Source organism: Dermochelys coriacea, chromosome 20 (genome assembly GCF_009764565.3).
Source record: "Dermochelys coriacea isolate rDerCor1 chromosome 20, rDerCor1.pri.v4, whole genome shotgun sequence".
NCBI classification, from domain to species: Eukaryota; Metazoa; Chordata; order Testudines; family Dermochelyidae; genus Dermochelys; species Dermochelys coriacea.
Window position 1 is genome coordinate 2278822 of NC_050087.2, and position 251257 is coordinate 2530078.

Here is a 251257-nt window from a genome sequence, read left to right on the forward strand (position 1 = left end):
AGGCAGGGATCCTTGGACTTTCAAATCCAAACCCCACTTTAGTGTTTTGGGTATTGCTCGACAGACTCAGGTGTGAAACTCCCTTACCTCCTTTGGAAGGACGAAGGGCCTAGTTAACCCTGCTGGGGTTGGTCCGAGAGAGTTGGGGCATTTCAAATTCTGATGCTAAAGTCATCAGGTCATTTTAGCCTCATTGCTTCTGGTGAGGGTCATCCAGCCTGGCCGTACCACAGGTAGGAGGCAAAGGCATCCCTGAGGGTGTATTCAGTGCATGGATGTTTAGCATGAGAAACTGACCCTCTGTTGCTGTCTGATCCTAGTGCCAGAACAGTTATTTAGTTGTCCTTTTAATTTCTGGTATGTTAAATGCTCAGCCCCTTGGTCTCATTCATTGTGCGAGATTAAAGCATCTAAAGAAGTGTGGGTGGAGAAAGCAAGCGTCCCTATGCTGCGGATTTTTGCACTGAATATCCCTGAGGTCAATCTGAGTAGGGTCGCTAGGATTTTCACCTACCTTGTAAGTCTGTTCCAAACCCCATCTGGCAGCAGCAGAGGGGTGAGTTGTGGCACAAATGCCTCGGCACAGCTGTGTAACTCAGCTGTAGGTTCTTCTCTTCCGCTACTATCACCTTATTGCTGCGTGCCCTCAGGGAGCAGATGTTGCGATGTCTCGTGCAGTAGATTAGCCAGCCTGAGTTTGACAGGGGGCTTGTGGGTTGTATCTCTTGCTCTGACGTGGATCAGGGAAGTCTGTTTCTCCACTCCTAAAATAGGTCTAATGCCGCATCTCCATGGGTGGCTGAGGTTTGAGGGCTGTTTGTAAAGGGCTTGGAGATTCACAAATGGAAGATACTAGGGAAGGACGTTGCTTGTTTTCAGTGCTGTCCTGTGAGCGGCTGTGTTTGGGGGCCAGGGATGGATGGGAAGGGGAGAATGGTGAAGACATTTATTTTTTTAAATTGGATGAGATGTAACAAAGTCAATGGTGCTGCTTTTTGCCAGGCAAAGTGGTGAATTGGCAGGAGCTTGTTGACTGTTCCTGCTGCTGTTCCAGCTACACTAAGTGTTAAAACTGAAAATCTAGAAACGTGAGGTCCAGCGTTGGCCTGTTGTGTGTTCTTGCCCACCTCTGACTTTGTGGCAGTTACCTAGAAAGTCGGAGGAAGGCTGCTCCCAATGGCCTCTTGGTGCACTCCTGTAGGATGGGCTCAGAAAGTTTCTAGACTGACGGGGGGGGGGGGGGATTTGCATTCAGTGGTTTATTTTGCACTATAATCTCCCTGGACATTAATGCCTTTGGCCCAGTTTGACTACACCCAGCTTGTCAGAGTCCTTGTTCAGAACCTCCTTGACTGCTGCAGTCATCTTGTTATCACTGAAATGCTTCCCACCAAGGTCATCCTTCCACTTGGGGACCAGGCAGAAGTCTGTGGGAGCCAAATCAGGTGAACAGGCTGGGTGGGGGAGCAGCTGAAAGCCGCATTTGGTTGCTGTGATCACCGCAACCTGGGATCTGAGAGAATTTTGGGGCCAGCTCCAACCTGATCATTGGCCCCCTCCCATTTCATTCTATTGACACTGACAACGCAGCCATTTGGGAGTCCCTGCTACAGGCGTCCCCCTTCCTCCCTCCTGTCAGCCTCTGGCTAGTTTCTGATTCTCTTGGACCAAGCTACTGGCTTGTGTTCCTCTGCATCTCCCCTTCTGGCTGAGCTGGAGCTGGGGTAACTGGTCTTTGCAGCACAGGAGTGGGTGCATTCACATCTGCAGGCGTTACCCTTGGTATGCGTGGTCCAGGGCTCCGGCGGGGCCCACTCTGCCAAGGATACGAATCTGTTACAGCCTTAGCTGCTGTGCTTTAGCAGCTCCTCTCTTTCTGCAGGGGGCCCCGGGGAGGTTGGCCAGAGGGGCAGCCAGCACCGTTTGGCTGTGATAACACTGTGGATTGGCAGAGAGGGGGGCCCTATGGCTTGCACCTGCACGTAGGCGCCCTTTGCTTGCGGCAGATGAAATTCAGTGTTGATAAATGCAAAGTAATGAGTATTGGAAAACATAATTGCAACTGTACATATAAAATGATGGTGTCTAAATTAGCTGTTACCACTCAAGAAAGAGATCTTGGAGTCATTGTGGAGAGTTCTCTGAAAACATCCACCCAATGACAGGTTTCAGAGTAGCAGCCGTTTTAGTCTGTATTCACAAAAAGAAAAGGAGGACTTGTGGCACCTTAGAGACTAACAAATTTGTGCAGTGGCAGTCAAAAAAGCAAACAATGTTGAGAACCTTTAGGAAAGGGATAAATAATGAAACAGGAAATATGTTGCCTTTATATAAATCCATGGGATGCCCACATCTTGAATACTGTGTGCAGATGTTGCCCCATCTCAAAAAACATATAGTGGAAAAGGTACAGAAAAGGGCAATAACAATGACTAGGGGTATGGAACAGTTTCCATGGGGGAGAGATTGATAAGACTGGGACTTCTCAGCTTGGAAAAGAGACGACTAAGGTGGGATATGATAGAGGGCTATAAAATCATGACTGGTGGGGAGAAAGTAAGTGAAGTGTTGTTTACTCATAAGACAAGAATTAGGGGTCACCCAGTGAAATTATCTGGCAGCAGGTTTAAACAAACAAAAGGAAATATATTTTCACACAACGCACAGTCAACCTGTGGAACTCCCTGCCAAAGGATGCTGTTGAGAAGTTCATGGAGGATAGGTCCATCAATGGCTATTAGCCAGGATGGGCAGGGATAGTGTCCCTAGCCTCTGATTGCCAGGGGCCAATTGGCGACAGGGGTTGCATCCCTTGAGGATTCCCTGTTCTGTTCATTCCCTCAGGGGCCCCCAGCACTGCTCGCTGTCAGCAGACAGGTCGCTGGGCTAGATGGACCCTTGGTCTGCGCCCGTATGAGCTGTACGGCCGTTCTTGTGTTAACACGTGCGGGTGCTCTTGCACGTGTTGGGCCCTTGTGTCGCACACCAAACACTTTGGCCTGTGCACTGCGTGTCGGGGGGAAGTGAGACTCAGGTCCCTGTGGTGTAGCTGGGGGGGGGGGTTGGGCCTTGCACCTTCCCCCCCTAGCCCCGGCCCCATTGGAAGTTGCGGTCTTTACCCCTCCCCGCCTCTGGGCTCAGCTGGGAGGATTTGCATTCAAAATGGAGGCGGGTGGGCGGGAGAAAACTCCACCTCCCGTGATGCCCCGGGGGCGGGAGAAACTACCTCTCCCGTCATGCTCGGCGAAGAGGGCGCGCGCGCGCGGCCCCTCCGTGACGCTCCCGCCCCGCCCACCCGCTTCCGGAACTGGCCTATAAAAGGGGGCGGGCGGCCCGGGCTGCTCTCTCTCGGCCGTTGTCGCCGCCATTTTGTGGGAGCGCGGAGGTTCTGTTCGCCATCCGCCGCCATCCGCGGGCTCTGAGCCCAGGCCGCCATGAGAGCTAAGGTGGGTGGGGCTGGGGTGGCGGGAGCGGGCCGAGGCCTGGTCGGGGAGCGAGGGGGCTGGGCCTGGCCTGGCGGGGGGAAGTGGGGTTATGGGGGGGCCCCTTTCCCTTGCCGTGCTGGGGGCGGGGCCTAGCAGCGGTAGGGGGGTCGCTGCCCCCCCCATGCTCGTCCCAAGCCCTGGGCACCGGCCGCTCCAGGCACGTGGGGCTGGGCTGGGGGCTGATCCACCCTCCGGGCGCCTGCCCCCTTGGCATAAGGGGGAGCGGCGCCCCCCAGGTGGGGGTAGTGGGGCAGGCGGGTTCCCCTCTGCCGGGCCCTATGGCTGCGCGGACACTCGCCCTTGTCATAGCCCCCAGCAGTAAATCCCCATGGAAAGCTGGGGGCGATGTGAGGTTCCCATGGGGCACCGTTTATTTGCTCAGTGCGGCAGGTAACGCGGGGGGGGGGGCTGGAGGCACGTGGTGGAGGCTGAGCCCTGCTGTTAACATGCTGCTGACTCTTGTGTGTTCCCCTCTTTCCTCTAGTGGCGAAAGAAGCGTATGCGCAGGTACGTGAGCTCTGCTTCTGTCTTGTTTGGCCCAGTGACTTACCGGCCTTGGCTAAGATGGTTGATCGCACTTGGTAAATCGGGAGGGGGGGGGGGGGGGAAAGCGTTAGTTGCCTGTGTTGATATTGGCACTGCATCCCACGTCCCTCAGGCTGATGGATGAAGGTTAAAATACATTTATTTCTGTCGTGTCTAGAGGCCTCAACTGAAATTGGGAGCCCATGGTGCTAGACCCCGTAAAAACTCGGTCAGACACGGGCCTTGCCCCAAAGAGTTTGTAGGCTAAATTGATGAGACAAGCCGGAGAGTGTAGGAGGTATAAAGTTCTGTTGTAGGATTTGGGTTAAATTCCTGTTTCTACTTCACACATGGTTGTATGGCCTTGAGTAAGTGTCTCATGCCTCTGTTTCTCTTCTGTAAAATGGTGAAAAAAGGCTACTTCAGGGTGGGGAGCGAAGAGAGAAACTGTTTGTTGATGCATGTGAAGTGCTCTGTGGTGTATGACATCCTAAACCTTTAAATAGACTGCATCAATTGTAAACACAGCTTTTCTTGGGTGTGGGGGTGTGTGTGTGTGTGTGTGCAGAACTAAAACCTATTTTATTTCCAGTTAATATTTCTTCACTCACCTGGCAGTGCTTTGTAAGTATAAGAGCAGCCAGGCCCGCTCAGAGCTAAAACTGCCTGTCTTCTCTGACGTTTTTCAGCTTTGGTGTAACTAGCTGTTCTATGTTAGGCATGGCAGGTAAGGATGACATGTTTTAACTGAGGGGCCAAATTTATTGTAGGAGTTAGTAAATCAGGAGTTTACACAAGTCTCTCCTTATTGTATGTGTTTAAATAAGCCATTAAAACACTGTAGCAAAGATGCAAAGTTCCTTTTCCAGACTCCAGACAGAGTAGACGTGCATTTGTTACTGTTTTTAGCTGTTCAGTTTTCTGTTCTGCTTTTAAATAAGATCTGAAACTTCCATTTAAAACCCTGGAAAGGCAAGCAGGAATAGGCTTAAGTCTAGACCCTCTCCTTTCCCCGTTTCAAACTGTCCTTAGTGCTAGAGCTAGCCTCTCTACTGCAGTTGCTGTACTTGTTAGTATTCTATCCACATTTCTGTGGACAATGAAATGGGTTACTCAGTTTCTCGTAATTTCACTCTTGTGCACTAGGACAAGGCAGCAGTTAGGTGACAGACATTGCGGGGTTCTAGTTCTCTTTAAAAACTGCACATAGTAACTTTTTTCCAAAACTCGACAGGCTCGTTCTTGCACAAAAGGGGTTTGGCCTGATAATGACTTGTTCAAAGTCCGTTTAACCAGATAGCTTTGTTACTGTGCTGATATTCCTTCTCTGATGGGGTAAAATTGTCTTTCTCAGGCTGAAGCGCAAAAGGAGAAAGATGAGGCAGAGGTCTAAGTAGATGTCTTCTCTGCTGCTACTGAGGCTGCAAAGCAGAGCAAAGAAACGTTGGAGCTTGGCTGACATCCAGACACAACTACTTCCTCGTGTTGGTTTTAGGAGTGCTTTCCTATCCGTCTTGAAGCATTTTCCATCTTAAGAATGAAGGTCTCATCTGTATGGGTGGTAGCCCTGAGCTTTGACGTTCTGGACTGGTTCTGGTCTTTGTAGTTGAATGTGGCAGGTATATAATAAAAACCTGGTTTGGTTGGGAATTCAGCATGTTTTTTCTTAATGTTGTGTTTTAAATAGCCCCAAGTTGATTTTAAAACAATCTCAATGTGATCTCTAGGCATGTATGTAACTTGACTTTTAAAGATGCTTGACCTGCATCATTCACCCCTTTTCTGGCTGGCTTTCTGGGTCCTTTCCCAATACACATAGTTGCATGGCCTGTCTGAGAATAAGAATCCACTGAATATAGAACTCATTTTTGCTGAAGATGTGACTGGGGAAAGTGTTCAAATGTCCAGGCCCCAATGCAACACTGCTGTGAGTTGTATGAATGTGGTGCACAGTGCACATATACCTTGGTACACTTTTATGCAGTTGTAGCCTTCAGAATTAATAGTGCTGGGTTCACACCTGTCTCTGAACAGTGACTTCCCAGTATAAAAGTGTTAGTTCTTGTGCTGAGAGCATGGATAGAATGTAATGCTCTGCCACTTGTCAGACATTTCTGCATTGCGTCAGGCTTATCCACAAGTTGCATTCCCCTGAGGAAGTGGGTATATGGTGTATTGAGACTCTGTCTGGTGAGAAGTGGATGGTGTAACCGCTTGCATTAAGGGTAACCCTTTCCCAAAAGGCTACCTGCCCTTTGATTGAAACTTCAAGGAAATGAACTCCGATTTATAGCACCCTTCACTGAAGACTTCAAAGCGCTTAACAGCATTAACCCTTGGAAGAGAGGATAATCCTGAATATGCTGAAAATATAAACATTGAAAACTGGATGATGGATAATCCTCTGCCAACCCCTCCTAGCATAACTGGTCATGATGGCTGGTACAGTACAGTGACCTAGCTTTGCCTAAAGAAAAGGAGTACTTGTGGCACCTTAAAGACTAACAAATTTATTTGACCATAAGCATTCGATGAAGTGAGCTGTAGCTCACGAAAGCTTGTGCTCAAATAAATTTTAGTCTCTAAGGTGCCACAAATCCTCCTTTTCTTTTTGTGAATACAGACTAACACAGCTGCTACTCTGGACCCTAGCTTTGTAAGAGGCCCTGTAGCTCTGAATAGACCAGGTACTTTTTCTTGTCATATCCCTAAGAGTTTGGCCTATGCACAATGACCGCATGTGTGATTTGAGTCTTGGGCAAGCTGCTTAGCTGGGGGGACTCTCCCAATAGGATGATTAAGATGCCCCCATCAAGGGCAACTACAGGTGACCTCAAACTGCTCAATGTAACCCTCAGCATGAGCAGGGAAGAGTGAACAGCTGTGGCCCAGTAGAGGGGTTAACCCAGTGAGGCGAAGGGGCAAAGAACGCTTTGGGGTTGAGCTGGTTTCGGGGGGGGGGCTGCGTTTCACTAGCACCCTGTTGGGCAGGGGTCCTGCAGGGCCAGGGGCCCATGACACAACCAGGGGGTGCCATAGGGATGCTATTGGCTGGAGACAACGTGGTGTTCGCCTGTGAGGTCATATGACCTCAGGCCCCGCCCGCCGCCATCTAATAGGGCGGGATCCCCCCCCCCCGACTTCGAGCTACTGGGGCGCTACCCTAGGAAGCGGGGCCTTGTCGCTATGGTAACCCCGACGGGCCGCGCGCGCTGCAGGCCGGGAGGCCTCCGCTTCCGGCCGGGGGCCGGAAGGACCATAGAGTAGTTCCGCTGGAGGGCGGAAGAGGCCGCTCTTTGTGGCTGGTGGAGGAGGACGCGGCCGGGGAGCGGGTGAGCGAGAGGCGGCCCCGAGCAGGGGTTTGGGGGGGCCCCTTCCTCCGCCGGGGGGGTCCCCGGGTCCCCCGAGCCCCCCGTCCGGCCCCTTCAGGCTTCTCCCCACAGGGCCCATGGGTCCCCCCTTGTCCTCTGGCCCGTCCATGCGGGGTGGGGGGTGGTGACCCTTGAGTCCTCCCCCGCGTGGCCTCTGGCCCAGTCCATGGGGGCGGGGGGTGGGGACCCCGAGTCCTCCCCCCCCGTCCTCTGGCCAGGCCTGCGTCGCCCCCCCCCTTAGCTTTCTCCCTCACTCCATGGGGCGAAGCTGGCTGCTCATCTGAGTCTGTGGCTCAGGGGGGACGAGGCCCCAGAAACACCTGCTCTGGGGCAGCCCAGGTGGGCGGGTCTGGGGGGGGCCAAACCAGCAGAGTTATGGCAGCTCGGCTCAGACGTCAGCGCGGGTGGGACCCTGCGTTCCCGGCTCGGCACTGTCCTGGGCTCGCCGCTGGCAGAGCTCGCGGCCAGGGAAGCCTTGGCTTACCTTTCACAAGCTGTCTTCTGGGGGGGGCTATTCCTGCTATTTTGGTGGGTCACACCAAAATGGTGGCTATCCACCCAAGTAACTCTAGGTGGCGGGTTTACTCTACCTAGGAAGATTTAAAATGCAGAGGGCTTTCTCCACCAGCTTCTCATAAAGTGAGCTCAGGTTCCCAAACAAACACCTGTTTGCACTTCCTTCAGTTTTTCATTAAGTAAGTTTATGAATATGATCATCTGATACAATAGCAGGGGACTGGACTCTGACCCAGGAGGTCCCTTCCAGTCCTATGTTCCCATCCTTAGTCAAAAAGGCTGAGGGTTTATTAGCTTTCTCTTGCATGCTTTTGGATGCGTGTATAAGCAGCTTTTGCCTTGATTTACAAAGTCAGCCAGGTAGAATGTTATTTCTTATTTGTAGTGTAGTAGCTCCTAGGGCCCTGATTCCAGCCCCATTGCACTAGCTGCTGTACGTGCAACATGGCCCTGCCATAGAAAATTTACTCTCTGCTTCTGGATGTAACCATCTATGATGACAGACTCCCCCTACCCTGAGAGATACAATTCAGGATATAGAATTCAGACAAGAGCTCTCGCTTGCTGCTACACCTCACATGCTGTAAAGATACACACTTGGGTATCTGACACTAATCTGTGTGGCAGCAAGGGGACTGCACATACCCTGCTGGGCATGTGTGATTTAAAATAAGTCGCTACCATCTTGATTTAAGAGCATAAGAACGGCCATACTGGGTCCAACCAAAGGTCCATCTAGCCCAGTATCCTCTCTTCTGATAGTGGCCAATGCCAGGTGCCCCAGAGGGGATGAACAGAACAGGTAATCATCAAGTGATCCATCCCCTGTTGCTCATTCCCAGCAGCTGGCAAACAGAGGCTAGGGACATCATCCCTGCCCATCCTGGCTAATAGCCATTGATGGACCTGTCCTCCATGAACTTCTCTAGTTCTTCTTTGAACCCTGTTATAGTTTTGGCCTTCACAACATCCTTTGGCAAGGAGTTCCACAGGTTGACTGTGCGTTGTGTGAAAAAATACTTGCTTTTGTTTGTTTTAAACTTGCTGCCTATTAATTTCATTTGGTGACCCCTAGTTCTTGTGTTATGAGAAGGAGTAAATAACACTTCCTTATTTACTTTCTCCACACCCTCATGATTTTATAGACCTCTATCATATCCCCACTTAGTCGTCTCTTTTCCCAGCTGAAAAGTCCCAGTCTTATTAATCTCTCCTCATATGGCAGCTGTTCCATACCCCAAATCCTTTTTGTTGCCCTTTTCTGAACCTTTTCCAGTCCAATATCTTTTTTGAGATGGGACGACCAGATCTGCACACAGTATTCAAAATGTGGGCGTCCCATGGATTTATATAGAGGTAATACGATATTTTCTGTCTTCTTATCTATTCCTTTCTTAATGATTCCCAACATTCTGTTCGCTTTTTTGACTGCCGCTGCACACTGAGTGGATGTTTTCAGAGAACTATCCACACTGACTCCAAGATCTTTCTTGAATAATAATAGCTAATTTAGACCCCATTGTTTTATATGTAGAGTTGGGATTATGATTTGGGCCCTAGTCCTGTCTTAACGTCAGATAGAGAGCTGTGAAGTCGTTCCCATCCGCTTTGGACTTGACTAATATTAAATGGGCGACTACTAGCTTGTTTTGATTATTTTTTAATTTCATTAGGACTTTGATCTTAAATCAAGTCAGCTCCTCTAGCTGTGATTCAGCCTGGGGTGACTGAAGATTTTGGATCTTACAGGTAAAGCTGAGCCTTTTTGAACAGGCGGTCTCTGTTAAAGGGTCTGGTGGGGTCAAAAGACAGGCAGATGTTAAATGCATTTGGACACCTAGAGTTGTGGATATTGGTTTGTAGCAGAAGGAGTCTGAGCATCACTTGCTTAGAGATCCAGCCTGTGGAGGTATCGAACTAGCAGCCGAAGCCACTATTAAAACTCAGCAGCCTTGCAAATTCTACCCACTGTATCTGGCTTACAGCAGTGCTATTGACTTTGAGCAGAACAGTGTATATGGATGAATGTCTGAAAGCTCTTTGGTTTTTATGCAATGAGCTGGCAAAGTTCGGAGCATTGAGCTGGATCATGTGCTGTAACCAGTACAACAAGGTCTGTGCAGAAAAAGTGTATAGCTTCTCTCAAAGTTGAGGAGTTCTGATTTTTTGGGAGGCTGGGGTCTGTATCTCAGGAACCCCTTGGTCAAATGGCTCCAAATTTGGATCACTAGCCCTACCCAGTATCCCCATGAGGCACACCACGTTGCAAGACAGCCTGAGTAGCCATGTGGATTTTGCAGCACTAAGAGTCAAACTTTATCCCGAAAGCTGGTCATAACCTTAACTACAGCAGAGGCTGGCGGCTTGCTGTAATTCCTCAGGGCAGATATTTCCCTGCCAGCTACACCAGAACAGTTCCTGCCTTTAAGTTAGGATCTCCCACTTCCCCCCTCCCCGCCTTGCTTTCTCACGCCCTACCACCTCTCCTCTTTTGCAGTTGCCCGAGCTCTCACCAACAGGAGGGGAGGGCGTGGGTGGGAAAATGCCCGACCGCGACAACTACAACAATGGCAGTAGCAGCGATGAGGCGGGTGCCAACTCCGATGACATCTGCCGCGACTTCCTGCGCAACGTCTGCAAGCGAGGCAAGCGCTGCCGCTTCCGGCACCCTGACATCAGCGAGGTCACCAACCTGGGCGTGCGCAAGAACGAGTTCATCTTCTGCCATGACTTCCAGAACAAGGAGTGCGTGCGCCTTAACTGCCGCTTCATCCACGGCACCAAGGAGGACGAGGACTGTTACAAGAAGACGGGGGAGCTGCCCCCACGCCTGCGCCAGAAGGTGGCGGCTGGGCTGGGCCTTTCCCCAGCGGACCTGCCAAACAGCAAGGAGGAGGTGCCGATATGCAGGGACTTCCTGAAGGGCGACTGCCAGCGGGGAGCCAAGTGCAAGTTCCAGCACTTGCAGCGGGAGTACGAGTATGAGGCCCGCGTCATTGCGGCCCGGGACCCGGGCATTGCCACTACCGTGCGCCGCTATGACCCCTACGACGTCATGTACGACCCCGACCGCTACGACGACCACGACCCGGTGCTGAAGCGGAGGCGGGTGGACGGGCTGCACTTCGAGACCTACGAGTACAGCTTCACCAGCCCGCGCACGGTGGAGTACCGGCTTCTGGAGGAGGAGAACATCATGCTGCGCAAGCGCGTGGAGGACCTCAAGAAGCAGGTCAACAACCTGTTGGCGACCAACGAGGTGCTGCTGGAGCAGAACGCCCAGTTTCGGAACCAGGCCAAAGTCATGACTCTCAGCTCCACCGCCACAGCCACCGAGCAGACCCTGGCCCCAACAGTGGGCACTGTCACCAATTATAACCACAGCATTGCCCAGACCCACACCACGCTCAGCAGCCAGGCCCTTCAGCCACGGCCTGTCACCCAACAGGATTTAGTGGCTCCAGCTGGAGCCCAGGCAGCGCCCCCCACCAACGCAGCACCCCCCATGAACCCTGAAATCACCCCGCTCTCGGCTGCTCTGGCTCAGACTATTGCACAAGGCATGGCTCCTCCAGTCTCCATGGCGCCCGTGGCGGTGTCGGTGGCGCCCGTGGCAGTTTCAATGGCACAGCCACTGGGAGGTATAACCATGAGCCACGCCACCACGCCTATGGTGACATACCCCATCGCGTCGCAGAGCATGAGGATAACAGCCATGCCTCACTAACCTCCCCCAAAGGGCCCCACGTACTGCCGTGGGTCTGTGCTGTTCAGAGCCGCCCCCGGCAGGTGGAAGGGCTGCTTCGCTGGCAGGACTTGCTCCTTCCTTTGGGGAGACAGAACCCAAGGAGGGAGAGAATTGAACTGAAACCCTTGGAAACCTCTCTCTCCTTCAGGAGAGGCCTTTTAGGGGATGGGCTTTCCACCCTGAAGGCGAGTGACTTGGATTTCCCTTAACCCCTATCAACCACGCGTGGTCTTCCACAAGGCAGCAGAATTCAGGGATGAAGGGCTTTAATGCCACATGATTCGAAGGGTACAGTAACCTTAGAGCCTTTGCCTGTCACTTGTATCTTTGCCCGAATACCTGCCCCTCTGTACCCACCGCGCTAGCCCCTCCATAGCCCTGCGTGTTCAGGAACTCATTATATCGCCTGGCTATGGCAGTATCATTTCATTGACAGGACACACCAGAACGGAGGCTGTAGGGAAATGACACCCAAGGGTGGTATCCCCTGGCTTGCTGCTCTCTAGTAGAGACACTCCTGGGCTTCCCTGGGCTCAGGCAGAATCAGGGAAGCGAGACCCTGGGGACAGCACCTCCACCAGAGATGGCAGAAAGGCTGGCTCTGTCTGGCAGCCCTCTTCTAGGGGGAATGGCCCTGGGGCAGCTTTGCCTGCTGATGAAATGGTTAAATCCCCAATAGGATTTGGGCGAATATGTAAACTCAGCCCTGTTGCTTTAAAACAGGGCAACACAACTTAGACTCTAGGAAACTGTCTCTACAGTGGCCTTGAGAGCATCCCTGTTCCAGTCACGCCTCCAGGGATAGGGTGGCGCATTCATAGGACCATCTGAATCCCAAAGAGGGGTTGGGGGGACTTGCCAATTCCAGCAGATGTTGTTGCTGAATTGCTGATAAACCCCAGGGTTGGAAATAGACCCAGCCGCACCCTGCAGCCTGGTGAGGGTGGGTCACTAGTTAAATGTGATAGCATCTGACCCCGCTTGGCCTAGCAGCTTGTGGGGCGGGGATTGCATTCTTCTTGAGGTCATAGGTTGAAATAAAATCATCTCTGTTGCTGTTTGAATTGTCAGGGCTTCTCCAGTCAGCTCCCGAGGCATGGCATAGCTCGCTGAAAGGAGACCAGGCTTGGACAGTGATCCTGCCAGGCCCCTGAGCACCCTCCATTCCCCTGTTGCCTGCTGAGGTGCCAGCAGACCTGCTCATCAGTTCCCTCTGGAGCTGTTGGGACTGGCAAATGTGAGCAAATCCACCCATGCCCTGAGCAAGCCCTCACGCCCTTCGCCAGCCACTTCCGTGCCTGAGCCTCCCCAACCCAAGACTACCATCTGCCTCTTACGGCCATCTACTCTGTTCACCCCATTCACAGGTCCTCAAAGGAACCTGGTTCAAAGAGACCCCTCCCTCCCTCATTTGCAGTATTTTTGTTTCTAAAATGGAAGCTCACCCACGGGTCTAGAATAGCTTTTGCGTAGTTATGTCTGGGTTTGATTTTTTTTTTTTTTAAGAGGACTTAAAGAGGAGGAGAATGCTTTACAGCAGGAGCTCTTTCTAAGGGTGCTGAACTTCATAAGTCTAGCGTTTTAGTTCTGTGACTACAGTGTAATGTTTTCAGCTATTAAAAGAAAACATACAGCCCCTGATATATTCTGGTGTTGACACTCGCTCTTTAAAGCGCTGATCAGCCACCAGATGGAACGTTTGCCTTTCATCTGAGCACATCCGAGCACTTCATGGAGGGATGGTAAGTCTATAAACCCCACTGAGATGTCAGTAAGGCCTACGTGGGCACCACTGAAATGCAGCCACCTCTGGGGTGAAATGCAGTAGTTAACAGCATTGCTACAAGGGGGATGTGCCCTGGTATCTTTAGTAGCTGAAACAAAGCGGGAGCTCTGCTTTACATGGCAGCACCATGTTGGTGCATGGGTTCCTTGCGGCGTCAAAAGACGGCCACCTACAGGGCCTTTTCGCAGCTTGCTGGGAGGTCTCCCATCCCAGGGCTGAGCTGACCATGGCTCCTCTTAGCATGTAATGGGTGCTGACCGGTCGCAGCAGAGAATGGTATCCTGGCTGGCCTGTCACCCCTGCACTTGGGAGAGCCTCCTGCAAACCAGCGTGCTCAGATCGAGGCACTGAGAAATCAAAACTCTCAACCTCTAGGACAATCCCTTTGTGTCCGTTGTCTCTCTCTCGCTCTCTATCTCAGTGGGCTCGTCTGCCCGCAGTATAGCTCTGGTGCTCGGCGGTGTTTTCCAATTTTGTCCGTGTAATACGCTACAACTTCATTATTTTAAGACCCTTTTCCCCCGGTCTCTAGGAAGAAGATTGGGTTAAGTAACTGAGCCGGTGGGGAACCCTGATGGTTGTTCCATCATGCGCGGGGCACTGAGATCGGCATTTAGCAGCTGCCTCCCTGCCCAGGTAGACAGAGCAGGGCCCGGGGAGTCACTGCTACTGCTGTCCTCAACCTCAGTCCCCTTCAGTGCTGGCTGTTACCTCCCAGTGACTTGGTGAAAGCTTACAAGGGCGATGCCCCCTTCTCTGTAAGGACAGCCCTAGCACCCTTGGGGGCTCCTCCAGAGAGGTGCAGTGTGGTAGAGTCGGTGCATTGTTGCGGGGGGGGGATTGTTTGTGCATGGAAGTGATGGCACTTGGCGCTCTGTTTCAGCAGCTCTGACCTCATACATGGGACAGCAATGGGAATGAAAAGGGGCTCTCCAGGGGACAGATGTGACAAGTGTGAGACTGTACAGTCCTCTTATTGGTGATGGCCCGTCCCCCAGGCTGCTGCAAAGGGCCCACGGTTACAATTTCCTTTTGCCCCAGCTCTGCATTGTTACCCCCTGGGTTAGATCTTCAGTTCAGACCAACACTGTAGCAGGGAGACTCCATCTGGTCTCTCATTGTGCTGCAGCCAGGGGGTGAGGGATTGCTCATTTCTGCTTCCCCCTTTTGTTTACATGTAGGCAGTTCCTTGGCGCTTCAGTGCGCTACACTTCTGCTGTCTGCAGTCATCGCCCGCCAGGGCCCCTTTCAGCCCAGCCCCTCACAGGGAAGTCATACAGCCATGCCCTAGATGAATAAAGTCTAAGACCCGAACAGATTATCTAGTCTGACCCCCCATATAACAGACGCCAGAGAACTCCCCCAAACTAATTCCTCCAGCAGAGCTTTTAGAAAACCATTTAATCTTGATTTAGACATTGCCAGTGCTGGAGGATCTCTCGGGACCCTGGGTAAATTGTTCCAAAGGTTAATTACCCTCACTGTGACAAATGTACACTTTATTTCCAGTCTGAATGTGTCTGGCTTCAACTCCCAGCTGTTGGATCATGTTATTCCTTTGTCTGCTAGACCAAAGAGCCTGTTACCAAATATAGGGACTTACAGACTAGTCTCTTCTTAACCCACTCTGTGTTCAGTGAAATGACACAAGGAGCTCAATCTGTCTGTCTGGGTAACTGACAGCACTGGAGCAATGCTCCTCCCTTGGAAATAGTCTGCATTAAGGCGAGTTTGATGCAGGTGGGAGCTCAGAGACTGGTGAGAGTTGTTCACGTCTGTGATGTTTGCAAGCTGCTTGTCTGACTTTACCCCAGTGGTGGGGTTTCCAGCTGGCAGCCTGGTTCCCTGTACACTTTGTATCTTGCCACACCTGCCTGGAGCACATGGTGTTGTGGAGCACATGCTGGAGCACATGGTAACAAGACCCCCTCTCAGCCAGTGCAGCTCTGTGCTAGAATCTGCCAGGCACCACAGAAGTGTGCAGAGCACATCTTGGCTGGACGCTGCTCTTTGCAGATCGGTGGTTGTGAGAATGACATGTACTTAGAGCCCAGTTCTGCCCCAAAGCTTCCAGTAAACTACACGCCCTTTGCCGCTGAAAGGCAGCCAAGACAAGGCACCAGCTTAGCCCTGAGAGGCTGTACCCGGGGGCCTGGAAGATCTGTGTAATTGACTAACCTTCCCCTCCCATCAGTTTATCTAACCTGACAGGCTCATTGGATCTGCCTGAGATTCCGACTTTTGGTTCCAGGGAGTCTAAGCATTGGAGTCTCTGTGTTTAGGCCTTTAAACCATTGTTCCTGGCAATGGATCCCTGCCATTTCTGCCTTTACACTGGAAGAGCAAGTGCTCACTTCACACTCAGGTTCTGGGTTGCTCTGGAAATAAGTGAGAATGTGGGAGGATCTTATCTGTAATAGGACTGGGAGCAAAAGCCCCTGCCTTCCCCCACTGCCATCTGCTCTGATGCGCCAGCCCCAGCCTTTGTTTCTAATGCACTGCTGCAGGCAGATGGCACCAGGCCTACCTTAGCGTAGGGGTTATTTATGTTCCAGCAACTGGATTGGAAGCCTGGTAAGATATCGCCAAGGCCCAAGGGATGAACTTTCAGCTGTGATGGTGTATTCAATCAATCAGAGCTGTCTTTAAATCCACAGGGTTTTGTTTAACTGGGGAGGCTCTAGGCCAGCAATGCAAACACGTAACTGGAACAGCAATTATCCTTTTTTCAGACGAGACACTTAGAGCTCACTTTTACAGGCATAATATTCAGAGTGAGCCTTTTTCAACTGCTGGAGGCTGCAGACAATAAGTGGCCAGACAGCAGAGGACGTGTCTAGCTCTTTATGAAACATCTTGGAAAGTGCGGCCATTCAGATTCAAAAGGAGTACTTGTGGCACCTTGGAGATTAACAAATTTATTTGAGCATAAGCTTTCGTGAGCTACAGCTCACTTCATCGAAAGTGATAATGAAACTCACGAAAGCTTATGCTCAAATAAATTTGTTAGTCTCTAAGGTGCCACAAGTACTCCTTTTTGCGAATACAGACTAACACGGCTGCTACTCTGAAACAATTGAGATTGAGGGCACGAGATGGTGTAATTCTGTCCTATCACTGTAGGGTGGCTTAGATGGAAGCATGATTTCTTTTGCTTTGTAAAGAAAGTCTGCTCTATCTTGGCACTGTAGCAGTTAAAACGGGATTGGAAAGCCAGACACCTGGGTTCTTGTTTCCCAACTTTAGGGAGTGCTGCCAAGTGGTTAGAGCAAGGGATGGGGAGCTAGCATTCCTGCCTTCTACTCCTGGACCAGTGTTTGGCACACTGTGTGACTTTAGGAAAGCAGGGGGTAGAAAAGCCCAAATCACCAGATTGGGGTATTCATCCCTTCCTTAGAACAGGTGTTTTATAGCACCACCTCATGAGCCCTCATCTCATTTTAGCGCAAAGTAGCTGTACTCCCCTTCCCTGTGAATTTTTTTTGCCTGTTTAAAAGAAATATCCTCAAGCCATTTTGGACACAATTTGTATGGTCCTGCTCTGACTGAAATCAGACTCCCAGCTGACTGGAGGAACAGTGCTCTGGGAAATCTAGTATACACAGAGAAGGTTGGTGAGGAAAAACAGGGATTAGGTAACCTGTAAAAGTGGAAGGCCAGAACAGCTGCTACAGTCAACTGTGGACAAGAAAAGCATCATCACACAGGCTCTGTTCTAGAAGGTTAGGACAAATAGTCTGGCCACAGCCGTGCTGTTGCCAGGAAAGCTTTTAACAAGATAAGCATGTAACAAGAAGTCACAAATACGCAGTTTGCGGAATCAGGGATTTTGCCCTGAGAACAACATGGAAAGGAGACAATGTACAAGGCACTTGGCTAAGAGTCAGACCTGCACTGACTGGCCGGCGTGACCTTGGGCCCACTCTCTATGGCCCAGTTTTGGCATCTCTAAAGCAGCGAGAATGATGCTTTCACACTGTTGCAAAGCGTTTTGAGATTGATGGATAAGAGCAAAATGAGTCCTATCCTGTAGCTATCTCCCTCGGATCTCAGCATTGCAGCTGTGCCATAGAAGCCACACAGGAAGTTCAGGGGGTTGGGGAGGGGCCTGTCACATCTCTCTCCCCTGCACTTGTAGTCAAAATCTTCACAGGCCGCCGGAGTAAAACCCTGCCCTGGTTCGCATGTCGAAAAGGGAGGGATTTTTCACATCAAAATGGAGTGAAATTGGTCCAAGCTGCAGCGTGCGTTGGTCCAGGAGCCTAGGAGAGCGTGGGGAGATGCTCCGGGCTTCCCAGACACAAACGTGATGCTAACCCCACTGAGTCTCAGCGCAAGGAGCCACCGCCTGGGAGCGGAGCCTGGCCCCGTGCAGCCCTTTCTCCCCGGTTTCAAGTTAGCTCCCGAGCCGGAAGTGTGGCACCCTCAAACCCAAGCCCCTGAGCCCCAGCCTCTGGGGCAAACGAGACGCAGGCTGGGGCCCCAGCGGACCCCCCTTCCCGCCCAGGGCAGCGCAAGGCAAGCGATGCTGGAGCCCAGCAAGTTCATCCCTCCAGCCGCATGGCCTGGCCTCAGGTGAGGCGGCTCAGCTCTGGACTCTGGGCTCTGGACAGGCTGAGTTTAGAGACCCCGCATCTTACCAAGAGGGCCCCAACTGGCTACTATATATGTATCAATTTGTCACTAGCTCCGCCTACCCGGCCTCTCTGGCCAATCAGCAGGGCTAGCCCCACCCTCTTTAGCTTCTCTGGCCAATGAAGCGGGAGGGGGCGTGGTGGACTGCTCACCAAGCCGCGCCACGGGCCAATCAGAGAACGAGGGGCGTGACTTCTCCCAAACCCGTCGGAGAGGGAAAGGGCGTGGCTCCCGACTCCTGCCCAATCAGAGCCAGAGGGGCGCGGCTTCGGGGGCGCCCGGCCCCGCCCGTCGCCGGTCTGTCCAATCGGCCGGCGCGCGGGGCGGGCCCGGCGCGGGCCCCGCCCCCAGGCGGCCCGGCTCGGACTCCGCAGCCGGGCGCGGCCAGTGAGTCGGCGGCGGCCCCATGGAGCGGCGGGAGGGTCCCGGGCCCGGCTCGGCCGAGGCGCTGGCCGCCCTGGCCGCCTTCGGGAAGCTGCTGCTGAGCCTGGCGCCCGTCTACGTGGCCGGGCGGCTGGGCCTGAGCCTGGGCTTCGTGCTGCTCGGGCTGGGGCTCTACGCGGGCTGGCGGGCGGCGCGGCGGGGCAAGGCGCGGAGCCTGCGGGCCGCCTGCCGCCTGCTGGAGGACGAGGAGCGCCACGTGAGCGCCGCCGCCGCCGGCCTCTACCTGAGCCCGCGGGAGCTGCCCGCCTGGGTGAGGAGAGCGGCCCCACCCCGGGGTTCCCCCTGTCCCCCGGACTCCCGCCCCCCCGGGGATCCCCTGCGCCCCCGGGGTTCCCACGTCCCCCCGCCTCTTCTTCGCCCCCGGGGATCCCCTGCGCCCCCGGGGATCCCCCGTCCCCCCGCCTCTTCTTCGCCCCCCGGGATCCCCTGCGCCCCCCGGGGTTCCCCCGTCCCCCCGCCTCTTCTTCGCCCCCCCGGGATCCCCTGCGCCCCCCGGGGTTCCCCCGTCCCCCCGCCTCTTCTTCGCCCCCCCGGGATCCCCTGCGCCCCCGGGGTTCCCCCGTCCCCCCGCCTCTTCTTCGCCCCCCCGGGATCCCCTGCGCCCCCCGGGGTTCCCCCGTCCCCCCGCCTCTTCTTCGCCCCCCCGGGATCCCCTGTGCCCCCCGGGGTTCCCCCGTCCCCCCGCCTCTTCTTCGCCCCCCCGGGATCCCCTGCGCCCCCCGGGGTTCCCCCCTCCCCCCGCCTCTTCTTCGCCCCCCGGGATCCCCTGTGCACCCCGGGGTACCCCCTGTCCCCGGGACTCCCCACCCCCCTGGGATCCCTTGCGGCCCCCAGGTTTCCCCTGTCCTCCTGCCTCCTCTTTGCCCCCCCAGGCTTTCCCCTGTCCCCCCGCCTCCTCTTCACTCCCCCGGCCCTCCCTGCCCCCCCTGGGAACCCCCATCCTCCTGGAAATCTCCCTGTCCCCCCACCTCCTCTTTGCCCCCCCCGGAACTCCCCACCCCCCTGGGCACCCCCATCCTACTGGGAATCCCCCTGTTCCCCACATCCTCTTTGCCCCACTGGAACCCCAGCCCCCCTGGGCACCCCCATCCCACCAGGGATCCCCTGTCCCCTCTGCTTCCTCTTCACCCTCCCCCCTTCGAGGACCCCCTTCCCTGGAGCTGCCTGCCAGGGTGAAGAGTGCCTGCCTCCCCAGTTCTCTCTTCCCCACCCTGGGGAACTCCCCGTCCTCTTCACCCCCCCTCCCTGCTGTCAGCTGCCCACCTGGATGAGCAGACCAGACCCCCCCAGCTGGGACCCCCTCATTCTCCCCCATCTCCTCTTCACACATTCACCAGGAGCTGCCTCAGCCCTACCTAAAGATCCTTCACCTTGGTCCCTGCCATTCTCTGCCTGTCCCCATCCAGCCCCCTTGGGCATCGGCTTGGCTGGGTCTGTCTACAGCACCCTCCCCCCAGGACATCACATGTCCGTGTCCCACCCAGAGATTGCGCCATTCCTTCTCCAGGAGCCCTTTGCTCTGGGCATCCAGTTCCCTGCCTCTTCCTGGGCCAGGCCCCCACCCTGGTTTGGCCCCATCACATGCCAGCCCCGCCCCGCCCCGCCCTGCCATCCTGCCACATCCCTTCACCCCTTTCCTCACTGCTTCTCCTCCTACCCTTCCCAGTCGGTCAGGTTTTTCCATCTCTCTCTCTGTGTAGGGAGCAGGTGGGGATTGGATTGGTGGTGATGCAGGGGGAGCCCCTCCTGGCTTTAGGGTCTTGGCCTGTTTCCCCCGCAGCCCCGTTTCCAGCAGTGGGAGCGACCTGCCCTGGGTTTTGCTGGGGCTCCCCAACAGCCGGCTTCTGGTTCTTTTCGCACCAACCAGTCTGTGCTGAGCTGTGTCACCAGCACAGAGCACCTGGCACTCAGCCACCAGTGCAGGGAGATGAGAAGGGACCAGCTGAAGGAGGCTGCAGTGGAAGCAATATCCTGAGCAGCCAGGAACAGAGGTCGGCATCTTCAATCTTAGGTGCTGAAAGTTAGACACCGACATCCAGACAGGGCCCTGATCCAGCAAAGCCCCCAGGACGTGTCACCGAGTCCATCCCTATTCAGGGAGGCACGGGGCTTAAAGGCCCCTGGGCTCTAAGCATGTGCTTAGGTGGTTTGCTGAATCCAGGCCTCTGTTATTTCAGTGGGAGCGTCTGAAAACTAATCCGTTTCTTCGGGTGCTTCCACTCAGACCTGGTGTGAATGTTCTGGCTTGGGGCTGGGTTGGCTTGTGTTAAACCTGAGCTGGATTCCAAGTTAATTGGAGTCATTAACAATCGGCCCAGAGCCCATTTCACGAGGCATTCTCTGCTGGGGCTTAAAGGAAATAAAATCTAGCGGTGGGAGGGTTTGTGGCCGGGTGCTTGTGCGGTTTTTAGTTCTCCTTCCTCTCTCTTTGCCCACCAGAGCATTTCAGGTACCCCTTGGACAAGGGGGGGCTGGAGCAATCTTTAGAGCTCCTTTTTTTTAGGAAATAGAAGTGACGCCATTATGGTATTTTAACACCTTTAAGTTGGAAGCGATGTTATATGTGGATTGAAGCTAGGAACTGCCATGGTAGGTCAGAGCAGTATCCTGTCAGCAGTGGCTGAACCCCAGCTGGTTCCAAGGGGCGATTATGGAATGACCTCCCCAGAGGGGAAGTTTCCTCCTGACCCCTATCAGTCGGAGGTTGACATATGCCCGGAAGCATGAGGGTTCAGATCTCTTCCAAACTCTTCAGTAGGCTTTTTAAACCCTACCCCTGCAGTGTCTGCAACCAAAACCTCACAGCAAGGTGCTGCTGCATGAGAACCTTAGTGTGACATGGAACAGACTCAATGAAATTGCTTAGCTCACCAGCTCCTTCGGGCAGGGTCCAGAACAACATCTGATATGGTTTACAGACCCAAAATAGATGAAGATCTAGATGCTTTACACAATGTCAACAGACACAAATCAAAATTGATGTTGAAAAGAGGGGGGTTGTTGTTGTTTTTTGGCCACTGTGGTTAGGAACTGGGGCGGGGTGAAAGGAAGTGAGAATACAGATCTTTGCCTCCGGACTAGATGTCTTTCTGCCAGAGATGCACTTGCTCACCCAACAGCCCTGGGTGATTAGACTGGTGCCTTCTGCCCTGGAAATCCAAGATTTTAATCCTGAGGGATAAAGAAGAGCTAAAGCCTCGTCGTCTTGGTGTAAAAAAGTCTTGGGCCCTGTTTGTCCGGCAGCTGGGGTGTGGGAAACGGGATGTGTGTGTGCTCGTCCCCTTACACACCATACATGGAGAGATTTTTCCTGCATGGGCCACTGCCCCAAAGGCCTTGTGTTGCTCTGGGATGCCAGGAACGCAGCCTGGCTACGCATGGTCAAACCCTGAGTGTTTTGGCAAAGGAGGGGGGAATTGTACAGGGGCAACGGGGAAGGGTCAGATCTCTTTTTCAAGAGGGGTAAGATGGGGGCTGGGAGCTGCTCATTGGAGAGTTTTCCTGTGTTTTCCGGCTGCCCACCCCAAGCCGTGTCTCGCCTGGTGGGACCTGCCGGGTGGGGTGGCACCCTCCCCCCGGCCAGGCTGGTGTGGAACCACACGGGAGCGGTCTGCTGCCAGGCTTCACCGCGTTGGGGTCTCAAGGTTGGGCTGGGAAACAAGCACGGCCCCAGGGCAAATGTCCTCTGGTTGTGGGCAAACCTGCCTGTGGGGGGCATGAGAACAGAGCTCAGTCTCCAGGGCTTGTCCCCTGCTGGTCTGCCCCACTGAGGCTGCCAGCGCCGGGGCTGGCTAGTGCCAGTTGGCTGGGTGGCTCAGAGGCTGGTGGTCTGGGCCTCGGGGGACCTGGCTTTGCTGGGTGACCTTGAGCAAGTTGTTCTGGCTCTCTGGGCCTCAGTTTCTCCACCCAGCCTTCATCTGTCTACCCAGCTCGCGAGCTGTTTGGGGCAGCGACTGCCTCTTGCGGCTCCGGGTACGGCAGGCCCCTGAGCCCAGCTGGCCCCTCTAGGCGCTGTGGCGATCTGATGCTTTGCGCTGCAGCCCCCCGAGGCCCGGCAGACTCTTTTCACAGGCCAGGAATCGCTCCCTTCCAGCTCCGCCCCGCCAGCCTCCGGCATCCCCGCTCCTGGCACGCATGGAATGTGGCTGAGTCACCGCCAACCGCCTCCTCTCTTTTCTGCCATAACGGAAACCCTGCTGCTGCATCTTTCTCGGCCCCAGGCGGCCTTGGCAGCTGCCAGCGTCTCTGTGGGTGTCGACTGCTCCCCATCCACCCACCCGGCTCTGCTCCGTGCCCAGCTCCGTGAACCTGCTTGGGGGCGGGGGGGGTGGAGCGGCTGTGATGGACGCAGGCCCCTGTGGCTCGCTCAGCCACTGTCTCTAGACAGCCACTTCCTGCCTCTCCCCTCCCCGTGCGGCCTACAGGCTACATGGGGAGCTGGCCCCAGGGCCCAGGCCAAAGCCTGGGGAAGGGGGCAGAAAGGCTCCTGCTGGCTTTGGGTCAGGGCCGCCACCGGCGGGGGCGCTAGGGAGCCCCTGGCTGACCCCAGTCGGGGGAACTGGTTCCCCCACAAGGTCCAGGTGGAGCCCAAAGCCAGGGGAGGCTGAGCTGCCCCCTCCTCTGCCCCCATAGAGAGCTCCCGGGCCAGGCGCATGGTGCCCTGCGGGCTGGTTGCTCAGCAGCAGCTGCATGATGGTAGCCATGCGAGGTGCACCCATGCGTGGCCTGTTGGACTAAAGTCGCCCTCGACGGGCACGGCGGGGAGATGCCCCCCGTGGTGCTGATGGGAACAGGCCACCCGGACTGGAGCTGGGCTCTGGCGAGCCCCCGGCTGAGGCTGGGCTCTGCCTCCCCGGAACGGGCCCGGCAGATTTGGAAATGTCTCCTGGGTGGTGTTTGCTCTGCGGAGCCCAGCTCCTTCCTCCTCCCCCACGAGGGCTAGTCAGGTGGGGACGTGGGGGGAAGGGATTTTGGGGGGGGGAGTGTCACGCTGCCTGACCTGGGCCTGGCGTCTCAGTGCCAGCCTGGGACGCTCTATCTTACACTAGCCCTGCCAAGCTTTCCCTTGTGCTGAGCGTGGGCACCGAGCCACCCTCACCAGCAGGCCCTCTCCCAGGTCAGGCTTACTGTACATATGGGGAAACTGAGGCACAGAAGGGCGGTGAGCTGGGAATAGAACCCAGGAGTCCTGACTCCCAGCTTGTGCCCATGACTCTCCTCTCGGCAGAGGGGTGGGCTCTTGGCTTTAACCCCGACTCCTTCAAGCCAAACTCGCCGCCTTAGCAGATCTCCAAGCCAAGAGAGCTCCCCTTACCTGTCCTGCTCACCCCCTGCCGGTCAGCTCAAGTGTCCAGATGGTGGAGCCCTGAGTCAGGCCCCGCTGCAGGCGAGGCTGCCCATCTGAATCTTTGCTGGGCAGGTCAGGTCTCTGCAGGACCCGCTGGGGCAACCCAGGGACTTGGCCTTGCTCCATCTGCCAGCAGGGAGGCCTGGTTGGGTAGCAGGAGATCTGGGCTGTGTTCATGTGGTGCAGCTGCCGCCTCTCTGTGCCTCAGTTTCCCCACCTGGCCCAGTGCTTTCCAGCAGCCCGGGACTAAGGGAACCACGGTTGTGCCAGAATGGGACTTGGCAATTGCTCCCTGCTCCCGGTTTGCAGTGCCCCAAATCCGTCCCCTCCAATGGACACAGGCTTTGTTATTGTAGGATCACTCACAAGCACTGTTGCTCTTGGCAGTCTGAGAACAGCGGAATAAGTGTGCCACCTTGTCACTGGAGCATCTGTCATGGGCGTTAGGCAGGACATGCCCATATGTTATCGTAGGGTCTCTCGTGGGGCTGGGGGCGCTGGGTTTTTTTGTTGGGTCTCTCACAGGGCCGGGGCTGGGGGTGCCCATGTGTTATCGTAGGGTCTCTCACGGGGGTGGGGGAGTGCTTAGCATACCAATTTGTTTTTATAGGGTCTCTCACGGGGGCTGTTGGTGTTTTGGTTTTGCACTAACCCCAGGTCCCTCTCTGGGCTCCCAACCCACCCCTTGATCCAGTTCCCTGCAGGCGCCGTCTCCTCCCCTCTGGGTCACGCAGTCAGCCTGTCTCCAGAGCTCAGCAGGGTTGGTCCCCATCCCCCCCGCCAGATCAGCCCCCCCTTCCCAAAGATCTCCCTGGCCCCCCCTTCTCCAGCATAATTTCTGGGGGGCCAGGTCCCCCCTTTCCCTGAGCTCTTGGCCTGTGCCTCTGACCACCAGCAGGCTGTTAATCAGATGCTCTGGGAGCCCCCCCCTTGGCCCCCCAGCTGTGGGATGTCTAGCCTCTGGGTCCCGTGGTTACCGCCCAGCACATGATCCGCGGCGGGGCCAGCTCAGTGCTGTATCTAGAGCAGAAGTGCCCTTGGGCCTGACACCTCCCTTGTGATGGGCAAGGGAGGGGTCTGGTGGGGGTAGGAGCCAGGACTCCTGGGTTCTGTTACTGCTCTGGGAGGGGAGTAGGATCTAGTGGGGGTTGGGAGCCAGGACTCCTGGGTTCCATTCCAGCTTGGGGAGGGAAGTGGGATCTACTGGTTAAAGTGGGAGGAGGTGGCCCCCTGAGTCCACTGCTCATGCCCCGTATGGGAGGGTGCAGCCTGTGCCCTGCTGGTCCCCTCCCCTCCATGTGCTGCTCTCTGGCTTCGCCTGCAAGGGGAGGAAGCGAAACGGCTTGTGGGAAACAGCCCCTCGGCCTCTCCAGCTGCCACCCTGCACATCCTTTGGGCTCAGAGCTGACAAAGGGTGGCAGGGTTTGGCAGGCGGCCAGGACAGCTCTGTCCCCCGGCATCAAACCGTCATTTCCTGGGGCCGGGAACACACCCAGCCAGAGAGCCCAAGACATCGACCCTGAGTGCTGCTCGGATCCGGCCTGGAGCCTGCTCCCCGCCTGGACACCGGTTGCAGCCGCTCTGGGGGCAACTGTTTTGTGTCCCTCGTCTGTGCCCGTTCCAGAGCCCTTCGCACACTCTGTGCCAACAGGGAAATGCAGCCGTCTCTGGGGTGGGACACGGGGGCTGTGTGTCCAGGGATCCCTCACCCAACACTGAGATGCAGCCGCCTCTGGGGTGGGACACGGGGGCTGTCTGTCCAGGGATCCCTCACCCGACACTGAGAGGAAGCAACCTCTGGAGTGAGGCGCAGCAGCCGGGGCGCACTATACAAGGGAGAAGAGTCCTGGCCAGGGAGCAGGGCCACTCCCCTGCTCTTAGTGAAGTGGCTAGCAGGATTTCGAAGGGCCGTGCCAGGCCGACAGGATGAGGCCTGAGCAGACCCCCCCTGGCCAGGACAGACCTTTCCTGCTCTCTGTGTTGCTGTCTGTGACCAGCATGCTGGCATGGGAGTCGGGGCTGGATTCTGCGGGGTCCTTCCTAGGGCCAACTCCCTGAGCCAAGGGACTCTGACAGCGGGGGGGCGGCAAGGGAAGGCCCCCCCCCTTGATCCTCGCTGGGCATGTGGGGATCCTCCCTGCGAGTCATGGCCCAGAGGTTACCCCCCTCGCCCCTGACTTTACACCTTCTGCCCACTCCTGGCTCCCTGGCGCCTTCTCTTCGCTGCCCCCGTCTCCACTGCTGCTTGGCCCGGTGCTGGTTGCCATGCCCAGCCCGTCCTGGGCTCCCCATCACATCCGTCCTTCCCCCTCCACTCCCCCAGCTCCTCGGCCTACAGTCGCTGGCCCCCAAAACTAGCTCCCTGGCCCTTAAGGGAGCCAGGCCCAGTTCATGGGGTCACGACTGGCACTGGGGCCAGAGGCAGCTGGTGACTTTGCAGGTTTAGTTCACGTTCCCCCCCCCCCCCCCCGCAGCCCTGTCCTTAGACCGGATTGAGTGGGGAAGGGCAGAGCGGCAGGGGGTGGATTTGTGAGATGGATGCACAGTGTTTCGCTTTGATTCACCTCGCAGGGAAACTGGTGCCCTCACTTCCCGCACTGCCAACGGCATCGCGCGAGCGCCCGCCCCAGTGGGCGCCTGCCCCAGTGGGCCAGCCGCGTGTCTCTGTAACGCTGGGGAGTGACTTCCAGGGTGGGGGCCCAGACCCGGAGCCTCTTGTTGCCCTATTTCCCCAGCCGGCAGGCCGTGCCGAGTCGCAGGGGAGAGATCCGCACACAGTACGCTGGGGGGCGCCCCATGGCCCAGCCTGGGCCCAGGTCCCTCCACCTGTCTGCAGCTCCCTGTCCTGCACTCCACAACGCTCCCCCTGTGCTGGACGTGGCAGGGAGCAAAGGGGCTTTGCCACTGGCAAACCAAACCACCCTCTGAGGCCGGGGCCGAAAGAAACTGCCCCTAGTTCAGTGCTGGGGGGGCAGGGGCAGGCAGGGCCTTTTCCTCCTGCACTGGCAGCTCTCCCGCAGCCTGGCATGGTGCCCAACTTCACTGCCCATTTGCTGGTTCAGGGTTTCCTGTGGGTTTTCTCTACGCTCCCCCTTGGTTCTGAGAGGAGAGAGATGAAGAAACCTGGCCTCGCCGGCTGTCAAAATTGCTTCATGCCCAGGGTCTTGGCAATAAGCAGCCATGGGGCCCTTGACTCCAAGGTTGCTCCCGCTGTGTTGTCACCCCGGACCCAGCCACTCGCTACCCTGGGTCAGGGCTCCAGGCCCGGCCTGTCCTCGCCCGCTGACCCAGTGTTTGCAGAGCAGATTGAATTGAAACCAGGCCCTTGGCACGTCCTGGGTTTTTCCCTCCCTGTGATAAGGAGCCTGGTGCAAACAGCAACAAGAATCTCTGTTTGCAGGAGGCTGGAGCTCCTGGTACCCATGCAGTGTGGGGCCCCCATGCACTTCCCAGACATCTTACAGCCCCCTCCTGGGGCTGGAGGGTGTGTGTGTGCTAACCCCGGTTTGCAAATGGGGAAACTGAGGGAGAGAAAGTGACTTACCCATGGTTACATAATGGACAAGAACCCAGGAGTCCTGGCTCACAGCCCCCTGCTCTAACCACGAGACCCCCACTCTGCCTGTCCCAGAGTCAGGGAGAGAACCCAGGAGTCCTGACTCACAGCCCCCTGCTCTAACCACAAGACCCCCCCTTCCTGAGCCATGGGAGCCTAGCACCCGCCTGACGAGCTCTGTCTGCCTCTGTCTGCAGGTCAGTTTCCCGGACGTGGAGAAGGCTGAATGGCTCAACAAGGTGAGAGCGAAGGGTGGGCATGTGTCTGTCAGCCATGGGGGGTGGGGAAGGCTTGCTCTGCCCCCCAGCTAATGCCCCTCTCCCCCACCCCACCCCCACATGCCCCCTGCAGATCCTGGCCCAGGCTTGGCCGTTCTTCGGGCAGTACATGGAGAAGTTGCTGGTGGAGAACATCGCCCCCATGATCCGCGCCTCCAACACCCACCTGCAGACCTTCGCCTTCACCAAGGTCAACCTGGGCGAGAAGGTAGGGCCCCCACCTCGGGCCACGCCCCCCCCGAGCCCACGTCTCCCCAGCTGCTGCATTAAATAGGCTTGGAGCAGCCAAGCACGAGTCCCCTTCGGCTGAGGCCCAAGCCGCTCGCTGTACGAGTGGACTCCAGCGGGGAGCGAGGGAATCTCTGCCTTGCTCCCTCCCTGCTGCTGGAGGAGATGGATGGAACTGGGGGGGTGGATCCCAGGGATGCACAGAGTCAGTGGGACCCCAGCCCTCTTACAGCAGCCCCACCCTGAACTTGGGGGAGACCCCCCCCATCATGTGGGCTGGGTGCATGTCCGTTCCCTCAATTCGCCCGCAGCACGTGGCCTTGTTAAGCAGCTGCCATGTCCCACCCCAGAGGCAGCCGCATTTCAGAGTCAGAGCCATTCCGAGCCCTCTGGGGAGCCAGCGCCCCGATGTGGGGAGCCAGGATCTCCCCGGCAGGGGGCAGGGCATGCTCCAGTAACCGTCTGCCTCCTGCTTCCATCCAGCCCCTCAGGGTAATGGGCGTGAAGGTTCACAATGGCCAGAACAAGAAGCAAATCCTGCTGGACCTGACTGTCAGGTAGGGAGCTAAAAGAACAGGAGGACTTGTGGCACCTTAGAGACTAACACATTTATTAGAGCATAAGCTTTCGTGAGCTACAGCTCACTTAATCGGATGCATTTGGTGGAAAATACAGTGGGGAGATTTATATTTCCAAGGTAAGGAGCCGGCTGCTTCCCTGCTGCCCCCTAGCAGCCAGCCCCGATAGCGCAGCTCAGAGACTCACCCAGGGGTGCCGAATGTGCTGGTTCTCAGGGATTGGCCTGGTCGCACGGGCCAGGATCTCGCCGTGAGGGGCCGCAGGGCCTGTCTGTGGCCAGCAGCCTCAGCCCTCAGGCCTGGCTGCCCTGTGCAGTGTCGGGTCCCCTCCCCAAGGCATGGTGAGGCAGCCAGCCCACAAGAAGGGCGGTGAAGGGGGTGAGGAGACGGGTCTTGGCTGTCTGCTAGGGAGAGGATGGGGGAAGTTGGGGTACGGTGAGGGGCGTGCAAAGGGTTAAGTGGGGTGGGAGGCGCTGTGCCCCTCACGCTCCCGTCTCCGCAGCTACGTGGGGGACATGCACATCGACGTGGAGGTGAAGAAATTCTTCTGCAAGGCCGGGGTGAAGGGCATGCAGGTGAGATGCAGCCTCTGGGGGCAGCTGCTTCCCCCCCTTTCCACCCTCTGTTGTGGGTGGGGGTTTTGCTGGGATGGAAGAATTTTGGGGGGTGGATTTTCAGGAGGGGGGGCTGCTGGGGTGGAGGGAGCTGGGGGAGGCTTGCGGGGTGGGGGTTGGGGGGGGGATTGGGCCAGGTGCTCACTCTCCATCTTGCCCCCAGCTGCACGGGGTGCTTCGCGTCATCCTGGAGCCCCTCATCGGGGACATGCCCATCGTGGGGGCCCTGACCATGTTCTTCATCCGCCGCCCCGTGAGTACAGCCCCCCGCAATGCCTGAGGGCTGCAGGGAGACCTGGCTCCAACCCCCACCCCCCGGCTGAGGAATGTGTGGCGCGCTGGGGACAAGGGTGGGAGATGGGAGATCTGTCTGGGGCAGGACCTTCTCTCCTGTTTGGGGATGCAGATGGCTCCCGGCCCCGGGGGCAGGGACTGGACTTGGGTTTCCCCTGGGCTCTGAGCACCGGGCTTCCCTGCTGTGCCGCCTGGGGGCTGGGGAGGTGTCAGTCCCTGGACATGTTGTGGCCCCATGACCCCAGGCTCTGGCTCACTGGACGCAGCCATGGGGGGTTGACTGAAGGGGCCCCTGGGAGATGCCAAGATGCCTTTTTTGGGGGAGGGGGGTGCTGATAAGAAGTGCATCCACCCTGTCTGTCCGGGATTCCCAGCATGCCCTCCAGCTCGGGGGGGAGCAACTGGCGAGTCTAACCCCCCCCCCCTTGCTTCTCCTTCCCCCAGACTCTGGACATTAACTGGACGGGGATGACCAACCTCCTGGACATCCCAGGGCTCAGGTGAGTCCCTGCCCACCCACCCCCCGCCTGGGGGGCCCCACGCCCAGTGAATGCCCCATGCAGCAGGGGGTGAGGTTGGAGGGCAGGGAGGCAACTGGAGAGGGGGGGCGCAGCAGGGTCATAATATTTTCCATCCATTCCGGGTCCAGTGGCGTCTGCAAACCCCCCCAGGCTCTGTCTGCACCCCCATCCCTCGCAGTCCAGCCGTTCCTTGGTCGCCCTCCCCTCCACGTTTATGGGATGGGGGGGAGCTGGGGCCAGTTCCCCGCCACCCCAGCCAGCTGAGCTCTGCCCTTACCCCGCCCCCCTGCAGCTCGCTGTCGGATTCCATGATCATGGACTCCATCGCGGCGTTCCTGGTGCTGCCCAATCGCCTGCTGGTGCCCCTGGTGCCCGACCTGCATGACGCAGCCCAGCTCCGCTCCCCGCTGCCCAGGGTAAGGCCAGCACCGCGCCCGGGGGGAGGGGCCGGGGCTCCAGGGTCTGGCTGAGTCTCTCCCCCCCGTTCCCCCCCCGGCTCCGCAGGGGGTTGTCCGCGTCCACCTGCGGGAGGCCAAGAACCTGCAGTCCAAGGACAAGTACGTGAAGGGGCTGATCGAGGGCAAGTCCGACCCCTACGCCCTCGTCCGCGTGGGCACCCAGCTCTGCACCAGCCAGGTCATCGATGAGAGCCTGAACCCCATCTGGAACGAGACATACGAGGTGAGCGTGCCCCACGGCCGGCCGGTGGGACTCGAAGTCGGGTCACTTCAGCCTGACTAGCTGGGGAGCCTCTCAGATGGCTGCCCGTGGCCCGGGCGCTAGAGGGGGACAGAGTCCTGGGTGGGGTTCACGTGGGTCTGGTGCGCTCCCCCCTCCTGATACACTGACCCCTCCCACTTCTTCCACCCCCCTTTCCCTCCCAGTTCGTGGTGCACGAGGTGCCGGGGCAGGAGCTGGAGGTAGAGCTGTTTGACAAGGACCCCGACCAGGACGACTTCCTGGGCAGGTGAGAGACGCGGGTCGGGAGCACCAGGCTGGGATCCGCACAGGGGGGAGCCCCGCTCTGGGGATGGACAGAATTACGATGGCTGAAGCCACGCAGGAGGCCAGGACCAGATTCAACCCCCCCCTCGGAGCGGCAAGTTCCAGCCGGGCGTTCACGGTGTCTCCTTCCGCCCCTTCCAGGATGAAGCTGGATTTCGGGGAGGTGCTGCAGGCCCACGTACTGGAGGAGGTCAGTGGGGCAGCAGGAGGGAATTGGGGCAGATTTGGGGACTGAAGGTCCAGGGGGATTGTGTGTGTGTGTGTGTGTGTGTGTGTGTGTGTGGATTTGGGGGGGATGCCCCCCCACGTGTGGAGGTGGGGGAGCTACCTGGGAATTTCTTGACTCCATGTTTCCCCTGGGAGAGGCTGGCTGGCTGAGAGTCTCTCTCCGGGGGCTGGGGGGGGGGCATCTGGAAAGGGTTGGGACGGGAGACGGTTCCAACCCGTGAGAGGCGCAGAGCCGAGGAGCTGCAGGGTCCAGAACGTTGGGTCAGTCCCAGCGCTGGGCTTCGGAAAAGGCCAACACTGAGCTGAGCCGGGATGGTTTTTTCCCACCGTTCATGGAAAAAATTTCAAGATTTCGACTTTTTGTCCCGATTTGGGGTGGGAAAATTTTCCCCGGGCTGAGAAACCCGTTTGGTGCCCAGCTCTGAGAGACACTAGGCCCGGGGGGGATCTGGGCAGATCAGAGATGATCCCCTTGGGGTGGGGAGGTGATTGGATGGAGTAAGGTGCGGGGACGCAGGGGGGCTGTGGGGGAAATGGGGGGCTGAGGATGGGGAATGGCAGATGGGACTCAGGAGGGAGGTGAGGGGGCAGAGATGGAAGTAGGGGGCTGGGGGAAATGGGATTCAGGGACTGACCCGAGTCCTGTCCTGTCCCCCAGTGGTTCCCGTTGCAGGACGGTGGCCGGGGCCGGCTCCACCTGCGCCTGGAGTGGCTCACACCCATGTCCGATGCCTCCAAGTTGGAGCAGGTGAGAGGACCCCCCATGCAGGAATGGGGCCGGGTGGGCCCAGGAGCCTGATCCTGTCCCCCTGTCGCGGCCAGCGCCAGCCTGGGCTCCCCTCGACTCTGAGGGGCTCCCTCCACAGGGGGCATCCTGCTGGAGCTGGGGCTGTGGATAGAGGACATCACCACAGTGCAGCCCTCCTCACTGGGAGGAGAGTGGGGTCTGGTGGTTAGAGCTGGGGGAGGAGGGAGCTGTGAGCCAGGACTCCTGGGTTCTCTCCACAGCTCTGGGAGGCGAGTGGGGTCTGGTGGTTAGAGTGGGGGAGGAGGGAGCTGCGAGCCAGGACTCCTGGGTTCTCTCCACAGCTCTGGGACTCCATCATCAGTTGACACGAGCCTCCGTTTCTGCAGAGACCAGGGCGGTTGCGAGGACGGATAAGTTCAGCTTAAGATCCATGGGGGGTTGGGGGAGACCAACACCTGGGCAGACAAGAATTGGGGGGGGGTCTGTTGGGCCAGAGCTTTCAGGGCCGACTCCCCCACCCCCCCAGGTCCTCCAGAGAAACCGAGGAATCTCCTCCAAGCCAGAGGCGCCGTCAGCCGCCATCCTGGTCGTCTACCTGGACCGGGCCCAGGAGCTTCCTGTGAGTATCGGCACCGTGGGGGGGGTGTCTGGGGAAGTGGGAGGAAGGGATCTGTACTGAGTGGGGCTGGGGGGGGCTTGTCCTTGGGGGGATGGGGAGGAGGTTTGGGCTGGGCTGAGCTGAGCTGGGTCTTGGCCCCCGGTTACTGTCAGTGACCCCCCGTGTCTCCCCACAGCTGAAGAAGCCTGGCAAGGAGCCCAACCCCATGGTGCAACTCTCGGTGCAGGACGTCACGCAGGAGAGCAGGGTGAGTCACCGTCACTGGGGCAGCCTCGGGGCCGCAGTGACCCTGCCGCGCCCCCACCCCCCGGCCACCGTGTGATGGGGGGCTCGCAGAAAGAGTGGAGCCGAAACAGACCTCCCAGCTTCTCCCATTCCAGCCTCCCCCAGCAGGGACTGCTGTGGGAGTGGGGCAGGAGCTAGGGGGGCTCCCAAGAAGGGGTGCTGTGGGGAGCAGGGCAGGAGTGGGGTGGCTCCCAAGAAGGGGTGCTGTGGGGAACATGGCAGGAGCTGGGGGGGCTCCCAGCAGGGGCCACTGCAGGGAGCAGGGCAGGAGCTGGGGGGGCTCCCAAGAGGGGTGTTGTGAGGAGCTGGGGGATGCTGGCTGTTGGGTAGCCCCTGTCTCCTCCTGCCCTGGCCTGCTCCAGCAGGGGGCGCTGTAACCCAGCTCCATCTCCTCCCCCCAGGTCGCCTATAACACCAGCTCCCCAGTCTGGGACCAGGCCTTCCGCTTCTTCCTCCAGGACCCAGCCAATCAGGACATCGACATCCAGGTGGGCTCCGCCCCCTTTCCATCAGGCTCCACCCCCTTGCTGTAGCCCCGCCCCTTCCCCCTGCCTGGGCAGTAACGGGAGCCCTTCCGCCCCCTGCAGGTGAAGGACGACACGCGCCAAACCAGCCTGGGCTCGCTCAGCGTCCGCTTGTCCCGCCCGCTGACTGCCGAGGACATGACGCTAGACCAGTGGTTCCAGCTGGAGAACTCCGGGCCGGGCAGCCGCATCTACATGAAGCTCGTCATGCGGGTGAAGCCAGGGCAGAGGGATTGGCCCCCGGGGCGGGGGGTGGATCTCGGGGGGGGGGTGTCCCCCAGCAGCTGAGAGCTCTGCAGCCACCATCAGCTGCCCCCGGGGGGGGGGTGATCCCAGCTCTGCTGAGCGGCTGCCCCCACCAGGCAGCCATGTCCCGTCCCCTCCCCATGGCACCCGCTGCCCCCTGTGATGCCCGCTGCCGCTCTCCCCACAGATTCTGTTCCTGGATGCCCCCGAGGTCTGCGCCTCTCCCCGGCCATGCGTCCCGGGACAGTCGGATGTGGAGACCAGCACCTTCACCGGCAGCAGTGTGGACGTGCCGCCCCGGCCCAGCCAAGCCAGCCCCGACGCCCAGTTCGGCACCGAGGTACAGCCGTGGGAGGGGGCGGGGTGTGCTTACCATATGGGCCCCGTAGCCAGCCCCTCTACTGGGGTGCTGGGACCAGCCTCGCACTGCAAGACGACCAGTTTGAATCTGGCCCAGGGCATCGGGTGCTCGGCAGGCTCCTAGCAGGGCCATGGAGACGGACCTCCCACGGGGGCAGCGAGCCTAGGGCTGACTCCGGAGGGGGGGGCTCCCCTGTGCAGCGTCGGGGCTGGCTGTGGGGGAAAGCAGGTCACGCAAAGACTCCCACCCCCATCCCTGCCCCCAGAGCGTGATCCGCATTCACCTGCTGGAAGCTGAGAACCTCATCGCCAAGGACAACTTTATGGGCGGCATGATCCGGGGCAAGTCAGACCCATACGCCAAGGTGCGGCTGGGCGGGCAGAGCTTCCACAGCCACGTCATCAAGGAGGAGCTGAGCCCCCGCTGGAATGAGGTCTACGAGGTGAGGGGGCGCAGGCTGGGAAGAGCTGTGGGGAGCAGAGCAGAGGGTGCCCCTCACCCTCCCACCACAGCCCCTCCCCTTCCCGGGGGGCTATGCGGGACTAGCCGGGCTGAGCCTGCCAGGAGGAGACAGAGAGACATTTCCCCTCCCCTCCCGCCCCTGAGTACCCCTGAGGGGCGGGGTGGGGGGTCTCATCCATCATTCTACAGATGGGGGAACAGCACAAAGAGGGGGGACCACCCAAGGTCCTGGTGCGGTCAGATATGGGAGTAGAACCCAGGAGTCCTGGCTCCCAGCCCCTGCCTACTCTAAGTCACTAGACCCCCCACCACCCCTCCCAGAGCCGGGGAGAACCCAGGAGTCCTGGCTCCCAGCCCCCCACTGTCCCCACCTTGTCTGTGCTGGGTGGTGGTGGGCTTCTGGTGACCCCCCTCCTACACACCCTTGTTTGCTCCCCTCCAGGTCATCGTGAATGAGATCCCCGGCCAGGAGGTGGAGTTCGAGATCTACGACAAAGACATCGACAAGGACGACTTCCTGGGCAGGTGGGTCGGGACCGGAACCAGGCAGGGGAGGGGAATGAACCAAACCGGGGCTCCCAGCCCCCACCTGCTCCACTCGCCTCCTCTTGGGGTTCCCTGGTTTGGGGAGCAGCTGGGGGCCCCCGAGGGCTTCTCTGCACCCCCTGCCCAGTCTGCAGGGCCCTCCAGCACATGACTTGACTTTAAAGGAAGCCACGAGGGGGCCCTCCCACCAATCTGCCCCCTCTCCCCAATCTGACTCGTGTTCTTCCCTCAGGTGTAAGATCGCCCTGAAGCGAGTCCTGAGCAGCCGGTTCATCGACGAGGTGGGAGCTCGTGGGCCCTCTGGGGGCAGCAGTGGGGGGAGGGGGCTGGGGCGGGCAAGGGGATCTGACCCCTGCTGCCTTTCTCCTTCCAGTGGCTCCCCCTGGAGGACGTGAAATCCGGCCGCCTCCACGTGAGGCTGGAGTGTCTGCCCCCAACCCCCAACGGCGCCGAGCTGGAGCAGGTACGGGGGGCCCAGCCAGCCCCCCACATCCTGGGCAAGCTGTACTGGGCACTGTGGGCTGGATCACAGAGTACCCAGGGAGCGGGGTAGGGCCAGGGTCAGCTCTCAGCCCGTTGTGGGGGGCTACAGCGGTACTGTGGGGCTCAGCGGACAGTGGGTTCAAAGCGCAGCAGATGTCACAAGCGATGCAGGCCTCCCCGGCCCGTTCGGTATTGGCTCCCGGGGAATCCCCAGCCCTCGCTCTGCGGGGGGGGGCAGGGGCTTGTCCCAGGGTCCGGTCCAGGCTTTGCTGTACAGCCGGGACCTCCGGAGGGCACAGCCGCACCACTCAGGCTGCGGGATCCCTGCCAAGCCGGTGAGGGAGGTAACGCGGAGCGTCCGTCCACCCCTGTCCGGGGCAGGACAGCCTGGGATGTCGGCCGACATCTTCCTCATCGCCAGCACCAGGGAGGCTGCCTGGGGGGGGTCACTATTCGGCCGTTTCTCTGGGCCACCGTCACGGGCCTCAAGCCTTGTGCCAACTGCTGAAGCTCATGTCTGTGGGGAGCAGGCCCCTTGTGTTACCGATGAATAAAATGAAGGTGAGCTAGCCCCATGGGCTACGCAACCCATCCAAGACAGGCCCAGCGCTGGGCTGCGGGTCGGGACCGCAGGGCTGGGCCAGTGGGGAGCTGTGGGTCGGGAGTGAGGGGCACCGGCAGAGCTGGAGGTGGGAGGAGCCCAGGGCTGGGCCAGCAGGGGGCTGTGGGTCGGGAGTGAGGGGCACCGGCAGAGCTGGAGGTGGGGGGAGCCCAGGGCTGGGCCAGTGGGGGGCTGTGGGTCGGGAGTGAGGGGCACCGGCAGAGCTGGGGGGGGAGCCCAGGGCTGGCCAGCGGGGGGCTGTGGGTCGGGAGTGAGGGGCACCGGCAGAGCTGGAGGTGGGGGGAGCCCAGGGCTGGGGTAGCGGGGGGCTGGGGATTGAGGGGCACCGGCTAGCGGGGGGCTGCAGGTGGGAGTGAAGGAGCAAGGCCGCGTGCTGGGTGCTTGCCCTGTAGCCAGCCCTCACGGTGGGGCACCATGCTCCCCTTCCCTGCCCGCTGTTGTGGGCAGCCCCCTGGCGCTGACCCGTGGGGCTGGGCCTCACGCTGGCTCCGTTCCAGGTGCTGATGGTGAACAGCCTGACCCAAAGCCAGCGGAGTGCTGAGCTCTCGTCCGCCCTGCTCTCTGTCTTCCTGGACCGGGCAGCCGACCTGCCGGTGAGTGCGCCCCTAAACCCCCGGACTCCTGGGTCCCATCCTCGCCCAGGCCTCCCGCTCCACCCTCGATGCGTGCTCTGCCCCCGTCCTCCTGAGACCCCCAGTTTGCGACCATGGCTGGCTCCTGGCGGGTGGCTCCAGCTTGTGCCAGCCGACCCCGAGCAGGGCAGATTCCCAGGTTGCCCCAGCACCAGCTGGGGGCCTCCGGCACAGCCTGTCGTGCACCCCACTGCCTGGTCCTGATGGTGGGGGCTGGGCCAGCTCCATGGGGCTTGTGCCCCCTAGTTTTCCTCCACTCACCGCCCCCCTTCTCCCCAGCTCCGGAAGGGCTCCAAGCCCCCCAGCCCCTACGTCCGCCTCTCCCTCCGGAATGTCTCCTACAAGAGCAAGGTAGCAGGACGCGGGGGTCGGTTTGTGGGGCTTGCCCAGCGGTGGGGGCTGCTGGAGAGGGAGAGGCATTTGGACAAATGTGGGGGGAAACTGGGGGGGTCCCTGTGGGTCAGGGGGGATGGTCTGGGGGGTTTGCCCAGTGATTGGGGCTGCTGGAGAGGGAGAGGCATTGGGACAGGTGGCGGAGCGGGTGTTGGGGGAGTACTTGTGCCCAGGGGTGTGCCGTGGGGAGGGGCACCCCTGTGTGTTGGAGGGGGTGTGTGGCAGCTGGTTGGTGGTGCTGGGGGGAGGGGTCCTGGCCTCTCTGCTTTCACAGGCTCCCCACCGTTCCACCCCCCAGATCTCCACCTCCACCTCAGAGCCCATCTGGGACGAAGGCTTCTCCTTCCTCGTCAAGCGCCCCCACGTGGAGTCCTTGGAGCTGCAGGTAAATTCCCCCCCCCCATCCCTCCCTCCACTGTCTGACCCAGCCTGAGCTCTGTCTGTCCGTCCTTCCCGCCCGCAGGTGAAAGACGAGGGGGGGCAGAGCCTGGGGGTGCTGAGCCTGCCTCTCACCCAGCTGCTGGCAGCAGAGACGCTGACACTCGACCGCTGGTTCCCGCTCAGCCACTCTGGCCCTGGCAGCCAGGTCCTGCTGCGGGTGCAGCTTGGGGTGAGTCGCCCGGTGGGGGCGGGGGGGCCGGGTTCACTGGAGACTGAACCCCTCTGATCCCCTTGTCTCTTCCTGCCCCCCAGATCTTGGTCTCCCAGCACTCGGGGGTGGAGACCCTCAGCGCCCCGTCGGCTGGCGAGGAGGCCGAGAAGCCCCCAGGGGGGTCGGAGTCGGAGCTCTACGTCAGGGAGGACGGGGACCCCGGGGGTGCCGGCCCTGCACAGGAGCTGCGCCACCGCCTCACCCACATGGACAGGTGGGGGGTGCCCGAGTCGCAGGGGGTGGTGCAGCCGGAGCATCCAGCCCCCTGGATTCCCAGCCCTTTCCTGGGGGACCCTGCGGCCCTTCCCACCTCCCTGGGGTCGACTAGGCACTGTCAGGAGCTGCCACTTCGGGAGGCTACCGTAATGCTACTAATAACGAGCATGCTATAATGGGGCTGGGATCTCAGCTGAGGGCTCTAGGAGCTACCGTAACACTAGTAATAAAGGGCATATACCGTAATGCTGCTAATAAAGGGCCCACCACATGGGTGCTACCATAATGCCACTAATAATGGGCACACTACAGTGGTGCTACTGTAATACTGTTAATAAAGCTCATGTCATAAAGCGACTCTCAGCTGGGGCCTCTAGGTGCTACCATAATACTGCTAATAATGCACCCACCCAAATGGGCAGGATTCCGGTGCCCCCTGTAATGCTGCCCCCTCTCTCCGGCGCAGTAACTTGGAGCTGGTGGAGGGCCCCCTGGGCCAGCTGCAACTCACAGCCTGGTACCACACGGATGAGCGCAAGCTAGTTGTCGTCGTACATTCCTGCAGGTATTGGGGGGGGGGCGAGACCCCTTTCAGGTCGGGAGGGGGGTTTCCAGGACACCTGGGTTCTCCAGCTGCCCTGTATGAGCTTTAAGGTCCTCTTGGCCGGCGGGGGGCTCGGTTCAGGCCCTGGTTATGGAACCAACTGCTCTGAGTCTCTGCATGGAGCTCACTGGACAGGGACTGCATCCCCCTCTCCCCCCCCCACCCTCCCCCAGGTGACCAACTCAGGCCTGAACTCAGGGCTGCGAGGGGCTCCCACCACTGGCTGGAGCTGGTGGGAGGTACCCGGTGCCCATTGTCCCCCTCCTGGAGCTCCCCTACCAGCAGCTGTAAGGTCTGGGTCTTTGGGGTTCAGCTTCTAGGTTACCCCACATCCCTACACAGGCTGGGCACCCAAAGGGGCCCCCCAAAAGCTTGGCACCAGCCCCCATCTGTGCTCCTCTGGCTTTCTGGGCGTGTCTCTGCAGTGGCGGTACACCTTTGCCATGTTCTGATTCCCCTCGCCCTGCGTGTGTCCCCCCCACCCTCCCCTGCCTCCCCAGGAAGCTGAGGGCGAGTTCAAAGGACATTCCCGACCCCTACGTCTCCCTGATCCTCCTGCCTGACAAGAACCGCGTGACCAAGAGGAAAACCACCGTGCGGAAAAGGACCCTGAACCCCGAGTTCAATGAGAGGTGATGGGGGGCAGTGATGGGCTGGGGGCGGGAGACCTCTTCCCACTGGTGCAGGTCCCGTCCCCAGGCTCCCCTCACAGCTCTGTCTCCCCCCCACACTCCGCCCGGCAGGTTCGAGTGGGAGCTGTCCCTGGAGGAGGCCACGCGGAGGAAGCTGGAGGCCTGCATCAAAAACAGCGTCTCCTTCATGTCCCGGGAGAAGGAGCCCCTGGGGAAGGTAAGGGGGGCATCACCATGTTTACTGCTGGGCCCGCCGATCGACGCGGGGGAGAACAATCACCTGACTCTTGCTTCTTTCTCCCCAGGTGCATCTTGACCTGTCACAGGTGGACCTGACCCAGGGCAGGGCCCAGTGGTGAGTGGGGGGGAAAGGGGCTGGGAACACCTCCTGCCCCAGCTAAGCAACGAGGGGGGGGAGTCTGGGAATGCCCCCTGCCCCTCCCCCCAGCTGGAGCAATGGGTGGGGGATCTGGGAATGCCCCCTGCCCCTTCCCCCAGCTGGAGCAATGGGTGGGGGGTCTGGAAATGCTCCCCCTCTCTGGGGAGAGCAGGCAGGACCAGGTGGGTTCCCCTGGCAAAGTCCAGGGCCAGTGGGGCTCCCTGGTCTCTGTGGCCTCAGACCCCAGGGTGGGAAGGTGGCTGTGGTATGGCTTCCCACAGACAGAGCAGCGCAGGGCCCCAGCTAGGGTGGGGCCGTCTCCAGAATGGGGCCCCGTGTCCTGCACCCCCGTGGGTCTGAAGAATCTCAAGCTCCCCAGGAAGGATGGGTGGTTCCCTTGGCTGCATCGGGGACCCCGAGCACTGGGGGCCAGGGCTGCCCCTGGGTCACCATCCCCAGCCCCACGGGTGCCCAGCTCGGCTCAGCAAAGGCTCCTGTTCCATGGGGGTGGGATCTGGGCTGGGGGGGTCAGTTCTGGAGGCAGCTGCCCACCCATTCACACTCTTTCCCCCCCTGTCCCCCCTTGATCTTCCAGGCACAACTTGAAAGATGACAAGAGCAGCTCTTAGTCCCCTGGCAGCCCCCCGCTTCCCAGCAGGGTCCATCCCATGCCCGCCCCGGCAGCACCAGCCTTCGCTTGTGTGGCTCTGAGCACTCGCCTCTCTTCCGTCCTCTTCGGTGTAAAGCCATGGGGGTGAACGCTGGGGTGGGAGGCTGTGGATGGGGTGGGTCACCCCCACCATTCCCCACCCCGCGTGTCTGATCAGGGATGCCAAACGCAATCTGCCTTTTAACTGACCAAAGAAAATGGACCCACAGCGGGGCCAAGCAGGGGGCTGGGGCCTTGTCAGCAGGCACCAGCTCTTGGGCACGACCCCAGATGGAGCAGGGGTCAGGCAGCAGGGCCCCCCCCAAGAACCCCACCTACCTGGTCCGAAAGGCAGGTCGTGCCGGACGGCACCGCAGGGCAGGAGTTGCTCAGCAGGTCCCAGCTGGCATGAGCTGCCCCAGTGTGGTAGAGAAAGCAGCCCAGATCCCAGGGTGATGGGCGTGGTTGAGACCCCTGCCCGAGCCGCGGAGGGCAGGGATCCTGTCCTGGGCGGCGAGAATCCCAGTGGGTTTATCGCCCCAAGAAGGAAAGATTCCCCCCCACCCCCTGACGTATCTTCTCCCAACCCCAGACCCTGTCAGAAAAAACTCCCAGCTGCCCCCTCCCCTGTACCCAGCAGCAGGGCTCCCAGCCCCATCCCAGAACCCACCGGCCCCCTCCACCCCACTGCAAAATGCAGCCGCTCGTGCTCTTCGCTAAGGGTCTAGACACTCCCCCAAACCCCCACAGTGCCTTGGTCTCTCCAAGGCCCTCGTCTTGTTTTTGTTTTTTTTCCCTTCTCTGGGATTTTTTTATTTCCTTGTGCCAACGTCTCGGCTTTTTTACGTTATTTATCTCACGTGCCTTTTAATTCTTGTTTTAAAAAGCAGACGGATCAGGGTGGGAGAAGTGGGCTCCAGGCTGGCTGGAGGGGGCAGGAGGGCTCTGCCTCCTACCCCCAGGCATGGGGTGAAGGTAGATTTCCTCCGGACGGTGCCCTGGTCCCTCCCCGTGGGAGCCGCCCCTTGCTCAAGCCAAAAGCTCTCGCGCCATATTTATCCATATTGTGAAGACGCCGCTTTTCGAGTGTTTGCACCAGGAACGTCCCTCGTGGCCAGTGCCAGCCGGGCACCCCCACAGCCAGACTCAGTCGCGCCTGCTGCCTGGGAAACTGGGCCCACGTCTGCTAGGCCAGCACCCTTGTAACCCGCCTCTGCCAATAAAAGTGAGCAACCGACTGGCCCAGCCACGTTCGTTTCATCCTCGAGGGCTGGTCAAAGGGGAACCTCCCAAGTTCAACGGGCCTGTCCAACTTCCCAACCCCTGGGGTGCCCCCCATGGGGTTCGGCTCTGGTTCTCAGCTACCCCAGCCCTGATAGGGACCTGCCCTGGGGCTGGGCGGAGGCTAGAGGCCACCCCCTATCTCCTGGCAAGTTGCCTGCTGTACCCGCGCTCTCTGCCCTCCCTGCGCCAGGGCCGGTGGATCCGAGCTGTGGGAACTGGGTCTGATGGAGGGGGAGGGAGCATCTCTCGGGCAGCCCCCCAGGCTCTCCCCCTTCCCCCTGGGAACAAGTCGGGCCCATGTTAATAGTGTTGCCGATTTGAAGGTTAAATCTGTAGATCTGGGCCAGGCCTGGCCTCGCTCCCCTTCTCCCCCCAAACCCAGCCAACCTTGGCCCTGGTGCCAGCGCCGGGCAAAACTGGCTTTCACCTGACAACAGCACTGCTGAAAGGGATTGCGACTCTCCCGCGTCAGGGCTCGGGCCTGGCTGGAGTGCAGGGGGCCAGCTCATCCCCCCGCGGCTGCCTGGTTTTGGTCCCTGGCAGAGACAGGCTCAGTGGGGCCTGACCAGCTGTGCCCGAGCCAGGCCCTGCCCTAGAGTAACAGCCCCTCTGCCCAGCAGCTGCCCCCCAGCGCGCCAGTGGGGTGGGCTGAGCCGCAGGAGGGCTGCAACGAAGTAGGGCTGGATTAGCAGCCTAAACCAGGTTAACACACGGTACGCAGCCTGCGGCTGTCCCCGAACAATCCTTGGGCTCTCTGCACCCCGTACGTGCCCATGGGCACTAAGCCCAACCCCCTGCTGAGCTGGAGCCGGCTGGCGTGTGCCCAGGGATTACAGCCCCTAATCCGCTCCCCTGCTCCTGCCAATCGCGGCTCCTCCAGTGTCTTTCAACTGCCCCCTGGGAGGAGCTGGGGCTCTGGGCTGAGCCGGTGGGGCAGCGATTCTCTGCCCCGGGGGCAGCAGGAACCCCCCCTCTGCCCCTGTTTCCTTGCCAGGGATCCCCTCCGTCCAGCTCTTTGCTAACTCAGCCCCCTCCCGCTGCTGGGGGGTTGAAGGGGAGCCCCCAGCACAAACCATTGCCAAGGTGCTGGGCCCACCGCAGCGGGAGGAAGGGGAGACACGGTTGAGAACAGCAGGCATGGCTCAGAGCACAACAGGGGACGCTGCCCCCAGTCCATGCTCGCTCCACCGCGGGATGGACCCTGTGTGGCTTGTCTTGGGCCCCACCCCTCTAAGACAGGCTGGGGCAGGGGAAGGAGGTCTCAGCGTGCCCAGAGCTGCTCCTGCGTGGGCCCCGATTCATGGCAGGGTGGGGGCTAGCCACAAGTGTCAAATTTTGCCTGCATGGCCTCACCCCCATGGGTTCCACCTGTGGCTGGCCCATGGGTCCCAGCCCTCAGCCCTGTGGGGGGAGGAAGCTGCCCTGTTTCATAGGGGAAACTGAGGCACAGAGTGGGCAAAGCCCCATTGAGGGTGTGGAAGTGGTGGAGGAGCTGGTTTGGGTGGCACCCAGCCCCCACTCCCAGAAGGATTTATGCTCCAGGGCAGTGGAGCCAGACTCACTCCCTAGGGGAGGCTGTGAAGGAGGCATTCCATCCCCCCCATCTCCCCACCAAGTGCCAGGCCTGGACACCCCTCTTCCCTGCACCCTCCAAAGCTGCTGGGCTTGGCCCCTCCCTTCTGCCCCCCCCACCCCCGGGCTTGGCCTGGTTCATGCAGCTGCGCCATGAGCCCCGACCCCTGCTCAGCGCTGCTGGGCACCCAGCCAGGCCGGCTCGTTAATAATAATATACGGAGAAACCTGCTTCATGGGACTGCTGGGGGGGCACATAGCTCAGCGATGATCGCGGGCCTCAATCCAACCCTTAATCAAGCCGTGACGGGGGACTAGCCAGCTGGGCTTTTCCATCAACCCCTGCTTAGCCATCAGGACTGGGCCCAGGGCCAGGGCCGGGCAGCCCCTGCCGGGCCCAGGCACTTTCATTTACACTCAGGGTAATTTCCAGGTGCTAATTAACCCACCCAGCTCCTCGGGGGCTGAGGGATGCCACTGCGATGCAGCCACCTCTGGGGTGGGCCACAGCAGCTGCTTAGACAGAGATTTCTGCACCCAGCACTGGCTCACTAAAGCTGGCAACACTTCACAGCAGCGTAGGAGAGGCAGCAAATTGTCGGCTGAATTTAAATGGGGGGGCACCTCCCAAAAGTCCCGTCCCCCCGCAAACATTACTGGCCACAAGGAGCCAGTACACTGGGGTTTATCTGAATGCTGGCACCGCCGCGTAGGCCTGGGGGGGGAGGGAGGGTCAGAGGTGAGAGCGCCCCCCCTCCCTGCAGCACAGCCCCCCCTCCCAACTCCACATTGGGGTCACAGCCACCCCAGCACCGTAGCCTGCATTGCCCAGCTGCGTACTGTGACCTCTGCCTGTGGCCAGCAGAGCAGGCTCCCCCCCGGCCACTGCCCCCACACACACATTTTGGGGGCGGGTTAGGGAGGCAGTGTGGCCCAGTGCTGAGGAGGGAGCTCGGACACCTGGGTTCTATTCCCACGCCAGGAGGGGGTGGGTGCTGGAAGAGGTGACATCAGGGCACCTGGGTTCCATTCGTCCTGGGGCCTAGTGGGGGGGGGGGCTGGGAGTCAGGACTCCTGGGTCCCTGGCCCAGCGCTGCGGCTGAGATCCTGGTGCCATCTGAGCAGAGGAAAGGGCCCTGCCTGGTGCCCACAGGGCCTGTCTCCAGAGCGGGCGGTGCCCAGCCCTCACCTTCACCAACCCCTGCATTCACACAGCTCCAGGACCCCTGTGCTTTGGGGGGGGGGTCCTCTTGTGGGGGACACCATGCCATGGGCCTGGCCTGGTTCCCTGGTGCATGCTTGGCATTGCTGGCCCCTTGAGCTTGCCTCTAAGAAAAGCCCTGGAGCTGGGGGGGGAGCTGTCACTTCTGACAATGAACGATGCTCCCATTTTTAGCCCCCCCATGTCCTCCCCCCCACTGCCCTTATCTAGCATTGCTACAGCCTGACGTCACTCCAGGCTATTTAAGCCGGGCCAGGCAGGGCCAGCCCCACGCTGGGACTTCACCAGGGCCCTACAGCCTCGTCTGCCAGCCCCACTCACCCGGGCTCGCACCACTGGGCCCAGCCGCCATGCCCCCCAAGAAGGAGCTGCCCGTGAAGAAGCCGGTGGCCCCGCTGGCCAAACCGGCTGCCAAACCAGCCATAGCCAAGCCAGCGGCTGCTGCAGCTAAGCCCAAAGCCCCAGAACCAGCGCCGACCCCAGCCCCGGCACCAGCCCCAGCACCAGCCCCAGAGACTCCCAAGGAGCCGCCGATTGACCTCTCTAAAGTGGTGGTATGTGGTGGGGCTGCAAAATGGGGGGCAGAGAGAGCAGGGGGGTGCTTGGGGCCAGGACTGCGGCTGGGGGGGCATCTCTCACCCCATGTGGTAGCAACGCCGCGAGGTGTAAACCTGCCATGGGAGTGGGATGGGGAGCTGCGTGGCTGGACGGCACAGAGCCAGGGGCAGACACGCTGCCCCAGTGCCTCCGGCCTGGCCTGCTCTACTGCACCCAGTTTGCCACAGGCAGGCCAGATAAGAAAATGCCCCCCCACTCCCAGCTCACCCCCCCCCCGACACACACCTGCTTCCTCGTGGCCCAAATACTGACCACCCCCCTCAGTGCCTGCATTTGCCGTGAGTGGGATGGTGCCCCCTACACCTAGTGTGGCTCCCCCCTGAAAGGGAAGTGAGCTGCCCTCCAGAGGGTTAATGGGAGGGCAGGGGCATCCCCCAGGCTCCATCAGGGACACAGCAGCTACCCCCCACCAGTGGGAAAGGGCCAGTATTAGCCCCTTTACAGATGGGGAAACTGAGGCAAGGGCAGGGGCTGTGACTTGCCCAATGTGAGTCAGTAGCAGAGCTGGGAAGAGAACCCAGGAGTCCTAGCTGCCATCACACCCCCGGGTCTAACTACTCCCCCCCCCCAGTGCTGTCATGGGCTGTCCCTCCACTGGGTTCTCAGCAGTGGGGCTGAGGTTGGGGAGTCAATGGAGCACTTGTAGCTGGGGGACTCACTTCATCTAACTGGGGCTCATCTAAGCAGCCAGAGACCAGCTCCTGGCTTCTAGCCATGGTGCCGAGGGCGCGGGGGGGGGGGTCTGGTGGGTTGGAGCAGAGGGGGCTGGGAGCCAGGATGCCTGGGTTCTATTCTGGGAGGGAAGTGGGTTCTGGTGGGTTGAAGCAGGGGGGAACTGGGAGCCAGGACTCCTGGGTTCTATCTCTAGCTTGTTACTGGCTGTCTCCAACGATGGCCAGAGCCTCCACTCAGGAAGGAGCGAGACTGGGGGGTGTGGGGTGCTGTTAGACAGTCACAGCTGGGTGTGGGGGCGAGCTCAGGTCATTGGGGCAGGATAAATTTAGGTAATGAGCTGGCCCTGTTATTTTAATGACAGGCTGGAATGGCGGGGGGGGGGGAGAGGGGGCGCGAGAGCCTGGCGTGGGCTTGCATTCTCAGGCCGGGGACAGGTGGCTGCGGCCAGGGGGATTAGCATCCCCTTTTCCTGGCAGATTTATTTCAGCCCCAGCGCCGGGCACCACTTTGCCAGGCCGAGCTAAGGGGGTCGAGTTGCGGCCGGGGGGGGGGTGCCTCAACCTGCCGCGCCTCTGTGCGGGGGGCACAGAATGCAGGAAAATTCCTGAGGCAGTGAGGTAGGGCCCCCTATAAAGAGTGTGACCAGGGAGGGGGCAGATCAGGCCCTTATATGAACTCAGCTGCATGCGTGGCCCCCCCCTGCTGGCAGAGCCTGAGGCGGGCAAACTGGGCACCCTCCCCACACAGCCAGGGCTCCTGCCCTCCTCCTGACAGCACCCCCTGCTGGCAGAGCCTGATGTCAGCCAGGTGGGGACCAAGGCTCCCCACATCCCCTGGCGTGGGGTTTAGCAGGGGTCCGGCTGGAGGGGCCCTGGGGGGACCAAGCTCAGCCCCTGCACAGAGAGCTGGTGGGTGATACCTGGAGCGTTCCCCCCATGGCACCCCCTGGTCTCATGCAGCTCCCCCCAAATCTTCATTAATGTCCCTGTTTCTGTCCCTTCCTTTTTGCAGATTGAGTTTAGCAAGGACCAGCTGGAGGGTAAGTCGATGGGCCGCCTGTCTGTGTCGCTGGGGGGGATGGGGGGGGTCGCTCTTCAACCAGCCTTTACCCACCTCTGGCCCTGCTAAATCCAGCTCCTTCCCCCACTTATGCGGTTCTGCCTTGGGCCTTTGTCCCCAACAAGCTCTTGTCAGTTGCTAACCCATCCCTGGGGGGCGGAAACCCTAGTTATGAGGCATCTTCCATTACCCAGCCTGCCATGGGGCAGGACCTGGGTGTGGGGTGCATGGCTGGGCCCCCAACCTCTGTGCTGGGCTCTGCCCAGGGAGCTCTCTCAACGTGGAGGTGTCGGGTTAAGAGGAAAGCACCTGGCTGGCAGCTCCTGGGTTCTGAACCAGCCGGGCGCCTCCTGAAACTCGTCCCAGTCTTGTAGGTCAAATACAATTCCTGAGGGAGGCAGAGGAGCTGGGATTTGAGCTCCTGGCCTCCTCCCTCCAGTCTGGCCCCGATCCTGGCCTGAAGCAGGCAGGTTAGACTGGCAGAGGATGTCCGGTTCCAGCTCCTCTGACCTGCTCTGCTCCCCCCGCCCCCCCAGATTACAAGGAGGCTTTCCAGCTCTTCGACCGAGTCGGGGATGGCAAGATTCAGCTGAGCCAGTGTGGGGATGTGCTGCGGGCCCTGGGCCAGAACCCCACCAACGCCGAGGTCATGAAGGTGCTGGGCCACCCCAAGCCTGATGGTGAGTGAGCGGCCTCAGCAGCTGCAGGGCTAGGGTGGAGGGTGGGATGTGGCTCGGGCACTATCAGCCCATGCCCAAAGCCCCAGCTTCTGGAGTCACGTGATATCGCAGCCCCAGTTTGCACTGTGAAAAGGGAAGCAAGGGTGGCTGCGGGGAAAAAGCCTGGAATCCAGTGTAACGGCATCTGCCTGAGCCTGCAGAGAGCCTGAAATCGTTGCTGCAAAGGGAGAACGGAATTGCCCCACACATCTCGGAGGGGTGTTACTTCCAGACCCCCACTGTGCTCTGGGGGGCTCTCACCAGCTCCACCCGAGCTGCAGATTGTGTGTGTGGTGGGAGTGAGTCTGGACCCCTAAGCTTTCAGAGACCCCTGACTATTGGGGTTAGCAATGGGGGTCCTCCCTTGGGGTTTGGTTGGGCTATATGATGTGGGGGGGCATCAGGGGCCCCATGTGGTGCCATGGGGGACCAGACTGCCTTCCTCCAGCCACCTGGGAGGGTGGCTGCATGGCAGGGTCCTCAGGGGCTCAGCCTGGCCTCAGTTTCTCCCTCCCGCGGCAGAGCTGAACTCCAGGCGGGTGGAGTTCGAGCAGTTCCTGCCCATGCTGCAGACCATCTCCAAGAACAAGGACCAGGGCACCTACGAGGACTACGTGGAGGGGCTGCGGGTCTTCGACAAGGAGGGGAACGGCACTGTCATGGGGGCTGAGCTGCGCCATGTGCTCTCCACGCTGGGTGAGCGCCGCCTGCCGGGGCAGAGGTGCCTCCCACAGGGCAGCCCCCGAGACCGGTGCCCCCTAGGCTGGCAAGGCTCAGCAAGTCTGGGGCAGGGTCCCGCGGGTACGGCGCCAGGCCAGGGGCACGTCACCTGGGACAGCCCCCCCCCAAGGCTGTCGGTCTGATACCGGGCAGGGACAGGGCCCATGGGCTGTTGGGTGAGCACCGGGTGATGGGGGGGAACGGGGCCCTCCCAGGGCTCTCAGTCTTGCACCAGGTGGGGGAGCAGGGCCCCCCAGAGTGGGCAGGAGCAGGGGGGATGCCCCCCCAGGCTGTTGGTCTGGTACCCAGCAGGGAGAGGGACCCCCGGGCGGGCAGTGGGTGGGGGGGGAACATCTCCCCAGCACTAACGCGCTGCCCCCTCTGGCCACAGGCGAGAAGCTGACGGAGGAGGAGGTGGACGCCCTCCTGTCTGGGCACGAGGATGCCAATGGCTGCATCAACTACGAAGGTGAGAGCCCGGAGTCGGGGATCCTTCAGCTGCGGGGGCCAGGAAAGGAGGGGGTGAGGCTCCAAAGGGTGCCTCAGGGGGTCCAGTTCCTCTGCCTAATGCCGCTCTCCTCCCCCAACAGCCTTCGTCAAACACATCCTGTCTGGCTGAGCGGGTGCCGTGGGGTAGGTGCCCCCCATGGGGAGGAGGGGCTTTTACTTTTCTGACTCTGTTTTGGGGGGTGGCTGCTCCTTTCTTCCCTCTTTGCCATGAGAGTCCCAAGGGCCTCAGTGGCCTTTGCCCCTTGGCCAGGACCCAGGTGAACCATCTTTGTGCCCGGTGGATCAGCTCTAACGTGTGTGTGTCAAATCCCACTGCCCTGGAAGAGGCTTGTGTTTTCGGGGCTGCTGCTACCACCCCCAGCACCTCCCAGCAGCAGACCTCCGAGTGCAGGAGCCTTAGCCTGTTCTGCCGATGGGGAAACTGAGGCACAGGGACTTGCTCTGCTGCCAGCTGAGGTCCAATGCCATCAGATGGGCACTAGTCATTCAACTTCTCCTCCAGCTCCTCTCTGTGGTGCCGCATCCCTCATGGGGAACCAAGCCCGCCCTCAGGGGGACAGCCCAGCCTGAGCAAACCAAACACGCCTCTTGGGGGTCCCTGGGAGCTCTGTCCAGGGCACTGGAGTGGAAGGGTCCCATGCAAAGTGGGGCAGCATGGCTTTGCTTTAATCGCTCAGAATAGGGCATCAGGATGCCTGGGCCCAACACCCAGCTCTGCCCTGGCTTCAGGCAAGTCCTTCCCCGTGCCTTGGTTTCCCCACCTGTGAACATACTCGCCTTGCAAGGTTGCCGAGTGCTCTAACTCCCCGAATTATCCCGACATCCAGCGGGCCCAGCCGGTGCCCTGAGTCAAACCCGCCGGCCTAGCCGTGCCGGGAGCACGATTCCCTCCAGCCTCTGCTCCAGGGGATGGAGATTCAGAACAAAGCTGAGTTCTGGGCCTGGATCCTTCCTGCCCCTGCCCCCACCCCCAATGGGATCCCAGCTCCCCCAGCCTGAACCCTGCCTCCAAAGCCCACGCCAGCGACTCACTGTCTCCTCTTCTCTCCCCAGACCGGGCAGGATGGGGCTAAGCAACTGATGCCATCTCAACCATTGCTCTGCAGGGTGGGGGCATGTTCCCTGCCTCCTTTATCTCTCTCTCTAACCTGCCCCCCTGCCCCCCAATGTCTGCTGCAAAGGACTTCTACCACTGCCCAAGGGAGCGCCCAAGACCTCAGGACGCCAGCGGCTAAAGATTCAGTGAGGGGGGGTGGTGCAGGCTCTCCCCGAGAGCAGCAGCCCAGCCCGGGGGTGCACACCGAGCCAAGCCAGGGTCCCGATCCTGGGTGGGAAGGGACCCAATCCTCCTTACGCCCGTCCTGCATTTGGACAATAAAAGCCATTTGTTTGCAGAAGCTTCTGGCCCCTTGGGTCTTGGCCACAGGGCCCATCTCAGCATCCCTGGCTCTTTCTTGAGACCCTGGGCCCTGGGGGCGGGGGGCTGTACTTGGGTTGCAGAGTTCTGCATACACTGTCAACGCGGGGGCGAGGTGGAAGGGTCAAGCGCGGGAGCACAGGCTGGAAAAGGACTAGGGGCTGGCCCAGCAGGGCCCTCAGGGTGTCCTTGCACCCGGCCCAGTGATTTCATTCCCACGCAGAAAGCAAAAGTTGGGAAATCAATGCCAGTTCCCCACTCAAAAGCTCCGCTACGGGGCAGGGTGGAGGCAGGAGCCACCCGCGCCAGCTAAGGCCTGAATTGCAAAGCGCAACAATTTATAGCAGGAGAGGAGCCCCGCGGGAGGTGTTATGCTGGCAGTCAGGTCGCATCGGGTGCTGGCAGAATGCCCTGGGTAGACAAGCTGGTCTCAGGTGCCTAGAGCCAGGACATGGCAAGGGCCCCGGAGGATTGCAGGGAATACAGCCGCCGTGTCCTGTTCGTTAGGGGGTGAAAAATCGGGACTGGAGCAGCGGGGATCTGCCCCAGCAGCCAACACGCCTGCCCCGTGCCCCACAGCGCCCCCTGCTGGGGGGGTGAGAATTCCTACCCATCTCGGGTTGTTTCCCCGCACTCAGACTTCACACGCGGCTCTCGTCTTATTTATCAGTTCTTTTGCTGGGGCCTCAAGTCGCCTGCTCAGGGGAGCGAGTCCCAAAAAGTGGCGTCGGGGGGGGGGTGTCACTCAGCGAGAGCCTGCGGGGTTCACAATCCCGGGATGGGAGAATGAACCCCATTAGAAGGCCCAGACAGGCACTGCCCCTGTTCCCAGCGCCTGCAGAGGGGTTCTCAGTCTGTCGAATGAAACTCTCCCTGCTCCCCGTGCGCCCCCAAACCCCCGCTGGGAGCCTCCCTGCTCCCCATTGCCCCCCGCTGGGACCCTCCCTGCTCCCCGTGCGCCCCCAAACCCCCGCTGGGAGCCTCCCTGCTCCCCATTGCCCCCCGCTGGGACCCTCCCTGCTCCCCGTGCGCCCCCAAACCCCCGCTGGGAGCCTCCCTGCTCCCCTGTGACCCCAGCCCCCCCGGCAAGGCCCCCTCTCGGTGTCTACAGGCAAAGCCGGGGCGACTCAGCCCCGCCCCACCGCTGGGCCCGGTCATGAATAATGCAGCATCTAATTAGCATGACGAGCGACGCGCCGATGCCTGGAGCGTGACGTCAGAGGCAGTAGAACTGGGCCGTCGGAGGCGAGGCCGCGCAGGGGCCATTGCAGGGAGCGGAGCCGTCGCAGCAGCAGCAGCCGCCGCCGCCGCCATGGTGGGGCGAGCTCCGGAAGGGGGGGCTGGTGCGCTGGGGGGGGCCGGGTGCAGAGGGCTGGGGGGGGCGGGCACGGTTAGGTTCCAGTCGCCCGAAGCCAGGGACATCCCCGGGACCTGACTCCCAGCCCCCCAGGGAAGGAGCCCCTGGCCGGGGCTGGGGGCGCAGCGCTTGTGGGGTGCGGGGCTCGCGCCCTGGGGAAGGGGGGAGGCTCGGGCAGCCCTGCTGACGGCGGTGTCCCCCTGTGCTTGCCTTGCAGTGCGATTTCTCCGAGGATCAGACGGCCGGTAAGTGCCCCCCCGCCCGCTGCCTTGCGCGACCCCCGCCCTTGCGCGCTATTGTCATTTCCGGGGGGGCGAATCTCTTGCGCGTCCCGCTGCCGCGGAAGGACTCCCCGCTCTCCCTCCCTCCCTTGTAGACCTTCCGCCTCCACTCTCACTAGCCTTCACCCTTTTCCTGTAGCCTTTCTAGCCGCCGGCCGGTAAGTGGGGCAGGGCCTGTGTGACTGCCCCCCATTAACACCGGGCCCCCCCTTCTGGGGCGCGGGGTGGGGGGAATCTCTCCGGTCTGCCTTCGGCTCTTGCTGCTGTGGGGTTCCGAATCTTCTCCCGCGGGCAGGGCCCCCCTAACTCTGAGTCTGGGGGTGACTCCCCTCCCCCCCAGTGCGCGCATGGCTGAGCCATGAGCAGGTTCCTGGCCAAGCCCGGCAGGCGGGACCCGCCCAGCCTGCGAGCCTCCCTGCCGCGTTCCCCCAGCCGGGCCGGACTTGGGGTGTAGCACTGGCTTTAGGGGCGCTGTGTGGGCCCCCGCTTGTGGGTTGCAGGGGGGAGGGGTGTGGCAGGCTGCGGGCAGGATGTGATTGCGCAGGGGGAAATGGCTGCAGGGCTCCGCTCTCTGCTCCAGGTTGTGGCAAACTCCCAGCTGAGCCGGCCCCCCCGTGGCTGGCGGGGGGGGGGCACACCCGGGGCGGGGGGGGGAGCCCCACGGGTCGCGGGTGGAATGTTGGAGGTGCCGCGCAATCCCTGCGCGGTGCCTTGCGCTGACTTCCTTATATGGGCACAAAACCCCAGCCGAGCGCAGGCTGCGCTGCCCTGCGCGGGGAGCGCCCCGCCCCGCCGCGGCGGGAAGGGGGGGTCCAGCCGTTCCCGGCAGGGCTGGGCCAGCCCGGGGTGGGGGGGCTGTGGGTCTCCGCGAACCCACCGGCCAGACCCTCCCTGGGTCCCTTTGCTGGTGTTTGCTTTAGCTAAAGCAGGAAGTGTGCTAAGGACAGAGGGCGTGAGCCCGGACTCCTGGGTTCTTTCCCTAGCTCTGGGAGGGGAGTTGGGTCTAGGGGCTCAGAGCCTAGGGTGCTGGGAGCCAGGACTCCTGGGATCTTTTCTCCAACTCTGGGAGGGGAGTGGGGTCTATGGGGTGGGAGGTTGGGAGCCAGGGCTCCTGGGTTCTATCCCAGCTCTGGGAAGGGAGTGGGGTTTAGTGCAGTGGCTCTGTCCCTCTTTCAGGCATCTGATTTGTCTTGCCTACCCCAAGTTTCACCTCCCTTACAAAATCTGACAATCTGTCACAGCCACACTGTTGCCGAACAGTGGCTGACTTTCTCATTATGACCATATGATTATAAATCCATCAGTTGGAATATAAACATTGTACTGACATTTCAGTGTATGGGGTACAGAGCTGAATCAAGTCATTGTCTGTATGAAATCGTAGTTTGTCCTGGCTTCGCTAGGGTATTTTCTGTCGCCTGTAGTAAAACTAAGCAAATAACTAGATGAGCTGATGTACCCCCTGGAAGACCTGGGTACCCCCAGCATATGGGCACCATTGGTTGAGCACCACTGGACGAGTGGGTGCAGCGTTTCCATTAAAGGCAAGCGGATCTGTCCCCAGGGTACAGCGAATGGGCTGCTCCCCACAGGCTACCTGATTTCTCTCCGAGTCTGTGTCCAGGAAACTGGATCCTACGAGGAAAGGAACTATTACCCAGGGCCCGCTGCTCTGTTTTTCTCCACCAGCCGGCTGAATTTCTAGGAGGGGAATTTGGAAGGAAATGGGGGGGGGGTTTCCACTGAGAGGGGAGGCCCAGAAACTCTTAGGCCAGGAGCAGATATAGTTAGAGACACATGTGGCCCCTCAACGCCTGTAGGTTTTGCCCCTGAGGTGGGGCTGGTGCAGCAAGACAAAGTGACTTGTCCCTGGGAACCTGGGGCAGAGCCAGGAATTGGAGCCAGGGCTCCGGTCCGGTGCCTTATCCCTGAGGCCAGGCGTCCTGTCTAGTGAGGGTTGCCGCAGAAGGCGAGATACGAGACATCTGGGGTAGGAATCCAGGCTGAAGCTGTTGGGAACCCTGATGGGGGGAATTATCGAGGGCTCTTATTGAGCTGAAGCTCCTGTTTTCCTATGGGCCCCCGGCTGCCTGGCGTGGGGCTAGGGCTGTAGTTCGGCTAGAGCTGGCTGGGTACCAGGTAGATCAGGGCTGGCCAAGGGGGGAGTTGTTGGCACGTGTTTGAACCGAGGGGCGCTGGCCTCCTCGCGGGCGGGATTGGCACCTGGGGCCATGGTGACACCCTCCCTCCTCTTCCTCCCCCTCCTCTAGAGTTCAAGGAGGCTTTCCAGCTCTTTGACCGAACCGGGGATGGCAAGGTCCTATACAGCCAGTGTGGGGATGTGATAAGGGCCCTAGGCCAGAACCCCACCAACGCCGAGGTCATGAAGGTGCTGGGGAACCCCAAGAGCGATGGTGAGTGGTGGGCAGGAGCTGCAGTAACCCCAGCGCCGGGGGGCAAACGGGCTGTGGGCCTCACCCATCTCCCGCATCTCAGAGCAAGCGGCAGGTGAGAATGGGGCTGTCTTCCCCCCCGCCCCATTGGCTGGAGTGAGACCATGGCACCGTGGGGCACAGACTGGCTTAGAACTTGGGGGCCGGGGGGAGCTGCAGGGAGACATCTCCCCACCCCTGGGGCTGGCTCTGTTGCACAGAACGAGGAGGTTAATCTCAGGCCTTCTCGAAGTTTGTTCTTGGGGCTGCGGGCCTTGGTTTTTGTCCAATGTAGAATGAGAATTTTTCCCCCCCCCAAATCTCGTTTCCCACCCAGCTTTGTTGTACACGGTACCCACCCCGTGCTGAGCCCTGTGCGCCGGCACCGCTCCCCTGCAGAATAGCTGGTGCCCCTCGGGTGCCTGCCCCAGCTCTGGGGGCCTGGAGCCCGGGAGGCCCCGTCCCATCCCTCGCTGGGTCCTGGCACAGGAGAGGTTCGAGGCTGCTTCAGCAAGCGAGCCCGTCCCTTGGGTGTTGCGCCCGGCCTGGCGGGCGGCCGCCCAGAGAGCCGGTCTCAGCCGCGCCCCCTTCTCTCGCCAGAGATGAACATCAAGACGCTGAGCTTCGAGCAGTTCCTGCCCATGATGCAGACCATCGCCAAGAACAAGGACCAAGGCTGCTTCGAGGACTATGTGGAGGGGCTGCGGGTCTTCGACAAGGAGGGGAACGGCACTGTCATGGGGGCTGAGATCCGCCACGTCCTCGTGACCCTGGGTGAGGCTCTGACCCCACCTGCTCGCCTGGTCACATCAGCCCCCTCTGCCAGGGGAGGAGGGTAGCCAAAGGCTTCTGGCCGGGTCACTCCTGGGGATGGCTGGGTCAGGGTCCACAGTGTGTCTGAAGGAGAAGTGTCCTGGTGGCTAGCCAGTTGGCAACAGCACCCCTCCCTCCCCCGATCTCTCAAGGTGGCTAGCGAAGGGGCTCTGTTTCCCCGCAGCGCAAAGCGAATTGCATCCAGGTTGCATGGTGCTAAAGTCTGGGAACAGAACCCAGGAGTCCTGGCTCCCAGCCCCCTGCTCCAGTAATTGCTGGACAGATGCAGAGCAGCGACTAGGAGGAAGGGTCGTGTGTCTGATCAGGGACCAGGTTTGCTGAGGGAGGTGCAAATGGGGCTGGGGGGGCCTGTAGTAAAATCCCATCTCTCCCATGCAGGGGAGAAGATGACGGAGGAAGAGGTGGAGATCCTGGTGGCTGGGCATGAAGACAGTAACGGCTGCATTAACTACGAAGGTGAGGGCTCGCGGGGGTATCGGTGTCTTGGGGTCAGCAGCCCCGGGTTTATCTGCAGAGGTTGCTTAACCCCGTAGGATCCTGTGGCTTTGGCTCTCCTGCCTTGCTAGGGGGAGGTGGGGAGGGGAGTCCAACCTGTGCTTGGGGGGGAGGGTGAGTTGTCTGTCCCATGGCCAGGATTCATTTTGGGACTAGCCTGGTGCCTCTGGCTCGTTTTCCCCCAGTGACGACACTGTAGCCCCTGGGGGCATCTCCCACCCAGGGAACGAAGAGCTGGATCGTTGGGGGCTGTGCTCAGAAACACCAGCCCCTGACAGTTCCCCTGGGGGCAGTGCGGCTGGCTCCCCTCCCCGGGGCGCGAACGCTGGGCCTGGTGGGTTGGGAGCTGGAGGCAGCCGGGCGCTGGCGCGTCCCAGGGGATCCCCTCACGCTTGGTCGCTCCGTGTGTCCGGTGCGTTTGCTTGATGATGTCTGTTCCTTCCAACAGCGTTTGTGAGGCACATCTTGTCAGGGTGAAGCCGAGCGGGGTACGCCTCTTCCCGAACCCCTTCACTTACCTCCTCCCCCCTCTTTTGGTTTTGTTTTTAAAGGAAGTCTGGTTTGCGCTCCCCCCTCATCCAGTGTACCCCCCCTTGGCATGTCTGCATGTAGCTGACTCTCTCTAGTGGTGGGGGCAGGGAAAGCTCTGCCCGGAGCTGTGCACCGATTTTAAAGCAAGACTGTATCACCTGCCTGGGTCGGGTGGGGGGAGCCGGGGGGGGGGGTTCAGATGCAGCCTGGGGAGCTGCGTGGCCCTCAATCCCAGTGGGGCAGCTACTCCCGCCTGTACCGCTGGTTGGGGCTGCTGGGTACCCGCTGTGGATGGGGAGTCCCAGGCCGGCATCCCACCACCTAGAAACCCCCCAGCTGGGGGCAGGACACTGGGGTCTTCCCTTCCAGCAGCAAGAGGCTTGCGCTGGCCTGAGCGGGCAAGCGCTGGCTGCTGCCTGGTGCCATGGGCTGTAGGTTAACCTAACAGTCTTTCTTTAGGGAGCGGTGTAGTGGCTGCCTGCCTGGCCCCTTCTCTCTGTCAGATCCTCCCCCTCGAACAGCCTGGCCCTTGTCTGCTGTAGATAAAGCCAAGCTCTCTCCTCGCGTGGGGCAGGAAGCCACATGGCTTGTAGGCCCCCAGTGCCTGGTAGTAGCTGTAGAAACTCTGCTGCCCCCTTCCTCCCCCCTCTCCTTTCCGCTGCCGCGGGCTCAAGTGCTGCAGAGGGAAGAAAGTGTCCTGGGGCCAGGGACTGTGGGGTGAAGGGTGGGGCCCGGGGCAGCGGCTCTTGCCTGAGTGCAGTTGGGGGGACTCCCAACTTCCCAACCAGGAGTGGGAGAGCGGAGCCCATGCTGCGGGCAGGCCCAGTTATTACCAGCTTTAGAGTAACAGACTGGTGCATGGCCCCTAGGCTAGGAGCAGGGGCCTGGAGGGCTGGGAGCCAGGACTCCTAGGGCTCTCTCTATGGGGGGCTGTTAAATAGGGGAACTAGAGCACAGCTACAGGCTCCTTAGTAAACTTTGCAAACCCCAGGAGAACCTGCCCGGAAGCCCCATGCCCTGGTCGGCTTAGCCCTGAGGACCCTTTCTCCCCCAGTTGCCGAGGCGCCTCTCCCACTGCGGAGCAGCCGCCCGGTCTCACGCCTGGACTTCTCTCCACAGAGCTGGTCCGGATGGTGCTGAGCGGATGAAGTGTCCAGCCGATCTCCCCCCGTCCCTCCCCCCGAGGCCTCTGTTCGCTGCCGGGTGCTCGGGTTTATTCTCTTCGGTGCCTTTTCTACACCCCATGTAAACTCTTCCTCCCTGGGCAGAGCAGAAGGAGACTTCCTGGCCTGGGATGGGGGGTGTTGTAAGGGTGCTCCCCTGGGGTGGATGGGAGGGAGGAAGAATAATCCCTGTTTCCTTTCTGGAGTCCCCCCCACCCTCTTCTAACCCCTCCAGCACTGTAAGTTGTTTCTCCTTCCAGCTGCTTTCACTTAATAAACGGTTTGAAAAGTGGGAGCTCTTGGCCCTGTTTGAAAGCGAGAGGCAGGGGAGACATAGTACCTGAGAGAGAGAGTGTGTGTGTGTGTGTGTGTGTGTGTGTGTGGGGGGGGGGGGGGGGGTGTTATGGGGAAAATGCAGCTCGCTGTGACAGTCAGAGGCTGCATAGCCCCCAGGGAGCCATCAATGGCAGAGCAGCAGCGGCTATGTGAAGTTGGCTCCTTGGTCTGTCAAGACTTCCTTGGGGAATCCCACTTGGCTGAAAATGGGCAGGAGCGCATCTGCCATGGTGTCGGCTTCCATGGAAGCTAAGGGCACTGCTGCGGGGTAGCGGGTGGCAACATCTACCACTGGCACCCTCTGAGCAGGAGTCAGCAGCTGACCCTAGGGAGGGGGGTTCCTCACTTGGAAGGAAGAGCCCCCAGTCATCTTCTGAACAAGAGTAATGGACAAAGGGGGGGTGCTCAAGAGAAGGAGCCCAGGGCAGTGCTTGGTGGGGGTGGGGATGACACCCCTGCCTATACTAATACCAGCTCTTAAACTCTTTGCAAGGGGGTGGGGAAACTGAGGCACAGATGGGGACTGGGAAGTTTCCCAGCAGGTCAGTAGCAGAGCTGGGCCTAGCCTGGGAGCTGCTGAGGGGCTGGGGTGTGTTCTGCTCACTAGCCCCCACACCTCTGCTAGGCTGAGTGATGGTGTACAAAGCAGCCACGCAGGAGGGTGCCTCGCCCACTGAACAGGAGTGGGGGTGGCTCAGTGCTCCTAGTGCCCAGGGGCCCTGCCCCCCACAGGGAACCAGCTGCACCCCTGACCCGCTGGCTGGTGAGGGAATTAAAATGGCTGATGCTGGGGAGGGGGAGTTAGCCACCTGAATCCAGCAACCTGCTGCACATGGTGGGGGTGGCCACACAATGCCCCTGGCAGGCAGTGACAGGGGCTATTAACGAAGGGGGTGGGGGGCACAGGCTGCTACAATACCAGGGGGCTACTGCCCTCCTTTAGGATGCAAGTGTCTGTCACTGCGCCACATTGTACCACTAACTGCTTGTCATCACCAGCACTGCTGTGGGCAAAGGGCACTGTTACACCTCCCCCTGGCATCTTACAGCAGGGAAACTGAGGCTTGGGCACAAAGCACCTTGCCCAAGCTGCGCTCTCTTTCCCCACCCCCCCCAGCCAGGCTGTGATGCCTTTGACAAGGCCTGCACAAGTGTTTCCTGCTGCTCTGCTCCAGCTGGTTTGACTCTTCCAAGCAGGCCCCAGCAGTGTCTATGTTTAGCCTGGCTGGCGTTGGGAGCCTCCCAGCTGCAGCGTCTCGGCAACCAGCACCTTACATGGAAGGAAAGGCACCTTCCCAGCACCCTGTGTCCTCCCCTGCAGCAGGGTGGGTGCTGCAGCCCCTAATAAAGCCAACAGTGTCCCAAGCCCACATCCCACCTCGGCGCCGCCCAGGGTTAACGCATGGTGCAAAGGCTGGAGGAGGAAATGCTCAAGCAGGAACTCAGAAGCAGGGCCCCAGCACCCCGGGGCTCTGGAGTCTGCACCATTTGTCCAAGGGCATGCAGGGTACAAAGGGCTGGGCATGGCCTTGGCTTCCAGCAGGATGAGCACCCCCCCCACACACACACAAACACACACCTGCCATGCCAGCCTGGCTGGGCTGTAACGCCCAGCTGGGACTTACTGAACCCTCACAGCCTCCCCAGTACCCCTCAGCCAGGACAAGTTGCCTTCCCCCACCCCACCAGGCATGTGAGGCCAGGTGGTTTGAGGGGCCCGCTGGGGCTAGGCTCAAGTGCTGCCCCTGCTGCAGGGGCTCATGGGTAGAATCATAGAATATCAGGGTTGGAAGGGACCCCAGAAGGTCATCTAGGTCACCCCTGTCCTCCGGTGCACCTGGCCCCTCCTTCAGCACTCCAACCCCCATCCCAAAGCACTGTGCAATCCCCACTCCCACCCCCACCCCCGCCAGGCAGAGGGGGTGAGAAATGCCCTGTCGGGCTCTTCCCCTTAAACCCAGCACATGGCCCAGTAGGCGATTGGTGCCTGCTCCCCCCTGTCCAGGGCCCCCCCAGCACTGTTGCTTCCCAGCCCAAGGTGAGAGACACCCAGCTGGCTCCCACCCTCCCACATCCGCCAAGCCCAAAAATGGCCCTCAGCCCCTGCTACAGGCAGCCTCCAGGACCGCCCCGGCCTCCATGGAAAGCTGCCAAGCACCACAGAGCCCAGCCCAGCCCTCAGCAAGCTCATCCCATAGGCAATGCCCCTCCCTGTTCACCATGGCATCTCCTCGCTAGCTGCAATTGGTCTGACTTCTGCTTGCCACCTGTGGGCCCTGCTCTGGAGCAGCAAGGCCCCTGCTGTCCAGCCTTATGCCCCACGGCTCCTTGCACACTGGGAGCCAGTCACCTCTTGCCCTTCTCTTAGGCAAACCAGATCAAGCTGCTTCCCCCTCTCCCTAGACGCCGGTTTCCCATTTCACGGCTCCGTTCCACCTCCGCTTCTACACTCCAGCAGCGTCGTTCTCCTCAGGCAAGGAGCTGGCAGGGCAGCCGGTACCACTGGCCCAACATGCCCAGCGAGGTCTGGCCCAGCTCTGTGGCCAGTCTCTAACCCAGCCAGCTGCCCCTACCATCCAGCACCTGTTGCCCCCTGCACCACTCCCACCAACACGGCCAAAGTGAGATTTCGCCCCCTGCAGAGGGGACACGGCCGTAGGAACCCCCACACTGCCGTACCATGAGCCTCAGGCCACCCCGCTGTGCCTGGGGGGAGGCTGCCCAGGGCCAGCCAGGTACACGGCTCTTGTACCAGGGACAGGAGAGAGAAGCTCAAATCTCGGCCTTCGCTCGTTCTGTGGCTTTCCAGAGCCTCAAGGAAGCTCTAAAATACAAGCCCAATAGTGGGGGTGCAGTGACAGCCAGCCAACAGCAGGGGGAGTACCGACTTATTTTCAGTGGGTCCCACCTGCCAGAACAACCGTCAGCTCAGAATCAGCTGGGTAAGGGTGTTAGTCTGTATCCACCAAAACGATGCGGAGTCTGGGGGCATCTTAAAGGCTAGCAGATTTATTTGGGCGTAAATTTCGTGGGTAAAAAACCCAGGGCTGAGCTTTGTGACTTTGTCCTCACCCACAACCACTTCAGATTGGGGGAGAGTTTATACCTTCAAGTCAGCGGGGCTGCTCTGGGTACTTGCATGGCCCCACAGAACGCCAACGTTTTATGGCTGACTTAGAACAACGCTTCCTCAGCTCTCGTCCCCTAGCGCTAGGGCCCCTCCTCTACTTGCGCTACGTTGATGACATCATCATATGGACCCACGGGAAGGAGGCCCTTGAGGAATTCCACCTGGATTTCAACCATTTCCACCCCACCATCAACCTCAGCCTGGACCAGTCCACAGGAGATCGACGCTACAGTACAAATAAGTGATGGTCACATAACCACCACCCTGTACTGGAAACCTATTGACCACTATACTTACCTACATGCCCCCAGCTTTCATCCAGACCACATCACATGATCCATTGTCTACATCCAAGCCCTTGGATACAACCACCGCCTTTGCTCCAATCCCTCAGACAGAGACAAACACCAACAGGATCTCTATCAAGCATTCTTACAACTACATTATCACCTAGGGAAGTGAGAAAACAATGACAGAGCGAGATGGGTACCCAGAAGTCACCTACTACAGAACAGGCCCAACAAAGAAAGTAACAGAACGCCACTGGCCATCACCTACAGCCCCCACCTAACGCCTCTCCAGCGCATTATTGAGGACCTACAACTTATCCTGGAAAACGATCCCTCATTCTCACAGACCTTGGGAGACAGGCCAGTCCTCGCTTACAAACAGCCCCCCACCTGAAGCGAATACTCACCAGCAACTACACACCACAGAAACACTAACCCAGGAACCAATCCCTGTAGCAAACCTCGTTGCCAACTCCGTCCCCATATCTATTTAGTGACACCAACACAGGGCCCAACCACACACTCAGGGGCTCATTCACCTGCACATCTACCAATGTGATGTATGCCATCATGTGCCAGTAATGCCCCTCTGCCATGTACAACGGCCAAACCAAACAGTCTCTATGTACAAGAACAAATCAGACATCAGGAATGGTAACATACAAAAGCCAGTAGAACACTTCAATCTCCCTGGACACTCAGTAACAGATTTAAAAGTACACATCCTTCAACAAAAACAACTCTCAAAAACAAACTTCAAAGAGAAACTGCACAACTACAATTCATTTGTAAACTTAACACCATTAATTTGGGCTTGAATAGGGACTGGGAGTGACCAGCTCACTACAAAAGCAACTTTCCCTCTCTTGATATTGACATCTCATCAATTATTGGGAGTGGACCATATCCACCCTGAACGAATTGGCCTTGTCAACACTCGTTCTCCATTTGTAAGGTAACTCCCTTCACTTCATGTGTCAGTATATTTATGCCTGTATCTCTAATTTTCACTCCATGCATCTGAAGAAGTGGGTTTTTATACCCATGAAAGCTTATGCCCAAATAAATCTGTTAGTCTTTAAGATGCCACCGGACTCCTTGTTGTTTCCATCAGCTCAATGGTAGAGGGCAGACCAGGGGATATTTAGGTTCTCTCCCAGTCCTCCCAATTGTTACGTTGTTTTAGGCTCACCAAGACACCCAAAGTCCATAGAACTAGGATCCACTGGGATAAAAGGCTCAGGAAGAATTAACAACCAAGAAGTCACCACAGTAGAAAGGTCACTGAGCACAAGTGGGTCCCTCCCATGACCTCCAACTCCAGGGGGATCATCCCCTGAAGTCACATTTGCTTTGGGAAAGGGGGTGGGAGCCTGGAGGGTGAATCCTGCTTTCTGCACGCCCAACAAACAGGGACACATAAGCCACATGCCCCAAAGGGACATTGCATGGATGGGACAGGGAACTCCATCTATCCCTCCCTGTCCCGGGCAGACAGATCCCCCACACGGTGCCGCTTCTTCCCACCCCGGGAAACTTGGAATTTTTATTTTATTTTTATTATTAAAAAAAAAGAGAGACAGGAGAGCGTTAAATGCCCAGGAACTGGGTAAACTCAGAGCCTTCCATAAATAGCCATCACCTCCGCCCCAACAGGCCCCTTGGCACTTTCCGAGCTGGTTCTCAGCGCCTTTAAATAAAAGTCTCGGGACGATCAGATACAAAAAAGCCCAGGGGTGGTGGCGGCGAGGGGCAGGACAGACAGACACAGCAGGACTGGGGGCTGAACATGGGCGATACCTTTTTAACCCCATGATCAATGTGTTTTTTGAAACCAACGAAATCCCCCCCTCCCTCCCCAACAATCCCAGGCAGGTTTTACAGGTTGCGAAAGATTCTGTCCTGTCGGGTGGCACCTCCAGGCGGTGGGCGGAGCAGCCTCACTGCGTGGGCGGGACCGGGGTGGCCGTGCTGGGTGCGATGGGATCCGTCTGCAGAGGGGGGCCCTGGTCTGCAGGAGAGAATTGACAGGTTGCAGTGCCCTAACTTTGGATAGCGGGGAGGGGGAGGGGGGGACCCACAGCCCTCCAGCCTGCACCTGGCCCAGGTCACAAGGAGGGGATGGAGGTGAATAGCCAGGGGTCCTCACCTCCCTCTCCAGCCGGCAGAATGGGTAGGGGCAGGCGGACAGCGGGGCCTGCAGCTCCCCCTCAATTTCAACGGGTGCTGCAGGTATTCACGGGCACAGAGCTGGGAAGAGGCCAGGCAGGCTTCCTGGCCCACAGCGCCCCCCGACCCTGCCCTGCGGAGGGAGCCACCGAACAGCCAAGGCCTGAGCCCAGCTGGGGGCAGACAGTGGCATCGCTCGGCGCCTTAGCCCCCCCTGCCCTTCTGCGGAGTCTCACCTGGTGCCAGGGCGGCGTTTGGAAGGAGACTGCCCTGCATGGCTGCCACAATGGCTGGGCTTTGGGCAGCTGCCGAGGCCAGTCCTGAGACATGAGGCAAGGTGGGCGCGGTGAGCGGCGGTCCGTTGGTCGTCAGCATGCTAGGGTGCATCGCGCTAGACACGGTGACGGGCAGGTTAGGCGGGGCCAGGGCGCCCCCAGCCAGCATGCCGCATGGGAGGTTGCCATGCAGTGGATGAGCGGGCGTGTTAGCAGGGAGGTTAATACTGATGGAGTCTGCTACGTTACTAGCCATGCTAAATGGGATGGATGGAGGCATTCCGAAAGGCAGAGCTGCCGGGAGATTACCGGGCACGCCGGGATGAGTGCTCACTCCAACCGTCCCGGGGAGCATCTGAGAGGAGGGCTGCTGGCCGGGGAACGGAGGCTGGGCTGGAGAAAGCGACAGAAACCAGCAATATAGGATTACACATGGCAAAGGGTGATGGGGGGGGGCCCCTAGTACAGTCCTGACCCTTTACAATCCTCTTCCATGGCTGGCGCCACCCCCCCAAGGCAGATTCATCGTCCGATCCCTCACGGGGCTGAGCATAAGTCAGGGGTCACTCCTGGCCCTCTTGCTGGAAGGTGGGGTGGGGTGGGTGGGAGGCTTAGGGTCAGCAGGAAGTGCCCGCCATCTCCTAGCGCCGGCCCTTTGGGGCTGGCACCCCCAAGTCTCAGGGGTAACATCCTGTACCTCAAAATAGCACCTGTACCCACGTATTCACCACTGCTCTCTGATTGTGATATAGGGGTACTCAAACTTCACTGCAACCCCCTTCTGACAACAAACATCACTGCACGACCCCAGGAGGGGGACCGAAGCCTGAGCCTGCCCGAGTCCTGGCGCGTGCGCGCGCGCGTGTGTGTGTGTGTGTGTGTGTGTGGAAAGCCCAACCCTTACCACCTGAGCTTCAGCCCCAGGCAGGGAGCCTGTAACCTGAGTCCCGATACCAGGGCTTCAGCCCTGGGCCCCACCAAGTCTAAATCAGCCCTGGTGCCCCCATTAAAACAGGGTCCCGACCCACAGTTTGAGAACCACTGTGGTATTTCATACACAGGATGCCTTCTAAGGTATCCTTTGAAAAGTCAGGACTTGCTGAATCTCCTCGTTCTCACAGTAGGTACATCCCCATTGTACAGGGAGTTATGAGATTTCGCTTCCTAGTTGTTACTGAAATACGCTGTGGGTCTGGGAGATGCCCACAGCTGGTTCCCCAGAGGCAACAAGGCAGGTGGCCCACACCCAGTAGGGTGTTAAGTGACCATCAGCTGCCACTGACGAGCAAGGGATTGGAAACAAGAGATTTACAATTTAACAAGAGACAACTGCTCAGGTGCCACACGCCAGGGACCACGGAGGAGGAAGTGATGAAACAGGGATGCTTGAGTCCATCTCTGAGCCAGCATCTTCCCAGCATGTGAACTGAGTGTATAAAATAAGGGACTGTGGCATCATGAGTCCACCTCTCTCCTCCCCCCGTGCTGAAGGCGAGAATGTTTGGAAGAAGAGGTTTCGAACTGCGGGGGGGGCTGGTTCCGGGTGGAGCAGGGAATTCAGCCTGTGTGTTAAGAACCGAGATTTGCTCCCAGTGCCCAGTGGGGCGAGAAAAGCAGCTTGATTCAGATCTTGCCTGGTCGGATAAAGTTCAGGATTTAGACTGCGATTTTTACCCATTATTTCTTATGTAACCAACTCCCACCTCCGGGCCTAGCGCTGACAAATCACTTCAAATCGACCTTTCTGTAGTTAATCGACTTATTGTAACGTTTTGTCTTCGTCTAAAGCACTTGGTGAATCTGCTCAGGTTACAAGGCGGGCGCCTGGCCACTGTCCTTTGACAAAGCAGTGAACTGATGAATGAGCTGATACCAACCAGGTAGACGGTGGGGATTTGGTGTGAGAGCTGTAACGCCGGGTGTGCCTTCACATGCTACTGGCTGGGTGAGTGCGGAGTCTGAAGGGGCTGCTTGGCACTAACAGAGCAGGGTGGAAGGACCCTGAGTCAGACGGTCAAAGGGGGCACGGTGGTCCCACAGGCCCTGGTTTCTGGCTGGCTGCCAGCCTGGGAGGCCACTTACCGTGAGAGCCGGCAGGGCTCTGTCCCTGCTGAGCCGGTACGGTGTGCTGAGCCCCCGGCACGGCCGGCACCGCCTGGCCGATCTGTTCCGTTTGAGCCAGGCTGGGCTGGGCCACAAGGCTGGCCGTGGTCGGCGCCCCCGGGGCCTGGGCCACAGGCATGGAGTGGGCGGCTGGGGCCAAGGGAGCCCCGGAGGGCGGGATGGGCTGGGAGCCAGGCGGGAGGGGCGGAGGCTGCTGCTGCTGCTGGTGCATCTGCTGGAAGTGCTGCTGCCGGGCGCGCATCTCGGCGTACTTCAGCTGCTCCATGTGGAAGGCCTGTCGGTCTGCCAGGAGCTGCTGCCTCTGGTACTCCAGCTGCAGAGAGGGCACCAGCCGGTCACTCGGGCCAGGCTGAGTGTGGCACTGCCCTGGACAGCCTCCCCAGCCACCCCCCTTGGCTGCAATGCCCTGTATGGATCCTTCTGTCATCGGGATCTCCCCCTTTACTCTGCCCAATCCAGGCTCTCCCCCCACCACCCCAGCCCCACTCTCTTGCCCCCCACTTCCATGGTCACCAGGCCCCAGATTGGAACAGGCTGGTCGGGGGCTCCGCCCCAGACTCTGGAGTCACTTTGGCCATCACCAGGGCATAGGCAGACGCTTGTACTGCAGTTGACAGAGTCAGATCCCTCCCTCAAGCCCCATCTGCTAGGACCTCCACTAAAAGTCCTTCAACACGGATTCTTTCTTCACTTCCTAACCTAAAGTGTCATGCCACGCAGATGTGTGATTGTTTAAACAGCCACCCCAGATGTGGCTGCATTTCAGCGGTGAGTGAGTGAACAAACAGCTGTCATGCCCCACCCCAGCGCTAGGTGAAGCTAGTTCTGTGTGGGGTGGAAGGAGCAAAGCAATCCGTGCACTCCGGGGCCGCACTCACTGCCTCGCGCTCCCGGTCCATGATGGTCTCCAGCTCCTCAAAGTGTCGCAGCTTGATCTCCAGCTTCTTCATCTGGGTCTCCACCAGCAGGGCCACCAGGGACTTGATCTTACGCTCCTCCACTGCGGCCAGGTGCTGCGCAGGGCAGAGGAGGGGACGGACGGGGCGGGTTAGGGCTCTGGCACGACACAGCTCAGAACCTCCACTAGGGCAGCAGAGGAACGACTGTGGGGCATTTCCGAGCCATGGACAGGAAGGAAGGAAGCCACTGGGATGGGGGGAGCCTGGATGCTTTCCTGGGGCTCATCCACCCCCCGGGATTCAGAGGGGGAGCTACTGGTTAGAGCAGTGGGGGCTGGGAGCCAAAACTCCTGGGTTCTATCCCGCCGAGGGGAGGGGAAGGGGGGGGGTCTTGTGGGTTAGAGCAGTGGGGGCTGGGAGCCAAGACTCCTGGGTTCTCTCCTGGCTCTGGAAGGGGAGTGGGGTCTAGTGGTTATAGAAATGGGGTCCAGCTCAGCCCTGTCCAGGGGGCGCTGGGATCAGACCAGGGGCGTGGCTGGTCCTAGCCCCTCACCTTGGCCTTCACGGCAGCAGCAGCCAGAGCGGCAGCAGCCGCGGTGGACAGGTTCCCTTCGCCGATGTCGCGCTCCACCTTGGTCTTCCTCTCACTCTCTGCCTCCGCCAGGTCCTTGGACACCTCCTCCTGGCCCTCCTTGGGCTCCTTCTCCTTCTCGGCTGGGGACAAGGAGAGAGAGATGGGTGGGGAATGAGGGCCGGGCGAGTGGAGATAGGTCTGCTTGGGGGAGGGGAAGGGAAATGTAGGTTTGGCCCTGGGGAAAACCAGGGAAGGGGCTGGCACCACTGAGATGGGGGGAGGAAAGGGGGAAAATCCACCTCACTGCCATAGCAGCCATATGCAAACTCTGCTCCCCCGGCTCTGCCGGTGCTCCTCAATCCCGACTCGCAGCCCCTGCTACTCCAGTCCTGGGCAACCCCCAGCCCACAGCTCTGCCTGTGCCCCTCCATCCTGACTCGCAGCCCCCTGCCCCGTTGGTACTTCAGCACTGGCCTCTCCTGAGCAGAGACTGCTACCTGGGCAGGACCCATCCCCCCTCGAGACTGGAATTCGGCCCCCAGCTGGTGCCTTCGCCTCCTGCTCTTCCCGGCCTTGCGGCGCTCACCCATGCTGTCCCCGTCACCCTTCTCCAACTCCTTCTCGCTGTTGCCCTCTTTGCCTTTCTCCTCCTCTTTCTTGGGTGCTTCGCCCAGTTTCTCCTTCACTTCCTCCTCCATGGCTCCTTCCCGGGGCTCCTGGACGGACAAGGGGAGGGATGGGACCGATGCAAAGGTCCCGGGAAAAAGTGCCCTCCGATCTGCCCCAACAGAACGAGAGCTCCCCCCACCCCAGCCCTCCTGGGCGCAGCCGCCCCGCTGCAGGCAGAGCCCCCCCAGGCCAGACAGGACCAGCCCTGTACGGAGAGGCCACTGGCATGAAGGGGTGAGGGGGGGAAAATCTGCGACCCCAGTGATTCACTCTGCCCCATCCCACTCTCCCCCCCGCAGCTCTGCTCCCCTGCAAAGTGCAGGATGGGGTCACGCTTCTCCTCCCTTCCCTCTGTACCTTCAGCTCCTTCTTCTCTTCCGCCGGCTGAGTTTCGGCCCGCGTCTCGTCAGCGCTGCTCTCCTCTGGGGTGTGGGGGGCGGACAGAGATGGCCCAGTCAGAGCGTGAACGCAGGGCTCCCCCCACCCCCCAGCAATGACAGGTACAACAATGGAGGGGGGAGGGGATGCGCTAAAGGGCATGGGGCCACTTGGGGCAATGGCGCACAGCTCTGGCGTGCCTTCAGGCCAGGGGCGGATTTGGTGATGCTGTTGGACCGAGACCCAGCCAACTCATTTCACAGAGGACACACCGCACTACCCAGCAGCAAGTCTCAGCTGGGCTCGCGCCGGGGCTAAAACCAGCAGCGCAGACTCGTCTCGGGCTCCCAACCCCAGCAAGGGGCTCACAGACCAAGCTCCGGCCCAGAGGGGAACATCTCCATGGCTGCTTGGAGCCCCGGCATGCAAGCCGGAGTCAGTCGACTTGCTGACACAGGCCTTCCTTGCAGTGGAGATGTACCCAGAACGGTCCACAGACGGGGATGATTCCAGCCACTCTCCATCCTGGGCCAGGTTTGCTGAGAGGGAAAAGGCCCCCGTAGCCCACTCCCTGACTGCCTGGAGCCAGCGCATCCCCATGCCCGGTAGCCAGATCGGAACCGGCACCCCCTAGAAGGGAAAGGCCCCATGTCCCCATCCCCCGTGCCAGCCAGTCCCTCGTGCCAGGGGGCAGATTGGAGCTGGTGCCCCCTAGAGGGGAAAGGCCCCATGGCCGGATCCTGACCCCACCATTGGGTCCCACTGGGGTTCTCACGTGCACATGGGGGGAGGGAGGTGTGGTGACGACGGGGTCCCTTACCCTGAGCCAGCCGATTGAGGGTGAGCTCCAGACCGGAGGCCAGGCCAGCTCTGGTCTCCTGTGGCTCCTCCCCTCTTCGCTCATTACCCTTCCTACTCGCCGCGCCCGGAGCAGCGTCCGACGGGGGCGAGATGGCGGGCGCCTCACGGGCCAAGGCGCGGAAGGAGCCTCGCTCGCCCCCCTCACCTATTCTCTCCGGATCATCAGACGTGGTCCCCGCGATCCCGCTGCTCTCCAGCCCGAAGGCCGGGTCGGCCTTGCCCGTAACCTTGGCCGCCTCCTCCACCTTGCGGACGTGAGCTTCCACCAGCGCCGTGGGCACCTCCTCCTTCATCTTGGAGAACTCCTCTGCCGAGCACAGCCCCGGGTCAGCTCACCGGAGCGCACCCCTGCCATTGCCCTCCTTCCATTCCCCCTGTGCCCTGGGGTCTCCAGGGACGGGAGCATCTGGAAAGGCCAGGAGGGTACGGGCCGGGTAAGGGAGACGTGCCCTGCCCGGCGGACTGGGTGCTAGGATAATGGACTGGACGCTATTCTAAGCCTGTGGATGTTCCCCCTGCCCCACCAGCATCTCCTTGGGACTGGGGCAGCTGCTGCAGCACCGCCAGGAGCAAGAGACTGGACCCTCGGGAGCAGGGGACAGCTCTGCTGAGCGCAAGCTGGTGAACCTGCTGGGCATGGGTCCGAGAGGGTGGCTCCAGGGCTCTCGGGTGATCAGAGTGCCCGGGACTCGGTCATGTCGCCTGGCTAAGTCAGCGTGGTTGGGACTGACCCGCGGGCCGGGCCAGCTGCTTCACCCCCAGAGTGGGGATGGGCATTACCGAGAGCTGACTTGGCTGCTGCAGAGGCCACGCGGGGGTCCACAACGGAAGCCAGGAAGGCCACAGTGCTCATGACGGGGTTGCCCGACTGGCTGAAGGGGATGGGCTGGTAGGCCAGGGGCCCGAGCGATGCCTCCGAGTCCTCCAGGTAGGGGTCCTCGATGGGCAGGCGCAGGAAGTGGAGGATACACTCGTCCTGGGTGCGGCTGCCCACGTGCTCCGACACCTTGTTCCAGTCGTCCTTGTACATCTCCAGGGCCTGCAGGGGGAGACAGGGAGCCAGAGGGGCGGCTTGGCCGATGCCCGCCCAGCACCAGGGGGACCCGCCGAGAGCCCTCCCCTCTCACCTCCAGCAGCAGCAGTGTCTCCTGCTCCGTCCACTCCCGGGTGGCACTGGCGGCAGCTTTGCTCTGCGGGGAGAAGAGACGGCGAGGGTCAGAGCGGGCGACGCCAGGCCCTGGGGGCGGGGAGCCGCCCGCTGCCCGCGCCTACCTTGGAAGGGACGTTCTTTTTGGTGTACATGTCCGTGCGCAGCCCGAAATTCTGCAGGTCCGTCGGCTTCTCCTTGCCCTTGTCAGGGAAGCTGAGCATCTGCTGGGAGGCCGAGGTCTGCTGCGGGGAGGAGAGGGGGGCGGTGAGCCACTGCTAGCCCTCCTGTGCCAGCCTCTTGGCCCCACTCCCACCTGGCAGCTGACTCCCGAGGCTCAGCCCATGGGCCAAGGATCTCTGACTCTGCCCCGTATTGCTGCCACTCCCAGGGTCAGGGGCAGAGGCTTAGGGTTTGCTCTAAGCCGGGCGCTGTGGGCCCTGATCGGGGTTCCAGCTCCAGGCCTTGGAAGGTCCTGTCAGCCAAGCCTCACCCACTCCAGTTTACAATCCTGCACCAGGAGCAGGCCAATGCTTGGGAGAGAGAGGCAAATATCCCTCTCTGCTTTCCCCTGCTGGGCTGTCCAGGAGCAGAAATTCAGCTCAGCCCCTGAAGCCTGATGATCCCCAACCTCTCCACCACCATTGTCAACCCCCCGCCAAACTCAGCCGCAGTCGAACTCCGCAGCCTCCTGCGGCGGTGAGTTCCGCAGCTCTCCAGGACGTGGTGAGGAATCCAGATGCCCCCTGCTGAGGCGCTCCTGCCAGCACCCCCACGGGGCCTCTTGCCATCTCCCCCCAGAGCAGGCTGCGAGGACGTTTCCCAGGAGCCCACCTACCAGCTCAGGCTTCGCTTTCACCGCCTCCGGGACCAGGTCCTCGATTTCCTTGCTCTTGCGCCCGGCCTTTGTGTCACTGTCACTCTGGCGACCCTGGGGGGGACAGACAAGGTTGCAATGAGCACGCCCACTCCCCAGCTCAGACAGGGACGGAGGGGCGAAGCATATCCCACAGATCAATGCTCTCCTGCCCCAGTGGGAGGCGCTCCCGCCCATACACAGAGGGGCCAGCTGGCTGCAGGCCCTTAGCAGAGCACAGCAAAGCCGCAGAACCAGACCTGACGGGGTCAGCGCACGGGTCTCCCTGACCCCGAAGGGGGGGAAGGGCAGGAAGGGATAAGCCACCCCCTCCAAAGGGGGACAGATTCCAGGGGCAGGGTGCCCAGACTCCCAGCCAGGCTGATTTCATCCTGTTTGCTCTCTTGCCCTACCTGCGGTGTCTTGGGCTGCAGCGGCACCAGCCCCGAGGGGGTGTCAGCTAGGACGTGGAAGTGTGATGTAGGGGGGGGTCCCATAGGGGTTGGCCGGCTCTCCGCATCCACCTGGTAGTTAATCAGCCCCCACTGCTCCAGGAAGGCGTGGACCCTGCAGAAAGCAGCAGGTTAGACCCGGCCCCAGCACCATGATCAGCCCCCAGCTGCGTGGCCCTGGTGGGAGAGATGGACATCTTGCAAGCACAACTTTTTCCAGGCCTCTCTCCTCTGTGTGAAGGGGGCTGGGCCAGGCGGTCAGGCCCGGAGACCAGAGCTTGATCCGGGGCCAGCTCACTCCCCCCACAAACATGCCTCAGCCCTGGTGTGTGCTAGTCCCCACCCCGGCCTGGGGGTCGCTCTGCTGCCCAACCCACCGCATGATGGCGCAGACATCCCCGGCCAGGTTCCGGCGGCAGGCGGTCGAGGTCAGGTACTCCTGGGGATTCAGCCGGTAGGTGTCGATCATGAAGTTGCGATAAGCCAGATATCTAGGGAGAGGGAAGGGTTAGCACGAGCCGGGGCGGGTTGGAGCCCCGGCATTGTTCTGCATTCAGAACCCATAGGGCTCAGTAACAGATTTCACACTGGTGGGGGGGAGGGGGAGGTGTCATCTCAAACTCATGCGGTTGGTCAGTATCACTATTCCCCCCCCCACTCAACAGAGGGGGAAACTGAGGCACAAAGGCAATGTGACTCAACCAAGGTCACAAAGCGAGTAAGTGACACAGAATAGGACCCAGGAGTCCTGGGTCCTTAGCCCCGCCCCCCACAGCTCTAACCAAGAGCCAGGAACAGAAGCAAGACTCCCAGTTCTCTCCCCACCCACCAGTTTCTACAGCAGGCTCCTAAGTTTCACGTCAGCTGCCTGGAAAGCGCCAACGCCTGCAGCTTTCACAGGGCTCGGGGGCCTATGGGGATTGCAGATCCCAACATGCAATGCTCCATCCGGTGCCGGCTCGCCCAGCACGCTCAGCCCCTCACTTCCACAGCCCCAGAAATCAAACCCACCCCCAGCCTAGAGCTACTCCCCTCTCCCCGCAATAGACCATCCCTCGGCGTTTTGCCACGCACCAAGCACTGACGCAGGGGGCTTAACGGATGGGGCAGGGGGAGCAGCCTTACATTTCGGGGGTCTTGGATTTGTTCTTGCCGTTGAAGAACTCGGGCAGGGCTCTGCGCTCGATGGCGTGGACGCTGCGGGAGAAGCACAGGGCAGGGGAGTTAGAGCCACAGCTCTCAGAACAGGGGGTGGCGGGGAGAGGCTCCCCCAGTACCTGTTGTAGTCGAACCAGGCGGCGTAGCTGGGGATGATAATGTGGTGTGTCTGCTCCGTCACATTGTCCTCATGCAGGTCGGGGTTCTTGGCCTGTTCCCCTTTGTTCCCTGCACTGTTTTCCTCCTCATCCTGGAACCAGACAGCTGCAGGTGGGCGGGGGGGCGCCCCACACGCTCACCCCTGCCCTACCACCCCCGCAGCAACTCCACCAGGGCTAGCCCAGCGCGGTCCTCGGGCTCCGGGAGTGGAGCTCTCACCCAGCAGGGCACCAGCAAAGGGACTTCAGAGACTCAGCCGAACCAGGGTTCTCGCTTGGAGAGCCCCAGAGCCCTGCGGGGTGCCTTGTGACCCAGGTGCCGCAGCAGGGACCCAGAGAGCTCCAGGTGCCACCACTGGGGCACAGGCAAGTCCAGCAACGTCCCCTGGGAGGTGGCTGGGGGTAAGGAGTGTTTCGAAGGGGGTGCGGGGGTGTTTGAAAGTGGAGGAGGGGACGGGTGCTGCGGCGTATGCCAGGGCCAACCTTGGTCGGACAGAGGAGGGCAGAAGGGGGTGCAGGGCAGAGGCTGTGGTGAGAACGGGGCAGCGGAGAGGGTGAAGCTGCTGCCCCTGCCAGTCAGTCTCACCTTGCCGGCGGTCTCCATGCTCTCATCCTCCTGCTCGTCTGGAAGGGAAGGGAGATAGAACAGCAATCTGAAGAGCCCGGGCCAAGCGGGGGAAAGAAACACACCCACCCTGGACCACCGGCCTCCCTCCTACGGCGCCCAGCCGGGGACAGACGCAGCCAGGCTGCAGTACGGAGCTCATTCTGCCTGCCACCGTCACCCCTCGGGGCAGGGAACGAGACATTGCCCTGGATTGGCAGGAGCAAGCCCACCAGCGCCTGGGAGCGTCCCTCCATGCTCACCGCAGGGCGTCCGCCAGGGGCTTCAGATGGAAGTGGCCGGGGCCACGTCTCCTTGCTAATAGAGGTGAGGATGCTCAGGGGGTCCTTACCCAGGTCAGTCATGGTGCCCCCCTTCACGGGCGCAGACTCCGAGTCCTTCTTGGTGTTCACTGTACCAGGGAGAAGGGGAAAGGCTTTACTGGGAGCCCCCTGATCTTGGGGAGACTCTGCCCGCCCTGGGCCCAGCCAGAAAACGCTCCTGGCTACTCCAGACCCAGCCTCTCCCAGAAGAGGGCGCTACACAGCATGACACAGGAGCCCTGGCTATTCCAGCCTCAGCTTCTGCCAGCAGGGGCGCTGTGGGGTGCAGGGTGGGAATGGGGGCTATGTGGGGTGATCTCATTTACCCCAGTCCCATCCTCCACCCAGAGGGGGCACTGTAAGGGGCGAGGCAGGAGCACGAGCCTTATGGGGAAGCTCCCAGCCTCTCCCCCTGGGAGCGCTCTCAGGCTCCGTGCGGGGCCGCTGCCCAGACCTGTTTTGGGCAGCGTGACCTCCTCCACGTTGGGGACAGGGGAGGGCTCGTCCATGTCCTTCGTCAGATCCTCCTGCTCTTCCTCGCGGTGCCCGCGCTTGGACTTGGTGTACGGGGTCGACGGGCTGCAGGGGAGGAGAAACCCAACATGCCCCGTTGCCGATGGCTGCAGTGGGCACCGGACAGCGTGCTACGGTGCAGCCCGCTCCACGCTCACCAGCCCTGGGGTGGGTGCTGCCTGCCGAACCAACAACCATGGGGAGAGGCTCTGCCCCCCTCCGCCCCTTCCCCAGCAGAATCCCCAAGGGGGGTCGGGCGCCGGTCTCACCCTTTCTTGGCGTTCTTCTTCTTGGCCTCTGGGGTCGGGGATGGCGAGGGCGAGCGCTTTCTCTTTTTGTAGTTCCCGCCCTTCTTGTCGCGCCGGTCCGAGTCGGGGCTGTTCACCTGGCAGGACACAGACAAGCTCATCCGCACGCCGCTCGGGCCAGAGGGCGGCCTGGTTCCATCTACCCTTCCCCCACCCATTTATTTGCCCTCGCTTGGCTTTGTAAGGGGGTACCACACCCCAGGGCCCCCAATGGCTTGCAAAGCCTAGCACGTGCCCCGGGATGCAGGCAGCGGCTGCCTCCCTCCCACAGGTGGAGAAACCGAGGCACAGACTAGAGCGATTCATAGATTCCAAGGCCAGAAGGGATCACTGTGATCATCTAGTGCCTTAATTCCGGGCAGAACTGGCTAGCTCCACTTCCAGCCATCGGATCGCGTGAGACCTCTCACGGCTCGACCGACGAGCCCATTATCCAACAGTTCTTCCTCACGAAGGTACATACAGACGGGGATCAAGTCGTCTCTTAACCACATCTTTGTTCAGCTAAATAGAACGAGCTCCTTGGGTCCCTCGCTACAAGGCAGGTTTTCTAACCCTTTAAACCGTTCCGGTGGATTTCTCGGAACCCTCTGCAATTTTGGCAACATCCTTCTTGAACGGTGGACCCCAGAACTGGACATGGGATTCCAGCAGTGGCTGCACCACTGCCAGATACAGAGGGAAAAGAACCTCTCTGTTCCTACTCGAGATCCCATTCAAGCATCCCAGGATCGCATTACCCAGCACTCTTTGTTCCTAGGTATGTACACTGACATTCAGGCCTCTTAGAACGGATACTGGGGAGATGTCCTAGTCCACATACTGACTCAGTGACAGGAATAGAACCCAGGAGTCCTGACATCCACTTGTCTACTCTTTCCATTAGGGCAGTGGTTCTCAGCCCGGGGTCCATGTGCCCCTGGGGGTACACAGAGGTCTTCCAGGGGGCACATCAACTCATCTAGATATTAGCCTAGTTTTACAACAGGCAACATAAAAAGCCCCAGCGAAGTCGATTTCATACAGACAATGACTTGTTGATACTGCTCAGTGTACCGTACACTGAAATGCCAGTACAGTGTTTATATCCCAGTGGATGTATTTTAGAATTATATGGCAAAACTGAGTCAGCCATTGTTCAGTAACAGTGCAGCTGTGACACAAAATCAGACAAAAAAACCCTACAAAAGTAAGCAAGTCGTCTTTAAGGAAGGCAAAACTTGGGGTCCGCAAGACAAATCAGACTCTGAAAGGCGGAGAGTCGTCCAAAAAGGTTGAGAACCCCTGCACTAGCCCTCTCCCCCCTCCCAGAGCTGGGAACAGAACCCAGGAGTCCTGGCTGCCAGCCTTCCTGCTCTAACCACTAGCCCCCACTTCCCTCCCAGAGCTGGGAACAGAACTCAGCTAGTATCTTACTTCATCAGTGAGCGTCTTGGCGGAGATTTTCTTCCTGCGGGAGACAGGGCTCTTCTCGTCAGTCACCTCATAGTCTTCCTCGTTCATCCACTCGTTGAAGGTGTCCGTGTCGAGAATCCACTTGGCGTGGACCTGCAGGGGTGGGAAGGGCCCGGCTCCGGAGGGTGAGTGACATGGGGGAGGGGGAAGGGAAGGATCATTCCCCTCAGCACCGAATGGTGCTATGGGGAACAGAACGAACCCCCCGAAAGCGTAGTGGAGATCCCATGCATTCGGGGGAGGGGGCAATTAAGACATCCCGAATCAACTGCACATGAACTGGGGGAGGGTTAATGAGGTTCCATTAGGAGGCCACTGCAGAGCAACCAGCTTGAACACGCTAAGAGCACAGGTGTGTGCAGGGATCCGCTGACGTCAACACAGTGAGAAGTCAGGGTCAAGGCCCAGAGCCCACTGGCCCACCGACGCCAGCCGTGAGCCAGCCCCAGTTTGGTTTACACAAGTCCCAGCAAGGGAGCCCCATTACCTTCCGGGGCTTCTCCGGGGTTGGCGCATCCTCGACAGAAGCTTCGATTTCACTCGCGGGGATCCAGGTGTCGTAGCTGTGGGGGAAGGAACACAGGGAGTGGGCGGGGAGGAGGCTGAGTCTCCCCACCCCATCCCACGCGGAACCCCTTGGCAGGCCTGCCCCAAGTGCTGGAGGGGTTCACATGCAGCTCCCCACAGTGGCCCCTGGCACAGGGCAGCTGATCAGCCCTTTGCTCTGTGAGAGACGCGGTGCAGGACGCACCTATGGGGGCTCCTGTGCCCAACCGCAGAGGGGAGGAAGGGGGCCACACAAAGATTGAAGCACTTGAATTGAACGAGAACATGTGAACCCAGTTCTGCATCCCGGGGCTGCAGCCAGGCTGACGGGGTCTCTTGAAGGTGCACCCAGCACTGCAAGGCCTGGGGCCCGCTCCCCTTCGTCTCCCACTCACCTGTCCGGGAAGTAGCCCCAGTGCAGAAGGACCTGCTTGTCTCTCTTCATGACAGGTCGAACCCATTCTTCTATGAGAGACACAGAGGGGAGAGAGTTGCGGGATGAGAGACAGAGGGACCTCTGGGGTCCCAGAGGCAGCCCAGGGGCACAGCTCCAGCACCAAATCAACGCCTCCTGGATGCTTCCAGCTCCTGTATAATCATTCTAAGACTTCTGCCTTCTCTCTTTCCTCTAGACACACGCCTGTCCGTCAGCCCACGGGGGTAAGGGCTATAGACAGAGCAGCCACCTTCCCCACCACCGCCAGCAGGGTCATGTAGCCAACGGAAAGTGCCGGGGCAATTCACGGAGGCAAAACTGAATTACCCTGCCAGACCCTACACCTCGGCTCCTCAGTGATCAGGCATGGTCAGCCCGCGTCTGAGAGATGGCGTCTCTAGCAGCACAGACCCCCTGGCACCCCACTAGGGCACGTAGTTCAGTGCCAACACTGAGGGGAGAGAGCTGCCATTAAAGAACCATCTGCTCCCACTCACCGTATCAGCCCAGCTGCTCTCCCTTTGCTAGCACAAGCTCCTGGCTTCACGGTTCATCGCCAGCCCTTTTCCTACAGGTCTCTAGGTCGTTTCTCTCCCAAGAGCAAATCCCCGTAGGGTCCCGTTCCCTGCATGCAGCCTGGCAGTGGGTCCGACCCTGCTTTGTGCCCCAGAGTCAGGCAGCTGCCCCCCTGCAGACGGAGCCCCTCCGACTCAGAAAGGAGGTTCACGCTCAGCTATCAGTGCTAGCCTCTGACACCCACACGGCCCGAGCCAGACCCCAAAGAAGCCAATGGGAGCCTTTGGGAGCTGAATTAGATCCAGACTCCCCCAGCCTGGTCGCACATGCTGCCGCCTCACCCTCCTCCAGGTTGCCGGGGACCGGGAAGACGACATGGGAGGCGTTGTTCCGATCCTCGATGACCGTCCCCTGCGAGAAGATCAAAGGAGCACATCAGAGGCACGGAGCTGGGCCTGGCTTGGCGCTTCCAGCACCCCGGTGACAGAGATGCCCATCCCTGGGTGGATGACGCAGGAGCGCCCATGACGTGCCAGCCTCCACCTGGCACGGAACTAGCCCCGCGGGCTCCCACCTACCTGGTGCCGCTTGATAATGTCCTTCAGCTTGCCCAGCAGTTTGGGTTCGATCTCCTGGTGCAGGAAGATGTTAGGCCGGGCCAGGCAGTTGTTCTGCAGAAGGAAGAGGGAAGAAGAGCAGTGAGTGCCAGGCAGGGCTGGGGGACAAGGAGCGACTCAAATGGAGGGGAAGGGGGCGACCAGGCCGGTTACCTGCACCAAGGATTTCTCGATGGTCATGAACATCTCCACGTTGCGATCCATCCGCGAAGGATTCTGGAAATCGAAACGCCGCCTTATTGGAAGAAAAGAGCGACTCTCATGAAAGCCACAGCTCACGCCTCCTGGATCAGCCACCCTTCCAACCCTGCCTTGGCCCGGGGCGGGGAGAGGGCAGCCTGCCTGGATCCAACACCTGAGCCCAAGCCACATGGAGGCGCCATAAAAGGGCTCTTTGGTCCCTGGGAGGGGACAGTGCACTGCTCGCTGGTGCTGGATCCTCAGGATCCTTCCTTTGACTTGAGGTGAGAGCCCTTGCCTGCATGCATGGCCTGGCACCAGCTTAGTGTGGCGACGGGTACTTGGGAGTGGGCAATGGACTGGGTACTTGCCCACCTCACTGCAGCATGTTGGGTCCTATTGCACCCACCCCACCGCTAGGGGCCGGCCAGCCAAACCACCCCCTCCGAGAAGACTCGTTCCTTCAGTCAGCCTGGGGAGGGGGCACCATGAACCGCAGCTCGTTACTGAATCCCCTCCCCAAATCCACGTCCCCCACCAGAATTGGAGCTGGGAGCCAAGAGCTGCACCCCCTCCCATAGACACCGCCTAGGCTGGTTTGACCCCCAGGTTTACAAGAACAAAGTCTGGCCCCTCTACGGTCCTTGAAGGTCCATAATGCAGATTCGAGAGCCACGGGCAGCACTGCCCCAGCAAGGTGCATCTGCTTGTGCGCAGGGAACCTGGGGGGACCTGCCCACCCCCTACCCCGAGCGAGACATGAGACGATCGGGAGGGGAAGAGGGCATCTCACCATCCTTGGTCACTCTTGAATTTATAGGCTGCGGCGAGGATGTGGCACAGGGAGCCGCCCGCTTTGAAATCCAAGAAACATTTTATCTGCAATAGAAGGGGAGGGGAAGACAGGAGAGAGGCTGAGCCGACAGAGAAGACGACGGCCAGCGGACAGCCAGCAAGGGGTTAAAGGGCACAAGCTGTCTCTCTCCGAGCCACAGGTGGCACTTCCAAGGCACACTGACAATCCAGCCCCCATCCCAGCACCTCCCACTGGGTAACAGGACAGGCAGCACCTCTCTGGGACCAGCGTCGGGCGGAGCATGGTCTCAGCTGGCATGGATTTCACCCGCAGAAATACCCAATCACCAATCCGTATGCCAGGTTGTCTCTTGCCCAGGCAGCTCCCCTCTGGGTGTGAGAGCGGACGGGTTGCTCTGTTAAGGGCCGTCCCCCCTCCGTCCCGTATGGCTCGGCCGGGTGGCGGCACTCACCGGCAGCTTGGTGAGCGGCGCATTGCTGACATGTTTGCCGAAAACCTCCTCCTGGAACTGCAGCAGCTGCACCACCAGGCTGGAGAGGGACTTGTTGGTAGGAGGCTCTGCCTGGATGTACTGTGGGAAGAGCGAGAGAGGACGGAGCAGGGCTGTAACACACCGAACAGGCCCCAGGAGTCCTGACTCCCTGTCTCCTGGCTGGCCTGGACACACAGGCTCTTCCCTTAGAAGAAGGAGGCAGGTCAGTGACAATGAGCCAGGCAAAGCTATGCCCGGTGCTCAGGTTGTCTGTCTCCTTTCTCGCAGCTGGCAACCTGCATTTGTGTTTTATTTGCCATTCCCTAGTGCCTAGAGACCCAAACCCCAACCAGGCCCTGTTCTGCTGGGTGCTGTACAGACATATCGTAACCGACACCCCCTACTCTGAAGAACGCCCAATCGAAATAGACAAAGGCAAGGAAGGGAAACAGAGGCCCTGAGAGGGAAAGTGACTTGTCCAAGGTCTCACAGCTGGTCAGTGGCAGAGCTAGGGCCAGCGTGCAGGTCTCCCAAGTCACAGTCCAGTGCCCCTTCCACCAGGCCACCTGGCACAACCCTTCTGCAATGGGGACAAGTCTGCCAGGCACATAAGAACCGATCTCCCTCAGCCCGGCACATAAGAACCGATCTCCCTCAGCCCATTAACGTGATTGGCAATGAACAGGGGCAGCTCTTGGGAACATTGGCACTGCCAGAGCGGGCCAGTCCCTCCAGTATCCCCTCTCCAGTAGCGGCAATACAAAGTGCTCCAGAAAACAGATGAGAGAGACTTTTTGTGTCCAGTCATGGAATACGGCCTGTGAGGGATGTTTTCTCCCAGCCCCTGCCAGTCCAAGACTGGTTATCCTTGCAGTAGGAAGTTTTGTGGCCCCTTTTGTCCTACTAATAGAGCTGTGGATGTGCTCAATAGCCAAGGAACAGAAAAAGAAAACCTGCTAAGCTCTTGGCCTCCATGAGACCTTGTGGCATGGAGTTCCCCAGGCTAATCATGCCTTATGAGTAAAAATATTTCTGTCCACCACTTTCAAATGCGTTGCTTTGGTTTCACTGGATGACTCCCCCATCCCCCAGCTCTTGTCCAAACACGAGAGGGAGGAGAGAGGCATCCACTCGATCTTAGTCTAGCCCATTCGTCTATCACGTCCCCGCACGAGGACGAACTGCTCTGTTCTTTCTGCTCTCTCGGTGGCCTGTGCTCAGTGGCCTAATTTTACAGGAACCAGATGCGCTGGGTTTTGCAGGGCTGCTAACATCTCAGTTTGGCACCTAAATACCCTTGAGGACCTGGGTCCTAATCCCTATATTGGACAGGTCTACATCCTTCTAGACCTATATCCCATCTCAAGCCCTGACCACCAGCAGCTTCCTTTGATTCAGCTGGGGCAAATGCAAGGCATCTTAACCCTAGGGAGAAGAGGTGTGTCCTATGAAACCCTCACCCACGCTGCTCCCAGGGACCCCCAGCATAGCCCCAGCAGGTGGGGAGAACCTGAGGGGGGCGCTCACTGTGATCCGTCCTCTCCTCAGAGGTGACCTTTGTTAGCCTGTGCACATTTCTGTTTTTAACAGAGGCAGCAGCGGGTGCATGGTCCCCGTGTCCGTACAGGAACGCAGACTCACAAGAAACAAACAAGCCAATTATATCGGCCCTTCCATCTCCAAAGCACTCTGCAAAGGTTTGTTCCCTGAGGACGAGGGGCGCCGGTGGGCAGGGCAGCGGACAGGAATTAGCTTCTGCCCCTGGCCTGCAGAATGGCCTTTACTTCACCTTTCTCTGGGCCCCTTTCTCCTCCCACTCCTCCCCCTGCCTGTGACGACTGTAAGCTCCTCGGGACAGCGACTGTCTCGCCACGTGTCTGTCCCGCACCCAGCCTGACAGCGCCCTGCTGTCATTTGGGTTACCACGATAATCCATACCAATACGCTATGTTTGTCTCAAACTCGGGGGTGACCCAAAGCAAATGCCCCATGGGGCGGTAGCTAGTGGGACAAGCCTGAGGAGATGGGCATTTCACCCAATTGGCACCTTCCACAAGCCAGGAGAGGAGAGATGCTATTCGGGGGGGTGGCCCGGCATGCAGCCACACTCATCGCAGCTCAGAGGATGGAGCTTTTAGCTGAAGGTAGCTAGGGAGGGGAGCGAAGGACATAGGAACGGCCACACTGGGGCAGAGGAACGGTCCATCCAGCCCAGTATCCACTCTTTGACAGCGGCCGGTGCCAGGTGCTTGAGGGAGTGAACAGAACAGGGCAATTAGCCAGTGATCCTGTCGGCCAGTCCCAGCTTCTGGCAGTAATTCAACCCTGTGGGGGTGGGAGAAGGCTAATTCCCAGGGAGCGGTGCCGTCAGGTCACAGCCTGTCACTCCAGACCCAGGAGCTGTCTGGTGACTCAGCCACTCGCTACACTCAGAAGGTCAAAGGTAACAGCCTGGGAACCTCAGCCCCGTGCTGTTTGCATGACAGCGGCTGGCCCGGGACACGGGGGGCTGGAAGAGGCAGTGGGGCCAGCAGGACCCAGCCCACGGGCCCTATGCTGTAGCAGCAGAGCAGGTGGCTGATTTATCAGAACACGAAAGCTGCCCCTACAAGGAGAAGGCTCCTCGCAGCCTGGATCCGCTGCAGCTCCTGGGCAGAGTTACTGGGGGCTTCGCCAGGGACGCGTGATCCCGAGCCATAGGGGGCCTTTTCTCTCGGTAACTTTCGCTCCATTTTCAGCTTCTCGGGAGACAGGCCGGCCTTTGTCCGGGCAGAGGCACTTGGGCGAAAGATGGGGACGGATCCGAGCGGAGACGGGACGTTGTCAGCTGCTGGGCAGGGTCTCCCCTCGGCAGGGACGGGAAATGGAGCATTTCATTGTGGGAGCCTGGCGGGAACCTCAGCGCACGGGGCAGGGACCAGGGGGGCTTTGAACGAAAGAGCAGCTGTTGTGCCCCTAAGACCAGGGGACAGGGCAGGAGGTTAAGGGGGACCCGGAGCCCCTTCCCAGGGCAGATGCGGTTGGGTGGGGAAGAAACCCCCTTCATGAAGAGGATGGTCTCTGTGCGAATTAGAGCAGCCCCCAAACCCTTGCAAGGCCTCTGCTGAGCTGGGGCGTGGGGAGGGGGATTAAATGGAGGAGCTGGGATGGGGGTAGGAAGTGAGGGAGGGGTCAGTGGGGCTGAAGGGGGTGGATGAGGGGGAGGTAGGGCCAGGACGGGGGGCCCTGAGCAGCTAGAGAGAGGGCTGCGATGGGTGAGGGGGGGAAGGGACCGAATGGGGGAACGGGAGGGGTGACTGGAGCACGGGGCACAGGGGGGATTCAGTGGGATCTGGGGGGCTGACGGGGGCCAGTGGGGCTCAGGGGTCCGTGGGGGAGATGCCAGCGGGAGGTGGGCCCTGAGCGGGGCGCCATGGGGGGCTGACGGCTGCATTTGGTGTGGGGGTCGGTGGGGCATGGGGAGGGGGGGCACTGCGGGGGTGCAGGGGTCAGGGCCGGGGCTGGCCGTGCGGGGGGGGGGCTGTCAGGGGGGCCGATGGGCGGGGCCCCAGGGGCCGGGGGGAGCCGGGGGCGGGGCGGCGGAGGTCACGGGCGGGCGGCGTGGGGGGGGGGCGAGCCGAGGGGCCCGGGCCCGGGGGGGCGGCGGCCGGGGCGGGGGGGGGCCGGGGGGGCCGGTACCTTCTTGTAGTTCTTGCCCAGCCAGAGCCGCGCGCTGTCGAACTGGCTCACGGTGTCCGCGGCCTCGTAGTACTTGACGTTGGGGCCGCCGTCCTTCTTCCGCACCGCCATCTTCCCGCCGCCGCGCAGCGCCCCCTGCCGGCCGCCGCCCGCCCCGCCGGGCCCGAGCGGGGCGCGGGGCAGGGGGCCGCCGGGCTATGGGGCAGGGGGCGGGGCGATGTGGGTCCGGGGGAGGGGGCCGCCGGGCTATGGGGCAGGGGGCGGGGCGATGTGGGTCCTGGGGCTATGGGGCAGGGGGCGGGGCGATGTGGGTCCCGGGGCAGGGGGCCGCCGGGGCTATGGGGCAGGGGGCGGGGCGATGTGGGTCCTGGGGCTATGGGGCAGGGGGCGGGGCGATGTGGGTCCCGGGGGGGGGGCCGCCGGGGCTATGGGGCAGGGGGCGGGGCGATGTGGGTCCTGGGGCTATGGGGCAGGGGGCGGGGCGATGTGGGTCCCGGGGGAGGGGGCCGCCGGGGCTATGGGGCAGGGGGCGGGGCGATGTGGGTCCCGGGGCAGGGGGCCGCCGGGGCTATGGGGCAGGGGGCGGGGCGATGTGGGTCCCGGGGGAGGGGGCCGCCGGGGCTATGGGGCGCGGGGGGGCATGGGGAGCTCTGGGGCAGAGGCGGCTGTGGGGGGCACAGGCGACGGGGGAGGTTCTGTGGGGTACGGGGGGCTTTGGGGAGCTATGGGGCGGGGGGGGCAGAGGGGACAAGGCAGGTCCCGGGGGGTGAGGGACGGGGCCAGAGGGGCCCGGGGCGGGGCCTCACTGGGCGAGGTCGGGGCCGGGAGGGGCGGGGCAGGCGCCGCGGGGTGGGGGAGGGGGTCCCCTGGGGTGCTGGGGTGGGGGAGGGGGGCTGCAGCGCCCTGGGGGGACGGGCTCAGTCGCTCCCCCCGCCCGCGCGGCCTCTCTAGTCGGCGCTCGGCGCAGGCCCGGCCGGGTGTCACGGTGGCCGAGTGGTTAAGGCGTTGGACTCGAAATCCAATGGGGTTTCCCCGCACAGGTTCGAATCCTGTTCGTGACGGCGCCGCGTTTTTGTGGGCGGGGAGGCCTGAGCGTTCACCCCCCCTTTTAATAAACCCCCTTTCCAGCGGGGAGCGGCCCGGGACCGACAGCTCCACCCCTACACACAGGGACGGCTGCAAAGTGGGGCGGGGGGCTGTCTACATTTACTGGAAGATGGGGGGCTATAGAGCTGGAGGGGCACATCTGGGGTGGGGGGGAGGCTGCCGAGCTGATTGTAGGGCACATCTGGATGCGGGGGTTGCAGAGTTGGGGGGCATGTCTGGATGGGGGGGTCCCAGAGGAGGGCAGGGATACATCTGGATGTGTGGGGGTGAGGTGATCTGGGGTTGCAGAGCTGGTCCTGGGGGGTGCACAGCTGTACTATTTGCTGGGGTGGGGGGCATGGCTGGTGGAGGGGGATGTGCAATTTTTTAGGTGGGGGGCAGTTGCAGAACTGGCTCCGGGGGGAGCACATCTTGATTTGCTGAGTGTAGCGCAGGGCGGGTGGGGAGATCTCTGAATTTTTAGGGAGTTTGCTAGAATGCTGAATATGCTTTGCAGGGAGAGGGGGCTGGCGGAGGGTGGGACTCCCCAAAAGTGGGAAAGCAGTCCCTTCTTTGCAGGGCCGGGGGGTACAGCTGAATTTATGGGCTCTTTTCTCTGGGAACCTTCACCCACACCCAGTTTGGAGTTGCCAGGCTGCGGGGCTATTTCAGAGCAGGGAAGGGGACCTGCCATCAACCAAAACCCCGCCAGCCCCACTCCCCCAGTTCTTCTCCTGATCCTTTGACTAGAACCCCAGCCCTGCCCCACATCCCTGGGGCTCTGGGTGCCAGTGCCCAGCCAGGGGATATTTGCGCTCCTTGTTCTGAGCGATGACTTTTCGGCTCAGCAGACCCACAGATACAGGCCGCGGCGGGCAGAGAGCTGGACTGAATCTACAGATGAAAAGCCCTGGGAAAAATTGGGGGATGGGGGGCAGAGAATTAGGGTTTGTCTTTGCTGGAGTCGGTTTGCCACAACACAGCTGCACCGGTACAACCACATCCGTGCAAACCACGGGGCTCAGAATGTCGCACCAGTGTAAACAGTGACTTCCACCCGTACCATGCACATAGCTAGGGGGCCGGGGAACCTCCCCCAGAGCAGCTCGGCTCTCTAGCCTGTTATTAAAGGGGGGGCTCTGTTCTCAAGCCTCCTCAGCATGGGGCAGAGCCTGGGCTGCCCCCCGCCAAACGGGAGCAGGACCCACTGCAGCTTGTGCTGAGCCCACCCTGTCCACTCAGTGCAAACCCGAAACAGATTCAACCCACTTTCTGTGAAGTGACAATCTCGCTTTGCTCCTGGCTCCAGCCCCTGCTTGCAGGCAGCACCCTTGGCAGGAGATAAAACAGGCCGGCGGGTTTCATCAGCAAGTGCAAAAATCACATCCCACCCACCCAAAATAATATTGTGAAAATTACCGTGAAAAACACAAACTCAGGCAGAGGGCAGCCAGAAGGGTCCGCAAAGTGAGGCCAGGCCGCCCTGCCTGCTGACCATGTCCGCGTAAGGACTTGGCTGGCTCAGTGGCTAATCTCTAAAAACTTCGTACTCAATACTCGGGCTACCGATTGTTCATTTTGGCTGCCTCTTATCAGCCTCACCTGAAACAAGACATACTGGCCCCCAGGACAAGTCCAAGCAGCGTGGCGAATGCGTTCAAAATAAAAGCCCCCTCGGCTTGCTGGCAGAAGGAGGAAGCATTTGAGGTCTGCTGGGGCCTATGTTTTAGGTCCGGCCTGGGCCCAGGTTGGTCAAGTCTTTTTCTGACCCGACCCCAAGGCCAAGTTACCTGCAGGAGGGGGCACACAGCCGCCGCTGCGCTGACCCATGGCCAGAAGCGGGAGAGCCCCGCCGACCTGAGCCTGACCTTTCTCCACCCGACGTGACCCAGACCTGACACGGGTCAGCAGGTCCCCGGCGAGTCCCAGGGCTCTGGGGAAGGAGCCGTTGGGTGCAATGCTACGTAATGGGTTTGTGGGATTGCGGCCCGGGGCCCATCCCCGATCTGGGGACTGGTTTCTATCTAGCACAGAGCCATCTCCCCCCCCCCCCCCTTCTGGGTCTGTGCCATCTTCGGCGGCAAGGCTGGCCTGGAAGTGCAGGGGGACAGCAAAACTCAGCTAATGGCAAGAAATCATGTCTCGTTCCTTGGTTCCCCCCAGCTGGTTCCAGCGGTTATCTTTTGTCCTGTGCTTAGCTGGGCAGCACGCTGGGGCTTGGGCTGTCATTCTGGTGTGTTTGTCCAGCACCTAGCACGGGGGGTCCTGGGCCCTGACAGCACTCCCAGGTGCTACTGAAACACAAATCTTCGGGGGGTCTACAGCAGCGGGCCAGGAGCAACGGGCATGCCCACCACAGCCAGTGCCGTGCCAACACAGAACACAAAACCAACCACCAGGAAGAAATCATCCCATTCTAGCCTCCCGGGCAGAGAGGAGGGCACTGGCAGCCAGGCTGCGGCAGGATCAGGCACATGAACCCGGATCTCCTGCGGCCCCATCCTGGCCTTGAGCTCAGCCACCAGACCGTTCTCCCAGAGCTTGGGGGTTCTGGAACGGGAGTCGCGTCTGCACTAGCTGGGGAGGGGAGGAGCCCCCCATACACACCCACAAAGCTGCCTCCTTCCAGTCCTGTTTAAAACCTGCTTTGCCAGGACGCCTAGCAACCCTTGAGAGCGGGCAGGCAGCTGCCGTGCTGGGCCCTCACCCAGTCTGCTGACCAGGGCTGGCCCAGTGGTCCCCTGGGCTGCCCCGACCATCCGTCTGCATCTGGCTGAGGGATCTTGTCTGACGCTTAGATCGTTGTGCAGCGTCGAGCGCAGTCGGGTCTGGGCCCATAGCTAGGGCTCATCGGTGCTGCAGTCATGCCCAGGACAGGTTTAACTTTCCCCTCACGGAGGTGGCCTCAGCCCTGACACTCATGCTGAATTCAAGCAAAGATGTCGTCCCATCCTCAGGCGCAGATGTGGGGGTAACGGCTGGTCCTCCTCTGAACCCCCCTAGCTGAGATTGGCTGAAATCCTGACCATGAATCCTCCACCCCCAGAGAACCTGAGGTTAGTGGCTTCTCCCTGCAGCTAGTCTTGTGCCTGCTGCGGGGCGCTGCGGGGGCCTTGCGGGTAGACCCTGGCTGGCTTCACGTCCAAGCTCGGGCAAGACGCCCGTGGACTAGCTGCTTAGAGCCAGTTTCCCAAGTGCTCGGTCCCCGCAGTTTTTCAGCCGTGGCCCCCAGCACCTGGACTCGTGGGAAGGTCTGGTCCTTCGTCTCTCCGGGCATCAGCTTCCCCATCAGTAAAAAGTGAGCAATCCCCCCTCCCTGTCTGTCCCGGCTGTCAGGCCAGGCAGGGCCCCTTCCTACGCGTACGTGGCTCCTGGGCGTGGAGCAGGGCACCCCCTGCCTGACGTCACCGCCTTGGTCACAGCTGCCCAGCCCGGGCTGTCCCAGGCTCACTGGGACTCATGGCAAACTGGGGGCGGTAGCCTGGCAGCGCCCTCCTGCCAGCAGAGGGCCCCCTAAGGCAGCCCAATGGGGCGAGGCTCCAGTTGCACTTGGCTGGGGGGTGGGACGTTGGGTGGGGCAGCTGCTCCGCCTCACTCATTGATTGGGGCTTCTAGACGCTACCGGGAGACACCCGGGAGCCCGCTGTGCTAGGCGCTGTACAGGCCCAGAGCAGACACCACCCCTACCCCCCAAGAGCCGACCAGCCCCCGCTTTGGATTCTCCGCCCAATCAAGCACAAGCAACGTTCGAACGGGGCGACTGCCGGGTGCGGGGAGGGGATCCCGCCGGCCACAGGGGTTTGAATCTCCCCCCAGCTGCCACACCGCTACCCGCTCCCTGGGGCGACCTGGCGCCAGCTCTGACCCAGTTCGGCATCATGGGCTGCAGGGCCACACCGCGGCTCATCCCACCGTGCCCCTCGCCGCTGCAGCACCTGCCCCTTGAGCTCAGAGCTCCACGGAGCAGCAGAGGTTCGCATGGTTTATGCCCCCAGTAGGGGCAGTGGAAGACGTCAGCCAATGCATTCGAGTATAAGGACTCTGGGGTCACTCCCATCATCCCCAATGTATTTTATTTGTGGGTGGCTCATAGAGCCCCCCGGACAGGGCCTGACGGAAAGCAGGATCTGGGCCACATTGGGGGCTGGGGTGGGGTCTCCTCACCCTGCCCAGTTCAAAGAGCTCTCAGCAGCCCATGGAGTCGGGCGCCCAACCTGCCCCCCATAGCTCCTAGTACAAGCTTCGCAGGCTGGTGTCCCGGCCCCCGCCACTATTTCCGCTAGGCCATTTTCAGCGGCTCGAGGCCACTTTGGACAAATTCAAACCGAGGAAAATAAAGCCGAGTCCAAGCTAGGAGCTCGTTGGTGCCAGTGTCCAGGGCGATTCTCATTCATTTGTAGCCCAGCCTTGGAGCCATCTAGTGTCTGGTCCGGTCCAGCCTCACACCGTTGAGCCGCCGAGGATTTCCCTGCTTGGGCTGAGAGATCCGGCTCCTCCCAGCAGGTTGGGGGCCTGCTGGAGGAACATGGCTGGTGGCAGGATGGTAGCTGGCTCAGGCCAGGTGAGCTGACGGTCATGCGGGTACCACAGCATCACAGGCAAGCTCCAAGAAGGGATCAGGGGCCCCCCCAGTGCTTAGTTTGTAATGAAAGAGCAGCCAGGGCTCAAGGATTTTTTTGACGTTCACAACTGCTGCAACACGTCCAGAAGTGTCAGGGCTCTGAACTGCCGGGCCCAGAGGTGCCGGGGCTCAGCCCTGGCACAAATTAAGTGCTGCCCCCACCCCTCATAACAAAGCCAGGCCTTACCCCTGGGAGCCAACAGCCTGTGATGAGACACAAGAGATGGAGTCAGCCGTGGGGTGCGTGGCAATTAGCACTCCCTGCCCCCCCCAGCCACAAGAGCAGACAGCAAAGGGGGGGGAAATGAGATGGGCGTACAAGCTGCTACATGCCCTCCCTCCATCCAGCAGCATCACAACAGTGGCTAGAAGCTCCAACAGCCGTCAGAGGTGCAGGGTGCCGTACGTAGTGTGGAGTGCATCCCTGCCCTGGGTTGCTTACCATCTACTGCAACCAGGCCCCAGGGTGGGAGGGGAAACAGAGGCACAGAAAGCAGCAGCAAGGTGTCCAGGGTCACAGGGTAGCAGCAGAGCCAGGTCTCTTGAAGCTGGATTAGGCCTCGCCTTTCTTCTTCTGGAGCTAGAAGATGGGAAGTAAATGCACCCACTCCCTCCGGGGCACCCTGCCAGGCCCAGGCTGATCATTAGCAGAGCAGAGATCAAAAAGGGGAGAAGAAATTGGACACCCACGAGCCATGCAAGATGAGGGAGCCATGGGGGACATTAGTGACCCTTGTAACCATGAAAACGCCAGCAGCTCTCCCCTGAAGGCATATGGGGACCCGCGGGCCTGGCCAGCGGTCAATTACCCCAAAGCCCTTCATGCTAAGGATAGTCTATCTACTCCAGCCACAGAATCAGCTCCCCGGGCCTTAGGCAGAGCCCACGGTCGCACCTTCCCCGCACTCCTAGCCTTTGGCAGGATGCGTAGAGCCCAGTCTGTGCGTGTCCCGGTGTCTGGGGTTAGATTTGGATGGGTAAGAGCGGGCCCGTCCGTTTCAGAGCACACACAGCAGCAAAGCGACAAAACCGCTGCTCGAGAAGGTAGCAGGGTGACTTCTGGTGTGTTTCGAGATGGGATAGTGACAAAACGCTTCAGAAGCTTTTTGAACCTCATTCCATCATTAGGTCCTGACCTCTCCCTGCCATAAGTTCCCAGCAAATTTAAATCAATGTAAAAAAATGCTAAAGACCCAGAATTTTGTGCAACTGAAAATTTAAAAATCGATACAAAAATCAAAGAGCTAAAATCAGCAATATTCTCCCTCAAAACGATCAAATAAAGTGAATTCTGCCCATCTAGTGTCAGTAGATGGGGGCATGTTTGGGACCCCGGGACAATAGGCTCTCGCCCACCCTGCAGGCATTTGCCGGGTGCGTCCTAGGCCCGGCTGGAGGAGGGGAAAGACCGAACAAGCTGCTGGTCACAAGGCTTAGAAGCCTGAAAGCATTTCCTGGGAGAGGTGGGAGCATCCCATCCTGTAAGCAGAGGCCGGTTTGTTGCTTTCCTGGGCGGCGTTGTGCAGAAGGGACCCTCCAGGCCAAGGCAGAGAAACCATGACTAAGCGGAGATGGCACCTGACCCCTCGCCACTCCCGGTCGTTTGCTGGCCCATGACACTTCCCCAGGAACCCTGGCTAAGATTCCACCCCTGTCCCAATGCTGCTGAACCTGCAGACAGCCTGATGGTCATTGCTCCAGCACATCGGAGCCCAGTCCTAGGCCCAGCCTCCTGCGGACCACGCTCTGTACAAACCCATCCTGCCCCTGGAGTGTGCTGGGCACGGCTTAACCAGCTGCCATGCTCCCCCCCAGCACAAGGGCAGTTGGAACAGTGCTGGGGAAGGACGGTTTAGGGAAAGGGGCTTGGGAGATTAAAGACAGAACCCGCCATCCCGTGGAGAGCATTTAACAAAGCTTCCCCCTCTCGCAAAACGCCCAGAGGACCAAACTGGAGGAGGCGGCGGTGGTGGCATTTCTGGTGCCGCAAAGCGCCGGAGGGAAAACAGATGCCGGCTGCAGCAAGCAGAACCCAGCCCAACTGCAGGAGGAAGGGGCCTGAAGAGCGTCTGGCCTGTCCGCCCAGCTGCACGGGTGTGTGTGTGGGGGGGAAGGAAATGGAGGAACTAGATGCCGGAAGAGCCTGAGGCCGTTTGAACAAGCGCAGAACCTGTCGCTGGCAGCCTCGGGAACCAGTATGCACCAGAACTGGTCCTCATGGGGGGGACCCTACCCAGCCGCTGGAATAAAGCCAGGACCACAGAGGGGGAAGAGCGCAGAGCAGACAGTGGAGTGGGGCCAGCCCCTGCTCTCCTCCCCCGCCCCCAGAGCACACAGGGCCCCAAGGGAGCGTAAGGAAGACTAAGGGGCTGTAGCCGAGGTTCTTTCACGAGGCTGCTGCGCGCCAACGTTATGGCCTGCTGCCATGGCTGCTTTTAGCAATAAGCAAGAGTGGTTTCAGGCACTTTATTGCTTTGCTGAAATCTCCCTGTCCAGCGCTAGCACGTGGGATCTCTCACCGCGCAGAGGGTAAACGGTAGCACGGGACAAAGGCGCCGAAAGCAGCAGGCCTGTGGGCCTCTGCTTCCAGAATAAAATCACCTTGAGCACATCACAGGGTGGAAGGAGCTTTAAGTCTTTACTCTTCACGCAGCAATTCCAACATCTTGGAGACAGATTCCATCACAGAACGGCCCTGGGAAGGAACTAGGCTCCCAGAGGCTGAGTTACCCATGAAAGGAGACAGACATGAAAGGGAGGGAGGAGGAGGGAGTTTGTATTTGAACCCCCCCACACCCGTCTTTTCGGGGTGGGAAGCCTGTTAGGGCTCCTGACTGGCGGAGAGGTTGGGTTAAACATTCCGGCTGTTTGACCCTGAGCCCCAGGGGGAGCCAGGCGAGGAGCTGACCGCAAGGGCGGGGCAACAAACTTGATTCAGACTATTTCAAAATGCTGCTTTTGCCAACACCTGTTGCACTCAGAGACCCCGTCAAATGCTTGGAAAAGTGGGGGGTTGGTCAAAGATTCACCACTCCCCCTCACCTATCAGGAAAGAGCTCCCCTATCCAGCAAACCACCCATCAGAGCCAGGCAGACTCGGCCTTCCTGATACTTGAGGCTTAAGAATAAGCGGGAGAATTCACACACACGCTTCCCTAAAGTATAAGCCAAAGGTCCAGTCCCAGCCTGCCATGCCCCCGTCCCCCTCCTCCCCACCCTAGGACACTCCTGCTGCTAACTTTGCAATGGCTTGAGCAGTGTAGCCTCCAATCCGGGCTGGGTCCTGGCTAAGTGCTGGCAGCCAGGGGTCCCTGCTGGAACAGAGTCCTGCAAAGCAGATCTTTCCTCCCCACTGAGAATGCTTTCACTGCCTGCAAGAATGGGGACATTTAAAGTATCCCTACTGGGCTCTGAATTAGCACCATTGGGCTGACTGGGGGTAATTCCACCTCAGAGCCATTGTTTCAGGCTCTCTACAAACCCAGGCAGTGACTGGTGGCACTTCCAGTGGGCCGGTGGGGGTGCATGCCACTCTCAGGGAAACGCTAGGAGAGGGTGAAGGCAGCAGAGCCGCTTCTCTCCAAAAATAAAGATTGGCAGCTAACCCGTCAAGCCAGACCTAAGAGAAGCCTGGTCTAGGAAACCCCAGCTGTTGATACGAATGCCCTGGAGGGAGGGGGTGCAGCAACCACGTCAAAACACACTACTGCTGAACACCCCTGGGGACAGAGCCCAAACCCAGGGCAGGAGAGCGGAGATGACTGCTCAGTGGGGAAGCAGACGGAGCTTACAGAGAAGCCAGTTTCGTGACTAACATGAGCTCAGGTCTGGCAGGACTAGGGACCATGTGAACACAACAGTTGATGTTCTCTTCCCCAAATACGCTCGTCTCTACCCCCCCTGAAATGCTGTGGGCTGGCCCTAGCTTGGAGTGGGGGAGACTTCCTGAGGAGTCCATCATAATTTCAGGCCATCGGCAAGCTTGCCCCAGCCCCTTGCATACGGGGTTAACCTCCCATCTAGAGGCTCATCCAACAGAAACCCCCCAGGGCTTTGTGAGCTACCGAAGTGGCCCTGCAGCAAGTCGCCTGGTTGGATCAGCAGAAGAATTTTTGTTAGCAGAGCAGAGCCCAGCTGTCCCTGCATCAGATTCTTGCAAAACCCCAACGAAACGCCAGGCTCGTCAAGCGCTCAGGATGGTGTCGCCTGGAACACAGCCTCCCCCCCCCTTCCACTCCCCAGGGTATTTTCTGGGATTCCTTTGTGCAGCAGAGTAATAACCCTTCCAGGAGTGCTCATGCTGGGAGACTCCAGCCGCGGTGCACAGCCGATAGTGGTTTTTAGCTGGCACCCAAACAAGGGACTTGCATAGAGAACTAGTTATTAGGCAGAGGCTCATTTGTAGGGTCATCTCCAGTGGTAGAAGTCTGTAGAGAGTATACAGCAAGGTGTGAACTGCAGGCAGCTGGCAAGGAAAGGTCACGGAAAAGCAGAAGCAGGTTTTGCAGCGTTTCCATGCAGGAGAGAGCGCCCGGAGATCGGAATGAAGGATTGGAGAGTCAAGAAAAGGCAGTTTATTAGTGCAGTCAACACAATTAAACAGCACACACAAGACAACCAGCAACTTTTATGGACCAGCGAAGACACCATTGCAAGTCTAGTCTTATTTCTGAGCGCCCAGTTCCTCCAGTGGAAAGGAGACGGAAGCCATCTCTGGATGCGAAGGGTCTAGTGGAGGCGGGGGAATCAGGTTTTTTGTTTTTTGTTTTTTTTTTTTTTTGAAGAGACTAGCTAGACAGATACAGTTACCAGGTTGGATTTAGCAGCTTTTTCTAATTCCTGAGCATAAGGGTCTGGGTTGGGCAGAGCTCCTACCCAATAATTCCCCTTCCACACACGTCATCATCGAGACATGAGTTCAAATACAACCCGCTCCATACCTCAAACTGATCTGACTTCTGAAGAACACGCCAGATGCTTGTAATGTAGGATACGAGACACACGGAAAACTATGAAGTTACCCAACAAAGAGTTTCTCCAACTGCAGGGGGAAAGCCAAGCCATGTCCTGAAACAGAGAACTAGCTGGATTTCCTCAAGAAATATGCTGCATTAAAACAAAAACAAACCAACCCACACGAGCAAATTTGCCAATTGAAAGAGAAACAAAAATGCAGTAAAAGAAGGACCCTAAAAACTCCATCCAGGCAGGTCGGGCGGTAAAGGTGAATGCCAAACTGAAATCCTGCTACAGTTTACAGAGCCTCTAAAGGAGGATGCAAAGGCTTCCCCGGATGTCCACTGAACAGTATCTGGACAGCGTGAAACAAAACCGCGGCTCAAGAGCAAGTTCTCATGCAGCATCTCCCTGCCCATGGTCTGCGTTGCAGCTCCAGGACCAGAAAAAAAAAAAAGGGGACACACCTTTGTATCAGGCAGCTGGATGAAGGGAGGCCTCTTCTGCTCAGAGCACCAGGAGGCACTTCTAGCTCCCTCCAAGACCCTCGACCACATCTACCTTTCTCTAGTGTCATACAGCTGGGCTGACCGAGGCCGATCAGAGTGAGGCATGATGGGAAACATAGTTCTTACAGAGCCTACATCTGGGCAGCCTCCCATTTCAGCAATGGAGATGGTTTGCAGGGTAATCGCCCACTGGACAGCTGCTGCCCCTGAAGATGGTCTCCAAGAACTCTCTCTTTTGCAGGGCAGCTCTGCCAGCTGGGGCAGGGTACGGCAGATGGCTGGGGCAGAGGGGCGGGGGTCTGATCTCAGTACGAGTCCTTGCCAGCAGCGGAGGCAGCTCTGCTGTTGACCGACTGTGAACGGGAACCCAGGGGAGGTGCTTGTTTGTGGAGCAGTTAACTGGGAATTCAAACTCTTACCCGGCCAATTTATGTCGCCTATTCCCAGCTTCTGGCTAGCAGCTGGGGAGGCTCAAGCTATTCAGAAGACCAAAGAGATGCAAGCAGTCTCCGAAGGGATGGTAGTGTCAAGGTCTGGTTTAAAGCAATCAGAACCTCTTATTTATTGACAATTCACTCCCTGTCCCACACGCAGCCACTTTGGGCACAAAACAATGAACTAAAGAGGAAACAAAGTCTCCAGGCAAGACAAAACACCGAAAGAAAGGAACAAAAACCAAAAAAATCCCACCCCCACCCCCTACAAAAAATCCCACAAATGCAAATAAATTAAATTCCCGACAAATAAAATTAATTGAACCTGGCAGCATTTCTGGCCACTGTATTTAAAAAATAAAATAAAGGGAAAATACAAATAAAGCAAAAAAGGTACAAAAAAACCGAATCACAATCACAAGTGTCTGGAAAAAATACATAAAGCTCTTTGTAGACTGTTCAACGCACACACAAACAGGACAGCTGAATCTAGGTTCTGGGCAAGAAGTGGAGGCTCTCTACCTTCAATGGCAGGTAGAGAGGCTGTCCACATTACAGGCTTCTGGAGTCCATCTCCTTACTCAGAGTGTCCGGTAGGCTCAGAGCAGGAGGGCTGTCCAAGGAAGGAGTTTAGTTCCACTTCGAATTCCCCCTTAAAGCCGGGTTTCTCCCCAACACAGCATAAGGCCACATGGCCAAGCTCCAGAGCGCATTTGCTCGACGGCTCAGCTGTTTGGCTGCAAAATACCGTTATGTTGAACTCACTACTTGTTTGTGGGGAGAGGGGGGGCAGTTATTTGGCATCGCTCGTGTCTGCGGCTTAGCCCCCCCGGCTGAACCGTCAGCGTATCTGAGCAGGATCCCCCTTCCCACCTCAGGCTGCAAAGCGAGACCTGCCTTTGCAGTCCTGCACACCACACATGCATGTGTGAGCCGGCTGGAGAGCTGTGGCTTTCACACAGGTGCCTCAGAGTTAGGAAAGAAACTGGTATGGGGGGTGGGGGGAAAATAAAGCTTTGGAACAGATGTGAACACCGTGCGGTTGGGTCACCCCAGGGCAGCACTATGCCGAGATCCGCTGGCCCGTTTGGTTTGGACTACGCCAGGATGCCAGGACGACGGCAGAGGTGTCAGCATTCAGGCCCTAGCAGGCCTGCTCTAAAGCCCGCAGTGTTTCAAGGGGCTGTGTGCTTTTCAAAGCCAGTTAGAAGCCACACGGACACCGGACTGGGAGGCGGATCTGCTGCAAGAGGCAAACCGCATTTTGCATTTGATGCTGGGTGACTGCCCAGCGCGACGAGGGAGCGTTTGCCAGAGGCCTTTAATCGCTTTTTAAATTACGAGCCACACGCTTGGAGGAATAATGCCCTGATATAATGCTGTGACTGACGGGGGTGGGGAGAAGATGTCAGCGGCTTAGACAAGTTATTTTTTTTTCAAGCACAAAATGTTTCTCTCTCTTTAAAAGTCTTTAGATCTCCTCCACTCCGTGTGCAAATATCATCACCAGCCCCGGCTCGAGCACCATGTCCTCCCCCATGTGCTGGTTCTCGCAGGCCATCACCACCACGGCCTGCTTGCCGGGGATGCGCTTGGCCACATAGTTCTCGTAATAGCGCCGGTTCATCTGGCGGGTTTCCAGGGTGGCCAGGCCCTGCGGCCAGTTCCGCTCGTGGGCGTTCTCGATCAGCTCGTTGATGATGGATGTGGGGCACCCGCTTTCCACCAGCGAGCGCTTGATGACCGCCTGGAGCACAGCGTCCGGCGTGGAGATCATCCCGCCCCATCGCGTCACCCGGGCAGGCTGCAAGGAGTTCACCCACCTGTAAGACACCAAGACACCATGGGTAAAATACAGGGACACCCAGGAGACAGTAAGTGCTAACAGGCAGGTAGGGACTGCTCTGCCAGAGAACGAGACATGCAAGACGGCTACTTCAACGTGATCCTCAGAGGCAGGCTGGCCACATCATCAAGGATTGTCAGAGGTTCTGGGGTATCTACAGACTATAGAGCCAGCTTATAATGGTCTCAGAAAGGGCAGTGCCAAAGAACTCAGGTGCCCCCTCTGGGGGGAATTGGGATGGATCCAGAAAACCCACCACCAGCTTTCCTTCGTAAAACCTAGTGGAGAATGGATGTTAGAGCCAGCCGCTCCCTTGGGCACTGCTGGGGTTGCACCCACTTCTGGTGGAGAGAAGGGATGAGGCCGGAAGGAGAACATGGCACAGAAACCGATGCAGTTAGAGATCATGCCCATGACAGAAAACAATCTGCCAGGCTCAAGTAGCTAAAAGCAATGTTGGAGGTACATCTGGTTACCCCACAACTTCCTACTACTAACTGCTTCAGAGGCTGACATCTGTCAATACAGAGCCCTTTGCCCCATGTCCCTGCTCTCCTCCTTTCTCCTTAACTCACGATATGTTGCTCCTGAAGTCAGATGCCTCAGAGTTCTTCTGGACCTTAAATCACAGCCCCCTTCACAGAACTTCTTCCCATCAAAATCCTTTTCCAAGCCGTAACTGCAACTTGGCGACGAATGAAAGTCCTCTCTCTGGTCCACCCTATGTGAGCCAGCCAAGCATGTTCTCAATGTCTTGCTCCAGAAAGTGGGGCCACATCCCTGGCTTCCCAGCTACCTTCACAGCTACCCAAGATGTCCTTCAAAGTTCTTCATGGGCTTGCTTCCCTCAAGCCTCTCAGATCCACCTACTATGACCATTTAGCGTCTCGCCCCTGCCCAGGACAGTGTTAACCTCCCATGGCAGCAGATGCACCAGAACTCCAGTGAACACCCATGTCCATGTCTGAGAACCCCCGGAGTAAAGCTTCTCCCTGTTCCTTTGATACCGTTTTATTAACTCTGGTTAATTCAGTTTTCCTGAGCTGTGGTGAGTTGACCCTTCCACCAGTTCCCATCTGTCCAGTACGGTGCAAGGATCAGCTCCAAAGCCATTTCTTCCAGCCCCATTTTCATGGGCAGGACACGGTCCGGCAACTCACTGGTTTCGAACTGGCTGCAGGTACAGAATTTTACAGCTGGTGGGACCTGTAACGTGAACAGGGCTGAGTCGCCAGACTTCGCTCTCTAGCAAAACGTCCTTAGTGACGTCCTGCTTGCTTTAAGATTATGGGTTTTCTTGTGGCTCACTTAGCTTGGTCCTGAATCTGCTGGGGGGATTTAATGACTGTTCCCAAGTCTTGCCAGCTGAGCTGATGCATCAGTCCCCTGCGTCTGCCTCCCAAAAACCTACTCACCGAGGCATGCCCCCATTTTAACTGGGATTGTGCATTAGCAGCTGCACTTACTCTAGGATTTCATTGTATTCAATGGTCTCTTCCAGGTTCTGCAGGTTGGGGTTGACGCTGCGGATGGCTCGCATGTAGGCCTTCAGCAGCTGGATGTCCCGTTTCTGCAAGAGGGAGGGCAAATGGAGAGATGTCTGCAACAGACAGGAATCCCTCACAGACACAGACCTGCCCTCCCCCCTTCCCGCAGGGCTGGGAATGGATTGCAATCCAGGCTCTGAACCGAAGGTTTGTTATGTCCAGCCCCACACAGGACAGCAGCAGGAGACCTGGCTGTCTCATTAACACTCAGGTGGTGGAAGCAGAGTTTTTAAAAAATTAACCCTTCACTATTTTTCCTGCTCATTCTCCGCATCCCAGTGGGCCCGCCTGGGGAGCCTGAGAGCTCATAAAACAGACCGAGGTCAGAGTACCTGGAGTGCTGCCATCCTCCCCACGTCCGAATCCTGTGAGCGCAGAGCACAACGCTCGCTGGGAGGGGACCCCACGGGACGAGGATTTCGATGCAGGACAAACAGCCTGGAGCTGGGAGAGGAAGCTCCCATTCAAACAGACACTGCACGTGCTAGAACCTAGTGGTCTACCAAGCTGCCTTTTGTTTTTAACCATCAGATTCATTTGTCCAATATTTGTGCCAGGTAAGAGTCCACCCGGCAAGAGAAGCTGTTAGTCTAGAAGGCCGGAGCAAACTAGAACCCCATCCATGGACACCCACGTGAAAGTGGCTACCTGCTCGGCTAGCTGATGCTTGTGCTCCGCTGAAGTCTTCTCCAGCTCAGCAATTCTCGTCTGCTGCTGCTGCACCACTGACCTTAAGTGCTTGATGCAATTGTGATTCGGCAGCTCATCTTTAGGCATTTCCAAGCTGCAGGGAGAGAGAGAACGGATGGCAGGGGAAGACAGAACAGGCCAGGGCTCGGGATTAGCAAGGAGCATCAGAACCCAGCCAGCTCCCACAACAAACTCCGAAGTTTGGGGGACTTGCAGCAAGACATCAAACTAGCCTGAATTATAATTAGCCACAGGCGTTTTGGATGGGATCTTAAGCTCTCATGAGTCAGGGTTTAAACTGATCTAACAATTAGAGATCAGGATGAGGTCAGGGAAGGTGGGTGGGTGATTCCACATCTGCCTACTGCAGGGTTCTTTCACTCTTCTCTGACTGACTGGTGCTGGCCACCACTGGAGACCAGGCCCTGGAGTAGCTAGACCTACTATACGGAGTCACTCACCTCCAGGTCAGCTGGGATCAATAGCCTGGCCCCCCCCGGACAGCCAGTGGTCTCCGCACAGCTCATGCATCATAATACCCAGCCAACAACTCACAGAGAAACTGAGGCCGGAGACCGACTGCCCTGCTCCAGCCAACCTGGGGGAAGGGGGCGTGGGTAGGAGGTACTGCTCATGCTACACCTTGTTCTGTGGATATGAGGTTACATGTCTCACTGACTTAGGTTCCTAACTGCCACTTGGACCTTAGGAAAGTCGCCCCCAGTCTCCAGGGCTAGAAATCCAGGGCAGGTAAAATGAAGTTTAAAGAAGAGCAAGACACCAGCTACCTGCGGGCTCAGAGACTTAGCTGTGATGGCCAAGCCTGGATAGCCCTCCCCTGCGCAGCACTGCTGTCGTTTACCCAGCCCTGTGCACTCCCAGCCTGTGGGGAGATCAGTCTTCTTCCCAGCTCTGTCGCTGCCTCACGGGTGGCTACAAGTCTGGCCTCACCCCCAGGAGCAGGCTGTCTCCTGAAAGTATGACCCTCAGGCCAAGTTATTTGAGGCCTCAGTGCCTTTAAAACTTGAGCCAAGCCCTCCCCTCTCTCCAGTCCCCTTCAGCCCCAGGAAACAATCCAGCAAGAATAATCCTCACCCGCATCCTTGCTCGCACGTCACCGGCCGCTTTGGGTTATGTTCGCAGTCACTGAGGTGAGACATCAGGTTGTCGAGTCGCACGACCGCTGTGCAGCCGAAAACAGCGTTGTCGCACGTGATCTGCAGCTTGGAGAGCATGTTCCGCATGATCCGAGGGACGGGGCGGAGGTGGGCCACAGTGACGACGCTGCGGTCCACGGGGCAGGTCTGCTGCTGGGAGAACCACTGGGTGATGCAGGCGTTGCAGAAGGCGTGCTCACAATGCGGAGCCTGCATGGGGAAAGAACCACAGGATGCAGTGACTTACCCCGACCCCCAGTCTCATTCTCCGCCCGCAAAAGCCTAGGGCAGATGGGCAAAGCCAGCACCTTTCACCAGGCCTGCAAACATCGTCCATCCTGCCTCTCAACCCTGCCTGGGAGGTGAGGAAACACTCCCCCCCATCCATCCCCCAACCACAAACCAGGGCTCGCAAAGCCTCAAGCATAGCGCAAGAGCTGTCACACACTGCCCTGCTCCACCCACTAGATGCTGTCGTCTCTTTAAACGCAGGCTTGACAGGCCACGAAGGGTTGGGATGCTAAATGGATGCATTTTTCGGGAGCAGATTAGAATGGTACTTCATTGTATTTACCCAGCTGGGCATTTCAAGGACTGCAGCAGGAAGGCGAAAGCTGTCACTGGGCTTAAGTTACAGTTATACAAGTATTACGTTTAGGGGCAAGAAACACATCAGCTCTTCCTCCGGAAAGCAGAAATCCAGAACTACAAGTCCACACAGGGGTGGGTCAGATGCTCAAGGGTTAAATCTGTCCAAAAGCTGCAGGACCCTGGGTGGGGAGAAGAACGCCGCTGCCTGGAGTCCAGCAAGTCCGGAAGTACCCAGCGGGCAGAACGCTTGGGGGCAGTGCTTGCATTAGCCTTCCTCAGCCCATTCAATAGCATTGTTGGTAATGTTTCCAGAAGCGCCCTTCAGGGACACTGATCTAGACCCGTTAGACACCCCAACTCACCGGCCTTACCACCTTGGAAAACGAAGGCAGCTGCGGTTGCTAGAAGACAATAGAGCAAGTGCAGAGCTTGGCACAATGGAAAGCCTCCCAGCTGCTGAGGGTGGAACTGACTGCTTTCCATCACGGTCCCACTGGACTCTGCAGGGCGGCCCAGGCAGGAGGAAGGGTCCGTTTGCCCCAAACCCTGCATTTGAGAAGGCCCCCGAATTGAGTGGGTTTGTGACCTGGCACGTGGGCTCACAGCCCAGTTAGGTTTGGCCTGGACACCCTAGGGAGGGGAATTTTTTTTTTGGAAGCGGGGGGGAAGAAGACCCTCAGTTCCAGATTTTACTCTGGGTGGCCTGGTGGCTCTGGCTCCCCTTCATGATCTATTTGCTCTGCTGGCCTTCGCACCCGCCTAGGTCACTGCCCCCGACCCGAGGCCCTGCTCTTGCCCTTGGTTAACAGCGCGTCTCGCTGCAGCGAGACTGAGAACCAGCTCTGCAGCCCGGGCTATCCCGCCTGGGCTGAAATCTTTCCCATCAACTCTGCTAACTCCTTCTGCCCCCGGGAAATAGACAGACACAAGCCAGAGCAGAACCCAAACCGCACTGGAGAGTCGGCTCCTGGCACTCAGCACTGGGAGTCTCTGTGACACCGGAATGGTTGGTTGCCAGGGTTGTAGCTGTTACCAGGGAGCCCCTGTTCCAGGGGGTCAGTTTAACAGGCAGTGGCAACACCAGGCTGGCCAGGATCCTGTTTACATACTTGTTTCACTAGAAGCTTTCTAGGAGGGCTTCTCCAACCACAACAAACCGATTTCTTTTCCCCCGGAAATGGTGCTAGCCTAGCTGTGCCGTACCATGTCCCTCCTTCAGGCATACGAACGGCTCCTTCCCAGCCAGGGCAAGGAAGCAAACACGGAGGTGCCAGATAACTAGACTGGGACGCTCCCTGAGAGGCAGGACATGACGAGTCCAGATTCCTGAATTTACTCCGTGCAGCGCAATGTGGACTTGCTGGGTAGCCTTGGATAAGACGGTTAATTTCGGTGCCATAGAGCCAGTCAAGTGCTGTACTTAGCTACCACATGAGGGGTGTCCGAAAGATCAGAAGTCTCATCTTCAGGACGGACTGAGAAATCCCAAAGCTCACTGACTTCCCTGGGAGGGGCGGGTGGCTCAGCTCTTTTGGAAAGGAAATCAGGTGCCAAGCTGGATAAAGTTCTGATTTTTAAAAAAAGTGCATTTAGAACATTTACAAAATTCCAATCCATTTTTAATGTGTTGCTAGTTCTTTATTTTCTCCCCATTGGACAGTCTGAAATTGCTAAAGCGGAGGTTTTAGTTAGGGTCAGAACTGTTACCTGAATTTCAGATTTTACCTCGATTTATTTTCTGCCAAGAATTTCACATTTTTAGGCCCCTCTCTGCAGCAAGAGACCATTCTGGAGCTTCATAAACATCCTGACTTCAAGGCCACCACAAACTCAAATATGGATACGCAAACAGCTTCTGCTGTATCTGCAACTAACAGCACCTTCCAATAGATCAAACTTCCACATGCCAAGAAAGGTGAATGCTTCTGCTAGGCTACACTCCTTCATCAGGGAACGCAGCTTGAAGTCAATGGGACTTGAACACCCATGTCACTTAGGTGCCTAAATACCTTTAAACATCTGGCCTTTACGCTTTGAAAAATCTCACCCTTCGGATGTTAACTTCAGGCTATTTTTGAACATTTTGCTGTGTATGAACATTCATAATAACGTCAATAATATACTGAAAGGTTATACAACTTTTCACTGTTAACACTGAAAATCATTTTGAAGGGACAGACGTCATGCCATTAAGAGAACAGTTAACATAGTGTTTGTAGCAACAGATGCAAAAACTGAGCCACACAATTTTTGCAGGATCAGAGACTCACATTTCCAACATTTTGTTCTTTTGCTCGTAGAAGTTTTGTAAAATTCAGTAGCCTCCTACTTCTGACGTTTAAAATCCAGCATTTATAATTTAGTTCATTATAAAGTGTTAAGCTAAACGTACAATGGGTGCATGTTTTTAAGTTAGTATCAACCTGATTTAAATCAGCATGTTTTACTTTAAATCAATAATGTAAGTCAGTGGTTTAAACTTGCCTGGATTTACATCATTCTTGCCCACTGAGAAACCAACCAACTCATGTTCAGAGCAAATGGAAGTTGTTAGACGTGCAATGCGTTACTGCCCTATCATGTGGTTATCCCCTGCATCCTCTTGTCCTTCCTGTCAGTTGCACAACACCAGTTCAGATAAAAATGCAGTGAACGTGTCTGTCACAGATGCAAGATCTGTAGAGAACAAACTACACCACCCTCCCCAGTCACAGTAAATTGTTTACTGGTGATGTGACGTCAGATTTAATTTTTGCCAAACACAGACAGCTTAGCAAGCAGCAAAACACTTCAGCCAGCAAAGAGTTGTGACTTGCACTTTGCCCACAACTTACTGGCATTGCAGTCACTGCTGATCAAGAGTCCCAGCTGAACATCCCTGGGCGGCTCAACTTTCCATTAGCCGCACTGCAGTGCATTTGTTCACGGCAAAGTTTTGTGTTACTGTCACTCATGCTCTAACGGGCCTTTTAAAAAAAAAAATAGTTACATCACTCGAGTTGCTCAGAGCAGGCCCCAAGCTTTGCCGGAGTCCCTGCTATCCCTCAGATCCTAGGCTGGTTATCTGGCAATTTCAGGATTTTTTCCGTCAGCTGCAAAAATGCCCAAGGGGGTAACAGAGCAAACCCTAAATTCTCTCGTGTCCCTGCACGGGTGACGATGCAAATAAGGGGCAGGGAAAGAATCCACTTCCTAAAGGGAACACTACCTGTGCCGCAGTCAGGCGTAAGGTCACAGGGACCTCAGGAAGGATCTGGGGTCTGAAAATCTTTGTGCACAGGTGCTGTGTGATAACACACTGTCAGCACTGCCGTGATGCTGCTGATGCACAGCCTGACTCTGAACCCGCTCCAACAAGTTGGTGAATGGGTAGCGCCCCCCCCACCAGGGTGCAAGGAGGACTCCTCACCCTCCCACCACCTGTAAGAGACAGCTGCTACGATCTCTACCCAAGCCCCAGGGACAAGTCTCAGCCCTCGTGCCCAGCGTTAGACCACCCAGGCGAATGCTAATGCTTTTCCCAGTCGGGATTGCTCACTGTGCATGTTACATACGGAGCAGAGCAGTTAGGGTCACAGTATTCCCGGCCTCCCTCCTGCAACGATTCCCCCCTTCCTGGGCCCAGCAATCACCTCCAAACACAGAGCGACAGCTCGCAACAAGAGCGGTTACGTAACTATCTACAGGCCCATCTCTGCTATGCCTCGGGCTCCACACTGTAACAGCAGCCACCAGATGTACAGAACCCAAAGCAACCCACCCGCTGTACCGCTCTGTGGCTTCACAGGCATTTCAGACGAATGCTCCCAAGATTGGGAGCCAAAAATCACCCTTCCCCACAGATAAAGGCTTGAAGAGGTCCGCCGGCTGACTAGACTACCTATTGCTTCTGCGGCTGGCCTGGCTCTGTGCAAGCGACTCCTGCGTTTGGATTGTGCGCGTGTGTGAGGAGAAGAAAGCTCTGAACATACTGAGCTATTAATGACGTGCCAAAGGATCGCAATGTTCACAATCTGGACCCCCTCCACTTTCCTGGGTCAAACATTTGCTCCTAACAGGTGACAGGGAGGAGGGCAGGGGGAGAGGAGACTCAGCAAGCCCGAAATCTTGCTGCTGCTAGAAAAGAATGGTCATCAGATACCCTCCAGAAATGGGGATTCCCCAGATGTGATCGGCATGAGTCCCACTGGAGATGCATAAGCACCTCCCGCGTGCACAGTCAGAGGGGTTTGTTTTGTTTTGTTTTGTTTTTTTAAACAGGAGCATCCCTCAGGGCAGCCCATGCACCTGGACCGCCGCGTGCATCCAGACCCAGGCATAAAGGAGGAAAGTCCCTCACAATTCAAGGCCCGTGCTGCTGAGGGCTTTGAAGAGCCAGGATGGAGGGCAGGTCATGGGATCCACACTGACTCCAGCATCTCCAAGAGCCACAGTTCCTGCTGGGAACGTAACTATTGTCTCCCCCTTCAAGTATGGGTCAACCTGGAGTCCACTCTAGGTGCCTGGCAAGGATATCCTCCTGGGACAATGGGGGAGGGGGGTTTTCAGCTGCATCTGTCAAACAGGGATTGGAGCCCTGCTCTCCCGCAATGGATCATCACGCCTGGCAGGCAGGTCAAGTCAGAATGTTTAATGAATGTTGGCGGCTGCTCCACACGGCTGCCTGGCAGACCTCAGGCTGACACGTTCCTAAAGCAGGCAGAAGATGGTGCCTGTGCCCCAGGGGAGCACACTTCAAAGTGCAAAGGGAGAGACCTGCCAGCCTGCTGGTAGCAAGTGGAAATACACCAAGATCCACTTTGCGAGTCTCTGCAACAAAACAATTTGGCCTTTCAATGCGATGAATACGGCCACAAAGAGATGGGGGAGAGGCTGTCAGCTCAGGCCCCTGGAGGCATTAGAGCAAGCCCTTGGAGTACACAGCTTCTCTTCTGCTGGTGTGGAGCAAGACTTCGGGAAGGCGGCTGGTTTGGTGATCAGCTGGTTCAGGTGGAGTTCTGAGAAGCCGGGGTGAACCCTAACCCTAATAACACGCCGCATGCAAAATGCCGGGAGAAGTTTTTTATATAGAACCATCAAATGCCAATGCACACACCAGCTCCAGAGCCTCTGGTAGGTCTCAGCACCCGCGGAGGTTGCGGCAGTTGCATTTTAAAAGTGATTAACTGAAATAGCTAGTATGTTTATATACTAGCAGCTTTCAGCAGATTTCCACCAGTATTTGTTAGATCACAGCAATTTAACCCTGGTTAGGCTGATTTTGGCAAGCCACTACTTTCAAGCAACGATCAGAAGGGTCGGAGCTGCACTTGTACATTAAGCTTCTCTTTTCACACATACATGGCTGTGCATTTAACATCCACCCGCACTCGCTAGAATGGGGATAAAACCATAGTATGGAATCACCCCTGTAAATCTCGCCGATCACGACAGCGGAAAGGAACTGGTTTAGTGCTCTTTCTGGCACCTACCTGCACCGGCTCCTCCAGGACCCCACTGCAGATGGGGCATATAAGGTCTTCATCAACATCCCCCTGAAAGCGGGCTACATCATACCCCATTGCTCATCACCGTCGCCAGAACCCTGGAAAGAGAGAGAAGGAAGGAGATCAGGGGCAGGCAGAGAACTGCAGGGATCACACCGGGAGGAAAGCAAGGACAGACTCATGTTCTGCTCCTCTGAAGGCAGAGCCTGATTTGGGAGTTTTAAGTCCCTCTTTGCAATGTGGAGAGTTGGAAACAGACCTGAGCCTGCTGCATGCTAAGCCAGGGGCTCGCAGACCAGCTCCAAGTCCTTACACAATAGGGTGTGGTGCACTGTTGTCAGCCCCACTTCCATGCATTGAATCGCTCCTCAGTTTTGCTCTCCTGCTAGTACCAATTGCACACTTCCCTCCCCCACAAGGCATTACTCATCCCTCTGCACTTGCAGCTTTTCCTATCTTGCTTCTTTTGTCCTCGCTACTGAAGGATCTGTGCTTGAGAAGACAGAGGAGGCACCAAGCGCCCAGGACACTACGGACAAGTAGAGCAAGCACCAGACGTGCTCAGACCACCAGGATTCTAGCTCCGTTCTCTGCCACTGATACAGGGTGATCTTGGGCAAATCACTTTGTCTCTCTCTGCCGCCGTTTCCCCTCCCACCCCGTCTCAGCTATGTAGGCTCTGTCAGTCCCTGACTAGATACCTGAGCCATGCCTGGCACAATGAGCTGGCAAACTCAGACAGGGTCTCAAGGCTCTATCATAATTTGAATAGCACATGCCACTGCAGCACATGCCCCAGGGCCATTGCCCGCGACAGGAACTCCGTCTGGAAATCCTCACAGCACAAATCCTCCAGCAAGACCCAGCTGGATACATTTATGAATGGGATGTCTGCGGTCGCAGGGGACTCGACCTGATGACCCAGGAGGGTCCCTTCCAGTCCTGACCCTAGCCCTAATTTCTCAGGTTTCTTCCCCCACAGAACTGCATCCCAATCATCCTCTCCAATGCACGGATTCCCTTTGGCAGCTTCCATTCCCTTTCTCCACCAGCAGGTTCCCATGCAGGGAACTAGAGACACTGCAGTCAACCTGCGCTGGTTACACAGCGCCACCTGAACTCCAGTGTACTGCCCAGTAGTCAGGGATCCTAGTGTCCATTCTTTGGTTAAAGTGCAGCTTCTCCTCTTGCAAGCCTTCTCGAGCCGTGAGCATGCCACACCCTGTCTGCAGTTAGCTGCTCCCTGTGCCCAGAAGAGCCGGATGGAGACGGGGATTTAGTTCACACAGGAGCCCTGTAATGTCTGGGATACAGGAATAGCATAGCCCAAATTATTCCCATGTCCCTACAGTTCTTCTGCTCCTAAACCAGGATTCAGGAAACAGATCCTTTCATTCCAGTACTGTAAAACTTCAGGTGCTGCTTTAAATTCCAGGTGTCTTAATGAGTCACTTGCGCATCCTCAAGATACAGCACTTTTAGAGCCCCACAGAATTCACTGGGCTACCGTGGGCTTCCAGTCTTTCCTACACACATGGGCTTCCAGTCTTTCCAGGTGTGCTGGAACATTAGAGGAAGGCTGTAGAGATTATGTAGCATGATCACAACCAACATCAAAACATCAGAGGTGAGAATGTTCTGAGTCACATGTCACCATCCACCCCTCAGGGGAACATGCTCTGTTTAGCCTCCAAGCTCTCCACATCAGGGCCTGGGGTGTCAGCATAGTGCCCAGTGAGGTGGGGGCCCTGACCTTGTTTGGGTCTGTAGTTGCTATCACAGTACACATAGGTAAAAAAGACAGGAGTACCTGTGCACATCATGAAGTTCCTGCCTTTACCCGCAACCTTTCACAAGGCCCTGCACTGGGACAAAGGTCCTTTCACAGTCCCTCACCAACAGATCCTGCAGGAAGATGGTAACCCCACTCACATCTCCAGGGTATCAGAGCAGCTGGCAATGATGGTCTAAAAGGTCTCCCCCATTTCTTACAGAGGATCTTCCTAGATCAAAAAGTTGCTATGCAGGAGACATAAGGCTCCTAACCCTTGAACTAAGAAGTCCACATATGGCCTGTGACTGGAGCTGCTCCTCTCCGCTCTATAAGCCAAACAGTAAGGGGGGTTGATTATGACATCAAAAGGTAAGCCAGCCAGTCGCCGCCGACCCTGTCACTCATTTGAAAGCTATCATCCTATTGGTCCAAGTACCCCCAAAATTCTTAGCAGCGTTAAACACATTTGAGTTTTGTCCCAGTTCCTGAACTAACCCATCACAATCCAGTCGCCTGGCATCAGTTCACTCGGCAACTAGAGATGGTCCAGGAATGCCAGAGACAGTCTGGGATAGCAAAGGAGGTCGCAGCTCTTCTTCCCCAAAACCCAAAACAGCCCTGGAAAGCAAATCCACCCATATTTATGTCAGCCGTAACACCAAGAGTTCAACGAAGATCTCTGTGGTAACGATGGTGCGTTTTCCAAGCAAGATAGCTCTCCCCAGGAAGAGTCAAGTGCTGAGAGTGCGGTTTACATTAACAAAAGGGAGATTAACATCTTTTTAAGAGTTTTAACCAAAAAACCATTTGGCACTCTTGCATGGAGATCCAAGGTTCATTTCCACACTACACAAGACATACGTTCACGTGGCTTTGTCACAGTGTCTTTGTGTCACAAATCTTACATCAGGAATGATAACATTCATAAACCAGTAGGAGAACACTTCAATCTCCCTGATCACTCAATAGCAGACCTAAAAGTGGCAATTCGTCAACAAAAAAACTTCAAAAACAGACTCCAAAGTGAAACTGCAGAACTGGAATTAATTTGCGAACTGGACACCATCATATTAGGCCTGAATAAAGACTGGGAGTGGTTGGGTCATTACAAAACCTAACCCTAATTTCCCCCATAATAATTTCCCCCTACTGTTACTCACACCTTCTTGTCAAATGTTTGAAATGGACCACCCTCATTACCACTACAAAAGTTGTTTTTCCTCCCTTGGTATCCTGCTGTTAATTGAGTTGTCTCATTAGACTGACCTCACACTTAGTAAGGCAACTCCCATCTTTTCATGTATTTATTTATACCTGCTCCTACATTTTCCACTCCATGCATCTGATGAAGTGGATTCTAGCCCATGAAAGCTTATGCCCAAATAAATTTGTTAGTCTCTAAGGTGCCACAAGGCCACAAAAACCTCGTTTTTGCTGATACTGACTAACACGGCTACCCCTCTGAAATTTGTGTCCTCTGGATCCCAGAGGTTCCCAGTGAACTAAGCCTTCTGCTCGGTTAAAATGGCTTTGGGCACTATCTACGGAACAGATTGTCTGTGTGTCCGCTTGATATCCACTGGCTCTAGGGCACACTCATCTCTACCGACGCAGACCCCGGAGTCATTTGAAGGCTGGAGGATAAAGACCTCCACCCGTATTCTGTCCCACCCAATTTATCTTCCTCGCTTTCATAACAGCCGTTCTAGGTTTCACACCAGCCTTGTGCTGCTGCCCATCAAGAAAGGCCAAGCGTGGATCCATGCACCACGCGGTTCATGCTGAATGCTCACAAGAGAAATGTTTGCTAAGATGGATACGTCATCTCTCTGTTGGGTTTGCTGGTTCAGCGCTTCAGAGTGCACTTCCTATCCTTTATTTGTGATCTGTATGGTGCCAACATTGGGGTTTAAAGGCAATTACTTGCCCTGAAGACATTACACTCAATATGGACAACACACAAACAAGGAACAGGGCATTAGAAAGAACAGAAAGCAGCAGGACTGAGCAGCAAAGTGTATTGTGAGTCTGACTGGAACAAAGTCATTCTGGCTGGGGGGGAGAGGGGGGAGAAAAAAAATAAATATCCATCTAGTCTCCAGATGGCTGAGGTCCAAAATAACCAGCTGTTCTGTATGGCTGGGGTATAGAAGCTTGAGCAACAGGGAACATTCAGAGTTGTCCATTAGTTGGCGAATTGAGTATCAGAACCAGACCCCAGGCATTGAATATGTAAAACTCTACCCTAAAAAAACCCCTGTGGATGCTGTAGGAGAGCCTTGCTCTGGAGTGACTGTTTAAGTATTGAGCATCAATTTCTACACGTTACCACTCTGGGTTTTTATAAAGGGTCTTAATTTGGATAGATCCTGGCACAGCAGAGACAGCAGCAGCACACAACATCCAGTAACTGTAGAGTAAATATACTGACAGTCAAAGCAATATCAAGTCCAATCAAAGATCATAGAGGTAGAAGAGAACCATTGAGGTCCATTCCCTGCAAGCCCAAGAGAGACACCCGCCTGTTGGAAATCCCCAGTCTAATTCCCCTTTAGCTGCTTTGAAAATGCCAGCTGTGAAGCTCGAGTATAGAGCTTTAAGCAGAAAGAAGAGACTCTAGACACGCAGTGCCCGATGAAGGCCTTTGATGGGCTTGTTTTACAGCCAGAGGGAGAGACGATGGATGGGATGAAATAGACAATATAAAAAAGGCCTAACTCAAGTCCTGGTCTGCTATGAGCAACCCAGGCCAAAATGCCGGAAGTGAAGCAATTTAGAAAAGGAGTACTTGTGGCACCTTAGAGACTAACAAATTTATTTGAGCATAAGCTTTCGTGAGCTACAGCTCACTTCATCGGATGCATTTGGTGCATCCGATGAAGTGAGCTGTAGCTCATGAAAGCTTATGCTCAAATAAATTTGTTAGTCTCTAAGGTGCCACAAGTACTCCTTTTCTTTTTGCGAATACAGACTAACACGGCTGCTACTCTGAAACCTGAAGCAATTTAGTTCACTAACAATTGCAGGCTACAAACACTCTTTGGACCAAACGCAGAACATGCAAAGTCACGGCAGCTACTTTTTTAAAAGCCACCTCAGGTCGGAGCTCAGCATCATCATCACCACCTGGGAAATAACCCTCCCAAATGTGAAATGCAAAGCAGCGATCTTTGAAACTGTTCCTGGGGAAACCAAAGACCCGGTGAGGAGTTAAATCCCTCACGTAGTGCCTCCAGCAGGCCAAGGATGATAGAACTTCACTAACAGTGTGCAAGACCACACACTAGCAGGCACTTCGACTTCGGGATCTGTCAAGTCGAATCTGGTGAATAAGTTATTCCACCCGTCCCCTCTGACGGCAGATACTTACTCAGTAAATCCACCAGCTGCATGTATCAGATGCAAGAGACTAGTCCATAATGGGAGCCAGACCTTGTTGGACAGATCTCCTAAATCAAACTTAATTACGGCCTGTGCTGGAAGTCTCAGATTTCCAGCTTTGCCTAATTTCTCAGAAAACAGACACCCTGTTTTCATTATGGCCAATACGAGGTCTGCCAACAGCACTGCACCTGGGTGAGCTTGGAGGAAACCTGTTCTATAAGCAATGTTATTTGTATAATCTTCCCAATTTCATAAACCCTGGGGGCCAGAAAAGTACATTAAAACCAAAAGGAAAACAAGCAGGCCACAAGAGGGAATGTCTCTTGTAGTTAAAGCACAGGACTGGGGGCCAGAACTCCAGGGTTCTATTCCCAGCTTTGCCACTGACTCACCCTGTGATCTTGGGCATGACCCTTGTGCCTCCGTTTTCCCATCTTTAAAGTATGTACAATAGGAATTCCCCCGGAGATATTCATGTAAGTGTTCAAAGCTCTTTGAGAGCTTCCAAACGAAAGGCAAAAGTAAGGGACGTGGCAGTACTGGACTTTGGCTGAAGCTACATGAAACACGTGCAGAAGCAAGAGGGAGGAAGCAGAATCTAGTGGTCAGACAGGGAATGATCAGAAAAGGGGAGCCCAGAGTTCTGGTCCTAAGAGGCAAAGGAAAGTAACAGACATTCAACACGTGGAGGAGAAGCACTGGGGCAGCTGTGAGTATCTGTCACAGATGCTTAAGCTATACAGGACCAAGACAAATGAATTCTGAGGGAATCACACAGTTGGTGCTTAGAGGGGGGTCATTTACGGGCGTTTCAAAGTCTCTGAAACATTTGGCTAGAAGAAAAGGAGTACTTGTGGCACCTTAGAGACGAACAAATTTATTTGAGCATAAGCTTTCGTGAGCTACAGCTCACTTCATCGGATGCATTCGGTGGAAATTCGGTGGAAATCCACCGAATGCATCCGATGAAGTGAGCTGTAGCTCACGAAAGCTTATGCTCAAATAAATTTGTTCGTCTCTAAGGTGCCACAAGTACTCCTTTTCTTTTTGTGAATACAGACTAACACGGCTGCTACTCTGAAATTTGGCTAGAAACACTCCCCCCCCCCCCCACGAGCCTCTGCTGCAGTCTTCTTGCTTTCTCAGCTAGGGTGAGAGCCGGTTTTGGGAGGGGGTGGCCCAAGCGCACACAGACACAGCTCTGGACTGATAAGCAGATTGTTTAGGGGAAGATGGAGAGGCAGATAGTGAATGAATCGAAGGCCTTGTGTACGCTTAAGTTTTGCAGCTTTAACTCTGCCAGTGTGGATCCAGGCCAGCAGAGCAAAGGCAGAACCCCTGGTGCAGACACAGTTATACCAGCAGAGTTGTGCTTGTGAGGCCAGGTCGGCCAAACTCGAGGAGCTATCCTGCCCCAGGATAACAACACCTATGCTGCAAGTTCCACTGGCAAAGCTAGGTCTGGAAAAAACAAAACAATTCCCGATTGGCATCATTACACTGGTAAAACATGAAGCACAAGACCAAGCTTGAGAGAAGAAATGAGCTGCTTAGCCATGGAGAGAGCCGAAGCACTCAAGCCTGCCATGGGTTTCTGACGTGCAACATTTCTGCGCATCTAGCCCCGCTATCTTCTGCCCCAGCCTTCATGTAGCCTTGCTGCTTCCGGCACAGTCTCATCCGCTGCAGCTTCCTCTCCGTCTCCTAGCTTCACTTCTTCCCAGATTGGAGTGGAAACCACACGGTGGAATCGGTATAGCAGAGAGAGATGTGACCCAACGGCTGTGGGACAGGGGGCCTTTTGTTATCCCAATGCACCTCTACAGTGCAAAGCAGATGCTGCTGGTCACTGACAGCAACGTGACCCATTCTGAAGCTATTAACTGCAGCAACATTGAACCTGAACATGCAGCAGCACGTAAAGCCAGCTAGAATGCCATCTGCATGACCTAGCTGGCCAGCAACCTAGTTTTAACAGTGCAATGCAAGTGTGACAGAATGACGCGTGGCACAGAAACCTAATGTGAGCTAAGGTCATTTCGATAGACAGCACAGCGAGGTGGTGGAAGGACACACTCAGACAGCATGTCAATTAAGCAGTGGGATCCAAAGTTTCCCTTGAGCTGGAAACCACAGGCACTTGCCACCTCTCTGCTCAGATGAAAATGTGAAACCCTTCTGCAATGAAGGGAAGAGAGGAATTTATTTATAGCAAGATGCACCCAGGAGCCCATGTGAGAGACACAAACATCAAGGGATAAATGATCAAAGCAAGACTGAGTTTTGGCCCCACATCTCCCACGGAGTTTAGAACAGAGGTTGTGCAGCTGAACTGCCCTGCAGAGATGAGACAGTTACTCCGGCCCCATGTGGAATTTAGACAACAGCACATTATCGAGGGACTAAAACGAAAACTTGACTTTTATATGTGGTTATAAAGCGTGCATGCACTCTGGGGACACGGGACTCCCACCCACAGCTTCCTCCTGAGTGAGGCTCATTTAGATTCTTTTGCAGGATTTTATTAAGTCTCCTATCTGGGCAGCTTATGCCAACTGATATGGCCTGTTTTAGTGGTAGCTGGAGCCTTTATTCATGTGCCCGATTTTCCAGATCAATCTGTTACTGTTACCAGTGTAGCATTACCCTTAGTGGCTGTAGGTGCTTAATGTGGCTTCAACCACACGGAGAACATGTTTTTGAGCGGTCAGGCCTGGGAATGCAGAGTTCTGTTTTTAAGAGGCCAAAGCTCGTACTAAGACAGTTTTGTTGAGGAGTTTCGTCTGATCTATGCTTAGCCAGGATGGATGTGGGGGACGAAGCACTGACAGACTCAGTTACTTAGAGATGGGGACTGAGGCCTTGACTTCACCACTAAAGAGGCATATTTTTTACCAGTGGGTAACTAATGTTTGAGAGCTACACGAATGGGAAAAACCCAGCGAAGAGAAGGTACTTTAGTTTTACTGAGGTGAACAACATGAGGTCAGCGCCAGGCAGGGGCATAGTGCTGACCTCACCTAGCTTACCTGGGGTGAAACTGAAGTGTCCTCTCTTCAGTGTTTTTACCTCAGAATAGCTCACACACATTTATTACTCTGAGAATAAAAAACCCACCTGTTTGTTTGTTTTTGGTTTTTCTTTAAAGCAGTGAAGACAAAGCCTAATTGCTCTTAACTCCACTCCACGAGGTAAAGAAAGATCAAAGACAGGAACAGCAACTTAGACAAAACCTGGGATATGCAGTGTTGTTATAGCCCTGTTCTTTCAGTCCACATCTCTGCTAAGTAATTGAGTTTTCAAAAAAAGACCTAGATAAGTTCATGGAAAATAAGTCCATCAATGGCTATTAGCCAGGATGGGCAGGGATGGTGTCCCTAGCCTCTATTTGCCAGAGCTGAGAATGGGCGACAGGGGATGGATCACTTGATGATTCCCAGTTCTGTTAATTCCCTCTGGGGCACCTGGCATTGGTCACTGTTGGAAGACAGGATACTAGGCTAGATGGACCTTTGGTCTGACCCAGGATGGCCGTTCTTATGTTCCTCCTAGGATCTTTGAGAGACAAGGTGGGAGAGGTAATAGCTTTGATTGGACTAACTTCTGTTGGCATGAGACACCAGCTTTAGAGCTTACACAGAACTCTTCTGCAGGTCTGGCTGCTCCAATAAGAGACATGATCTCACCCCCCTTGTCTCTCTAAAACCTGGGATGAAATTTGTACACAGCCAAGAATACTTTGGGGTACTTTTTTCCTTGCTTCTTATGACCTGGATGGCCAAACAAAACTAAAGTATGGGCCTGAAAGCAGCCAACAGTGAATAATGCTACCTGGTTGGTAGAGCTGGTAAGGACACTTATTTCCATGCCAGTTACAGAAGCCCGGAAGGGAGAGGGACACATTTTTGACTGAAATTCAGAGGGTTTAAGAAATTATATCCTTGAAATTTTGCAAGAGTCTTTTTTTTTTTTTAAAGTAAGATTTTTCCACTAAACTTGCCACAGTGATTTAGAGAGAAAGACAGCAACAGCACACAGCTCTTCACCCATTAACCTCTCCGTGGCACAAGACAACTGTACTACTGACTGCTCAAACACTAGCATGACTAGGAACAGAGCTGTTTAACCATAAGCTTCAACTCTGAGGCATCAGTTGTCTTTTCAGAGAAAGAAATTGAACAGAAACTCAAATGTGCACTGAGTCGAATGGTGATCAAAGAAGATCACCCACGCAGCATTAGTACAAAATGCCTTTGATTGCACTCATATGCATGCAGGAAGTCAGCTTATCAATTTCAAAGAATGTGTGCTCCACTCAGAGGGAAAATCAGGGAATGAAAAGGTTTAACTCAGTAATAGCATTTGTAGTTTTATACACATGTTTAACATGCAATTATGTTGTGAAATAGATATATCCATAGAGCCCAACACTGTGGTATTTAGGCGCTGATGCACTCACACCAACATGTGCGCCACACATGAGACAGGTAACATGGATCGTAGCGATAATTGTTTGGGAAGGTATTCAAATCATAACCCACCAGCTCAATCTCATTTGACATCAGTTACAGTAGAATTATGGGAACTGTAGTTTAAATTATTTAAATAAGATAAAAGTGGATGAGTCATTACATAAAGTAAAACTATTTCCCCATGTTATTTCTCCCCCCACCCAACCCCATACTGTTCCTCAGACGTTCTTGTTAACTGCTGGAAATGGCCCACCTTGATTATCACCACAAAAGGTTTTCCTCCTTTACCCCCCCCCCCCCTCGTTCCTGCTGGTAATAGCTCATCTTAAGCGATCACTCTCCTTACAGTGTGTATGATAAAACCCATTGTTTCATGTTCTCTGTGCGTGTATATAAATCTCCCCATGTATTTTCCACCGAATGCATCCGATGAAGTGAGCTGTAGCTCACGAAAGCTTATGCTCAAATAAATTTGTTAGTCTCTAAGGTGCCACAAGTCCTCCTTTTCTTTTTTGCGAATACAGACTAACACGGCTGCTACTCTGAAACCTGTTAAATAAGAGTCTAACATTTTCTTTGCTCTTCTCACTAATCTCTAGAAAGCCACCACCATTGCCAGCAGTTGTTGCCCTAATGTACTTTGAAACAATGGTGAGGAATTTATCCCATCTCTGAATTTGTTCGTTTACATCATACTAGGAAACCATTTGATCAGATTTCTGTTATCAGTGCAGTCCCTCCCACACGTATGAGAAAACCATGTATTTTGAAGCACTCCACTATTAAAACCCTCGTCCTAAGTCAGTTACCCCCATCAGACAATGACTTCCTAAACTAATGACCCCCAGCAATAATCTGCAGAGATTTTAGTGCATAGTATTTGCTGCACAAGACCCCAAGGCATGCCCTGCAGCAAATAGTGACAAGGAATTATCTGCTCAGGGAATTATTTTGGGGGAAGTCCCATGACCTGTGTCACGCAGGAAGTCAGACTAGATGACCACAACGATCTCTTCTGGCCTTGAAATCTATGAGTCTAAGTGCTCGACAGCCCACTGTGAGACCCTCGTCTAGCCAAGCGAACACAAGGCCGAGAGCCAGGAAAGCACTAGTTCCAATTCTGAATTTGCTACTGACTCACTGCAGAGTCCTGGACAAGTCACTTCACCACTCGATAGCTCAGTTTTCCAATCTGTAAGGTGACTTCTCACAGGTGTGACATGGAGGATGAGAGGATGTGTCTTCACTGCAGAGTTACCTCAGGTGATCTGCACCCATGTTAGCCTAGCCCAGATGTGAGCAGCCACACTGTAAAGCCATACTGCATCCTCACTGGTTCTCTGGATCATAGTAACATGAGTCACTCTGATCCTTTCCCAGGGAACTGTGAAAGAATTTGTCTGTCCTTCTGGGAGTGCGTGGGGAATTGTGGGAAGGCACTGGAGTACTATCAGCACTCAAGGGATTTAGATTGCAAAGTGGGCAGGTTACCAGCCTGAGCGAAAGCAGAATCCAGGCTTTAGCCTGCACCCACAGCCAGCCCACTAGCCAGGGTTGAAGGAACCACTCAACTTGGGAGAGAAGTTTGTGTGTGTGGATGGAAGGGCGTTAAGGACAATGCCCTGGTAAGAGCCCAGGGTAACTCTCCAATAAAGATATAACCTGAGTGCTTACACAGCACTTTAGGGACCTAAAACGTGAGGCATGCTAGCATCACATGATCAATGTATTATTCATCTCTGTTCACAGCACAGCACAAGGGTACATGAAGATAGCCCCTGCCCAGAAGAGCTTGCAATCTAAAGGTCTTAGCAATGGCTTTAACAGTTGGATGGGATCCTAAAGAACATGGGAAACCTGGACTTTACGCAATAGAGTTTGCCACTGAAATAAGTTACTTAAAGGTTAAAGCAAAAACACTCTGACAAGCCTCCTCCAGGCTGTTATTGGAAGCAACCTGGCTCACCATTCACTGAGTTACGCAAAACCAAGTTTCCCTTCACACCGTGAAGCAGACACATGAAAGCACAATCTAACTTAGAGGTGTGTCGAATGCTGTGGACGCAAGCCAAAGGCATTGCTCCCTCGGCCTGGAAAGCCTCCTTCAGCAATCAGAGCACTCCACTTGCTTTGCCTGTCTTCCTGATGAGACACTTAAGCCAGCGTCCTTCACATGTGCAGCACATCTTGTCCCCTGGCCTTCCCTTGGCCTGGAGAGCTGCTACAGAACGAACACTATATGGCTTGTGCCCGCCTGCTTCCCCAGAACTCAACAGTTGTCACAGTGAGCTCTGCTTCCAGTCCTGCTGGGAGAGACGGCAGCTCTGTTCCACCACAACCGTGGGATCAATTATGAAACTAAACAAAAACAGATCTGTAAAACATTCAAGTGCCAGATTCAAGCCCTGTTGAGCCCAGTAGTTTGGACTGTGGCGATCCATCGACCTGGTTAAAATCATGGCTCAGATTCATAATGAACGAGTTTCTCTTGAGCTGTAGCAAACTAGGAAGGTCTGGAAAGCAAACTGGCATTAGACGCCAGGGTTCTCTGGAAACACCACATGTCAATTGTACTCAGTCTGGTGGTTCCATGTATCAATCTCTCTCCCCCCATCCCTGACTCGTATTCCACTGCCCTCAACATATGATTCTGCAGCGAAACAAGCCCCTCATGGCTTTGCTGCGACATACTGTTTTTTGTGGCGTCAGCCAATATGCAACACTCTCTTTTCACGGCACAACTTTAAAACAACCCCTTAACTGTTGTACCTTCATCCAAGATCAGCTTAGAGCCAATATAAACGAGGACAGTAAACAGGTTTCACATCAGTTTGACAGCCTCCTGAGTCATTCACAGACTATTTTAATTCCAAGCCACTCCTACTCAAGAGCGGTACACAGGCCATCCTTGCAGCTCACGTCGTTTAAGGGATGTTGTGGATTTGAGTTTAAAAATATTCAGATTTCTGACCGTACATCCTGACCTCTCAAGCTGTCAAGGGATTTTCTGCTTCCTGCCAGCGTTTAAGGGTCTTTTGGATGAGCCCGAGTGTAATGCCAGTGAGCCCCTCTCTCCACCCCTTCCTTGTCTCAGCTCACTGCCTCTTCAGATTCAGCTTTGCGGCTGCCATTACTGGCCAAACAACCTTTGCAGGGACAGGGCAAGAGTGCGCATGTGACCTCCACCCAAGCAGTCCATGAGCGATGTAACTAACTAGCAACACCAGAGTAAAAGTAATGCACAAGGTAAGATCACAGTTAGAAATCTCAATTCTGATCATTATAGCGATTGTAGTAAACAGAATTCCAGTAGAAATGTGCTTTTCTCGTTGATTAATAACTTGCTACATGGTAGAAATACCTTTGCCCTATGACAAGATTTGCGTAGAACTGAAAGGCTGCAATCCCACCCATGATTCAGGTACATGCATTTGAAACTCAATCTTCAGGACTTCTGGTGATTTATACACCGTGCCCTTCCCTCACTTGGTTCAAGCAAGCAACAAATGTGGAATGTTAGACATACACATACTCCCCAATTTCACATTTCTAGGGAGCAGAGAGGCGCTTAATGCCGAAAGAGACAACTGAACAATTCCCATAGATATAACTTGACTTGTACATATTTTTATTATTTTTATTTTTTTTATTTTTATTATTTCCTTCCCTGACCTCTGCCTACTTGTTGTGAGTGGACTGTAAGCTCCACAGAGCAAAAACCATCCTTCCTAAGCACCTAGTAGGCACGATCACAAATAATTACTTGAAAGGACTCAAATCCCTTAGGGGGAAGAAGTGCCCCGCCCACCTGCTAGGGGGAAAATTTTCTGACTTCTCTAGAGAAGGAGTCTCACTAAAATGAACAATTGAATGAGGATCTTATACAAACCCATTCTTGAAAGCAGACACCCTCCATTGTTTAAAAAACCACTTCCATTATACCTATTTTTTAGATCAATTGAAACCAAAGAGCCACAGTACACAATGTATCAATAGCATTGTTAAATGCAAAAATGCATTTGCAAATACCAGTGGTTTCTCTTATCTAGGGCTTTTCATCCTTAGATCTCAAAGTGCTTTCTGAAGGTGGTCAGTATCATTAGAAAACAAGAGTTAAAAATCAGGTATGTGACTATTCAGGATGGTATATGAAAGATTTAAGGCACCCAAAGGTACTTACCCATAAAGCATTTCTGCTCGAGTGGGAAAATATGCTTAATCAGGATGTTTGGGCACTGAACACACAGACCAGAAGTGCTGCCTCCTGTGAACGACAGTGATCATGATCTGTGTATTTCTGCAGCCCGAGCACATTACTGGTTACTCCCTGAGAAAAAGCCCCACTTAATTATTTTCCAAAACACCATGCTCCCAAAACTGGCCTTCATCACACCCAAGGGAATTAACGTTTCTGACACAAACCCGCACTCCAGCCTGGGTGGCTTATGCAGTGGCTTTTGTTAAAACACAGATTTAGTGCTGGTGATGGACTGACAGTCCTGTGGACTCCGGCTTTCCATGCGGAGACAGCATAGGCACAGTGGCCAGGAATGTGCTTCTAGCATGCCCCGGAGCCCCACCTATGGAGGCGGGAGAAAAGTTCTGTCTCGTGTCCCATTTAACTCTTTGGCCTCTGATTCCGCTTCCAGTTATGGGCCAATTAGTGGCAAGTGTGTTTGCGAGGAGCATAGCTGTCTACAGAGAGCTGTCCCAAAAAACAAACTCATTCCACATGGGGGCACAGGAGGTAACAACCTTGGCCAATAAAGATCTGTGCTGAAATTGAAGTTGGGCCTTTAACCTCTGGGTCACTAGCTCCGATTACACATTTCCCAAGCCCCCCCAGTCCCTCTTGCATGTATGGCTTTCCAGGCTATGAAGTGCTTGTATAACAAACAGTAACCCCTGTGGCTGGCAGAGAAATGCAGCGTGGCACAGAATGCAGCCCACAGCATGTCTACCAGCAGAGGCGAAGAGGGAGAAGTCAGATTGCAGGATCGTTGGGGCAGGAACCTTGTTTAGTAGATCTGTGAAAGTCCCAGGCATTCACTTCTATTGGCAGTAGCACACACACGCCATGATCAGAATCAAGGCCCCTTTGTGCTGGGTGCTATACAAACATACAGTAAAGAACAGCTCCTGCCACAAAGAGCTGACACACAATGTGCCTGTGGATAACAATGGGAAAAGGATAATTGGCAGCAATCAGAGCCAGGAATTAAGTCAATGAATGTTTTGACATGAACTTCAGTGGGAAATCAGGTCTCATACCATTAGATAATCAGAAAGCACCATTTCCCCAACATGGTGAGCAATCCTAAAAATGCTCCTTACATTACTGCAGAGCCATTCAGCTTTCACAATGTGTGTGAGACACTGTGCCACGTTTTAAAGAGAGAGTCACATTAGAAACACTTACGTAATAGCACAGTTGCCCTTGTGCTGATAGAAAGCTGATTTTTTTTTCCTCCAAATAAAGTTAAACAAGTTCAAGATTCTTCCCCGCCTTATCACTCCAAGACAGCAAAATTATTAGGAGATACCAAATCAGAGCCGGCAAAGTGGAATTTAAATACACACGGAGTTACAAAAATCCCCTCAAATTGCTCATTGCTTCTTATTCAACACTGGACAAAATAGCTTTTTCAAAAAGATGGTCTCCTTGACAATAGCTCAGTTGACACCCTAGCTAGAAAGGAAATATTAATGGTGTAGTTTCTAGCAGGTGCTAGATACAGTATTACAGAATAACAATACTGACACCAAATTTTATTTTGCTTTTTCACCTGATCAATTGCAGGAACTGTCATAGTGCCAGAAATAATGGTGAAAGTCTCAACTAAGTGCATGCAACAGCAAAACCAAACCATTCCCGAGACACAAAACATGAGCCATTTCTCACTGGGAAGATTCAAAGGCCCAGACTTCAATTCAGTGAAGTTTTTCAGACTTATGATCAGACAAACATTTCAGTGGCCAATGCAGATTCACTTGAGAATATCAGGGCTGCACCTGAGGGGAGTGACACTGGCTAGACCACCATATAGGAAATAGATCACAAGAAAAAGGAATCCAGCAGTTTTTGCCTCTTAGACTATATCCTAAGTATTGGGATATCAGTGAAATATTTTATCTAAGTACTGGTGGACAAATCTGTCTTTACAGCATAAAATTGCTCAAGGCTCTATTCAATGAGAAATATTTATTGTTTTCTGCTGTGAAGAAGCCTAGCCACGCTGATTGATTTATTGCAAATGCTCACATGCACTATGCAGCCCAACTAATCTTGAATTTTTATTTTTTTAAATAATGGCCTCCAGTCATCATTCCTACCAGCTGGAAGGCCTTTCCAGATTCCAACATGAGTTTCACCATTAGGATTTTTTTTTTTAAATAATTACACATTTTACTGAAAGTTATGGCGAATCTGCCTCCTTAGAAAGACGCAAGGTAATTTTATGGGGATGTTTTAACTCTCAGATTCTAGACTGTCACAGGAAAGAAAAGTGCCCTGGAAATCAAGCAGAAATAGCGGGGGGAAGGGAGGGGTATTTTTTTAAAATTCAATCAAAACTTTAAGGTCAACCATTCAAATGAGTACTTAAAGGAACACAACTTGAATTTTTCAAATAATTTACCACCTTCCCACCAAATCCAGTTTCTGACAGAGCCACCTTGAAATAGTTATGCCCTGGAATTGAATAATGGGTTTGCTGTTCCCTGCAGATGTTTATATGGAAGGGTCTTGTAAGGGCTTTGTTCTATGTTTGTACAGTGCCCAACACAATGGGGCCCTGACCCCTAAGCAGTACCCTAACCCAAACAATAACTGTTTTGCCCATGGTGAAATGGACTATACAGAAGAAGCACTGAAAGTGACCACACACAAGACACCGTCAATTGCACAAAGTAAGGGCCAGGTTCTGCATCAGGGTCTGGGCAGACAGATCCTCATGCTGAGCTCCAGTGAAATCAGAGAGGCTCATCATGGCCACAGGGGTTCTGCCCATAAGATTCCGAAAGCAGGATCAGAGCTTGTACCTGCATCTCTTGTAACTGGAGCAGATACGAAGTTTTTTTGACAAGTGTGATCTCAATTCAATTATAGCCCCTTAGCTTGTACAGAAGAAGGGGACTATCCTCCCCACCACCCCCACACAGTATTATTTACAAATGAAGCTGTTGATTTGGTTCTGAACACTCCTGTGTCTAAATTTCTTTTAATTAAACGCTCCGGCTGATCAAGATCTGGAAGAAGATTTGAACTGAAGTATTTACCTTCAGTGGCAGAATTCCTCCCAATCTGGCAAAGACACAGGAGTGGGTTTTGATTGCTCTTTTTAAGCAGCTGCTCCCAGTGGCCCATCTTTTCCCTTCCTCCTCGTTCGGATTAAAACGTCATTCTTCCCTGTGACCAAGACCTGTTGCCACAGGAATAGTCAGGAGGTCACAAAGGGGCTTGATCTGTGAATAGGAACAAGGAGAACAATATGAGGAATGTAAACAGAAATATGGCAAGGTGTGTGGCTCCCTGCGCTGCACTCCTGGCATCACGTGAAAGATCGCCTAACCTTTTCTATCCAGGAACTCCTGTTCCACTGACCACATGCCTTTAGCCACATGTATCCCTCCCGCCCCACCAGATACACCCACATTTCTTAAAAGCCACTTGCTGCAAAGCATTTGTAACATTTTTATAACCTGCCTAATGAGGCTGCACACCCTGTGCTGCTGATACAACCAGGCCCTGCACAGCATGAGCCTTTTCAGTCACCGATATTCTTCCTCTGAACAAGAACTGGTACAAATCCTCTTTAAGGACAAGGAACTGAAGCATGTGAGCCACCTGGAAAAATATCACTTTGTGCCCAAAGCTTTTTATTACACCTTGTTCTCCATGCAGCTAAAAGTCTGCCCGCTGCATCATTTCAGTAGAAAAATATTTGCTTCAGGTCTGGATGCTCCCATGTGTTTTAGGGAACAGACGTTCAGTCAGGTGTTCTGCCATATGCTGGGTACAGAGGAGTTTTCAATTTACAGGGCTCTCCCAATGGTGTAATAAAACCACCTCTGCAAGGGGAACAGCTCTCAGCCCTGGAGCACTGTCTACACTGCCACTTTATAGGGCTGAAACTTGCACCGCTCGGGGTGTGTTTTTTCACACCCCTGAGCGAGGAAACTGTCTGCTTTGTAAGTGGTAGTGAAGACAAGGCCTAATAGAACTTTTCAGTGTGACTGATGCTTGGTAGGGACATAACTCAATTTCAGGTAAAGAATTTTCAGATCAGGAACGTTCTGTCCTGGAATGATTTCACACAACAGAAAGGGAAGCATTGGGAGAAAGCATATACTCCCCTACAGGTAAATGCAGAACTTCTGAAGCTACGCAATCCGGTCAAATATAGTTCTTCCAACCACCACCGAATAGGACATCCTAGCAATCTCCCTGTGACATTTATGCAGGAATGAACTGGGAACCATCACACCTTGTACTTTTGTAAGTCTAGCACCCAAAATTCACTATCACAATACAAAGCACGTTTGTCACTACTGTACTGTATTTTCCATAGTGGGTTAAGTAATTTCACATTTATCATAGAATCATAGACTTTAAGGTCAGAAGGGACCATTATGATGGTCTAGTCTGACCTCCTGCATAATGCAGGCCACAGAATCTCACCCACCCACTCCTGTAAAACCCCTAACCCATGTCTGAGTTACTGAAGTCCTCAAATCATGGTTTAAAGACTTCAAGGTGCAGAGAATCCTCCAGCAAGTGACCCGTGCCCCATGCTGCAGAGGAAGGTGAAAAACCCCCAGGGCCTCTGCCAATCTGCCCTGGAAGAAAATTCCTTCCCGAAAAACAAATATGGCAATCAGCTAAACCCTGAGCATGTGGGCAAGGCTCATCAGCCAGACATCCAGGAAAAAATTCTCTGTAGTAACTCAGATCCCACCCCATCTAGTGTCCCATCACAGTCCATTGGGCATATTTACCGCTAATAGTCAAAGATCAATTAATTGTCAAAATTAGGCTATGCCATCATACCATCCCCTCCATAAACTCTATTCCACTTCAATCCCCACTTCCCTACACCCCAGACCAATGTTCCCTCTAATTTTTGACAGGCTATGTGTGCAAAACATTTCTTCTGTGCAAATTTTTGTGCACGTGGTGTTTTGCTGTGTGCGCGGGGTGTAGGATCTGTGCATGCTCGCACAGCTTAGCGGGAACAATGCCCCAGACTCTTCCTCAAAGGCCTGAGCAAACAACTGAGCTCTGAAAGACAACAGATTCATACAGCACTTAGAAAACCACGATGTGCTAAATCAGGGATAGGCAACCTGTGGCACACAAGCTGATTTTCAGTGGCACTCACACTGCCCAGGTCCTGGCCACCGGTCTGGGGTGGGGCGGGGGGGCTCTGCATTTTCATTTAATTTTAAATGAAGCTTCTTAAACATTTTAAAAACCTTATTTACTTTACATACAATAACAATTTAGTTATATATTATAGACTTATAGAAAGAGATCTTCTAAAAACATTAAAATGTATGACTGGCACACAAAACCTTAAATTAGAGTGAATAAATGAAGACTCGGCACACCACTTCTGAAAGGCTGCCAACCCCTGTGCTAAATGTTCTCCACATTCCCTTTTATCAGTGTAGAGTGTCTATATAATTCATATATAGACACTGTGTATATTTGATCAGTTCCCTCACCTCTTGTCTCTGTATGCCAGTGTTCTAGACTGTGCTTTCCTACGGGGTTAAAGAAAAAAAGGGCCACGATCCTGCCTGAATGAAAGTAGCACCCAGAGGCTACACATTTCAATAATTCACCATAACAGCAACAATCCCCTGACCAATTAAAAAGTAACTGTGAGAACCTATTGGGAGAGCATTTATAGTGAGCAGCACCAAGCATTTACGATGCAACACAAGGAGGCGGAACCTCCCTATTCCCCAAACCACAGTGATTTCACCCCATTTTCTCAGCAACAATTTAGCAGCAGCCCAGACTCCACCAGCCTGGGCCAGTTGATGCGGAGGATATGAAATACTATCAGACATTAAAGTCAGAGGGCACTCGTCAGGACGAATTAGAGCTCATTTCCTAGGACCCACGCACAAGGCAGAGGAAGGATCTTGGGGTTTTTAAATCAGGTTATTTGCTTAATCACTAAACTTGCAAAAAATCAGTTTTGGCAGCAAGTGTCCCAGTCACTGCCCCGAACGAACCAGGTCCCTGTGGCCACCCCACACACCTGGGGGGGCCTGTATAACCAGACAGCGCCCTAAGGGCCCCCTCTCCACCTCTCTCTACAACCCCCCACCAGACCATTCGTCCTTGGCCACCTCCCCCAGCCTCCACCCAAGGCCCCCCAGATCATTCCCTGCCAACCTGCAACCCCTTCCCCCCCCCCAGACCCCCCAGAACCCCTTCCCCGCCCAGACCCCCCCCCCCCGCCCCCCCCCCCCTCCCCCCCCCCGCCCCCGCCCCCCCCCCGCCCCGCCCCCCGCCCAGACCCCCTTCCCCACCGACCCCCCCGCCCCTTCCCCGCCCCAGACCCCCTTCCCCCCACCGACCCCCCCCCCCGCCCCCCCTCCCCCCCAGACCCCCCCCCCCCCCCCGACCGACCCCCCGCCCCTTCCCCCCGCCCAGACCCCTTCCCCCCACCGACCCCTTCCCCCGACCGACCCCCCCGCCCCTTCCTCCGCCCCAGACCCCCTTCCCCCCACCGACCCCCCCGCCCCTTCCCCCGCCCCAGACCCCCTTCCCCCCACCGACCCCCCCGCCCCAGATCCCGTCCTACCAAACCCTCCCACGTACCGCGCCGAGCCCCGGCTCCTCGGGCTGCTCCGGGACCCTGCAGGGCTCAGAGGCGGCCGCAGCCTCCCCGGCCCCCGCCCGGCCCCGGCGCTGCTACGCAACCCCCCGCCCCGCCGGAAACACGGGGGCGCCCCGCCCGGATGCGACGCTCCAGCCACTAGCGGGCTGGGGGGGAGGGGGACGAGGACTCTATGATCGCCGGCCGCTCTACCCCGCCGGAGGGCAGAGGGGGGGGGACTCTATGGCCGGCGGGCCGCCGCTCCGGGCCCAAAAGCGGGAGGGGGCGGGGCTTCCCTCCATGCTGGCTGGGAGTGGTTGGTTGTGGGGGGTCGTCTGCCCCTAGGTCTGTCTGTCCCTGCGCCCCCCCCAGTCCCCCCTGGGTCTGTCTGTCCGTCCCTGCCCCCCCCCCCCGTGTCTATCTGTCCCGGCCCCCCCCAGTCCTCCCTGGGTCTGTCTGTCCCGGCCCCCCCCCAGTCCCCCCTGGGTCTGTCTGTCCGTCCCTGCCCCCCCTCCCTGTGTCTATCTGTCCCTGCCCCCCCGTCCTCCCTGGGTCTGTCTGTCCCGGCCCCCCCCCAGTCCTCCCTGGGTCTGTCTGTCCGTCCCTGCCCCCCCCTCCCTGTGTCTATCTGTCCCTGCCCCCCCGTCCTCCCTGGGTCTGTCTGTCCCGGCCCCCCCCAGTCCTCCCTGGGTCTGTCTGTCCCGGCCCCCCCCCAGTCCCCCCTGGGTCTGTCTGTCCCTGCCCCTGGGTCTGTCTGTCCCGGCCCCCCCCCAGTCCTCCCTGGGTCTGTCTGTCCCTGCCCCTGGATCTGTCTGTCCTTGTGTCTGCCCCTGTGTGAGCCTGTTCCTGACCCTGTCCCTGCACCTCTGTCTGTCTGGCCCTGATCGTGCCCCTCTGTCTGCCAAGTGAACAGCAACGGCAGTGTGGCCTCCCCCTCCTTTACCTGATGAAAATGATTCCTCAGGCTGGAGCTTATTCCTGGCCAGTGAAATCCCTGGAGAAGGGGCTTTTCCTTCCCTCTATCAACCAGCTTGAGCCTCTGCTGGTGGCAAATGTTAAAAACCATCATTCTTTATTATGAACCTCACCTACATGTGCCTCTCCCAGGCCTAGTCGTCCGGTGCTGGGACACATGAGCCACCTGTGCCACGCGTGACCCATGCCATCACCGCACGCATGACTCACACGTGACAGCAAGTGTCTCTCACCCACAGAGGCTGGTCCAATAAAACATATTACTTCAACCCCCTGCCCCCTTTTCTCTCCCATGGGCCGTCACAGCATGGATGGATACCCGCTCGGGGAATGTTTTTGTTCTGCAGTTCTACCCCACCTGGTACGACGGGCCCTGGGCCATGACTAGGTGCTCCGCAAGGCACATCCTAAACAGGAATAACACTGGATGGGTGCCAAGGGGGGTGTGTGATCCACACATGTCTAGCCGCAGCGTCATGGCGTGAGCCACGCCGGCCCTCGTGTAGTAACAGAACTTGTGTGATTCATGCACCTGGGTGTGAATGGTCCAGGGGGTTAGATCTAGGCTCCACTGCTCCGAGTACAATGTACATAGGAAAGGCTGGTATCTCCCCCCTCTGGGAAATTTCACACGCGTGCAGGGGATGTTGCTGCCCCTTTAAACCCTCAATGCCAGGCCTCCCCCTGCAATGCAATTGGCTGGAGGTGTAGCACGTTCATCCATGTCGCAGAACGTCCTGCTGCTGTGATTGGCTACTCAGAGCGCCGCTGGATACTTCCTGGAATGTCTGCAACCCAACGTTCCATCAGGTCAGTTTTACAGGGAAAGGGGGGCGGGATCCCCCCGATTTCTACCCCATCAGCCCCCGTCTGCAGCAGCCTCAGGAGCTTGAGCCCCCTTGCATGTGGTGCATTGCAGGGCAGGGGGCGCGCATGTTGCAGGGGATACCTGCACCTCCCCAGCAATTTTCAGTCCCCAAATCCTGTCTCCTTTTTTCCCCTCCACGGCAAGAATTTCCACCAACACATGAGCGAACTGATCCTCCGAGGTGAATGAGCCTCCACTTCTCCACTCCCGGAGAAAAGCACTTTTCTTGCAGCAGGGTGAATGGGGATGGGGTTGCAATTTATACAAAAAGAGAAACAGGCGCTTTTCCTGGCGGTGGTGTGAAATCCGGGCTGTGATTTGTGCAAAAGATAAAATGCATTTTCCCGGCAGGGATCTGAACGCCGTGTGTCAGTACGTAGGGTCTGAATTTCTGGTGCAATTTGTGGGTTAAAGAAAAAGATGCACAGGTGGATTTTCAGTGTATGTATTTTATTTTAATTAGCCTGTCTCCGTTTTGCAAGGTGAACACAGATTTGCAGGCGGGTGACTTTTGCAAAATAGCAAGATGAAATATTGTTGGTCTGAATCAGGGTTGCAATCATTGCATACAGAAATGGGTTTTTCTTGCCACAGTCTGACTCATGGCTAAAATTTGTGCAAAAAGAAAGTAATGCAATTGTATTGTCAAGGTCTCAACTCAGTGATAGAAATTTGTGCAGAAATGAAAAACAGATGCACTTTCCTTGCAAGAATCTTCAATTGTGGTTGCCATTTTGTATTTTCTTTCCTTTGGGGATAAATTAACAGCAGGATGTTTCGTTCTTCCGACAGGGCATTCCCCTATTGGCTAACCTTGTGAGGTACCTGTGCCAATTCAATAATAAACACTTAACTCCTGATCCTGCACATTTCTCCATGTTGGTGCATTTGCTCCACCTTGGCTACAGTAGCCAGCACCTGCCTTTCCATTCTGTGCGCTGTCGCTTTCTTTTCAAATGTGGTTACATTATTTTATTATTATTTGCACAGATAACATAGTAGAAGCCAGAAGCTCCTCAATATGACGACTGAAACCTTTGTAAAGGACATTAAACCCGGCTTGAAAAACTTGAACCTTATTTTTATTGTACTGGAAACAGGTGGGTATTAATAATGTGCAAGAGATATATTAAATATCTTACTGTAGTGGTTCTCAACCAGGGGTATATAGACGTCTTCTGCGGGACATCAGCTCATCTAGATATTTGCCTAGTTTTACAACAGGCTACATAAAAAGCATTAGCGAAGTCAGGACAAACTACAATTTCATACAGACAATGACTTATTTATACTGGTCTACATACCAGACACTGAAATGTAAGTACAATATTTATATTCCAATTGATTGATTTTATAATTCTATGCTATAAATGAGAAAGTCCGCCATTTTTCTATAGTAGCGGGGCTGGGACACTGCTGTATTTTTATGTCTGATTTTGTAAACAAGTAGTTTTTTAAGTGAGGTGAAACTGGGGGGTAGGCAAGACTGATCCGACACCTGAAAGAGGGACAGTCGTCTGGAAAGGTTAAGAGCCGCTGTCTTACTGAAATTCCTTTAACTGTTGCAATCAGTTCTCAAACAATATCTGTGGCTGGCTTTCACCCCCTGCCCTAGCTGCTTAGTGATGTCAGTGTCCATTTTTGAGACACCATAATTGACATAGGGTGAGGGCAGATGCTTACGTTTGCGGCCGTGACTCAGCGTTCATAGGCTTGGGACCTTAGGCCGGGACCACCTTTGTGGTCTGTGTTTGTACAAGGCCTTGTGTAGCCCAAAGGGGCTCGTCTGTGTTACCATGGAGGTGTCCCGCTCCCCCCTGCAGGTCGGGTGACCAAGACAAAGGATGGCCACGAGGTGCGGACGTGCAAAGTAGCCGACAAAACCGGCAGCATCAACATCTCAGTGTGGGATGATGTAGGGAACCTCATTCAGCCGGGAGACATCATCCGATTGACCAAAGGGTAGGCGAGACCCTGCTGGGCGGGAGGGGGGGGGCGGCCTCGGGACCCAATCATGTTGGCGCCTGCTTCATGCCCAGCCTATCAGCCTCAGGCCCCCCAGGGCTCCTGAGACAAGCTCATTCGGGGTTTGATAGACCAGGCCGGGGGCTCACCTGAGCTCCCCACATCTGAGACTGCGATGCCTGCCCTTCCGGGGCGAGGAGAAGGGGCAAGGCTGCTCTTCTCCCTGGCATTCATTCTCAGCAGAAGGAAAGCGTATGGTCTCCTTTATTTGTCAAGGGAGATACAAGCCTGAGCAAACAGGCCTTCATCTGCCTGCTCAGAGCTACGTGCGAGCTCTGGCTCCTTGCGGGATCCGGTCGTCTCAATGCTCTGAAATAGCCCAAATTTCCTAACTTTCCAGGCAGGTTGCAAAGGATAGGGGGGTTTGGGAGAAGGCCGAGGGCGGTGGCTGAATTCCTGCTGATGACTTTAACGCTGAGTGTGCATGGTAGTGGATGCATGGTGGTGTCTGGGCACCTTGGGTAGGAGACTTTATTATTTTAAATATATAGATACAATTTTTAAATAAAAAATCCAGTTAGGTCCCTGGAAAAGATCCTTCTGCACGCGCACAGACACACAGAGTTAATGTCAGTGTAGTAATATGACACCAGCTCTCTATCCCTGGACACTGGAGGCGGGGGGGAGTTACCATAAGCGGGTAGGACTGATCTCAATGGATTCATCATGTCGGCTTAGCTTAGACACGACTTCAAGGCAGGATTTTACTGTCCCTGTACCCCTGGAGAAATCCTTGTCATTCTGAGTGGATGGATCTCATCTCTTCCTCCTGCCACTCCCAGCCAGGCTCGCGCTGCACCTGGAAACTGCAACTGCTTTTGTGGGAGCCACTTGAAAGAATAATTAGAGCGCCCCCTGGTGGCATTGCTGAAGCAGCACACAGTGTTGCCGGGCCAGGCCCCCTTTTCCATAGGGGGTTGTGGGAAACAGAGTACAAGTCAGAGTAGCCTCAGGGCTACTGTAACTTACACCGGGGGGGGGGGTTCCCTGGCAAGCCCCAGAGCATTGGGAGCACAAAAGTGCCTCCCTCAAGTGCAGGTTCAGGGGAAGTGAGAATTGAGGCCCCTAATTCTGCACCCAGTCCAGGGTGCGTGTCCCGTGTGAGATTTCTGGCCTGTAGCCGCTGGGCCAGCCCCGCGCAGTTAACCCCAGATCTCGGCATTCCTCTTGCTTTCAGCTACGCATCAGTTTTCAAAGGCTGCCTGACCCTCTACACGGGCCGCGGAGGAGACCTGCAGAAAATCGGAGAGTAAGGAAGTCCTGTCGGCTTCACTGCGGGAGCCCTGGGGACATCGCTCCCTGGACCCTGGCTCCTTAGAGGCTGGGGAGGGGAGAAGTGTGGGGCAGCCCCAAAGCCGGAGCGATTTGCCCCCGGGGCTGACCAGGCAGCCAGCCTAGCTGGCCCTGTGGGTGTCTACTCAGGAGTGACTGGTGTTCAGAGTAGGGTGGGGGTGGGGAGCCAGGACTCCTGGGTTCTGTTCCCAGCCCTGGCCTGGTGGTTAGAGCAGGGGAGACTGGATACCTGGGTATTGTATTCCCAGCACAGCTGGCATCAAGATCCTGACCTGAGACAGTCCAGGTCTCTCGCTGCTGGAGAGTCGGGGCATCCCCTCCTCCGGGATATGTCTGAGTGCGAGGGGAGGAAGGGGCTGGCCGGTCTCCTGGTGGCCTCGCTGACCTGCCATTTCCCTCCCTAGGTTCTGCATGATTTACTCCGAGGTCCCGAACTTCAGCGAACCCAACCCAGAGTACGTGATCCAGCAGTCCCAGAGCAAAGCCGTGAGTACCAGCCGGTTCCCAGCTGGGGTCAGAGGGCTGGCGGGGCCCATCTAGCAGGGTAATCGGATTTGCTCACCTGCGGATGCCCATGGGGCCTCCTGTGGCCCAGGGAATAAGTCTGTGAAAAAGCCCTTGGGGCTTCCTGCAGCTGCCAACCCCAGGAGCCAGGATATGCAGCAGGCACTGGAGTGTCACTGGACTCTCCCCCAGGCTCTGCCCCTGCTGGGACGGGGTGGGGTGGGGGTGGATTTGTGGACGTCAGAGACGCGCGGCTGTGCTGGCTGCGGCCCAGAAGCAGCCGCATCTCTGTCCCGCGGGCAGCTGTGGAAGTGCACCAGCATCCTGCGAGATCCGGGACCATGAGTTCTCTCTCCCGTTTCCTTCAGGCCCCGAACGACAACGCGACCCCTGCTGCTTCCCAGACCACCCCAGGCCCTGCCGCATCGTCCCCAGGTAAGGGAGCCCCCCTAGGTCTGCAGGCTGGATGTCCCCCCACCCCTGAGAAAGGCAGGTGGGACATGACCCTGCTTCAGAGCCGTTCAGCACTAACCACTCGGGGGCATTCTCAGCTCAAGCCGATTCTCTAGTCCAATAATCGGGGAGGGGAGTCTAGGAGGTTAGAGCAGAGCGGTCTGGGAGCTAGGGCTCCTGGGTTCTATCCCCAGCTCTGGGTGGGGACTGGGGTGTAGTGGGTAGAACAGCAGGGGCTGGGAACCAGGACTCCTGGGTTCTCTGCCCAGCCCTGCCTTAGTTTCGCTGTTCATTTCCCTGTGCAATCTGTCGCTTTTGTTTTCAGCTGCCGACAACCAGAACGGCAACGGGCTGAGTGCCCCAAGCCCCAGCGGCCCCCCACACCCACCCAGCGGCCGGATCACCAGGAGCCAGCCGAATCACCAGGGCGCAGGCTCGGCCGGGTCCAGCTCGTCCTCCAACCCCATCAGCAACGGCAAAGAGACCCGGCGAAGCAGCAAGAGATAACACCGCGGGGCCGGGACCCCCCACCCCAGCACTGTGCCGGCTCGCCCCGGGCCCCACTGCCAAGGCCGGGAGGAGGCTGGGCTGGGGGGCAGGAGAGACCATGGCCAGGCGTCACTTCGGGCTAGATCAGAGACAGCAAATCAAGAGCGTTTTAGTCGTCGCGGTCGTGACCATTTTCACCGGGACCGTGGTGTTCTCCTGAGCAGTGATGGGGAGGGGGGCGCCCCCCCATTGGAAACCGGCCCTTCACAGCTCTGCTCTGAGACTAAACGGAGCCGCAGCAAAGTGCAGCCCTGCCCCCGCTGGGATCCCCACATGCCCCTTGGGGGGGGATGCCAGCTCCCCCTCCCTCCCCAGCTCACTGGATTTCGTTCCTTTGGTGGACTTTTTTAATTGTTCTTGGGTTTTGTTTTTTTTTTTGTTTTTTTTTACAAATATCCTGAAACTTTTTAGCAAACTTTAAAAAAGCCGCTTTTGCCAGGTGGGGTCAGCGGCCGGGGGGGCGGATGGGGACTGCTGAAGCTGCCGGGTGTAGGATGGGGGGCAGCAGCCCCCCTCTCCTTGCCCCCTTTGGGTCTTGGTGTCTCAGCGGAGGCTGCCTAAGACGGAGTGTGGAGCCAAATCTCTCCCCCATCCCCTCCGCTCCCCCCCCCCGGGCCAGCAGCAGCTCAGGGTACCTTGGGGCGCACACAGCAGAAGGGGGGAGCGATGGGGGGGGCGCTGGTTCCAGCCCAGGTTGGCCGTGATCCCTGCCTGGGCGCTCTGGGCCCCACCCTGCATGGAATGAGTTTGCTGGGTCTCAGGCCAGTTGCGAGGAGACAAATGTCTCCGTCACGACGAGCAACCCCCCCCCCAGCAGCTGGCAGCCCCCTCGCATCATGGAGCTGGTGGGGGCAGCTCCCGGGACGGGCTAGAAGGAGGATTTGGGCTCTAGGCCCCCAGGAGAGACTCACCCAAATTGCTGTCACGTCTGCCCACCCAGGGAGGGATCCCCCAGCAGGATCGGGCCTGGCGCTGGCCTTGGAGCTGTTCTCCCTCGCCCGCTGGTTTGGAGAATGCTCTTCCCCCCCCAGCCTGATGCTCCCAGCCACCACCCCCCTTTTATTCTGTTTTAACTCCCCCCCCCCCCCCCAAACTCCCTTCTCTTGTCTCACCCGAGCTGAGTCACTGACCTGCCCGGGGCTGCTTTGGAATAAAGGTCGTGCCGCCATCCCCCTCCACCTGCCGTGTGGTTGCTTGCGCCCGGGCCCCAGGGGAACCTTTGCACCAGCCACACCGGGCCTGGTCTGCTGGCATCAGCCCCCCCGAGTCCGGCACCAGAGCAGCTTGTAGTGGCTGAGATCAAACTCCCCCCCACAACCCCGCATTCCCAAGCCCCATAACAAAATCCAGCCCCATATGCTGGCGGCAGCGTGGCCCCGCTGGGCATTATACTGGCCAGCTGGCCCAGTCCATAGTCATAGATTGAAAGACGAGAAGGGGTGCTGTGTGCTGAGTGCTGCTCCTGTCCAAGTCACACTGAACATTAGATGGAAAAATTTCTCCCCTGGGCAGGACAAGGCCCGTCCCCAGCGCAAGCTTCCTTCTGCAGCTCAGTGAGCTCCAAGTGGGCACAAACTGCGAAGGGAGGCAGCGGGGCCCAGTAGGTGGGGGGCTGCACTGGGCCGCAGGAGACCTGGCTTGTAGCTCCCCAGCTCTGTCCCTGACTGGTGGGGTGACCCCAGGGGCTGGATTTGAACCCAGGAGCCAGGTCACTGTTCCTGCCATGAGATGACAGTGCCCAGGGTCTGTGCAGGGCTGCAGCTTGGGACCAGCCCCCTCCCTCTGCACCTCGGCCAGCGCCCTGCAGGCTGATGGGGCAGGAAACCCACATGGGACTCGCCCTTTTAGTCTCCTCCCTTCAGACCCTCTGGCTGGGGGGAGGGGCCAGGCTTCGGGGAGACCTGCCTGACCCTTGCCCCTCAGGTACTGGAGCAGCCAGATTTTGTGCAGCAAAGAGCAGGGACCAAGACACTGCACCAGGTAAGTGCATTTCCTTTCCCCGCTTCTGGGGAGGGACAGATCCCCCATGGGCAGGGGGGGTAAAGCCCCAGTGCTGGGCAAAGACTGCAATGAAGCAGCCCTGAGTGCTGCCAGACAAGAATCAGCCCCCTCCAAGCCCCCCCCCCCCCAGTAAACCAAAGGTGGGACTGGAGCTGGCTCTGGGGCAGAGTTGGAAGCTGGTGTTTTTGGACTGGGGCAGGGGAGGTGGCTGGCACCCGCCCTGGCCAGATGCAGCCCTCTGGGTGGGTGTGCAAACAGCATCAGGGTGGTTTCCCAGAGGCTGTTCCTGGTGTGTTCGCCTGGTGCCCCGTCTGGGGGAAAACCTCATGGCGTGAAGTCAGCACTGAGGTGGCGGCAGGGCGCCCCCATGGGAACACAGCATTGTTTGTACAGCACCTGGCGTGCTCCGGCCTGGGCAGGGCTCTCCCTGCTGCGGCTAATAACTACACCCATGACGCTGGCCCAACTTGGTGCGTCCTAGATGTGTCCTCAGGCTCTCGGGCAGATCTAGCAGGTTGATAAGACCACGGGGTGGATGGGAAGCAGCTGGGGTAGGACTCCCCCCCTCGGGAACATAATAGGACAGGACCCGTTCCTGGGGCTGGTAGCAGGGAGAGTTCCAGGCGGCCTGTCAAACACGTGAGGTGACAGAGCTGTGCCAGCTCTCCCGCTAATCGGGGCGATTCCCAAAGCCCCAGCACCTGGAGTCACGTGAAAAAGAGATGGGCATTTCTAGAGTTTTAACCCTGTGACACCCAGGTGTCCATCATCTGCCAGGCCGGGGTCATACCCTGTCCATGCTGAACTGGAGCTGACAGAGAGTTTTCCAGGCCAGCAGGGATTGGGGGGCAGCCATGGGACCTGCCCTAGATATTGTGCAAACAGACAAGTAGATTTACCTTTGGCCTGGACTCTCCAGGGGTGGGGGGGCAGGACAGATGGGAGAAGGATTTGAGATTCCTAGTCACCAGCTCTGGCCTACCCCAACCCCTCCCCCCTTGGCTCCTCTCAGAACCTGCCCCTTGATTCCTCCTGCTGGAGGGGCAATAAAGTGGGGGGGGGGAAAGCTGCATGGGCCACAGCAGCAGCCTGCACCTCCCCGCCCCCCGGGGAACTGGACATTGGACTTTTCTGGCTTTTCTGCCTCTGGGGCCCAGAGCCTCCGGCTGGTGCTACCCCCTGCTCAGTTCTTGTCCCCCCCCCAAGAGCCAGGACATGGCAGTTGCCTGGTTTGACACAGGGCTGGCCTGGCAGGCGGGTGGGGGGACTCGGTGCTGGCTTCATATCTGAGTTATCACCCAGGTGAATCATTAACTCCTATTAATAAAGCCATCTGGGCTTGCAAAACTGCCTGTCAAGGACACGTGCTCCCCCTCCCACAACCCTACCCTTCTCCAGGGGCTGGGGGGGCCTTCCCCAGGATGGGACCTTCCCGCCCCCGGAAACCCCATCCCATCATGCCTCGCTCTGTAATATCATGGTGGGGCTCTGATGCGCCGAATGGACCGGCCACAGAAATGCAGCCACCTCTGGGGCGGAGCGTGGCAGCTCACAGCAACTCTCGGGAAGGGGAACCCAGTGTCTGGCGGGAGCTGGTGACAGCCCAGACGAGGGCCAGGGGCGTTTTAATAACCCCAGGCCGCTCGGACCTTCCCAAAGCAGTTGCCGCTCCCAGCAGGCCGGGTGGGAACGGAACCCCAGTGCCCCGTTAGCATCAGGCCGATTTCTTCCGGGGGGGGGGGTCTCTCATGTGCCCCTGCGAGACCAGGGTCTGCAGTACGAGGGGGGCTCAGACCCGGCAGGCATGGGGGGCGGAACCGGGAATCCTGGGGGAACAATTTTTTCTGGCTCCGATCGGGACGACGGGATCGAGCGGGTCCGGCTTCCCCCCACCCCCCCATGCGGCGGGACCCTCGACACCCCTGGTGGTAGCTTGGTTACCTTGCTCGGACCAGAGAGCGGGCAGGGGGACGACGCTGGGCCCGGGATCCCCGGCCCCACCGGCCCCGGCCTCGGCCGGGAGGCTCCTGGATTGTCCTGCCGCCTGGAAAGAGACGGAGGCCCCTGGTCCCTGTGAGCCGCGCCGGTGTGGGCGCACCCAGATCCTCAAACCAGCGCCCACGTCGAAGCACCGCGCACAAACCGTCTGCACAGAAGACACGTTTTGGGCACAGGGCCTGTCAAACATTAGCGGGAACACTGAGGGACGGGCGGGTGAAACTGGCTCGACCCCCGTGGCCTGGGGACGCTTGGCCCCACGGGCCCGGCCGGGAAAAGAGCCGTAGGCTGGCGGCCCATCTCCTCCCCGCGGACGTGACTTCCCTGGCGGGGAGTGTCAAGGCCGCCAAGTAGGCGAAGTTGCACCTTCACCTCCTGGCGCCGCAGCCCAGGGAGAGGCCGATGAGCAGAACCGAGCCCGGCCGCCGGGGCCAGCGGCTGCCGAGGTGGGTGCGAGGCGCCCTGTCCCGGGCCGTTCTGGCCAGTCCCCTCCTGACCCGGGAGAACGGCCCTCGTATTGCAGCACTCACGGTCCAGCGCTGGCCGGCCTTGTCCCCATACGCGGGAATGCGCAGCCCGGGGCCTTCGGGGGATCTCGGGGCGGGTCTCCCTGCTCTTGGGGCGGCGAGAGGCCCCGGCCCAAGGTGTGAGGCGCTGTACAAATATAGAACAAAGGGAGAACGCCGGGCCGGGGGCAGCCTCGGGGAACAATGAGGTGCCAATCGCAGCCGCGGGCGGATTGCGGGGTCTGTTCGTACAGCCCTAGCACAGTGGGGTCAGGACACACACATAATACAGCGGTGAGTTCCACCGGCCTGGCGCTGGGTTCCCTTCGTGTCCCCCGGGGCACGGGGCAACTCCCTGACTCGTTGTCCCCTCGGTTCAGCTCCACACGGCAGCGGGGCCAGCTTTTGAGGGGTTTGAGTCCCAGGGCCGGTGGGGGCAGAGGGAGTGACCCTACGTGCTCACACACGTGTGGGAGGAGACGCACAGCTGGGCCCCTCGGATCCAGGCGCTCTGACCCGGCGTTTAACTCCACCAGCGCGCACGCTCCTCATGCCCACTTCAAATCCCCAGCCCAGCTGTGATCGCTCCAGCTGGCCAGTCCTCGCTGCGAGCCGGGCGAGGGAAGAGCCTGCCCCAGGACAGACCCCGCCGCGGGAGGAACAAGCAGCAGCTTCAGCAGGTGGGTTTTGACCGAGGCTGGTTCCAGGGCTGATTCCCCCTTTCCCTGGCACTGTGTCTGCTGTTTAGAGACCCCCTGGGACCCTCATCTTGGAGGGAGCGGCGGTGGCCCAGGTCTGTTCCTCAGTTTCCCCATCTGGAGTCCTGGGTTCACTCCCCGCGGGGTGGGTTTGACTCTCCCAGTCCAGTTAAAGCAGCAACCCCCCCCCACCCCAGTGGAGCTGCCGTTCTTTCATTGGGGAGCGTAACACGCGATACGGGTGCAAGTCCCCTTTACACGGGTACAAGCTTCTGCACGACGGCTTCCCCTGGTGGGACGCTGTAGCTCCAGCAGCGCTTCTGACCCCAGGCCTTATGTCTACAACCGCAGCCCGGGCACGGTGCTGGGTGCGGCCCGGACGCAGGGGGAGAGCGAGTCGCTGCCCCAAACAGCTCACTAGGCAAAGTGCGGGAGGGGAAACTGAGGCATGGAACGAGGGCGGGACCTGTCCGCTGTCACCCGATAGGCCAGAGCCACTCTCCTGGATCCCACTGGACCCACTACCTCAGGCAGACAAGGCGTTGACTGTCCGGCTCCCACAGTCTCTCCCCCTAGGAGCCGGGCAGTCCGGCCCCTCCACGCCCCCAGACCAAACAGTTCTGAGCGGGGCGGCTGGAGAGACGGGGGCGTTCACGGGCAGGCGAGTGTTGCAAGCGGGAGGTAGCCGGGGCCTTATTTGAATGTGTCTTGAACAGACCTAAGGGCAGGTGGGCACCTGCTTCAGGGATTTTTTGTCTTGACTTGGTCCCCCTTCGAACGGGCCAGTCCCGTCCCGTCCCCCACCCCGGCAGGGGAGACCCCTCCCCCCTTTGCACCACTGGAGAAAACCTGTTCCCCTGACGCCCCCGGGCAGCCGGGAGCGGGACCCAGGAGTCCGAGCTGGTAGCCGCCAGCTCCCCCCATAGGTTCCCCTGGAGCCTGGGGTATTTAGGTACCGACTGAGGTCTGGGCTGTACAAGCTGGGTCCCGGGGGGCCGCCAGGCGGGCGCTGGCCAGAGCCATGCGGTAGACCAAGGCAGATGGGAGAGGCCCCCCCGTGCCAACAGATCTCCCAGGAGGGGGCGCCCCAGCCAGCGCCCCTGGCCAGATGCGACCCCAGCTGACGGCCCCTCCCCGTCCCACTCGGCGCCAGGCTCACCCCGCTGATGGACCGGAGCAAGCCGCGGCTGCTGCTGGCCGGACTCTGGGTCGCTGCCCTCCTGCTGCCGGGCGAGTGCGGCCCCCCGCTGCCGGCCGCCCCCTCGCCCGCGCTGCCGGCCCCGCTGCTGGAGGCGGAGCAGGAGCAGGGCTACTACCTGCAGCAGCTCTTCGGGCAGTACGGGGAGAACGGCACCTTGTCCTTCCACGGCCTCGCCCGCCTGCTGCGGAGCCTGGGGCTGGGCCAGGTGCAGGTGATGGAGACCGAGCACTCGGCGCTGGGCCACGGGCACAAGCAGCACCGGCATCCGCACTCGGCCCGGGGGCACGCCGGGGCGGAGCCGCCCAGCCGGGGCCCCGAGGTGCAGAGAGAGAACGGCACCTCCAGGTACCCGCCCTGCCCCTCACCCGCAGCCTCCCGCAGCTCTGCCGGTGCCCCCCACTCCCGACCCGCAGCCCCTGCGCTCCCAGCCCTGGGCTCCCCCCTTCCCCAGCTCTGCCGGTGCCCCGCAGCCCCACGCAGCCCTGGGCTGCCCCCCACCATGCCCCTCACCCGCGACCCGCAGCCCCCTCAGCAGCTCTGCCGGTGCCCCTCACTCCTGACCCGCAATCTCCGGCGCTCCCAGCCCTGTGCTCCCCCCTCTCCCGTCCCGCAGCCCCTGCCAGCCCAGCCCTGGGTTCCCCCCCACCATGCCCCCTCACCCCCGACCCCCCAGCAGCTCTGCCGGTGCCCCTCACTCCCGCCCCGCAGCCCCTTCATAGTCCAGTCCTGCAGCTGCCCGTCATTCCCAGCCATCCCCTCCCGGCCCCCGGGCTGCAGCTGGGAACTGGGAATTCGTTTTTGTTAATTTCTTTCAGGCCGGGATCCCCTGGAAGGAACCAGCCAGAGACGGTCCGGCCGCCCCAGGCTGACCCGCCGCCCCAGCCGCCAGCCGCCTCCGGGGGCACCCGCCCGCCCTTGGACACAGAAGGGCCCAGCGCCACCTGCGCCCCAGGGCACCCTGGGAGCAGAAGAGACCCTGTCCAGGCCCCCCCAGCCCTGCCCCGCCTGACCCTGCTGGAGAGGGTGCTGGCCCTGGACCACTCCGTCACGGACCACCTGCACGAGGATGTGAGGGGGGGGCACCCTGCGGGTTCTCAGACCCTCTGGGTCTAAAGGGGAGGGGCTCTGAAGTGGGGGGCAGCCATTTTCAGCCAGTGGGGTGGGGGTCTCGGTGCTGACCAGCCTGGCCCCCAGCGCCGGGAACGGAACCCAGGAGCCCTGGCCCCAGGGGCCTCCGCTAGTCACTAGGCAGCCCCTGTGTTCCAGCAACCGGGGGCTTGGGAGGGCAGGTGGGTTATGCCCCTTCCCCGGGTGGCCTCGCTAACCCCCGCTGTCCCCCCCCCACCAGTGTCTCAACGGGACGCAGCTGCTGGTGAACTTCGGGCTGAACTCCGTCTCCAAGATCACGCCCGAGCAGTTCACGCTGCTGTGCCCGGCCCTGCTCTACCAGATCGACAGCCGGGTCTGCATCCGGCACTACGACCAGCTGACGCCGGAGCCCCTGGGGGGAGCGCTGTGGCCAGGTACCACCCTCCCCCACCCCAGCCCTGGGCCAGCTGGGGGCTCTGCCCTGCACCACTATCCTCCTCCCCAGGGCCTTGGGAAGGGGCCGCCCCCCCCGGGGGAAACCGAGGCACAGAGCGGGGAGAGGGACGGACGCGGGGAGCGCGGCCCGCAGCCTCTCCTTCTGCCGAGGGATTTTCCTGCCCCAGGGAGGGCGGGCGGGCGGGGGGAAGGAATAGAGCCCAGGGGCCCCCCAGCCACCTCACCCTGCTTCCTCTTGCAGTTCTGGGCTGGGGCTTCCTGGCCATCACGCTGATCAGTCTGCCCTCGGCGCTGGCTCTCCTCCTGGTGCCCTGGCTCGGCCAAGCCTGCGGCCGTCTCCTGCTGGCCTTCCTGGTGGCGCTGGCCGTGGGGACGCTGTGCGGGGACGCCCTGCTTCACCTGTGGCCGCATGTAAGTATGGGCTCGCCGGGCCCCCCCAGCGCCCGAGCTGGAAGGCCCCGGGCCAGGGGGACGCGGTCCTGCTGCAGATCCAGCCCGGGGCGCGTCGGCATCGCAGCCAGAGCGCCCAGCGCCCATTCCGCCCGGCACCTGGGCAGCGGCCAGGGCCCCCTGGCCATGCCAGCCCCCCCCCCGCATTGAATCCCCCCATTCCTCCCTGTCCCGGGAGTCCCCGAGATGGACCCCGGCTCCCCTCCCTCCTCCTGCCTTTAGGCCCAAGGGAGCCACCAGGAGACGCCGCTGGAGCGCCAGGACTCGGTGCTGAAGGGACTGTCGGTCCTGGGGGGCATTTACCTCTTGTTCCTCATCGAGCACCTCCTGGGCACGCTGAAGCAGAGACAGAGGCTGCCGGTAAGAGCTGTCTGGGCCTGCCAGCTCATTGTGTTGCCCCTGGCTGGCGGGGAGCCCTCCCAGGGCAGGGGGCTGGAGGGGGGCAGGATGGTAGGGAGCACCTTTCCTGTCAGCGCCCTGGGGCAATGCCTGGGGGCCCCGTGCTGCTGGCTTCCAGACGGGCCCCGCCACCACCTGGGGCTGCAGAGTTCACCAGAGCTGGAGCGCTGGCACTGGGGTCCTGGCCCAGGCCCCGTGGGGGTAAGGGGGGGGGGGGTTGGTGGCTCTGCCTGTCCGGAGTGGCTACATGGTGACGGCACATCCTGGGTCCTGCTGCTGCAGCATCCTGGTCTTGGGTCTGTCCAGCCCCATGTCCTGGCTCCCTGGGCCCGTGCAGGTCCCAGCAGTGGGTCTGTCTCTGCTCCCTGGCCGTTCCTACAGAGCCCATCTGTCCATATCAAAGGTGCCACCTGTCCTAGGAGCACTTTGTTTGCACCTGTCTAGGATAATGTGGGTGGGGCCCAGCCCAGGTGTTTCCCACACCCAGTGGCCGCGATGCCCTGAGGGAGCCGGGCCCCGGCCCCTTGGGTGGCTCTCAGCTCTCACCGTTGGTTTCCCACCCTCAGAGCCGTGCCGCGGGAAGGAGCCCCAGGAGCCCCTCTCTGGATGCAGATGGGAGCTGCAACTTGACCCTGCAGGTGTCGGCTCCTTCCCCAGGTGAGCCTGGTGCTGTCGCTCGCTCCTGCCCCCTGCCCTGAGATTGGGGTGGAGAAGCCAGAAGCTGCCCCCCCCAGCCAGCGCTCCTGCCCCGCTCCCCACAGCGCCCCCCTGCTGGGAGAGGCCAGCACCGAGGCAGCTGCGGGGGCTGCCCGACCTCCCCAGACCGGCACTCTCAGCCCATGGTCCGGAGCGGGTGAGTCTTCCCCGCAGCCTGGTCCCAAGTCCCGGCCCCGGCCCTCCGCCGGCTCGGGGCTGCTACCAGCCTGTGGCTGCTCTTTCGAAGGCACTGAAGCTGAATCGCAGCATCTTACAGCCCCGGGGCCGCGCAGCGACAGCCCCACCTGGGGAGAGGAGGGGGCGAGGCAGCCAGTGCCAGGAGCGGACGGACCGACGGAAGAGCTGAGCCACCACGGACACTCGCACAGCCCGGCGGCCGGCATAGCCGACATCGCCTGGATGGTGATCCTGGGGGACGGGATACACAACCTGACGGATGGGCTGGCCATCGGTAAGGGGGTAGGCACAGGAGCTGCGCCAGCGCCGGGGCCCTGGTTTCCTGGGTACCAATCAGCTTCTCTTTCCCGCAGGGGCTGCGTTTTCCGACGGCGTCTCCAGCGGGTTGAGCACTGCCCTGGCTGTCTTCTGCCATGAGCTGCCCCACGAGCTTGGTAAGTCCTCGGGCAGGGCAGGCACCAGCTACCCCTGCAGCCGGGCATCCCACACGCTCTCACCAGCTGCTTCCCTTGCTCCCGCAGGTGACTTCGCCTTGCTGCTGCAGACTGGCCTGCCAGTCAAGAGGGTGCTTCTCTCCAACCTCATGTCAGCCTTGCTGGCATATCTGGGCATGGCAGTGGGCACGGCCCTCAGCCAGGGTGCCTCGCCCATCACCCCCTGGATCTTCTCCATCACAGCGGGCATCTTTCTCTACGTGGCGCTGGTGGACATGGTAAGGGGGGGCCTGGCTCTGGTATGGCCTCACCAGGCCTGTGCTGGTCCTGGGCGGCTGTGTTGCCGCAGATCCCGGTGCCAATCCAACAAGGCCGGGAACCTGGAGGCTGGGAACCGCGTGGCCCCTTCATCTGGTCTTGCCTCGTCTTGCACTTGGATCGGCAGCTCTTCAGCACAGGGGGTGTTTTGGCTCTGGGTTTGCCCAGCCCCTGACGCCACGGGGTCCTATCCCTCGCCTGCGGCTCTGGGGCACAAATCATTCCTAGGAACGAGCGTGGGGCAGGCACCGGCTGCTCCAGGTGGGAACACTCTGAACAGGTTTTCCCGCATCCAGAGAACAGCTTTCCCCCCTGCCAGCGTAATCCTAGTGCCACCCCCCTGGCCCATGTCCAGGGCCCATCTCTGCCTTGAGCGACCGCTTTAGGCTCCCTGGGCAGCAGGTGGCCTAGGGGTCTCGACTGGCTAGCCAGCAGGCAGGCCGAGCGAGTCAGCACCTGGCATGGGAATGCCCAGGGCTCTGGAGTTACCCCTCCCAGTGTGGGGCATCCGTCCTTTCCCGTATCGCCGGATCACAGGCTTCTCCGTTTTCCCTGCAGCTGCCTGAAATGCTGCGGCAAAGCTCCAGTGGGAGCCCGAAGGGGCCTGTGACGTATTTCGCCCTCCAGAACCTGGGCTTTCTCCTGGGAGCGGCCATCATGATGTGCATCGCCCTCTTCGAAGGGCAGATGAGCTTCCATGTGGCTCTGTAACCCGGGGGCACCCGCACGGCTTGCCAAACTCGGGTGGGGCAGGGCCAAGGTTATGGGCACCCCCTGCCCCATGGCTGTTAGCTGCTTCGCAGAGAACTAGGACCCCTGGACGCTCTTCCTGCTGACGGCAGATGCATGACACCCTGGGCAGCCCCCCACTCTGCTCCACGTCCCCCGGGGGCAAGCACGGGTCGTAACTCAGTGGGGCCCTGAGCTGACTAGTGTGGGTGAGGGGCAGCATTTTGCTGTTCAGTACAGGGAGAGCGTGTGGACAGCGCAATCCCCTACCCCCGCTTTCCAAAATCCACCTTCTGTCAGGACACTTCAGTTCAGATTCTCAGCATTTGCCCGACGTTTCGGTATGTCGAGTGCACAAGACCAGGCTGAAAACAGCCCAGCGGCCCTCAAGCCACCTGGCCCCCAAGTGACCTGAGCAAGTCTCGGCGTTTGAGAGAGGAAAACGCAGCTGATGTGTGGGTGATTTGGGGGTGGGGTACAGGAGACGTCGCTAAAGGGGGCAGAACTGAGCATTTTGGAGACGGGGGAAGCGCCAGAGTCTGATGGGAGGCCACAGCCCAGTGCCCCACGCAGAGTGTGTGTTCGTCGCCGGGAGGAGACATTCAGCGGGGGAGCGGACACGGGAACTCTTACCTTCACCATCGTCCGGGGACAAGCAGCAACACTCCTCACTCCTTCCGCTCCCCTGCCTGGGACGGAGCCTCTGAAATCCGCTGGGCAGCTAACGGTTTAACCGAATGGAACAAAAAGCCACCCCCACGCCTGCCCATTGAAGCTCTGGTCCTGCCCGCGTTAGATTCTGCTGAGCGTTACATTGGCAGACCAGTTTCCCCGCCTAGCCTCTGCCAATAGCTTCTGTAAGGCATAAATCCAGTTTAATTGGACGGGGGGGCAGGAGTTCTGTTCCCAGCTCTGCCACTGACTTGCTGGGTGAACTTGGGCAACTCACCCACCCTCATACCTCAGTTTCCCCATCTGTAAAACAGACATGATGATTCTGCCCTGCTTTGAGATCTAATCTACAGCTGAAAAGCACAGCAAGAGAGCCAGACCCCCCAGGCCCGATCCCAACGGCGCTAACCCCCAGGGGCAGGCAGTGGGAAAGGAGAACGGGAGAAGAAGTAGAAGCAATAGCATTTTAATAAACATAATTGATTCAAAGCCACAATATGAAGAACAGGACTTAGTTGCAGCATACATTGTATAAAATAGATCAAGTCTGAATGCTTTTATTTTTGTTATTTTTAGTCCACCCCCCCCCCAACTGATGCAGGATTTTTCAAAATACATACATGGAACATCTCAGACAAAAAGGAACCGGTCACTAGGCTCGCACGTAGGAGTGGGAACAAGGCAAAGGGGTGGCACTCATGTTGTGGGGATGGATGGCTTCTTGGTTTGTTTCCTTATTTAATTTCACAGCCCCACGAGGGGGTTTAACAGCTTTGGGTTTCTCTTGAAGAATAGGATTTTTTTTTTTTTTTAAATTTCCTCCACAGAGACAAGTGCTTTGTTGGTCAGGACTTGATTTTGGCACCCCCCTGGGTGCCAGGTTGTATGGGAGGGGAGAGAAACCAGCTGCTAAGATGAAACCGGCGTGGCTCCAATCTTGCCAAGCCAGGCACCGCAGCCTCTCGCCCCTGGGCTGTGTGTGGGGGTACCTAGGAGAGGGTTTCACACTTTTTTTCTTTTTAAATTTTAATTGCACATCAAAACTCTGCTGTGTTTCACGCCGCGTCCCCCCAGGGTCCCTTGCACCTCTGCCAGTAAAGCAGAGCTGCCCTGATACTCCGCCCGCCCATCCGTCAACCAGAAGGACAGTTTTTGTGCTTTAAACCAGCGGAGGAAGGAAGAATGAACTGGTTCAGGGGGGCAGAAATACAGTTGGAGTCTCTTCCAAAGATTGGTCCAGGACCTGCCCATATACCTGCCCTCTGCTGATATTGCAGGGGGGAGAAGATGGCCGCAGCATGTTTCACAGAGCACTCCTGTGGGAATACTCTAGTATCTCAGACATCTATAGTTCACACACTCGCCTCTCCCCTACCTGCTGAAATTAAAAGGTGTTCCAATTAAGTTGCCCTGCAACATGACCTCCAATTAAGGCCTCTGTCTATTAGGAACAAGATCACCACCACACTGGGTTTTGCTCAGCAGGTTCCAGATTCAGTGCTCTGAAGGGGAAAAATTCCAGGGAACAAAAAGTCCCTTTTATTTCAGACCCAAACCCAAACCCAGCAGCTGTTAAATACAATAAGCAAACAGATCAATCGAGCAGAGGCCACTGCAAACCCCAGCACCGGTGGGTGTCAGTGCTTTCCAGGAAGGGTAACGTGACGCAGGGGGGCTGTGGCAAATGAGAGTTCTTGGTGGAAATTTCCCGCCCAGCTCTTTGGCTGGATCTGCCCTGCCCCAGCAACGCAGCCAGCTGCTTGGAATGTCAGGAATTTGTCAGCCCTAGGATCTGGGGGGTGGGATTTTAGAGGCAAGAAAGCATTCTACACATCCGTGAGCCATTCTGTTTATTGCAAGAGGTAGGTGTGAACAGTGCAGTGAAGTCTAAAATTAGAAAGCTTTTTTGTATTTCCAACCATCTCAAACACACAATGCCCCCGCCCCCGAGGACGTAAAATTCACACACAATGCAGCCACCTCCCCGCCACATGGACACAAACACACCCCAATCCTCCCGCAGTGACTGATCGGGTTCCCACTGGCTAAGTTCTAGCTCCAATTCAGTTCAGACAGGTCCCAAATTTACCTGACTGAACTGAACTGAAAATGCTTGGGGGGGGGGGGGGAAACACATCCAAGCATCTGCCCTATGCTCACTCACGCTGGGGACACCTGTTTAAAGTGCACACACTCAGGGCAAACCAGCTTCTGGGGGCCAGGTAGGGAGCCCCTCCTAGTGCTCTCAATTTGGGAGCAGTGCTGAGCTAACTCCTCTAAGGGGAAGGGTTAAAGGGGAGCTGTAAGCCCCCCCCCCCCAATGAATAACCCTCTCCTTAGAGTTCCTTGGATCTTCCAGCTGGGTCGGCCCAGCGCTTTGGCATCTGTGCAGCCGGAAATGGAAACCACAAGAACACGAGTGTGAAAGAGGCCAGGAAAACACCCCCAAGCCTAAAATCTCAAAGCGCTGAGCCCCCCAAACCCCACCGGAGCCAACAAGCCTCGAAACTGGAATGGAACACACATGCTGCTAGAAATCACAGGGGTGCTTTCAGCCTATTGCCAGTAGGTCCCGTGGGTGCTGGCTCCCCTGGCCTCCTTCAGACTGCAGAGGGGAACTTAGTGTCTGAGGTGACACCACCCTGCCCGCTCAGCCAGCCCAGTACGAAATGGACTCGCCCCGCCTGTAAACACAACAAGCCTGTGCGACGCTGCTGCAACACCACAAAGCCACACCGATCTACCGACCTGGGCTGAGACGCTTACTCCCGCCTCCCCGCTTCTGCCTCATCCACACAAGCTGTGGAAACTCTTGGCGCCTTGTCTCCCGCATGCAGCACTTATGGGTCAAGGCGGCGGCAAGTCAATTTCAGTCAGCACCATCTTTGTCCCCTCTGGGGGCTGGAGCCGCCACTCGCCCTCTAGGTGAATTTACTCCCTGAAGCCCAGAACAACTTTGGGTCTGGAACATGCATCTTCGAACAGTCCGCAATATCACCTGCCGGCAAACTGGCTCCCGAACCGGAGCACGACTTGCTGACTTCGGGGCCATGACAGGAGAAGCGGAGGCAAAGAAAGTCAGGGGTCCAGGGTGTAAGGATGAGTTCTCTCCCAGCTGCACTAAGCCAGTCGAAGTCAGAATGTGTTAAAAGCACCATCCTCCATGTTACCCTGACCCCCTAAAGGCAGAAAAATCAGTCGACGCAGGATGCACTTCTCACATTAAAGGCAACCATGGTGGCAATCAGCTCATGCCGATGCTGCCTATGGGCAAAATTTGGGGGAAAAAAAATCCCCCGGCTGCCCATATTAATCAAACTGTATTGACTAGAAACTCACCGAACGCGGGTCTAAACATCCACGGACAGCAACTGCCAGGTAAGGGGAGAGGAATGAGAAATGGCTGCAGAGAGATTCAAGTCAAAACCACATGCCACGTTTCTGCTCTAGGACAAGAGGTGTCTCGTCTGGGGGCTGGGGGGCTGGGGAGTGCAGATCCACCCCCAGCAATGGACAGGCACGTCATGCATCTCACACGACAGCACGTTCTATGAACCAGATGCACAAGACGCGTTTGTTACAGGACATAAACAACACACCGAAACACTGTACATGCGGTCACACACCACACGGGGGTATTGTCGGGGGGCATCCGGAGAGTGATGCGTATTGTATTGATCTTGGTTTCAGCATGCCCTGAAGGGGCTAGTAAGAGACAGGAGACTCCAGCAGTGAAGGCTCAGGGAACTGGGACTGAAATTATCTAAGTTCTACAGTGAACGTTACGGTTCCAACTGCAATTCCAGCAGGTGGCCAGGATCTTCCTTCCCAGCCTGCCTTCCTCTCCACCCAAATTCCCAGCCAGCACCTGCACTTTCAGAGAGAACTTTCGTGAATTCCAACTGCTGCCCAAGTAGAGCGCGGACCGAAGAACCTGCAAGGCTCATCCAATGTCTATTGCTTTAGTGAGAGAGATGTTGGAGGGGACAGTTCTGGCAGACTGCCCCCTCCCTCCCCATTTTGGCACATCTGCGACAAACAGAACATAAGGAAATAAAGTTACTCCCATTTCCCCCCCCCCCCGTTTTCAGATTCACTTATTTAGCAGGAGTAACTACAGCAACCAAACTTGGAGAATTCCTTAAAAATCCAGTTCCTAACAGGCCTGCAATAGAGCAGCTACAATGCAGAAACAAGGGAAAGGGGCAAGGGGCTGGCCAGAGGGTTATTTAACCAATACTGAGGCTACAAGGCAAGATTTTTGGGTCGGGGCAGGGGAGGGACACACGGGTCAGGAAAATACACAGAGATTGTCAAGACTGAACAGGTCCAAAAGCAGGAATTCTGAAGGTAGGTTGCTAGAGATCAACAAACCCAACGGGAGATGGGATGTAATTCATTTTTCCTAAGCAGACAGAGTGAGCATAAACTTTAAAACTCTCCTCTCCAATCAGGTACAGCAGGAAGAAAAGGATAGCGAAAAACTAACCGCTTGATTTAAGAGAGGTCTTGAAAGTGCTTTGATTTGGAATCTTACTTTATATCTAAGCAAGTTACTGGCAAGATGCACATGGGGCATGATTCCAATCTTCAAGCAGAAGGATTGGAGGATCCAGGGCATTCGGTTACCCGTGCTAAATAGCAAAGTTGGAGTCTTGTAAACAAAACACACCCCTCAACTCTCTGCCCTTTCCCCAGTCACTTCTGCTTATCCCCAGTCACACAGCAAAGCCTGGTGTCAAACCCAGTGCTAGTCATGTTAGAGGTTTCTCAGGCAAGTTTACAGGAACAGTTTTGCAGAGCAGTGTTAATCTTGCTAGAGGTCACTCATAGGAGCATGATTCTCTGACAAAATCCCCTTCTCTGCAGGCATGTCAGGGAAACGGTACCATTAACAAGGAGTGTTTGAAGGGACACTGAGGACTACAAATCTAGTCAATTTCAAACCAAAAATGTCAAGTAGTTTCATGTCCCACAGCTGCCCCTGAGCTCCCATGGCAGGTTTTGTGGTCTCACCACCATATTTTTTCTCTTTAAAGAATGCTTTTCTCTCCTCCACACAAACAGAAGAAACCGACCGGACTCAACCAGCTGGAACCAAAGAGAGAAATACAGTCTTCTTCTAATCTGTGTTATAATCATCATGGGTGAAATTGACTTAAGCAGCGCAAAGACCTCCTACTGACTTTCGGCACAGGGTGAAACTCTGGAACAAAGCAAGTAAAGAAAGCAGGTTAAAGACAGAAGCATACTTTTTAAGTGGGCGCTGCTCCTCTAAACACTGGGTTCTGGTTCCATGTGGACAGCAAATATGCTTTGCCCATCTATCTGCTACCAGCTCTTTTTGAGAGAGGAATTTAGTGGCATGGCTAAAGACGTCTCTAAGAGAGAACGCAGCTTGGGAGGAAACAAGATTCCTGCTACATATTGCTGGCTTTCATCTTTGATTTTTAAATACCTCCTTAAAAGAAGGAAGCAGGAGAAAGCTATAAGGATCCCTAAGGCCAAAAATAAAATAGAAACTTGACAGATCTGTAAGGATGAGACAAACCCTAACATCCAGAACAGTTCTGGTAATCAGAAGTTTCCCTAGCATGCTGAGTGGGGGGTGGGGGTGGGGGGGATGGAGAAGATGCTGATCTGACAGAGTGGGAAGTTAAGCTGACGCAGGACAGAGAGACAGGGCACTTGACACATCCTCCAGGGACAGAGGAGCCTTTTAATTTTTGGTTTTAAGAGGGGGCAGGATACAGACTTAGAAAAAAATCCAAACCCAAATAAAAAACAAACATTCTCAAAGGAGGGGAGATAGAAGCTGGCACATCGCTATTTTCAGTGCAATTTTCAATCCTGTATTTACACGATACAAATTCTAGTGCGTGACAACAAGAAGCAGCTACAGACTCCTAACACACTATGCTTCAGTTAAGCCCACCTGCACATGGTCGCTTGCTGTAAGCAGCAACGGCCCTGCGTTCTAGCGCAAGCTGCCGATACTGCACTGAATAAGGGGCAAACCTGCCGAGCACGCATCGGCTTGGCCATTTAATCCAGCGCTGACAAGGTTTGACTCAATGCACCGCCTTGGATGGCAAAGCAGTGCGTTTGGAAACACGGCATGACTACAGACCACATATACTACTGCAGCCCCTGCAAAAAAGCAGCGTGGGGGAGAAGGGGCCCTTCAGGTTGGGGGCTATGGACCTTCTCAGCGACATTTTCCCCTCAGAAGCATCCCAAAGTTGTGGGTTGGTTTTGTTTTTTTGCAGCGTCTAAATTCAGATGCAATCATGTCGCAAAGCCAGTTGTGCTGCCGATCTGTTAGCAACGCACCCCAAATCCCTGATGTTAAAGAGCTCTATGTTTCCTCAGGCCAACGACTTGGGGGAGCTGAGAGGCAATGCTAGGACCCCCAAAGGGGTGAACTCTGGTTGATCAGGCTGCAAAATCTGTTCCCTCTATCTCGTGTGTGTGCGTTGGGGGGGGGGGGGACCATCCAACTATTCAACCCAACCTGCCAGAAACCCCTTTACATCCAGGTGGGGTTTTTGGTCTATCTTTGGTGCCTGCTTTTATTTGTGGGAGGCTAAAAGAGAAGGAAAATCATTGTAGATTTCCACTCTCCATTTTTCCATATACCCTCCAAAACCTTCCACCTCCACCGGGGGGAAGGGCCTCTCCACCCCCTTTATCACCCCCATCTATTTATTTTAAATCTACAGTGAACCATAATGAACCAAAAAAAAAAAAAAGCAAGAGTTCAAAGCGACCTTGGACTGTTGGGGCCAGAGACAGGGGTTCTGCCCCCTCTATCGATAGAAGATTGACCTGGTTGTCCTTCCCTACCCTCGCCCATGCTGCAAGGCATGTGGTGGCAAAAAGGTTTTGCAGTTTCTAGATTCCCCGGAACTTTTGGGCTGCCTGATGCGGTTTTAAGAAAAGACCCTTGGGCCAAGCGGGGGCTCACAGCTTAACGTCGCCTGCTATCTCCAAACTGCAGAAAGAAACAGTGAGAGCGGGGAGAAGAGCGCGAGGGAGAATCCTACAGAGCAAGGAGGGGGCAAGTTGTCAGATTCAAATGCCGGCAGGCCCCTGTTCGGAGCCCACTGCGCTTCGGGCCATGGTTCTCCCCGAAACGCCAAACCCCCCCTCACCTCCACCCCATCCACACACCCAAGGAATTGACAGTTCCAAACAACTTCCAAACACTCCCCCGCCCCCAGCAAAAAACTAAAAATGAAAAGAGCAGCCGTTTTGGTTAGTACCTTCAAGTAGATCAACAAGAAAAAGACTTTTCGAAATGGAGACAGATTTCAAAACAGAAATCTGGTTCCATTAGAATGCCCTCTTGCCCACCAGATCCGCAACGCTCACGTGGGGATGGGGTGAGGGGGCAGTTCCAAGGGACCCAGACCCCCCACTTCCTTCCCCTGAATATTGGATAAGGCGCACAGTATCACCCCAGAGGGATGCTCGAACTGAAGAACTGGCCTTTTTTTTTTTTGGTCATCTCCTAATGTTCCTTGCATGCATCACCGTAGGTCGCGTATTGCTTTTATGGGACACTTCTCTTCCGAACAAGCCGGATTTCACAGTAGTGCAAATTCAGACACAGGACACAAAAGGCAAAGCTACCAAAACTTCTACAGTGGTTTGGGGCATGTGGCTAACTCCCTTCTTCACTGCTGTGGGTTGTGCCTCTGGTGAGAGGGAGAGATGAGTGCGGGGGTGGTACGTGGGAGTTTTCTCCAGCACATTGCCCCAGTGACAGGGCTTGAAAATCCAAAAGCTAGTGGTGTATCCAGAGACTCCGTCTAGCAAAGAAACAGAGCCAGGTACGGCGGGGCTGACCATGGTGCCTCAGAAACCGAGAACCCACTGGCACCCAGGAGATGCAGCCGCTTTCTCCTCTAACATTCAAAGGACAATAGGGAAAATGGTCAAACGTTCACACTTGGGTCCCGCAGTGCAAGAGACAGAAGGGCTGGGGTGGTTTCTGGACCCATTCCGTTCTCAGGGAGAAGTTCAACCCAGCTCCTAAGGAAGAGCTGCTCTCGGCTCCATGCAGAACATGAAGGTCTGCAAGGGCCACCAGCCCTTTGGTTGCCAGACTCCACCCGACACCTTTACGCCAGGGTGCCCAGTTTGCCAATCTGATTTACTTTCCTGGCTGTTTGGCAGAGGACTCGAATGGGACCTCTCCTCTGAAAGGTCTGTGCTCCAGGGCCACCTGCCTCCCAGGAGCTAAGGCAGCAGAACACAACAGCCTCTCTCCTGGGAAGGGGAGAGGAGACATCACTACCAGGGAAGGTAAACTGGATTTAAAGGTACCTCTCCTTTGTAAGCAGGCCAAGAAACAGCTTGTTCTCTCCCACTTTAAGCAGCTTCACTCTCTTGGCAGCATTTTTGCTACCTTAGCTCAATGAACAACCCCCACCAGAGATTTCATCCTTGAGCTAGAATAGTCATGTAGCACCTCACGGGAAGAGAAAGGAGCCCGAGGCACGAGAAGACAAGAAACATTACAGCCCATCCCTTTACAGAGTCCAGACGAGTATCGGGCCTCTGCCAACCATCGCTAACCACACTCAGATGGCCTACACGGGCAGTGTGCCAGGAAAGCCCCCCATCCACCGAACGCGGATCCCAGAAACACTGTGGCCCCACAAAAACCGAGTGCAGAGCACCAAAGAAACGGCAATTTTGATCTTTCCATGCAGAGTGAGTGGTGTCCTCTGCTCTTTGAGAGCACAGATTGGAAGCAAGCTGGCATGGTAGCTTTAAACCAGCTCCTCCTGCTCCTGTCTGTACTTATATAAAAGAGAGAGCATTACAGTTTGGTTCTGATCAAGTGCTTTATAAATGCCCAGCACAGGTGAAATTGCATACTGATTCTTAAAACCACGGTGGCCACTGGGGCTCATTTGCTTAATTCGTTTCAAGCTGACGAACAATAGTTAAGATTGGATTTAATAAGGCTATTTCCCCCCCGTCCTTCTCCTTTGCATCGGAAGTGAACTGGAAAAGACACACACGCACGCACCCAGACACACACACATGCGCTGGAAAACCAAGACACAGAAGAGGAAGAGTTGTTTATACCTGACTGGTGATGAGGTCTGTCCTATCTTATTCAAAGAAATGCTTTATGTGCATAATATACAGAGGTGCAGCATTTACACATAGGATATTGTAAAGACACTGAGAGCTTGCTACAGATGCCTTAAAAGTCCTTAAAGGTGTATTCCCCCAACCCACTCCCTTTGGATTCTAGTTGGTTTTTTTCACATTGTATCTTTAAGGACATTAAGTTTGACTAAATATTCATGATCCAAATGGAGCCATCACTTTAAATTTCAAAGAGTTCCTTTCCTCCCTGTTGTCTCCCCCTTTTGCTTCAGCTGAAAAGTTTTACATCACACCCCATTCCCCAAAAAATGTGCCCAGTTTTTACTTCCTGCTGGCGGTTTCTGATTTTCAACACACCCCCAGTGGTGCTGAACCCAGATGAGTTCAACCAGGAGAAGAGGTTCAAACAGCTTTTTGCGGCCGCAAACCCCTGAACCCGAACGGTCCATGTTTTCACGACCGCGATCTCAAATGGAGGGTTGGGTTTTTCCTTTGGTTTCTTATTGAAGGCAAAGGTGAGAGCAGGGCTTACAGTGTGAATGGAACAGAAAAGACCGCTGACATTCACAACTGGGGGTGTGGAGGGGGCGGGGGGGGGAAATCACACAAATTCCGCCCCCCCTTTCTGGTCCCTGTGGCATGGAGCCTTTTGGCGAGGAGGAAACACTCCTCCTAATTAGGGTTGAAGTGCAAGAGGAAATCTTGAGATGGAAGTTGATCTTTTTTTTTTTTTTTTTTTTTTTTTGATGGGGTGGGACCAGAGACTGGGAAGATCTCAACGCTGTTCCCCCACCCCCGCTGCTCCCACCTAACCAAAAAAAAAAAAAGATGGTTACTTTTTATTTTTTTTTAACTAATACTTATAATCTTATACGCTCAGAAAAATGACAAAGGTCCGTTGTCCATCCAGAAGTCACTTAAGCGCTCCAAACGCCCTGGGAAATAAAGCTTACTTGTTCCCTTTCTGAGCCGTGTTTCTGTTTTTAGTGCTACTTTGATTATCTCCAGATCTCAGCGGCTGGGATGTGCCAGCTCAGTTGGAATTCATCTCCGCCTTAGATCTGGGACTGAGTGCCCACTCTCCCTCCTTGTAAGACAAGGGGGAGAAAATCAGACTGTTACTGGGGGGAAAAACAACAACAACAACGGAGAAGCCTCTAATCTGCTGTGACTCAGAAACCAAAAGAAAACTGACGACGGTATCATCATCATCAGGTTATTTTTGAATTCATGGAAGTGCCCACCGAGAATAAAGCCAATTCCTAGCTTCCCAGGACTGCCCGGTTCAAGGACATTACATTCAGTGTTTGTCAGCAGTTATATGGCTCAGCTGAACTGCCTGTCTGGCAGCGTGTCTAACAATGGCAGTGCAAATACATCTTTTGAGTTGAAATGCATTTGTGCTGTTTTTTTTTTTTTTTTTTTTTTTTTTAAAACACAACTTCCCTTTGTTCATTCATTCCCTAGAAACGGAAACTTTCAACCTTAAAATATAACCCCCCAGACACTCATCTCTCGCCCCCCCTCCCCCCCGCTGCTCTCTATCCCCTGGGTCACTAAAGAGAAACCAGACGCTCAGGTTTTAACAAAAGTGCTTGAAGCAAGTGCTGTGAAGCGAGGGCGTGGAGAGAAACTTCCTTTTCTGGGAGGGGCAGGGGACAATCCCATACCCGTTTAGTTTTCAAAAATTAAGTGGCACTGGGGGAGCTGAAAAGGTTCACTCTACGCCAAATCTATGCACGGAGCTGAATAGAACGATAAGCCGGAATGGTCTGACTTTGGCATAAAGATCTGTGCAGAGGAAGTTTTTAGATAAGGCCCCCCACCCCACCGCCATACACAAAACACTTAACGTGCTTACGCCGATGCAAATGAGGTGTCGAGAGACACAGTTTGTGGGGGAGGGGGCCCATGAGCAGAAGTTTCCCTCCAACCCTCTTTACAATGCACTAGGGAAACCATCACAAATCTCGTTTAGCAAAATAATGCATTATTACCAAACACTTTGATTATTACTTAAATTGTCAAGCTGTGCTGTCAAATGTATACATTACAGCGTTAAAGGAGAACAAGACTGGTGCCTGCGGTAGAAACGGCCCCTTTTCCCATCCCTGTCCCCAAACCTGCCCTTCCACTCCCCCAAAATGCCCAGCCCACGGATGCACTGCTGGAATTGTTTTCCACTCTGTTATTATTATTACTATCATTATTTTTAAAGAAGATACAAGGGGAGGAGTAAAAATAATCCCAAAAAATTTACTAAGAGCAAATAAAATTAAATTAAAAAGTACAATGCAGCTGAGAGAAGAAATGCTGAAGCCCTTAGAGAGATCACATTGATTGTCTTGTCAGAGTTTAGTCTTTACCACGTCAAGTGAAGAGGTAATGCATGACAGCATGAAAACAAGGCAAACCAAAGGCCAACTTTTTCCTCTTAATTACAAAAAAAAAAAAAAAAAAAAAAAAAAAGCTTAATCCCACTATACTAAAAAAAAAAGCACACCCCAAACACTATGCTAAAATATTCCCTTGCCCTTGTTTGAAATGATTTTGAAATCCTCCCCGTGATATTTAATTAAAATTAAAGCAAGATGGCATTAAAATTATCTCAGTGCCTGCACGTATGGGCATCTTGCCCTCTGATGCACATACGCACAAGAGGGTGAAACCCTAGCCTTGGAGTCAATGGGCACTTTCCCATTTACTTTGACAGGGCAAGGATTTGACTCAAAAGTACTGAGCTGTTAAAGGAATTCTGCCCCTACCCCAGAATTCTCCCATGTCCTAAATGTGCCAGGCCTCTGTCACTCACCCCAGGAATTCTGTCACTGTTCCTTCAAACCCCCAGGAAAAGGACAAAGATAAGGGAAGCCAGGGCTTCCAGACCTGCACAGATTTGTCAGTGTAGTGCTCTTGTATGCTTCTGAATGCTCAGGCCTGCTGTCGCACAGCAGGAGAAGGACATTTGCCCTTGAAGGGAAAGAAAAAAAAAAAAAAAAAAGACAAATCTTGACTTTGGACCCATATTCCTGCCCCGTAGGGGGCTTATTTGAAGGCTGAGAAATAGGCAGTGCCTGAATTCAGTATTTTAAAAGTGAAAAGAGAAAGCGTTGCAAGAGGCAAGTACCCGAACTCAACAATAATGTAAACAAGTCTTTTTCCAGTTCTCCCTCTGCAGAATACTGAAAACGATCTTTCAAGAGGATCTTTCATTCAAGTTTTGTGTGGTTTGATTCCGAACTGAGGTATTCGGTGTAGAAAGGTAACACTTGCTATCAAGGTAGAGAACTTTAGTGCTGAGGGTGGAGGCAAGGAGAGACTTGATCTTGCAGCAACGTACCTAAGAACTGAGCCTTTCGTAACACGTTTCAAAAGGGGAAGGAAGGACTGGTTCAAACAGGCCAGGAGGCTACTTGGCCAAGAGCATCTTATCCCGTGGCCTATAACCCAAGTTGTTTATGCCTCACAGAATGGGTCAGCATCCAGTGTGTGGAGAGAAATCCTCACTCTGCTTTTGTGCATTGGATTCCTAGACTATCAGAGACACCAGCAAGGAAGGTTTTATTGAAGTGCATTGAGGGAAACAGGCTGGCTTTCTGCCTTTTCTTCGTTGTGGATTTTAGGCCTTTCTGAAGACTAGAACTGGCTACTTCGCTACACACTGAGTGTTCCCTTGGCAGCCCATGTTTCAAGGGTTTTGCTGAGCTGGAGCGTCAGATGATAACACTAAGGGAGACCAAACTCAGCTGGTTGCAGTGAGGATAAAGAAGAAGAGGGAAAACAAACAGAAATGCCATCCAAGTCTTTGCTACTCTCCGGGTGAAACCCTTCTGTGAAATGAAAAAAAGCAGCACTGACCCACCCGAAGGCCAAGACTTTTGGTTCTAAGAGTTAAACTTTGGTAAAAGAAACCAACGGCGCAACAGGAACTTCTTGCTATTCCACACTCTGCTCCTGCTCGGATAGAGCACCTCTCTCTGCCGGCTGCCAGCATGCTAGCTCCGGCCAGCATCCCATCTCTCCGCTCCCTATTTGGCGCTTTTTTGGAAAAGGGGCGGGCTATCATCGCCTGCGGGAAACAGCAATTCGTTGCAATGCCCATGTCACATAATGTAAACGTCTGGCCAAAAAACAAAAAGAAAACCAGAATTCACCTTCGTTTAAAAATACACTATTTTGATCCAAGAAATGCTGACTTTTGTAATAGACGTAACTTTAGGCAGGACAGCCAAAGCTTATGGCTCGTCCATTTCCTGTAACAGTCTTACTGACCAAGAAGAGAAAGTGACTAGCACCGATGGTCTGCAGAATGAAAATGAGAGAGACCCTTTCCTGGATGTCCCCCCGGCCCCAACACAAGGCTTGGTTCTCAAAATATTTCATTCAGTGAGCGCACACATCACTGACTATCGTCTGAGAACCAGGATGTTACCCCACCATTCAAGGCTGCAAAAGGAAAGAGAATCAGTGGAAAAGATCGTACATTGAATATTTTTGCCCTGTCGACCCGCTCTGATCGCTACATCCCAGTCTTTGGCTTTGAACAGACTTGCGATATGGTGAAAGGTTTTTTGTGGGTTTTTGTTTTGTTTTGTTTTTTTTCACGATACTGTTACAGTCATTTTTTTAAAAAAAGTAGTGCACATTCTTGAATGTTTAAAACATGCATTATAAATAGGATTTTTAAAATTAAAAAAAAAAACAAAAACAACAACACTAAAATGAAAACACCAATCCCACATACACACACGCTAATAAAACCTGCCAAGATGCCATGTTAGAAAAATAAATATAGACTTAAGGTTGTGAATAAGGACTTTGAAGTGCATTTTTTTCCTTAAAAGGTTAAAACTTTTAGAAAATTATTATTTTTTAAAAGGTAAAAGCTCATTTCATTATAAATAAATGTCTAAAAAGCAACAGACAGACTGACTGACTCTCACATGGGAATGGCGCGCAATACGGAGAGGAACAAAACTTAAGAAGGAATCGCCTCTCAGGATCCAACATTTTGCCAAAAGAAGAAAAAAATTCAAATCCCTAAAGTGCCTGGTGTGGGGAGGGAATATTCCAGCAGTGCAAATGCGGGTTCAGAGCAGACCGCAGCAGATGGACAGTAGCACCCGTTTTTGCATATGAAGGAGTGAGAGCTGCCAGAGGTTATCTCAATATCCTGGGTACAGTAGTTCGGGATTCAAGTGTTCTTATTGGAATTGAAGGATGAGCACGAAAACAAAATGATTCAGATGAAGGAGCAGTTACAGTGGCACTTGCCCAGGTTCTAATGCCCACCACTCAGCGGTCGCTCACTTGTCTAATTCCTGACCCCGCCTCCAAAGTTCAAGTTTCCGCTTTCTGGCTAGACTGTGCAACTGTGGAATGAACAGAGTCGGCATGCTGCCGCATCGGGGGCACGGGAGGGGAACTGAAAGAAAAGCGGAGGGTTAGACAGGCAGGAAGGGAAGTTCCAGGTTGAGGATTTGAAACAAAACTGGCTCCAAAGTCAATCCAATCTCAGGGCTGGGAGGGACCAAACGTTCTTCCCAGCTACTGGGTGAAAGAAATTTGCAATCCAATTCCTAATGGCGGAGCAGCTCTCTTATCAATGAGCAGCCCTGTAAGGCTGATTGATCACTGCCTCTTCAGAGCTGAGTCGTCACCAAGAGACTAAGCCCAGCGGCAGCCCTGGCCCTTGTGGGTGCGGTAGCGGGAGGAGTGCATGGCAGAAGAACTAAGCAGGGATGCCCTGCTGCCCTCTTAAGGAGCTTCCCAATGGGAAGAGGTTAGCTCTAGAAACAGGAAGTTAGAAATCAGTAAGTCCCTTTTTCAGAAAACCCGAAACATTCCCTGGCCCCTGCCTGGGACCAGCTGTACTAATGCAATGGGGCCGCTTTCCCCAGCCCTCGCTCCAGGAGGGGTTCGCCCGCACTGAACATGGGAAGGGGAAAGGCTCTTTTCCAGCTGCTCGTTAAGTCAATTAGCTGCTGGCATCCGAGTGAGGGCCTAGGCAGAAGAGGAAGCTCTAACGTCGGTTGCCAAGCCCTGTGTGAAGGCCTGTTCAGTCTTGTTCTCCTTTAAAGTGCCCTATATTTATAGAATTTCTAAATAAATAGAATAAGATATTAGATACCCATAGTTTAAGCTACTCCGAGTAACAGCCGTCTAAGCCGATAGCATTGTGCCGGTCCTTGGTGTACGGGCACGTGCTGCCGTTGGGCAGGGCCCCGCAGGCTGCTGTCTTGGCCGCGATACCGCAGTTTTTGAGGAGGTTGAAGCTGAAAGGGCTGATGGCGTCTTTAGGTGGAAAAGGCTTCATGGTGGAGAGGATAAGTGCCAGGCAGTCTGCAACATCCTTGTTGGGGGCACAAGCCAAGGCTGGGGTGTGACCTGGAACAAAGTCAAGAGGCAGCGCTAGTGAAGCCGTCAAGCCAGCTGCATGCTGCTTAATGCGACGATATACCAGGGCCCCTTTGACGCCTGCTCGATGCTCACCCAACTTCACCACAGGACGGAGGGGAAGTATTGTCCAGCGATAGGGCATCAGCCTGGGACTTGGGGGTCAATGCCGCGCTCCGCCAGACTCCCTGGGAGACACCGCAGGCAAGTCACTTAACTTCTCTGTGCCTCAGCTCCCCAGTGGGGATCCCTGCCTGGCCTCACAGGAGTGCGCTCAGAGAAAGGCATTAAAAACTCTGGGGCGCTCAGATACCGTGTGATGGGGCCCACGACATGCAGGTAAACGGATAGCGCCTGATGCTGGAGCACTGCATGGCCGGCACCTTTCTACCCTCCCCATCCCAGACTGGGCAACTGGGACCAGTGCAGGGGTCAAACTGGACCCTGCTGGTTTAGAAAAGGGGTCTTTGCTCACTGGGTTTCACTCCCGCCCCCTGGCAGGAGCCTTCAGACCTCATGCAAAACCCGTCACCTGTTTTCCTGGGCAGGGCTGTAGCTCGGCTAGTCATTTGTGGTCTCGGAAAAAGGCAACTGGCTCAACAGGTTTTTGACTGTTTTTTAAACATGTCCAGAACTGTGGATTCAATTTTTTCAACCAGGGCAATTTTTATTCCCTGAGCAGAGGAGCTAGGACTGGAGTGTGGGGCTTTATCAGAAAAACGGGATCCCAGAAATTCATGTTATTGCTTTGGGGCTCTGGCTGTTCTTGAGGATTTTAGAATCATAGAATTATCAGGGTTGAAAGGGACCTCAGGTGGTCATCTAGCCCAACCCCCTGCTCAAAGCAGGACCAATCCCCAACTAAATCATCCCAGCCAGGGCTTTGTCAAGCCTGACCTTAAAAACCTCAAAGGAAGGAGATTCCACCACCGCCCTAGGTAACCCATTCCAGCGCTTCACCACCCTCCTAGTGAAAAAGTTTTTCCTAATAGCCAACCTAAACCTCCCACACTGCAACTTGAGACCATGACTCCTTGTTCTGTCATCTGCTATCACTGAGAACAGTCTAGATCCATCCTCTTTGGAACCCCCTTTCAGGTAGTTGAAAGCAGCTATCAAATCCCCCCTCATTCTTCTCTTCTGCAGACTAAACAATCCCAGTTCCCTCAGCCTCTCCTCATAAGTCATGTGTTCCAGTCTCCTAATCATTTTTGTTGCCCTCCGCTGGACGCTTTCCAATTTTTCCACATCCTCCTTGTAGTGTGGGACACAAAACTGGACACAGTACTCCAGATGAGGCCTCACCAATGCTGAATAGAGGGGAATGATCACATCCCTCGATCTGCTGGCAATGCTCCTACTTACACATCCCAAAATGCTGTTAGCCTTCTGGCAACAAGGGCACGCTGTTGACTCATATCCAGCTTCTCGTCCACTGTGACCCCTAGGTCCTTTTCTACAGAACTTCTGCCTAGCCACTTGGTCCCTAATCTGTAGCAGTGCATGGGATTCTTCCGTCCTAAGTGCAGGACTCAGGCCTGCTAAAACCAGGCCAGAATTTAAGTGGGGGGAAAGCAAAAGCAACTGGGTCCTATTTGCCAGGCCCAGAAACCCTTCCTCTGGTAGCAGGAAGAACATGCTGGGAATATTTTCAGGATCAGACTTATCCAAGCAGAGAGAAAACTCACTGATCCCCCAATACGCAGAGTCTATGGAACATGCCAATAAGTAAATAGCTTCTTTATCCTTATCCCAGCTCTGAGCTTTCATGCACGGCCCCAGGTGACCCAGAGGATGACCCATGGGGCGAAAGCCATGTCAATAAAACCTGCTGCCCTACAGGGATGTGGAGCTTGGATGTGTCTTCGCCAGGCTACAGGGATCATGGCACTGTCACCAAAGGGCTGCTCCTGCGTCGCCGACAGCAAACTCAGTAAACGAGTATAACAATGTTCAGTATAGGGGGTGAGGAAATAATCCAAGTCAAGGTCCAGGTGCGTGTCTGAGAACCCCAACCAGCCACCCCTGCCCAAAAAGATGCCACGTAGAGACTACGTTATACCTGACCCCGCCCATCCGCCAGAGATCCCAGCTGTGAGGCATACGCACCTTCTTCATCCACAGCAAGTACAGTGGCGCCTCTGCTGAGCAAGGCCTGGACAACAGAGGCCAGCCCGTTACGAGCTGCAATATGGAGCGGCCTGCAGGCAACAGGGAAAGGGAACACATTACTGAGCCCTGCCAGGGCAGACAACTCTGCTGCCTTTTCCACCTGGAACTGTCTCCCTGACGCACTTCCAATCCAGCCAACGTGCATGCAGCTGCTGACACAGAGACCCCTCAGCAGTGGCATGTGGCTTCCGCTTGGCACTGGCGTGCCCCGTGAGAGCTTTCTGATCAACTGGGGAGGTGGTGAACTAGCTCTGGACTGGAGAGGAACACAAACTCAGCACACAAAAGGTATCACAACTGAAGCTAGGACCTAGGGAAGGCTGACCCCCGGGAAGATGCATGGAGACAAAGGCATTCTGCAGAAGTGTGGCCCATGGAGATTCCAAGTCCCAGCAGGCAATGCTCTGACCTTGCTGAGAGCAGTCCAGGCACAGCACATGCTGGGGATGGTCTCGGTGGGTCACACCTCTGTATGAAGAGGCAGGTGGCTGTGATCTGTGTAACTTAGTGAAAGCCCTTGGATAGTTTCAAGACAGAGCAGCAGCTTATGGCCTAATCTATCTCCCTTGAACTACCAGGAAGCGAGAGGTTATTGCAAAGGACTGCAGGCTATGCAGATTGACAAAACCTAGGATATTCTCCCTTTGGACTGAGATTCTCCAGGACTAAGAGAAGGTCAGAGGCTGCTTTGGGGGGAAAATATCCATATCCCAAAGGACTCTTTATTGTGTGTGAACGTGTGATTCTTCCACCTAGAACTGCGGCCCAGGGATTGCCCCTTCTCCTGGACTCACCCACAACCTCCAGGCTTCCCCTTTCCCTCACTCCTCCAAACATTTACAGCCACCCAGCAAAAAAAAAACAAAAAACAAACACCCACCCAAATCAAACCAAAACCCCCAACATCCTTTTCCCCCATTCACACCAGCTGTTCACATACTCACATCTGCAGAGCACTGTTAGTTGCATTGATAAGGCCAAGGTCTTGGGTTTCCCCCAGGATCAACAAGGCACACTTTTCATGACCCTGGAAATAAAAAAAAATAGTTTAAGATTAAGGAGCGTAAGGCGGGGAGGGAGAACCCAGGTGTCTCTGCAAATGGCGTTCTCACACTGCCTGGGCATTGCAGAATGGTCCTGTTTCAATACGCTGCCATGCTGACCCATGTTTGCATGGGGAAATACACAGACTAGCAGGCTTTCCATTCTCTACTCCCTCCTCCTACCCAATTTCTCTGTTCAGGGGTCTGAAAATAACCACTCCGCTGTGTTACAAACTGTTCCCTCTTTTGGTTTGTTTGCGTTCGACACACTGATTTGGAACCTTCTGTCCCCCCCAGGTTTCAAATCCAGCTGATGCTGATGGAACTCTCTAACTCTGCTTTTGCTCATGTGCCAGTATCACCCCAGTGGGAAGGACCCAAAGCCCATCCAAGAGGGGGTTTAACAGAACAATAAAGAACATCTGGGGCCCTATCCACCTTTTTGCTGACTCCACACATTCCCCCATCCCAGGCAAGCATGATCCCTGTTTTAAAACTAAGGAGATTGAGGCGGAGAGGAGAAGACCGGGCACCCACGTATCTTTAAAATTCCATGCAATTTGGGCACCTAATTCCTTTGGCTCCTCTGAAAATCCCAGCTGAAATGACCTGTCCAAAATTTCCCAGGCTCAGAGCCAGAGCGACAAATCAGGTGGGTTCAGTCTTGCAATCTGGTATTCAGTTTCCCTAGACTCTGGCTCTCTCCTGCAGATCAAGGCAGACTTTGGCCCAACTATTCATGTAAAGTCTGATTTTAAATTGATTTAGTTAAACCGGTGCCACAAAAGACTGGGTGGATGCTTATTTCGGTTTAAACCGGGTTTAGGGCTTGTCTACACATGAAGTTTATTCTGAAATAAGGTAAAGTGTGAATTTAAAGCAGATTAACTATTCCTGATTATCCGGATGTGTGGATGCTCTTATTCCGAAATAAAGTGCCCTATTCCAAATTACTTAATCCACTACTAAAGTGGATTAAACCCAATTTGTAATAAGGTACACTCATTCCAGAATAAGAGCGTCCCCACCTGGAGTTAATCAGTAATAACTCCCACTGTAGACAACCCTTATTTCTATTTAGGTTAAGTTGATTAAAAACAGATTTAAGATCAACCAAAATAAGCCACTGACATTCACACAAGAGTGTCCACGCTGGGTTGACACTGGCTTAATTCAACCTGTGCAAATGCCTAGGGGTGCAATCTCTTCTCATCAGCAGGGCACAGATAAGCACGCGCTGCCGTTTTGAGGCTCACGGACAGAAGGCCATGGTGGACATGACTGTTTAAGAGAAGGGTCAGTCCTGTACCTTGCTGCAGGCCAGGTGAAGAGCTGTGTTCTTGTTGACGTCCAGCACAGTTAAATCTGCTTTCGCTCTATACAGCAGGAACTCTACAACCAAGAGAGGCAAATGGCGTCAGCCCCATGCAGCCCAGACTCCCTTAGTTCAGGGATAAGGCAGCAGGAACAGCATGCCCACTAGCTGAGGAATGGCGCAGTACCCAACTGGATGTGTGTGAACACTCAGAACACTGCGGGTTTCTGGTTACAACACCCCAGCTTGCAACTGAGCAACTGCCAGCTCAGAGCCTCCGTCCCGACTGTCAATTCCATCCCATCACCATGGCCCAGCCTTGGATCTTAAAATTCCCTTGGAATTAAAACGTCATTCTGAGTGGGTGGAAAGGATCTACCAGGGTGACTCAAAGGGAGGAGCCAGACGCGGGGCGAGGAAGCAAGTGCTGGGTTGCTACGCACCGACTGCTGCGGTCTGCCCGTTCTCAGCAGCCATCATGAGAGGGGTCCTTCCCAACTGGTCAGTCGTGTCTACCTCAGCGTGGTGGCGCAGCAGCAGCTGTAAACCATGGATGTTGTCTGCAAAGGCAGCAGCGTGAAGGGGTGTCCTGGAAGGAGAGGGGAGGGCGTGAGGGGAGACACCACTGCATCCGCACTAGCAAAATTCTGCCAGGACTCCAGGGGGACACTCCAACTAAAGAAGCCTGGTTGAGGACCCCAGTCAGATACTTACAGTGATAGGCAACATTGGTGCCTTTCATTCCAAGGACCCAGAAACACGTCAAAAACCTAAGCCCTAGTACTGAATGGTGATCAATTGCTCTCCATGACCAACCAGGGAGTCCACCGCTGACTCGATAGTGCAGCCACGATGAGGGGGAAGGGGGGCAGGGGTGTGTGTGGAGAGAGAGAAGAGAACGGAGACACTGCGGCTGTTTCACAGGTGTGCACTGCCACTCTGTGACCATTTAGGACAGGAAGTTAAAACAAACATTGTATGCAGCTGAGATCACAGGGAATTAGATGTAGTTACCCAAAATGGAATTTGGGGTGAGTCTGACCCATACAGAGTGCCAGGGGACCCTTCTCTGATCACCCCAAGCTGCCAGGACTTTGCTTTCACATCTGCTCCAACCCACAACACTGGCAATGGCAGAGTGCCCCGGCACTACACCGGGGTCAGGAGTAACTCAGAGGGCAGTGTCGTCGCCACTTCGTGGGAGGTTTCCCAGTATGCACCTGGCTCAGCCAGTGAGAGCCAATGGGATTGGAGCACAAAAGCGACCGAGCAGGAGCCTACGTTGCCCTTTGGCTTCCCCCAGACTCCACTGAACCCTGGGAGAGACTGAGCCACGAGATTAAAAGACGTCGCTCACCTTCCTTTGGCATCTCTGCTATTAACAATCTTGGCACCCAATGCTTCCACCAGCATTTCAGCAGTGCCTTCCTGGCTGTTAATTCTGCAGAGGCGACAAGAAGGAAAATGAAAACCAAGGCTGGGCTGAGCTGTCAATGCGCCGGGCAATGGCTTCTTAGAGACTAACAAATTTATTAGAGCATAAGCTTTCGTGAGTTACAGCTCACTTCATCGGATGCGTTACTCACGAAAGCTTATGCTCTAATAAATTTGTTAGTCTCTAAGGTGCCACAAGTACTCCTTTTCTTTTTGCGAATACAGACTAACACGGCTGCTACTCTGAAACCAGGCAATGGCTTAGCTCAGTCCAAAGAGCTGCAGACAGGGGAAGGAAGATCACATGCCATGATGCAGCACTCCCCACTGGCCAGCTGAATGGGCTCCCGGGTGATGCCTGCTTAGTCCAGTAGGCTATGAAGCGACAATCGCTGAACTACCCCCATGCTGATGGCAGGACCGTGGCTGCCTGGCTCCAATGCACCCTCTAGTGATTCACACTGACCACATAGCCCCAGAAGGGACCCGGAGGGGAAGAGCCCGGTTACTGGATTCCTAGGCACCCCAGAATGAAGGGCGTGGTAGAACTGTCAATCTCTGCAGCCCCGTGGGGTTGAGAGCCCTTGGGATAACAAGGAGCTGGAGCCCAGCCTGTCATTCCAAGAGCACTCGTCCGTTCCTGCCCTGCTGTGCACACGCTCCCGCACACTCTTCTAAACCAGGACGCAGAAGAAGCCGGCTCCAGGGCTGGTGGCGACTTACACTGCACAGTGCAATGGAGTAAAGGGGTTTCCTTCTAGGTACACAAATGGATTGTGTTCAAGTAACAATTCAAGACAATCTTCATGTCCTGCAAAGAGGGAGAAAGGATAGTGGAGCGGTGAGCTGGACAGCATCCTGGCAATCATCTCTCACCCCGGGGAGACTGATACCGGAGGGAAGGAGACTTGCATGGAACTAACACCCCCCCACCAGCCCTTTGCTCCTTCCAAGGCCCAGGGAAGCCATCGAGGGCGCAAGCAGGAAGAAGTTTTTTGCAGTCTCCTGTGGGGTGAGATCAAGCTGGCTGGGTGCCTTATTTAAAGGAGGGGAAGGCAAGCGAGCGCCATTCGTCTGAAATGTGAAGTCTTGGCTGCTGGCAGTGGGATACCTGACTGCACTCGAATAGCCTGGTGCAGCATGATAAGAGATGATACCCGTCCAGCTAGCAGGGCAAACCTTCGGCTTCTCCTCTCGGCCAGAGAGAGATTGTTCCCCTTTATTGTTTAATGGTAAAACCCTGCTGCATTTTCAGACATTTTGAAGGCCTGGTCTACACTAGGTCAATCCACCTATGTTGCTGCAGAGTGCGAGAAATTCACACCCCTGAGCAAAGCAGGTAAGCTGACCTGGCCCCAGTGTAGACAGCTGTTTCTTCCATCGGCCTCGCTACTACCTGTCGGGGAGGTGGGTTAACTACCCTCCTGGGGGTGTAGGTAGGGCCTGCGCCGAAGCGCTATCACAGTGGCACTGTAGCATTTCAAGCGTAGACAAGCCCTAATTCTGCCCCAGTTGTTGGCCTCTTGGCTGAGTTTGCCAATGCACAGGGGCTCGGGGACTCCACAAGGGGGTGGCCTGCGTGTTGCGGATACTTGGCTGCCGACGTCCAGGATTTCATCTCAAACCCTGAACAGTCAGATGGCAATGACATTCTGTCACTCCCAACCCAGAGGGGGGAGGCTCTGTGAGCCTCAGCATCTTATTTACAGTAGGGCCCCCAGAACAACAGTCTTCTATCCATGGCGAGATTAGTGCTGAATGAGGAAGGGCTGTTTTAGCTGAGATCCCTCTTGGTCTGCAATAGGTATAAGGCAGAGAGGACGGAGGGGCGTCCTGGCTCTTAGGTTCTTACCGCTGTATGAAGCCCAGTGCATCGGTGAGTAGCCGCTGTAATCCACCACAGAGTCCAGAGGGTCAGTAGAGAGCGCTGCCTGCAGCAAGGTCCTCAGGATTTCTGAATGCCCACATGCCGACGCAAAATGGATAGGGGTTCGACCCTTGAAATCCCGACACAATACAAAGGCATCGTGGTCCAGCAGGGCTCCCAGGCAGTCCTCACACCCAGTCACCGCCTGTGCCGGGGAAAGAGCAGCCACGGCTGTGAGGCGGTGCCTCTGGCCCAGCAGGAAACCGCTCCACACGCCCGGCGCAGGCAGTTACAGTGAACGTGGCTGGATTTACACAGGAACAGCAGAAGGCACCATGCCGAATGTCAACTCCTGGCTCCACTGCCAGGGGGCGTTAGAGTTTCCTCAAAGAAAAAAGGTTGCCGCAACTTTTAAAAATATTGTCCCTTTGCCTAGTTCTCAGAGGAGGCTGAACTGTTTTGGCTGAAATTTGCCCCAAAAATTCAGCCTGAGGCAGACGCCTGGCATGTGAAATTTCAGCCCAAAGGGTCAAAGTTGGGCAATGTTATAAGTAACTGAAAACAGGGTCTTATAATGGAGAGTGTTGGTGTCACCAGCCCTTCCTAGGACAAAGCGACTAGCAGGAAACCCAGTGAGAGAAATCCCAGGGCCCACATTGAGCTCTGTCATGCTCACTCACCCCTCGGTGCAGCGCAGTCCTGCCTCTCCTGTCTGCTGCGTCTGCTGTGGATCCCTTCTCCAGCAACAGATGGACGCAGTCGACGTGGCCGTTCATGATCGCCAGCATCAGTGGGGTTCTGCGGGGTGATTGGGGGAGCACAGGAGAAGGATGTTGGCTTGGGAAGGGCAGTGAACATTTGCAAGTTTAAATCCCTATTTTACAGGACTCCTGGGTTCTACCACAGCTCTGGGAGGTCAGTGCTGTCTAGGGATGAGAGCGCAGGGGTGCTGGCAGTCAGAACTCCTGGGTTCTATATGAACTCTGGGAGGTCAGTGCTGTCTAGGGTGAGAGCAGGAAAGGTGGGGCTTGGAGCAGGAGGACTGGGAGTCCTGAGTTTTATTCCCAGCACTGCTTCTGATTTGCTGCATGACCTTGAATGAGTCCTTTTCCTTGCCTCAGTTTCCAATTTCTATAAGATAGGCTGGAAGGGTGTTGGGAGGTTTAATTCTTTGCAAAGCGCTTTGGGAAGATCCTCAGGGGACCATCACTGATCATTCTATGCGGCCATTTGGCATGCCACGCACTGCTCTGGGTCAGGAAGGATATCCTCACGCAGACAATGGATATTACGGAGAAACCAGAATGGACTCACTGGCCATGGATGTCCATAACGTCGGTGATATCCGCCCTCTCCCCGTTGTCGATCAGAAGGTGTAGGGAATCTGTGTTCCCACAGGCAGCTGTGAGACATACACAAGGGAGGGAGGAGTTACAGAGACATGCACAGTGTTACTGGCCATGGGAAAGCAGTAGACATGATATACCTTGATTTTAGTAGGGCTTTTGACACAGTCTTGCATGACACTCTCATAAGCAAACTAGGGAGATGTGGTCTAACAAACTACTATAAAGTGGGTGCCCATCTGGTTGAAAGACTGTACTTGGAAAGCAGTTATCAATGGTTTGCTGTCAAACTACAAAGGCGTCTAGTGGGTTCCCATCGGGGTCAATCCTGGTCCGGTACTAGACAATATTTTCATTAATGACTTGGACAATAGAGTGGAGAATATGCTTAGAAGATTTGTGGGTGACACCAAGCTGGGAGGGGTTGGAAGCACTTTGACGGACAGGATTAGAATTCAAAACAACATAAATTGGAGAATGTATCTGAAATCAACAAGATGAAATTCAATAAAGACAAGGGGCGAAGTATTACACTTGGGAAGGAACCATCAGTTGCACATGTACAAAATGGGAAATGACTGCCTAGGAAGGAGTACTGTGGAAAAATATCGGAGGGTTAGAGCATATCACAAATTGAAAACGAGTCAACAATGTGATGCAACTGAGAAAAAGGACTAATCTCATTCCAGGGTGTATTAACAGGAGCGTCTTAGGTCAGACACAAGAAGTAACTGTCCTGCTCTACTCGGCACTGGTGAGGTCTCAGCTGGACTGTGTCCCGCTCTGGGCGCCACACTCTAAGAAAGATGTGGACAAGCTAGAGTCTAGAGGAGAGTAGCAAAAATGATTTAAGGTTTAGAAAACCGGATCAGTGAGGAAAGGTTAAGACTGGGGATGTTTAGTTCTGAGAAAACTGAGGGCAAGTCTAAGATGCACTATGCTGACAGGAGAGTGCTCTCCCATTGGCATGACCACTCCACTTTGTGGAGAAGTGTAAGCTGTGTCGGTGGAGGTGTGGACAGCGCGAAACTTGCGTTGCTCGGGGATCTTTTTCCAGCCCCGGAGTGATGTACGTTAAATCGAAGCAAGCAGTAGTGTAGACCTGCCCTTTGGGGGGAACCTGTTAACAGTCTACAGATATGCTGAGGGCTGTTCTAACGAGGACGGTGATCAATTGTTGTCCATGTCCACTGGTGGTAGGACAAGAAGCAATGGGCTTCATCTGCAGCAAGGGAGATTTGGGTTAGACGTTAGGAAAAACTTGCTAACTCTAAGGGGAGTTAAGTTCTGGAGTGGGCTTCCAGGGGAGATTGTGAAATCCGCGTCACTGGGGCGGTTTTAAGCACAGGTGGGACAAACAGTTGTCAGGACAGATCTAGATTTACTTGGTCCTGCCTCAGCGCAGGGGGCTGGACTTTATGACCCCTTGAGGTCCCTTCCAGCCCGACATTTCTATGACTATGAATCTATAGATCAGGCTACAGCGTCCTCTTTTAGAAGGCCCAGGTATTCCTGTAGGCCCTCCGGGGCAACAGGTAATTGGTCACAGGACCCCGCTCCTGCTTGAAGGGGCCAGTCACCCTGCCACATCCCCTTTCATGACCTCAATAGGAGCCATGTTAAGTCCCTCCGAGCCAAGCAGGCTGTCTGTGGCCCTGTTGTGGGTCAGGCAGGGGGAGGCCTGGGCTCTGAAGGGCTGACTCCGCAGCATTAAGAGTCCTGCCTGAGATTTGTGGTGCTCAATCCACTGACCAATTCAGCAGAGGTGCCTTTCCACTCCCACCTGCAGCATGGAGTGGCGTCCACTTCTTCTTCTTCTCCTTCACAAGGGCGGAAGCACCGTGGCTGGTGAGCACCTCCACGCATTCCGTGGAGCCCCTCTCCGTGGCAAGGTACAGTGCCGTCCGCCCTTTGTGGTCCCGCACGTCAAGGTTCACGAGGGTTTCGGCAAGTGTCTTTAGGGCTTCACAGTGACCGTTATAGGCCTGCAGGCAACACAGAGCATGTCCCCTTAGGAAAGGAGGAGCCAGACACATGCTGTCCAGGAGGAAGGGGCAGTAAAAATTCTCTACCACCGTTATAATGTAAGCTCAATACCACACCGACCACGCTCCCACCACCCCAGCCAGGGCCAAGGTGCACGCTATGGAAGGGACAGTGTGAAATACCCCATTGTCCTCCTGCTGCTGTCCAGATTGCTTATGCCTCCCACTCTTGCCCCAGCTGCTGACACAGTAGCATACGACTGCCCGGCAGTTGCAATATGCTGATGTGTGCCCTTGTTTCCCTTGCGTGTAACTTGTCCACTGCTGCTGTGTAAATGCCACACGTTACTAATTCGAAATAGGCTATTCTCGTTTGAAAACTATCAAAACGAATTCGTCCTGAAAGCATGAATTATTGGGCTCAATACAGGGGTAATGGGGTTAATTTCTCCGGCCTGTGGGGGGGCAGACTAGATGATCTAATGGTTTCTTCTGGCCTGGAGCCCTGAATCTTTACGAAGAAACCTTGAAAAATTAGCCAAGCTTTAAAAAATTGAGACATTGCCCAGCTCCCCACAAGACAATGGAGAAGGGGATACAACCTGCTGACATCGGTCTAGACTGCAAACTCCCCTCCTTTCGTGTCTCAGACGGCACAGAGCACAATATCGGTGCTTAACCATGGGACAGCAGCCACTGTTTCAGAGCTTGACACCCCATGATCAGGCAGGAAGCCCTTGCCAGTGTGGTTAGCCCTACTGCACACATGGCATCACTGGCAGCAAAGTCAACCTTGTTTCTTTAGGAGTGACGTCAGGACAGTGTAGCCTTTAGTTTAATTTGGGGTGTAAAATGCACTAGGAGCAGGTGCGGTCTTTGGTGGCTCCTTAGAGATTAATGGAGATCCTCTCCATTGGTATGACCCCACAGGGACTTTACGAGTTTTATTAACACTGCAATCAGTGTAAGCCAAAATCACAGACTAGGAAACAAGATAAGAATACTGGCAGACGCTGTATCACTTCCACTCACCAACCCCCGGGCCTGTGGGTTCCCCTGAAGGTGAGATGAGTGTGAAGGTTGTCACCACCCTGCCAACCCGAGATCCCACTGAGAGGCGGGTTTGATTCTCTCTTTAGGCACCTATTCTCTACACCCACCTATGTCCAAGACCATATTTGATTAAGTCTTGGCCTCTTGTCCATATTTGCCATTCCTGCTCCCCAGTCTGGAGATTGTGAGCCTTTGCGGAGACAGACTTTCTCTATAAAGTGCAGTTAAGGAGTCTGGCTAAATAAAACCTTTACAGCACAAGATATATATTGCTAGAGCTTCTAACCCAAGGTTACTTACTAATGCTAGCTTCTATTAGGCCTAAGGCGGCCTTATGCAAACTATTATACCACTAGGCCTCAGATCCAGGCTGCAGGCTCACTACCAAGCCTATTTTCAAAAAAATTTTCAAGTTTCTTTGCTTATTCCTATTTGCAAGAGAACTTTAGTTTCATTTGTGCTAATTCAGCCAGCACGTGAACTCGGTCTAAAATACAGATGTTTATTTTCCTGATCACCTGAGCTCAGGTCATGGGTCAAAGGTCAACAATAGATAAACTTACAGCTAAGTGCAAAGGGCTGACTGGAATGGTGCTTTCCACGTCCTCCAGGCAGTTAAAAGACATTTCCAGGAGCTGCAACAAAACAAGTCATGGTAAACTCTTCAGGTTGTCCTGCTCCTCCATTCTGGCCTCCATGGACAACGTCACTAGTTGCTTGTGGGGAGCATCTGGGATGTGGGAAACCAGCCCCCAATCCACCAAAGCCACATGCTGGGAACCCGGAATGGAGAAATTCCTTTAATGGGGTAGATCTCCCCATTGATTTCACTAACAAGGTTGGAATGAGGGCACAGATATTTGAGTCTGATTCCTTTTAGAAGGGCGCTTGCCCTGTGCATTGGTGCACCCCAAATGGATTCCTTCGTCACGGGTGTTTAAAAATGGCCTCGCTGCCGTCTTCCAGGAGAGCATCTCGGTGTGTTTTTGAGATGCCCAGCACCACAGCAGCCCAGTGCAGTTGCTCACTGGCCTGCGGCTCCTCGGCTGAGGTTACCATCCTGTCTTTGGCAGCTGCCCTGAAATCCATGCACATCTGTGTGCACCAGTCATCAAATCTCCTCTCTGCTCCTCTCTCTTCTTTTTAGGGGAACTGGCAAGCACGGGTTTCCCTCCTCAGCCAGATCCGAGGGAGGGGGACTAGGAGCCCAAAGGGTTTTTAAACCTACAGCATAATCCCAGTTCCTTCCTCCCTTGTCACACAGCTCTGCCCCCCGCACATTCAGCTGCTGTGCTTGCCCCCGGCCACTCCCCAGAAGCCTTCTGCCATATTCCCAGATTCGGCTGGGGAGGTTGAGCAGAAACTTGCCCCCTATTTCTCCCTGGGAGGACTCTTCATTCGAGTCTCCTGTAAGCCAAAGGGCACCAGGCGGCTTCAACTGCCCTCCACCTCCGGCCTGCGTACCAATTCAAGGTTCTGTCTGTTGCCGTAGGCAGCTGCATAGTGGACAGCGGTGTATCCCTGCTTGTCCCGGAGTGACGCGTCCGCACCGTTATCCAGTAAGAACTCTAAACAACTGCAACAAGCACAGGGAGAGGAGGTGGTCAGACACGCACTCCCATGGATGCGCCTGCCGGGCCAGCTCTAAGCAGCAAGCACAGATTCTGTGCAAATGCCAGATCCTTGCTGCCCAGCACACGGGGCACGAAAAGGACTCAGTGCCCCCCCTGAAATTCCCCTTAATGGCAATGAGAGCGCCATGCCCCGGTACCTCAGCTAGTGAGGACTGGATCTGCCTCAAGGTACTTTTGATTCAAGGGCAGATCCTTATTAAAAGTCAGTCACTCCAATGCCAGCTGGAGATGCCCCCAGCGCGCGGGCTCGGAGGGTGCCACTCAGCTGAGAGCGGGTGGGGGAAATGACAGGGTTCCACCCATGCCATGGGACGGCAGCGAAATGGTGAGATTGGACGGACGACAAATGTTATCCTCGAGCAGGGGGTTGAGATCGGCCACTCACAAGAATGCCTCCTTCACTCTGGACTCCTTCAGTGGCTCTTCATCAGTGTCATGGCTGTTTCCTGAATGAGTCTCCGCTCTGAAAGATCACAAGCCCGCGTCAGCTGGCTGAGACAAAGCAAGTGAGGGGGATGGGGAAGCTGGAGCGACCCCAGGCAGCTCGCAAACGCCCGGACGCTTTCCACTCTTGGAAAGCCAGGTCCAGACCCACTACCTGCAGCAGCAGCCGCACAGCCCTGGACGAGCCTCAGTTCTGCCCTCTCCCGCCGCCACTCTAGGGTGAACATCGGTTCTTTTGGACCCATTTCCCGTTGCCTTCGTAGCAGAACTGTATTCAGCAACATGCGGGCCCAGCAGCATATGCAGGGGGCTTTGTTCTTCATCAGCAATTGTTTCTACCATCTTAAGACCAAGAGCTGAGCAAACCCCCCTCCTCAGTGGCAGGTCAGCATCGTCCTTATTTCACACGCCCAGAGGGGAAGCGACTTGCCAACATCCCACAGCAGAGCTGGGAGTAGACCCCAAGAGTCCACAGATAGCCACTGGCCTATCCTTCCTTTCCCTTACGCTCTGTGCAACACTCCTCCTCTTTAGAAGCCACCAGGCACCACCTCCCACCAGCTGGCGGGGGCCAGGGAATGGCCGGGTACCCATTCCAATCAGGAAGTACCAGAGACCATCCTGGTTAGGGCCCTGCCCTGTGATATCCAGCATCAGCTGCTACAGGAGGCAGGTCTCTCAGGGCTTTCCTACCTCCTGTACGTGTCCGAAGCAGCAGCATAGTGTAAGGGAGTGCAGCCTTTACAGTCCATCTCGTTAATACTGGCTCCGGCGGTGACCAGCGTCACCGTACACTGATAGCTGCCGTTGGCAGCCGCGTAGTGCAATGGAGTCCTGGGGAGGAGAGCAGAAAACGGGGTGAGGAATGCCGGCTGCTAGGCAGAGCGGCTACAAACCCAAGGAGACAGCAGCCTCACAATGGAGGACTCTGCAGAGATAGCTGTTGCTGGGCAGCAGCCAGGCCCAACTGACACACACACACACACACACACACACACACACACACACACGGCACAGCAATATGCAACCCCCCCAAGCTAAACAGCTCCCCTTGGGTCAGCAGCAGCTCTCCAAGAAGCAGAGCTGGGCTCCCATAGTGGGGGGAGGAGGGGACATGGATACGGGTGACTTCTGCTCTGCGAGTACCTTCAGCGCAGATCTTCCCAGCCAAAGGGGCTCGCCCGAAGACGGATTCGCCCCCAACGCCTGGCTCTCTGTCCCCCAGCCCTGGGGGCGCGATTGTTCACACAGCGCTTCTCTCTGCACCTTCACACAAGTGTGCCGCCATCAGGACTTACCTTCCAAATTTATCTCTCCTCCTCAAGTCAGCACCGCTGCTCAACAGCAAATTAAGACATTCAACGTTCCTGCAGAGGGAACGGAGAGGACACCTTCTGAGAGGGGCCCAGGTGAACCACGCAGAAACTGAACGCCATCCCTCTTACCGTCAGCATCACCCCTCTGGGACTGCTCTGCCTAAACTCTGCCGACAGCCCACTTTCACATTTGTAAGAGGAGAGAGCACAATCGAGCGCCTTGCCTGTCCCTACTGGCATGGTGCCTAGACGACCCACTATACTGAGGGCTGCCTGTATCACTAACAACTCTCCAGTTCTCCACGGAACACGCTCGTGCCTCAATTTCTCTCTTCTTGCTGCTCTGCAGCTACTGGAAATTGTATCTAGGTATTCCAGCCTGGCAGCGACAGGTAATAAAACTTGACCCCTGCCACTAGCATGATCTAGGCATTGGATTTCTAGGCACTGGATTTCTCTGACTCCTGACTGCTGTTCCCTGCTTAGCCTGACTTGTGGATTGAGCAGAGGAAAAGCACCACTCCCATAAGCCCCTCTTTCCCCACTGAGATGAGAGCTGTGCAACCCGCTCTGCAGTGCTAAGCGTTCTCCTTCAGCTCTGTGATATCACTCTGCAATGGCATGAAATCGAACTGTAGTGGGCCATGCGAACTAAACACACCGAGGAAATACAATTAGTTAGTTATTAATACTTCGCATTCACACTCTTCAGAGTGCTTTACAAACATGACCTGATTCCCCCTTACAGTACCCCCAGGAGACAGGGAACCATTTTAAACATGGGGAAACTGAGGAACAAAGGTAAGTGACTTGCCCAGAAGCACGGCACGTTCACAGCGGAACCAGGAATCAAAAGGTTCAGCTCCCAGGCCCTGCTTTGGACACTAGCTCCCATTTCCCTCCTAGAGCTGGGAATGGAACCCAGATGAGCTGACCCCCAAACATGTCCTGACCACTAGACCACACCGCCTACGTTACACACTGTGGTACGCAGAGGGGCTAATGAACTTGATGTCCCTGTGACAGGGCGAAAGCAGCTGCAGCCGCCTCTCCCTAGAGGGCTGGCCGGTCAGCCTGGCGTGATGCCCTGCCATGCCCCCGGGCAGGGACTCACCCTCCGGAAGCAGCAGCGTGGAGGCACGTCCTCCCGAGGTTGTCAGGCGTATTGATATCGAAACCCGCAGACAGCACGTGCTCGTTGCTCAGCGAGGAGACGATGCTGTACAGCTGACCTGCGGGTCAGGAGGCGGCGGGTCAGGAGAGGACTTGCCAGGCCCCTCCCCACCCAACACACCCGCAGCCCAGGCTACCCCCTCTCCTCTCCCCAAGCCACTGCAGGCTTTGCTCACCTGAGGAAAGTAGCTTACGACAACAGTCTGAAAATCCAAAGAGAACAGCTAAGTGCAGAGGGAACATGTCGTGGATTCCACGCCTGCCAACAGGGAGAGAGGGCAGATAGGAAAGGAACAGTCACAGCTCACTGCCCTCTGAAGCCCTAGCCCCAGCAAGCGGACAGTCCTTCCTCCTGGCCCCCCGACGTGGGGGTCTCCTGACGGTGGCTAGAAGCGCAGCGCGCATAGAGAAGGAATCCTACCCCACGCCAGTCTGCAGGGTCTCCCGGTCAGCTCTCCCTACCCTCAGCACGTTTTCTTCCCCACAGCAGCGGAGCCTAAAGCTAGACAGGACCATGAGATGAGTTCCTGTCTAAATGCAGGCCGTGCAAGTCCACCCACATCCACCCACCTATATCAAGCCCAGCAACTATAGTTGGATCAAAACATTTCAGTCCTCAGGAAAAATCAACCAGCGTCTCCAGTTCTCTGCCTGTGGCACGAAGGGCTACCCACGCCCAAGGCCCATAGGGGAGACATGAGTGATGATCCAGCAAGCAAGCTGGGTGCCATGCTGCAGAGGAAAGCGAAAACGCCCCAAAGTTCCTGCCAATCTGATTTGGGGGGAAATTACTCCCCTGCCCCAAATCTGGCGATTGGTTTGATCCTGGGCACATGAGCAAGATCCACCAGCCGGCAGCTAAGAAGGCTTCTCTACTCTGCCTCTGAGCACAGGTCTAACCGCTCCCGTCTCCAGCCATGGAGAATTGCTGATGCTTCAGAGAAAGGCAAAAAAACCCAGAATCTCTCATGTCAATTGCACATCAGGGGGAAAACTGCCTCCCACCGGATGAGCCCGCCCCCTGCTCTCTGCCCGAGTGCACCTCCCTTATCGGGGGTTCAGACTGGAGGCCTCCTCACCTTGCAGTGTCAGCACCATTCGTCATCAAAGTACTAATTAGCAGCTCGTGGCCATATCTAGCAGCAACATGGAGGGGGGTATTGCCATATTTGTCAGCACAGTCTATCTCGCTGCCTAGAAAAGAAAGCAAGAGGCAGCCGGCTCAGTGGGGAGTTTCTGGCCCAGGTAGCCCAAGACTTGCTCCCCGTTGTTCCCTGTGAAGGGCTGTGGAGCACTGCACCGAGACGGCATCACACTGCCGTTCTCCAGGCAGAAGGCCCAACGTAACTCTCCCGTAACCCTCGGATGAGTGTGTTACAGCCCCCGCCCCCGCTCCCCACACCCACGCACACCTCCAATGCCTGATCTGCAAAGTGTCTGAATCCATCGCAGCCCCAGCTAGGGAGCCCAGGCTCTTTAGCTCAAGCTGCAGCAGCTCCTGCATTTGGCTCGGGCGGTCCCCGGTTCAGCCCTGGCCACAGCAGCTGGCACTGGACTCAGAGGAAGATTGCCTCTTGTGGCAGGATCTAGAAGCGCTGACAGCTCTTTGGCTCTGAGCTTCCATGCGGCTGGAATTTCAGCTTGGTGCTCCATGAGATCTAAGATCTAGACCTAACATAAGGCTCCCTGTGCTGCCGACCGGAGAGGGGTATGGCTGTTCAGCTGGGGAACAGAGCTGATTTTGCGGGGGAGGCAGGGCACTTCATTCCCCTGGAAGATGCTATTAAACACTGACAAAGAGACAGACGGGGTGCCCGGGAGGCACCGGTTGGTGAGAGAGCTGGAGTGCAACGCATGGTAGGAGAAGAACATTAGCTCAGCGTCCAGCAAGACACTTACCGTTCTGTATGAGGATCTGAGAACGCGTAAACCGTCCGTGAATGGCAGCCATGTGCAAAGGGCTCTTCCCTTCCTTACTCTGCAGAGAGAGGGGAGGGGGGGAAAAACTAGCCAGCTGGTGACAACTGTCCCCGAACTCGGCAATCGAGGGGTGAAAGTTCCATCCGCCCCTGGAAAGATCCCATGTGTCTGGTTCTGAACTCCTCACACCCCACTGAGTTCATCCCGCCTGCCGCCCCGCACATCTTGTCTGCACGGTCCTGGCCCCAGCCGTGTACCTGAAAGTTCACGTCGGCTCCATTGTTCACGAGGAGCTCCAGGCAAAGGGCCCCATTGGTGGAGACGGCAGCAAAGTGCAGAGGGGTGAAGCCCTTCTCGTTGGGCTGATTGACGTTGGCGCCGTAGTTGACCAGCTCATTGGCTACGGCGTCCTGACCCATGTAACAGGCGATGTGAAGTGCAGTGTTCCCAAGGCAATTGGGTTCATCAATCTGCAGGAACGAACAGAGCCAAGAGACTTCAGGGGATCTTGGGTAAGGATGCGCTGGGATTGGCCAAGAAAAGGGAGGGGGGAGGGAAGCCCACTCTACAGAGAACCAGAAGCCATCAATCCCTGATCTCCTCCACACATTCCCCATCCATGCCCAACGAGTCACCCACCCACCGTTCCCATCAGTGCCTGGGGACCCCCTCAAGTCATCACAGGAACAGGAGCAAACGCCGACTGCTCAGCACAGGAGGTGAAGAAAAGTCCCAAATCCAACTGAAACAAGGGCCAAACGCTGTTCATTCCAGGGGGAATTTGGGTAGGACAATGGCGTTAACTCCCCTAACTCCTGGGGAAAGCACAAGTGTCCAGAGCCTCAGTTTTCCCTCTCTGGCTTCCAGTCCAGCAGCATCCCGCTGGGATCCGTGCCACCTCAGTGGGTGAGAATGCCCACTCACTACCCCCACGATAGCCAGAGAGTTTCCAGCACCCCCACAGATTTCCTTGACAGTCATCCATCCAAGTACTAACACGGCTGGATACGCCGCACGCTCTCCTGGGACACCTCCCAGCATCTGCCTACACCCAGTGCCTTCCTTAGAGTCCGCAGAGCAAGTGGAACCCGAGTCGCGCAGTGGCGCTGGACTGGAGTTGGCCATGTTCGTTTGCCAAGCTGCCATTGGCCTCACCTCGACTCCCAGCCTCAGCAGATGCTTCACGACCTCGACCTGGCCACTGGCTGCCGCGGTGTGGAGCAAGGTGTAACCCTTCTTATCCTTGCATGTGACGTCAGCTCCCCGGGCCACCAGCAGCTTCAGAACTTCCAAATGCCCTGAGCCAAGGAAACCGAAACTCAGGGCTGCAGCACCGCAACCGAGTTGGTGGCGATGGGGGTTTGGGGTCGATACACAGCCACCAGACTGGGACCCGCCATCACGTTCCACGGAATGGCCAACTGGGTGACCCAGAGGGGGAAAGATTCCCCATCCCCCAACCATGCCCTGAAGCTTGTTAATAAGGCAATTCAGATAGAAATGTCTTAGCTTGACTTCACTTGCTCCACGTGGGATGGGCAGGGGCTTTGATAAGTAGATCGAGAGCTTTGACTAGCCTCCATATCCCCCATTGAAATGTTACAACTCCCTGCAGTTCAGTCCTCCTGCCAGGCAATCCCACGGGCTGTACCTTTGACACCAGCACCAGCAGTGGGAGGGGACCTGCTTTTTCCCGTCTGCGCAGCACTGGCATAATATTAGCACCATCCCCCCCGTGCAGCGCCCTGTCCCTGGCCACAGCCTGCTAATGGCAGCAGGACTTGGGCCTGACAGCAGCATAACAAGTGGCACGAGGTTTCCCCTGACTGTCACTGCCCAGACTTTGTTCCCCTACAAGTTACAGGGGAGAGAAGAGGTGTTATGTTACAGGGTGTACCTGCCCTGTAGGACCCCCTGCCTCAGTTTCCCATCACTCCCTCTGGACTGCCTTTCAGGGCTAGAGTCTTGATGCCCAGGCTGCTTCCTTGGAGTCCTCCCAGCCCCTAATTCAGGGCTTTCCCCAGAAGCCCAGCTCCCTGTGGTCTTCCCACCAACTTGAGTTCTCTGCCCTTTTATGAGGCCCGGGGCATAAGAGGCCATCACCTGACCTCAGGCAGTCCTGTTCCTGAGGCCAGGAGGTAGCTATATGTGGCATAAGCAGCCTGACCAATCAAGGCTGGCTGGCCGCCCGGCCTCCAGGGGCAGGCCATCCTGTTACACCTTCATAATGTTTTTTGCATACAAAAGGTGCTACGTGCCCTCCCAAGTCCAGCATCTCCCCCAACCCCCTGCAACAACACGCTGATGGAAGAGTCCAGAAGAGGGTTCTCCTCCCACCGTGCCTGCCAGATCTCAGCTGGCTTTGTCCTTCTCCTCCAACACGGCAAACCACGTGATGCTGAATGCACCCAAGTCTGGAACAAGAGTGATCTGGAGCCCTGGCTGCCGAATGAACAGTCACACGGGAGTCAGGCCCGTGTATGCCAGCCCAGGTGCTGAATGACACCCGAAGAGCTTGCAGCTGCAGGGGGAGGGAACAGTTTTGGGGTACTATGTGCAGAATGGTGAGACAGGAAGAAGACCTACAGCTGTGAGCTGCCCCCCTCAACCCCCAGACTCACTGCCTGTGCCACTAGCTGTACCCGCAGGAGAGTCCCAAAAGGGGATGCTGGGGAACTGGGAAGTACCTGTATCAGAACAGGGCCAGATAACAAAGGGAGAGAGAGGCAAGGCAAGAGGGAGACGTACCTAGGAAGGCTGCCCAGTGGATGGGTTGACGCTCCTTCTTGTCACACGTGCTCAGGCTGGCCCCCTTGTTTAAGAGCAAGTTCACCATCTGGAGGAGAGAGGAAGCAATTAGAGGAACGGCTCCCACCAAATTATGCCACCCCTGCCCTGGCACCCATGAGAGCCTTGCGCTTTCTGGAGCGATGGGGCCCAGCTGGCCTCCAGGTGCTCCCGCAATTTAAACGTTTTCTAGAAGTAACGGCAGCCCCAGCCTGGCTGGCTGAACACGCCCAGCCGGGGATGTGGCCAGAGGAGATCAGTCATACCAGAGAGGGCTCCCTCCAGACTGGCGTGCTGGCATGACGGGTGGGTTCAGAGGGCAGGGAACGGATGCTGCATGTTGCGTGTCAATGGTAGATGATTTCTCTCCCTGTCAACCCCCGGCTCCTCACTGCCCCGGCTGAGGATCCTGCCCATAGAGCGCATGCACCTAAGGACGAAGCACTTTCCCCCCTCTAGCCTGCAGCTTAGCAAGGCTTCACGGCTCCCCCTGTCTGCATTCTGGTAATGCCTCCAGGCTCTGATCAGCCGCAGGGCCCCACTGTGCCAGGCGCTGCGCACACAGCATGGAACACAGCCCCTGCTCCAAAGAGCTCCCAAACCAGGAGCTCCCAGGACAGATGGCTGCAAACAAAGCAACTTGGCCAGGGCCCCAAGCTTGTCAGTCACTGCGTCATTTCCACAGTCTCTTCCCTCGAGAGATCACTCTCACTTCACAGATGGGGAGGCCGAGATGCCAAGGTCACAGAACCAGACTGAGAACCTCCAAGTCCCGAGCGACTCCTCTCTCTGGACCATCTGCCCGCACCCCCTCAGGGAAGAAGACGCACGTGCGCACCGGGAGTGATGCTCCCAGCACCCCCTCACCTCAATGTGGCCGCTGTGCACGGCGTGGTGCAGCGCCGTGCGGCCTGTGCGATCCGCCACGTTGACGCTGCTTAGCAGGGGGATGATGGCCTCCGCGCACTTGGTGGCTCTGTTGGCAGCGGCAATGTGGAGCGGCGTTTGCCAGTACTTATCGCGGGCGTTGATGTCCGCCGAGTGCTTCAGGAGGAGGTTAAGTGCCTTCTGCCAGGACAGAGAAAGGGTGGCTGTACCCCACGCCAGAGGGGGCAGACAAAGCCTCGGGAGCTAAGCAGCACCATTCGGTCTTGAAATTAAACCAAGCAGCCAGGGGTGAAGGGGCAGGTTCATCACTAGCAACGAGTCTGGTTACCCTACCCGTCGCTTAGATCGGTAACGGCAGCCCACAGCTCGCCCAGGGACTACAACTCCCAGCATGCTATGCGTCATCTTGATCACAGCTGTTGGATATTGGTGCCCAGGGCTGTAGCCCGAGTGGGCCAAGCTGGTGTGGGAAGGTTGTAATGTGGTTCATTTTGCGCACTGCACTCATCACCACGGCTGCCAGTTTGGGCAGCTCCTTGCCCGTCATCTTCCCTTTCAATGCCACCCTGTCGAGACGCAGCCTGCTGCAGAAGGGTGGCTCTGTTGCGGAGTGAGACTGACCCTCCGGCAGGACAATAAGGCATGGCAGCGTTTTAAAACTGGTTGTAATGATCACACGTTAGCTAGGATGGTACAAAATCCTAGTGCAGACAGGGCAAGTTGTAGCTTAACATGTGTTACCTGGCTGACACCCAGAAAGCTACAATGTGCCTTTTCTCCACAAGGATGTTAAGCATGCCGGCTATCACGTGTGAAACACACCCGTTTTCCTAGGGTAGCTGGGGCTGAAGCAGCTGAGCAGCCTATGATGGGCTCATCTCCGGGGCGAATTCTATCCGCACCTCCAAGAACCCTGCCCTGACAATTCAGCCCAATTGCGCCTACCCAGAAGCAGCCTGGGACCAGAAAGGCTGTGAGTCAAGGTTTGCCCTTCAGGACAGGGGTGCTAGCTGGCAGACTTGGCTGGCAGCGGGCACCGTACCAGGCACTAGCTGGCGATACTCATATTAGTCCCTCATTTCTTTGCGTGATTTTTCTTTTTTAAAACCACTGAAATGTAGACAAAGCCATGGGCAGTCACTGATGATAGCCAAGATCCCACAAACAGAACACTGAGGGGGCCCAGGCTGGGGTCTTCAAAGGCCCCTACCTGCCCCCCATCAGATGGAATTTCAATGTGTGCTGGGTGCCTAAGTCCCTTTGGCTTACCAGGACATCTGAGCCTTACACTGTGGGCAGCCAGGCCTTCACAAGACTGTGCCTATGTCACCCTAGAGCAACTCCTACTGGTCAGTGACAAGCCTCAAAGGGAGGGTTATCTTATTGTCACTAAGCCATTCCAGTAAGAGGAAAGGATGCTGCCCCGACCCAAAGTCCCTGCTGAGAAAGGAAGAGATACATCCTTGAAAAAGCATTTCAGACAGTTGGCTAAACCACTGAACCAACTTACTGGACCCAGACAGCGGGACATGTGAAGATCAAAGCCCTGAAATCAGGCAGGGAAGCTACAACATGTAATGCTTTTTAAAGCTCCATTTTCCAGCCAAGCCCCTTGGGGAATCTGAAGCCAGATACATCTGCCCTCATGCAGGGAGCAGCTGGCATGTTTCTCTAGAGACCCCCTCTGCCCGCCACAAGGGGTGGCACTGAATGGTTCCATTTCAGCTTTGCTTCTCCAAACCATTAGCATGCAAGAGAGATGTATCTAGAACGGAGAGCATGTTCCTCTTCAGCAGGGAATGGTGGAGACCTCTCCATGCCTCCAACTCCAACCTGAGTCCCTGGCCCTGACAAGATCCACTCGTTCTTCCTCATCCCGGGGCTGGCAGCTCACAGGAGCCTTGGGAGCATGCAGATGGAGCACGTGTCCCAGAATGGTGCTTTGTGCCCTCACGTGGGTACTGGCCAAGGAAAAAACACTCCTTTGCGCTAGGCTTTTGATGGTGGAATTGTGCTGGGGGGGCTGGTGGGCTCAGGCTGGGCCACGGACTGTCTAGGTGGCAGGTTTGAATCCAGCCCAGCTCAGGAGCGACCAAAAGGCTCTTGAACCATTTGGTGGCCCTTGCATGGAGCTTCTCGATGTAGTTCCCAGAGGGCAACCAGACACCTTCCAAATCACAGCAGCAGCTGCCCTCCTGGAGACTGAACTCCCCTCTCACCCCTTAAGAAGGCCCCTCCAAAAAGTCACACGGGGAAGTATGTGGCGCATGGGGGAAATCTGCCCTGCTGTTGCCTGTATGGCCCATTCTAAGGCTAAAGGGAGGCCTTCGGTATGATCTGACACCCTTCCCCAGCGCGAAATCCCCGGCACTGAGTCCTGTGATCTTGCAGTTAATGAGCGTTCTCTAGTGACTCATGAGGTGTGAGGATTGCAGACACAGACCCATGTGACCCACTGACCTACATTTTATCATCATTCCCCCCCTTTCCAAGGACAATACACCACAACCCCATTTCCCATGGGGCCAGCTGATCTTGAGCAGGAATGCAACTCTTCCTAAGTGTGTGGGGGTAAGGAAGCGGACAAAGGCAAGGGAGGTGGCTTAGGTTAGGCTTCTCAGCTGCTGGAAATGGCTTAAAGCCATGGGGGTAGCAGAGAAAAGCCATTACACAAGTTAATTGACTCTAGGGGAGAACAAAGAAGAAACACTTTTCCGGGCAGATTCCCTCCAGGGAGCACTGGTGTGCAGAGCAGAAAGGCCTTCCAAGGGGCCTGATTGAGAGCAGAGAGCGAGGCACTCCAACGGAGCAATGGCGGGGACAAGAGAGACCCCAGCACACCCATAACATGCACTGCAGCTCTCAAATCCAAAGCCAGGACCCAGAACAGGGTTGCGATTGCCTGCCTGGAAATATCCCCCCCAGCACTGGGATAGGTTCTGGGGGGGGGGATCTTCAAAAGCACCTAAGAGATTTAGATGCTCAAGTTCCATTGAGGGCCAGTGGGATTTGTGCTCCTAAATGCCTTCAGTGCCTTTGAGACACTCCCCACTCCTCCTCTGTTCTAATACGATTAACAGGAATTCTCCCGCTGCCCGGGACTCGTGGGCTTCTTGCTCTTTGCCGTGGAGTTCTACCTTTCTCTAGATCATCTCAAAGGGCTTTGCCAACAATGGACCTCACAACCCCCCTGAAAGGTAGGCTGGCTACTATCCCTATTCCAGACACAGCCAAGACAAGGACACAGAGGGACAAAGCAGCTTGCCCAAGTTCACGTAGCATGGTAGTGACAAAGTTCAGCTTTCCAGTCCCCTGCTCCAGCCACTTGACCACAACGCTCCACTCTCCCTCAAGCTGTCCATACGTCAATTGGCTTCCACTGCACCAAGGAAGGTTTAGGCTGGACATTAGGAAAAACTTCCTGTCAGGGTGGTTAAGCACGGGAATAAATTGCCCAGGGAGGTTGTGGAATCTCCATCACTGGAAATTTTTAAGAGCAGGTAGGACAAACACTTGTCAAGGATGGTCTAGATAATACGTAGTTCTGCCATAAGTGCAGGGGACTGGACTAGATGACCTCTCGAGGTCCCTTCCAGTCCTACGATCCTATGATTCTATATTTGTTTAGCCAGCTTCTGCCACCCATGTCACAAGCCTGTGACCAAAACAAAAGCCTCCATTTCAGAGCATCTCTGCCCAGAACTGGACCGAACTGGCTCATAATGAAGCAGCTCTGATGTTTCGCTCCGGGTACCGATCTCTTGGGGACCAGCACCGAAAGGAACTGAGAATAAAATGGCAATTTCATGATATTTCGGTTCAAAATTTTAAATGTTTGCTGAAGTTTCGTAGGGGACATTTGAGGGGGGAAGGCAAGCGCTCGACAACACTTGCTCACGGAACTGCAGAAAGGATGGGGCACGGAGGAAGTAGGAAGAAGTAGTTTCTGAGACACCTAATTGCTATTCCTGGCATACAAGAGAAACTCCCATCAGTAACTAGCATGTGGGATGCCAGGGAGTATTCGTCTGGTACAAAAGCCCCTTTTTTAGCACTCAGGAGTCACTGAATAGCCTGGCACCTCCAGCCTGTTCTGCTGCCCATGATGTCAGCTGCCACCCTTCTGTACTATGCACACTGACAGATTCAATTCAATTCATCCATGGGGGAATTGTGCTTGACCTTTATCACTGTCACAGGAACACGCTGGAAATCGATGCAGAGAGCTGCACGCAAGGAAAGATTTAACTATGCATATCTTGGCTACACAACATTATTGGGGGCCTGCCCCACGGGCCCGCTGCACACAGAACTGCCACTGCCTGCAAAGAAATTTATGTGCACAGACGTGATTGCAGAAGTGAGCCCTCAGAGGGGGTGGACATGATACTAGTTGAAAGGTGTAAGCATCACGTGGGAGGGGAATTGGCTAGGGTGGTCCCAGGAGTATTATTACAATTAATAAAGTGAAGTTAAGCCCAGGGAAGGCTGAAAATCAGGAAATACTTCCTGACAGTGAGATCCATTAGGCTGCGGCGTCATCTCCTAAAAGAAAGGGGTGGGAGCCCCATCACTTGGGGCATTTAAAACAAGACAAAGCCCTAACGGGAAGATATTGCAGGGAGAACCCATGTATTGGGGGTGGATTAAAGGGAATATTACGGGTCTTTCCCAGTTCTGTTTTCTATTTTTCAAATTATTATGGGGTCTGAATGGTCCTTTAACTGTGTCGAAAGAGAACATCCACTCCCCACAGGGCTTTCAGCCAGAATCCAAGCAGGCATGCAGAAAGCACAGGAAAGAAAACGGTTACTCAAAAAGGAGCCCAGAGGCGACGGACCGATTCATTACTGCGAGGCTCGCAAGGGCACCTACCTCATTGCGAGAAGCTGCGGCCCGATGCAGTGGGGTTAGCCAAACAGTGTCCTTCGCATTTACGTTAGCACCTGAGGAGACGGAGCAGAAAGGGGAGGTGAACACATCTGCTCAAGGGGCACTGCCAGGGTACAAGACTGCCACATGCTCCAAGGCACTGTCCCTGTTTTTAAACACCCACTGCTGTATCCGCTTGGGGAGACAGCACGTCAATTTCTGCTGTTAAAGATGGAACCATATTGAGCTTTAGGGCCGGTCTACACTCAAAAGTTAGGTCAACATAGCTACAGTGCTCAGGAGTGTGAAAAATTCACACCTTTGAGCCAGTAGTTAAGCCCATCGAAACTGCAGTGTAGACACAACGGGGCCGATGGAAGAATTCTACCTACATCCGCAAACCCCGTCTGTCACTGTAGGAAAGGTCTAGACTGTGGTGCTGTGGAGGCACAGTTGCCATTTTGTAGTCGTGCTGCTGTAGTGTAGCTCTAGCCTTAGTTTAGATGCTACAAGGCACACCCTCTGGCACCAGGGGCATAAGCTAGCCTAGCAGAGGGAAGGCAGCACTGAGAGAGGTGGAAAAAACTACATTTCCCAGCACACACTGCTCCATCTTGAGCTCAGTGGCCACAAGACTACCGGTCCCAGAATGCAGTTCGTCATCTTGATCTAAAAGGAGGCTGCTCAGACAAAGATGGTGCATTTTATACTGGAATCTGTAGGTCTTTGTAAGCTGTGCCTGTGTGTACAGGTGAAGGAGACCAGAGCCGCACTGCAGGAGTCCCTGCTCTGCTGGCTCTGTGCCAGCCTAGGACCATCAAAACCCAGCTGCCCCAGCTCTGCTACGTAGAGCTGCCCTGCCCTGAAAGCCACGTGAAACACGTCTGTCAGGGCTGCTCTAGGATCACTAGGGGCTCTTCCACACCCTCAGCAAACTGCTGACAAGTCAAGGGCATCTAGAGGGAGCAATGACAATGAATTCCAGATTAGGGGCCTTTTTTCGCCCATCTATGGTATGTGGAGAGCGAGCCTGGAGGTAGATTTGAGCGGTTTCAGAGGAAAATGGAGGGGCTGGTACCTTGGGTTAGAGCCAAGTATGCAGCAGGCAGATACTGAGCAAAATTTTCTAGTCCTCATCCCACACCCGGCAAATGATCCAGATCCGCGGCTCCCCACTCCACTCCTGCAGTCCGGGGTTCTGTCACTACCCTTCAGCTCTGACCCATAGTCCCTGCTATCCCAGCTCCGGGCTCCCCACATAGAACTCTGTCAATGCCCCCCAATCCTGACCCACAGCCCCCCATTATTACTGTCATAGACTCCCCCGAGCTCTGTGCTGCCCCTCAATCCCAATTCACTGCTCCCCCCCCAGATCTGCTGGTGCCCCTCAATCCCAATCTGCAGCCCCCTAATCCCCAATATTTCAGTTCCAGGTTGTTTTAAGATTTGCACAAACCTCCTCTTGGGATTTGGGTGAGAGCAGTTAAAGACATTTCCCTTGAGACTCAAGCACCAACTCTCTTGTGGATGAAAAACCCTTGTATCCCATGCCTTGAGCAGCAGCCCTTCTGTGTTAGACCCACAGGAGGGCCAGGCCGGCTAAACCTGAGGACATCCACGCAGCTGGCTGTACTGGGCAGAGACAGCTGCAGGTCTTACCTGATAGTATTAGGAGCTCAATGATTGGGACATCTCCTAAGTAGGCAGCAGCATGCAGTGGGGTTCGTCGTTCTTGGTCCTGCACAGGGAGATAAGAAAAGGCCATAATGCAACTATCCACACAGCAAACACAGCTCCTTCCCCAGCCAACTTCCTGCACCCAAAAGACCAAAATGTTGCTTCCTGCCCTGAGCACATCTGGGTAAGTCTGAGTGGATGGAGGAGTCTGCTTAGGACCAGCAATAACACACAGCCTGGTGGGGAAGCAATGGACTACCTTTCACACCTTAGTCCACTTCAGGGTGCATTGAAGTGTATCTGTCAGGTAAAGCAGGGGCTTGGAGCCAGGAATCCAGGGTTCTAGTCCCAGTTCGGGGAGGTGAATGGGGTCTAGTGGTTAGAGCCCGGGGCTGGGAGCCAGGACACTCAGGTGGCTAATTTCTAGCTCTGTCACTAACTGGCTCTGTGACCTTGGACAAGTCACTTCACTTCCTCCCTGCTCCAGCTTCCCTAAAGAGAGATGGTATCTAGCTCACAGGGTTGTAAAGCTTAATGAAGATTTGTAAAGCACTTGGAGATCCCTACATGAAAGGTTTATAAAACCACCAAGCAGTATTACCCTGGTGCTCCACATGCCCTTCACACACCCCCTCATTCTATGTCAAATACCAACAACAATAAAAGCTTGCAAGCACCGGGAGCAGCTCCCAAAATGCACCAAGCCCAAATGACTGGGAGAGGTTAGAAAGGTGCAGGAAGCACAGCTTAGATAGGATCAGTTTTCTTCGCTTGGTGCTGGGCCCTGGATAAACTCTGCCTTGAGGCATTTGGCTCAGTCTCAGCAAACAGCAAGTAGGTTAGATTGGCACAGAAGAGAGTTTTAGGTCCCACATTTTAGTTGCATTTAACAAAAGTTGTATTTTTTTTCCATTAATTAAAAAGAAAAAAAAAAGGAGAGAGAAGGACTGGTAGGACTGGCACAAAAAACCTGGAGAAGCAGAAAGTGAAACCGGCCAATCGCATTCCCAAGTGAAATCAGCACCCAAAGAGATATGTTCGTTAAGTGTTAATCACTCTCTCATTTTTCAAGCAACAGAGCAAAGGCATTTTAGGGAAAGGATGAGCATGATCAACTCCCTTTAAAGAGAAGGAGACTACAGAATTATCACGTCCCTGAATGAGGCAGCCATGGAACAAAGTCTCCTGATCCCTTTGTAACATGTCAAGATACAATCTAATCATTAGTCCCAGTGGCTGGCACCAAAACCAGTGCTTGGCCTCCCCTCTGAGCCAGCACGGAGTCCACAATGCTCAACCCAGACCCATGCTGCTCCGTGCACTATTCTTTCAGGGTACACAGCAGTGCTAACCCCGTGCATGCTGCAGCATGGACAGAAGGAGGCTGAGGCATTAAATGCAAAGGCCAAGAGCATGCAGGGAAAAACAACACTAGGCCAGAGCACAGCTTGGAGCAGCATGCTGGGAAACCTCATTAATGCCCCAGAGCCTAACAGAGAGTAAGATGCTGAACCAGACTCAGCCACTTACACAGAACCCATGACACTGACCTAGATAAACAGCCTAAAAGAGCAACTAGTCACTGACCCAGCGCCAATCCCGCAGCGCCACACACTGACAGACAGCTAGGCTGGCCCAGTCATTTTTGTTAACAGCGAGGGTCATCACGGGGATAATTTACTAAGGGTCGTGGTAGACTCTCTGTCAGTGGCAGTTTTTAAATCAAGGTTGGATCTGCTCTAGACCAAGCAGAAAGTGTTTCAGGGCAGCTTTCTGGCCTGTGTTATTCAGGAGGCCAGATCAGACGATGGCAGTGGTCCCCCTTTCTGGCCTTGGAATCTATTCACCAGCCTACTGGACAGACGGAGACACCTCTCTCAGCCATGCACCTGCCATTGGTTTTGTAAAGCCAGATTAAGGGAGTGTTTGCATCCAAGTCTGATTGGAACATTTGCATGAGGATTTTACACTCCTTTTTCTCAGAGCTGGCTATTCAGATTACATCACAGGTCACGATCAACCCAGGAGGCCTCTGAAGCAAGGGCACCCAAAATGAGTGTTACCAGGAGCTAGAAAGATGCATCTAACTGGCAAGAGAGTGAACAAACTGGCAGCTACTATTTGTCCTGAAGACAGGGTGTGGTCTGAAGACTGCAGGCTGCAGCATTCAATGTGGCATCTTCATCCACAGGGCCAACCCCGCCAAACAACTCAATCTGGACCACAGCATTCTGGGCCTGGCAAGCCAGACCACCTTATCCAAGGTGAGAACGGCCAGGTGGTAGCATCTGCAAGGCTGCATTTCGGCCATCCCCACCCTGCTCAGGTGTACTCCGTAGCCAAATTTAAAAGAGGGGCAGTAAAAGGGCATCTGTATTCCTTGGGACATTAGCTCTGCTCCACCAATCAGGCCAGCCTCAACACAGACAGGCCAGCCTCAACACAGACAGCTGACTATGCTGGACTTCTGTTCCACAAGATAGCAAGGGATGCTGGGGATGCAACCAAGCTAGTCCCAATTCACTGCCCTTCGTTTACCTGCAGCCTTCAAATGAAGAGCAGAAAACCGACAAGACACTGCACTGTCCGAACTCTTTATAAATAGCAGGTAAGTCTCCCAGTGACTAGGATATACCATTAACCCCATTTTACAGATGGGGAGAGGGAGGCCAGGGGACAAAGGCCCAGATTCTTAAAGATATTTGGGCCTCCCAAGGCCTGCCTTCGAAGCCTAAGTCAGTTAGGTGTTACAACCCCTAAATACCTTTAAAAATCTGAGCCAAAGTTGCAAAGCCAGGAATAGAACCCAGGAGCCTTGCCTCCAAGTTGCCTACTCTAATCACTGGATCACGCTGCAGAAAAGATTCTCGTCTGCTTACCAAAAGCATAACAGTTCAGCCCTCTCTGCTTTGGCTACACAAGCATATTTCAGAGGCAAAACAGAGAAGGACAGTTCAGTTTGAGACAGAAGCATCAGCGTGCCAACCTAGGCCAGGCAGCTGCTGCTCCAGCACTCACCAATATATTGATATTCTCTTTCTGATTCAGTAATGACCGCACCTCCTCTATATCGCGGTTGAAGATGGCTTGGACCAGAGGAGGCTGCAAAGAGAAAGACAAGCTGTGAGGCAGGTAAAATGAATGTGCAAGGACAGGGACAGGAGGATGGCTGGCAACATCATTCAGATAACCCAAGACCAGCCCGACAAATTAGTCACCTCATGCCACCTGTGTTTGTTTGGGTCTCCTGCTTCTATAGTAAACGCAACATCTACAGAGCCATTCTAGTGAGCTGCAGCTGTGGAGACAGGCCCAGCTGTAGCCTTGGACAGGAATTCTTCCCCACTCCTTGCAGCTGAAGGCTTTTAATATTTATACAAGTTAATTTCTGTTTAAAAAAATAAAAAAAGAGAGATGCTGCTCTGCTTCTGCAAGGATTAAAAAACTGAAGCGAAGTGAATGTTGGTGGAAACTGTCAGGTTATCCACCCTAGGGAATAAAGCCACGAGATGACGTTTTGCACCCCACCCATGGGCTTGGAAAGACTACATGGGGGGGGCACCCATTCAGTCCCTGATATCAGTGGGAATCTGTCCCCTTAGCTTCTCTGCCAAGAAGAGGACCAACTGCTGCCCGTTGTGGTGGTTTTCCTGATGTGGACACTTGCCCACTGGGAATTGGACCGAGACCCAAACCCATTTCACAGAGGGGCCACGCTCAATAGCTGGCAACGGCTTTTGATTGCTTTGTTGTGGAGGCCAAAGACTTCGTAAGACTCAAAGAGGGATTGGCCATTTATAAGAAGTTATAATGACAACAAAACTTGTTTAGGAAGGGAAATAAACCTTCAAGCTTCACAGCTTAAACAACTCTTTAATTATTGGGATGAGACCTTCATAGGGGGTAGATTATCCCACATCTGCCTTCCCCAGGGCTTCTTGCAACTTCCTTTGAAGTGGCCGGTGCTGGCCACTGTCTGAGACAAAATACTGGCTCAATGGATGACAGGTCTGATCCAGTCTGGCAATTCCTACACTTCTTACCCAGCCTGAATTTTAACAAGTGCTTAGAGGGGAAAGACGCTGCATCCCTCTCCCAAATCCCCTGAGCCATCCACTCCAAACAGGATAAAGCATCCTACGAGCAAATACTCAGGAAAGCTAGATTTCGGGGGTCACTCAGTGAGAGGGGCAGGCCCTGAACCCAAAGACACACTCTTTTCAGAACCCACGTACGGATTGTCTTCAATAGCAAGAGAGTGAACACGGCCTAGAGCGGGTCTCTCCTCTCAAATCTTACACTGCACGGTAACAGCCGAACCCTCTTCGCCTCTCCCGGCACTACTTCTGGGTGTAGCTTCAGTTGCCATAAGATTTGGCTATAGCAAGAAAATGCTGACACACCCCTACTACCCAGCTAACTCCAGATTCCCTCTCCCCCCTCCATCCAAACATGTGCGTGAAAGCAGCGAAAGGTAGGGGAACACATCCCCAGTCAGAGGGAATGAGCGAGTCATTCGTGTGGAATGCAGTGGACTCAGCATCCAGTGTTAGACATTTCCAAAAAAAAAAAAAAAAGATGCACAGACCGATAATTATGCCCTGCACGAACTTCAGCGGAGCTTGCAAGCAATGCTGGGACTGACACACCCACCCACCATTCACAAGGGAAGCTGAATGTTTTGGTTACCAAAAAAAAAAAAAAAAAGTCACTCCCCTGTTCCCTTCTCTCCTCACCATGTGAGGCTTTAAACACCCAGCCTATTAGTGAGATTGCAACAGCGAGGGACCACAGGAGGGGTAAATATTTGGCTTGGAGGAGTAAGCAGCCCGGATCTCAGAAATCATTACCGTCGGGTGCGAACATAGAGGGCTCATGTCAAATCAGGGGGTTAAAGATGAGATGTTTGCAGGCCAGTGGGGTATTTGGGGGAGTAGAGGGAGGTGCTGGGCGTAATGGGGGTGACGAGCGAAGAACAACTGTGTATCAATATACTCTGCCTTAGAAAAGTGAAGTACATACACAACAGGGAGGGGAAAATAGAATCAGGCTCCTTGGGGCTGGGAGGTTTAATTCATACCCCTTCCAAAACAGAGATGGTTGAAACCTGACCCTTTTACAGAAATTGTATGTGGCGATGGTCATCTGAATAGCTACTCTTCCTTCCCCCCGGCCCCCGTGGGGGAGTTGGGGTACCTACAGGGATCAAACAGTCAGCCCTGCTGATTTGGGGGTTGTGACAAGTCAAGTGGGGTGCAGGACTGACTCACATCAATGCCCAAAGAAAATGGGGTACAACCCCCTCCCCCCATATGTAGGGAAGCTGAATCACATAATACCTCTGGTGACAATAGGGTGCACGGGAAAAGCCTCATCACACCCAGGGAAATGGCAGGGCATAAAACAGCACAGGGGCAGCCCCCCAGTGATGAAAGTGGGGTGTGAGATGAATCACCCCCTAACTTGTGAAAGTGGGGTCCACATCATGGGTGGTGCCAAATCAAGCCCTCCCCTCTGACCCTACGGGGGCTGAAAGGGAAAGGGAGATAAGGATGTTGAGGGAGAAAGGCAGGGAATGAAGATGGGGAGGCTCAAATCATATCCAGGCTTCGGGGGGATAAAGAGGTTGATGGCAGGAGTAAGGAGGTAGGAAGGAGATGGGAATAGGGAAGCCAGGAGGCAGGGAGAAGATGGGGGACATCAATATGGGGGGAGTGGGCGCAAAGATGAGGGCTGGCCAAGCAGGGTGGAGACGAGAGGCAGAGCTCGGGGGCAAAGAGAGGCTGGCGCTAGGGAAATAGGGCAGTGGGTTGAAAAGGGGTAAAAAATGGGTGTAGGGAGGGTGGGGGTCAAAAATCTTGGAGGCAGAGATGGGGGCAAGGTACAGAGATGGGGGGCAGGAGCGGATAGGGACCCGGAGGGGCCAAAGTCAGAGAAACGGGGGCCAGAGGAGGGGTGGGGCTAGATCGGGAGCAGGGGGGGCCGGAAGGCAGAGATGGGGGGCAGAGACAGGGGCAGAGGTGGAGGGGCAGACACGGGGGCTGGGTTTTGATGGGGGCCCCAAAGGCAGAGAAGGGGACCCCAGGGGCTGAAGGCAGAGATGGGGGCCAGAGGTGGGGGGTGGGTTTAGGTGGGGGGCAGCAGTGGGAGGGTAGATGGGGTCGGGGGGGCAGGTTTGGATAGGAGAAAAAGGGAGGGGCCAATGGCAGAGACAGGGGGGCGGGTTTGGATGGGGGAAAGGGAGGGGAGAAGGCAGAGATGGGGGGTGGATGGGGGCCCTGGGTCCAAAGGCAGAGACGGGGCTGGGGGAGGGTTGGGGGGGCAGAGGTGGGGGGGTTGATGGGGGCCCCAGGGACAGAGACGGGGGCGGATATAGGTGGGGGGCAGAAGTGGGGGGCGGATGGAGGCCCCGGGGGCAGAGACGGGGGGGTGGATTGGGGGGCAGAGGCGGGGGGATGGACGGGGGCCCCAGGGACAGAGAAAGGGGGGTGGGTTGGGGGGGCAGAGGCGGGGGAGTGGATGGGGGCCCTGGGGGCAGAGATAGGAGCCGGGGGGCAGGTTTGGGGGGGCAGAGGTGGGGGGGTTGATGGGGGCCCCAGGGACAGAGACGGGGGGCGGATTTAGATGGGAGGCAGAAGTGGGGGGCAGATGGAGGCCCTGGGGGCAGAGACAGGGGGGTGGATGGGGGCCCCGGGGGCAGAGAAAGAGGGACGGGTTGGAGGAGCAGAGGCAGTGGGTGGATGGAGGCCCTGGGGGCAGAGGTGGGGGCGGGTTGGGGGGGTAGAGAGGGGTGGATGGGGGCCCCAGGGGGCGGGTTGGGGGGGCCCGATTGGGGGGTGGATGGGGGGCCGGGTTGGGGGGGGCAGAGGCGGGGGCTGGATGGGGGGGCGGGAGGACGGGTTGGGGGGGCAGAGGCGGGGGCTGGATGGGGGGGCGGGAGGACGGGTTGGGGGGGCAGAGGCGGGGGCTGGATGGGGGGCTGGGGGGGCGGGTGGGGGGCAGAGGCGGGGGCTGGATGGGGGGCCGGGAGAGCGGGTTGGGGGGAACAGAGGCGGGAGCTGGATGGGGGGACAGGGGGGGGTGGCAGAGGCGGGGGCTGGATGGGGGCGGGTGGGGGGGCAGAGGCAGGGGCTGGATGGGGGGCGGGTTGGGGGGGCAGAGGCAGGGGCTGGATGGGGGGCGGGGGGGCAGAGGCGGGGGCTAGTTGGGGGGCGGGTTGGGGGGGCAGAGGCGGGGGCTGGATGGGGGCCGGGGGGGCAGAGGCGGGGGCGAGTTGGGGGGCGGGGGGGGGGGGCAGAGGCGGAGGCTGGATGGGGGGCCGGGGGGGCAGAGGCGGGGGCTGGATGGGGGGCGGGTTGGGGGGGCAGAGGCGGGGGCTGGATGGGGGCGGGTTGGGGGGCGGGTTGGGGGGGCAGAGGGGGGCTGGATGGGGGGCCAGGGGGGCGGGCTGGATGGGGGCAGAGGCGGGGGCTGGATGGGGGGCGGGTTGGGGGGCAGAGGCGGGGGCTGGATGGGGGCCGGGGGGGCGGGTTGGGGGGGGCAGAGGCGGGGGCTGGATGGGGGGCGGGGGGGCGGGTTGGGGGGGGCAGAGGCGGGGCCGGGGGGGCGGGTTGGGGGGGCGGGTTGGGGGGGCAGAGGCGGGGGCTGGATGGGGGCCGGGGGGCGGGTTGGGGGGGCAGAGGCGGGGGCTGGATGGGGGGCGGGGGGGCGGGTTGGGGGGGCAGAGGCGGGGGCTGGATGGGGGCCAGGGGGGCGGGTGGGGGGGCGGGTTGGGGGGGCAGAGGCGGGGGATGGGGGGGCGGGGGGGCGGGTTGGGGGGGCAGAGGGGGGGCGGGTTGGGTGGGCAGAGGCGGGGGCTGAATGGGGGCGGGGGGGCGGTGGGTTGGGGGGGCAGAGCGGGGGCGGGGGGCGGGTTGGGGGGGGGGGCGGAGGCGGGGGGGGGTTGGGGGCGGGGGGGGGGGTTGGGGGGGCGAGGCGGGGGCGGGGGGCGGGTTGGGGGGGAGGGGGGGCTGGATGGGGGGCGGGGGCGGGGGGGGAGGGTTGGGGGGGCAGAGGCGGGGGCCGGGGGGCAGAGGGGGGGCCGGGGGGGCGGGTTGGGGGGCAGAGGCGGGCGGCGGGGGGGGCGGGGGGGGGGGGGCAGAGGCGGGGGCCGGGGGGGCGGGTTGGGGGGGCAGAGGCGGGGGATGGATGGGGGCGGGGGGGGTTGGGGGGGCAGGAGGCGGGACCGGGGGGGCGGGGGGGAGGCGGGTTGGGGGGCAGAGGCGGGGGCCTGGATGGGGGGCAGGGGGGCAGAGGCGGGGGCTAGAGGGGCGGGGTTGGGGGGGCAGAGGCGGGGGGCTGGATGGGGGGGTTGGGGGGCGGGTTGGGGGGCAGAGGCGGGGGCTGGATGGGGGGCCAGGGGGCGGGTTGGGGGGGCAGAGGCGGGGGCTGGATGGGGGGGGGGTTGGGGGGGCAGAGCAGGGGGGCTGGATGGGGGCAGGGGGGCGGGTTGGGGGGGCAGAGGCGGGGGCTGGATGGGGGGGGGGTTGGGGGGGCAGAGGCGGGGCCGGGGGGCGGGGGTTGGGGGGGGGCAGAGGGGGGGCTGGATGGGGGGGGGGGGAGCGGGTGGGGGGGGCAGAGGGGGGGATGGATGGGGGCGGGGGGCGGGTTGGGGGGGCAGAGGCGGGGGCCGGGGGGGGGGTGGGGGCGGGTTGGTGGGGCAGAGCGGGGGCTGGATGGGGGCAGGGGGGCGGGTGGGGGGGGCAGAGGCGGGGTGGGGGGGGCGGGGGGGGCAGAGGCGGGGGACGGGGGGGCGGGGGGCGGGTTGGGGGGCAGAGCAGGGGGGCTGGATGGGGGGCAGAGGCGGGGGGCCGGGGGGGGGGAGGGTTGGGGGGGCAGAGGCGGGGGCTGGATGGGGGCGGGGGGCGGGGGGGGGGCGGGGGCGGGCCGGGGGGCGGGGGGGGGGGGCGGGGGCGGGGGCGGGCGGGGGGGGGGGGGCGGGTTGGGGGGGCGGGGCGGGGGCGGGGGGGCGGGTTGGGGGGCAGAGGCGGGGGTGGATGGGGGCGGGGGGGCGGGTTGGGGGGGCAGAGGCGGGGGCGGGGGGGGGGGGAGGGAGGCGGGTTGGGGGGGCAGAGGCGGGGGCTGGATGGGGGGGGGGGGGCAGAGGCGGGGGGGCGGGTTGGGGGGGCAGAGGCGGGGGCCGGGGCCGGGCTTCGTTCCTCGGGCGGGAAACGAGCAGCGCGGAGCCCGGCCCGGCCCGGCGCGGCCCTCCCCGGGCTGGGCGGCCGGGGCCGGGGCCGGGGCCGGACGCCCGGGCCCGAGGGCGGCTCCGCGCTAGGCCGCAGATCCCCGGGCTCGCGTAGCGGGCGGGCGGGGCGGGGCGGCGGCCGCGGTACCTGCTCCGTGATGCTGAGAATCCCCATCTCCGGCCCGGGCCCCCCCGCCTCAGCGCCGAGCTCCCGGCATCAGGCTCCGGCCGCGGCGGCTGCGGGGCGGGGAGGGACTGAGCCCGCCCAGCGCGGGAGGGACGGAGGCCGCCGCAGCGACCCCTGCCGGGGAGCCCCGGCCACGGCCCCAGGCAGCGCCCGGGGCGGGGGGAGCCGGGCCCCAGGGAGCTCCCTGAACGGGGGGCCCTTGGATCCCCTCAGGGCCGGGCCCAGGGATCCCTGCGGGGTGGGAGACCGGGGCCCCCTGGAGCTCCCCAGGGGTCTGGGCCCCACGTTCCCCGCCTCACAAGGGGTGGGGAGCTGGGGGTCGGGGCCTCCTGGAGACCCTCCCTGAGACGGGGGGGGGCAGACCCCTCCCAACGGCTGTGCCCGGCCCCCCTGGCCGGCCCAGCCTGCTCACCCTGGGGTGCGGGCCCTCGCCATCGCCCTCATCATTGGGGCAGGGCAGGCGAGAGCCACTTTCCCGCCTGGGCCCATGAGTTTCCCTCCGGCCGATTCCATCCATCGACCCCACCGGCATCGGGTCCAGGCTGAGACGGGTGAGCAAACCGATAGATCCCCTCGGCCCACAGGCGGGGCTCGTGCCTCGATGTCCCCAAGGGCCGGCGAAAGAGAATCAGGTGAGGGACTGCGCTTCCTACACGTCTGGTCGATTGATAGTAACCATATGGATCTACCATCATTTACTGATGGCTTCGTAGCCCCCGTGGCCACTGTAAATTACATAATCAGAAGAATGAGTAGTTGACTGAGTTATTACATTAATTCTCTGCGCTTCTAAAGCACCCATTAGCCAAGGGTCCACCAACTTGCACTTAGTACTCAGACTAAACAAATCAGTTTGTTGGAAGGGTGGTCTCAGATTCTTTTGTTGTTGTGACGTGGAAGCCCCAGCTGAGATCTCATTGTGCTAGTTACTGTACAAACACCGGGTAAGAGACAATCCCTGCTCCAAAGAGCTCGAGTCTAGACAAGGCAGATGAAGGATGGAAGGGAAATGGAGAGATGAAACATCTCACACAAGGTCATGCAGCGAGTTAGGATGGCCAGGAACAGATTCCAGGTCTCTCTCACTAGCCCAGTGTCTGATCTTCTGGACCAAGCTGCCTCTCAGGCCTTGTCTACACTTAAAAGGTTTGCTGATACAGATATACTGGCACCCCCTGATGGAGACACAGCTGATTCTGGCAGAAGACTTCCACCCGTCCTCCAAATGGAATATTTTTTGTTGCTGCTATAACTGTGTCTACATTAGAGCTTTTGCCAGCACAGGCATATCGGCTAGCGGTGTGATTTTTTTCATGCTCCTAACCAACATAGCTATGCCAGTACTATTTTCTAGTGTAGACCAGGCCTCGGAGAGGGAAGGTTGGTCCTTTCTGGCTAACACACAGGTCTGGGAATCAGGAGATCTGTGTTCTACATGGACTTGGCTCTCTGCTGAGACAGAGAAAGGGTCGCACAGTGAAGTGAATCTCATAGACTTTAAGGCCAGAAGGGACCATCATGGTCATGTAGTGTAGAACTCAGATCTCTTCATTCAGGTGCCTCCTAAAATCCCATTGCTTCCTTCATGCCCACAAGAAATTAACTGTTAAACAAAACCAAAATCCATTCCCTCCTCTGGACTATGCAGTTAGTGTCTGCTCTCATTCCTGTGCCTGTCTTTTAGGTCCTGATCCTGCAAACACACACTCCCAGGTGTAAATGCTTCCACCTATGCACTCAATGGGTCTGCTCATGGAAGTAAGCATTGCCCTGAAGATGTTTTCAGGATTGGGCTGTTATATTGTAGGCTCGTCAGGCTAGGGATTGTTTTGAGACCTGTATTTTATACAGTGCCTAGCACATTGTCTTTGCTTAACAAATAATGAATCATAATAACAAAGGGGTGCTGCATGGGATCTCACATAAGCATTTCTGGATGACTCTGATAGCAACCTCATGTGCAACCGAAACCCGCCAGAACCAAGGCCCCCAAAGTGGCTCACAAATCTTTACTACTTGACCCTGGGGACACTACAGGTTCCAGTGGGCCCTGTGGCTAGGAGGTTTAGCTTGATGTGGAGCATTGCATATAGGGATCTGTAGTCTCCACCAGCCAGCCAAAGATCAGGATGGATTTAAGAAGCTGCTAATTTGGCTTTTGTCAGGGCAACTTTTGGGAGCCCCTTGAAGAAAAGGACTTGTTTAAACAAAGAAATGATTGGTGCAACAAGATGAGCTGAATAATTGTTTTCTGCAGTTATGAGGTGTTTATATTTAATTTTCCTGTCTGTCACTGTTTGGGAGGGATAACGGGGCACTGCTTTAAATTGCTACCTCCATGTCTTGAAATAACATCCAGAGACATATTTACCTTGACTGCTATGGAGTGTGGAGGGGACGTAGTCTGGGGGCTAACGTGGCAGCTTCACTCCAGGCTCTACTTTTGATCCCTGGTTGAACTGAGTTCAGAGGAGGAGCCAGGAGACTGTGTTTGAGCTGTTGATACTGTAGCAGAGCTATTTTTATCATGGCTTTGGACCTGCAATTAGCCAAGTGTTACCTAACAGTGAAATCAAGGTGAAATCATAGAGCTGAAAAGCCATAAAGAGCAGCTGTTGACATTTTCGCCAGTGAAATATTTGCCTGGAGGAGGAAGCAGTGGAACTAGACCTTTCATGGCAGCACAAGATCACTGGACTTGTGTTTTTCAGTGTAGTCACAACCCTTTGCCAGTCATTTGTACAGTATAGGCTTTGTGGGGTAGCCTCTCCTCTTCCTCTCACCTTGTCCGCAAAGGAAGCAAAACTGGGGAGGTTCCTAGCACAATTCTCTGAGAGGATTTGAGGAGTTTTTCATAACTGGCTTCCCCAAAAGAAGATGGAATTAGGAAGATGATTCATAGATTCCAAGATCAAAAGGGACCATTGTGATGATGAAAATAGAGGGACAGCTGGAACTGTTTAGACAATAGCTGCCAATCATTCTCATGATATATTGCTTAAGCTTGTGGCTAAGGCACAGATCTAGGAGTCAGAACTCCTGGGTTCTGTTCATGGCAGTGACACAGGCTTCCTTTGGGCAGGTTACTTAATTTTTCTGTGCCCCGATTTCCCCATCTATAAAATGGGCATCATAATTTTAACACTCCCAAGAGGGCTCTGAAACTTTGATTTCAGTATTAGTCTGTAAAACACTTTGAGATTCATGGTGGAAAACCAGAGTCCAACAGTAAGTGTATTTTACTATGACTTTAGTCAAAGAAAGATAAAACATGGATAAGTGGTTTGACAGGGCCATTTTTTTTAGGGTGATTTCTAGGATCCTGCAAGAAAGCCCCTGGGTCCAAAACTCACTTTGGGGAAAAGGTCATTATAATATTATGTTGGTTTGAGGTGTGATGATGTTCTGTTGTGATGTCATGACATGGCTTCTTGGTGTGATCAGAAGATGATATACAATGATGAGCATCCTGAGGTTGATGACGTTGCGTTGAGCCACAGCAATGTCCTGATGTGCCTTAGTCCATGGCTGGAGTTCCTACCCATTGTGAAAATACAAATAATAAGTAATCATGATGACAGGATGATATTTTGATGAGCTGTGATAATTTTATGCTCAGTTCCATGTCGTCAGCTTTGATATGACAACATTGGAATGCCCTGTCAAAACGTGTCATTGTGACAGGTGACATTTGAACGCGGTGAGCTTTTCCCTGGGGTGAGTTGACACGTTGGGGGTAAGCCAGCAGCGTGGCGACATGCTGCAGGGCAGTGCCACATTGCAGGACGACCTCCTGAAATTTAATAGTGAGAAGTGTAAGGTTATGCATTTAGGAATTAATAACAAGAATTTTAGTTATAAGTTGGGGACGCATCAATTAGAAGTAACAGAAGAGGAGAAGGACCTTGGAGTATTGGTTGATCATAGGATGACTATGAGCTGCCAATGTGATATGGCTGTGAAAAAAGCTAATGCAGTTTTGGGATGCATCAGGAGAGGCATTTCCAGTAGGGATAAGGAGGTTTTAGTACCGTTATACAAGGCACTGGTGAGACCTCACCTAGAATACTGTGTGCAGTTCTGGTCTCCCATGTTTAAAAAGGATGAATCAAACTGGAGCAGGTACAGAGAAGGGCTACTAGGATGATCCGAGGAATGGAAAACTTGTCTTATGAAAGGAGGACTTAAGGAGCTTGGCTTGTTTAGCCTAACTAAAAGAAGGTTGAGGGGAGATATGATTGCTCTCTATAAATATATCAGAGGGATAAATACAGGCGAGGGAGAGGAATTATTTCAGCTCAGCACCAATGTGGACACAAGAACAAATGGGTATAAACTGGCCCCCAGGAAGTTTAGACTTGAAATTAGACGAAGGTTTCTAACCATCAGAGGAGTGAAGTTTTGGAATAGCCTTCCAAGGGAAGCAGTGGGGGCAAAAGATCTATCTGGTTTTAAGATTCTACTTGATAAGTTTATGGAGGAGATGGTATGATGGGATAATGGGATTTTTGGTAAGTAATTGATCTTTAAATATTCAGGGTAAATAGGCCAAATCCCCTGAGATGGGATATTAGATGGATGGGATCTGAGTACCCAGGAAAGAATTTTCCGTAGTATCTGGCTGGTGAATCTTGCCCATACGCTCAGGGTTTAGCTGATCGCCATATTTGGGGTCGGGAAGGAATTTTTCCTCCAGGGCAGATTGGAAGAGGCCCTGGAGGTTTTTCGCCTTCCTCTGTAGCATGGGGCATGGTTGACTTGAGGGAGGCTTCTCTGCTCCTTGAAGTCTTTGAACCATGATTTAGGGACTTCAATAGCTCAGACATGGGTGAGGTTTTTCATAGGAGTGGGTGGGTGAGATTCTGTGGCCTGCGCTGTGCAGGAGGTCGGACTAGATGATCAGAATGGTCCCTTCTGACCTTAGTATCTATGAATCTATGTCGGGTTGCAGCCCGATGATGTCACGGTGTGAGGTCAGGACGACGTCTGAGCATGTTCTGCTGTGTCCCAGCAGGGCACGGGGCGGTGACGTGCGGGGGCATGGCGCAGCGGGACCACGAGGCCCTGTTGCCATGGGATGATGCGGCCGGGTGACGCATCCTGGGGCGATGATGCGAATGTGTCGTGCTATGACGTGATGCATGAGGTCACTTCGCAGCCCATCAGCCTATTGGCCCCCGGCTGCTGTCTGCCTTGATGACAGGACCCGCCCTGCCTGCCAGTTGGACTACAATTCCCATCAGGCACCTGGGCCGTCGCTACACCGCCAACGGCGCCTCAGGGCGACGGGACTACAATTCCCATAAAGCCCCGGGCGGCGGAGCGCCGGAAACTACCACGCCCATGATGCACCACGGCACCGGTACGCCGCGCCCTCCCAGTTCCCGCCCCCCCCGCTCCCTGTGCCGTCTCGCCCCGCCCCCTGGCTGTGACGCGGTGGGCTCTATAGTGACGCGGTGACGTTGTGGGGGAGGGGGGAGTTCAGCGCGGCGGAGCCGGTGTCTGCGGCGGACGGAGCGCGGAGCCCAGACCCCTCCCCCATGGCGGCCAGGCGGCTGCGCGCGCTGCTGCGGCCGGGGGCGTGCCAGGGGCTGCGGCCGGGAGCGCCCCCGCCTGGCAGGTGAGAGGGCCCCGCGGGCCGCCGGGGGGAGGGGCCCAGAGTGGGGGTTCATGGAGGGAGGGGCCAGAGTGGGCGGGGCCACGGGGGCCAGGGCCCTAAGAGGGGGTCTCTGGGGGGAGGGGCCACGGGGGCGGAGAGGGGGTCTCTAGGGGGAGGGGCCACGGGGGCAGAGTGGGAGGTCTCTGGGGGGAGGGTCAGGACCCTAAGAGGGGGTCTCTGGGGGGAGGGGCCATGAGGGCAGAGTGGGAGGTTTCTGGGGGGAGGCGCCAGGGCCCTAAGAGGGGGTCTCTGGGGGGAGGGGCCATGAGGGCAGAGTGGGAGGTTTCTGGGGGGAGGCGCCAGGGCCCTAAGAGGGGGTCTCTGGGGGGAGGGGCCATGAGGGCAGAGTGGGAGGTTTCTGGGGGGAGGCGCCAGGGCCCTAAGAGGGGGTCTCTGGGGGGAGGTGCCATGGGGGCAGAGTGGGAGGTTTCTGGGGGGAGGCGCCAGGGCCCTAAGAGGGGGTCTCTGGGGGGAGGGGCCATGGGGGCAGAGTGGGAGGTTTCTGGGGGGAGGCGCCAGGGCCCTAAGAGGGGGTCTCTGGGGGGAGGGGCCATGGGGGCAGAGTGGGAGGTTTCTGGGGGGAGGATCCCAGAGTGGGGGTTTCTGGGGGGGAAGGACCCAGAGAGGGGATCTACGGGAGTGGGACACTTTTATGCTGCACTGGGGGCACCGGAAGAGGCAGTGGGGATCCGGCCAGCTGGTGTTTTAAGTGTGAGGGACCCAGCCCACACCCTGGGGCATCTGTTGCCAGAGAGATGGTCTTGTGGACAGCTCCCCTCCCAGCCTCACAACGTTTCTACGGTAACTTCAGTGATTGTCCGTAGGAAGCAGTGATGCGAGGGGAATTCTTCCCCGACACTTTGCTTCTTTAAATGGAATTTAGCATCTGGAACCAAAGAGCCAGATGTGAGTAGCTAGCTGGCTGCAGACCCTCGGCAATACCCCAGTAAATCGCCTTAGCTGGCTGAAGACTAGCTGCAAGGGCTTGGTAGACCACGGGTGATCTATGGAACATGCACCACGCACAGGCAACCACTGGCTTAGTAAAACTTGCTGGGTCTAAATGGGATCTAGCATCACTAAAGCAAGGATGGGTCCAGCCCTAGCCCCTGGGGTTTGCTGGATGGCACCAGGCCTTTAGGTTTACCCTTCAGGGTAGGGGAGGTTGGTGCTGGTTTTTTTAGCAATGGAAGATGTTATGATAACATGTAATGAGCCTTCCAGAGAGTGTCCTGCTTTGCAGGAAGAGGAAATAGGATCCAGATTCAGCAGCTGACCTCCTTTGCAAGTTTCTAATCGCATGGCTGCAGCCCTGTGATCAGATGCTAGTTAATGGGCGATTGCCAGAGATGGCAGTTTGTAAAAGTCTCTTCAGTCGGAAAATACGATGTTAACTTGACTTGATGGTCTGAATTCAATGTTACCTCTTGCCCAGGCTTTGCAAATGAATGTCCTCCCTTTCAAAAGGCCTGGAAGTCTTGAGGGCGTGCACCTCCTCCAGCGATGACCTCTGGTGGGAGGTGCCGTGCCAGGAAGTTGCTACAATGCATTGGTCTGTCAGCAATACCTGGGGCTGGCTGAGCAGTCCTGATCCTTGGCAGGTGGGAGCTGGGGTATATGTGTAGGTGCTTTTCAAGTTCAGATCCCTCCGTTAGCACAGGGGACGCTCCCAGAGCTTGGAGCGGAGAGAGTTTAAGTGGCGTTGTGCACAGCTTTGAAATGGAGCCAGGGCAGCTGCTTGTCACTGGCGTGTTGGGTATAAGAGATGCCGTGTTCCTCAGGGCAGCAGCCCTCTCCTATGCATCTGCACAGCACTAGCACAGAATAAATAACAGGAGGTGGCACCTTGCAGGCAATTTTTGAGTGTGTTTGCTTTGAGACGCAATATGGGAGGGCTGGCAAAGCACAAATTGCTGACGGCTGTGCTCTTTGCTGCATGAATTCTGCTTGTCCTCTGCTGCACAGTGTCAGGCATAGATATGGCTCTGAGCTTGGGAGTCTGTCCCCTGGAGAGTCTGTCCATCCACTCAGGCAGGGCTGAGGGGGCCCAGGTGATCTCTAGGCTCATGTAGATCTCAGATGCGATACCAAATCCGAACCACCAGCAACGTCCATTGCACTTTCCTCTGCGCTGGAAGGAGAGGGGGCATCGGGCTATCTGAGCGTGGAGTGGCCCCAGAACACTGGAAAAGAAAGACCTTTCCCCTCTGCTGGTGCCTCTGGGGAAGAGGATGAGTGACCCATTTTCAGACACACGTATTTATAGATGCAAGTGAACAGCCTGAGTGGAAAGTTTCCAGTGACGATGGAATGCGACCTGATTGTGCTGAGTGGAAGCTGCCGGGGTGTTGGAAGGAAGTTCCTGAAGGCAGGATTGAATCTCGTTCCTACTGTCTTTATAATGTCCAATTGCCACCCTTCCAGCCGATTCGGAAGCTCGCTGGGGGGTTGTGAACTTCAGGACTTTTTGTTTGTTGGCATTTAACCAATGGGATAAAATCCGACCAGTCTGAACTGTGGGCTGGGAGTCAGGAACTCCTGGGTTCTATTCCTGGTCGTGGGCGAGTCGCATTGCTGCCCTGTGCCTCAGTCTCCCCAGCTGGGTATAGTCACCTCCTGCGCAGAAGGGGCGGTGATGACCAGCGTGTGTTTGTAAAGCACTGAGTGGTCTGTTGCTGGCTTGTACGCAAGTGCTGCCTCTAGCGCCAGTGTCAAATGGTGAAGAAGGGGGAGTGTTCACAGTCTCACTCTGGATCGTCAACGCTGACTTGAGGATTTGGGGAAATCAACTGTCTGTCCAGGCTGTTGTGGGAGGCCAACCACACCACCAGTGCAGCTCAAAGTGGGTCCCTGCTGAAGGTGGGTCTGATCCCCAGCCTGCCAATGAAACGAGCGGAACCCTGCTCCTGGTGTGCACAAACATTCCAGCGGCAAGGGTGCGAGGGCTGTTTGTGGGAGAGAGGTCACATGTTGCTGGCTTCCCGTCCGTGTTTGTGATTCTCCTCTTTTCTATGGTTGGTGTGCCAGGCTGTGGGGATCAAGGAACAAAAGCACCAGCTGAAATTTCATCAGGGGGCGAGGTCCAGAGGATAAACTCTGAATGGGATACAAGGGAATTAGGGGCATGACCTGGGTAGTGAGCTATGTCTCTGACAGGCTGGGTGACATGGGCAGATAAGTCCTGTTTTCAGTCAGTACCTTAGTTTCCCCACTATCAATCGGAGATAACACTGACCCGCCTTGCCAAGGGTCATGGGAAGAACCCAAAGAACCCAGCATAAATAGGTCGTAACCAGCCCACAGTTACTGTCAATGACCCAATTTTTCCAGAGCGCCTTTCGTCCAAAGATACCAGAGCAGCTGAAGATTGCTGAAAGGCGGCCGTGCTGGGGAAGCAGCAGCCAGGGCTGTGGATCCAAGAGGAAATCTTGGCCAATCGCTGCTCTTTCAGAAAGTGCCAGGCATTGCTAACGTCCCGACAGGGCAGGGCAAACCAAGCCTCTGGGCCTTGTGACATCCTGCCAGGGTTTAGAACGCTGGCTACCGCTCCTCCTCCTGAAATCTCTGCTTGGCAGCATAGCCAGCAGGTATGGTTACGCAGCGATGGGTCACTGGTGCAGCAAGGAGCCTGCGGGAGAGCGGAGGAAACCTGCCAGGGTGGCACATTGCTTCCCCTGCCACCCTCCTTTTCAAGAAATCCAGATACCCTCTGCCCCCACACCGCTGCCAGTGTTCGCAGTGCCGCCGCTCCATATTGACGCGGAGGAGGGGAGAACTCAGCAGGGTGCCCTGTGTTTCACCAGCCACCCTGACTAAGGAGATGGGCAAGCGTGGTCCCTGTGCCTCATAGCGGGCCCTTCCCAGTGGCACCCGCCCCCCATGCCCCATCTGGTTCTAGGCTCCAAGGGCTTGCCACTCCTTATTGGCTTTCAGCCAGCTCAGCTGAGTGCTGTTCCTGTGAATAGAAAAGGAGTACTTGTGGCACCTTAGAGACTAACAAATAGTACTCCTTTTCTTTTTGCGAATACAGACTAACACAGCTGCTACTCTGAAACCTGTTCCTGTGAATGAATCTCTCCTCCTCCTCCTGCTCTGAGCTGCCCTCCTGATGGGCAGGTTAATGGCAGCTGTTGCATAAGGCTGGCTGGGCACAGGGGAGGGGCCGCCTGCCTCTTGACTCAGCAACAGGTGATCTGCAGCAGGGAGGAGAAGATCAGGGTCTCTCTTGGTGGAAGCCCTTGGAGCCCTCCCCAGCTGCCTCCACAAAGATCTAAGTGAGCACAAGCAGGAGGTGATGTAAATTGCCACTGTGTCTGAGCGTAAGGCCTGTAGGAGAGCCAGCCGCTCGCCCTGCCCTACCATGGGAGGCTTGTTTGGGGCCATGAACTGCTGGCTGGGAGCAGGGCAAGTGAGCTAGTGGGAGCAAGCTCTCGTCTGAGCCAGGGCTGACCCCACTCCAGCACTGTGCTGCAGGGAGCAGGTTGAGTGATGGAGCAGGGGACGCTCTCCCCTTGGGGACAGTGCAGATCCCAGAGCTCCTGCCCAGTGCTGTCTGTCAGATGATCAGACTTCAAAGCTCAGGTCTGGGTAATTTGTGCTCATTACTCCTGAGGGCATTCTGCGCCAAAAAAATAAAAATGCTGCCCACAATATTTTAAAATTCTGCAAAATTCTGCAAATTTTATTTGTAAAATAAATGTGGAGGCTCCAGCATGGCATTGGGGAGCACAGGCCACTAGCTGCACATAGGTGGGAGATCAGTCTGCAGCTCTCCCGAGACACAGACTCAGCGGTGAGGCTGCACTCGACCCTCACACAGCGCAAGGACTGGGCCTGTCCCAGAAACATCCAGGGCCCTGCCCCTCCGTGCCAAGTGCACCAAGTATGCGCAGGCAGGCTCAGCAAGGCAGGATCCAAGTGTGGAGGGGGTTAGTGTGTGGGGGGGATCCAGGTGTGGATTGAGAAGGTTCTGTGTGGGGCAATCTGGGTGCATGTGACTCATTGGGGGATCCAGGTGCGGGAGGATCTGGATGCACAGGGGCTTGTTGGGGGATGCTGGGTGCAACGGTAATGGAACTCTGCCGGGAGGGTCTAGGTGAAGGTGGTTGGGGCTCGGGGCGGGGGAGTCTGGGTGTGGGGGGCTCAGTGGTGAAGTCCAGATGCTGAGGGAGTGGGATTGGTACAGTGGGGATCCAGGTATGGGTGGCTTGTTGGGGTGGTCCAGGTGCAGGGGGAGTGGGCTTGTTGTCAGGAGGGGGGGGGTTCTGGGTGTGTGGGGGGGTGAGGCTTGGCAAGAGGGTCTGAGTATGAGGGGGTCTGGATACACAGGAGTTGGACAGAGGCGGGAGCAGTTCCCTGTACAGAAATCCCTCCCCCTGCAGCTCGGGAGTGATGAGTGCAGGAAATGTGGTGGGGGAGGGGTGAGTTTGCAGCGTTTCCTACAGCGGGGGGGGGAGAAATCTGGGGTGGGTCTGACATGGCCCTGGATGGTGGGCAGGGGAAGAGGAAGTCCCATCCTCTCCAGCCCAGCTGGGACTAGCAGCTGAGCCCAGTGCAGGGTAGGAGCTACACAGCTGGGTCTTCCCCAGCCGCCCCCCGCCCCACAGTGATTTACCTCTCTGCCAGCTGCCCTGGGCACCCGAAACATACTGATGAGACAGGTCGTATGACTGCTTTTGTGGCTTCCCTTTGCTTCCCCATCAGAAAGTCATTTTTCTGCAGGGAAGCAAAGAAATCTGTGGGGGACATAAATTCTGCGCATGTGCAGTGGTGCAGAATTCCCCCGGGAGTAGCTCATTAAACAGCCCCTTGGTGGGAGCAGGCGGAATCGTCACTGTGATATGGGAGTCGGCGTCGCTCCTTGCCACAAATTAGTCGGTAGAGTTGCTGTGTCGTTAAACCGCTGCCAGGTCCCAACCCAACGGTGGCTGCATGGGAGCGGTGAAAAGATCGCAGCATGCAGCTTGGCCATGCAGCACTTAGGGGCCGATAGATCCCCAGGGGAATGGGATTGGCATGCGAGAGGGAATTCCCTTGTCCCTGGCTGGGGAGGGTGTTTTGTCTCCTACGTCTCCCTCAGCCCCACTCTGCGTTTAGTGGCCTTGGGCTTAGCTAGTCTCAGCATCAGGTGACCTCTCCAAAGGGAGTAGCCCTCACTCCTTTCCTCTGCCTTGCCAAGCGAGCGCCATTCGGTCTCTGCTAATCCCGACCCGTTTCCAGTTGCAGGGCCGTGTCTCTCTGTGGGATTCTGCTGAGCCGGGTGCCTTGGGCACTAAACAGCCTGGACTGGACCCAGCACAGCCGGACGTTCATCAATCTCACAGGGCCTTTCACCAACAAAAGGAAGGAGTATTCGGAGCGGAGGATTATAGGGTAAGTGGCATTGGTTGTGTTCCCCCAGAGGGGGATGGGACGGAGGCGGGGCTGGAATGAATGCAATAGGGGCTTGCCCTGCACGCTCCAGCATACTGTGTCTTTCACCTGCTTGCCCCAGCGCTGGTGGCAAAAGGGGAGTTTGGTCTCCAGGCCTCGGTCAACCCTTGACCTGTCTGTGACGTGACGCGTGCACCGCGAACCGGATTGAGACCCATGAAACTCATTGCACGTTGTCGGGGGGGGATATGGATGACACCAGCTGCTGGGGGCAGCGGAGTTGAGCCAGCTTTGAACCGGTGCCGCAGAGGCAAACGGTTCTCTAGCCTGTCCCCGATCCCCCGCGCTGCCCTGTGCCTGCAGGACGGCTGCTCTGAGTCAGCCCAGACGTCTCCCCCGGCAGGTACTCCATGCAGGAAATGTACGAGGTGGTGTCCAATGTGGATGACTACAAGCACTTTGTCCCCTGGTGCAAGAAGTCGGTGGTGGTCTCCAAGCGCACGGGCCATGTGAAGGCTCAGCTGGAAGTGGGCTTTCCGCCCGTCCTGGAGCGATACACCTCCATCGTCACCCTGGTGCGCCCACACCTTGTCAAGGTGAGGGCCGGGAGCGCCCAGGGATTCTCAGCGTGAGGGATGTGCGGGGTTGGGGGCGCTCAGCCGCCCAGGGAGCCTGGCTTCCCAGTGCTCTGGTAGCAAAGCCCCTTGACTGACGCTCCTGCTGTCCCTTCTCAGGCCATCTGCACTGACGGGAGGCTCTTCAACCATCTGGAGACCAGCTGGCGCTTCAGCCCCGGCATCCCGGGCTACCCCCGCACCTGCACGGTGGATTTCTCGGTAAGTCCCACCCCCTCCCACATCCCCCGTCCCGTCGCCACACTAGGCCGTCCCTATAGTGAAGCCACTGGGGATGGACCAGAGAGGTGGCTGCCGGCCAGCCCATGCTGTGTAATGGACAGGTTAGAAGCACCTGACCCCGGGTCATTAGCCTCCAGGAGGAGACCGAGCCGGGAGGTAAGCGGGGCACGAAATGCTGCCATCAGCCAGCGAGCGAGCGATTGCTCTTCGTGTCTCGAGGGAGAGAGAAACAAGAGCAAATGTTCCACTTGGGCACATTTGTCTGAGAGGCAGGGCCTGGTGGAGCGGGGAGTCAGGACTCCTGGGTTCTCCTCCTGGCTCTGTCAGTGACTTGCTGTGTGAGCCTCTTGGCCTCAGTTTCCCCTCCTGGGCCGCGGGATTTGTGTGGAGGCGACTATTTGCTGCGTGCTGCCGATGATGGCAGGTTGCCCGCTGGGTGTTGCAGAACATGGGCAGCCCGGCAGCCTCTGTCTCCCCGCCCTTTGTTTCAGGGGAGGGCTCTGCCCTGGCCTGACCTGCTCTGCCAGCCCCTCGTTTCTCTCTCCTCCCCAGATCTCCTTCGAGTTCCGCTCCCTGCTGCACTCGCAGCTCGCCACGGTCTTCTTCGATGAGGTGGTCAAGCAGATGGTGGCCGCTTTCGAGCGGCGGGCGGCCAAGAACTTCGGGCCGGAGACGCGCATCCCCCGGGAGCTCATGTTTCACGAAGTTCACCAAACGTGAGGGGGTCGGGGCCACACGTGCAGACTCTGTCGGGGCAGCGGGAGGCACTTGGACGCCCTGCCCACCGCCTTTTTAACTATTTATTTGATTTCACTCTCCTGACGGTGTCTCTAATTTATCTGCTGTGCCGAGAATGGGGACGTACCCGGAGTGGCTCGGTCTGGCTGCCTCGGAGCGTCCCCCAGGCCTGCCATCTTGCACAGAAGAACCACACTGGCCCGCTGGGCTCCATATTTTTGTAGCTAATTTTATTTTAATTTATTTTATTTTGGGGGCGGGGGTCTTGTTTAAAATCCCTCCAAGCAGGGAAGAGCAATCCCTGCCTATTGTTGATCTATAGGAATCCTCGTCCTTCCCTCTGCGCGGCCCTCGCGGCACAAACCAGCAGGGCTGCGTGTGCCAGCCCCTCCTTGGTCAGACTGCCTTTCCCCCAGGCCTTGGGGAGAGGGGTAGGGCGGGGCCCGGGCGGTGCGCACATGGACTGGACCATCAGGGTCTCTGCTCGCCTGCCTGCGGGCGGTAGCTGTGCCTTTGCGGGGTGGGGTGTGTGAAACAGATCAGAACCTTCTCCCCATCCCAGGGGGTGCCGAGTGCAGGCAAAGGGCCTAGCAAATGTTACAGTAGCTGCGTGCCACTCTGAGGAACGTGGGAGTTACATTTAGTCTGGAAGCGAGTGCTGAGGGCAAGTGTTGCATTATCTGGGGCCTGCAGAAGGGGGCAGGGGCATGGGCGTGGCCTGGTTGGCGCCCCTGGCAGAGAGCGGGAATGGGCAATTCAGCCAGGGCAAGGGACAAATGCCATGAGGGCAGCGTGGGACTCGGCTGGCAGCTGCTCCACAAGCCTGGCAGGTGGGATCCCGCTGAGCGCTCCCCTGGGTAGGGAGATGGCACGGCTACACCCGGCCCCCATAACGCTGGCCCAGCTCTCGCCCAAGAGGGAGGCTCCGGTGGCTGCTCGAGGCTCCTGGCCCACGTCTCCCTTGGGAGAGCCACGCGGGCGGGAAATAAGGACTGCGGGACCCAGGATGGAGGCTGCGTGGGGTAGGGGGCAGAGACCCCCAGCGGAGGTGATGCCTACTGGGCATCCGGCCCTGGGGAAGCCCTGGCAATGGAAGGCTGGAGGCTGATTTTGTGTCCACCCACTGACGCAGAGTCCCAGATGCTGGAGCCTCCCCTTCCGCTTCTCGTGGGGGGGCACCTCCTCACTCTCCTCCCAAGCTCCCAGAAGCCTGTGGGACATCCACAGGAGCTGGAGATGTGTTCGGTGGGGGGCTTCCCCTCCGGCTGGCAGTGGAAAGCTTTAGGCAAGGGGAGCAGGGCCCCAGTTCCCAGGGGCTCCAGCCCCACAGCAGAGCCGTCCTTGGCCAGCACTGCTACTCTGGCTGTGCCCCAGCCATGCGGTGAGCAGGGCAGGGAGGGGGTGAGAACACCACTGTTCTCCCCCCCCCCCCACCCCCGGCACACAGCAGCTCTGTCTGGGGAGCGTGCCCCGTGGCTGGTGCGGGAGATAAGTGAACAGAGCCCCATTGTCCTCCGCCAGTGGAGGAAGGTCACGGAGCGGAGCGTGCAGAGTGCTGGGGCGGGGAGAGGATCCTGCCTAGAAAGGGCCTTGTCACCTTGAAAAGCAGCTGCAGCTTAGCTCAAAGTGTGGCCCAAGCCACAGCCAGCCCGTGCGGCCACCTCTGTCCCCTGGGGAGCTGCCGGCTAGTGGGGAGCAGAGCCTGGCTCCCTCCCCACGCCCAGCGCCGCGAGGCCTGTTTTGCCACAGACTCTGCGCGCCGGCCCCCCTGCTGTGCAAAGGAGCCGGCGTTACATACAACACACACTTTGCACACGCAGGCGGGGGAGGAGGGCAGAATCACTGGCCCCAGGGCCCAGCGTGGGTCCTGCCGCATTGGGCTGGCACCGCAGTAACTGTGCACGGAGTGGGGGAAGGATCCCAGCAGCTGCATGTCGGCCAGGCGCAGAGCGCTTTCAGAGCTTCCCCCTCAGGTTCGGGGGGGAGCTGGCACTGGGGCCCGTGCCCTGAGCATGGCAGCGGGTGGGTCATCGCAGTGATGGAAGGGGGAGGGAGGGGGGCAGTGGGGACCCACTTCTCGTTCAGCCCAAATGCCCCCGGCACAGGATTCATTACCACAGTAAGGGCTTGAATGGCCTCTGAGGGGACCTGCCTGTCTCCAGAACTGGGGGGGTAGCCAGCCCCTCGCTCTCTGAGCCAGGAACCTCCTCCTCTGCTCCCTGAGACCCTGCACCTATTGCAGCCGAACCACCTCCTCCCCTCCAGGTGCCAACCTGCCCTGGGGTGTGTGCTGCCCCATGAGGGGCCCTGGCCCCCCAAGGGGCTGACTGCATGGGTGGAAGGGGCCAGCAACAGCCCTGGGGCCTGCCCACATGCAAACGTCTCATTTGCTCCAGGCCTCTTGCCTGAATCCCTGCCCCGCCCTTAACCCTTTGCTTCCCGCAGAGCTCCCACACCCGCTTCTCCTGTCTCCAAATCGCTCCCTGGGGCCAGGAGATGTTGATAGAGGGCTGCAGCTGGGCCCTGCCCTGAGCCGTGCCTTCTGCCCTGCTGCCTTATCAACCTGACCCCTGGGCTGCCCTCTGCCCCTCATGGCCTCAGCTGGCTCACGAGAGAAATGCCCGTGGGGAGGTGTCTCAATCTGAGGCAGGGTGAGGGGGAAACACCCCCCCCCAGCTGCCTCCTCTGTGAGCTGCGCGTGGGACTTTTGTCTCCAGCGGAGAGACTGTAGAAATGTTCTGCCCAGAGAAGTGGGTTTTTTCGGCCAATAAAAAGCATTGGGCAAGCGGGATCGCTGCTCCTGTGGGGTGTCTGCGGCGGCTCCGGGGCTGGGTTCTGCAGGTCAGTATCACCCGAGAGGTTGTCTCCTGCGGGCCACCCGGGCTGGGGTATTTCTCAGCTGGACTCGGGGCAGGGGTAAGTGGAGCCCGCCCTGTGGGCCCGCTGCTCGCCGGGCCCTTTCCGCTCAACACGGCTGCACCTGGCTTTGCCCCTCATCTGCCCAGCACTCCCTGGCCCCGGGCACCCACTGCACAGCAGGGCACAGTGGGCCACGTCCCACGCTCTCCAGCAGCTGCCCAGGCCCTCATCAGCTGGAGGTGCTCCCTAAGGGCTGGGGGAAGGAGTGTGCCTGGCAGGGCAGCCCCCCAGCAGGGAGTGAGGAGGGGGTGGGATTGCATCGCTCGACCCCTACCAGCAGGGCTCAGCCCCGGGTGCAAATCCAACCCTGGGGTGGTGCCTTCTGTGCTGTGGGTCTCCCCAGCCCGCATCTCCAGGTAGGACTCCCCCCCAGCACAGGGGGGTCTCGACCTAGCACAGGCTTATTCTGTGTTGGCGCCAGCAGGCTGCTCCCCAGCCCTACTGGGGTCCAAGTGCGAGGGGGGCAGCACCAACATGAGCAATGGAGCCGCTGCTGTTGCATCCTGGTTGTCTGCCACGAGATGGAGCCAGGGCACGGGGGCTACTGCTGCCAGGGAAAGCTGAGCCCATGTGGGGGGCCTGCTGCCGCTGGAGGGTCCTTGGCCCACCTTAGCCACGAGGGGGGACAGAGACAAGCTGGCAGCTAGGAAACATTTTGGGCCAGGACAAATGCAACAGCCCCACTGTGTGCAATTCCCCCAGCTCAGCCCCTGCCCGGTGCACACGCCCCCCAGCCCTAATGCCACAACTCAGTCAGGCTGCATTAAATCCCATCCAAAGGCGAGCTGCTGAGCTGGGTTTGGGTGAAGGGCACCGTGCCTCCCTCCAAGCTGGGAGGCTGGGGGGCAAGGTGTGCAGGGAGTGGGGGCCCTTCCTGCCCCAGGGCTCAGGCTCTGCCTCTGAAATGCTGGACATGGCAGCAGCTGCAGGGCTGGCACCTCAGCCTGGCACTGGGGTTGGCTCTCCTAGCATCACCTGGCCTCGGCTCACCCCTGCCCCACAGGCACCTTCTGGGAGCATCGTTCCCCTAGTGCCCATCAGGGGCATGGAGCAGGGACTGGGGAAAGCACCAGCCCCTGGCTGCAGGGCAGGCCTGTGGCTTTCCAGGCCCAGCCCAACGAGAGCTGGGACCGGCTGCTCGTGTTCTGTCTCATGCTGGGCAAGATGTGCCTGTTTCACTAGGGAGCCCCGTTCAAGCTGCCCCGGCACAGCTTCACGTGGGTTTGGGGGTGTGTGGAAAAGGCGGCTTTGCTCGGACCCTGGGACGAGTCATGGCCCCTGGAGGTAGGGAAGCAGGGAACGGGGGAGTTGTGGGAACCCCCTTAGGGACTTAGCAGCTGTGGAAAGATGGCTGGGGGTCCCTGGGGGACAGAAGCCCTCCCCTCCCCTTCCTGCAGGACTGGAGGAGTGGCACCAGCTCCCCCCCCCCCCCCCCCCAAGCACAATACTGGCTGTTGGAACTGGCCCCAAGCTGCCCTGTGGGGCAGGCCGGGAAAGCCTTGGGGTGGAGCAAGGACCTCTGCTCAGGCAGGGTGCAGCTCTACTAACCCTAGGCTGGGTTGGTGGATGGTCAGTTACATTCTGCCCCCACCCCCCGAGGTTAACAACCAGCCCTGGCTGCTGGGGGGCAATAGTTGAGCTCCTAACTTCCAGGCCATAATGCCAGGCCTACACCGTTCTTGCCCAGGGCCAGCGGCCAGGCAAGGTGGCCCACCCTGGGAAGGAGGCACCTTCCACGCAGCCCCCACCCCAGTCCAACCAGCCCCCTTCCCCTTCCAGAGGGCCCCTGAGCCTTGGGAAGGATAATGGCGCCCTCATGTGGACATGAGGGACATGGCCCCTAGACCAGCACGGCTCATTTCCAGAGGCTGCCCCAGCCCCCCTTCCCTGGGGTTGCAGGTGGGAAGGGGGGGGAAAGGGGAGGGGCACACCCTGCTGCTCAGGGCCTGGCTGGTGGCATAAGGCACAGAACCACTCAGGGAAATCACACCTAAGCTGAGGATCCTAACCCCAGGGCACCTCCCAGCAGTGGGGCACCCCCCCATCCTGTGGGCAGGCCAGGGCTGCATCCCACCCGCTGGCGCCTCTGACACACCGGGGAAGCGGTTTTGTTAATAAAAACATTTATTTTGCATTTTGTACAGAGCCACCCGCAGGCTGCGCCAGGCCACGGCCGGAGCCCACCCAGCGCCCCAGGGGCGGTTAGGGGACACGAGAATTCACACAAAAAACACACAGAGAACTGGGGCAGGGGAGGAGTGTATCACATCCTTCCTTGGGAGAAAGGACAGGAGCCAGGTTCACTTTTGCACTGCAACTGCTCAAAAAAAAAAAAAAAAGTGGCTAGCAACCCTGCCCCACGGCTACTGCCGGCTGCTCAGAAATCACGTCCTTGGTAGGCCAGGCTAACCTCCACGGCCCTGGCATGGACATCACCTAGAGGGAAACCCACTCGCAGGCTTCCCCGGGAAAGTCTGTTCTCCTCCCCTGCCCCACTTTCCCCCTAGGCAGCAGTGGGGCTCATGGGAAGACCTGGCCCCTGCTGTCAGCAAGGAGACAGTCTCAGCCAGCAATGCCAGTGTGGCAGGAGGCAGGGTCCAACCCCCAGTGTATATCAAGGATGCCCCTGCCCCCTGGAGGAGGAAAAGCCCAGAGATGCCCCAGATGGAGGCCCAAGACTCAAGGTGGTAGGAGAGGAGGACCAAAGGTAAAGGAAATGATTCAAGCATTCACACGCCAACCCCCCACCCCACAGCTGGCCCTGGGTCAGGGACTAAGCGAGCAGAAGGAAGCTGGTTTGATCTGGGCCTAGGAGCTCGTCTGCGCCATGGACAAGGCAGCGCTCAGTACGGTACAACATGATTGGGAAAGGACCCTCCTCTCCTGGCCGGGGGATAGCGTGGGCTGGCCTAGAAAGCCATGCAGGTCTCCAACCCGTGCCAGGGGAGCTGCTGGGCTCTGGTTGGATCAGGAGTTTAACAGAGGTGCCGCTAATGGCGGGGGGGGGGGGGAGAAGGGATGGGAAGGGGGCTGATCATTTTAATCTTAAATTTACACCATAAATAACCTGAAACTTACGGTCAGTGCCTCAGAGAAAGGTTTAATTCTAGTGTCTGGCCGAGGCCCTTGGAAGGGAAAAGTGTACTGTCTCTTTAAACGTCCCCTGGACAGCTGGCAGGCGCGGGCTCCCCCTCCCCCCCATCCCTTACTTTAACCCGATTTGACGCCCACAAGCTGCATGAGGCCGTCCGTGCTCATGGACTTGGGTCTCTCCAGCGGGAAGCCGAGCGCCCGGCTCCAGATGAGCTGGGCCAGGACGCCCAGGGCCCGTGAGACGCCGAACAGCACGGTGTAGTAGTTCATCTCCTTCATGCCGTAATACTGCAGAGGGGAGAGGAGTGGGGCAGGGTGTTTAGGCCAGTGCCGAGCAGCCCAGCCTCTACCCCCAGGGTCTGGGCCTGGGAGATGCTCGGGGAATGTGGTCACTGGGGAGTGATGGCCAGGGGGTCAGGGCTGCCCTCTGAGTGGCTGAGCCCAGCAGGAGCAGAGCTGGTGGCTGGTCTGTTCTGGCTCCCGGGCGGTCAGAGCCCCAGTGCCAGGGTGTGTCTGGGGAGGAACAGGAAGTTCAGCCCGGACACCACGCCACGGGGGGGGGGCTCAGTCTCGACTGCTGAGCCCGGGGAAGACATGCTGGAGGGGCCAGGTCAGAGCAGGGCTCTGGATGGGATGCCCAGCCAGACCCAGCTCGGTGGGGAGTCCCGTCCCTCACTAGCAGCCTCCAGGCCAGTGCCTTACCTGGAGCAGCACCCCGCTGTGCGCGTCCACATTGGGCCAGGGGTTCTTGGCCTTGCCCTGCTCCAGGAGCACGTTGGGGACAATCTTGTAGAGCTGCGCCACTAGTTTGAACATGGGGTCCTTGGGGAGGTGCTTGAGGGCAAACTCCCTCTGGCAGGTGTAGCGGGGATCCGTCTTCCTCAGCACGGCATGGCCATAGCCAGGGACCACCTGTAGCAACAGGAGCGCCTTGGGTTAGCACTGATTGGGGGGTTCCTGACCCACGTTCCCGGGGGGGGGGGGTCAGTGGGGGCAGCCGCCCAGACTCAGCACTGCTCCCGCAGCCCAGGGGGTCTCACCCGGCCGGAGTTCAGCGTGTTCCAGATGAAATCTCGTAGCTTCTCGTCAGACACGTCTTGGCCCAGCTCCTTCTGCAGGTTTGTCAGCCACCCCAGCACCTCCTGCAAGATGCGCAGAGAGAGAGAGGGCACGGGGGTGAGACCGGAACTGTGTCCCCCTCTCCCTTTCCCTGCCCCCAGCCAATGCGACCCCTACCTGATTGGCGAGGCCGTGCAGTGGCCCAGCCAGGCCGTTCATGGCTGCGGCAAAAGCGAGGTATGGGTCGGAGAGGGCGCTGCCCACGAGGTGGCTGGTGTGGGCACTGACGTTCCCGCCCTCGTGATCGCTGCAGAGAGGAGACCGTTAGCAGAAGGCAGCAGCCGACCTACTGCCTGACCCGGGGGGCTGCCAGCCCACCCGGCCAATTGAGCAGCTCCAACTTCCCAACCAGCAGGGGGCAGCAGCAGCCCTAGGACAGTGCCGGTGGCTCTGAGCCATGTTCAATGGGGACGGCTGCTTCCCGGACCAGGCCCCTTCTGCTCTAAGGGACACCCGTCTCCAGCCCCTGCCTCTCTGTGGCAAGCTGGGCAGAGCTGCTGGCAGGGATGGTGGCTCAGAGGGGCCCAAAATGCCTGGCACAGCCCCTGTGCACCCACTGTGTTGACACCCTGCCCCCTCCGTGGGGGAGGGATCACTGGGCCCGAGCTCTGACCCAGAAGAAGAGGTTTTCTCAGGGTTGTGGGGGGGCGACTGCTGTGGGATGGAGAGGCTGAATCCAGCCCCCCGGAAAGCAGTTGCAGCCTTCAGAGCCCTGCCCCAGTTCCACCCCTGCCTGCTTGGAGCCTGGCCCGTCCTAGCTCTGCCGAGCGGGGCAGGGGCTCCCCACTGCGTTGTTTGCGGGGCTCTGGAGTTCAGCTTCCTCCTCCCACATGGGGACGCTCCTGCCTCTCTCCAGGGCGTCCCCGCGCAGTGTCCACCGCGCCAGCTTCGCTCCCAGCCACAGTCCCCCGGACCCCAGCTCCCTGGACGGGTCTCACCTGTGGATGGTGAGGTAGAGCCGCATGAGCTCGATGAACTGGGGGTCGGTGTAGCCCAGCATGTTGGTGAAGTTATGGGACCAGTCCAGGCTGGGGTCAATGGCCCCGATGCTGCTGCCCTCGCGGTATAGGTTGCGGTAGATCTTGGCGGCGATGCAAGGCAGCTTGGCGATCAGGTCCATGGCGTCCTCGTAGATGAACTGCAGGGACAGGGGAGAAGACGGGCTGCTCACTGAGCCCAGCAGCGCGGTGCGGCGTCCTTGGGCCGTTCACAGCCACACGTGCTGTCCCGGCTCAGTGCAGGGTTTGCTGTTTGAAGGCTGCCTTGTCCCACCCCAGAGGTGGCTGCGTTTCAGTGACATGGCAGCCCGGGTCTATAGCCGGGGGTTAAAATAGCACCTTTGTAAATCCCGACACGTCCCAGTGCTCTGAGCAGGAAATGGAGAGCCAGGCCCCTGACCGCACCACCCTGGGCGAGCAGATCGCTTTACCCAGCTGTAGGCGGGGGAGGGGAGGTGGCAACTGTGCCAGGTGCAGGGGAATTTGGGTAGTTCGGACTGATGGTAACGGGCAGGGACAGCTGCTGGAGGGCAGTGAGAAGGAGCAGCCACGGGAATTACAGGGAGTAGCAGACTCACCCGCCCAGACAGGCCAGCCAATACACCGGTACATGGCCAGAGACTCTCTGCTCATGTCCCAACCCCAACCCCATGGTATGAGGAAACCAGCTCGGCTGCCTTACAGGGACAAGTGCAGCCGGCCCTGTGCAAGCATCGCTCCATCCTCCAGCCCAGCACTAGCCCCATTGCACAGGTGGGCAAACTGAGGCAGAGGGGAAAGTAACTCGGGCAAGGCCCCAGAGGGAGTTGGCAGCACAGCCCGCTGTGCCCTGGCCCCAGACCCACCCATGCCGCCCCTTGAGCTTCCAGCCGCCGGTGCCGGGAGGTTGGCTCTCGCCGGCTGTAGGCCAGACGCCATCCTGGGAGCCGCAACCTGGACGCTCTCTGTGGCCCAAACGTGGGCAGCAGGGAGCCCAGCTGGGCCTGGCCTAGCTCCCTACCTCCCAGTACTTGGCCCGGCTGATGCCCTCGGAGTAGGCCCGGGCGAAGTTGCTCTCGCTGTTGAGGGCCGTGATGGCGGCGCTGAGCTGGGACATGGGGTGCAGGTTGGTGGGGAAGTTGTCCAGCATGGTCACCACATGGGAGGGCAGAGCCGCCCGCTTGGCCCACTCTTGGGAGACCCAGCTCACCTGTGGGAGGAAACATGCCACGGGGTTAGCTGGAGATTTGCCACCTGACGCAGCATGGAGGGTTTGCCAGGCCAGGCCAGGCATGGCATGGAGAACAGGCTGCAGCCTCACTGGCGAGGCCATGAGAGCTTGGGGCTTAAGTCACGGACCCCAAAGCCACGGCCAGAACCCCCCATCTCACCTGTTCCGCAGTGGGGATGTCTCCCGTAAGCAGCAGCCAGAAGAGGCCCTCGGGCAGGGGCTCTTCCCCTCCCGGGGCTTTGGGCAGCAGCTTCTGGCACTCTGGGATGCTGTACCCGCGGAAGCGGATGCCCTGGAGAGAAGGGTGGAGAAAGGAATCAGTCTCCGAGGACAGGGAGCGGCCGGTGGGGCGGTGGCGGGGGGCGGTGAAGACCTTACCTCATCGGGGTCCAGGACAGAGGTCTCGTATATTAGCCCTTTCATGCCTCTCATCCCGCCATAGACCTGGAAGGGACAGAGCCAGGAGGCAGTTAGCGGGGTTCAGCGGAGCAATGCTCCCTCTCCCACAGCCAGGCCACCTTTAACTGGCAGGGCTGGCGCTAAGGGCAGGAGTTTGCTCCCTGCTGCCGGGGAGCAGAGCAGCCCCTCTTGGCACCAGAGCTGATTTCACCCAGTTGGCTGCCTGAAGCCAGCGCTCTGTTCTCCCCTCAGCCTTGCTCCCCTGCTGGCCTGGGCACAGGCCCAGCGGGAGGCTGCTGGCAGAGACGCTACTGAACAGCTCCCTCTGCTTCACACGGATCCCAGTGCTGCTCTGAACAGCCTGGCGGGTCTCCCGCAGCACCGATGGTTGGAGCTAAACACCACAAGAGTCTCCTGCCCGAGCTAAAGGCCCAGCTGTGTTAGTGCAACAGCCCCAGCCACCTCTACAGTGCCACCAGGCTGTGCCGTATGAACCAGGGGAGGCCTCTGGGCAATCACGGTCCCCATGTCCATACCGTGCCTGGGTAACGTCCCATCTCACGCTGTGCTTGCCAAGGGAAGGGCAATCGCGCCTCCATTTCCAGGCGCCAAGCGATGGGCAGGAGAGAGTGCCCAGCCCAGAGCAGTGCATCTGGGCCACTGTGAACCAAGGGGTCTTCCACACTGCTTAGAAGCAGCAGCGACTGGCCACTGCCAGGGCGGAGCACCAGATTACACACCCCAGTGGGCCCATCCAGGAAGAAAGGGAGCCTGTGGAACTGACTCAGCGTGGTAGGGAGGGGGTGACACTGGGCTAGGCTGGCAGCCTGACGCAGGGGTTTATGGGTATAGGTCACTCCCTTGATGGTGAGTGAGATCAAGGAGGTGCCCACATCGCCCAGCCCCAGCCCCAACTGTGCTGGCACTCCATGAGCCATCCTGCCAACGCCAGCCTGTGCCAGCCACACTCACCATCTCCACAGTGACTTGCCCGATGACCGTGTTGCCGTATTGCTGCCTGAAGCTCTTGATTCTTGACTGCTCCTTGGGAACCAAGTTGGAAAGGACGTCTTTCAGGTTCTGGAGGTTGTGGGGAGAAGCAAGAAAGCTGGTGAGGGCAGCACTATGCCATGGCGGAGCTGAGCATTGCTAACCCTAGCACCTCAGAACCAGTTAGGATCTCTGATCTGTGTTGCACAGAAATCCCTCCAAAGGAGGCCAGACAGTGACCTATAAGCAACGGGATTTGAACTGCGGCTCTGGGATGGTTTCCCTCCAGAGCGAGGACGTGAGCAGCGCTGGAGCAGCCAAGGACAGTTCTCCCCAGATGTGCACCCCCCCCCCCAAGGCGACAGGCAGAGGTCTCTACTTACCGTGGAAGTAGAGCTGGCGTGTCGGGTAGCGAAGAATATACATGGTGCATTCTGCAGACAGAGAGAGAGAGAGAGAGATGCCTCTTATGCGTTAGCCTAGCAGTGACATGGAGCATAAGACCCACAGCCTACGTCAGCGTTGCACTAGGCAGCTCAATATCACCTGGCTGACACCAGCAGGGAAACAATCATACCAGGGTGTCCTCTCGGCTCCATCCGCTCCACACGCCCCGCCATCCCAATATTTCCCTCTGCAGGAGAATCAGACGGCACAGCTTTGAGTAGGTCACTGATTGGGAGCCAAGTAAGAGCTGGAGTCAGAGTGGAAATGTGGAAGCAAAGCTCCAGTTCAGGGAGTTATTGGAGCCAGAGCTGTTTGTCCAGAAGGTGGGTGCACCGGACAAAGAAAACATTTAAATTCCACCGCCTCCTCTCTGGATCAACGACGTCCGGCCAGGAGGAAATGGGGCATTTCGTTTTGCTTTGTACGGCTCACACACCAGGAAAGCCACTTCCACCTCTCACTCCATCTGGAGAGAGTGAATGAACCACCACGCTCCCATTACGAGCATGCCCTCACCACACCCCCAGTAGCACGTCAGTAGAATCCGCACAAGGCTTGGCAAAAGCTGGCAGGGGAGGGAGCGGGATCATTACTGTCAGTCAGTCCCTGAGAGAGCAGCATGAGTCATTCCTGGCTTGGTGTAGGCATGGGTGGGGGGAGGGCACCACATGGGTTCGGAGCCAGCCAATCCTGCTGGGTGAGTAGCCCTGAATACCTGCAGGCTGCATCCGGAGCAGGGAGAGAGAGACCACAGCTGGGCCCTTTAACACTGCAGGGTAACAGCTGAGCACCAGAGCTCAGGGCTGCCCACTGCCAGTGTAGGGACCAGTTAGCAGAACATCGCCTGGGTTTAGGAAAATGCAGACACATGCTTATGGGGAAAAATTAAAATCTTTCCGGAAGCTGCCATTTACCCTCAGAGCACACCACTCAGGGACTGAAATACTACTTTTAAAAGATACAAAGTGGCCCCCCAACATAAGGCTAGTTACGTTCAGGAGTGGCTAATGAGATGCAGATTCCTTCACTTATTCTAGCACACTGAGTCACTAGTAATGCCCCTCCCTTATGAGGGGGGGATGGGGGGAGAGGAGCAGTTTTCAGCCACTTCCCTAAGCAGTTTCTTGCTGAGCCAGGAATTGGGGACCAAGTGGGGCTCAGTCACAGTTAATGGGTATCTCCCATTAGTAGGGGGGCTGTTGCACAATCCCTGTACATGGAGGAACATGCCTAACCATGGATGCAACCCAGCTGTGCCTTCAGTACTTGGTAAGAAGCTGTGCAGACCCAGCCACGGGGCTATACAGCCATGGGTGTGTGCTGCAGCTATGGGAAAAGGATGCCTGGGGAAGGAGGGGCCCTTTTCTCTAGGATCCCCCCCACAGCAGGCTTTCCAGAAGTGACTTGCAGTTTTGTACCCTCAGCTCCACGCTGGAGGACTTTGGATTTGCAGGTACAGCCAGCACTTGACAACCCAGTGCCATAGAATGGGCTTTGCAATTGTTTGTGGACATGAAGGCAGAGACCCGCTGATAGAAAGTCAATCAGGGCCTTCGTTCCGCTCGATTAAGAGGGTTGGTTCTTAGACCCAGCTGAGCTGGAGAATGCAGCTCTCCTCCCAGAAGGGCCAGGCCGCTTTCACTGACAAAATGTTCACTTCACACTCATCTGGGAAGCACGAAGCAGACAGGTTTGTTGCCTGCTCCCGTGAGCTTGGGGCTGCTGCTGGAGTCAGAGTTCTTGTTGCAAATCCAGAACGTCAGTGCAGCACCCACACAAGCAAGAGTGTTTCAAGTTGGCCAGGCAATGCCAAAATCCTGGCACAAGTTTTGTTCTCGGTGCAAGTGGCTGGGAAAAAAAACAAACAAACAAACCAACCCTTGTTATTTTTTCTGTACACAACGGGCTAGTTTGGGATGCTGCTCAGGACGGCTTCTGCTGTTCCCTCCTTCAATGGTTTGGAACATCCTGCTCACCTCAAGCGGCACAAGAAAAACCGCCAGGAACAGCTAGTTAGGGAATCTGTTTAGCTGCAGGGAACAGTGGAATAATCCCAGCTATGCAAACATCTCAAAATGCATGTCACGCCTTGTGTGTGAACGGGGGTCCAAGGGCATTAGAAACTGACACTGGGATAACATCAGCAGCCACTAAGATCTGGTCTACGCTACAGACCTGTATCACTGTAACTTCGTCACTCGGGGTGGGGATCCACACCCCGAGCAATGTCACTATACCGACGTACCCCCCCCGCCCCGTGTAGCCAGCATTATGTTGGCAGAAGAGCTGCTCCCACTGCCATAGCTACCGAGCCCTCTCCTGTCAGCATACAGTGTCTACAGCTGCGCCGATGCAGTGTTTTAGTATAGACTTGCCCTAAGAGGGAGCCACTTCTGGGGTGGAAAACAGCAGCTGGGTCACAGCGCACAGGAACTTTCACATAGAGGTGAAAGTAACAATATGGAAAACTGGAGCCACCTGGGATCCAGGGAGGTGGAAGGTAAATTCCAAGGAGGAGCCGAGTCAGAGTCATCGATTCCAAGACCAGAAGGGACCATGGATCGCGAGCTCCTGCCCTATAGTAACTCCTAGGGCAGAGCTTTTAGAAGCTCCAATCTTGTTGCCTGGACTCAACACTCCTGCTCTGGTGCGGAGCATCTGGGGATGGCTTCTGAGCCCAGGAAGCCAGGCCTCATGGCTGGCCTGCACAGGGGAAGTAGCATTTTCCCCACCTGACTAGTCTAGCATGTTTTCCCTTGTAGCCAGTCCAGCACTTTCTGCATGTGAAAGAGACTGCCCTGGGCCAGTGTGTGCCCTTTAGGGAGTCACACATTCTGTGGATCGCAAAAAGAAAAGGAGTACTTGTGGCACCTTAGAGACTAACAAATTTATTAGAGCATAAGCTTTCGTGAGCTACAGCTCACTTCATCGGATGCATCCGATGAAGTGAGCTGTAGCTCACGAAAGCTTATGCTCAAATAAATTTGTTAGTCTCTAAGGTGCCACAAGTACTCCTTTTCTTTTTGCGAATACAGACTAACACGGCTGCTACTCTGAATTCTGTGGATGTCTCCCAGCCCAAGCATTAACCTCTCCGAGCCCCAGACAGAGCAGGGGGAGATGCTTTGCAACATGGGGGACGGACAAATCAGCCATTCCCGAAATGAGTTCAGAGCTGCAGGCAGGGGCTTATGCTGACCGTTCAGAACAGATGGGACCGAGGTTTGTCCTCTCCAAGGCAAGAGAGGGTGGGAACCTGCCTCAGGAGCTTATCTGCTCCCAGGTCCAAGAGAACACCAGGGAAGATGAGCAACGCTTTAGGACACTTCCAGAGACCCCGTGCTGAAGCAGATATTGAGACCATGCGGTGGGTCAAGTTACCCTAGGCTCTAGGCCAGCAGGCCCCAAAACGTGGGTCAGGACCCCAAAGCGGGTCACAACCGCATTATAATGGGGTCACCAAGCCAGCATTAGACTTGCTGGGGCCCGGGGCTGAAGCCAAAGTGTGAGCCCTGCTGCCCGGGGCTGAAGCCAAAGCCCGAGGACCCCCCCCCCCCATGTCATGTAATGATTTTTGCTGTCCGAAGGGGGTCATGGTGCACTGAAGTTTGAGAACCACTGCTCTAGGCGGGGAGAGGTACAGAGAGTCTAGCCTCCACTGGGCTGTAAATGGAGAAGGAGGATGGAAGCTGCAAGTTTCACTCTGTGCCAGTCTCCTCTCCCCACAGCAGACAGGTTAGGCCTGGCCTAACATGCTGGTTTTCCACCAGGGTAGGTCTGTCAGTACAACCCAAGTCTGTGTGTGTGGGGGGGGGGGGAGGGGAGGAGGAAGAGAGAACTGGTATCGCTTATTTCCTTCTGCACCAATCTAACTGCACCCACACTGCGAGGAGACCGAGAAGCAAACCTCAGCTTGGACAGAGGCAGCTCTTAACTCAGCTGCCCAAAGGAGGAATCACTTTAGGCCGGTTAGTATCTAGAAACCCAGGACTCAATATCCAGCTGCTGTCAGTGCGGACCAGAAGGGTCTGATAACAGACTACTGCGAGTTGCCAGGAGGGACACAACACAGACGTGGCAGTGTTCCCTCCGGGCTGCTCCGATCTACTGGCTGAACAGGAGAACTCAGGTGGAATAACTTAGCCTGGTTTCCTCTTGGAATGGGAGCAGCTGGTCCCAGATCAGAAGCCCAAGTTCAGGGAGGTTGTTCTGAGCAAACCGAAAATGCTTTCAAACAGGCCGCACAGGGTGTATGGAAGCAGCAAACATCCCGCCCTGGACCTGGAGGCACTCTGACCTATGCACAAGGGAGCCGGTGCGGGTTATATTTGCAGACAGCGGGTGGATAGAAACAGCCATGACCCAGATATTCCCTTCGCTATGAGAGGCAATCTCCAACTTCTCTCCTTGACGACATTCGTAGCAACTCCGTCCACACGTCTACCCTTACAACAGCCGTCGAGTGTGCTCTCTCCTTACAGATGGGGAGACTGACGCAGAGGTGACACGGCAGTGTGGGGAACAGAGCCCGGAGTCTGGCTCCTAGCCCGGAGCTCACCCTCTTATGCAAACAGGTGCTTTTATTTAAAGGATCGAGGCTCTGCGCTGGTCTAGCTCAGCCTGAAAGGCGTCCGATTGAAACACACCAAGAGTCTGGAACCGACAAGCTTTGCAGGGGGTCACAAAGCCAAGAGACTGGATGCATCTGCAGGCTACGCTGGTCGCCCCTTTGTGCCGTGCTGCTCGGGGCCTCTTGGGTTTACATCTCGTTCAGTTCCAGCAGCAAGACCAACACCAGCTACTGCACATGCTAGGGAGTGGATGGCTCCATTGACAGTCCCAGGGACCTCTAGACACCGTCCCTCGCACCCAGCCTACGCTTGGCCTTGCAAAACAGCCGGACAGGCACGACCCCAGCTCAGCATGAACGCAAGCGTGTTTAACCTTGGGAGAGGGCTGCCATCCGGCCCGGTCAACACTGGCGGGGCAAGAGGTCCAGAGGGCTCTGCAATCTCACCTGAGGATCAAACGCAAACAACCAGAGAGGGGGCAGCCGCCGGCTCCCCTCCATCCAGTGTTGTTCAGTTGTTGGTGAACACTGGGACAAAGAGCCATGTCCCAGTCTGAGCCCAGCCCTCCCTGCTAGCCTGGAACAGGTCCCCATCAGTGATTCACCCACCAGGCATAGTGCAAAGTCTTGCACTGTAGATACATCACAGGCCACACCAGCGTCAAGCACAATGTTAGCCTGGAGACAGCTTCCTCCTTGGGTGTCTCCTCCAGCAAGGAAGCGGGAGGGTGACCCTTGGGCTCAAGTCACCAGAGGGGGGTGGGGGGCACACTACATTGGCACAGCTAGTTTTAAACAGCTTGCAGCTAGCTCCATCCCGGGACTCTCACGAGGGGGGGGGGGGGAAAGAGCGTAATATCCACCCACATCACAGCCAGGAAGGGCCTGGTCTGAAGTCACATTTCCAGTCAGGGCAGAGCAGGGAATAGAAGCTTGGCTCTGACTCAATGCCCTGCTTTAGCAATTAGAAAAAGCTGCCTCCTACCCTGGGTCAGCTGCTGCTGTTGGCCCAGCTACTCAGCCATGCTGCAATTCAATGGAACAGACCTGTGTCCCCACGCGCTGTGACTCTGTCCCCCCCACACCAGACAGTGGATTCTGTAACACACACAAGGTGTGTGAGGGACGGGGCTGGCAAACCTATGAAGTGACTCGTTTTTCCCCCCCCCACTTGGTCCTGCTGACTGGGAAGATTCAGCAGTTTCAGAGCTCTGCTGCAAAGGCCGTGTGAGCTGAGCAGATGGCACAAAGCGATAGACCCACAAAACCCAGATTGAACTAGGAATGAAACTCCATTCTCGGCGTCAACCAGAGCAGCTAATAGCACTGAGCTTTGCACCATTTTCCTAGTTCTCTTTCCAACCAGCTGAGTGGCACAAGAAGCCGAAAGAGTCAAAGATGTCTCATTATGGGGGAGCCAGAGTTAGCCGAATAGGAACGTGTTCTGGGCCAACTCTCCGACACCCAGCATCTCCCCCACCCCCAAAGGCCTCCACCCAGAGGCTGCTTTATTGCAAAGATTTAGCCCCACAGCATGACGCACTCCGACTGACCTCCTTTGTGGGCAGTTGCTGCTGAGATGCCAAGACCTGATGGACCAGCCCACTCCTCTCTCCTCCCCAGGATGGGCACAGGGGGTGACACACCTGGAGCAAGCAGCAGCTGCAGGGCTGCGCATTGTACGGCACTTGCTCGCTGCAATCCATCAGTGCAGCAGGGCAACGAAAGGAAGGGCAGCAGCTGTCACCTTCTGAGGAGTTAAGCCAGGAAATCCAGGGCAGTGGTAAAACAAGCAAGTCCGCAGCTTGTTTTGCTCAGTCCACCCTACAAGGGGCAGGTTCCCAGAGGAACGGGTAGAGGAGCAGGAGGGGAAACCCGTTTCCAATCCTCTCCAATTAAGGGATTTATCATTATTCAGGGTTTCAGACAGTTCCAGAGCAGCACGGTGCTTCAGAGATTAAAGCAACGGAGTTGGGAACAGAATTCAGGTTTCCAAACGCCTAGTCTGGTGCGCTACCCACTAGCCCAGGCTGCTTCTCGGACATCAGTCAAACCCACACAACAAGAACCCCATTGCAGGTGGATCTCAGAAGCTCTGATAGCGTCACTGGACGGGGAGGTAGTGCAGGCATAGAAGGCCGCAAGGGACAGAGTGGGGTGTGTGAAATGGGACCACTTGTGGCCTACAGAGGAGTCTTTTCAGGCCCAGGGAGTGGTTCGCTAAGAGGATTAAAGCGATCACATCAGCAGGAAACGCTCAGGGCTGTTATGGTTACCACTGATAATTAGTTTCTGGTTCCAGTTAAAAGGCAACGAGTTTAGCACGTCAGGGAAAGAGGAGTTGTAAGTATATCTGAGCTCAGTCCCCTTCCGTGTGAATCCTGACAATACAATGGGACAGTTAGAACACAGCCTGCTCCCCCAACAAGGATAGGAGACGGACATCTCTTAGGGCCACAGGAGTCCACCTCGCATGTAGCCTGGCCACGCATTGCTGGCGTGCATGTGGCAGGGCAAGCCACATAGTTTAGAGCGAGGGGACTAGGAGCCGGCACTCCTGGGTTCCATCCCAAGCTCTGCTGGGAATCCTGAGGTCAGATTCCATAAGGCAGCATGGCAGACAGTGTCAGTTCACAGCTGGAACCCACGACCCAACAGCTGCAGACAGCCCTCCAGCAGGGCACCGCCTTCCTAATGCGAGGCACATGTCTTCTGCCAAGGCCATGGAGCTTTAGGTCCAAACCTCTTCGCAGAGCCCTGCTGGAGTCCTGCGACCTCCAATCCCATAGAGTCTGACCCCACGTCATTACCCTAGTCCAGACCCCCAGGAAGGATCATTGCGCTGTTGGCCAGGGCTTCATTTTCACCCCTTCCTTGTACAGATGTTTAAAGCGTCAGAGGCTGCCTTTGAATTTGGGTCCCCGGACTGGTAACTCTGAATTGCCTATTGGAAACACCGCTCTCCTCTTCTAGAGCCTGACCTTTAGTGCAACACTCCCAGTCCAATGGTAGATCACAAGGCTAAAGCTGCCAGGCCTGCCAAGTGTCCTTTTAACCTTTTCCTAGTGACAGAACCCCACTATTGCAATTCCAGGGGAGGAATGACTGGTGGGGAGGTGGCAGCATCAGGCAGCACCAGATTGCCGTCAGAAGGCCCACAGGGAAGTTTGACTGTGCATAATTCAGTGGGTAGAGATCTCACACACACCCCACAGGCTAGCTGGCAAGGTTCTTAGCTTTCCGAGCTTTAGTTTGACTCCTGCCCAGTCCTTTTATTCATCCCCTCCTACGCTCCCCTCCAAGCGTCTCATCCCTCCTCCCAATGGGCTTCACATTGCCAGGCCGCTGGAGGACCAGCCACAACAATGCATGCTCCGACCCGAGAAGCTCACAGGTGAAGAGGTCGAGCCCAGTTCCCAGTTGTGCAGCCCTGGGTGCTAAACAGTGCCGTTATCTTTCCAGCTCCTCGGGTGACCTCCACAGAGGGACCTGGCACACCCCGGAGAACATTCCCCAGGGAAGGTTAGGGTAATCTATTTGTAGTGCTAAGAGGCCCTTTGGCTCTTACAGCACAACCTAGACAGATATGGGTGGGAAGGGGAAAAAAAGCCAAGGCACTGAAAGGGGAAGTGACTTGCTCAAGGTCATACAGCAAGTCAGTGGCAGAGCCAGGGCCCCTGGCTCCCACCCCAGTGTCCTATTCGCTGGGCTAAACTGCATCTCCCAAGTACAAACCTGCCCCAGAGGTTGATTTCCAGGAATTATGTAACTATTCAAGGACATGCCTAAGTGGAGAAGGAGAGGGTAAAGCCACAAAGCTGTGTTAGCAAAGCAGAGCAAATTCAGACCCAGGAGGTGCTGGGCAGGTGTCTCAGGCCTACAAGTGTTTAGTTGCTCAAGAACAAGTGGGGTTTTTACAACGGGGGGTGAGGGGTGCATAGCTCAGTGGTTTGAGCATTGGCCTGCTAAACCCAGGGTTGAGAGTTCAATCCTTGAGGGGGCCATTTAGGGATGTGGGGCAAAAATTGGGGATTGGTCCTGCTTTGAGCAGGAGGTTGGACTAGATACCTCCTGAGGTCGCTTCCAACCCTGATATTCTATGAACAGTTACTCATCTCCCACTCCCACATTGTTTGGCACTTAAAAGCAGCCAGCTCCTAATCAGGCCATACAGGAGTTGTCTGCCCAGAACACAAGCGAATAAGGAATGAGATCCTGAGCCATTTCTGCTGGTGCCTGAAGTTGTGGGATACGCACGACTGGTTGCTAGCAAATCTCACCCAAGTTCTTGCTTTTCTCACCTGTGAGGTCTTAGTAGGCCAGGGCAGCCAAAGTATCCCAGGCTGCTGCACTGAGGCCTCCTCCATCTTTGAGAGAGAGCCCAAAACTATGGCTCCCAGCATGCAATGCAGCCAGGCCACTTGGATCAAGATGGAGCACTGCAGGCCTTGGCCTTCCTTCCAGAGGTCACACCTCTGTATTAAAGACAGGCAGCTGCAATGGGTGACTGTCAGGGAGGGCGGAGAGTCTCCTGGCATGTTGTTAATGTGGCCCTCAGATGGGCAAAATTTGGGCACCTGTAGACAGAAACTACGAACATACGCTACATCTGAAACAGCTGGATACAACTGCTGCTTCCAGCGTTTTTCTAGTCACATCTCCACCCCGATCATGCTTGATATTCTGTTCTCACGCTCAGCATTCAGGTATTACATTAAATCACTCGACACAGACATAATAGAATTAGCGGCGAGGAAGGTGCAATTACTCCCAAGGAGTGCAGGGACACTCCTGTACATTAACAAAGGTGGTATTTCCCCCTCCTTTTGCAACCAACTGAAAGCAAGACCCAAGGAGAGACAGGATTAGAAGAATAAAGCCGAAGCGTTTACCCCGTTCACCATAAGCTTGGTTCATTTGGCTTTTGTTTCAGAGACTGAAGAATGTGCTAATTTTAGCCTTCTAGGACTGGTCGCCTGCTCTATTTCCTCTGCTCACTTGCCTTGCTGTACAGACGAAACTTCCAATCCCCCCCCCCCCCCACAGCAGCCAGGCCCCAAACAGCTCCCCACTTGGCATTTTTGATCCTCAGCGATTAAAGACTGTGAAGAAGCCAAGTAGAACACCCTCGGAAACGCTGGGAGCAAGTCAAACTAATCCAAACATAAAAGTGTTACTCGATAAGCTGCTCAAGTGGATTGTGATGAAACTCAACTGGCTGGGAGTCCAAGTCACACTGGCTGAATTTCCTGCGACCTGAAGAAGAGCTCCGAGCGGCTCAGAAGCTGGTCTCTCTCACCAACAGAAGTTGGTCCAATAAAAGATACTGCCTCACCCCCCCTTGCCCCTCTCCCGTCAGAGAGCCTTCCTCCAGCTCCGCTATTGCGAGCAATGATCCGATTCTACCGAGTCCAAGGTACCCCAGCACACCACCGGGCCCGCAGAAGACGGCCGCTGAGTTTTCTTGCCTTCGTTCAGCTCACGGGGAAGGCTGCGGGTACCACTTAGCACCTCTTCCAGGCGCCCCACCGACTGCGGTGCGAGAAGCGGAACTTTCCCAACAAGGCGAGGTCGCTCAGCAGTGACCGGGCCGTGGAGATCAGCCTCCCCCCACGCACCCTACGCCCCGCTCGGGCTGCATGGAGCTAGTGTGACCAGATGTCCCGATTTTGGGGGGCTTTTTCTTATATAGGCACCTATTACCCCCACCCCGATTTTTTTTTTTACATTTGCGGTCTGGTCACCCGACAGGCCCTTGGAAAGCCCAGCCTAGCCCCTAAGGGGTCAGGCACCTGGCCTTCCCCGACCCCTAACTCCCAGTCAGCCCTTCAGCCTCAGTGGAGGTGGGCCGGCCGGGGAGGGCGGCCGAACCCGCTGCCACGGCCAGTGCCCGGTCCCCCGGGAGAAACAGAGGCACAGAGCTCGGGTGGGAGGCTCCATGGCCCTTTACGCCCCTCGAAGGCGGAGCAGGAAGGGGGAGAGCTCAGCCCTTCGGGGGCGCCCTCCAGCCGGCTCCCCCGAGATGGGGGGGAAGCAGAGCAGCCATGCAGTGTGTAGGGCCCCCCCCACTCCAGTGGGGAGGGGCGAGTGGCTGCAGCCCGGGGGGGGGTTGTGGGCACAGCCTGGAGCATGGCTGAGCCCTGCCGACACGAGACACCCCCCCATGCACGCGGGGGCCCCGGGAACTGAGGGTGCGACCCGACCCCCCCCCTTCCAGAGTGCCCAATCCCCCCCGCGGGGCCCCGGGCGCGAGCTCACCTTGGCGCCCAACAGGCGCGCGGCCGCCCGCAGCAGAGTCATGGCGAGCGGAGACGGGGCGCGAGCGCGGCGGGGAGCCGGGTGCTGCAGCCGCCGGGCTCGCGGGGGGGGGGGGCTGGGCCGGCGGCGGGGACCAAGGTTGAAGAAGGAGGCCGAGGAGGGAGCGGCGCCCACGGGGTGGGTGGGGGGGGAGGGAAGGGTCCTCGCGAGCGCGGCCGCGACAGCGAGCGGGAGGTGGAGCGCGCTGGCGGCTACGGCCCGCCCGGCGGGGAGGTCATTAGCATAGCCACGCCCCCTCGCGGCCGCGCCGCGCTCGGCTATTGGGCGGGGTGGGGAGATGGGCGGGGCTTGGCGGGGGGGGTACGGAATGGGGGCGGGAGGGAGCCTGGGTATAGGTGGCCAAATCAAATGCCTGAAAACTCAGTGTCACCCAATGGGACTTGCCCTTTCCCCTCCCCCGCTCGGGCTGGAGGGGGGAAGGGGCAACGTATATTCAGGTCATCCCGGAATGGGCTGAGTCATGTGGCGTGGCCTCGGAGCCTGGCCGTGGGGCGGCCAATGGCACGGCGTGGCCTCGGAGCCTGGCCGTGGGGCGGCCAATGGCACGGCGTGGCCTCGGAGCCTGGCCGTGGGGCGGCCAATGGCACGGCGTGGCCTCGGAGCCTGGCCGTGGGGCGGCCAATGGCACGGCGTGGCCTCGGAGCCTGGCCGTGGGGCGGCCAATGGCACGGCGTGGCCTCAGAGCCACGCTGTGGGGCGGCCAATGGCACGGCGTGGCCTCGGAGCCTGGCCGTGGGGCGGCCAATGGCACGGCGTGGCCTCGGAGCCTGGCCGTGGGGTGGCCAATGGCATGGCGTGGCCTCGGAGCCTGGCCGTGGGGCGGCCAATGGCAGGGCATCGCCTCGGAGCCTCGCTGTGGCCCGGCGAATGACACGGCGTCACCTCAGAGCCTCGCTGTGGAACGGCAAATGACACAGCTTCACCTTAGTGCCTCACTGTGGTTCAGCGAATGACACGGCGTCACCTCGGAGCCTCGCTATGGCGCAGCAAATGACACGGCGTCACCTCGGAGCCTCGCTGTGGCACAACGAATGACACGGCATCACCTCAAGCCTCGCTGTGGTGCAGCGAATGACATGGCGTCACCTCGGAGCCTCGCTATGGCACTGAGACGCATAATGGCGTCATGTGAGGATATGGTGACAAAGCATTATGGGAGACACAGCGAGATGCCACGGGGCAGCACCTGCGAATATCACTCGATCGTGGTGCTGAAATGCCTGTCATGTCAAAATGCAAGATGTTGTGTCACATGATGTCCTTGTGTGGTGATGTCATCACGCCATGCCTCAACCCCCTTGTGATAGTTAGGGAATTTCTCACATCATTTGGGGATAATCCCTTTCCTCCTGCACCTCGCACCAATACCCTGCAAAACTTGGAGTACTGATTGAATCAAGGCCAAATCTGGAAAAAAAACGGGACAGGTAACGACACTCCTTACAATGCTGTCTAGAGCCAGTCTCTGAGTAACCTTCAATGAATGCTCTCCAAGGTAGCAGCGTGGGAAACAGAATTCACAGCCTTCGTCTCTAAAAATATAGGCTCACATTTGGGGAGCTAAAGTCAGACCTGCACTAGCTCCGTATCCCAGCAACAGGAACTTATATTAGAGTAGGCCCGCTATGTCACATTGTCCTAAAATGCATCCAAGATTTGTCCTTCGGCCCGTAACCACTGGAGTTGGATAAAGTGGAATAACTGCAATGGAAAATCAGCCAAGATACAAAGATGAGAAAGAACTAAGTTTGAAGACATTTAATTCTGGAGCATGCAGTTTTGTCTGGCTTCTGGTAAGTTATCAATATGGTCCTTATGGGTCAGAATCCTGCTGCCCCAGCTATGGAAGGCAACAACAGTGCATTTCCTGCTCAGGACGTGAGGGTAATACCAACCACTTTAAAAATGTAACTGGTGCCTGTTCCTCCCTGCATCTTCAATGCCACGTGTGCCCAGTTTATGGACTGAAAGCTGCAGCCCTGCAGAGCCAGTAGAACTTTGGGAGAACAGGCTGGAGTCCTAGCGGTCTCCTTTCCATGCACACGACTCCTGAGTCACATGCTCGCCTGGAGAACAGAGCACAAAGCCCCATTTCTAGGGTCCCGAGTGCAAGTCCCCATCTGAGGCTGGAAAAATCACAGCTTGATTTTCAGCAACTCACCTAAGCTCGGAGTCATTCGTGGATTCTCCTCCCCTGGACCGATGAAGCTGGGTTTGGGGTTTTCTGAGTGCATTGTCCTTAGTGGTGCCGAGCAGAGCCTGCATCAGCCAGTGAGCACGCTGCGGCTCAGTGCTAAGCTGGGCAATGCACTGAGATGACACCAAGGGCACTGCCCATATGGTCTGATACGCTGCATGTGGCAGACACGTGACAGGATAGGGGGTTGTTGGGAAGAGGAAATGGGGTATCATAAATCGTTAGTCTCCTGCAGTTACAGATCTGACTGCTGGCCTCTGTCTAGCCCAGTGTACTCCCCTGCTGTCCTGGATCAAACCATCAGGTCTGGTATTCCACTTGCTGCAAGGCTACTTCACCTCTGCTGCACCCACCTATTGATCTCCCACTCCAGCAGGACCCTTCCAAATTTCCTCTCCCACAGGGAATGTTTGTAGCACCCTTCTGTGCAGAGGCTTTCTATTGTGGCCTCTGACCACGGCTGAGAGCATCTGACACTGAGGGCCTGGGGAGACAAAGGGAGAGGACAACTGCTCTTTCTGGGCCTACCTAGATTGTGGATGAACTGGTCTCCAACCCCTAGGACTCCATAAGGACCCCCCCTGGGTTTTCCCAACACTCACTGAGTTAAGCAGGGTGGGGACTGGACTTGATCCTGATGCGAGTCTGAGCCCTCTCTCACAATCGGATTTATAGCCAGGAATGGGGTCTAGAGAGCCAGGACTCGGCTTCTGTTCCTAACTCTGCTGTTGCCTTTGCCACTGGTTTGTCTCTCTGTGCCTCAGTTTCCTCCTCTGTATAAGAGGGATAATTCCCCGAGCTGGCAGGGATCTGTGTTCCCCCAAGACAGCGATTTCAGTGCCGGCTACTAGCACATGCTATAAGAAATGCTGAACTCCCTGCCTCACTGGGGTTGCTGGATTAGAGGGTTAAATAGTTGCAGCTTCAAAATTTTCTCTATTAATTTCTCAGTCAATCCTGGGCTGGCAAAGGCTGCTGGTTTATTTGGGCAAGGAGCTCCTGAAAAGGGGAGAGGCCAAAAAAGAACTAGGGTCACTGATCATGAGACAATGGAAGTGGGGCAGGGTGGGAGGTTCAGCAAAAGGATGCCTGAGTGGAAGGTGATTGGCAACCCTGGAACCATGGGCAGAGGAAGGGCAGGCTACACATACAAGCTGGGGGCTGGAACGACCTGCTCGACTGCTGGAGGTGGGTGGGGAGAGTTAAGTCTCCAGGGCCCATTCAGACCTTATCCTCTCCACCAGCCAGGAGGAGGTTTCTGTGACAGTGAGACCTACCCCATCAGGACCTCGGCTGAAAGCCACCAGATCCGTGCCCAGAGCTCCCATCAGCTGATCCTGACTTTCAATCCCTGGTGCCCTGGCCTGATGACCTTGCAGTGAAACATGTGGCAACCTACTCCTTGTCTCCTAGCCACATGCTCTCTCAGCAAAAGGGTTGTTTCTGGTGTGTGGAAGGGTCAATATTTGTTCATGTCTCAAATATTTGCTTAAACTTGGCAGTTGAGGCAGCAGGACAGAAGCCACTGACAAGAGACAGGGGGCAGGCTCCTGTGGCGAGGTCAGGGAGCGTTGGACGTGCTGCTGGTAGAAGTCATCTTCCCCCGCATCCATCAGCAGGCATAGAAAAGTGGTAGAGCCCACAATCACAGCTGACGCTACAGCAGCAAACCAGCGAGGAAGAGAGCTGCTCAGGGACCATAGCGACCTGCTGTCGGTCCGAGAGAAAAAAGGCTCTAAGGGGAACAGGGGTGTTAATGATAACACTAAGCTATTGTTTTATGGGTGCAAAGTGCTCAACTACCGTGCATCTGGCACTGGCTAAGCTCTCTGGGGAAATGAATGCATAAACAGCCTTGGAAGGGTCACTGGGCCTGCATGGGTGGGCGAGCCTCACTCCATGCCCAGATGTGATTGCAGACAGACTCTTGGCCCGGGTGCAAGTTAGGCCAGCACCTCTAGAGAGCAGAGCTGCTGAACACCACCGCCCCTTCCGCAAGCAGGTCAAAGCGACCCGAGCTGGGGCTGCTCAGATCTAGTGCTAACCCTCAGGCAGGCAGGCAAATTTGCACAACAGCTGCGTAGACAACCTTGGCTATTGTTCAAGGTTAATAGCAAGAGAGCTCCTACCAGGACTGGCCTCTGGAAGGACTTTTTCCTTTGCTCAACCCTTCCCTGAACAGCCAGGAACTGAAGGCACCAGCCCAGAGGCCATTCAGAGCCGCTCCAAATTGTGGCTGATGGTGCAGCCACAACCCCGAGCCCGCACAGGGCTGTGCAGTGCCCCTGGGAGTCCTGTCATTTCCAAGGGCCCAAGGGGTTTGTGGTGCCCCTAGTCTGGCAGGCAATTACACCACACTGAGCAGCCAAGCATTGAGAAGCCTATTGCTTCAAGTGATTTAGGGCAGCCACTGGCTACTATGAAAGGCTCATTGCCTTTGTGTGTGTTGCTGACAAAGGAGGGGGCCCAGCAAGGAACGTGAGGTTGTTAAACTCCTTGTGGAGCTCACACACCTCGTCAGCCCAGCAAGCCCCTCCAGCAGGGAAGGATCAAGTTAACGCCAGCAGCTGAGCTAGAGCAGTGAGCAAAGGGGAGGGGACAGGGAGGAAGTGGGACTGGGGGGTCAGGGCCCTCATTCCCCCACTGCAGGAACAATGCATAAATGGAGGATCTGGCTGATGCAGTAGGTCCCAAAGGCAAAAAACCCAACCCCAAGCTCCTTATGCTTCAGCCACGTTCACTTCCAGTGAAAATTGGACCAAGGGACACTTGTTACCTGCCCTGGTGGACATGACTCTGGGAATCTGCCCCACTGGCCAGGGAAAGGTCGTATAAGCCTGAGATCCTCCATGTTCATCACAGGCCCCTGGTCAGAGCGGGCCCTTTGGGGCCCATTAACAGCAGCTTTCACTCGGTCACCCCCAGCAAGGATGGGGTGGCAAGGGCACCCCCTCCTCAGCCAGGGCACCGGGGGTGTGTGTGTGTGTGTGTGTGTGTGTGTCACTTAACAGCCATTAAAGCAGCTGATTGCCAGTAAAGCTGCAGAAGCCCTGCACCCCACCCCACCCCCAGCCCAGAAACGTTCCACACAGCCAGCACCTTTGCCCTGGGACTTAGCCACTCCTGCATGTGCGACATCCCCTGCTGCACAGAGGATTCAGGTCTCAGCTGCCATGCCTGCCTCTTTAGCTCAAGCTGTAGAGGCTTCTGGCTCTGGAGGGCACTGGTTTAAGCCCTGCTGTTGCCCAAGATGGCAGCTGTCACCCATGCCTGGAGCAGGAGCAAAACACTGGTCTGTGGCATTGCCTAACACTGGTACCACCCTTGCCTCGGTATTCGCTACGCTGTCACAGGATAGTTGAACCTGCTAACAGCTTCCTGCTGCTAGCTCTGGCTGGCATGGAGAGGATACAGTGCTGAAAACTGTCCCATGGACTAAGCGCCATAGGGCCATTCAGAACCACTGCTCAGACTAATCACCCCTACCCCTCATTGCACAGGGAAACAGGACCATTGCGAGCAGTTCCAACTGCAGTGTGGCCAGAGGTTTATTCTATTGCCCTCCGACGGAGATCACAGCAATCTGCAGCCTAGAAAGAGGTCCTCAGGAAACAGACCTGAGACATTTAAAAACAAGCCCTTCAAAGTAGCACGACTCCCCCTGGAAAACTGGATCCCTCCACCCTGCGCGTGCAGACGTTGCTAGCAGAGCGCCGACTCGGCTGTGTCTTCGCTGGCTGTCATTTGAGCTTAATACTCATTGCTCCTGCTGCTGGTGGCTGGAAATGTCCCCTTTGGACGGATGATGGTGGAGAAGTCTCTGTGCAGTCCCCTTCCCCTGGGCCCTTCAGAAAAGCCACAGAGAAGTGAGTTGCCCGAGGTCATGGTGAGATAGTGACAGAGCCAGACCAGAACCAGAGTCCTGACTCCAGCTCCAGCACTGTAGCTACTAGAACACATTGCTGCTCAGAATAAAACCCAGGAGGTCTCACTCCACCAGCCCTTCTGCAACTCTGAGTCCTGATGCCCATGCCTGACTCTGCCCCACAGAGAGCATCTCCTCTCAGAGCTGGAACAGAACCCAGAAGTCCTGGTTCCTGGCCCCCTTTCCTCTTCCCAACAGCTGACACTCCCACCCCAAGACTCAACTAAAATAAATAAGACGTAAAAGCACCAGAGTAGGTGGGCGGAGGGACGAGGGGTCAAATCCAGACTCAGGACTCTACAGGCACATCTGTCCATCTCCTCGGGGAAGGGATGAGGGAGGAAACATCGACAGCTTAAAGGCAGATGGAAAGTCAAGCAATCCCGAGGGGCAGGAGAAGAACAGCGTCTTTCCCTCTGAAGGAAGTTTCTGTCCTGCTTTCTTCCCCAGGCAAAGTTTGGGGTTTCCAGGTGACACCCAGCGAGGTTCCCAGGGCAATGCCAGCAGATAGGGGAGGAGTCCGCTGCAGGGGATGTCCAGTTTGATCCGGGCCTTTGCACTTCACAGCTCATCATGGGGGATGTTCAGGGCATGGTCGCACAGATCTACGCATACGAGCACAAGCTGTTAGAACAAGGGACTTACCAGACTGGATCAGAGCCGAGGTCCAGAGAAAGGATAAGAACCCTGCAGGAGACAGTTGTGGGACAATCTCCTCCTGACCCCCCTGCCCCACCCCCCATGAGTTAGGGGTTGGTTTGTGCAGTGAAGCAGCAGGGCTCATGTTCCTTACACAACTGGCTCCAACTTCTCTCTGGCTGGTCTCTCTAGCATGTCAAATGTCTAATCCCTTTCGGAATCTTGTTTTTGGCCTCAGTCAGATCTTGTGACAGTGAGTTCCACCAGCTAACTGTGCCGTGTGTAAACAGTACTTCCTTTTCTCAGCTAGGAGTTTGTACCTTTCGATCTCACTGAATGTCCCTGTATTATTTACATTACGGTAGCACCTGGAAGCAGGGATCAGGTCCCTATGTGATAGTTTCCTACACCTGCAGACAACTGGCTCTGCCCCAGAGTTTACAGTCTGGTATTTTGCTGCCAGTCCTCAAGCTGATTCGGTTTCCAAATCAGATCTTCAGTAACATTTCTATCCAACTGTAGGAAACAGATAGCAGCTACCACAAGCATGTCCCTTTCGAACTGGCTTAGCAGCTCATGGCCTGGCATGGTCTACAGCTTCCCTGTCCCTTTTAACGTGCGAGATGATTCCCACATGCTTCTCAGTCTATATAATCCAAACACCACAGACCCGCTTTGTTGACTACAGCATTTCTAGCATCTTTCACACCAAAGCACTTAATCTACCTGGAGGATAATTTCATCCTCACTGAAATGCAGCCACCTCTAGGGTGGGATGTAGCAGCTGTTCAACACGGTACAGTATCACACAGTGGCTTCGGTCTTGAAAGAAAAGCAGCAGTCTGTATGTGAATGAAACGGGGCGGTAGGTCAGTGGAAAATAATTGCCTAGTTGGGAGGGGGCCAGGACACCGGGTTAACATCCTGACGCTTGTAAAAGGGGCCAAGAGGTCAACAATTTAAGACCCGGAGTTTAACTCTTATTCGTTTTTCCACAGGCAGATCATCCCTCCTAGAGGTGGAGGGCACAGGAGACCAATCTCCGACTCTCAGCCATTTGCTGAAGCACAGAGCAGTCAAGGGGCTGGCTGGATGTGCAGCCCAAGGACAAGGCTGCTGCTCAGGTGAAGACTGAAAGATCTAGCTGCCAGCCAGAGAACAGGGACTGGCTGGCACAGCAGTGACCGGCAGAGGGACCACTTCTCTCTCTCTCTCTCTATGCGGCTGTTTGAACAGAGCTGTTGAAGTCGGCCTTTGACCCAGACAGCGCAGATGGCAGGAGCTCTCTGCTGAAGACTGACACATCGCTGTGGCATGCAGAGCTATCAGGTGTCCAGGTCCAGGGAGATCAGAGGATAGAGGTGTAAAGCCAGAGTCCCTTTCCAACAGCTTGGACAAGAACGAACAAAGGTCAGGCGGCACCCAGGGCTGCCATCCAAAAACAACTTAGCAGGATGGGGAAACCAGTCCTTGAATAGCACCCAGCAATTGACTGCTCCAATCCCGTTACTGCTCTTAGCAGCCAATGAGAATCTCCGGCGCAAATGAGGTTGGGCTGGTTGTGAGAGGAGCCACTGTCCCTTGGCCCTGCCTCAGGAACGCTTGGCACAAGCTAGAGTTTCCCAAAAAAGCTGCAGGCAGTTAGAAAAGGCAGCGTGAAATACATCTTCCGACTTGCTGCCCTCAGTAGAAGCAGCGAGCCCACGGAGCCAGGACACTCCTGCAAAGCACTCGCACCAGATCCCCAACATATCTCTGGAGAGGGTTTGACACCCCAGGAGAGGAGAGGCCAGGGGATGGGAGGGCAAGTTACTGACAAATGCATAAGACAGTGGAAGTTAGACTCAGATCCCATCAGTGGACCAGTTGCAGCCTACCTGAAACGGCTTCCTGACAGAAAGCGACCCAGCGACTGCAGGATAAGAGCCTGGAGCAGCAGGGTCCAGTGGGTAGGGCACTGCACTGGGAATCAGGAGACCTCAGCTCTATTCCCAGCCCAGCCGCTGACCTGCTGGGGGACCCTGGGCAAGTCAACGTAACTCTGCCTCAGTTTCCTCATCTGTAAAATGGGGCTAATGGCCCTGGCTGTCCTTTGTGAAGGGCTTTGAGGTCTACGCACAATGTGCGATGGGTAACAGCTAAGTATCATTACTTCTTTTCTTACTTTCCTTCTGGTTTATGAATAGTTTTTTGTAATGGTTTCTCTACAGCGCTCAATAGAGTATCTGGGGAGTTAGCCAGCACGCTACGACAGAGTTACAGATGGGGGAAACCAAGGCACAGAGTGGAGAAGTGACTCAACCAAGGTTGCACGGGGTTTAGAGCAGAGCCAGGAACTGAACCCATGTCTCCTGAGTCCCAGCCCAACACCTCATCCATGTGATCATCGATCAGAACAGATCTGCAAGCCCCACAGCTTTCAGCAGTCAGCGCAGCTCAGCGGCATGCTTCTTGTTTTAGCTGTTTAATGAACTCACTGATTCCAAGAATCAGCATAAAACGGGAGGCAGTCCAAATTAAAAAAAAAACAAAAACGCCTAAGGGGGGTGCCTTAAATCAACATCTCGGGGGGGGGGGGGGAACTGGCCAAGGAAGGTGCGGTTGTGGGAAGGTGACGTGGATGAGTCCAACACCGCGCTGCTGCCTCAGGAGTGGGTGATTCCACGTCTCAGTGAAGCTTATGGACCTGCTGCAGAGGGATCACTTTCCCCATCGCTGGAAGACAGCTTCCTTGGGGCTGGAGCGCTGCAGTCACCCTGTTCCGGTAATGCTGCAGCACTGGTGCATGATGGGAAGTGGGGAACAACACTGATTGAGTACAGGGGACCAGCCATGGTAAATACTTTATGTGGCAGCACCCCCCCTTCCCTGCGCCCTGCCCATGGCTTCTGCCATGTTCAAGGGTGCATCTCGCTCCTAGAGTGGTGACTGCTGACTGGGCTTGGCCTCCAGGCAGCCATCTAGAGGTGAACGAAAGCCTCCAGGCTCCGTTTGTTTAAAACGAACAAAAAGAGGTATTTCTTCACCCAATGCACAATCAACCTGTGGAACTCCTTGCCAGAGGATGTTGTGAAGGCCAGTATACTAGGCTTCAAAAACGATAAATTAATGGAGGATAGGCCCATCAATGGCTATTAGCAAAACTATGCTCTGAAGTGTCCCTAGCCTCTTTTTGCCAGAAGCTGGGAATGGGTGAGCAGGGATGGATCACTTGAGGATTCTCTCTTCTGTTCATTCCCTCTGAAGCACCTGGCATGAGCCACTGTCGGTAGACAGGATACTGGGCTGGATGGACCATTGGTCTGATCCAGTCTGGCCGTTCTTACGTTCCCTGGCTGACTAGCCCCCTGCCCCAAGCAGCAGGGGACCCTCACTTACCAGTCCGTTTGCTGCAGAGCCGATCCTTGACGTTGTCCGTCTCATGGGAGAAGAATTCAATAAGCTCATCTTCATACTCCTCGGCGATGCTCTCGCACTGCAACGGGGGCCAGAGAAGGTTAGAAAACCTGCATCCTGCCTCCCCTAGCACTGAGGGGTCACATGGGGCAGCAACAGTGACAGAGAGGTGGAACTGCGGCTGGGCCCTACTCGACACAGCCCCAGTCACAGAAACAGCAGCCCCACCAATCCATGGCCTGCTCTGCGGTGGCAAAGCACAGTGGTCAGCGCTCTGCAGTCCAGGAAGAGGGGTCAAGGTTAAGCACTGGAGTGTTGCTAGTGAAAGCAGCCTGGTGTCTCCCACTCATCCACTGGTGCCCAGCACCAGAAGGGCAGGGGCTACTGCAGCTGAGAATCAAAAGTCATCAAGGTCCCCCCTTCAACTGGCAGCTGAGCTACGTCAGGGGAGCCCCACGTACGCCCAGCGCCTCTGCACTCACCGCAAACTTCAGGCGGGACGTCACGTCCCCGTCCATTTTGGTCCCAGAAAGGTCCATGTTGGTCCCATCGTGGGACATCACGCGGAGGTAGCTTTTCCGGTGGGTGGAGGGATCCACCTTTTCCCCATACTCTTTCATCTTCTCACAGACCCGCTCCAGCAGCTCTGTCAGGTGAGCTTCGGATCTAGCGTAGGGCACCTGGGCAGAACCACAGCGATCTGATACTCTAGGCCAAGTGCATTCACCGTACCACTCACCCATGAGACAGCTACAGCACTGAGCCCCAACATGGTCATAACCGTGCTTTGCAAGCGTTGGCCGAGGGAGCGGCGACAGTGCTATCCGCTCTCTACACAGAGGCGAAACAACTCGGCCGAGGTCACGCAGCGAGCCAGAGGGGCAGCTCTGCACAGAACCCAGGAGTCTCCACTCCCAATCCCAGTCTCATCCCCTGCCCACAAATTCTCCAGAGAACAGAAAAGCCCAGGGGTCCTGGGTGCCAGCCCCCTGCTACATCAGCCAATGCTGCTTCTCTAGGGCGAGAGCCACTACTACAGAGGAGCCATTCTCAGCCCTCAAACTGGCTTCATATTCCAGTGCCGCCAATCAGAAGAGGAACCCCCCCCTTCCACGGTTAATAGCACCCAGTGGGTGCCTCAGCCCACCTTGGAGTCTTTCTGGGGGAGAAAAATTAATGAAGTGGGATCTTCAGGATCCACTTCCTTCTCCATCCCTCTCCCCACAACACATGGCTGCTACTTCCAGTAGGGCTTTATTGTCAATTTACCATCCACCCTTCCCCTCTCTTAAACCTGATCTTTCAGAGACTCCTGCCGCCCCAGGGCTGGAGAGAGGTACCAGGCTGGGCAAGTGCAAGACAACCTACCTCCACGACCGACTGGCTGCCGTCCGGGTTGATACGGAATGACCCCATCTGGATGGTTTTCTTGGGGTCCACCTGGGAGATCTCCCACTCCAGCTCGTCCACCAGGGCCCGACAAGCTAGAGAGGAGAGAGAGAACTCAGTTGCATTAGTCACACATGGTGAATCAGAGGGAGAGAAGCAAACGGCGGTTACCCAGCCTGCCCCCTGCAGCCCTGGGCACATCAGAAACGCAATACAGCAACAACAGTTCAATAGTGCACCGTCCGTCTGGGAGCAGCAACTAACTCTGGTACAGTAACTAACGAGATGGTCTCCTTCTCAGGGTCTGCACTGTGCCTAGCCCAGTGGGAGTCAGAGCCTGAGAGAGAATCTGCTGCTCTAACAATAATCTGTACTTACCTAGCATTAACTAACCCGATCCCCATTTGGCTGATAGGGAAACTGAGGCATGGGGTGCGACTGTCACACAGAGACCGAGCTGTAAACGCTCCCTTTACCTCCACAATGGAGATCCTGACTACTCCACGCAAGGACACTGTTCAACAGGGACACCAGGATGACGGACAGGCAGAGTGTGTGAGAAACCCAGCCGTTCATCTTCCCCGCAGGCTGCCACAGCGACCTGCAGAGAGGCCAGAAGGATTCAGTGCTTCCAGATCACAGCTCCTCCTCTCAGCCACGAAGGGTCCAGCAGGCGCTCTGTGGAAACCCAAAGCAAACTCTGCATCCCTCCTGGTTCCGACAGCAGCCCTTTTAGGGACTTGTCTACCTGGGAGCCGTGTCTAACACTGGTCTGATTTTACTGGTATAGTTATACCATTATAACCTCCATGCTTATGCCAGCCTGAGGGTGTCTCTCTTTGATTTAGCTTAAACCAGAAACGACCCTGCTACAGCAAAGTAACAGAGAACTTACCCTGGTATAACTACAGCATTTAAAATTCCCATCCTATCTGATCCTGTTATAACCCCCCTGGTAGATTTGCCCTTTCCTGCCCCAACACCCCAACCCATCATACTGGGCCAGCATTTTCAGTGCCAAGGGCTCTGTGGCACAATCGTTCCCTGTTTCAAAGCAGTTCTCAAGAAGTGGCTGTTTGTCTGCTGGGCTCAGGTTGTGAGCACAAAACAGGGATTGTGCGGCGGGCCGGAGGCCACAGCGTTTGGCAGTTTGTAGCTGCCCTTTGCTGGTTACTGGATCGGTCAGTGGCCCTTCCCCTGGCATAGCCATCCCGGGGCACCCCTACAGAACCTAGCGAGATGGAGAAAGTGCCCACAGGTCCCCTCTACCAGCCCTGGGGTTGATGGGCACCGGGGAGTCACAGCATCCCCCCAGCACAGAAGGGAACAGCAGCCCATCATGAAGGCTTGAGGGGCCAGCTGACACCCTCTTTCCATGGTTCTGTAATCTGCTCCCCAGTGTGCCCCACTTCCTGCCAGCGCCCCCCACACTCTGCCCCCTCAGTATCCCCCAGAAGTCCCCAAAGAGACCTCTCTAGCTCCCTGTTAAGTCTCTAGATAGCCCCCTACACCCAGGACCCCCATACACCCTACAAAGATCCCTATAGGGACCCCCCAACCCAGATGCCCCTATACACCCTATAGAAACCTGTATAAAGACTCGCGCTCACCTATACAGCCCCCCTCACACATCCCCTTAGAGCAGCCTGGACTCAGGTCCCCCCATACACCCTACAGCGACCCCCCTCCCCGACAGAGCCCCCCATACACCCTACAGCGACCCCCCTCCCCGACAGAGCCCCCCATACACCCTACAGCGACCCCCCTCCCCGACAGAGCCCCCCATACACCCTACAGCGACCCCCCTCCCCGACAGAGCCCCCCATACACCCTACAGGGACCCCCCTCCCCGACAGAGCCCCCCATACACCCTACAGCGACCCCCCTCCCCGACAGAGCCCCCCATACACCCTACAGCGACCCCTTAGAGCCCCGCACCTGAGACCTGTCCCGGCCCCGCCGCTCCTCCGGCGGGCGCTGAGTCCGCCCGCTCCCGAGCCCCACCGCAGCCCCTCCGGGGCTGCCCCACCTCCCGCCTGACCCGCCGCCACCGCCGCCGCCCCAGTCCGGGGATCCGGTGAGGTGAGGGGCGGGGCCGGGGCCGGCTCCGGGGCCGGCTCCAGCTCCAGCAGCGGCTGCCAGGGCCCCTCCGGGGGGCGGCCGAGCACAGGCACCGCTAAGGGCAGCTAAGGTGGCAGCAGGACCCCAGGCGCACAGCGAGGCCCCAGCTCGCGTGGCGTTCGGTTCCACGTGAGCAGCAACCCGGCAAGGGGCGGGGCCTGCGCGGATGGGCGGGGCAGGGAAGTTACACAGCTGGGCGGAGGGACCGACCCCCAGAAGGGCATAGGGGCGGTGGGGGTTGCAGCTGGGCTAGGGAGGGGGTGTGGGGTTTGCAGCTGGGGGGAGGGTATAGGGGGCGTGGGGTTGGGGGGTGTGGGGTTTGCAGCTGGGGGGGACATGGGGGCTCAGCCCTGCTCTGAGGTCATGGGGCAGGAAGTGGGCACCTCCTGGCAGCAGCTCAGGCTGGATCGCTGAACTATGGCTCCCAGCCCCTCTGCTCTAACCACTAGACCCCACTCCCCTCCCTGAACCCACCACCAGAACCCAGGAGTCCTGGCTTCCAGCCAGTCTGCACCAATGACTAGACTTACTCCTTTTCCTTGGTCCCTGTTGTCCGTGCCCACTCCAGTCTCCAGGATGCTCCATGGCTAGCGAGTGCCAACACAGCAGGAGAGGGGACTAGGGAGCCCTGGCAATGACTCTGCCTGAGCTGTGCTGAAGTTGGTCATCTCGACAGGCATTTTGCCTCCTCTGCATTGAGAGCAGCCAGTTTTCGGGGGGACGTGCTCCCTCCTGGGAGCCCTGGGCTATAGCTGCTCCTGAATCTCCAGGCAGGGCAGCCAGGTGCTGTTGCTTGCCAGCTAACACATCAGCCGGGGCACCGGGCTCCCCATGCAGGGTTAGATCACGCAGCCCCAATGCACTGGAGACAGGGGCCCCCCCAGCAACTAAAAGGGGGGGATTCTTGAGTCCCCATTTTTAAGGGGCTTCTAATTCAGGAGACTGGCCAGAGACTCACCTGGATGGCTGCCATGTTCTGATGCAGTGACCCAGGATGCTCGAGGCAGGTTGACTCTCCTGCTGTCAGGGGGATCTGCAGTGTCTCTGTCCTGGGAGAGACACGGAGCGTTCCCACAAGCCACTAACCCGCGCTCGGCCGCCCCCTGCCCATGTTCGAGTGACTGCATTAACCAAGGTGACGGACACAAAACCTCGCTGTCTCAGCAAAACTTCCTGCCAACAATCCCCAGCCATGTGCCCAGAGACACCTTAGTTCGTTAGGGACCAAGCAATGACTGGAGCAGCTCCAGCTGGACAGGGGGCCTGGAGCCATCCACATCCCCCCCAACAGAACTGGTGGCTGACCCAGCTCGGGAACTAACCGGGGAGGGGCAACTCAGCTCCTGGAGGGGAGACCTGCGGGGAAAACCCAGGGATGGTGGGAAGCTGCTGAGTCAGTAGGTGATTCCTTGCCTCCCTTTGAGTCATGCCCCAGGATGCTGTGAGGCGGCGTGTTTCCAGGGAAATGCAAAAACCCAACCGGGCTGCTGGGCTTTCCACAGGCGCTAACCCTGCTGGCCTGGACAAAGTCCAGCACTGGTGACGACATTCTGAACGCGTTGCCCCCCCTCCAATTTTAATTGCATACAGGAGTCTTGTTCTCCTTGCTTCTGCGTTTGACGCTGTTCAAGATCTGTCCCCCCTCCTCCCCCGAGGTGGCTGCATCACCTCCCAGCCAGCTCAGCCCTGCTTCCTGGTTCTTAAGCTCTGGGAGATTAGCACCAGCTCCATTTCCTTGCCCTCCCCTGCCTATGAGGGGGGGCTTCCTGCTCTGCAGCCCGTGAGGTCTGGAAGAGCCTCCTCTAACCTCAGACTCGCTGGCTCACCTGTAAATCATAGAATATCAGGGTTGGAAGGGACCTCAGGAGGTATCTAGTCCAACCCCCTGCTCAAAGCAGGACCAATCCCCAATTTTTGCCCCAGAGCCCTAAATGGCCCCCTCAAGGATTGAACTCACAACCCTGGGTTTAGCAGGCCAATACTCAAACCACTGAGCTATCCCTCCCACAAGCAATGTCTCCCCGCTCCTTCCTCTGCACTTCAGTTTCCCCCTCCCGCCCCCACCCTAAGGGGGGCTTCCCTCCTCACGCTGGGGAGGATCTCGTCTCATCGACCTTAAACGCACCGGTCGCCTGGTTGGGGGTGGTTGGGGACAGGGATTGGCACCTTGGGGAAGCACTGTGGGCTGTTTGCAGGGATGAATCCTTTCTCTGCTGGGAGCTGGCAAGCTGGCTCCCTGCTCGCTGCGCTGAATGTCTGCAGAGACGGGGGCTGCTTGGAGCAGGAATTCCCATCCCCTTGTTCGCTCTGCAGAACCCGGGTTCGCAGCGTGAGTCACGGAGCGCCCCAGGGCCAAGCGGTTACTCTCCTGGCCATGGCAGGAGCAGGACTCAGCCGAGTGGGATGTCTTCAAAGCAGGGATGCCAAGGGCTCCTTCGCACCAGTGCAGCCACCTGGAGCACAGAGCCAGGCATTCTTCACGCCTGTGCACGTTCTCCACGAGGGGTCTGCACAGCCCCCAGCGCAGACAAACACAGAGGCGGGGGGCGAACACAGCTATAGCCGCTCGTTACATGCCCCCCTTACGTCGTTCTGGCTGCTGCAGCAGAGTGAAGCTCTGCAACAGCCTGTCTGGCTTCAAGATCGAACTCGGTAAGTTTATGGAGGAGATGGTAGGAAGGTACAACGTGATTCTGACAATTAACTGATCTTTAAATATTCATGGTAAATAGGCCTGATGGGATATTAGATGGGGTGGGATCTGAGTTACCCAGGAAAGAATTTTCTGTAGTGTCTGGCTGGTGAGTTTTGTCCATATGCTCAGGGTTCAGCTGATCGCCATATTTGGGGTCGGGAAGGAATTTTCCTCCAGGGCAGATTGGAAGAGGCCCTGGAGGTTTTTCGCCTTCCTCTGTAGCATGGGGCATGGGTCACTTGAGGGAGGATTCTCTGCTCCTTGAAGTCTTTAAACCACAATTTGAGGACTTCAGTAGCTCAGACATAGGTGAGGTTTTTCGCAGGAGTGGGTGGGTGAGATTCTGGGGCCTGCGCTGTGCAGGAGGTCAGACTAGACGATCGTAACGGCCCCTTCTGAT

The 251257-nt window shown here is 56.6% G+C and overlaps 12 protein-coding genes, 1 long non-coding RNA gene and 1 other non-coding gene across 34 annotated transcripts; 9 read left to right on the forward strand and 5 right to left on the reverse strand.

The window, feature by feature from the left end:
• The first annotated feature begins 3302 nt into the window (after window positions 1-3302).
• LOC119845696 lies at window positions 3303-5660 on the forward strand. The gene is made up of 3 exons (XR_005289691.2): window positions 3303-3446; window positions 3970-3992; window positions 5365-5660. It is a non-coding gene; the product is annotated as an uncharacterized LOC119845696 (long non-coding RNA).
• A 1536-nt stretch (window positions 5661-7196) lies between these two features.
• Window positions 7197-13286, forward strand: ZC3H10 (zinc finger CCCH-type containing 10). Its single transcript, XM_038378279.2, is given in 3 exon segments — window positions 7197-7238; window positions 7241-7342; window positions 10395-13286. Coding segments are annotated over 3 exon segments (1374 nt in total). The 3' UTR covers window positions 11625-13286.
• Window positions 13287-18437: 5151 nt separating this feature from the next.
• Window positions 18438-41454, forward strand: ESYT1 (extended synaptotagmin 1). 2 transcript variants are annotated; one of them, XM_038378221.2, is made up of 31 exons: window positions 18438-18760; window positions 27611-27652; window positions 27765-27899; window positions 28403-28476; window positions 29000-29072; window positions 29275-29364; window positions 29850-29905; window positions 30219-30342; window positions 30431-30607; window positions 30811-30893; window positions 31073-31121; window positions 31818-31907; window positions 32434-32526; window positions 32702-32773; window positions 33213-33299; window positions 33399-33548; window positions 33769-33921; window positions 34208-34384; window positions 34847-34929; window positions 35183-35231; window positions 35324-35413; window positions 36553-36648; window positions 36967-37038; window positions 37379-37465; window positions 37544-37690; window positions 37774-37946; window positions 38415-38513; window positions 39053-39184; window positions 39296-39401; window positions 39490-39539; window positions 40159-41454. In XM_038378221.2, exons 1-31 carry the CDS (start codon window positions 18473-18475, stop codon window positions 40190-40192), a joined length of 3231 nt encoding a protein of 1076 aa, XP_038234149.1. In that variant the 5' UTR covers window positions 18438-18472; the 3' UTR covers window positions 40193-41454. The 2 variants fall into 2 exon arrangements, with proteins under 2 accessions (XP_038234149.1, XP_043362388.1); XM_043506453.1 differs by having other exon boundaries at window positions 32705-32773.
• Window positions 41455-44543: 3089 nt separating this feature from the next.
• On the forward strand, window positions 44544-50573 carry LOC119845687 (myosin light polypeptide 6-like). Its single transcript, XM_038378291.2, has 7 exons — window positions 44544-44844; window positions 46595-46622; window positions 47179-47322; window positions 47884-48057; window positions 48473-48550; window positions 48672-48714; window positions 49645-50573. The coding sequence occupies exons 1-6, from the start codon at window positions 44641-44643 to the stop codon at window positions 48698-48700; spliced, it is 657 nt and encodes a 218-aa protein (XP_038234219.1). The 5' UTR covers window positions 44544-44640; the 3' UTR covers window positions 48701-48714; window positions 49645-50573.
• Window positions 50574-51203: 630 nt separating this feature from the next.
• Window positions 51204-57393, forward strand: LOC119845694 (myosin light polypeptide 6). Of its 2 annotated transcripts, XM_038378304.2 has the most exons (7): window positions 51204-51323; window positions 51583-51610; window positions 53917-54060; window positions 54679-54852; window positions 55291-55368; window positions 55856-55895; window positions 57058-57393. In XM_038378304.2, exons 1-6 carry the CDS (start codon window positions 51321-51323, stop codon window positions 55882-55884), a joined length of 456 nt encoding a protein of 151 aa, XP_038234232.1. In that variant the 5' UTR covers window positions 51204-51320; the 3' UTR covers window positions 55885-55895; window positions 57058-57393. The 2 variants fall into 2 exon arrangements, with proteins under 2 accessions (XP_038234232.1, XP_038234231.1); XM_038378303.2 differs by lacking the exon at window positions 55856-55895.
• Window positions 57394-62400: 5007 nt separating this feature from the next.
• On the reverse strand, window positions 62401-83196 carry SMARCC2 (SWI/SNF related, matrix associated, actin dependent regulator of chromatin subfamily c member 2). 8 transcript variants are annotated; one of them, XM_038378203.2, is made up of 29 exons: window positions 83043-83196; window positions 79344-79463; window positions 78869-78954; window positions 78049-78130; window positions 77857-77949; window positions 77620-77689; window positions 76722-76791; window positions 76268-76343; window positions 75742-75873; window positions 74287-74402; window positions 73959-74083; window positions 73534-73593; window positions 73164-73201; window positions 72539-72669; window positions 72387-72458; window positions 71639-71752; window positions 71223-71376; window positions 70792-70884; window positions 70079-70195; window positions 69934-69996; window positions 69587-69845; window positions 68952-69113; window positions 67925-67989; window positions 67485-67614; window positions 66878-67038; window positions 66304-66438; window positions 65384-65738; window positions 63263-63694; window positions 62401-62868 (listed from the first exon to the last, which is right to left on the reverse strand). In XM_038378203.2, the coding sequence occupies exons 1-29, from the start codon at window positions 83151-83153 to the stop codon at window positions 62798-62800; spliced, it is 3693 nt and encodes a 1230-aa protein (XP_038234131.1). In that variant the 5' UTR covers window positions 83154-83196; the 3' UTR covers window positions 62401-62797. The 8 variants fall into 8 exon arrangements, with proteins under 8 accessions (XP_038234131.1, XP_043362441.1, XP_038234129.1 ...); XM_043506506.1 differs by having other exon boundaries at window positions 63611-63694; window positions 68766-69113; XM_038378201.2 differs by having other exon boundaries at window positions 68766-69113.
• An 825-nt stretch (window positions 83197-84021) lies between these two features.
• Window positions 84022-84103, forward strand: TRNAS-CGA. The gene has a single exon. It is a non-coding gene; the product is annotated as a tRNA-Ser (tRNA).
• A 10627-nt stretch (window positions 84104-94730) lies between these two features.
• RNF41 (ring finger protein 41) lies at window positions 94731-126575 on the reverse strand. 4 transcript variants are annotated; one of them, XM_038378281.2, is made up of 8 exons: window positions 126433-126575; window positions 122874-123059; window positions 119776-119859; window positions 105951-106063; window positions 99827-100098; window positions 98690-98825; window positions 97961-98064; window positions 94731-96471 (listed from the first exon to the last, which is right to left on the reverse strand). In XM_038378281.2, the coding sequence occupies exons 4-8, from the start codon at window positions 106038-106040 to the stop codon at window positions 96120-96122; spliced, it is 954 nt and encodes a 317-aa protein (XP_038234209.1). In that variant the 5' UTR covers window positions 106041-106063; window positions 119776-119859; window positions 122874-123059; window positions 126433-126575; the 3' UTR covers window positions 94731-96119. The 4 variants fall into 4 exon arrangements, with proteins under 4 accessions (XP_038234209.1, XP_038234208.1, XP_038234211.1 ...); XM_038378280.2 differs by lacking the exon at window positions 119776-119859; XM_038378283.2 differs by lacking the exons at window positions 105951-106063; window positions 119776-119859.
• A 1531-nt stretch (window positions 126576-128106) lies between these two features.
• NABP2 (nucleic acid binding protein 2) lies at window positions 128107-134352 on the forward strand. 3 transcript variants are annotated; one of them, XM_038378294.2, is made up of 7 exons: window positions 128107-128215; window positions 129264-129373; window positions 130097-130235; window positions 131476-131547; window positions 131996-132077; window positions 132464-132530; window positions 132874-134350. In XM_038378294.2, the coding sequence occupies exons 2-7, from the start codon at window positions 129295-129297 to the stop codon at window positions 133053-133055; spliced, it is 621 nt and encodes a 206-aa protein (XP_038234222.1). In that variant the 5' UTR covers window positions 128107-128215; window positions 129264-129294; the 3' UTR covers window positions 133056-134350. The 3 variants fall into 3 exon arrangements, with proteins under 3 accessions (XP_038234222.1, XP_038234223.1, XP_043362446.1); XM_038378295.2 differs by lacking the exon at window positions 128107-128215 and adding an exon at window positions 128315-128454 and having other exon boundaries at window positions 132874-134352; XM_043506511.1 differs by lacking the exon at window positions 128107-128215 and adding an exon at window positions 128496-128712 and having other exon boundaries at window positions 132874-134352.
• Window positions 134353-139382: 5030 nt separating this feature from the next.
• SLC39A5 (solute carrier family 39 member 5) lies at window positions 139383-157077 on the forward strand. Its single transcript, XM_038378270.2, has 10 exons — window positions 139383-139846; window positions 140317-140569; window positions 140850-141024; window positions 141288-141457; window positions 141719-141856; window positions 142462-142552; window positions 142839-143063; window positions 143143-143223; window positions 143311-143501; window positions 144100-157077. The coding sequence occupies exons 1-10, from the start codon at window positions 139467-139469 to the stop codon at window positions 144250-144252; spliced, it is 1857 nt and encodes a 618-aa protein (XP_038234198.1). The 5' UTR covers window positions 139383-139466; the 3' UTR covers window positions 144253-157077.
• ANKRD52 (ankyrin repeat domain 52) lies at window positions 145393-198893 on the reverse strand. Its single transcript, XM_038378222.2, has 28 exons — window positions 198768-198893; window positions 192412-192495; window positions 189376-189454; window positions 187720-187790; window positions 182824-183024; window positions 181918-182005; window positions 180325-180467; window positions 179427-179639; window positions 179149-179227; window positions 178329-178443; window positions 177426-177508; window positions 177191-177308; window positions 176059-176127; window positions 175454-175594; window positions 174702-174779; window positions 174147-174258; window positions 173246-173317; window positions 171428-171629; window positions 169613-169700; window positions 168979-169096; window positions 168284-168503; window positions 167155-167242; window positions 166355-166438; window positions 165441-165586; window positions 164992-165074; window positions 163584-163666; window positions 162577-162668; window positions 145393-160458 (listed from the first exon to the last, which is right to left on the reverse strand). Exons 1-28 carry the CDS (start codon window positions 198792-198794, stop codon window positions 160214-160216), a joined length of 3222 nt encoding a protein of 1073 aa, XP_038234150.1. The 5' UTR covers window positions 198795-198893; the 3' UTR covers window positions 145393-160213.
• A 2155-nt stretch (window positions 198894-201048) lies between these two features.
• On the forward strand, window positions 201049-212687 carry COQ10A (coenzyme Q10A). 2 transcript variants are annotated; one of them, XM_043506510.1, is made up of 5 exons: window positions 201049-201070; window positions 210685-210837; window positions 211241-211433; window positions 211572-211673; window positions 212247-212687. In XM_043506510.1, the coding sequence occupies exons 1-5, from the start codon at window positions 201066-201068 to the stop codon at window positions 212412-212414; spliced, it is 621 nt and encodes a 206-aa protein (XP_043362445.1). In that variant the 5' UTR covers window positions 201049-201065; the 3' UTR covers window positions 212415-212687. The 2 variants fall into 2 exon arrangements, with proteins under 2 accessions (XP_043362445.1, XP_038234214.1); XM_038378286.2 differs by lacking the exon at window positions 201049-201070 and adding an exon at window positions 204155-204426.
• A 4776-nt stretch (window positions 212688-217463) lies between these two features.
• On the reverse strand, window positions 217464-234733 carry CS (citrate synthase). Of its 3 annotated transcripts, none has more exons than XM_038378273.2 (11): window positions 234436-234733; window positions 223544-223594; window positions 223143-223250; window positions 222150-222215; window positions 221932-222063; window positions 221562-221750; window positions 220502-220701; window positions 219681-219810; window positions 219485-219586; window positions 219147-219356; window positions 217464-218732 (listed from the first exon to the last, which is right to left on the reverse strand). In XM_038378273.2, the coding sequence occupies exons 1-11, from the start codon at window positions 234475-234477 to the stop codon at window positions 218562-218564; spliced, it is 1401 nt and encodes a 466-aa protein (XP_038234201.1). In that variant the 5' UTR covers window positions 234478-234733; the 3' UTR covers window positions 217464-218561. The 3 variants fall into 3 exon arrangements, with proteins under 3 accessions (XP_038234201.1, XP_043362443.1, XP_043362442.1); XM_043506508.1 differs by lacking the exon at window positions 234436-234733 and adding an exon at window positions 233070-233096; XM_043506507.1 differs by lacking the exon at window positions 234436-234733 and adding an exon at window positions 232479-232559.
• Window positions 234734-240215: 5482 nt separating this feature from the next.
• On the reverse strand, window positions 240216-248120 carry CNPY2 (canopy FGF signaling regulator 2). Of its 4 annotated transcripts, XR_005289689.2 has the most exons (7): window positions 247980-248118; window positions 246518-246719; window positions 246021-246136; window positions 245135-245332; window positions 244635-244731; window positions 240867-241222; window positions 240216-240537 (listed from the first exon to the last, which is right to left on the reverse strand). XR_005289689.2 is itself a non-coding variant. In XM_038378298.2 (6 exons), exons 2-6 carry the CDS (start codon window positions 246615-246617, stop codon window positions 241179-241181), a joined length of 555 nt encoding a protein of 184 aa, XP_038234226.1. In that variant the 5' UTR covers window positions 246618-246719; window positions 247980-248118; the 3' UTR covers window positions 240216-241178. The 4 variants fall into 4 exon arrangements, 3 of the variants coding, with proteins under 3 accessions (XP_038234226.1, XP_038234227.1, XP_038234228.1); XM_038378298.2 differs by having other exon boundaries at window positions 240216-241222; XM_038378299.2 differs by having other exon boundaries at window positions 240216-241222; window positions 246518-246642; window positions 247980-248075.
• Window positions 248121-251257: the final 3137 nt, after the last annotated feature.

Coding starts and splice junctions, on each gene's coding strand:
- NABP2 (XM_038378294.2), top strand. CDS start 129,295: ATGACGACTGAAACCTTTGTAAAGGACATTAAACCCGGCTTGAAAAAC. Junction 130,236..131,475: donor ATCATCCGATTGACCAAAGG/GTAGGCGAGACC, acceptor TCTTGCTTTCAG/CTACGCATCAGTTTTCAAAG. Junction 132,531..132,873: donor CCCTGCCGCATCGTCCCCAG/GTAAGGGAGCCC, acceptor TTTTGTTTTCAG/CTGCCGACAACCAGAACGGC.
- SMARCC2 (XM_038378200.2), bottom strand. CDS start 83,153: ATGGCGGTGCGGAAGAAGGACGGCGGCCCCAACGTCAAGTACTACGAG. Junction 75,874..76,267: donor CCCCGGAGAAGCCCCGGAAG/GTAATGGGGCTC, acceptor CCACCCCTGCAG/GTCCACGCCAAGTGGATTCT. Junction 69,997..70,078: donor AAAAGAACGTCCCTTCCAAG/GTAGGCGCGGGC, acceptor TTCTCCCCGCAG/AGCAAAGCTGCCGCCAGTGC.
- CNPY2 (XM_038378298.2), bottom strand. CDS start 246,617: ATGAACGGCTGGGTTTCTCACACACTCTGCCTGTCCGTCATCCTGGTG. Junction 244,732..245,134: donor CGTCCCGCCTGAAGTTTGCG/GTGAGTGCAGAG, acceptor CCCCCGTTGCAG/TGCGAGAGCATCGCCGAGGA. Junction 241,223..244,634: donor GCTCTGCAGCAAACGGACTG/GTAAGTGAGGGT, acceptor TCGTATGCGTAG/ATCTGTGCGACCATGCCCTG.
- COQ10A (XM_038378286.2), top strand. CDS start 204,347: ATGGCGGCCAGGCGGCTGCGCGCGCTGCTGCGGCCGGGGGCGTGCCAG. Junction 204,427..210,684: donor GGAGCGCCCCCGCCTGGCAG/GTGAGAGGGCCC, acceptor ACCCGTTTCCAG/TTGCAGGGCCGTGTCTCTCT. Junction 211,674..212,246: donor CCTGCACGGTGGATTTCTCG/GTAAGTCCCACC, acceptor TCTCCTCCCCAG/ATCTCCTTCGAGTTCCGCTC.
- LOC119845687 (XM_038378291.2), top strand. CDS start 44,641: ATGCCCCCCAAGAAGGAGCTGCCCGTGAAGAAGCCGGTGGCCCCGCTG. Junction 47,323..47,883: donor GGGCCACCCCAAGCCTGATG/GTGAGTGAGCGG, acceptor CTCCCGCGGCAG/AGCTGAACTCCAGGCGGGTG. Junction 48,058..48,472: donor CCATGTGCTCTCCACGCTGG/GTGAGCGCCGCC, acceptor CTCTGGCCACAG/GCGAGAAGCTGACGGAGGAG.
- ESYT1 (XM_038378221.2), top strand. CDS start 18,473: ATGGAGCGGCGGGAGGGTCCCGGGCCCGGCTCGGCCGAGGCGCTGGCC. Junction 27,900..28,402: donor AGGTCAACCTGGGCGAGAAG/GTAGGGCCCCCA, acceptor GCTTCCATCCAG/CCCCTCAGGGTAATGGGCGT. Junction 33,922..34,207: donor ACGCCCAGTTCGGCACCGAG/GTACAGCCGTGG, acceptor CCCTGCCCCCAG/AGCGTGATCCGCATTCACCT.
- RNF41 (XM_038378280.2), bottom strand. CDS start 106,040: ATGGGGTATGATGTAGCCCGCTTTCAGGGGGATGTTGATGAAGACCTT. Junction 98,065..98,689: donor AGCATCAGCTAGCCGAGCAG/GTAGCCACTTTC, acceptor TCCCTCTTGCAG/AAACGGGACATCCAGCTGCT. Junction 96,472..97,960: donor GAATACAATGAAATCCTAGA/GTAAGTGCAGCT, acceptor GGTGTCTTACAG/GTGGGTGAACTCCTTGCAGC.
- SLC39A5 (XM_038378270.2), top strand. CDS start 139,467: ATGGACCGGAGCAAGCCGCGGCTGCTGCTGGCCGGACTCTGGGTCGCT. Junction 141,458..141,718: donor TGCTTCACCTGTGGCCGCAT/GTAAGTATGGGC, acceptor TCCTGCCTTTAG/GCCCAAGGGAGCCACCAGGA. Junction 141,857..142,461: donor AGCAGAGACAGAGGCTGCCG/GTAAGAGCTGTC, acceptor TCCCACCCTCAG/AGCCGTGCCGCGGGAAGGAG.
- CS (XM_043506507.1), bottom strand. CDS start 232,544: ATGGAGGAGGCCTCAGTGCAGCAGCCTGGGATACTTTGGCTGCCCTGG. Junction 223,595..232,478: donor GGCCTACTAAGACCTCACAG/GTGAGAAAAGCA, acceptor CTCTGTCTGCAG/AATGCACCATGTATATTCTT. Junction 219,587..219,680: donor TGCACGGCCTCGCCAATCAG/GTAGGGGTCGCA, acceptor CGCATCTTGCAG/GAGGTGCTGGGGTGGCTGAC.
- ANKRD52 (XM_038378222.2), bottom strand. CDS start 198,794: ATGGGGATTCTCAGCATCACGGAGCAG. Junction 189,455..192,411: donor AAGAGAATATCAATATATTG/GTGAGTGCTGGA, acceptor CTCCCTGTGCAG/GACCAAGAACGACGAACCCC. Junction 169,701..171,427: donor GACGCCACTCCATGCTGCAG/GTGGGAGTGGAA, acceptor TATGTCTCACAG/CTGCCTGTGGGAACACAGAT.
- LOC119845694 (XM_038378304.2), top strand. Junction 51,611..53,916: donor CTCCGAGGATCAGACGGCCG/GTAAGTGCCCCC, acceptor CCCCTCCTCTAG/AGTTCAAGGAGGCTTTCCAG. Junction 54,061..54,678: donor GGGGAACCCCAAGAGCGATG/GTGAGTGGTGGG, acceptor TTCTCTCGCCAG/AGATGAACATCAAGACGCTG.